The sequence below is a fragment of the Poromitra crassiceps genome, assembly GCF_964638095.1.
Source record: "Poromitra crassiceps genome assembly, chromosome: 26".
NCBI classification, from domain to species: Eukaryota; Metazoa; Chordata; class Actinopteri; order Beryciformes; family Melamphaidae; genus Poromitra; species Poromitra crassiceps.
In genome coordinates this window covers 6719511-6953568 of record NC_139640.1, presented here as the reverse complement: position 1 = coordinate 6953568, position 234058 = coordinate 6719511, and the positions used below count along the sequence as shown (strand labels likewise).

Here is a 234058-nt window from a genome sequence, read left to right as displayed (position 1 = left end):
GGAGTGAAGATCCTAGACTCCATATGTCATACAAGGAGAAAATCAACAGTATAGTCAATATCTGTCATCACATGAGTGAAGAAAAAATCAATACAGCAGTACGTTTCTTGTGGTGTAATTAGGCGACTCAACCTATGTAAAGGTGCAAGAACAACAGTGTTAAGCAACAAGCCATATATACATAATAATACATAACAATTAATCATTAACCAGCAATGCATATATATATAGACACAAACTACAACACTTTTTTTATATATACCACACTATACAAAAACGTCTAGACCCCTAAAGACTAGAATCTCAGAACATCGCAGCAATATTAGGACTGCTGATCAGAAAAGCCCAGTTGCTAAACATTTCAATCTCATGCAGCACAGTGTCGCCTCTCTGAGCTACATTGGCATTGAACACGTCCAGCTACCCCGCCGGGGAGGCGATATTGATAATCTCCTGTTGAGACGCGAACTTTTCTGGATGTACACACTGAATACTGTATCTCCTCAAGGTTTAAATGAGGAGATGGACATTCGCCCCTTCTTATAAAACAGATGTGTGATTAATGTGCATTATCAGATGTCTATTCCAGTGTGCCCCTTTGTATAGTGTGGTATATATAAAAAAAAGTGTTGTAGTTTGTGTCTATATATATATGCATTGCTGGTTAATGATTAATTGTTATGTATTATTATGTATATATGGCTTGTTGCTTAACACTGTTGTTCTTGCACCTTTACATAGGTTGAGTCGCCTAATTACACCACAAGAAACGTACTGCTGTATTGATTTTTTCTTCACTCATGTGATGACAGATATACTTGACTATACTGTTGATTTTCTCCTTGTATGACATATGGAGTCTAGGATCTTCACTCCTTTGACTGATTGTTATTATACACAGCTGCGTTGTTCAATCATGTGACCTCTGTTCCATCAGGTGATTACTGTATTTAAGATGGCGTCTCACCTTTGTTCAAACTGTCTGACGAAGAGCTGCTTTGGCTCGAAACGTTATCACTTGGTGCAATAAAGCATTCAAAAAAGGAGTCCTGCTAGTGTGCGAGCGTTTTTTGCATTTATTTCACTGTTACACTGTTTCCGTCTCAGCACCTACCCGAAGTCTCGGTCCATGGATGTGCATGTTTTCATCTATTCCATGTAGAAAACTGTCTTAAGATGTTTCCTCCACCACACACACGCACGCATGTGTACACACACACACACACACACACACACACACACACACACCACACCCACACCCACACCCACCCACACACACACACACACACACACACACACACACACACAAAAAGATGTAGTGTTTTCTCCTGACCAGTCATTATTTAGCTGACATGTGTTTTCTGCTCTCAGGTGACGTGGATGGAGGTGCTGGTCCTGGACCTGTTGTGGGAGGAGTCGTGGCAGTGGTCATTCTTGTTGGTGTTGTTGTTGGTGTTGTTTTCCTTTACAGAAAAAGAAAGAAGGAGAGGAATCCCGACCCTCCTGCTGCTTTACCAATGCTGCCATAGGAGCAAGTTTTAGGCCACGTTTATGTAACAACAGTCGCTGCATAAAACGGCAGACTGCCGTTGCATTCTGGCCTTTGGTTCCGTGCTTTGTCATAACAATCTCCTTCAGACTGATCCACAAAAGTGATTGAAAATGCTGTAGTGTAGTACACATGCCAGGCCAGTGAGGTGGCGCTGTAACACCAATTCAACACCACAGAATAACACCAGATGGCTGACAGTGCCATGTAGAACAAATTGGTGCATTAAAGAATAAGAATCCAGTAAAACCAGCATGAATTGATGATTGAAAACTATCAACTTACTCTTTACCCTGACAACACATGCCAGTTCTGAGAAGTTGTGGAATTTTATATTTACTGTGTTCTCAGTAAAGGGTGGTAAACTCTGGAATGACCTACTTATCCTACCTTTAGGACCCACTAGGCTGGGCGATTAATAGAATTTTAATCATGATTACGATTTGGGCTTTCCACGATTATGAAAACAAGATAATCGACATAAAACGATTTTGCGGCCCTTGTCACTCTCGTTCTGTCTTGTGTTGTAAATCAAGCGCACCCCTTCCTTTGCTCGGCCCCTCCCCCAAAGCCCAAAGCACACCCTATAGTTTCAGCTCGAGTTGTGAACGACTGTCATGTGAACAGAGAGCCACGGCACGTTTCTCCTCCCCACTTATTTCCTTGGTAGCACAAGAATAAGATGACAGAAGTCACAGAAAGAGAGCCGCTGGTCGAGAAGAGAGGTGAAACAACGTATGTGGGGTGGAAACACTATGGTTTCGCCGAGGTCTGCATTGTCTGCACCATGATCATAATCCAGTCATTGAATCCATGTCTCATATTCTGAATGGTTGCTTTGTATATAAGGGAATGTATATTGCAAGAAATGACAGAATTGTTGACCTGTTAGTTAAAGACATAAGGTCATATGTTCCATCCTCTGTTGAAATCCATAAACACTCCCGTGTTTCAACTGCCATGTTCAAACTGTGTAATACTGAATATGACATATTTTCAGATGTCACAGCTAGAGGTCGACCGATATTGCTTTTTCAATGGCCGATGCCGATGCCGATCTTTAGAGAGCAGGGCGGCCGATGGCCGATATATATAATGCCGATTATTATTATTTTTTTCATTCGATAAAATACGATTAAAATAAACTCCTCAAAAAAAGTTTGGAAACGTTATTTTGCTCGATTATTTCTCCCCTTTAATAATACCAATTGGTATTGTATTTTATATAGTTGGAAAGCCTGATTAGTCACCTTTACAACGGGGTACAACTTGTAAGGATTGTGCATTCGTGGAATGAGAAACACACAGCTAAACGTGTGGGTAGCGCCCCCAAAAAATGTGCAATATTCTTCTGTTGGTATTTTTTTTAAAGAAATCTAGTAGCCTAGATTTCCATTATCCATTCATGCACATTGAAAATCGAATATAACATTATACTGTAGGCCTACATCTAATATAAGATGTTATCTTAGCCAGTACAGTAACATGTTTTTGATTATTCTTTTTATTAAATAGAAAAATACATTGGGTTATGCGGTATAGATTTCAGTAGTGACTGGTAGGCTATAGCGAGAGAGCAGTATGTCAGAGAACTCATTCATGCACTGTTCTATAAGGTAGGCCTTGTATGGAGTTGATTGTTTTTATTGTGTGGCTAGTCATACCATACGGAACCGATGGCACTGAGTGCGCATCAACGGTGCCAGTGGGGCTAGTCACAGCCTTAGTCATTGGGTATGGCCGTATGGTAGGCTACTGGTGGTGTAGTTATTAAGAATGTGATATGGAACCGACCTGCGATGGCTAGGCTAATTCTAGGAGAAGGATCAAGGCTAAGGCTAGGTTAATGCTAGGTTGGCATTAGACGGTGAGGGTAAAATGGCGTTGTGTATAGCATGGAGGGGGGTGTTTCCGGGACGCTGGATTACACCGTTAAGCCTTCTTGAGGTGTCGTGGGCCTAACTTAACGAAACGTCGGTGAAGGAAGGTGCCCACTTGAAAACCCCAATGACATGCTTCATACTGCTGTTGGCTAGGGTAGGTAACTGGTGATTTGTGTCTTGTTTATTAGTTTGTTAGCCTGTTAGCTTGTCTTATTCTGGATTGGGCTTCTAAATGTGTTTTTCCTCGGATTTTGGCACAAGGGATAGTAACATCTTGTCCTGTGTATTAATTAATACTAAAGCTAGCTTAGGCTAGTGACTGTTGTGAATAGTGCAGCTGACAACTAGGGAAAGACCTAGTGACAGCATGGAAAGACAGCTGACAGGAGGGATTAGACCCCATCGGGGCTGCAATGGGTTAGCTGCTCATTGTGGCAGTAGCCAAGGCCATTAGGCCATTGGTTACACCCAAACTTGCTACGAAACAGAATTATGAAAAAACACCCCTAGAGTCTGCGAGAGCGGGGGCGGAAGATGACTCACCTATGGTTGACACGGTTATTGACTTTGGAACGGACTTGACTATGAGTAGGGAAAACATGTCAGTGGAAGCCACTAGTTCAGATGTAGATGGAAAGAAGCGTCAGGTTTGCTTGTGTGGCTGGCAGAAGGTAACAACTTTGAGGGGCCTTAGAATCCATCAAGGCAGGAAGAGGTGCTTGGTAGAGGGAACACAGGGACCCCGCATTGATAATTATTTCTTAAGAAGTTTATCAAGTCAGTCGGGTGAAGTCCAGCTACAGGAAGTAACCCACAGCTCGCAGGACATCAGCACCCCTGATGTTGAGGCAGGTCCTAGCACCGAGGAAAGCAGAGAGGCCAGCCAGCCAAAAAGGGAGAAGATTAGCGGTCAGAAGCCTAGAGTTAAGTGGCCAGGTGCAGCGGAAAGTAGGAAGTGGGAAGATATCAATAGTGATTTGGTTAGGATGTTAGAGAAGCTTAAAGGAACTGCTGAGAGTAAGTTGGAGAAAATGGGAGATTGTATTTATGATTATGGTAAGGAAAGGTTTGGCGTCTTTGAGAAAAGGAAGAAACTAGAGGGTGAGGTAGTTAAATCTAGGCGCCAACAAGAGATAGATAGACTTATACAGGAGAGAAGACAGCTTAAGAGGCAGTGGAGGAAAGCTACAGAGGTTGAGAAGGAAGGCATTGATTGCTTGCAGTCAGATGTGAGGGAGCGGTTGGCAGTTTTAAGAAGAGCAGAGAGCATTAGGAAAAATAGGAAAAAGAAAGAGAGAGCTAGAATAGCATTCTATAAGGATCCATTTAGATTTGTGAAGTCATTGTTTAGTAAGGAAAAGAATGGTAGCCTTATGGTACCTAAGCAGAAGCTTGAGGAATATTTGGAGGAGGTTCACAAAGATAGGCAAAGGTTTAGAGAGATGACAGTCCCAGCTGATATTCCACCTATCGGTGAAATAGAGAGCCAGTGTGATGATAGCCCACCAAGGTGGAAAGAAGTTCAAGAAGTAGTGAGACATGCAAGGGCCTCTTCAGCCCCGGGTCCTAATGGAGTCCCCTACCGGATGTATAAGAGTGCTCCAGATGTGTTGCAGTTTCTATGGAAGCTGATGAAGGTAGTCTGGAAGAAGCAGGTTATTCCTAAGGCGTGGCGTAGAGCAGGGGGAATCTTCATTCCTAAAGAAAGGGACTCGTTAGAGATAAGTCAGTTTAGACCTATCAGTCTACTTAATGTTGAAGGGAAGGTTTTCTTTAGTGTTGTGGCACAGAGGCTGTCTAGTTATCTAGAAAAGAATAGGCTAATAGATACTTCGGTGCAAAAGGCTGGAATTCCCGGCTTCTCCGGGTGCTTAGAGCACACCAGCATGATCTGGCACCAAATCCAGTCAGCTAGGCGTGAGAAGAGAGACCTGCATGTAGTATTTTTGGACCTGGCTAATGCTTTCGGGTCAGTGCCGCATAGTCTGTTATGGGAGGCCTTTGATTTCTTTAGAGTGCCAGGTAGTATAAAGAGCTTAGTTAAAGCCTACTTCTTAGATATTCAACTCTGCTTTACCACAGCAGAGTACACTACAGCTTGGCAGCAGCTGGAGATAGGCATTATGGCAGGGTGTACAATTTCCCCATTAGCTTTTACCATGGCAATGGAGATCATTATTAGGGCTTCAAAATGGGTAGTGGGTGGAGAAAGGCTGCAGGGAGGGCTGCGGCTCCCTCCAATTAGGGCATACATGGATGACATGACGACTATGACGTCAACCGCTCCATGTACTAGCAGATTGTTGGATAAGTTAAATAGTAATCTGCAGTGGGCTAGAATGAAAGTGAAGCCAAGTAAGTCCAGGAGTATTTCAATCATTAAAGGGAGGGTAGTAGGTAAGAAGTTTGTCATAAATGATGAGGTGGTGCCTACAGTGTTAGAGAAACCAGTCAAGAGTTTGGGAAGATGGTATGATGCCAGTCTCAGTGATAAGGGACAGTTTGAGGAGGTGAGGCAGGAAATGATTCAAGGTATTTCAAGTATAGACAAGTCAGGGCTCCCAGGAAAGTTAAAGTTGTGGTGTTTGCAGTTTGGATTGTTGCCTCGGTTGATGTGGCCACTGACAGTGTATGAGGTTCCCCTTTCAAAGGTAGAAAAGCTAGAAAGGATGATTAACTCATTCATTAGAAAATGGCTCGGAGTCCCACGCTGCCTAAGCAGTGTAGCCTTATATGGGAAAGGCATATTGGAATTGCCATTATCTAGCCTGACAGAGGAGTTCAAGTGTGCTAAGGTTAGACTGGAAATGACTCTGACTCAGTCAAAGGATCCAGTGGTTAGGAGTGCAGCGCCCACAGTTAAAACAGGGAGGAAGTGGAACCCAAAGGAGGCAGTACAGCAAGCACAGTCAGCTCTTAGACACAGGGATATCATAGGTCAGGTGCAGCATGGGCGTGGAGGCTTAGGGTTGTGCATAGGGAAACCTGTGTGGAACAAGGCATCAGTAATAGAAAAGAGGAAGATGGTAGTTGAAGAAGTACATAGGGAAGAGGAGGCAGTAAGATGTACTAAGGCAGTGTCGCAGGCAAAGCAAGGACAGTGGGTGAACTGGGAGAGTGTAGAGAAGAGAAAGTTGAAGTGGAGAGAGTTGTGGAGCATGGAGGCCAGCAGAATTAGATTTATTCTAGGGGCTACTTATGATGTGCTGCCATCTCCCCAGAACTTAAATCAGTGGTTGGGCGAGGATGGTGCCTGCCCGTTGTGTTCTAGTGTATGTACACTGAGGCATATACTGTCAGGGTGTAAGGTCAGTCTCTCCCAGGGGCGATACACCTGGCGTCACAACCAGGTGTTGAAATGTTTGGCAGCTGCAGTTGAGGAAAAGCGGCTAGAAGTAAATTCTCTAGTTGCTAGCAAAGAGACTAGACAGATCAAATTTGTACGTGAGGGAGAAAAGATTAGACCAATTAAGGTCAGGCACAAGTTAGGGCAGCTAAGTGTAGGTGGAGCCTGGGAAATGAGGGTTGACTTGAATGAACAGCTAGTCATCCCAGCATATATAGTTAGCACCCGACTACGTCCGGACTTGTTACTGTGGTCTGAGGTAGAGAAGAGAGTTTATTTTATCGAACTCACAGTCCCGTGGGAAGATCGAGTTGAGGAGGCTTATGAGCGCAAGAAAGCTAGGTATGCTGAAATGGCAGCAGAGGCAGAGCAGCGAGGTTGGAGGGCCCGAGTGCGGCCTGTAGAGGTGGGCTGCCGTGGTTTTGTGGCAAAGTCCGTTATTGCCCTACTAACTGAGTTGGGCATTCGGGGACGGAGCCTGAAGCTTGCGGTTAGCAACATGTCTCAGGCAGCAGAACGAGCAAGTGAATGGCTGTGGATAAGGAGGAAACATGCTAGCTGGGGAGCTCGCTAAGGTAGGCCTTGTATGGAGTTGATTGTTTTTATTGTGTGGCTAGTCATACCATACGGAACCGATGGCACTGAGTGCGCATCAACGGTGCCAGTGGGGCTAGTCACAGCCTTAGTCATTGGGTATGGCCGTATGGTAGGCTACTGGTGGTGTAGTTATTAAGAATGTGATATGGAACCGACCTGCGATGGCTAGGCTAATTCTAGGAGAAGGATCAAGGCTAAGGCTAGGTTAATGCTAGGTTGGCATTAGACGGTGAGGGTAAAATGGCGTTGTGTATAGCATGGAGGGGGGTGTTTCCGGGACGCTGGATTACACCGTTAAGCCTTCTTGAGGTGTCGTGGGCCTAACTTAACGAAACGTCGGTGAAGGAAGGTGCCCACTTGAAAACCCCAATGACATGCTTCATACTGCTGTTGGCTAGGGTAGGTAACTGGTGATTTGTGTCTTGTTTATTAGTTTGTTAGCCTGTTAGCTTGTCTTATTCTGGATTGGGCTTCTAAATGTGTTTTTCCTCGGATTTTGGCACAAGGGATAGTAACATCTTGTCCTGTGTATTAATTAATATACATTAACAATAATAATAATAATAATAATGTAACTGTTTAGATTTGCTGTCATTTGATGGGAGAAGTGTGTTTGCAGAAGATGGTGGTGACTGAGGAAACGTAACGTTACAGTAGGCTCATGGGTGCATGAGAAGACTCACATTCAGTGGCGGACTGCATAATCGGGCACGTCGGGCAAATGCCCGGTGGCCTGGCCTGGCCTGGCAAAAAAAAAAAAAAAAAAATTTGCAGGCCGATGCCGATTAATTAAAAATGCCAATAATCGGCCCCAATTAATCGGCCGGCCGATTAATCGGTCGACCTCTAGTCACAGCTAATACACCTGATGTTGTTGTTGTCAATGAGCACAGTAGAGAGGCCACCATTTTGGATGTGGGGTGTGCTTTTGATTCCAGTCTGGAAGAAGCTTTTATCACCAAGGTTTTGAAATACCAACTGCTCAAGGATGCCATTTCACAGCTTGGGTATCATTGTAAATTGCTTTTTTTCATATTTGGAAGCCTTGGTAATGTCCATAGGCTGGTCGTAAGTGGCCTGCAGTGCAGAGGGCAGGACTGCCCAGACCGAGAGCCAAGGCTCTGGTCAAATTCTGCTCTATTTCTGCAATAATTGGCAGTCGCCACATTTGGAGGAGGCGCTGTTTCCTTTATCCATAGATTCAGACTAGATACATCTGTCACTATAAGATTTCGCATTGATTGTGCATTTATTATTGTTTGTGTTCAAGTATTTTTTGTCTAAATGTGAACACAAATAAAGGGGTGTGTGTGTGTGTGCAAGATGATGATGTGGAGATTAGTCTGGACAATGTGCCTGGTTTCAGTGGTCCATATTTCCTACAAATGAGCCCTCCAAAGTGGGAGAGTTGATATTTTTGTATCCATGTGCACATAAATAAATTATGAAAATGTATGTATGTACAGTATGTATGTATGTACAGTATGTAGCCTACTTGTTTTATTCATCTTATGTTCAGACCTTACAGTGGGCCAAATTCCTCCGGGTCGTGTTAACACTTCCGGCGGTCACGGCGCAAAATAAGAGAGTTGTTTTTGGAGCGGACAGTGAAGGGAGTAAAATAAAGAACGTAGCCTACTACTTTGAGCCGGTACACAGCAAGCAAGCGAGTATCCACTGTTAGCCAGGTCAGATAACGTTATCGTCGACAATGACGAGCACTTTCTTGTAAAACATACCTGGACTCCAACAAACAAAGCTTCAGATAGTTTTCTCTCCTCCGAGCGCAGCTCGAGCCACTTACGTCTATAAGACCTACGTAATTCCCTGGAATGCGAGACTTAACGAGCCAGTTACATGGCGTTGCATTCTTAGACATTGCCGTTTGCTTTTATTTGGTATGTTACATACAATTGGCTAAATTATTAGTTAATTCAGTTAGATGATATTGGAGCAGCCAGCCATTTTATTTTATTTTTAGCTGGAAGTTTTGATACTGTGGCTACATAAGGTGAATAGTAGTTACTGTACATTTTTGCTAAATGTCTAAATGCACCATTTTGCCAAGCCTGTTTATCTTGTGCATACTTTTTTTTTTTTTTTTTTTCTGTGAGTACTATGAGATTCCTTGTATGTGTAAATACTGTACTTGGCCAATAAAGCTGATTCTGAAGACTCACTTTTTACATGTATACATTTTCCCCCGCACACCCTACTGACACAACACTACAGGAAGTAATGTTTTCTGGGCGTTCCCTTGTGGAACAATGCCGCCCCCATCTGGCGGAGTCAGGCTAGACGGATAGACATGTCGGGCTCTGGGAAGCAAAGTCCGACAGCTCTCCCTCCCCCCGCTTCCCATCCCCCAATTGTAGGCTACACTTGTTTGCGCTCCCCCCGATTCCCCAATTGTAGGTTATAGACCAAATCACCGTGACGTCACCATGTAAACAAATTTACTTCCGGGTACCACTTGGGGAAGGCGGCAGGTTTAAATGTGCGTGTTGTCAAATAAATGCTGTCAAACCCTCTCGTTGTTTTCGGCCGACTACTTTCAATTTAAATGGTTAAACGGTTGGTAAACATGCTTGTCCGACGTATCTAGCCTTTCTTCTGTGTTTGTTTTATGTAGTGTTAGCTAGCTAATAACGTTTGTTTGTCTGTCAAACTCGCAGTTTTTTTGCAGAGTCGTTAATGTTACAGACAGAGTAACCTCGCGTCACCAGGCTCTTCTCGGCGAGAAAGAGCCTGGTACAGACAGAGCTACTGACGCCACGTCAATTTAATTTAGCTTCAAGTCTACTCTAGTCTGGTCCAACAGGTAAATTAGCTAGTCTGGTCTCCACTAACTTTAGCGAAAGTGTTGTTATGAATGATATTAAACAACAACACAACACGGACGAACCATTTTTGTCTTCTTTGTCTGTTTTTGTCTTCAACACGTCAGTTTGTGCCGTCCACCGCCATTATAATGTGTGGACCTCAGGGGTACCCGGAAGTAAATGTAAACATCCCCGCTGATTTGGTCTATACACCCTTCTCACGGGGGCCATTTTGTGTCAAAAAGGCAGGGTTAACACAGGTGCAACCAAAACACTAATGAGGGTTTCCAACTTCCATGATTGGAATGTGGAAACCCTCATTAGTGTTTTGCTCGCACCTGTGTTTATTCTGGCCTTTTCGACACAAAATGGCCCCCGTGAGAAGGGTCTATTGTTTGTGCCCAAACCCACACACAATGCAGTTCGGTTGATTTATTTATGTTTGATGGAAACACTCACTATACAACTCAAATATTTGTGCTGCCTTCAGGTGCTGTCGGAAATTCTGAATCTTTGAAATTGAAAATTATATTAGACTATTAACAATAATCTAGATCCCCTTTAAATATCCTTCTCCTGTCTTTTGTAATGTCAAGGTAAACCGTTTTCTGGTAGGCTACAAAAGAAATGCACATAAATTAGGGATTTTAAAGGGGGTCTTAAGCTATTTCTAGCCTAGTGGTTTTGGTAGGCTACTTGGGGGTGTTGTAGCTAATATCTGGGTGTTTATCGGAAAGCATTTTGCATTCTTGATGTTTGATTTTCAAAGTACTGTTTTAAAAGTATTTAAGCCCCTTTTTGGATTAAGTGGATCCTTACCTCTCAGGAAAATGTGCCGTGCCATCTCAGGCTATCTTATTTTTTCACATATAAACAACATGCATATCTGTTTTGTCAACCCTGTTACCAACATAACAATTACAATTACTGTTTGAAAATGTTTTAAATCCATTGTGATTACACAACTTTGCATCACTGATGACATCACAATTGTCACGATGCCTATGACATCCTCAGGGATTGTAACAATGCCTATGACATCATCAGTGGGACAAAAATTTAAACAGACACACAAACATTGCCCACTTGCTCATATATATATATATATATATATATATATATATATATATATAGCATAGTAGAGGGAGACAGGAATGTGTGGGAGAGAGAGAGTAGGATGACATGTGACAAAGTCTGGGTTCACATCGGGGTTACATGTTATGCACCTTAACCAACCGAGCCACCTAGGAGCCTATATACCTTTTCTTTTCCATACGTGACTGAAAATCAAGTATTTAGGCAGTATCAAAGAAACTGAGGTAAAGAAGGCACATCAAAGAATATTGAAGCCATTCATTAATTTCCTTTATTTTACCAGGTAGAACACATTCTCTTTTACAACAATGATCTGCCAAGAGGACACAAAGCCACACACAAAATAACAACAATACAGATCAACAAATCTAAACAGGGTTAAAAAAGCACGAGTAAAGACAGGCACATGCATAGAAAATCGGAGTAAGAGGACTTAACCCATTGATACCTGATGCCGCATTTGCGTGTATATCCCTCATTTGTGTGTGTATCCCTTTAAGACCCGCGAACACGGTTCGCGGTCTTAAAGGGATACACACACAAATGCTGCATCAGGTGTCAATGGGTTAGACAGGACATAATGCAAGGTTAGGAGACGGGCAGTGGTGTCAGGATAGTTGGCAATTGCAGATATGTGTGTTGTTTTTTTAAGACGTCAATAGTCTGCCAAAGACAGTCAAGTCAATGAACCGGTCCAGCTGAAGCGATTTATTAAATCCATTCAAAGCTGATGCAGCAGCAGAGTGGAAGGCTTTGCTACCAAAGGATTTCTTGGTTTTTGGGACAGCGAGAGTGATTACAGACGTGGGTCTGAGGTTGTAAGTAGATGTGGATACCGGTATGCACAGACGTTTGGATAGATAGGCCAGAGTGTGTCCAGTGAGTGTTTTGAAGTGCACAACTCAGTTTTAGGTTTTACAAGAGGACACATATTGGCTGATTAAATATACTGTATGTCCTCTGATAATCCAGCAGACACCAAATAATGAACATAATATTGTAATTTTGAAACCATTCAGGAAAAAAAAAACATTTACACAGCCACTTAGAATACTCAAAGCTCTATATATATATATTTGTTTTTGTATTGTAGCTATGCTAGCCAATGACTCACTGACAGTTCAAACTTTCAATGAGATGGTTTAAAGTCCTGTGATTACAGATGCTCATTGCCAGCTGGCCAAGCCCAGACTCAGTGCCACAGAGAGGACGGGCAGCAAGCCACCATAAAGGGAGGCTGCCCCTTCTTTTTCCACACAGCATTCATACCTGTTGAAGTCTACCTCTCTTGCAGCACACAGATGATCGATACGGCAGTCGCTGTCGCACTCTGTCAGGTCGTAGCTGACAGAGTTGAACTTGTAGTACGTCTGCAGGTCGCAGCGGTCGTTTGCCATGCGGAGCACAACCTGGTGCATGGAGGCTGGGGAGGCGTCTGGTACTCTGAAGCTCTCGGTCAGGCGGTACTCCTTCTCCCAGCGCGCCCCGGCCTTATTGGCTCGAGTCAGGTTCAGGTAGTAGGTCACCACGTCCTGGGTGGGTCGAAACGAGAAGCGTTCAAATTGGAAAATGTGATGATGGAAGTAGATGGAAATTGTTAGATGCAGGTATCACATTTAGAACATTTTCTCAGATAAAAACATAAAAACCAACTGTAGATCGGGCCTCAGTAGATCAGTAGATCCTCAGTCTAAATCACAAGGAATAAAAATATATAAAAAAAGTGTGCCAATGGCCTTGTCTTACTTTGACCAGGAGTGTTTGGGTGTCGTATTCAAAGACACGGATCCCAGGGTTGTTGCCTCCGTCCTCGACGCCGGGCAGGTTGGGTATCCACGGTGTGACTCCGGGGCTGAGGAACATGGTGCTGATAGGATGGCCTGAAGGGACTTCACATCGTGCTGAAAAAGAAAAGTCGCTTTCAGTCTGGCACCAGGTCATGACACATGGGACACTGAGGCGAAAGTCACAATGTGCATCTCAATTAGGAAATTGAAATGACATGTAAAACAGTGAAGGAAACGACTAGTAGTAGTAGAAGTAGTAGTAGTGGTAGTAGTAGCAGCTGTACAATAAACTGATTGTACCCTCTGAGATGTAGACCATGCGAAAGCTGTCAGTATGATGATGGCCAAAGAACTGTCCGAGGATGACTGAGTGATGCTTCTGAATTAGCTCCACGTATCGCTTGTTGAACTCTTGTGTGAACCACAGCTTGCTTCTCTTCTTCTCATAGAAACCTGGAGGAACGTGACCGATGATGTACACCTGGCAGACAAGTCAGTGCTGAGTTAGCAAAGTACACATAGTACTTAGTAGCTAGTAGTAGTTCATAGTAGCTTGTGTGGTACTTTATGTAATCTTTGTGTAAGGCAGAGAACGTTGAGATTACCTTCTCTTTGTTGTTGGCAGCCTCTGTAAGAACCTGGTCCGCCCAGCTAAACTGGTCTGCAGGGTCCTCCATGTTCAGGGTCAGCTTGTTCTGGTCATAGTAGAGGTTAGTGTTGAGCACCAGCATCCTGAACCCTGTTCGATTCAGTAGCTTTTCAGTGTAATATCCACCTAGAAGAAGAGGAACATTGAAGAAAACGCTTAACAGAATTTGACACATGCTTTCAAGTGACATTTACTTTGAAGGATTTATGTTTCATGTGCAATTTGTGCCATAATAATTTGTTGATCCTTGTAGAAAAGCAACTTTTGCGGCACCTAGAAAGGACTTGTGTCTTGCTCAAGGGCACTTCAGCAGGGCGGACGCCTGCCGATACTGAAGTTTGAACCTGGGCCCCCGTGGTTGAAGGACGGTCTCTTCACACACTGGGCTAACCTGCTGTCCTAACAAGTATCAGAGGAATCTCAGGGTATCAAAGGAAGCTGTCACTACCTTTTTTAAAGGTTCCTTGGGACTCTGGTTCCAACCAGGCCTGCCACATTTCTGCTGTCTGGTTGTAGATGCTGTTGGGTTCTGCAGGAAGCTGGCTCTTGGGGTGGTAGTCATGGTTACCCAGGGCGCAGTACACTTTAGTGCCTGAAAGGTGAAGACAGAAAGAGTTGATCAACATTAAAAACTAAAGTAAAGTAGGACATTATGGTATATTTGAATCTCCGATGATGTCTCCATCACATTTTTTAACCTTTAATTTATTCGTCCAGGCAGGTCACTTAAGAACACATTGTTTTTTTAAGGCCTGGCATGAAGTTAGCCTCTTGGGGGGAAAGGGGATAACCTGACGCTGCCAGATTGATGAGTTTGCTTCACATTCTGTTGTGAATTTGTGGAACAATGCCGCCCCCGTCTGGTGGAGTCAGGCTAGAAAGGGGAGGGGATCCAATGAGAATTCAAACATACAAAGTTCAACAATAAGGGACATAACAGACAGCCATTAAACTACAAACTAAGGTTCAAAGGGGAGAGCACATTTAAAACACACGCAGAGAGAGAGAGAGAGAGAGAGAGAGAGACAGAGAGAGAGAGAGAGAGAGAGGGAGAGAGAGAGAGAGAGAGAGAGAGAGAGACAGAGAGAGAGAGAGAGAGAGAGAGAGGAGAGAGAGAGAGAGAGAGAGAGAGGGAGAGAGAGAGAGAGAGACAGAGAGAGAGAGAGAGAGAGAGAGACAGAGAGAGAGAGAGAGAGACAGAGAGAGAGAGAGAGAGAGAGAGACAGAGAGAGAGAGAGAGACAGAGAGAGAGAGAGAGAGAGAGAGAGAGAGAGAGAGAGAAGAATGCAAGTTAACACAGCATAAGAGAGTGATAAAATAACACAAATCATACAAAAATAATACACACATCTGTCTAATAAAGGGAGAACTGTCTGTCTCTATATGTCTCCAGTCAATGCAACTGTGCATATATCAACGGCGGACCAAGGTCGTTTACTTTTGCTGTGATTGACCGGTGACTCAAATTCACTTTGCAATTTCGTGCTGTTTAACAAAGCTGGATACTGATCTGTATGTCAGATTGCAGCCTGTTGCTGTAATATCGTCAATCAGCTTATATGTGTGCTTCCCCCTCCCCGTGTCTTTACAGAACTCTCCCTATGATATCTCAAACTTCCATCCCGAGTTCACAGATGAGATGGTGCCCAACTCTGTCTGCTGGTCTGCAGATCATTCCATCGTCAACGCCGGTGTCATGGAGGCAGACGACGCCTTTCTTGGCTTTTCCTACTTTTGCCTTCTGATGACTCCTTCCTGATTGGTCCCTGATGACATCTTGAATTGCCTTTAACCTGTCTTAACTTCTTTTAAGTAAAGGGAAGAATTTATACCATGGATGAACCCATTCTGTGAAGCCAAAGCAAGCATTTTTTTTTTTTTTTACCAATTGTATTTATAACAGATTATATGTTTAAGAATTATGAACAGCCTTTTTTTATTAATGTATTACTTTCTGGTTTGTGATGATCCAGTTAAAGTGGTTCCTAAAATGAGCCTTTAAAAAAAAGCCTTAATAATCCATTGGTTAAAAAGAACAAAAATTGAAATTGAAATGAAATCCATCCTTCACACAGCAGTTTACTTCAAAAGTTGAACTTAAACGTAAGCCTCACAGGAAAATGAAATGTTCTGAGCTGTTTGACAGACAGGTGGAAATGTATGTGTTTGTCTGTGCTCTCTGTTCATGTGTTCTCACTGTATTTACTGTAAAAAAAAAAGCTATCATATTCCTTTAGGGTGAATTTAGCTTTCAGCTGGAAATTGGGAATACTTGAGAGATCACTGAAAAGAGCATTTTGGTTGGCAGGTCATTTCAATGCATTGTGTGTATGTAAAAAAAATATATATGTTTTTTCTGCTTTTTCATTGACCTTTATGTCTGCAAATACTCAGAGTTCATTTTTTATGGGTTTTTTTCTACTATGACAGAAATAAGCATTTAGAAATATGCACAGTGCTTTGGTTCACCGAGCAAACTATACTCTTGCACAATAATAATAATACTAATAATAAAATAAATAGAATAACAACTTAGAGAACTGTGTGTGTGGTGGGGTGTCTCTTATCAGATATTTGGATGACACTCTTGAAGTAATGAATTTGTGTGGGGGTGTGAGAGAGAATGCATGGATCCTGGATTTTGTTTGTTTTTACTGGAGCATTTTTCTTCTAATTGACCAGACCGTTATCCTATTTGTGAAAACTCAGTTTCCCATAATCCTCCACACCTCACATTTGCTCTTTCCCCTGATTCACCAATGCACACACCTGCCAGCAATCACCCATACACACCTGACAGTACTCTGGACTAATTTATAGCCTCAGTCACTCTGGCTCTGTATTTAAACCCTCTGCTCTGCTCAGTGTTATGTTGAGAGCACCAAGCCGTGGATGCCAGAAAGTAAGTAATGATTTGATTTGTTTAATGGTAAATCCTGCTTATGGTGTTTGGGTTATTGGCTAGTTAAACACTATCATTTTGATGTTTAATGCTTCTATGCTGAATCCTCCTTCATGCACTCTGTCTAGTTGTCAACCTTTATATTTATATATATCTATGAGTAACCCGACCACGAGCCCTCCAGACCAAACGTTTGAAGCCAACCGTTCCTCGGTCTCATCCGGTTCGGCTCCAGAGACGGCCACCACAACGGCGTTGGCTTCAAAAGTGCTTTCTTCACAGAGGTCAACCGTCTTGGCGTTAGCCTCTGCACCAACCGCTGTCCCATCTGTGGCGGCTGGGCTTCCTGACACTTTGGACAATCAAAGCACGGATATGGAGAACGGCAAAGCGGCTGCATTCAACCTGGATGAATCCGTAGAGTTTAGGTCAGACTCTATTGTTACATCTACACCGCCATGCCTGGTTCGAAAGTGGTGGGCCTAATTGCTGAAGGAGGAGCAGGCAAAGCCTCGGGGTGCAGAAAAATCTGTATGGGGACGTCTCCAGTAAGCTGACTGGCCCAGGTAAGCCAGTTAGCCAGCCTCCCACATCAAACATCGTCGGTGACCGAAAGACGTAAGGTGTAGCATTTTTTTAAATTAAAAAAATGTATAATTTTTTTTTTTTAACCTGAGAACTTTTCGTGGACCCCCTGGCAAAGTGCCATTTGAGAACCACTGATATACAGCATTTGAAATCAATTCTGTGGATTGCAGCTACTCCACCACCATGATCAAGATGGCTTCAGTTGGTGGATAAATTAGTAGTTTTGTGGGCGTGTCATCAATTGAATATTTGCCTTCACTCAGCCACATCTTATTTTGAAAGTAAAAGTCACACCCTGGACACAGGTGTTGAAGTAAGAGGCGCAGGTTTGCTCCCCCTCTCTCTCTGGCACGGTGTCTGTCTGCAGTGCACTGTGCTTCCTTGTAGAGGCGGGGGGAGGGGCCTTGGCTAAATCTCCTGCTTACCCTCAGTGCACTGCTCAAATCCCGGTGAACTGCCCACATGTGGCTGAAAACGGACACACGCATCACTTTCTAGAAGCGCCTGCACCGCTGAAATCCCTGAACTCTTGGCAGACAGAAGTTTAATGTTGTATGTTTCTGCAGGTTGTGCCAACTGTGCTCTGCTCCAGCAACAGCTCAAGGAACAATCTAAAGAGCTGATGAGACTAAAAGGTATGACTTGTCATTTTAAGGAATCTTAAGTGCAGGGATTTTAGGAGGTATTGCAAATCACTGGCTTGAAGGAAGATTTTATTTATTACATGTGTGTCTTTGGCTCTGATCTTCTCTTTGTCCTAGTGTTGAGTCAAAAAAAATGTTTTTGTGTGTTATGCGTAATTGTGTGTATCATGTCTCTAATTACAGCTAGACTTTTTCCCTAATTTCTTTCAGAGCGCAAGAAGCGCTAAGAAGATGGTCTTTATCTGGGGTCCTTTTTAATCTTTTTTTAAAACTATTTTAATCAATAAAGATTTCTTATATTAAGATTGCATCTGTTTTTTTGTTTTTAACCATTTAAAACCCATCTGTATAATCAACTGGATTTGGGATCAAGTTTATGGGAGAATGAAGCACTCACACTGTCACACTGTAAGCCTCTTCTAAACATGAAGTCTGGATCATGTCCGGCTAGCCAGAGCAGGATATTTTCCGCTTTTACCTTTGTAGACATGAGGGGTCTTTGTTTAGAAACAACTGGAAATGGTCCATCCGTATTCTCTGGATGGTGAGTAGAGTGGGCGGGGGGAGCACGGGGGCTTGTGGGGAGGAGTGCGGTGCGGAGGAGAGCCTGAACAGAATTGGGCACTAATGCGCGCACATGTCTCCATACACAGTGTATGGAGACATGTGCGTGCAGTGTTAGCTGACACTGCCTGAGGAAGCCCTGCATGGTTGAAACATGTTGCGTTTTGTTTGCCCGTAGTACATCGAAGATATATTCTGTTTTGTAACTGCTTGTACACAGATATATTATTAAATATTGCCTTAAAACTCCAAGTAGCGCCCCCTTTTTTCACTTTGTATACTATTGCCCTTTGAGCTGCTTTGGTCCACACTTTTTGTGATTTCCTACTTTAACACATTGAGTGCCAGCGACGCCATATGGCGTCAAGAGAAATTTGACCTTACATTTTCATTAATTCACCCATTTATACCTTAAATTTTGTTAAGGGAGCCATTCCATCCACACCCCTCAATTTTGACTGCTTACTTAATAAACCATAATATTGGCCAGGTATATTTGCACAAAGAATTTGGCTTAGTGGTTCAGATTCAGACAACTTTATTTATCCCAGAAGGGCAATTCGGTTTCACAGCCTACCCAACACCTTCAAAAGCTCACAGTGAGCTACAAACTTCAGACATGACAGGATGTAACGTAACAGCATGACATGACATAAACAAACAAATCATGTCAGAGATAACAGATCAGCCTCATATAAACATGAACAAGAAATAAAAAAGTATACATATATTTCTATATGTAAAGACATGAGAACATGTATAAGAAATAAAAGATATATATCTGTATGAACGAGCCTAACCTGTTGGTCACAGACAGGATACATACAGCCTGTTGTGCGCTCATACTGTATAAGTGAAGGCATTCATTTAAAATGACTACTGTCTGTGTTTAACAGCCTGACAGCTGAAGGGAAGAAAGACTTGGAGTACCGGTTAGTTCTCCTAGGGGGCGCATGGTAGCGCCGGCCTGAGGGCATCAAAGCAAATTCAATGGACAAAATGTGGCTATATTGTCTGATCTTTTTTGCCTTCTGTACCACACGTTTCTCCCAGATGGAGCACAGGTTATTCTGCTGGTGGTGTGTGTGAGATGTATGTGTGTATTATGTATGCGTGTGTTTGTATATATATATACTAGTATGTTATATTTAACTAGCAAGCCTGGTAACCAAGATGCTGTTACGGAACAGGGCTGCAGAGCAATGAGGAGAAGAACCTTTCCGAGTCCATATGGCACTGGATCACCAAATGGATTGGAAGTTGGAAACCCTCATTAATGTTCAGCTTGCACCTGTGTTTCTTCCTGCCTTTTAGACACAAAATGGGTGAATTGCGTGGGAAGTGAAAAGGGCAAATGGAAGTCTGTTTGACATAATGACATTAAAACAAACTTCCCACATGCAGCCAGTAGGGGGAAGCAACAATCAAAATTTGACAATGGGGTTCTGATGCAAGTAACTGGAAAAACCTACAGCATTTTGCACAACTAGCATTGAAAGGCATGTGTCACCATGACAGAAACAATTTATGACTTAATGACATTGAAACTGCTGTGCATTCTTCTATGCATATTAAGATCAACATTAGTACTGTATCTCTTTGTCTATTTGTGAGTACAGTAAAGTAAAAACAACAGGAAGTAAGGGTGCAATGCTGTGGACATGGGAGTGAAGGGATTTGTCTGTGGTTTGCTAAATGCCTCATGACATTTTGCATTTGATGTATATAGAACATATTCTCTAAAGTGATTCAAATATTTACAACCATTTTTAAATTTGATTAAGAATAAATGTCATCATCTTCTGTCTGGTCCCATCAATTGACTCGACTAGTATGGATTCTGCTCCTGGAGGAGGGACAAAAGACAGCAAAGGTTGAGGAGGGTCAAAGGTCATCGGTGGTACCTTTTTCTTCTTTTTTTATCCCATTTTTATCCCCCATTAGTGCTAATTAATTTTAATTTATTTATCCTGGTTGCTACTCCACTCTCTGCCGATCTGGGGAGAGCCGAAACTGGCTCCATGCTTCCTCCGAGACATGGGCAGTGTAGCCAGTTGCTTCTTTTCACCTGACAGGGGAAGCTTCACCGGTAGGACATAGCACGTGGGAGGATCACGCTATTCCAACGAGTTCGCCTTCCTCCGAACAGGCGCCCCGAACGACCAGAGGAGAAACCACATTAGCAACCAGGATATTGCATGTTTTGGTGAAGGGGGTTCCTATATGAAGGAAACCCCCAGGGGGCAGGGGGAGAAATTGCAAACTCCACACAGAAAGGCCCTTTTGACGACCCCACCCGGGCCGCGGGCACTCGAGGACATGCGGACGGGCGCGCACTCCTTCAGCGCTCACAGCATCCCAGGTGGGAATCGAACACAGGACCTTCTAGCCGTAAGGCGACAGCGCTTACCACTGCACCACCATGCCCCCCGTCATCGGTGGTACCTGAGTGTGAATCTCCTCATTAATGGTGTGCTTGGCTTCCAGCTTCTTCTTCACAGCCAGCAGCTCCACCAGGGGTTTGATGGTCATGCGGAAGCGAGGAGAAGAGAGGAGTTACGTATTATTCACCGCACGCATTTCCTGATACCTTCACCAAAGACAGGATGAGGCTATGCTATCCCGGTTTATACAAGGGAGTGAAATGAAAGGATTATATGTGGATTTACATAAGGATTTTAAAATCAAGATCTTGTAGAAGTTTGCAAAAATGCTGGAAGCATGATGAAATAGAATCTGATTGTCGTGAGCTCATATTGCACGCAAGCAAATGGTACGTTAATTCCACAAAGTATTTAGAGACTTCTGAAGGGTGCTGCGCAGTGAGAGAGGAGACATTTTCACCAGGTCTTCTGAAGTTATATACCGGTATGATTCAAATCAATAACATTTTAGGTGGAGAGAGCGAGAAGGTTAGAGGGCAGTGAATGTGCCTGCCTGGCCTTGTCTTCAGCTGGGTTAGGTGGAGAGAGCGAGAAGGTTAGAGATCAGTGAATGTGCCTGCCTGGCCTTGTCTTCAGCTGGGTTAGGTGGAGAGAGCGAGAAGGTTAGAGATTGGATAGCGATAATAAGACCAAGAAAGTGAGTTTCTCCAGGTGGGAAAAGGTGAGCATCACATCCCTTTGCTCAAAGCACAGAAGGTCTTGTGGTTGCATTGATTTCTGGTCTATTGAAGGAGCTGCCAGTGAAGAAATTGGTCTCTCTGGCTCTTCTGCCATGGTTTTCTATCTGAATGATGATGAATGATGAATGCCGGTGCAAAATGCCAAGTCTAGATAGAAGGCCTCTATCTCTATCTATCTCTAGAAGGTCTCTTTGATGCTGAGATACACCAAAACCTGCTGTTTACCATCTCTGTCTGTCTGAAGGTATTTATTTGTTTCTGACTCTGGGAAAGTGGGAAAAACAGTAATATTCACCCAAACTACTATATCTCTGAACTATGTAACCAACTCACACACATTAGGTTATTTTGATAACTAATGTAATAACTAATGCAATATTTTTCACTTCTAATCACTGAGCCTCCCGTGAAAGTGTTTGGAGCGGCACCCCCACTTTGAAACAGTCTGGTTTAGACTGATCACATTTTTTAAACACTGGACTATAAAAAAAAAGTTAGAAACGAGATGTTTCGGTGTTCATCCAAACTAGCCTGGGTAAACCCAGCCTCCACGTGACCTGCTCTCAGACCTGTTCTCAGTCACCTAGTGACTGGGAACTCAGAGAGCAGATCACGTGGGGGCTGGGTTTACCTAGGCTACATCCAAACACCATCATCAGCTATAATATCCTAAGTGGATGACAAAAAGCTAAGGCAGTGACTGTCAACAGAACGGCATCCAGAATCTTACATCTGTTGTTAGTTACTGATGGTCTACTGATAGTCTGTAGATGGTTAACATAATGTAGTTATCTAAAAGTGATCATCTAATAAAGTATTTCTAAAATATACAGTGTTGTTGTGACTTGATGTCATGTGTTTTGATGCTGCTATCTGACCGTCTTAGCTAGGACTCACTTGTAAACATGGATTTCATCTTAATGTGACAACTACTTAAATAAAGGATGTGTGTATACACATACACTACGATACAGGATTCATAATATAATGTATTACTACATATTACACATAGTACCTCTTTATACTGGATTTACCTCAACAGCTACAGAAAATATGGGGAAGATTATGTGGAAGGTCCACGGAAGATTTCATTGAGATTACTATAACAATTGCATTACACCAAACAACATCCCTAACCCTTAACTCACGTTAGTGCTTAGCTAACGTAGCTACTAGCTAATGCTAAGTCACTGAATGACACGTTAGTAGAATTAACATTAGCCACCGACAGGCAGACGTGACTTAATGTTTATATATATTTGGTGGCATTTCAAAATAGACTGCAAGAGAAAAAGTATTTTATACATATTTTACCGTAGATGTTATCTGCGTTGTTGTTATTTCCAAAGGTTCTTAGTTCGTCTTCAGTTTAGCGCATGCGTATTTGCGTAACTTACGCTGGAAATCTGACACGGTGACAGGGGGCGTAGCCCGACCGGCATCTCCATTGCTGCCTCACACTGTAAACTACGTCACGTGCAGTACAGTCAGCAGCGGGGGGAGGAAGTCAATATATGGTCCATCCGGTCATGGGGCAACGCGATTGGCTGGCTCGCCAGTCAAATTGGCTGGCTCGCCAGCCAATCGCGTTGTCCTGCGCTGTTGGGACCGTTAGGGACCGTGGATATAAAAGGCGAGTGCTGAGCGCTGGGTCGACAATCCGGACCAGAGAGGCCGACAGAGAGGTGGAGAGGAGGGGGAGAGAGAGCGGAGAGAGGAGAGGAGAGGAGAGGAGAGGAGAGGAGAGGAGAGGAGAGGGGGAGAGAGGAGAGGAGAGGAGAGGGGGAGAGAAGAGGAGAGGAGAGGGGGAGAGGGGGAGAGGAGAGGAGAGGGGGAGAGAAGAGGAGAGGGCAGGGGCGTATCTACGGGTGGGCCTGGGTAGGCACAGGCCCACCCACTTCTTGCCCTGGCCCACCCATTTTTTTTTTTTTTTTTTTAATTGGTTGTTTTCTAGAGGCAAACTTGCTGCTGCCTTGCTAGCTAATGGTTTTGTAGCTTAAAAACGCAGGGCACATCATCTCCAGAGTCTAATGCATGACAACTTCATGACATCTAGGAATTTTCGTCATGCAATTGCCCCACCAATTTTATCCAGGCCCACCCAATTTTATCCAGGCCCACCCATAAGTGAATTATGCCCTAACACTGCCCTAACACATGCAGTTTTATTCCTCCTTGTGAGGTTGGTGCCAGGGACCGGTAGAGTGGGGACTGACACCAGGTGTTTGTTTGAGACGTCCTTGGCCTCCCATTCCTTTTTCCAAGTTGATTTGGTGGTGAAGTCAGCTGGTGGAGGGTTCTTCCAGATTGGTCGTCTAGATGGAAGTCGAGCAGTGGGTGGGTTGAAGATGTCTGTGTGGATTGGTAGGTGGGGGGAGTCTTTGGCCTTTTGGAGCATCCTTTGAGTGAAGGCTTCTCGCCGGATATGTGGAGGGGCTATGTTGGATAGGACAGGGAGCCAGGGGAGTGGTGTTGAGCGGATTGTCCCGGTGATGATTCTCATGGTTGTGTTGAGTTCCGTGTCCACATGGTGTGTGTGGGATGACCTGGACCAGACGGGGGCACAATATTCTGCAGAGGAGTATGCTAGGGCCAGTGCTGAGGTACGCAGTGTGGGGGCTGTTGCCCCGCACTTTGAGCCAGCAAGCTTGCAGAGCAGGTTGTTCCTGGACTTCACCTTGGCTGCCGTTCCTTTCAGGTGTTCCTTGAAGGATAGGGTCCTGTCAAAGGTCACTCCAAGGTAAGTTGGGGTGGGGGTGTGCTTCAGCTTAAGTCCGCTCAGGTGGATGTTCAGTTCTCTAGCAGCTTCTGCATTGTGGAGGTGGAACACACTGGAAACAGTTTTTGCTGGGCTTGGTTTTAGGCGCCAGGTTCTGCAGTAATGGTCCAGTTTGGTGAGGTCTTCATTGAGCGTGTGTTCCAGTGAACCAAAGTCTGGTGCTTGGAAAGCCAGACAGATGTCATCTGCATAGATGAATTTGCGGGATTTGGTGATGGGTAGGTCGTTAGTGTATAGGTTAAACAGAGTTGGAGCTAGAACTGACCCCTGCGGGAGCCCATTCTTCTGTGTTCTCCATGTGCTCTTGTTCTGTCCCAGGTGGACTCTGAATCTCCGGTTGGTGAGCAGAGTTTTTATGGTTTTTGTTGCCCAGACAGGGAGTGCTTTTGTGAGCTTCAGAAGGAGGCCTTTGTGCCAGACTGTATCGTAGGCGGCTGTGAGGTCGAGAAACACTGTGCCTGTCTTTGATTTTCTCTCAAAGCCATTTTCGATGAAGGTGGTTAGGGCCAGTACTTGCTCTCCTGTGCTGCGGTCCTTTCGGAAACCTGCCTGATCCACACAGAGAATCTCTTCTACATCTGGAGATATACGTTGTAGTATAAGGCGTTCCAGGATTTTGAGGGGGACGCAGAGTAGAGAGATTGGGCGGTAGCTTGCTGGTAGTATGGGATCTTTGCCAGGTTTTGGTATGGCAATAACTTTTGCTGTCCGCCATTTCTTTGGAATCATGTTGGTCTGAATGGTCCTTGTGTAGAATTGGGGTCAGCCAGGTTAGAGCTCGAGGGCCCAGATGTTTCATGAACTCTGGGGAGATGTTGTCATATCCTGCTGCCTTTCCACATTTCAGGCCCTGCAGGACTTTCTCCAGTTCAGCCACCTCAGATGGCTCAGGATTTGTTTCCTCTCCGGGTGTTCTCCGCAGTGTCTTTAGTTCAGTTGTAACTGCTCTTCTGGTGTGTTTGTCCTGGGCTGCTCGCGCTATGTTCAGCAGATGGGACGCAACCTGGTTGGGTGTGACAGATGGTCGGCTTTGGGTAGGGGGTTTCTGTGCGGCTCCTAGGCGGCGGATGAGGCTCCAACATTTCCTGCTAGAGTGGGTGAAGTTCAGCTCGGCTACTGTCTCCTCCCATTTTTTTCGCCGGGCTGTGGATCGCGATTCGATGAGATGGTCTGCCATCTCGGGGTCTCCTGATGTTTTGTACGCTTGCAGGAGGGCAGCGCTTTCTTCGTCCAGGCATGGGACATAGAGGGGTCGGTAGCGTCGTGGAATTGCTGTGAGGGCAGCCTTGTGGATGGCGCTGCAGAAGCGGTTGTATGCTTCATCTACAGTGATGGTGTGGAGTGGGATGGTGACGATGCTCCGGTCTAGGGTTTCACTGTATTTCTTCCAGTTGGCTTTGCGGAAGTTCCAGCGCATCTTCCTTGGGCTGTTTATGACTGGGAGTTGTAGGCCGATATGTAGCAGTGAGGGGCAGTGTTGGCTGTGTGGGAAATCTTCCAGGATGAGGATCTGAGCGGGAACAGGATGTACAGGTGAGTTACTGTCATGCAGGAACAGGATGTACAGGTGAGTTACTGTCATGCAGGAACAGGATGTACAGGTGAGTTACTGTCATGCAGGAACAGGATGTACAGGTGAGTTACTGTCATGTGGGAACAGGATGTACAGGTGAGTTACTGTCATGCAAGAACAGGATGTACAGGTGAGTTACTGTCATGCGGGAACAGGATGTACAGGTGAGTTACTGTCATGCAAGAACAGGATGTACAGGTGAGTTACTGTCATGCAAGAACAGGATGTACAGGTGAGTTACTGTCATGCAAGAACAGGATGTACAGGTGAGTTACTGTCATGCAAGAACAGGATGTACAGGTGAGTTACTGTCATGCAAGAACAGGATGTACAGGTGAGTTACTGTCATGCAAGAACAGGATGTACAGGTGAGTTACTGTCATGCAGGAACAGGATGTACAGGTGAGTTACTGTCATGCAGGAACAGGATGTACAGGTGAGTTACTGTCATGCAGGAACAGGATGTACAGGTGAGTTACTGTCATGCAGGAACAGGATGTACAGGTGAGTTACTGTCATGCAGGAACAGGATGTACAGGTGAGTTACTGTCATGCAGGAACAGGATGTACAGGTGAGTTACTGTCATGCAAGAACAGGATGTACAGGTGAGTTACTGTCATGCAGGAACAGGATGTACAGGTGAGTTACTGTCATGTGGGAACAGGATGTACAGGTGAGTTACTGTCATGCAAGAACAGGATGTACAGGTGAGTTACTGTCATGCGGGAACAGGATGTACAGGTGAGTTACTGTCATGCAAGAACAGGATGTACAGGTGAGTTACTGTCATGCAGGAACAGGATGTACAGGTGAGTTACTGTCATGCAAGAACAGGATGTACAGGTGAGTTACTGTCATGCAAGAACAGGATGTACAGGTGAGTTACTGTCATGCAAGAACAGGATGTACAGGTGAGTTACTGTCATGCAGGAACAGGATGTACAGGTGAGTTACTGTCATGCAGGAACAGGATGTACAGGTGAGTTACTGTCATGCAGGAACAGGATGTACAGGTGAGTTACTGTCATGTGGGAACAGGATGTACAGGTGAGTTACTGTCATGCAAGAACAGGATGTACAGGTGAGTTACTGTCATGCAGGAACAGGATGTACAGGTGAGTTACTGTCATGCAGGAACAGGATGTACAGGTGAGTTACTGTCATGCAGGAACAGGATGTACAGGTGAGTTACTGTCATGTGGGAACAGGATGTACAGGTGAGTTACTGTCATGCAAGAACAGGATGTACAGGTGAGTTACTCTCATGCAGGAACAGGATGTACAGGTGAGTTACTGTCATGTGGGAACAGGATGTACAGGTGAGTTACTGTCATGCAAGAACAGGATGTACAGGTGAGTTACTGTCATGCAAGAACAGGATGTACAGGTGAGTTACTGTCATGCAAGAACAGGATGTACAGGTGAGTTACTGTCATGCAGGAACAGGATGTACAGGTGAGTTACTGTCATGCGGGAACAGGATGTACAGGTGAGTTACTGTCATGCAAGAACAGGATGTACAGGTGAGTTACTGTCATGCAAGAACAGGATGTACAGGTGAGTTACTGTCATGCGGGAACAGGATGTACAGGTGAGTTACTGTCATGTGGGAACAGGATGTACAGGTGAGTTACTGTCATGCGGGAACAGGATGTACAGGTGAGTTACTGTCATGCAAGAACAGGATGTACAGGTGAGTTACTGTCATGCAAGAACAGGATGTACAGGTGAGTTACTGTCATGCAAGAACAGGATGTACAGGTGAGTTACTGTCATGCAGGAACAGGATGTACAGGTGAGTTACTGTCATGCAGGAACAGGATGTACAGGTGAGTTACTGTCATGCGGGAACAGGATGTACAGGTGAGTTACTGTCATGCAGGAACAGGATGTACAGGTGAGTTACTGTCATGCAAGAACAGGATGTACAGGTGAGTTACTGTCATGCGGGAACAGGATGTACAGGTGAGTTACTGTCATGCAGGAACAGGATGTACAGGTGAGTTACTGTCATGCAAGAACAGGATGTACAGGTGAGTTACTGTCATGCGGGAACAGGATGTACAGGTGAGTTACTGTCATGCAGGAACAGGATGTACAGGTGAGTTACTGTCATGCAGGAACAGGATGTACAGGTGAGTTACTGTCATGCGGGAACGGGATGTACAGGTGAGTTACTGTCATGCAGGAACAGGATGTACAGGTGAGTTACTGTCATGCGGGAACAGGATGTACAGGTGAGTTACTGTCATGCAAGAACAGGATGTACAGGTAAGTTACTGTCATGTGGGAACAGGATGTACAGGTGAGTTACTGTCATGCGGGAACAGGATGTACAGGTGAGTTACTGTCATGCAAGAACATGATGTACAGGTGAGTTACTGTCATGCGGGAACAGGATGTACAGGTGAGTTACTGTCATGCAGGAACAGGATGTACAGGTGAGTTACTGTCATGCAGGAACAGGATGTACAGGTGAGTTACTGTCATGCGGGAACGGGATGTACAGGTGAGTTACTGTCATGCAGGAACAGGATGTACAGGTGAGTTACTGTCATGCGGGAACAGGATGTACAGGTGAGTTACTGTCATGCAAGAACAGGATGTACAGGTGAGTTACTGTCATGTGGGAACAGGATGTACAGGTGAGTTACTGTCATGTGGGAACAGGATGTACAGGTGAGTTACTGTCATGCAGGAACAGGATGTACAGGTAAGTTACTGTCATGTGGGAACAGGATGTACAGGTGAGTTACTGTCATGCAGGAACAGGATGTACAGGTGAGTTACTGTCATGTGGGAACAGGATGTACAGGTAAGTTACTGTCATGTGGGAACAGGATGTACAGGTGAGTTACTGTCATGCAGGAACAGGATGTACAGGTGAGTTACTGTCATGCAGGAACAGGATGTACAGGTGAGTTACTGTCATGTGGGAACAGGATGTACAGGTAAGTTACTGTCATGTGGGAACAGGATGTACAGGTGAGTTACTGTCATGCAGGAACAGGAACAGGATGTACAGGTGAGTTACTGTCATGCAGGAACAGGATGTACAGGTAAGTTACTGTCATGCAGGAACAGGATGTACAGGTGAGTTACTGTCATGTGGGAACAGGATGTACAGGTGAGTTACTGTCATGCAGGAACAGGATGTACAGGTGAGTTACTGTCATGCAAGAACATGATGTACAGGTGAGTTACTGTCATGCGGGAACAGGATGTACAGGTGAGTTACTGTCATGCGGGAACAGGATGTACAGGTGAGTTACTGTCATGCGGGAACAGGATGTACAGGTGAGTTACTGTCATGCAAGAACATGATGTACAGGTGAGTTACTGTCATGTAGGAACAGGATGTACAGGTGAGTTACTGTCATGCGGGAACAGGATGTACAGGTGAGTTACTGTCATGTGGGAACAGGATGTACAGGTGAGTTACTGTCATGCAGGAACAGGATGTACAGGTGAGTTACTGTCATGCAAGAACATGATGTACAGGTGAGTTACTGTCATGCAAGAACAGGATGTACAGGTGAGTTACTGTCATGTGGGAACAGGATGTACAGGTGAGTTACTGTCATGCAGGAACAGGATGTACAGGTGAGTTACTGTCATGTGGGAACAGGATGTATAGGTGAGTTACTGTCATGCGGGAACAGGATGTACAGGTGAGTTACTGTCATGCAAGAACAGGATGTACAGGTGAGTTACTGTCATGCAGGAACAGGATGTACAGGTGAGTTACTGTCATGTGGGAACAGGATGTACAGGTGAGTTACTGTCATGCAGGAACAGGATGTACAGGTGAGTTACTGTCATGCAGGAACAGGATGTACAGGTGAGTTACTGTCATGTGGGAACAGGATGTACAGGTGAGTTACTGTCATGCAGGAACAGGATGTACAGGTGAGTTACTGTCATGCAGGAACAGGATGTACAGGTGAGTTACTGTCATGCAGGAACAGGATGTACAGGTGAGTTACTGTCATGCGGGAACAGGATGTACAGGTGAGTTACTGTCATGTGGGAACAGGATGTACAGGTGAGTTACTGTCATGCAGGAACATGATGTACAGGTAAGTTACTGTCATGTGGGAACAGGATGTACAGGTGAGTTACTGTCATGCAGGAACAGGATGTACAGGTAAGTTACTGTCATGTGGGAACAGGATGTACAGGTGAGTTACTGTCATGCAGGAACAGGATGTACAGGTAAGTTACTGTCATGTGGGAACAGGATGTACAGGTGAGTTACTGTCATGCGGGAACAGGATGTACAGGTGAGTTACTGTCATGCGGGAATAGCTGAAATGAGTTTGCCTTGGCAGGGTCAAGACTGTAGCCTGAAATCAGACTGAATTGTCAACTTGTTACACGCCATTTCCATCTTCGACTCTGAGATTGTACTCTGTTTAGGTGATTAACCTTGAGCTCAATAACCTATTCATTTTCCTCAGGTTCGATGACAAGCTGACCAGGCTGGCTACTAGGTCTTGTTCCCACGGGGGTGATCGCCTGGACCGCTTGGCTCCCATCCGCGGGCTCTGGGAGGCCTGGCACCGCCGCTTGGCTCTCAACTTCAACCCGGGGAGGGCCGTATGTGTGGACGAAATGATGGTTCCGTTCCGAGGCCGCTGCCTTTTCAGGCAGTATATCCCCTCCAAGCCCTGCCGATACGGCATAAAAGTCTCGTGCTGCGCAGACGTGCGGACATCGTATGCCTGGAACGTCGAGGTAGGCTATGGTTTTATAATAATAATCATAATTTTATTATTATTAGAATTATTCTGTAATCATTATAATTATATAATAATAATGGTAATAATACTACTACAATTGTATTATTATTATAATTATTATTATTACGTTGCAAATTATCATTTTTTTATGCATGTGATTGTAACACTCCCTGTACTGTATTCCGAACCTAGATTTACACGGGGAAGATCGGGGAGAAAGCCGAAAAAAAATCAGGGAGCCAGGGTGGTGCTCCAGCTGACGGAAGGGCTACAGGGGACTGTAACCACGGATAACTTTTTTACGAGGTATGCATTTATTGTATTGCATGTTATTTTTTACACAATTTTATAGGCTATTATATTATTTTATTTTTGACGCTGTAAATTATTACTTACCCTTGCAGCTACGGGCTTGGAGAGCAGCTGCTCGCAAGAAAGATGACCCTGGTCGGGACGATGAGAAAGTCCCGGACAGAGGTCCCCGGACAAAGGCCCTCCGCACCACCCTGGGCCGGGCCATTGGGGCCAAACATTCTATAGCAGGGGTGGCCAAACTTTTTTGGTTGTGGGCCGCATACAGAAAAATATAAGGAGTCGCGGGCCAAACAATATGCGCTACAGTTTTCGCGGCAAAAAAATTGGACCAGAAAACCCTTGTGCCATCAAAAATTTTATTTCTACCTAAATAAATATATGACACATAGTTTATTGATGCGCTCACATATTACAATGGGTATTTCTGTATGTTATCAAATTATCTTTTCCTGTGCCAACAGATTAAGACAGAGATAATTTAACATAACATTAGTATTAAACATTAATTCAGTATATATATATTTTTTAAATAAATAGACCAGGTCAGGGTGCCCAAGTATAACCCATTTTCAATTGTTTTAAATTGAAACTAGAACGACCGCAACGCGGACTTATGCCTCCGCCATTAGTTAATTCTTGAGTCCAAATCGCCATTTGAGGCAAATTGGAAGAAATTCCGTCAAGGCGCTCCTGTGATGTTGCGTTACAGAGCTTGGAAATTGGGTGTGTGAGAGGTCACAGTGACCTTGACCTTTGACCACCAAAATGTAATCAGTTCATCCTTGAGTCGAAGTCGATGTTTGAGACAAGTTAGATTAAATTGCGTCAAGGCATTCCTGAGATATCGCGTTAACAAGCTTGAAAATGAGGTTTGAGAGCTCACCTTGACCTTTGACCTTTGACCACCAAACTCTAATCAGATCATCCTTGAGTCTAAGGCGATGTTTGAGGCAAATTTGATGAAATTCCATCAAGGCATTCGTGAGATATCGCATTAACAAGCAGGAAAATGGCGTTTGAGAGGTCACAGTGACCTTGACCTTTGACCTTGGACCACCAAAATGTAATCAGATCATCCTTGGGCCTAAGTGAATGTTTAAGGCGAATCTGATGAAATTTTGTCAAGTTGTTCCTCAGATATTGCGTTAACAAGCTTGAAAATGGCGTTCGAGAGGTCACAGTGACCTTGACCTTTGACCTTGGACCACCAAAATCTAATCAGATCATCCTTGAGCCTAAGTGAATGTTTAAGGCGAATCTGATGAAATTTCGTCAAGTTGTTCCTCAGATATCGCGTTAACAAGCTTGAAAATGGCGTTCGAGAGGTCACAGTGACCTTGACCTTTGACCTTGGACCACCAAAATCTAATCAGATCATCCTTGAGCCTAAGTGAATGTTTAAGGCGAATCTGATGAAATTTCGTCAAGTTGTTCCTCAGATATCGCGTTAACAAGCTTGAAAATGGCGTTCGAGAGGTCACAGTGACCTTGACCTTTGACCTTGGACCACCAAAATCTAATCAGATCATCCTTGAGCCTAAGTGAATGTTTAAGGCGAATCTGATGAAATTCCGTCAAAGCGTTCCTCAGATATGGCGTTAACAAACATCCGTACGGACGGACATCCGTACGGACGTACGTACGTACGTACGTACGGACGGACAACCCGGATCCATAATGCCTTCGGCCTGGCTTCACCGGCGGAGGCATAAAAACGAAATGGGGGGAATCCGTTTTTTTGTTTTTGTTTTTCAGTTTATTTTTCTTAATGTTTTTGTTTTTCCGTGTGTTTGGATTCAAGACGCAGTGCACCCTGGCCAGCTACCTCCCGAGGAAAGGGAAAAACATCGTCTTGCTCTCAACCCAGCACCGCAATGCAGCCATAAATCAAGGGGACCCCAAGCAGAAGCCGATGATCATAATGGACTACAACAAGTCGAAAGGGGCTGTGGATAACCTCGACAAGGTGTGTAGCAGTTTTCTTCTTAGGGAAATTATTCAGTGCCTCTGATGTTGGTCAATAATGATGTCATAATATGATTTGGTCTAATGATGCTCCCCTGTCTCTCTGTCTCTCTCTCTCTCTCTCTCTCTCATATCCAGTGTATTGGAACGTACACCTGCCTAGCCTAATTTTGTTGCTGCTGTTACCAGAGTTGTCCCAAGGACTGTATGCCAGTGGTGTGAAAAATCAGCGATGTAATTTTGTTGCTGCTGTTATTGTTTTTGTTGTAATTTTGTTGCTGAAGTGGAGTTTTAACGAAGGTTCAGACAGGACGATCTTGATCCTCACCGGTTCCACAGTCACTGCACTTTTCCTGCTTGCTCACCTGTTAACCTGTCAGCTTCCTGGTGATAATTGAATAATCAGTGGTTACCTCCCAGTTTCCCATAAGCCAATAGCATAGCAACACATCACCTCATACACCTTTGCTCACCTGCACTTTTAGCCTATCACATTGTGGCACTCCCCTTTAGGCAACCTATCACATGGTTGCTGTGTGCATAAATATGCTTTTCTGTGTCTCATTCAGTCTCTCTAAACCCTGCTGGCTGACACACACCCACCACCTCCCCGTCTCCGCCAAGTCCCTGATCCATCAGTCATCAAGAGAGGTTACACCAGCACCAGTATCCTGACTCCACAGGGGGGTATATATGGCTGTGCTGCTCGAGCTGATCCAGCTCGATCTCGATATCTCCCAGTGGTGTCAAGCTCCAAAGACTAACTAACTTTCTCATCATAATATTCTGTAAAGATCATTCATCATCATTATAATAAATAATTGTTTATCCATCAAGTCTCCTGATTGAAGTACACGTTCTCTGAAATGCATTGTTCTTTTTTTATGTTTTGAAATAAATTGTTTCTGTTTCTCAAAGTGAACTTGTATGTGTGTTTTATTTCTAGAACAAAATAAGGTAATATAAGGTAAAAAGTAATATGAGTAATAAAAACAATTGCCATTTTTACATTGAATAATATTTCTCTTGCTAAAAAAAATCAACTTTGCATTTATGGAAAGGGGGGATCACATTTACTTTTTTTATAGGCTACTTTGAAGAGTAGGCTAAATGTAACTCCCAGCAAAGGGGCTGGGACACCACACCAGAATAGCCTGGTGAACATGCCATGGGATTTGTTTAGAAGGCTGCATAACTACACGCATGCGCAACTGGGGCTGTTGAGTGAACGCCATGATCGAGTTTTGACATCCGGGTCAACACTCACACGGGTCTGACCTGCATCCGCGGGCCAATGAGGAAGTTACACGCACCGACCTACACTGAGTGACAGCCCGCCCGAGAGGGCTGTCTGCCCCGGCATCAGGCTGGCCGTGCTGCGGTGCAGAGCACAAGCAATCTGAAGCATCATCATACGTCTTTGGGAAACGGAAGGCCTGATCGCCACGCCACGCAGGACTTTTATACTCAATTTTCGATAGCTGATTCCAGCCATGGCCGCCGCGAGTCTCTAGGACCAATGGTTGCTGAGATATGATGTAGGTACTTTCAAAACAGGAAAATTTTACCATAAAAAACACAAAACTGCCAATTTTGGACTCCCAGCAAATTTTCACAAAAAACACAAAATAACTTGATTCCTCCATCAATCTCGGCTTCAAATCAGTAGTTTGCACCGGAAAATTCGGGTTTCACTGTACTGTATATTTCATGTCAATCTGCATGCAATTGGGGGCAAACACAATAGAAACTACAAATTTGATGTCTTGACTCGAGGTGAGAAAAATTAACATTGAAATCAATGGGAAAACTATGCGATGGATTTTGAAGCCTTGTAACTCCACCAAATGTTCAATCAACCCCAAGGTTAGATATTAAGGTCAAATTTCAAGGTATTTGGTCCAGGATGCCTGCTGAAAAAAATGAAATTTTGTAAGAATTTCCTGGAGGTCTCAAAAAGGCGGTTATAATGAAAGTCAATGACCGTGCAGCCGTACCTTAATAGTAATTTGAGGTTAAAGGAGAACTTACCTCCAAAACACTTTTTTTCAGCTTTTAACCAATATATATGACTTTGGGGGTGATGTGTGAAGAATTCTGGTCAAAATTTCCACATTTGACACCAAACTGTTGCCATTTTACCATTTGTATCATTTTTCAGCAGCATACCTGGCATAAGCGCCCTCTTAGGGCCTGTGTCCACCTAGCTTCTTTTTCCGACGTTAAAAGCTGGGAGTGCGCTGGGGAACGCTGATCCCAGCGCACAATATACAAGGAAGCAGTCTGCAAGTAACGTTAGTTCAGCTTGATAGCTGACAGCTAGCAAGCTAACAACACAGGTAGGCTACGCTATTAAAAGCAGTAAGCACAACACTCACCAGAAATATTAAGTGTCTAGCCGATCTGCTCCCACAATTGAGCCGTTCTGTCTCTGTTGCGATAGTTTTTCCATATGATTAGTTACCAGAAAAGGAGCAGCCGACACCAGCGTCTTTCTGAAAAGTTAAAATATTTTCAGCTGGAAGCGCTGGGAGTCGGCGCACAAAAACGCCGAAAAAAGACGCTGGGCGCTCTGCACTTTCTCTACACGTCCGTGTGCGCTCGCATACGCTCTCCTCCCATTGGAAACAATTGAAAATAGACGCTGGACCTGAGGAAAAGACGCCAGGTGGACACAGGCCCTAAGGGTGTAACACTGCTTTTTTTTTTTTTCTCAAATGAATGGGATATTTGACACGTCATGACGTCATGGTGAACCAAAGAATATGGGATTTGTAGATAGTTACTCCCCTACTCCCCCTGTACCCTTTCGGCTCCTCACAACTCCAAGCCTATTGCCATGATGTCACTTGACCTGTTAATTTATTACAATCGCCTGTTATTTTCCTACCAACTCCTATGTAACACAATACTATCAATAAACGCCCCTATAATCATAAAAGGAAGGACATAGCAAGTAAATCATTCCCAACCTTTTTCATACTAAGGGGCCCTATGATGAGATTTGGTCTCATGTAAATCTTATTTTTTATTTTTTATAGCCTAGATATGATTTTGTCCAGAATTCCATATAATTAGGTTGAGAGACAACGAATGCTGGAATCCTCTCAAGGACGACTGGTGGTCTTCTGTGCCCCTTTTCGCTGGGGACACAGAGCTGCTGCACTGACTGCCCGGAGGGAGGGAGGGATTTATTGTGTGTTTGCAGCAATCAGCTCCGAGAGCCCAGCACCAAAGTGAGAGCCTCAATTTCATCCTTCCGCAAACAAATCTTATCGCAGCGCACATGTAAAATATAACGCTATACTACGACGTGACAACGTGACAAAGCTGGTCTAAACACATCGGCTACTATAATAACGTCACTGTGTACAAGCAACACCAACTTTTCAGGAAATGTCAGCAGCGACTGGGGACTGGGGACTGGGGACTGGGGACTGGGGACTGGGGACTGGGGGGGGGGGGACTCGCTGTGTGTGTGTTTTGCTGCGCGGAATGGATTTGATCAGGGAAGTAGCTCCTGTGCTCTTAAAATACTGAACACCACGTTGTCATATTTGACATATGTCTTCATTGTAGACAGTTTATCGCTGAATGTGTCATTACATTATAAATATCTTACCTGAATAAGCTCAAATGCTGTTAGAGGATTATCACACCGAGTCTGATGCCCTTTCTGCGGCCACGCAGCAGCTCGTAGGCACCCTGCCTTTTAGAGCGCGAGCACGAGCTGCTGTGTGCTCAGGCAGCGGGGACGCGCGGGCGGAGCTCTTCACAGGTCTGACACTGCCCTGCCTGCAGTAACTTTTAACAAGAATCACGAAACGCAAATTAAAAACGGATTTCATTGCGCGGTTTATCTCTAGTTAGACGAGGGAATTACGTGGAGAAATCTCGCATTGTGTTACCCCAGAGCGAGAGGTTTGTCCTATTGTGGGTGTGCTGCTGTTAACGAGCCCATGTCACTTTGCTCTAGTAACGTAGTTTGAGTAGTTTCCATAGAGTTACATGCAGAAAAATAATTAAATTTCTAGTTCGCCACTGAATTACCAAATTGATATAACTTTCAACCATTTTGAGCAAAGCTCTTTCCATACAGGCCACCAGCGTTGGCTAATTGTTGATATTTATACAGATATGGCCCCTCTCAAATAAATTATTTTTGAGGCAATAGGCAAACTGTAATGGCGTCGATTTCAGAAAAAAAATCTGGACTTCAACACAGCCAAAGAGTCCAGTATAGACAAGAGCATATGTCATTTCTTGGTTTTTTCCATAGGTATTTTCAAATCACTGTTCTAATACATATCTAGGGGGTAAGTCCTCCTTTAACTTGAGTTTCTGGGTGCCAGGATGATTTTTTTCTAGTCCTGGCAACGTGAATTACCATAATAAACCAGAAGGAAAACCTGAGCTGAATTTCAGACGTTTCGTTCCAAGATTTTCCAAATTTCCGATATTCGATCTGGCCAGCCGGACCAGTAGGGTACAAGGGGTAAACACCCCCAAAACGCATTGAAGAAGGATTGCAATCTGATCGGCCAAGCCACCTCCGGAGGTGGTCAGGGATGCATTGTGTACACATTGAACACAAGTGTAAATACAATGTGTCCTCTCAATCTGGATACAGCAACTTTATGCGGATTGAGAGGACAACCATTTCTGCAATCTGATTGCAATCAGATTGCAGAAAACGCATGTTAATGCCAGGTGTAAATGGAATCAGGCTGAAGTGATAAAATACAATCTGATTGCAATCTGATGGCAGAAACCACATGTTAACGCCAGGTGTAAATGGCCTCACTATCACCCATAGCTGTATATGAATGCAATGTGCTCGTCAGTAAATCTGTATTATATAGCCCTAGCAGTGACCTGTTTGTTATCCCATCAGAGTCTGGATTCATGCTCACAAGCCTTGTTGCGTTTACACTCCCACAGACACAACAGCCACACAAACCAAACAGCCCACAGATCGGCAACATGGATGCAATGACATGGCGTCAATGCAAACAACTGGAGGGTTAAAGGTTTTTTTTCTGGAGTTTCACTCATTTGTCATAACCCCCCTACATAAACAAGATACACACTGCCTTTACGGTCATAACCCCCCTACATAAACAAGATACACACTGCCTTTACGGTCATAACCCCCCTACATAAACAAGATACACACTGCCTTTACTGTCATAACCCCCCTACATAAACAAGATACACACTGCCTTTACTGTCATAACCCCCCTACATAAACAAGATACACACTGCCTTTACTGTCATAACCCCCCTACATAAACAAGATACACACTGCCTTTACTGTCATAACCCCCCTACATAAACAAGATACACACTGCCTTCACTGTCATAACCCCCCTACATAAACAAGATACACACTGCCTTTACTGTCATAACCCCCCTACATAAACAAGATACACACTGCCTTTACTGTCATAACCCCCCTACATAAACAAGATACACACTGCCTTCACTGTCATAACCCCCCTACATAAACAAGATACACACTGCCTTTACTGTCATAACCCCCCTACATAAACAAGATACACACTGCCTTTACGGTCATAACCCCCCTACATAAACAAGATACACACTGCCTTCACTGTCATAACCCCCCTACATAAACAAGATACACACTGCCTTCACTGTCATAACCCCCCTACATAAACAAGATACACACTGCCTTTACTGTCATAACCCCCCTACATAAACAAGATACACACTGCCTTCACTGTCATAACCCCCCTACATAAACAAGATACACACTGCCTTTACGGTCATAACCCCCCTACATAAACAAGATACACACTGCCTTCACTGTCATAACCCCCCTACATAAACAAGATACACACTGCCTTCACTGTCATAACCCCCCTACATAAACAAGATACACACTGCCTTTACGGTCATAACCCCCCTACATAAACAAGATACACACTGCCTTCACTGTCATAACCCCCCTACATAAACAAGATACACACTGCCTTTACTGTCATAACCCCCCTACATAAACAAGATACACACTGCCTTCACTGTCATAACCCCCCTACATAAACAAGATACACACTGCCTTCACTGTCATAACCCCCCTACATAAACAAGATACACACTGCCTTTACGGTCATAACCCCCCTACATAAACAAGATACACACTGCCTTTACGGTCATAACCCCCCTACATAAACAAGATACACACTGCCTTTACTGTCATAACCCCCCTACATAAACAAGATACACACTGCCTTTACTGTCATAACCCCCCTACATAAACAAGATACACACTGCCTTTACTGTCATAACCCCCCTACATAAACAAGATACACACTGCCTTCACTGTCATAACCCCCCTACATAAACAAGATACACACTGCCTTTACTGTCATAACCCCCCTACATAAACAAGATACACACTGCCTTCACTGTCATAACCCCCCTACATAAACAAGATACACACTGCCTTCACTGTCATAACCCCCCTACATAAACAAGATACACACTGCCTTTACTGTCATAACCCCCCTACATAAACAAGATACACACTGCCTTCACTGTCATAACCCCCCTACATAAACAAGATACACACTGCCTTCACTGTCATAACCCCCCTACATAAACAAGATACACACTGCCTTCACTGTCATAACCCCCCTACATAAACAAGATACACACTGCCTTTACTGTCATAACCCCCCTACATAAACAAGATACACACTGCCTTCACTGTCATAACCCCCCTACATAAACAAGATACACACTGCCTTCACTGTCATAACCCCCCTACATAAACAAGATACACACTGCCTTCACTGTCATAACCCCCCTACATAAACAAGATACACACTGCCTTTACTGTCATAACCCCCCTACATAAACAAGATACACACTGCCTTTACGGTCATAACCCCCCTACATAAACAAGATACACACTGCCTTCACTGTCATAACCCCCCTACATAAACAAGATACACACTGCCTTTACTGTCATAACCCCCCTACATAAACAAGATACACACTGCCTTCACTGTCATAACCCCCCTACATAAACAAGATACACACTGCCTTTACTGTCATAACCCCCCTACATAAACAAGATACACACTGCCTTTACTGTCATAACCCCCCTACATAAACAAGATACACACTGCCTTTACTGTCACTCTTCGTGCAATATACAGTGAGCTACAAGTTAGTGTGTGTATCCCTTTAAGACTGAGAGAATGAAATAAATCAAGCTTGCACACTGCAAGGGCTCCAAGTGAGTTTCGTTTTAATGCAGCGGCGGTAACGTTTCGAGCAGAGTGACTGCTCTTCTTCAGACCACCTTCTTCTTTGTTCTGAAGAAGAGCAGTCACTCTGCTCGAAAGATCTAGTGTGTCTTCCTCCAGCTCTGCACTAGCCCCGCGAGATCAACATGAGTACAGTCCCAAGAGGGGCTAGCTCTGCACCTGCCCCATTCGGCGCTGCAACATGGCTTCTCCATGGCATTCTGCGCTCCTCTGGATTCTAACATGGATCTTCTGCCTTCTGTCTTCAGCTCACGGTTAGTTGTTCTTTTAATGCAGGGTACTCAATTACAATTCAAAGAGGTCCAGTTAGACAAAATGTCCTATGAAGGAAAGGTCCGGAATCATCCAAAAATGACCATGAAAAAGGAGACGGCAGGAAAAAAAGTCATGAAAAGTTTCAGCAAGTGAGGCGGCTTCATCTTTTCTCTTATAAATGCATTGATTTTATTTGATTTTATTTGATTCGGCAATTGAAAAGCAATACAAAATACATCATAGCTTTAAAAATTGACAAGGATAAGCACAATAAAGTCTCAGACTTATTTCCATTGTGGTCCTTGATCTTGTGGCAGAGAAGAAGAAGAAGATGGCGGCAGTCTGAATGGCTAGGCCGTCACAGACAGTAAAAACTGATCAAAAATTAGTTACTGTAGTTCTAAAATTAGTAGTTGTGTCTGTTTGAGATACGTTTTTAAACAGAATTGATGGAGTCTTTGTAACAAAAATATTTCTTATAAATACAAGCAATGAGTAAAGCAATCTATTTTTAACAAATAACCAAGCTAAACCGCTGTGCATTGTAACAACATTTGTTCTAGTCACAATGAAGCGGTATACGTGCCGCTTTGTTTTGTACCATTTGTACTTTTTTTTAGCTTATCCATCGTTACATTGGACCATACCACAGGACAATAATCAAGATTAGACAGAATTAAAGCTTGAGTTACCTGTTTGATAGAATTAAATGACAGAAAATGTGCACATCTTTTAACAACAGAAACACCCCTTCCCATTTTAACAACTAATTTATGTGTTTTGACCATGATAATTTATTATCCAATGTAATTCCAAGGAGCTTAGTCTCCTGTACTTGGTTAATCGCCACCTTGCCTATTGAAAGTTTCAAAACCAGATTACCACTGAGAGCATGATGGCGTGCCGTCCATTAGGCGAACTAGGCAAATGATAAGGGCGTTTGAGCCGTTAGGGGCGCCAGAGAGGGTAATTTTTTTTTTTTTTTTTTTTTTTTTTTTTACAAATACTTTTTCATGATAATAGGCCTACTATTATTTTACAATAGTAGACAAAAAATAAGCACAACAACATCTTAAGTAATAGTGAAATCATTTTTCTAATTCTGGCTGCCTGGGCTGCAGCACTTTCACCATGGTCCCTAATCCATACCACCCCACCCCCTGCGCGGCCACGCCCCCTTCTACCTGCTCGGAGCTTTTTCCCAGAGTGGGGGAAGGGAGCTGGAAGGTGGGTGCTGAGGGTGCTGCAGCACCCCCTGGTGGCAAGAAATGGGATTTTCGAAATTGTTGGATTTGGCTGTCTTATACCACCAACAAAATGCATTAAAAAACAGTTTATGCTTCCCAGCTCTAATCTTATTTCATACGCTCTCTCTTCAAAAGTGTTTGATTTTCATCATAATCTGGTTTTCCATAATAATAATAATAATAAGTTCAGCGTTTATGCCTGTGTTGCTGTCTGTTGTAGTGTAAAACGACTAAAGGGAGAGCAGGTGCTTACATGAAAGTGAGTGAGAAAAGGAGAAGATACTGAATAATAACATCACAACAGTATAATCCTAATGTTAATTTAAAATTAAATATTCTTCTAAATATGGATGAAAGTCCAAAAAACGTCAAATTTTCTTCGCCGCTGCCCTTCCTTACAGCACCCCCTACATAAAAGTACTTCCAGCGCCACTGGCGGGCGATTCTGAGCCTGCACTGCAGTGGTGGAATTAGCTGCGATATAATTTTTATTATAAAACGGCTCTCTCAAATCAAGCAATCTGATTGGTTCACAGCCATTGTATAAATCCAATAACCGAGTCCAATAACCCATGGCCATGGGTTATTGGACTCGGTTATTGGTTGCCATGGCAACTCTCTTACTAAAAGCCTTTGGTTTAAAAAAAAACAAATGGCGGAGACAGCTGTCAGATCCTTGTGAATCGATCTTCGCTTATAACTTTACTAATACTTCGCAGAAAATGATGTTTTGTACAAGAATAGATGCGGGCTAATGTCTTCTTTGCAAAAGAAAGGCTGTTAACCCCGCATTTAACTCCGCATTTAACCCCGTAACGTTAGTTGGTGTCAGCTTTGCAGAGAGCATTCAGCTTCTCAACAAGCGCTGAGAATGCAGCGCTGCGGCTCGAGCTGCCTGTCGGGGTTTCCAGAAAAATCTCAGCTACTCAGAAAGCGCCAGGATTGGCCAATGTCAACTTCAGTCTCCAGAACGATCCAATCAAATCACCCGCATGTTCTTGCGGTCCCGCCTTACAGTAGTGTTTCAACTGACTCTATCAGAATGACATGCCAGTCGGAGTCGGACTTATAGTATTATTATTATTATTATATTATCATACTTGGAAACCGTTTTATAAAAGCAATATAGCACTCGAGCAGCGTGTGTTGTGGAATATATCCTGCTGATAAACTGTTATCCCACTCGGAGTTTATCAGCAGGATATATTCACCACAACACACTTGCTCTCGTGATATATTGCTTAATTATATTTTCTTTGGGGGGGGGGGGGGGGGGGGGGGCACCAGCAAAAATCTTGCCTAGGGCACCAACTTGGTCAGGCACGCCACTGTCGGCGAGTTACTAAGCTGAACCAAGCGGTGGGTCCCACAGATTCCAGAAAATGAAAACAGTAGGCACAAATAATACAAGATAAGAAAGGTATATTATATATTTTTTTTTAAATTACTTATATTAATATGTTTCAGTGTAGAAGTTATTCCTTTTTTCTTTTTTCTTATTTTTCACCTCTCACTTTTCAGTTAAATGGATTATCACCCCCACACAGGAGCACAGTAGGGCCAGAAAACATTAGAGCCAGTACATTGACCATACCCTTCAAGTGTAAACAAACAGTGTGTGCATTCAAAGTAACGTTAACTGAGAGAGACAACTTAGGCGCAGGTACATGCTGTACTGCAACGTATTGTGTGAAAACCTCACCCACTGTTCATCCTCTTCACGTGGGCCATGGCATCTTCCGCTGAGACAAAGTCCGTGTCCACACCTTTATAGCTGATCCGTAGTCGGGCCGGGTAGAATAGACCATAGCGAACCCCGTCGATACCACGCAGCTGCTTCCTCACTTCATTGAAGGCAGCCCGAGCCCGGGCCACCTTCGCGGTGTGGTCAGGGAAAACGAAGATCTTCCTGCCCCCGATGTTGATCTGTCGATCCTCTCTCGCACGCCGCAGCACATCAGCACAGTCGTTGTAATAGTGGAACCTGGCGATGATGGGACGTGGACGGTCACCTGGTCCCGGTTTCGGCTGGGCGGATCTGTGTGCTCGGTCAAGCACTGGCTCCTTGTCCAGCTTAAACACCTCCTTTCATTCATTCATTCATTCATTCATTCGTTCATTCATTCTTTAGCAGGGTGGCGACAATCTCCTCATCGTATCCCAAAGCCGCGCGGAGTTCGCTTTTGAATATCTCCGCAATGTGGGTCGTAATGGGTCGTCTGGGAGGCTTGATCCTCCCAGAGGAGAGGATGATGCCTGGGGTGGAAAGGATAATGGTTGGGGTGGAGACGGTGCAGTAGGCTTGCCTGGGAAGTAAGCCTCGGTGGGACACTGTTCTTAGCTCTAGTGTTTCGCTTGCCCCTGGGCATATTAATAACTAGACCACAAAATCAAAAAGCCAACATGAAACTTGCTGGGCTATTTTCTCAGAGAAAAAGGGTAACACTTTACAATAACGTACACAAATACTATAGTAGTTAGGCTACTAGTAAACTAACCATTAACTAATAGCCAGTTAATGAGTAGCTAATGAAAAATTTGGCATTAGTCAATCACTAGTTAATCATAGTTAATGAGTAGGTAGTCATTAGTTAATGATTAGTATCTAATTTCCTGAGTAGAGTAGTTAATCATTACCTAATGATTACTAAATGTCAGCTCGTGAATAGAGTAGTTAATCATTACTTAATGATTCCAAAATGTCAGTGCGTGAATGTATTAGTTAATCATTAGTTAATCATTAGTTAAGGTCACATTGTGAGTATAGTAGTTAATCATTAGTTCATGATTAGTTGTTAGTTCCTTAGTAGAGTAATTACTCATTAGTTAATGGTTAGTCAATGGTCAGTTTGGGAGTATATAGTTAATTGTTAGTTATTAATTACTTAATTACTTAATTATTACCTGTCCATTAGTTACTCTTTTTGTGTACCCTATTGTAAAGTGGTGCATCATACTCAGTAGTTTATGAATACTGAATCATTACTTAATTATTATCTGTCTATTAGTCTTTTTGTGTACCCTATTGTAAAGTAGTGCATCATACTCAGTAGTTTATGAATACTGAATCATTACTTAATTATTACCTGTCCATTAGTTACTCTTTTCGTGTACCCTATTGTAAAGTGGTGCATCGCACCCTAATATAAAGTGAAAGATATCCTTATCAAATAAACACTCCCTCCAGGTGAGATTCGAACCCTGAACCCCAAGATTGTTAAATTGTAAGTCTGGTTCTCTACCATCTGAGCTAACCAGCCTGTTATTTGGTAGAGCCATACTATAGGTCTGTAGAGTCAGAGACTAAGTATTATGTCCTATCCACATACTACTTTCTGTTCAAGTACTTATAGTTTTTAAGATATATTCCACCCAAATACTACCTTCTCTCCAAATACTTATAGTTTTAAAGGTATATTCCATCCAAATACTACTTCATGTCCAAGTACTTAGGTTATGTTTCAGCCAAATACTACTTATGTCTAAGTACTTGTAAGTAGTTGGACAGAAAGTATTCTAGGTGTCTAGAATCTGGTAACCTAGCATGGTTAGTCCTCAGAAGCGGTGACGTCCACATGCGTGGACGTCTTGTAGGCCTTCCTGTTGCACTTGTGCAGTGTGGCTCCGAGCTGCGTCCCCGGGCCCGCCTCGTAGGTGTGAGGGAAGCTCAGGCCCTGGCTCCTCTCGTAGATCTCGTGCAGAGTCTGCTCCCACTTCACAGGAGACACCAGCTGCTTCACCAGCTGCCGGCGCATGTGGCCCTCGTACATGTAGCGCTTGCCGTCCACAGGACGCCGCACCTGAACCAGATCGTAGGCAAACCGTAAAATTAAGAAATCACTGTCATGACTGAGTGAAAGAGTGAAATGGATGACCTCCCATTACTTATACTTTACTCAACATTCAAGCTATAGGGAACTGACAAAAATAAGGGGGTAAATGTGGAATACAAAGTACATTAAAGTCGAACTGAACCCGTTCGTCACGTGCATATGAGTCCGTTTCAGACTGAAAACATAGTTTGTCTAAGATGACAGGTTGAGAGGCGGGTCATAGTATCATGTGGATGATTTTATTTGACCATTCTGGGGACTGGATTGGGCTTTGGCCAATCCTGGCATGTTCCGCCTCCAAATCGAGTGGGATTCAGTGTGTTGTGGCGCTCCCCTCGGGAAGAGCCTTTTGATGGGAGGAGTGGAGCTCAGTGAGCCGCAGGCAGCCAGCTGCCTTCGTGTTGTCGAGCGGAGAGTGCAGCACGTCGGCCTGGAATCTCCGAAGTGCGACCCCTGACAATCAAGCTCTCGGATGCGCGCGCCATTATCGCTGCTGTAAATACGATATCCCTGGAATGCGCGTTTTAACGAGCCAGTTACATTTCTTTGCATTCTTAGAGATTATAGTTTTGTTTTTTGTTCATGTTTCTAACAATTGGCCAAGTTAGTAGTTAGTTTATGGGATAGGAATTCTGCCAGATGACAGGCACTAGGCGCCATTTTCTACTTCATTTGGAAGAGAAAATTATCCTGAAATGAAGAGATTTGATTGACAGCTGCATGTCGTGATATGATTGGTTGAAATGGGGTAGAAATTTGATAGTACTAGGTGACGTCAGCAAACTGTAGATTACTGTTATCAATGAAATCTTGAAAAATGAACTTTTGATGTGAAAAAGCGTGAAAAACTAAAGAAATTAGATTGTTGTGATTTTGTTTGCATACATTATTAAATAGGTGCACTGCATACCCAGGTATTTGAACTAAAAGAAAATAAAAGTCATTTTTGGGTTCAGCTCGACTTTAAAGGCACTATAAGTAAAATATTGACTGTCCCAAAGCACAACATGCCTATACAAAATGACTATAATACATCCGTGGGGGTTGTTGATCAATACCAACGATTTGACTATTACGTCACCATGTGCTGCTAGTATTCTGCTTTGGAACAAAAAGCCTAGTGTTATTATGTACAGAAATTTGAACCAGACGAAAAGCCCCCGCTTTTCGTCTGGGCCAGGTGACGCGTTTCGCGTCGAAACGCGTCACCTGGCCCATTTTTTTTTTTTTTTTTTTTTAATTTTTTTTTCTCTGGCTGTGAACAAGCAATTTCAAAAATTTCAACGGATTCGAAATTTAAGATTTTTTAAGAATTAATATATATTCATATTCCCCACGGTAAAGCCGGCCTTTAAGAGAGGCATTAAATAGGCCGATGGCCACAGGCAGGAATGATTTCCTGTGCCTCTCCGTTTTGCATCTAGGTGGAATCAGTCTCTCACTGAATGTACTCCTGTGTTTGACTAACACGCCATGGAGTGGGTGCGAGTCATTGTTCATGATGGAGCGTAGCCTGGATAACGTTCTCTTCTCTGACACCGCAGTCAGAGAGCCCAGATCCAGCCCCACAATGTCCCTGGCCTTACGGATCAGTTTGTTAAGTCTGTTGGCATCCGCCGCCTTCAGCCTGCTGCCCCAGCACACAATAGCATAGAGGAAGGCACTAGCCACTACCGACTCATACATGGATACATGTATGAGATACATGGAGGGGATCTTGAGGGTCAACAGAAGGGTGTAGTTCAAGTTCAAGTTCAAGTTCAAGTTCAAGTAGTTTATTTTCATATGTATAATACAGTGTATAATACAATGAAATTCTTTATGCTCTGAGCAACCCTCAGCCTTACATACACAAGGACATGGTCAAAAAGACCGACAGAAAAAGGGTGTAGACCTACATAACTATGTAGGCTACACGTGATACAGACATGTCTGTACACAGTGCGTGTAGACATAACACAAACCACGATACAGTACAATACAATAATGGTGCACAACAAAGTGACAGTGCGTTGCAGTGTGTGTGAGTCAACTGTTCAGCAGCCTGACTGCCTGGGGGAAAAAGCTGTACAGTGTTCATCCAGTCTTTATGCTCGTTATAGGTCACTTGCACTCCGGGATGTTTTGTTTTGGTGGCATCTCGCTGGTCAGCCGACCAGATTAATTTTGCCCAATACACCTGAGCAGTGTCTTTGTCTTCTAGGACTGTCTGAACATCTTGCATGTGCTGATACATTATGCTTATTGTTACTTCATTCGGATCAGGGTTAGTTTGAACGTCAGGTAGGTTGATTTGGACTCCATTTGCGCCACAATCTATTTTTACTCCAAATATGTTAAGCAGATCTTGTCCGAGCAGGTTTACAGGGCATTGCGGTGCGTATAAGAACTGATGGTGTACCGAGTGGTGGCCTATTATTATGGGTAGTTTTGCTGTTATCCCCTGATTTGCGGATTTTCCTGAAAACCCAACTGTCCGAATCTTATCTAAAGACATCGGCGGACACTTGCCTCCTAAGCTGTTAATACTAGAACGTGTCGCTCCTGTGTCTACTAAAAAAGATGTCGAGACATTTGCTACTAAGCAGGTGATCATAGGGGGGGTCATGTTTACCTATGCCTACTATTGGGTGATCTAGGCCGCGTCAATAGTCCGACGGACTTCCATAACTTTGGTTCATTTGATGCCAAGGCCCATCTATCCCTCCCATTAGGAATTGCTGTGCAGCTGGTGCCATCGGGGCGTTTTGGCTCTGACCTTGATTGCCCTGATTCTGCATTTCTCCAGGAGGGTATGTACCTCCCTGTACTTGACCTCTTCCCCTGTTTCCTCTTCCCTGATTTTGGTATTGACCTCCTCCCTGCTGTCTGTTCTGTACCCCTTGTGGCACAAAACCTTGTCCTCCCTGTGATTGGGGATACATATTCTGTCCCTGTTGATTTTGTTGTGCCAGCCACCGGGGGCAATTTCGCTTCATGTGACCTGGTTCATCACAGAACCAACAATTTCCATCCCAAGGCTGCCTTTGTCCCTGGCTCTGCCCTTGATATTTTCCCCTACCTCTACCTCCCCCTTGGCCCTGGTTTTGGCCTCCATAATACTTTGGGGGCGGGGCGGTAGCGTATATTATTTGGGGTGCTGGCGCCGGCAGTGGAGCGGGGATCGGGGTCTGGACGGTGACCATTTGTGCGGCTCCTTTCTTTAGAGCCTTTTGCTCTGCTTTATCTCTCTGCAGCTGTAGCGTTTCCCTATGCAGTATTATTTTCAGGAGTTCTTCAGCAGCTGTTTCTTTGTCTTTCTGCTCTGTCTCCTCTTTTTTCAGGTGCAGTTCAAAATAGTGTCGCGCATGTGCTAGCCACTCTGGTGGTGTTTTTGCATTAATCGCTATTGTTTCCTCCATTTTAGCGCGCACGACTGGAGGAAGTGCGTCTAGCAGCGCTGATTTGAATGTGGCCAAAGTCATGAGATCACTGTTCCATTCAACTCCAGTTCCATCTTTCCATGCTTTTTGCATTCTTTTTGTGAATGACTGCCAATTTTCGCCCTTCTTTATGTGTTCTCCTTTCAGACTGTTCAGGTCTATTTTGAAGGGATACGTTTCGCGCAATGCATGATTCCAGTACCGTCTCCACCTATCATACTCATCGTCATTTTTGGCATGGCTGGAGAGGGCTTTGCGTTCTGTTTCTCTGAGAACCTCACAACCTTCGCACTGGATTAGGAGCTGCCTCATATCTCCCAACGCCAAAGTTTCCCCTGTTGTTTCCGTTTCTACCGCCTCTATCCAAGCGGCCGCTCCCTTTTCCAGTCTAGGTAACTTACTAACTACCAACTGTACGTCCTGTCTGTCCCACACCTGATGCCAGCTAGACCCTGCTGATGTTGTGATTAAGGGGGCCTGGAATGGTGGGGGGTCAGGTCTCACCCATCCTTTTTCCTCATCTGAGGAACCCTCACTAGCCCTCTCTTCACTGTCATCACTCTCTGTCTCCCAATCACCCTGTTCTCCCCGAGCTCCTTGGTACATAGAGAGGGAGCCCAATCCTATTTCATTCTGTGGTGTATTTCTTTTCTTTGCTCGCCTCTTCCTAACCTGGTTTCTCCCATCCACCGCCATGTCCAGCTCCAACACCCTCATGCTTCTCTCCACTTCTCTCGTTACCATATCTATCTCATGCAGACTGTCTGCTATTTTCCTCCTTTCTGACTCCTGATGTTGTCTTGCCTCTGCTCTTTTCTGTTTTTTCCCATGATCTTCAAGAAACTCTCTCCTGGGGAAGGTCCTGCCAATTTTGGTCTGTGACCTAGTGACCATTCCGTGTCTGCCAGGCGGTTGTCGCCTGCTGGCTGCTGCTCTTGGCCTTTCAGTTTTGGCCTGTATTTTTTGAGCGGCCTGGATGCCTTGTGCATCTGCCGGTGTCAAATTCTCCATAACTTGTGAATGGGGTGTGCTTGCTTCCCTTGGATAGAGAGGGGAGGAGGGGTTTAAGGTGAGGAACTTAGAGGGAGGATCCAGTCCTCTAGGGTGTATGGTTCCCCTCGGAGTTGCGGGTCCCACATGGAGCCCCGGTCCTCCAGGAGTCATCTGCCCCATCGGACTAAACCCCGCCTCCGGTCCCTCCAGGTGCAACACCTGCCCCTCGCCCCATTGATCCCATTCATTCCAATGTATTGGGCCGGTGTGCACTCCCACTCCTCCCACTGCTCCTCTCTCAAGTCCTGCCTGGTCCTGTCTTGACTCTGCCCTACGTGTTGCAGCTGTGCTTGAACTCAATTCACTTCCCGCATCCGACCCGCATTCTCTCTTCGGGCGTAATTTAGCCATTTCCCGATTTAGGTTCAGCAACCCTCGTTCTATAGCCCCTATTTCTGGGAGGTTTATGTCAGGTTCTCCTCCTTGAATTTGAAGAGTTCCCTGTCCCACTGTCCCGACCATCCCCTGCATTATGGGGGCGTTCGGTGCGGTGGGAGAGGGGTTTGGTGACTGTTTCATTATACAGTCGTCCATTGTGGGGTACATGTGAGAGTATGCCGGAGGGCACGGCGTGGCCTCCCCAGATCCCGGTGCAGAAAGAGCCGCATCATTTCTGATGATCGTGCTCCACTGCATCACGATACGAGAAACCACTGCGCGCGGTCATCCGCATCTCTCCATTTCTTGGAGTGTTTACCAAATGTGGTGCCAGCATTAGCCTCTTTAATTTTTTGGCATTGGATCCTTTCTGCCTTGCTCAAGGCCAACAGATCCTTACTGGTGATAGGTGCTTCATGTGCTTGCGGGACCAAATTGTCCTTCTGCCATTGAGCAATAATGGCATTGTTCGCTCCTTTTACTTTCTGGCATTTACCGGTCTTTGTGACTTCATCACTCAAAACCTCTGCTTTTTTTAGCATGTCTTCAAATGTTATGCTTCTCATTTCTGCTGTGTCTTATTTTGCCCTCTAAATTCTTTTTCTTTACCCAACCCACTTGCTCTTTCGAGACTTGCAATGGTTTTTCTCAGATAGGTTTCCTGCTAAGATGTCTACTGGCTGCCAAGCCGAACGAAAAACTCGTAAGTTCCTTTGACTTTCCACTCAGAATTAATATTCAAAAGTAGCAAAGGTTCTGGCAGTTTTATAGACATCCGCTAATTGTCAGTTAGAAAACCCACCCTTCCCCAAAGCAGTTACACTCTACAGTGGCTGCACTTATCTCAAGTGTGTGACTAGAAAGACACCAATAAATCTGAGAAAATGTACTTTAATTTTGAACAACAGCACTACAACGGTGGCATTACAAATGGTATTATGAAATTATTGTGTGAAAAAACAAGAATGCCACTTTTTTCATGAACTTTAAGCAGAAAATTAAAAAATAGTTTTAAAGCAAAAATAAATAATAAATAAAGATCATTTTAACATTGGCTCAACCAGCCCATCTTACTGACCACCAGGGGTCCTGGTCCTTAATCCCTTTTTATTACTCCCATGCCACTGGTACTGTACACAAACAAGGCTGTTTAAATATCTGCCTTGCACTCCCTTAGAGCAGGGGTGTCAGACTCATATTAGGTAGAGGGCCGGATTTGTTCAACTGAGACCTCATGGGGGCCGGATTTTTTTTTTACTAAAATCAATTCGACTCATTTACCCATTTACTTCACAAAATAAATACTGCTCTTTCCATTTCTCTTGAAACTGCCTGCATTCCGTGTCAACCTTTCTCTTTTTCGACAGCATCTTGTTCAGGGGCGGACTGGGATCATAATTCAGGCCGGGCATTAGATACCAAGCAGGCCAGGCCGATACGGGCCGACGCGCGTGCCAGCGTCAGAAGAATTTGGGCCGTTTAAAGCTCAATTTGGGCCGTTTGAAGCCAGATGTGGGCCGTTTGAAGCCCAATTTGGGTCGTTTAAAGCCAGATTTGGGCCGTTTGAAGCCCAATTTGGGCCGTTTGAAGCCCAATTTGGGCCAAGTCCAATTTTACAATGAGATGCACCCACTTTAATCCTGAATAAAGTAATAAAACCACTAGTAAACCAGTAGGCGGCGCCTGGCCTGCTGTTCAGTGAGTGGCCTGACTGCGGGCACAATTTTTTTTTTTTTTTTTTTTTTTGCAGGCCAGGCCAGGCCACCGGGCATTTGCCCGACGTGCCCGATTATGCAGTCCGCGCCTGATCTTGTTGATTCTTTTGTTTTTTGGTAGGTAGCTGAATGCGCGATTCAATTCCAGCGTGGCATCATGGCGGCTTTGTTTACACCTGATGACCTACTGACATACTTCCTTGTAGTGCAGGTTAATTAACTTATGAATGAACTCTTAGCTTGCTTATTAGCCACAGGTAGTTCATGATAATGGGGTGCGAATTTAATAATAATAATAATATATATATATATTTTTTTTAATATTCCAAAACATCTCGCCGGCCGGATGAAACCTGCCCGTGGGCCGGATCCGGCCCGCGGGCCGTATCTCTGACATCCCTGCCTTAGAGGGAAATAACAAGCCTGTAAGAACTTTTATTGAGATACTGAACTAACATCACAGCAAGACATAAGTGATGCCATGCACGCATGTTAAGCTATCGTCATCATCACATCAGACAGGCTGTGTAAAGCAGCCACTTGCGATTCTGAAGGGCTTAATTTCATTCAGATAACAAGGGACCCATATGTTTCTCAAAAAACATCACATCCATTTACACCCGCTTACTGCGAGCTAGCATGACATGGCTGGCTGGTGCCATGGTAGCCTACCTACCTTCCTCCAGTCCACCTGTTTGTCTGGCAGGCACAGCGACAAGTTCTTTTGTTTAGCCTACGACAACGTTACGTGCTAATTTGCATATCAATATGCACTAATTAAGTAACTACTAACGACTCTGACTGCTCAATGCTCACCTCAGTTTCATTGATCATGAGTGGGGAGAACGATTGTGTGGACTGTGGAGGACCACTTCACTGCTGTAGCCTACTGTGTGTGTGACCTGTGTGAAGTGATGTGGGATTAGGCAGATAGATGGAGGAGGGAGCGCCTGCGCAGCCGCGGTTCTAGAAACTTTTCGGGTGGGCTGAACCCCCCTAAATTTTTGTCTCAGCCCACCCTAAGAACATAGAGGGGGGGGGGGAAACATGCACACAGCACATTGAGTGTAGTCAGAAACTGCTACTAATGACCACCATGGATTTGGAGAGGGATTTAAAAAAAAAAAAAAGTTTTTTTGCCTCTATTTTTTTGGATGGGCTGAGACTATTTTTGGGTGGGCTAAAGCCCACCCAAAAACGGCCTAGAACCGCCCCTGCTGTGTTCACTCCTGAGATTGCATCCCTGCAAATTGTCATGGCAAATTGTTTACAAAAGATGAACAATAAAGCTGATTTTCAACGTACCTTGAGGATTTTTCAAGTTGTGAATTAAGTCAAATTTCTCTCTTGATTACAAAGGTGGAAAATACAACTGTTTTTAACTGGGTGTTTACTGATTAAATGTTTAAGCTCCCCACAAATGCAGATGTTTTTTTTTTAATATATATAACCAATTGCAAATTATTACAATTACCAAACAGATAAAAAGTAGATTATTATATTGAAATGTTATTTTAGATTTAGAATGTTAATTTTCTATAAAACACAATACATTTTAATGTAATTCCACAACGTTTATTTTTGGCCCTCGGCCCTCCACCCAGATTGAGTTTTGGCCCTTCATGGGAAAGAATTTGGGCACCCCTGAGCTAGAGTCTCTTCGCAGGCCGGCTGTGAAGTGAGCTCAGGGGCCCATAAGCTAGAGTCTCAGCTGCGAAGTGAGCTCAGGGGGGCCCATAAGCTAGAGTCTCAGCTGCGAAGTGAGCTCAGGGGCCCATAAGCTAGAGTCTCAGCTGCGAAGTGAGCTCAGGGGCCCATAAGCTAGAGTCTCAGCTGCAAAGTGAGCTCAGGGGCCCATAAGCTAGAGTCTCAGCTGCGAAGTGAGCTCAGGGGCCCATAAGCTAGAGTCTCAGCTGCGAAGTGAGCTCAGGGGCCCATAAGCTAGAGTCTCAGCTGCAAAGTGAGCTCAGGGGCCCATAAGCTAGAGTCTCAGCTGCAAAGTGAGCTCAGGGGCCCCATCAGTTAGTCTCTTCGCAGGCCGCCTGTGGCGGCCTGCGAAGAGACTCTAGCTCATGGGCCCCCTGAGCTCTCGGGCCCCTGGCGAGTGCCCGGTATGCCCGTTCAGTAATACAGCCCTGTCTGTGCTCCCCACACGCAGGAAAGCGCTGATCGGCACCGCCGAGACAGACGATGTGGATCCCTCTGATCACTCCTCCCGAAGGCGAAGTTTCCGTAGCCTAGGCCAGCAGGCGTTCACTACCACCATTCACCCGCAGCTCCAGCGAATCGACCTAGTGTCCAATCTGGTCTTGAATCCCAAACGATTATCCAAAACAAGTCAAAATAAAGCGCGTTTTCAACTAAATGTATGGCCTAAATTAAACCAAAAATAACTTGGCCAATGAGGGGCGGATCGGGTTGCTTGTTTCAGACGCGTGTTGTTCAGTCACTAAACATTCAATGTCCAATGCATCAGGATATATTCGGATACGACACCGGCAATCCATTTATTGTCATTAATCCACCGTAACACAGAATAACAGCATAGTCCAATGTCACTATATGGTGCTTCCATTCATCATCAACCACAATGCTGCACACTTGAACGGTGGAACACAAAAGTAAACCGCAAGAACGAAGTAACAGGACACGGTTGAAAACGGTGTTGCTTCCCGAGTCACGCACACCTGAATGCGATCCCCGACACACCTATAATTATAGAGCACTTTCCCCCCGACTCCACCTACCACGTAGTGGCTCAATAAAGGGGCAGTACGCCAAATACAGATAATTCATATAAACACACACATATCAATGAGGGTTCAATTAACGTCAGATGATGAAGAGAAAATGGTGCGTTTTGGCTCCTACACTGTACATTATATACAAACTAGTGCAGTGCCCGTTCCCCCATGCACCACCCAGTGGCGCTTCCCCCCCGCACACACACTGCACTCTGTCAGGTCCCCCTAAGCCAGGGGTGTCAGACTCATTTACCCATTTACTTCACAAAAGAAATACTGCTCTTTCCATTTCTCTTGAAACTGCCTGCATTCCGTGTCAACCTTTCTCTTTTTCGACAGCATCTTGTTCAGGGGCGGACTGGGATCATAATTCAGGCCGGGCATTAGATACCAAGCAGGCCAGGCCGATACGGGCCGATGCGCGTGCCGGCGTCTGAAAAATTTGGGCCATTTAAAGCTCAATTTGGGCCGCTTGAAGCCAGATTTGGGCCGTTTGAAGCCCAATTTGGGTCGTTTAAAGCCAGATTTGGGCCGTTTGAAGCCCGATTTGGGCCGTTTGAAGCCCAATTTGGGCCAAGTCCAATTTTACAATGAGATGCACCCACTTTAACCCTGAATAAAGTAATAAAACCAGTAGTAAACCAGTAGGCGGCGCCTGGCCTGCTGTTCAGTGAGTGGCCTGACTGCGGGCACAATTTTTTTTTGCAGGCCAGGCCAGGCCACCGGGCATTTGCCCGACGTGCCCGATTAGGGCACGTCGGCAGGCGGGGCTAGCAGGCGGGGCTAGCCGCTTGCGCTTGGCTAATGGAGAAATAGGCTGCCTACATGTCATCATGGGGAACCACAACAGACCAAGACCGGGCAGAGCAAAGTGCACTTTGTGTTGTGGCAAAACATCCAATATTTTGAACATGTGGTGGCATTAACGAGGCACGCGCAAATGAGGCAAACATCAAAGCACCACTGCTCATCCAGCTAACGTTACTGCAACTGCCATCACCGGTCTGGGTTTCTCACCACAGCGAGGGAACTGCTATCGTTACACCGAGCAGCACGTCTCTCTCGTCAGATACCAAGCAGGCAGCGATAACCAATGCTGTAACAAAAAATTATGTCTGAACTGTGGAGGCAACGTTAAAGGAGAATTCCGGTTTTTTACAACCTGGACCTTATTTCCAGCTTTAATTATGATTTTTAAGTCACCCTGGTAAGTCTGGTTTGATTTCCATGGACTGAAACGCTAATTTGTTTTGAACTGCGACCTGAAAACGGGCATGCGAAATGCTTGTATTTATGTCCTGTAAATAGCTTTTTTCTGACACGCAGCGGCCCACATCGTTATTATATATCATAGAGGCATCAATAAACCCCTCTAAAACAGAGGAATGCTTACCTTTATACATATCAATAACCTCTTTCAATGCATAAATACAGAGGTCAGTGCCATGCTTGGCTTTGAATCCAAATTGATTGTTAGACGTGACTAAAAAGGAACTTAAATGATGTAATAAAATTCTCTCTAAAACTTTAGAAAGTACACTGGCTAACGCAATAGGTGGGTAGTTGTCCACACTCCCCACCTTACCTGCCTTGTCCTTGATGACTGGCACCAAAGTGACCGACAACAAGGAGTCCGGCAGCAGTCCATGTGTCATGAGGCCTGTAAAACAGATGGAGAGCAGGACAGCCACCCTGGGGCTCGATGTTTAAGATGCTCTGCAGAGATATTATCCAGGCCGCCGGCTTTGTTATCGGCCAGCTGAGTTATAGCTTGAAGCAGCTCGTTAACCATAAAACCAACTGTTAGGGATGCTGCTCACTTGCAACGGATCACTTTTTACACAGTTAAACAAAGCAGAATAATGCTGCCTCCACAGCTCAGCTATGTCAGCAGCACCAGAGACTCCCTCAATCGTGCCAGGTAGCAGCGTACTGCCTCGATTCAAGGCCTTCACCTCATTCCAGAAGCCAGTGACATTGCAGCTAAGGAGCTTCTCAGCCATTGAGTCTGCTCTCATGAGTTGTTCATGTTTGGTTGTATACTGAATAGCAGCTTTGTATCTGGCATGGGTGTTCTTTCTGTGGTCCAGAGCAGGACCCTGCCTGGGCCTGCCTGCCGTTACCCATTGACTGAAGGCCTCCCTAGCTGCAGCAAAATGGGGGGCTACATGTTTATTCCAACCTGGCTTACCTGGCTTACCTAGTCGATAACGACATTAGCCTTAATCCTCCCGATGCCGAGTGCCAGTGATGTCAACGTTTATGTTGTACATTTCCTGATGACTGCCGATAAAAAAGCAAGCTTTCATTGACAAACCCGGACAATTTTTATTGTGAAGAACTTACAGATACATCAGTGGCTGTTGAGAGAGAGAGCGAAGGAAGAGAGAAAAAGAAACAGTGAGCCGTTCCATGAGGAAATGTAATACAGGTGTATAAGTGAAAAGGCGGCACCCCTCTCATAATTATTTATAAAAAATAAAGCTACATACAGTCAGGGTTGAATTAACACAGGGTAATCACACTTGAAATTCTCCCCTGCTACCAATTTACATGTAGAAAAATCAAAATAAATCTTATTTGTACACACTTTGAAATCACACAATTTATCAGTGAAATACTGTAATTTATAGTCATTATGCTATAACTCATTTTTATGATATAACTCAGTTTTACTGATACTAGTGTAAATTCTAAATGGCTGGTAACTTAAAAATCTAGCAGCCATAGCCCTGCAGGGAGAGCAGGTGGTGACATGAGAGTGAGTGAGAAAAGGATCAAATATTGATGGTTGAGACTGAATAATGACATCACAACCATCTAATCCTAATGTTAATTTAAAATGAGATATTCCTATAAATCTGGCTTCAAACCACCAACATTTTTAGCTGGCGACCGAATAACTCCCCCCCCCCCCCACCCCCAAAGTCTATAAATCCCCCCCAAAATCTATAAATCCCCCCTATCTGAAGAACATAAGGGGGGAATTCCCCCCTATTTTGCAAAGTGAATTTCAGGCCCTGGGAAATCAGATTTGAGATTTCCATACAGGCGTCATTTTGATAAACTGACCTCATAGTGGTAAACTACATGGTTACTTTTGGCAAGACAAAAATTATTAGAACTTAAAGTGCCATATTTACAGAGCTAGAGAGGATTGACTGTAAATAAATACACAACGCACTGTGCGCAAATATAGAAAAATAAAATAACATCACACCATTTTCTCAACCTAAGAATGCAGTGCAGGCTTCACCCATGATCACAGAAAACGCTGTTCAACTTGACTGATAAATTGTTCTCTCCTTGTAGCTCAAGAAGAAACCCTAACCCTGGCCGTGGGAGGAAAACTTGACTTGGCACCAGACACATCAGCTGTTTCTAAACCCATAACCAGCATCCTGTGGAGACATGGAAACAACATGGTGGCAGAATGGATCCAGAGTATAGTACCTGTGGAGGACTATGGACAGTTTAAAGGACGCACACACCTGAATACATCGACTGGACATTTGGTTATCAATGATTTGGCTAGAAATGATGGTGGAGTTTACTCTGTGGAGTTCAACAACATACTACATGGCAAGAAATATGAGATTCATGTGATCCGTAAGTATGAATGCTGTCCTAACAAACAAATGTTAAAGGAACACTGTTGATTTTCAATTAAAGGGATAAATGTTTAATAACATTAAACTAGATGTTCCTCTTAGTGTTACGATGTTAATTCTGTTGGGCCTCATGGATTACTACTTTAATCTATACTAACAAAAAACACGCTTTTATTTTGAAGGCAAAATCACTCAACCGAAAGTGAAGTTGTAAGAAATTGTTGCTCATTTCACAGAGGCATTCTTGCGGTTTCCCCATCACACACGGAAGAACAACAAAAAACAACGAATGACAGCGTTTTCAAGTGATGCCTGACAGCTAGTTTGAGTGATGCCTGACAACTAGTCTGCAGGAGGATCGACAACGTTTTTGTGTGAGACGTGAGGAGTGATGCCTGACAGCTAGTTTGAGTGATAAGTGAGGCAGGAGGAATGACAACGTTTTCGTGTGAGATGTGAGGACTGAGGACTGACGAGTGAGGACTGACAAGTGAGGACTGAGGAATGAGGACTGATGATTGACGAATGACGCCGTATTGTGCGATGACTGACGTGTGAGGAGTGAAACAGTAATGCAAGAAGAATGACAGCGTTTTCGTGTGAGGACTGAAGGTGTTTCAGAGCACACTCGACATGGTTTTACTAGGAGACATGACAACTGACAACGCTTAGACTGAGGAACGATAGCCTATACTCTGACGGACGAGGATGCCCTAAAATGGTTGCCGTATCAGTACAATGTCAGTAGTGTGGACACATGTTAGCTTGCCTCTATGCTCCGCTGAGAGCCTGCGTTCTCAATCTGCCAGATTATGTGGACCACTCACATGTGTATGTAGCACTTCTTTAACCCCCTTTGTTTTTACAGGGTAGTGCCACCTGAATTCCCTCTTGTATCGCTACGTTATAAGTATATAATTATAACCCTTGAGGTTTGGTTTAGTTTTGAATGTCAGTAATGTCTAGTTATTGACCCACAATTCACCCTTGCAGTGAACCTTCACCATCAGCTCTGGTAAGTGCCCTTTAAAATTTAGTCCCACTAGTACACTATATTATCTAAATGTTAATCAATTATCTATATAAATAAATGTACAACTATGATAATATATCTGTCTAATATACTAATCCTATGTACTAATCATTTGTTTTTTCCCTTCTCCCTTCTAGTGTATGACCCAGGACCTTAAGGTAAGTACCTCTTAACAGGAAATGATGTCACTCATACAAGGTAAGTTTATAGAAAAATATAGTATTTAGTATCTTAAATGAAATGTCAATACACTGGAGCAGTATTTCAGGAAATCAAAATAATAAACAAACTCTTTTAGTTCTTTCAGAAATTCAAATAATAACACAGTATCTCTGTTGGTGTTTTCAGATACTCTCCATCATTAATGCAACCTGTGGAACACGCTCAACACTCTGATAGAAGATAGCAGACTAGCATGCATAAACAATTAAACAAATAAACCAATACAATCCTGTGTGTCTCTAATATCAGCAATGCTACATCGAAACTACATCGTTAGCATCCACAGTTTCCCAAAACAAATCCCACCCTCGTTGCAGATCTGAGTCGTTGCTCGGGTACGTTGAGGCTTACAAACTTTATAGCCGCTTCGCTCCTGAAGTGAGCTAAAAGAAAGAAAGGTACCTGTAGTCCTTGATGTGAAACGAACGAACACCTGGCAATGGCGTGCGAGTGACTGGCAGGCAGGCCGTAGATTGAGCAGAGCGGTCCTCCCTCCTGGTCGGCTAACGTTGATGGCAGCCTTGGCGTGGAGAGGCACAGGAACAAATCCCCCGACGTCACCTTTACTCTGCGTTCAAGCCGAACACCGTGCAAACGTCGGCTAAACAGACTTCGGTCAACGTGCGGTACTCACTTATCTGGCAGGCACCAGTTAACACGAAGCTAACCACTGACTGAGCTAGTACAGTGGCCCTACAACACGCGATAACTAGCTTCACTAGCCGAGAAGCTAATGTCATGCGCCCGTAGCATCAAATTGTCCAGCAGACTCCAGGCGTTCTCAATACAGCTCTCTCAGGCTGTCCGCCCTGGGATTCCCGTAGCTTTCACCGGAACGTCGGCTAAGTCTATACTGGTTATCAAAATCAAACAGATCTCTCTCTGTGTGGCTCGCTCTCCGCTGCCGTCTCTCTCTTGCATCCGTCTCCTTGCTCGTTCTCCACACACCTCCTGCTCTCGCCCGTTCACCGTCCAATGCTGCTCCGCGCTCTGCTCATGTGATCCTCCCAGCCAATCACTCGACGCCAAAACCATGCGGTCGCTATCACGCCCCCTAGACCAGGAAATTAACTGTCCAATCCCCGTCCCAGGAAACCAAACAAGGAAGGACCCCACGGGCACTCCCACTGAAGTCAATTAAAGGCACATTTCCACTTTCCTAAACATTTACAGATTACTGCATTTTCACAGGTAATTATTATAACACAGGTAAGTATGACACAGGTAAGTATGACACAGGTAAGTATGACACAGGTAAGAATTACACACACTCCCAGACACACACACACAACTTAAAGAGCCTAAAAACGAAAATATTAAACCCCACTTAAACACCTGGGTTACACCCTCCCCCCCCTTAAATGTGAATGCCCTCATTCACCTAGCTACTCAGGGCAGGTTGGGAAAACAAATGTTTCAACAGGGCATGAGCTACATCCGGTCCACTGCCGTTTGCTTGAATGGTAACACCCACCCCCCGATGTATGATGGTAATAGGCTGATCCCTGGATCTGCCTGGCTCGTCATAGGTAAGTTTAACCACTGGTTTAATGGTCCTTTTCCCTGGCGTTGCTGCCTGAGCGGGTGCACCTGTCTGTTCGGGTGTCGATGCATGTGTGATGGTCGGTGCGATTTCCTCTACTTCCCTAACCTCTTCGTTCCTAACTATTTCCTCCCTACCTACTTCCTCCTCTGGCATCACCCTTACTTCTACCTCAGGAGCTCCTTCTGGATTGATGTCTGAACCCTCTTCTAGTTCACCTGGCTCTCCCTCACTCGGGTCCTCCTCGACTACGAGTGGTGGTTCCCCTGGGGAAGGAATGTTTACAACTGAGTCACGCCTAACCCTGACTTCTGGCCTTTGCCTCCGGTCATAGAAATCTTCGTAAGGCGCCCTGGCTAAATTCTCTTCATCGTCTGAAGAAGAATCAGACAAGCACCCCTCCTGTTCACTGACAGGCGGGGAAACCGGTATAGGCGGGTCCCTCCTTTGCCTGGCTCTGGTTACCACCCTAACTGGGCTCGGCTCCCTTTCGGGCCGGGATAGCCGCACTAACTGCCCTATGGGCAAAAGATGATCCCGATGTATGGTCTTCACCACTCCATGCCCATCCTCCGGCTTTATACGATACACTGGTAAGTTAGGAAGCTTACCTTCCACTACATAAGGCAACGAACTCCATCGGCTCTGTAACTTATGTTTCCCCTTCAGACCTAAGTTCTTGAGAAGGACGCGGTCCCCTGGTTCTAACTTATGGAAACCTACCCTCCTATCATAGGCCTGTTTGTTTCTCTGATGGTTCTTTGTGGCTTCATCAGATGCCAGTTGGAACGCCTGTTTCAAATCCTCTTTGAGCTTGGACACATACTTACCGTGGTGACCACCCTCCTTCCCATCAGGGGAAGTCCCAAAGCAGATGTCAACCGGCAACCTGGCTTCTCTCCCGAACATCAAGTAATATGGGGAATACCCCGTGGCATCACACTTGGTGCTGTTGTAAGCATGAACCAGATAAGTGACGTGCTGACTCCACCTTCTTCTCTTTTCCTGACTCATGGTCCCTAGCATGGACAGAAGGGTCCGGTTGAAACGTTCTGGCTGCGGGTCTCCCTGTGGATGGTAAGGGGTGGTACGCGACTTGCGTATGCCAAGCGTCTTCAACATCTCCTTAATCAACTTACTCTCGAAATCTCTGCCCTGGTCAGAGTGAATCCGTGCTGGTAGCCCGTAATGAATGAAATATTTGTCCACCAGGATCTTTGCCACAGTGAGGGCCTTTTGATCTCTGGCTGGAAAAGCTTGAGCGTACCGCGTGAAATGATCGGTCACGACTAACACGTTGCAGATACCCTTGGAATCTGGTTCCATGGACAGGAAATCAATGCAGACTAAATCCATAGGACCTCCGCTGACTATCTGCTGTAAAGGCGCGGCTCGCTGGCAGGGGCTCTTTCGAGTGACGCACTCTCCACAATTCTTGATGTGTTGTTCAACGTCCCAGGCCAGGCGCGGCCAATAAAATCTGGTCCTCACTAAGTCAGTCGTCCGCTCTACGCCTAAGTGTCCCAAATCGTCATGCATAGCCTTCAAGACATTGGCCCTGTACTCAGCTGGCAACACAAGCTGGAAAACCTCCCCAGTAGACCTCTTGCTATGCCTATGGAGTAGCCCGTCTCTAAGTACTAGCCTTCCTAGCTCCTTCTTCATCAACTTCAATGGAGTACTCATGTCTATGCTTTCCGGCCACCTACCCTGCTGCAATGCCTGTATGACCGGTCCAATGACTTCGTCGCTCTGTTGGGCTGTCTTCAACTCCATACGAGATAGCTGACCAGGAGCACTCACGTCTACTCTCGTGGGATAGGCATAGACGGCTGGAATAGATTCAGGGGAAGCACCTAGTTGCTCTATGTATCGGGGCGGGCAAGCCCAAGAGCTCTGTGCACAGATGCACCGGCAGATCGATGTAACCCCCGCTTTGGGAATGGTCTCCCACTCGGCGCCTTCCTTTCTACTCTCCTGTCTAGACAACAAATCAGCGTCTATGTTATTCTTCCCTGGTCGGTAAGAAATGTCAAATTCGTACGCTGACAGGGCGGCCAACCAACGGTGTCCCGTGGCATTGAGCTTGGCAGTAGTAAGAACGTACGTCAACGGGTTGTTATCAGTACGCACCGTGAAACGAGCTCCATACAGGTAATCGTGGAGTTTATCCACTACCGCCCACTTTAAGGCAAGGAACTCTAGCTGGTGTATGGGGTAATTTTTCTCGGACGCACTCAGTTTCCGGCTCGCAAAAGCTACAGGCCTCAAACCCTCAGCATATTCTTGGTAAAGTACCGCTCCCAACCCGGAAAGACTAGCGTCTACATGCAGTATGTAGGGCTTGTTCGGATCAGCGAAGGCCAATACCGGAGCATTGGTAAGCCGGTGTATGATGCTCTGAAAAGCCTGAGTGCATGCCAAGTCCCATCTATCCCCAAAGGGTTCCGCCTCGTCAAAGTACGGTGGATCGGGTTGTGTTCTCTCCCCTCGCGAACGCGTCTTAGGTTTCCGCCCACGCTGAGTGGGTGGGTATCCTCTGGTCAACTCCGTGAGCGGGCGGACAACGGAAGAATAATTGGCGATAAAGCGTCGGTAATAGCCACAGAAACCTAAGAAAGACCTCAGACCCCTAAGGTCAGTAGGCTGGGGCCAAGCGGTGACGGCCTCGATCTTGGCCGGATCGGTGGCCACGCCCTCTGCCGACACGATGTGCCCAACGTATTTCACTTTGGGCTGGCAGAATTGGCACTTGTCCAAAGAAATCTTGAGCCCTACTTCCTGCAGGCGATCCAAGACTTTCATTAGTCTCTCTTCATGTTCTTCCAAAGTCCGTCCGAAAATGATCAGGTCATCGAGGTAGACTAATACCTGTAAAAGGTTCATGTCCCCCACAGCTTTTTCCATTAAACGCTGAAACGTCGCTGGAGCCCCAGTGACGCCTTGCGGCATCCGCTCGAACTGATAGAACCCCAGGGGACAAATGAACGCGGTTTTCTCTTTGTCCTCCTCTTTCATGGCGATCTGATAATACCCGCTTCTTAAGTCCAAAACCGAGAACCATTTACTGCCTGACAGACAATCAAGGGCGTCATCGATACGTGGAGTAGTGTACTGATCGGGTATCGTTCTATTGTTCAAAGTGCGGTAGTCGATGCACATACGCACTTTACCACTCTTTTTCCGAACGATCACTATCGGCGATGCGTACGGGCTCCTAGACTCCTTGATAATTCCAGTGGCTAACAACTCCTGTATGTGTCGCCTCACGTCGTCTATATCCGCTGGTGCTAGACGCCTCGATCTCTCTCGGAACGGTCGATCATCAGAAAGTCGGATGCTATGTTCCACTCCCTTAGCAAGCCCAACGTCCCACTCGCTTAAAGAGAAAACATCTGCTCGCTGGGTCAGTTTACGCCGAAGCCTTTCCTTCCATTCCTCTGAGATATTAGAGTCACCAAAGTCAATATCGGGACGCCTCGAACCCTTCCCTCGGCTCTGGCTCTGGCTTCGGAACGGATTTCACAATGTCTGTCGGATAGAGATATCCGATAATGGTGCCTTCAGCTATCGCTACCTCCCTCTGGGACTCATTCTGGAGCAATACCGTAAGCTTCTGTGTGTCAATAGCGTAACGAGGAACTACCATGGGTGTTAACAACACTCCACCCGGGAGAGGGTCGTTGGGCGCGACGTCTACCAGAAGGATGTCCTTCTCGCCTGTCCGCTCAAACTCTACGTGGCACAGCACTGGGCAGCTAACTCCCGGTGGCAGTTTCAAACTCCCGGGCCCAGCCCACTGCACATATCCTACCTCCTCCTCCTCAGTCTCCTGCGGCCATGCCTTGGGGCTCTCGGGTACCTTGACCTCTCCGACTTCCCCGCTTGGTGCACGGGCTATTTTGACTCCAACTTCCTGTCCATAAATTCTGGCTAAACGCTGAGGCAGGCTTGCCTTGGCATTGGTGCCAATAAGAACAGGCGTCTGCTCTGGCCCCTGTGACGAGGGGCAGATCAAAGCCATCACGGAAACGGAAGTGGGAGCGTCTTTGGTCTTTTGTGGGAATTCCATCTCTACCACCACATAGCCTCGGTATGGGTAACTCGAATCACTAAGACCCCAGATGTCCAGACCAGCCACAGGGTGAATCGGAACATCCGCCAGGTAAGTGTTGTACCATTTTTCAAAGATTATGGTTACTTGTGAACCACTGTCTAACACCGCGTCACAAAGATGTCCATTTATCCTTACAGCCTCGATGGAAGGGGGACCCACTAAGCCTTTGGGGATCCCTCGACTACTAAGAACGTCCACCGCGCTCTTCTTCGAGTGGCACGCTACGTTTCTAGTGTCAGCAGATGAGTTAGGCCTCTCATAGGGACCTCGCGCCTTTTTAAGAGACCGGATAAGCTTCTGAATGACTTGGGCCTGGTTTTCAGGGTTCTTACACTTACCTGCGTAGTGTCCGTTTTCGCCACAACGATAACAGAAGTATTCATCAGGGTCAGCGGGGCCCCTCCGTGGTGGCGGATGGGAAACGTTGGTACGCGACGCCTCCACTGTCAATGCGGCCACGGGCACCTCTACCGTCTGCAGTTGTTTATTTTCTACCTTCTGCTTCAAACGCTTTAAAGAGCATGGAGCAGGGTAATTCCTTTGCTAAATGTATACTTAACCTTGTCCCTATGTCCATTTGAAAAGTTAATGCATCATTAAAAAAAAAAAAAAAAAAGTTTGAAAAAAAATATGGAGAAAAACACCTTCCTTTTTCAGAAGGAAATAACAGACTTTTATTCTGTTAGAAAAAGCCTGCTACGTCACAGTGGGGAGTGGCTTCCGCGTGCGTGTCTCCCTCTCCCCTCCCACTCTCGTCAAATCCATGGTCAAATCAGTCGTATTTCAGGACAGATAGCAGGTCAGGTACGTACGCTAGTCAAAGTCAATCAGTCAGCCAGTTAGTCGGTCGGTTAGTTGGTAGGTTAATCACTAGTTAGTTTTTAGTATATAGTTAGTCATTTAGTCAGTAGCTGCCTGTAGTAAGTCGTTGTCAGTGAGTTTTGGGTCGGGTGTCGCCAGGTTACTGCATGCAGATAACAAGCTGTCAGCTCCACTCTGCTGCTGCTGCCTGTCTGCGTGACACTCTCTTTCTATCTCTCTCTCTCTCTCTCTCTCTCTCGGTGTGTGTGTGTGTGTGTGTGTGTGTGTGTGTGTGTGTGTGTGTGTGTGTGTGTGTGTGTGTGTGTGTGTGTGTGTGTGTGTGTCTACGCTGTGTGATACGCTCTCTTCACTCGAGGGAGGGGGAGGCTGCGGCTCCTTCCTCCACCGCTGCTCTGCTCTGCTCTGCTCTGCTCTGCTCTGCTCTGCTCTGCTCTGCTCTGCTGTGAAAAGAGAAAGAAGGAGGAGGAGAAACCGCCACCTCCACAGCCAGCCACCTCACACACCCCAACTGTGCCCGGCTCGCATGCCTCTCGGTCGGCTGGCCGGACAATATGCACCCCGCTGCAGCAGCAGCTTTTCTCACTGTGTTCGGGACTTCGGCTCTCGGCCAGATGGCTGGACACATACGTCACTTTTGCGCGCGCGTGTGTGTGTGTGTGTGTGTGTGTGTGTGTGTGTGTGTGTGTGTGTGTGTGTGTGTGTGTGTGTGTGTGTGTGTGTGTGTGTGTGTGTGTGTGTGCGTGCGTGCGTGTGTGTGTATTACAGTCCGCACCTCGGCCCGCCTCCGCTCGCTTGTGTGTGTGTCAAATTACAGTCCGCACCTCGGCCCGCCTCCGCTGCTTTCAAGCTCCTTCACAACTCTCTCTCCGCGGTCCGTTGTGGGCTGTTCCTGCTCTCTTTCACTGTCAAAATTAGCCTGAGGACCATCACATGCATGTGCATAAACATTTGCTACCTCCTCTTCCTCCTGAAAACCGGCGTTAGCATCCATAGTGTGTGACTGACAGCCCTGACCTAAGTGACTACAGACAGAGGGACAGACGGGCATGCCTGGCGACTCCCTACACTGACGTCAGAGTTTTGGGGTCCAAGATGTCAAAATAAAAGTTCAAAAAATAAAACGACCCCAGAAGTCACTGTAGTGTATATGTAAGTGTCTTAATGTGAAAATCAAGTTCCTCCATAATTCACCTACACATTGACTGATTGGGGTCTCTAACCTGCCCCATGCTCTTTAACAGTTTTTTTAACGCTACTACTTCGTCATCTTTACGGGTGTCAAGACTAGGGGCAGGGGCAACCTGCTCCGGTTTATCCCGCTCCTCCTTAGGCTCGAGGTTTGAGCTCACCATAGCGACGCACAACTCCTTGATTTCTTTCATTTCAGCCTTAAGCAGCCGCAACTCATCTCGCTTACTTTCAGTGTCTGCTTGCACATGCCTAGTTAAGACGGACGGATTCAATTTGGTACGAGAGGCCTCATACTCTTCCTCTGAGCGCACCTCTTGTAACAACTGCAAGAAAGTGGGTGGAGCGACTCGTCTTTCTCTCAACCGGAGATTCACCAGCATGATGTCTGAGGCGACTGAGCCTCTCAAGAGCTGTTCCAGTCGCGCCTTATCGGCGCTACCTGGCAAAAGTCCCCCTCGCTCCACTACTTTGGAGAGGGCCCGATCCAGGCGCCTTAAGAAGTCTGACAGCTTCTCATTGTCTCGCTGGCGCATCAACCTAAACGCAAAGTACAGGTCCTCACCCGATTCCACTGTCCCGAATACCTGCTCTAATGCCTCTAAACATATAACAGGGCCCACATTAGGGTCACTGGCGCGCGCAGCTTTCACTATGGCTAGGGCAGGCCCCTTCAAACTCTCAACTACTCGACGACGCTTCTCCTTCCAGGAACACTCGCTTTCTTCAACCATAAGTTTGGCTTGCTCCAACCATGGCTCAAAGGGTTCTTCCCCCACGGGGACAGGTGAGTTTCCGGAGAATTGACGTAAACGTCGATAGTTGTTATGTTCATTGGGCGGCCTAGCCCGATCCAACAGCTCCCCCAACGCACGTAGGACTGGATCTGTGGAAGGAAAAGGAACGTCGGGTACCCCATACATTTCTCTCACGTCATCGATAGACTTACCTTCACCTCTTAGGAGAGACTCTAGTTTCTCCTTAAAACCCAATTCAGGTTCCTCTGCAGAAGGACCTACTATTATAATAGGCCATGATGCAGAACCGTCGGGTGGAAACACTTCCGTGGGAACCAATGCCGGATCTGTGGCCTCCTTACACTCACATAAGACAGAGTACTTCCCTGTCTGCTCGTGTGGGACCTTACCTCTAACCCGTACTCGCCCTAAACACTTAATGGCTTCCAAAGTATCTTGTATAGTGTCTATCTCCTTGTCCTCCGGTATCACTACCATTAAGGCGTGAGTAACATCTACCATTTCCTTGCGGCACCATTCCTGCAACTGGCATATTAATCCTGCCTTACCCTCCATAATGAGAGTGGTTTCCCTATACTATACTATAGTGTGTTTGTTAGGTCTACCAAATTACTAGGTTATTACTATTCAAATCCAAAGTATCTCAGTAGTGCCTCCATTTATGTAGCACTTCTTTAACCCCCTTTGTTTTTACAGGGTAGTGCCACCTGAATTCCCTCTTGTATCGCTACGTTATAAGTATATAATTATAACCCTTGAGGTTTGGTTTAGTTTTGAATGTCAGTAATGTCTAGTTATTGACCCACAATTCACCCTTGCAGTGAACCTTCACCATCAGCTCTGGTAAGTGCCCTTTAAAATTTAGTCCCACTAGTACACTATATTATCTAAATGTTAATCAATTATCTATATAAATAAATGTACAACTATGATAATATATCTGTCTAATATACTAATCCTATGTACTAATCATTTGTTTTTTCCCTTCTCCCTTCTAGTGTATGACCCAGGACCTTAAGGTAAGTACCTCTTAACAGGAAATGATGTCACTCATACAAGGTAAGTTTATAGAAAAATATAGTATTTAGTATCTTAAATGAAATGTCAATACACTGGAGCAGTATTTCAGGAAATCAAAATAATAAACAAACTCTTTTAGTTCTTTCAGAAATTCAAATAATAACACAGTATCTCTGTTGGTGTTTTCAGATACTCTCCATCATTAATGCAACCTGTGGAACACGCTCAACACTCTGATAGAAGATAGCAGACTAGCATGCATAAACAATTAAACAAATAAACCAATACAATCCTGTGTGTCTCTAATATCAGCAATGCTACATCGAAACTACATCGTTAGCATCCACAGTTTCCCAAAACAAATCCCACCCTCGTTGCAGATCTGAGTCGTTGCTCGGGTACGTTGAGGCTTACAAACTTTATAGCCGCTTCGCTCCTGAAGTGAGCTAAAAGAAAGAAAGGTACCTGTAGTCCTTGATGTGAAACGAACGAACACCTGGCAATGGCGTGCGAGTGACTGGCAGGCAGGCCGTAGATTGAGCAGAGCGGTCCTCCCTCCTGGTCGGCTAACGTTGATGGCAGCCTTGGCGTGGAGAGGCACAGGAACAAATCCCCCGACGTCACCTTTACTCTGCGTTCAAGCCGAACACCGTGCAAACGTCGGCTAAACAGACTTCGGTCAACGTGCGGTACTCACTTATCTGGCAGGCACCAGTTAACACGAAGCTAACCACTGACTGAGCTAGTACAGTGGCCCTACAACACGCGATAACTAGCTTCACTAGCCGAGAAGCTAATGTCATGCGCCCGTAGCATCAAATTGTCCAGCAGACTCCAGGCGTTCTCAATACAGCTCTCTCAGGCTGTCCGCCCTGGGATTCCCGTAGCTTTCACCGGAACGTCGGCTAAGTCTATACTGGTTATCAAAATCAAACAGATCTCTCTCTGTGTGGCTCGCTCTCCGCTGCCGTCTCTCTCTTGCATCCGTCTCCTTGCTCGTTCTCCACACACCTCCTGCTCTCGCCCGTTCACCGTCCAATGCTGCTCCGCGCTCTGCTCATGTGATCCTCCCAGCCAATCACTCGACGCCAAAACCATGCGGTCGCTATCACGCCCCCTAGACCAGGAAATGAACTGTCCAATCCCCGTCCCAGGAAACCAAACAAGGAAGGACCCCACGGGCACTCCCACTGAAGTCAATTAAAGGCACATTTCCACTTTCCTAAACATTTACAGATTACTGCATTTTCACAGGTAATTATTATAACACAGGTAAGTATGACACAGGTAAGTATGACACAGGTAAGTATGACACAGGTAAGTATGACACAGGTAAGAATTACACACACTCCCAGACACACACACACAACTTAAAGAGCCTAAAAACGAAAATATTAAACCCCACTTAAACACCTGGGTTACATGTATATGTGTGTTTATATATATATATATATATATATATATATATATATATATATATATATATATATAAGTGACGGCTGGTGAGCAAAAAAAAATTGTGTTTTTTTTTCTTCCCTTTTGCAGTTTGAAGACAGATTTATAGGAATATCTCATTTTAATTTAGCATTAGGATTGTACAGACAAGTCTGCTCGGGAACGGTACAGGTACCGTTCCCGAGCACACTTGTCCCCAAATTGACCCCAGTTTCGGAACATTTGACGAGTGTGAACGTTGCGCGCCCGGCCGTGAAACAGGGAACCGAACACGGGCACGGAACACTTGCGAGTGTGAAAGCCAACCGTTCCGAACCTAGACAACACATGGAGCACATGGCTTCACCCATGATCACAGAAAACGTTGTTCAACTTGACTGATAAATTGTTCTCTCCTTGTAGCTCAAGAAGAAACCCTAACCCTGGCCGTGGGAGGAAAACTTGACTTGGTGCCAGACACATCAGCTGTTTCTAAACCCATAGCCAGCATCCTGTGGAGACATGGAAACAACATGGTGGCAGAATGGATCCAGAGTATAGTACCTGTGGAGGACTATGGACAGTTTAAAGGACGCACACACCTGAATACATCGACTGGACATTTGGTTATCAATGATTTGGCTAGAAATGATGGTGGAGTTTACTCTGTGGAGTTCAACAACATACTACATGGCAAGAAATATGAGATTCATGTGATCCGTAAGTATGAATGCTGTCCTAACAAACAAATGTTAAAGGAACACTGTCGATTTTCAATTAAAGGGATAAATGTTTAATAACATTAAACTAGATGTTCCTCTTAGTGTTACTATGTTAATTCTGTGTGGGAGGAGAATTAACATAGTAACACTAAGAGGAACATCTAGTGCTTGTATTTATGTCCTGTAAATAGCTTTTTTCTGACACGCAGCGGCCCACATCGTTATTATATATCATAGAGGCATCAATAAACCCCACTAAAACAGAGGAATGCTTACCTTTATACATATCAATAACCTCTTTCAATGCATAAATACAGAGGTCAGTACCATGCTTGGCTTTGAATCCAAATAGATTGTCAGACGTGACTAAAAAGGAACTTAAATGATGTAATAAAATTCTCTCTAAAACTTTAGAAAGTACACTGGCTAACGCAATAGGTCGGTAGTTGTCCACACTCCCCACCTTACCTGCCTTGTCCTTGATGACTGGCACCAAAGTGACCGACAACAAGGAGTCCGGCAGCAGCCCATGTGTGATGAGGCCTGTAAAACAGATGGAGAGCAGGACAGCCACCCTGGGGCTCGATGTTTAAGATGCTCTGCAGAGATATTATCTTGCCCGCTGGCTTTGTTATCGGCCAGCTGAGTTATAGCTTGAAGCACCTCGTTAACCGTAAAACCAACTGTTAGGGATGCTGCTCACTTTTTACACAGTTAAACACAGCAGAATAATGCTGCCTCCACAGCTCAGCTATGTCGGCAAGCACCAGAGACTCCCTCAATCGTGCCAGGTAGCAGCGTACTGCCTCCATTCACACCAAATGGCGACATCTAGTGGACAAAAAAATCACACATAGTGCCTTTAATATCACTTCTGAATCTCAAGTGTCTGCTAGTGTCTTTGTGGGTTCGTCTCGTCTGCGTTCTGAGACGGCGTCTACCTAGCATGTTTGAAGGAGGCGGAACTTGCGTTGTTTTACACCAATAGCAATCAACTAGTCAGCTCAACACAGTAAGCTTATTGGCTGTTATGTTTGTCCCAAGGAACACTTGTTGACAAAGTTTTCTGTGACGTAGGTTTGAACTCTGAACTCAAAAGAAATAATAAAATAAATATATTAACATAAATAACGTTTTATGATAAATTAAATAGTGCAATAAGGAATGTGACTATGCATTAAATAATAAGTGAATTCACAGTGAAGGGAATTAGCTCTGCATGTTCTAGTAACTATTGCTTTTCCAATGGGTTACATTATAGGCCTACTTAAATTAACCCAGTGACCCTCATATTCTGGTTTATTTCAAGAAAAACATTTTGGCTAGTGGAAATTCTAATTGGCTGGTAACTTAAAAATCTAGCAGCCATATTGGCTGGTGATCAAAAAAGGTTATTTCAAGCCCTGCAGGGAGAGCAGGTGGTGACATGAGAGTGAGTGAGAAAAGGATCAAATATTGATGGTTGAGACTGAATAATGACATCACAACCATCTAATCCTAATGTTAATTTAAAATGAGATATTCCTATAAATCTGGCTTCAAACCACCAACATTTTTAGCTGGCGACCGAATAAATCCCCCCCCCACCACCCCCATAGTCTATAAATCCCCCCCAAAATCTATAAATCCCCCCTATCTGAAGAACATGAGGGGGGAATTCCCCCCTATTTTGCAAAGTGAATTTCAGGCCCTGGGAAATCAGATTTGAGATTTCCATACAGGCGTCATTTTGATAAACTGACCTCATAGTGGTAAACTACATGGTTACTTTTGGCAAGACAAAAATTATTAGAACTTAAAGTGCCATATTTACAGAGCTAGAGAGGATTGACTGTAAATAAATACACAACGCACTGTGCGCAAATATAGAAAAATAAAATAACATCACACCATTTTCTCAACCTAAGAATGCAGTGCAGGCTTCACCCATGATCACAGAAAACGCTGTTCAACTTGACTGATAAATTGTTCTCTCCTTGTAGCTCAAGAAGAAACCCTAACCCTGGCCGTGGGAGGAAAACTTGACTTGGCACCAGACACATCAGCTGTTTCTAAACCCATAACCAGCATCCTGTGGAGACATGGAAACAACATGGTGGCAGAATGGATCCAGAGTGCAGCACCTGTGGAGGACTATGGACAGTTTAAAGGACGCACACACCTGAATACATCGACTGGACATTTGGTTATCAATGATTTGGCTAGAAATGATGGTGGAGTTTACTCTGTGGAGTTCAACAACATACTACACCGCAAGAAATATGAGATTCATGTGATCCGTAAGTATGAATGCTGTCCTAACAAACAAATGTTAAAGGAACACTGTCGATTTTCAATTAAAGGGATAAATGTTTAATAACATTAAACTAGATGTTCGTCTTAGTGTTACTATGTTAATTCTGTGTGGGAGGAGAATTAACATAGTAACACTAAGAGGAACATCTAGTGCTTGTATTTATGTCCTGTAAATAGCTTTTTTCTGACACGCAGCGGCCCACATCGTTATTATATATCATAGAGGCATCAATAAACCCCTCTAAAACAGAGGAATGCTTATCTTTATACATATCAATAACCTCTTTCAATGCATAAATACAGAGGTCAGTACCATGCTTGGCTTTGAATCCAAATAGATTGTCAGACGTGACTAAAAAGGAACTTAAATGATGTAATAAAATTCTCTCTAAAACTTTAGAAAGTACACTGGCTAACGCAATAGGTCGGTAGTTGTCCACACTCCCCACCTTACCTGCCTTGTCCTTGATGACTGGCACCAAAGTGACCGACAACAAGGAGTCCGGCAGCAGTCCATGTGTGATGAGGCCTGTAAAACAGATGGAGAGCAGGACAGCCACCCTGGGGCTCGCATGTTTAAGATGCTCTGCAGAGATATTATCTTGCCCGCTGGCTTTATTATCGGCCAGCTGAGTTATAGCTTGAAGCACCTCGTTAACCGTAAAACCAACTGTTAGGGATGCTGCTCACTTTTTACACAGTTAAACACAGCAGAATAATGCTGCCTCCACAGCTCAGCTATGTCGGCAGCACCAGAGACTCCCTCAATCATGCCAGGTAGCAGCGTACTGCCTCCATTCACACCAAATGGCGACATCTAGTGGACAAAGAAATCACACATAGTGCCTTTAATATCACTTCTGAATCTCAAGTGTCTGCTAGTGTCTTTGTGGGTTCATCTCGTCTGCGTTCTGAGACGGCGTCTACCTAGCTTGTTTGAAGGAGGCGGAACTTGCGTTGTTTTACACCAATAGCAATCAACTATTCAGCTCAACACAGTAAGCTTATTGGCTGTTATGTTTGTCCCAAGGAACACTTGTTGACGAAGTTTTCTGTGACGTAGGTTTGAACTCTGAACTCAAAAGAAATAATAAAATAAATATATTAACATAAATAACGTTTTATGATCAATTAAATAGTGCAATAAGGAATGTGACTATGCATTAAATAATAAGTGAATTCACAGTGAAGGGAATTAGCTCTGCATGTTCTAGTAACTATTGCTTTTCCAATGGGTTACATTATAGGCCTACTTAAATTAACCCAGTGACCCTCATATTCTGGTTTATTTCAAGAAAAACATTTTGGCTAGTGGAAATTCTAATTGGCTGGTAACTTAAAAATCTAGCAGCCATATTGGCTGGTGATCAAAAAAGGTTATTTCAAGCCCTGCAGGGAGAGCAGGTGGTGACATGAGAGTGAGTGAGAAAAGGATCAAATATTGATGGTTGAGACTGAATAATGACATCACAACCATCTAATCCTAATGTTAATTTAAAATGAGATATTCCTATAAATCTGGCTTCAAACCACCAACATTTTTAGCTGGCGACCGAATAAATCCCCCCCCCCACCACCCCCATAGTCTATAAATCCCCCCCAAAATCTATAAATCCCCCCTATCTGAAGAACATGAGGGGGGAATTCCCCCCTATTTTGCAAAGTGAATTTCAGGCCCTGGGAAATCAGATTTGAGATTTCCATACAGGCGTCATTTTGATAAACTGACCTCATAGTGGTAAACTACATGGTTACTTTTGGCAAGACAAAAATTATTAGAACTTAAAGTGCCATATTTACAGAGCTAGAGAGGATTGACTGTAAATAAATACACAACGCACTGTGCGCAAATATAGAAAAATAAAATAACATCACACCATTTTCTCAACCTAAGAATGCAGTGCAGGCTTCACCCATGATCACAGAAAACGCTGTTCAACTTGACTGATAAATTGTTCTCTCCTTGTAGCTCAAGAAGAAACCCTAACCCTGGCCGTGGGAGGAAAACTTGACTTGGCACCAGACACATCAGCTGTTTCTAAACCCATAACCAGCATCCTGTGGAGACATGGAAACAACATGGTGGCAGAATGGATCCAGAGTATAGTACCTGTGGAGGACTATGGACAGTTTAAAGGACGCACACACCTGAATACATCGACTGGACATTTGGTTATCAATGATTTGGCTAGAAATGATGGTGGAGTTTACTCTGTGGAGTTCAACAACATACTACATGGCAAGAAATATGAGATTCATGTGATCCGTAAGTATGAATGCTGTCCTAACAAACAAATGTTAAAGGAACACTGTCGGTTTTCAATTAAAGGGATAAATGTTTAATAACATTAAACTAGATGTTCCTCTTAGTGTTACTATGTTAATTCTGTGTGGGAGGAGAATTAACATAGTAACACTAAGAGGAACATAGTTTAATGTGTGATTATTAAACTAGATGTTCCTCTTAGTGTTTACGATGTTAATTCTGTTGGGCCTCATGGATTACTACTTTAATCTATACTAACAAAAAACACGCTTTTATTTTGAAGGCAAAATCACTCAACCGAAAGTGAAGTTGTAAGAAATTGTTGCTCATTTCACAGAGGCATTCTTGCGGTTTCCCCATCACACACGGAAGAACAACCAAAAACAACAAATGACAGCGTTTTCATGTGATGACTGACAGCTAGTTTGAGTGATCTCTGACAGCTAGTTTGCAGGAGGATCCACAACGTTTTTGTATGAGACGTGAGGAGTGAGGACTGATAGCTAGTTTGAGTGATAAGTGAGGCAGGAGGAATGACAACGTTTTCGTGTGAGATGTGAGGACTGACGAGTGAGGACTGACAAGTGAGGACTGAGGAATGAGGACTGATGATTGACGAGTGACACGGTATTGTGCGATGACTGACGCGTGAGGAGTGAAACAGTAATGCAGGAAGAATGACAGCGTTTTCGTGTGAGGACTGAAGGTGTTTCAGAGCACACTCGACATGGTTTTACTAGGAGACATGACAACTGACAACGCTTAAGGTTCTTGCACACAGAGTCCGAATTGTTCGCTGCGTTTTTTTAATCCGTCATCCGAAAAAAACACGTCACGCACAGATACCTTGCCCACTGAGTCCGATGCGTTAATTATCCAATATTCGTTGCGAAGATTCGCAACGAAAAGAAAACTACCGCGATCCTATTGATCCACAACTGGCAGTGTGTCTGTGTGGCTCTCTGTCTCTCTCCTCCCCCCCCCCCTTCCCCATACACACACACACACACACACACACACACACACACACACACACACACACACACACACACACACACACACACACACACACACACACCGCGTCCCGCATTCCAAGCTGGTCTGCAATCACCCGGCACATTCTGTCTTTTAATTCCGAATCTCTGTATTCCTGCTTTGCCATAAAATGCTTTGTGCTGGGAGACGAACTGAATTAACTTCTCAGATGCCATTTTTCATTGTGAATAGCAACACTACGGCAGCTCTGGGTGGTCAAACACCTGTCAAAACGATTTCATGGATGCGGAAAAACGCAGAAAATCGAACCTCGTCCGAAAACTTAAATGACGGACGTAATTGTCGGACTCGGTGTGTCAATGATGATTGACACAAATGAGGTCGTATTTTTATTTTTTTCGTGCGTCAATTTCGGACGAAAAAACGGACTCTATGTGCAAGGACCTTGAGACTGAGGAATGATAGCCTATACTCTGACGGACGAGGATGCCCTAAAATGGTTGCCGTATCAGTACAATGTCAGTAGTGTGGACACATGTTAGCTTGCCTCTATGCTCCGCTGAGAGCCTGCGTTCTCAATCTGCCAGATTCTGTGGACCACTCACATGTGTATATGTGTGTTTATATATATATATATATATATATATATATATATATATATATATATATATATATATATATATATATATTAGTGACGGCTGGTAAGCAAAAAAAAAATTCAGTTTTTTTTCTTCCCTTTTGCAGTTTGAAGACAGATTTAGAGGAATATCTCATTTTAATTTAGCATTACAAGTGTACAGGTACCGTTCCCGAGCACACTTGTCCCCAAATTGACCCCAGTTTCGGAACATTTGACGAGTGTGAACGTTCCGTTCCGCGCCCGGCCGTGAAACAGGGAACCGAACACGGGCACGGAACACTTGCAAGTGTGAAAGCCAACCGTTCCGAACCTAGACAACACATGGAGCACATGGCTTCACCCATGATCACAGAAAACGCTGTTCAACTTGACTGATAAATTGTTCTCTCCTTGTAGCTCAAGAAGAAATCCTAACCCTGGCCGTGGGAGGAAAACTTGACTTGGCACCAGACACATCAGCTGTTTCTAAACCCATAGCCAGCATCCTGTGGAGACATGGAAACAACATGGTGGCAGAATGGATCCAGAGTATAGTACCTGTGGAGGACTATGGACAGTTTAAAGGACGCACACACCTGAATACATCGACTGGACATTTGGTTATCAATGATTTGGCTAGAAATGATGGTGGAGTTTACTCTGTGGAGTTCAACAACATACTACATGGCAAGAAATATGAGATTCATGTGATCCGTAAGTATGAATGCTGTCCTAACAAACAAATGTTAAAGGAACACTGTCGATTTTCAATTAAAGGGATAAATGTTTAATAACATTAAACTAGATGTTCCTCTTAGTGTTACTATGTTAATTCTGTGTGGGAGGAGAATTAACATAGTAACACTAAGAGGAACATCTAGTGCTTGTATTTATGTCCTGTAAATAGCTTTTTTCTGACACGCAGCGGCCCACATCGTTATTATATATCATAGAGGCATCAATAAACCCCTCTAAAACAGAGGAATGCTTACCTTTATACATATCAATAACCTCTTTCAATGCATATATACAGAGGTCAGTACCATGCTTGGCTTTGAATCCAAATAGATTGTCAGACATGACTAAAAAGGAACTTAAATGATGTAATAAAATTCTCTCTAAAACTTTAGAAAGTACACTGGCTAACGCAATAGGTCGGTAGTTGTCCACACTCCCCACCTTACCTGCCTTGTCCTTGATGACTGGCACCAAAGTGACCGACAACAAGGAGTCCGGCAGCAGCCCATGTGTGATGAGGCCTGTAAAACAGATGGAGAGCAGGACAGCCACCCTGGGGCTCGATGTTTAAGATGCTCTGCAGAGATATTATCTTGCCCGCTGGCTTTGTTATCGGCCAGCTGAGTTATAGCTTGAAGCACCTCGTTAACCATAAAACCAACTGTTAGGGATGCTGCTCACTTTTTACACAGTTAAACACAGCAGAATAATGCTGCCTCCACAGCTCAGCTATGTCGGCAGCATCAGAGACTCCCTCAATCCTGCCAGGTAGCAGTGTACTGCCTCCATTCACACCAAATGGCGACATCTAGTGGACAAAAAAATCACACATAGTGCCTTTAATATCACTTCTGAATCTCAAGTGTCTGCTAGTGTCTTTGTGGGTTCGTCTCGTCTGCGTTCTGAGACGGCGTCTACCTAGCTTGTTTGAAGGAGGCGGAACTTGCGTTGTTTTACACCAATAGCAATCAACTATTCAGCTCAACACAGTAAGCTTATTGGCTGTTATGTTTGTCCCAAGGAACACTTGTTGACGAAGTTTTCTGTGACGTAGGTTTGAACTCTGAACTCAAAAGAAATAATAAAATAAATATATTAACATAAATAACGTTTTATGATAAATTAAATAGTGCAATAAGGAATGTGACTATGCATTAAATAATAAGTGAATTCACAGTGAAGGGAATTAGCTCTGCATGTTCTAGTAACTATTGCTTTTCCAATGGGTTACATTATAGGCCTACTTAAATTAACCCAGTGACCCTCATATTCTGGTTTATTTCAAGAAAAACATTTTGGCTAGTGGAAATTCTAATTGGCTGGTAACTTAAAAATCTAGCAGCCATATTGGCTGGTGATCAAAAAAGGTTATTTCAAGCCCTGCAGGGAGAGCAGGTGGTGACATGAGAGTGAGTGAGAAAAGGATCAAATATTGATGGTTGAGACTGAATAATGACATCACAACCATCTAATCCTAATGTTAATTTAAAATGAGATATTCCTATAAATCTGGCTTCAAACCACCAACATTTTTAGCTGGCGACCGAATAAATCCCCCCCCCCCACCACCCCCATAGTCTATAAATCCCCCCCAAAATCTATAAATCCCCCCTATCTGAAGAACATGAGGGGGGAATTCCCCCCTATTTTGCAAAGTGAATTTCAGGCCCTGGGAAATCAGATTTGAGATTTCCATACAGGCGTCATTTTGATAAACTGACCTCGTAGTGGTAAACTACATGGTTACTTTTGGCAAGACAAAAATTATTAGAACTTAAAGTGCCATATTTACAGAGCTAGAGAGGATTGACTGTAAATAAATACACAACGCACTGTGCGCAAATATAGAAAAATAAAATAACATCACACCATTTTCTCAACCTAAGAATGCAATGCAGGCTTCACCCATGATCACAGAAAACGCTGTTCAACTTGACTGATAAATTGTTCTCTCCTTGTAGCTCAAGAAGAAACCCTAACCCTGGCCGTGGGAGGAAAACTTGACTTGGCACCAGACACATCAGCTGTTTCTAAACCCATAACCAGCATCCTGTGGAGACATGGAAACAACATGGTGGCAGAATGGATCCAGAGTGCAGCACCTGTGGAGGACTATGGCCAGTTTAAAGGACGCACACACCTGAATACATCGACTGGACATTTGGTTATCAATGATTTGGCTTTAAATGATGGTGGAGTTTACTCTGTGGAGTTCAACAACATACTACATGACAAGAAATATGAGATTCATGTGATCCGTAAGTATGAATGCTGTCCTAACAAACAAATGTTAAAGGAACACTGTCGGTTTTCAATTAAAGGGATAAATGTTTAATAACATTAAACTAGATGTTCCTCTTAGTGTTACTATGTTAATTCTGTGTGGGAGGAGAATTAACATAGTAACACTAAGAGGAACATCTAGTTTAATGTTTGATTATTAAACTAGATGTTCCTCTTAGTGTTACGATGTTAATTCTGTTGGGCCTCATGGATTACTACTTTAATCTATACTAACAAAAAACACGCTTTTATTTTGAAGGCAAAATCACTCAACCGAAAGTGAAGTTGTAAGAAATTGTTGCTCATTTCACAGAGGCATTCTTGCGGTTTCCCCATCACACACGGAAGAACAACCAAAAACAACAAATGACAGCGTTTTCATGTGATGACTGACAGCTAGTTTGAGTGATGTCTGACAGCTAGTTTGCAGGAGGATCCACAACGTTTTTGTGTGAGACGTGAGGAGTGAGGACTGACAGCTAGTTTGAGTGATAAGTGAGGCAGGAGGAATGACAACGTTTTCATGTGAGATGTGATATGTGAGGACTGACAAGTGAGGACTGACAAGTGAGGACTGACAAGTGAGGACTGAGGAATGAGGACTGATGATTGACGAGTGACACCGTATTGTGCGATGACTGACGCGTGAGGAGTGAAACAGTAATGCAGGAAGAATGACAGCGTTTTCGTGTGAGGACTGAAGGTGTTTGAGAGCACACTCTACATGGTTTACTATAGGAGACATGACAACTGACAACACTTAGACTGAGGAATGATAGCCTATACTCTGACGGACGAGGATGCCTTAAAATGGTTGCCATACAACCAGCTTTGTATCAGTACAATGTCAGTAGTGTGGACACATGTTAGCTTGCCTCTATGCTCCGCTGAGAGCCTGCGTTCTCAATCTGCCAGATTCTGTGGACCACTCACATGTGTATATGTGTGTTTATATATATATATATATATATATATATATATATATATATATATATATATATATATATATCAGTGACGGCTGGTGAGCAAAAAAAAAATTTTGTTTTTTTTTCTTCCCTTTTGCAGTTTGAAGACAGATTTAGAGGAATATCTCATTTTAATTTAGCATTAGGATTGTACAGACAAGTGTGCTCGGGAACGGTACAGGTACCGTTCCCGAGCACACTTGTCCCCAAATTGACCCCAGTTTCGGAACATTTGACGAGTGTGAACGTTCCGTTCCGCGCCCGGCCGTGAAACAGGGAACCGAACACGGGCACGGAACACTTGCGAGTGTGAAAGCCAACCGTTCCGAACCTAGACAACACATGGAGCACATGGCTTCTTCACCCATGATCACAGAAAACGCTGTTCAACTTGACTGATAAATTGTTCTCTCCTTGTAGCTCAAGAAGAAACCCTAACCCTGGCCGTGGGAGGAAAACTTGACTTGGCACCAGACACATCAGCTGTTTCTAAACCCATAACCAGCATCCTGTGGAGACATGGAAACAACATGGTGGCAGAATGGATCCAGAGTGCAGCACCTGTGGAGGACTATGGACAGTTTAAAGGACGCACACACCTGAATACATCGACTGGACATTTGGTTATCAATGATTTGGCTAGAAATGATGGTGGAGTTTACTCTGTGGAGTTCAACAACATACTACATGACAAGAAATATGAGATTCATGTGATCCGTAAGTATGAATGCTGTCCTACCAAACAAATGTTAAAGGAACACTGTCGATTTTCAATTAAAGGGATAAATGTTTAATAACATTAAACTAGATGTTCCTCTTAGTGTTACTATGTTAATTCTGTGTGGGAGGAGAATTAACATAGTAACACTAAGAGGAACATCTAGTGCTTGTATTTATGTCCTGTAAATAGCTTTTTTCTGACACGCAGCGGCCCACATCGTTATTATATATCATAGAGGCATCAATAAACCCCTCTAAAACAGAGGAATGCTTACCTTTATACATATCAATAACCTCTTTCAATGCATAAATATAGAGGTCAGTACCATGCTGGGCTTTGAATCCAAATAGATTGTCAGACGTGACTAAAAAGGAACTTAAATGATCTAATAAAATTCTCTCTAAAACTTTAGAAAGTACACTGGCTAACGCAATAGGTCGGTAGTTGTCCACACTCCCCACCTTACCTGCCTTGTCCTTGATGACTGGCACCAAAGTGACCGACAACAAGGAGTCCGGCAGCAGCCCATGTGTCATGAGGCCTGTAAAACAGATGGAGAGCAGGACAGCCACCCTGGGGCTCGCATGTTTAAGATGCTCTGCAGAGATATTATCTTGCCCGCTGGCTTTATTATCGGCCAGCTGAGTTATAGCTTGAAGCACCTCGTTAACCGTAAAACCAACTGTTAGGGATGCTGCTCACTTTTTACACAGTTAAACACAGCAGAATAATGCTGCCTCCACAGCTCAGCTATGTCGGCAGCACCAGAGACTCCCTCAATCGTGCCAGGTAGCAGCGTACTGCCTCCATTCACACCAAATGGCGACATCTAGTGGACAAAAAAATCACACATAGTGCCTTTAATATCACTTCTGAATCTCAAGTGTCTGCTAGTGTCTTTGTGGGTTCATCTGGTCTGCGTTCTGAGACGGCGTCTACCTAGCTTGTTTGAAGGAGGCGGAACTTGCGTTGTTTTACACCAATAGCAATCAACTATTCAGCTCAACACAGTAAGCTTATTGGCTGTTATGTTTGTCCCAAGGAACACTTGTTGACGAAGTTTTCTGTGACGTAGGTTTGAACTCTGAACTCAAAAGAAATAATAAAATAAATATATTAACATAAATAACGTTTTATGATCAATTAAATAGTGCAATAAGGAATGTGACTATGCATTAAATAATAAGTGAATTCACAGTGAAGGGAATTAGCTCTGCATGTTCTAGTAACTATTGCTTTTCCAATGCGTTACATTATAGGCCTACTTAAATTAACCCAGTGACCCTCATATTCTGGTTTATTTCAAGAAAAACATTTTGGCTAGTGGAAATTCTAATTGGCTGGTAACTTAAAAATCTAGCAGCCATATTGGCTGGTGATCAAAAAAGGTTATTTCAAGCCCTGCAGGGAGAGCAGGTGGTGACATGAGAGTGAGTGAGAAAAGGATCAAATATTGATGGTTGAGACTGAATAATGACATCACAACCATCTAATCCTAATGTTAATTTAAAATGAGATATTCCTATAAATCTGGCTTCAAACCACCAACATTTTTAGCTGGCGACCGAATAAATCCCCCCCCCCCCCCCCCCACCACCCCCAAAGTCTATAAATCCCCCCCAAAATCTATAAATCACCCCTATCTGAAGAACATGAGGGGGGAATTCCCCCCTATTTTGCAAAGTGAATTTCAGGCCCTGGGAAATCAGATTTGAGATTTCCATACAGGCGTCATTTTGATAAACTGACCTCATAGTGGTAAACTACATGGCTACTTTTGGCAAGACAAAAATTATTAGAACTTAAAGTGCCATATTTACAGAGCTAGAGAGGATTGACTGTAAATAAATACACAACGCACTGTGCGCAAATATAGAAAAATAAAATAACATCACACCATTTTCTCAACCTAAGAATGCAGTGCAGGCTTCACCCATGATCACAGAAAACGCTGTTCAACTTGACTGATAAATTGTTCTCTCCTTGTAGCTCAAGAAGAAACCCTAACCCTGGCCGTGGGAGGAAAACTGGACTTGGCACCAGACACATCAGCTGTTTCTAAACCCATAACCAGCATCCTGTGGAGACATGGAAACAACATGGTGGCAGAATGGATCCACAGTATAGTACCTGTGGAGGACTATGGACAGTTTAAAGGACGCACACACCTGAATACATCGACTGGACATTTGGTTATCAATGATTTGGCTAGAAATGATGGTGGAGTTTACTCTGTGGAGTTCAACAACATACTACATGGCAAGAAATATGAGATTCATGTGATCCGTAAGTATGAATGCTGTCCTACCAAACAAATGTTAAAGGAACACTGTCGATTTTCAATTAAAGGGATAAATGTTTAATAACATTAAACTAGATGTTCCTCTTAGTGTTACTATGTTAATTATGTGTGGGAGGAGAATTAACATAGTAACACTAAGAGGAACATCTAGTTTAATGTTTGATTATTAAACTAGATGTTCCTCTTAGTGTTACGATGTTAATTCTGTTGGGCCTCATGGATTACTACTTTAATCTATACTAACAAAAAAACATGCTTTTATTTTGAAGGCAAAATCACTCAACCGAAAGTGAAGTTGTAAGAAATTGTTGCTCATTTCACAGAGGCATTCTTGCGGTTTCCCCATCACACACGGAAGAACAACCAAAAACAACAAATGACAGCGTTTTCATGTGATGACTGACAGCTAGTTTGAGTGATGTCTGACAGCTAGTTTGCAGGAGGATCCACAACGTTTTTGTGTGAGACGTGAGGAGTGAGGACTGACAGCTAGTTTGAGTGATAAGTGAGGCAGGAGGAATGACAACGTTTTCGTGTGAGATGTGAGATGTGAGGACTGACAAGTGAGGACTGAGGAATGAGGACTGAGGAGTGAGGACTGATGATTGACAAGTGAGGACTGACGAGTGAGGACTGACAAGTGAGGACTGAGGAATGAGGACTGATGATTGACAAGTGAGGACTGACGAGTGAGGACTGACAAGTGAGGACTGAGGAATGAGGACTGATGATTGACGAGTGACGCCGTATTGTGCGATGACTGATGCGTGAGGAGTGAAACAGTAATGCAGGAAGAATGACAGCGTTTTCGTGTGAGGACTGAAGGTGTTTTAGAGCACACTCGACATGGTTTACTATAGGAGACATGACAACTGACAACGCTTAGACTGAGGAACGATAGCCTATACTCTGACGGACGAGGATGCCCTAAAATGGTTGCCATACAACCAGCTTTGTATCAGTACAATGTCAGTAGTGTGGACACATGTTAGCTTGCCTCTATGCTCCGCTGAGAGCCTGCGTTCTCAATCTGCCAGATTCTGTGGACCACTCACATGTGTATATGTGTGTATATATATATATATATATATATATATATATATATATATATATATATATATATATATATATATATATAGAGTATATATATATATATCAGTGACGGCTGGTGAGCAAAAAAAAAAAAAAAAAAATCTTCCCTTTTGCAGTTTGAAGACAGATTTAGAGGAATATCTCATTTTAATTTAGCATTAGGATTGTACAGACAAGTGTGCTCGGGAACGGTACAGGTACCGTTCCCGAGCACACTTGTCCCCAAATTGACCCCAGTTTCGGAACATTTGACGAGTGTGAACGTTCCGTTCCGCGCGCGGCCGTGAAACAGGGAACCGAACACGGGCACGGAACACTTGCGAGTGTGAAAGCCAACCGTTCCGAACCTATACACATGGAGCACATGGCTTCACCCATGATCACAGAAAACGCTGTTCAACTTGACTGATAAATTGTTCTCTCCTTGTAGCTCAAGAAGAAACCCTAACCCTGGCCGTGGGAGGAAAACTTGACTTGGCACCAGACACATCAGCTGTTTCTAAACCCATAACCAGCATCCTGTGGAGACATGGAAACAACATGGTGGCAGAATGGATCCAGAGTGCAGCACCTGTGGAGGACTATGGACAGTTTAAAGGACGCACACACCTGAATACATCGACTGGACATTTGGTTATCAATGATTTGGCTAGAAATGATCGTGGAGTTTACTCTGTGGAGTTCAACAACATACTACATGGCAAGAAATATGAGATTCATGTGATCCGTAAGTATGAATGCTGTCCTACCAAACAAATGTTAAAGGAACACTGTCGATTTTCAATTAAAGGGATAAATGTTTAATAACATTAAACTAGATGTTCCTCTTAGTGTTACTATGTTAACTCATTGAGTGCCATGGACGTCTTTCGACGTCCAATTAAATAGTGACGTAGAGTGCCACGGACGTCTTTCGACGTCCAATGCGTTTTTTGACGGTGGGACGTCGATCAAAGCCTTCCGCATCTCCTGTACAACTATTGGAGGTCTATAACCTATTTTACAGAACCCTTAGGTGGCGACAGTGCTCTCCAGGTTAACAGAAAGGCAGAGAAAAACAGAGAATAAGTCGTTGGGGAAACGGAAATCGCATCGCATCCGTATGCATCGATATGCATGAAGCGTTTTAACGTTAGATGTGCCTGCAGCAGCCAATCTGCTCCCACAATTGAGCTCCTCCATGTCCGCTGCGACAGCCCATTCGCATGATCAGCCGTGGAGTTGTTATTATTCTCAACTGGAAGCATAGGAGCCGGTGACAAACACACGCGGAACGCTGTAAAAAAGCTGGATGTCGCGCACCCTTCACTGCGCACAGCAAACTCAGCAGAGAGCCACCTCCCATACGGAGGAGTATGCAGTTGAGGGGTGGGAGGGGGGGGGGGGCACGCAGAGCAGCACACAGCACCCAGACAGACCCAGGCAGCAGGACAGGGTTGGCAAACGCAAGCCAGAATATCCGATGCCCACCAGCAGCAAATCAAGACCAGCAAGAAGCTGCAACCAGCAAGAAGCTGCAACCAGCAGCGCACGCAGGGGCCAGCGCTGCTGGTTGCAGCTAAAAATATTATTCTGCCAAACAAAATTCCCTGGCCTTCACTGTTTTATTGAAGGAAATTATTTTTGAGGTGTGACTACATCAGAAAATTAGCTTCAGAGTCAGTGATGTGTTTGAAATGTTTAATTTCACAAAAGGGCCATTATCTCAGCTTCTAGAAAAAAACGGCTCTTTTTGGTTAAATCAAGCTATCTTCTCCGGCTGATAACTAAAGAACGGAAAATGATATCAATAAACCTGTTTTTGCTGATGATAGAAAAGAGTCTCATCGTTCTTTTTGCGTGTTCATTGTTTACATAGTAATATCACACAATATTCTGTGGGCCTCGAGAAATCACTGAAAAAAGCTCTGAAACTCTGGCACTGGGAGCGTCCGTTCTCCAAAAGTGGCTGGCACTCAATGAGTTAATTATGTGTGGGAGGAGAATTAACATAGTAACACTAAGAGGAACATCTAGTTTAATGTTTGATTATTAAACTAGATGTTCCTCTTAGTGTTTACGGTGTTAATTCTGTTGGGCCTCATGGATTACTACTTTAATCTATACTAACAAAAAACATGCTTTTATTTTGAAGGCAAAATCACTCAAACGAAAGTGAAGTTGTAAGAAATTGTTGCTCATTTCACAGAGGCATTCTTGCGGTTTCCCCATCACACACGGAAGAACAACCAAAAACAACGAATGACAGCGTTTTCATGTGATGACTGACAGCTAGTTTGAGTGATGACTGACAGCTAGTTTGCAGGAGGATCCACAACATTTTTGTGTGAGACGTGAGGAGTGATGCCTGACAGCTAGTTTGAGTGATAAGTGAGGCAGGAGGAATGACAACGTTTTCGTGTGAGATGTGAGGACTGAGGAATGAGGACTGATGATTGACGAGTGACGCCGTATTGTGCGATGACTGACGTGTGAGGAGTGAAACAGTAATGCAGGAAGAATGACAGCGTTTTCGTGTGAGGACTGAAGGTGTTTCAGAGCACACTCTACATGGTTTACTATAGGAGACATGACAACTGACAATGCTTAGACTGAGGAACGATAGCCTATACTCTGACGGACGAGGATGCCCTAAAATGGTTGCCGTACAACCAGCTTTGTATCAGTACAATGTAGGGCTGTGAATCTTCACTGGCCTCACGATTCGATTCGATTACGATTCAGAGGGCTACGATTCGATTCGATAACGATTATCGATGCATCGCGATGCATTGCGATGCATCTTAAATCGATGCATCACTTTTTTTCCTGAATACATGATTTTTTTTCTCACTTTCTTTTTTCTCACTGTGTGGCTACTTTTAAAATAAAAGTGCATTTAGAATTGCATTGTATTATGATCCATAATTAAAATAAACAACTGCATGTACTTCCATTATATTTTATTTGATTATCTAATTTTTTTTATTATTTTTTTATAATAGATTTTTGACATTTGTGAATCGATGCAGAATCGTGCAGGTCCGCATCGCGATGCATCTTATAATCGATTATTTTTGACACCCCTAGTACAATGTCAGTAGTGTGGACACATGTTAGCTTGCCTCTATGCTCCGCTGAGAGCCTGCGTTCTCAATCTGCCAGATTCTGTGGACCACTCACATGTGTATATGTGTGTACCGGTATATATATATATATATATATATATATATATATATATATATATCAGTGACGGCTGGTGAGCAAAAAAAAATTGGTGTTTTTTTTCTTCCCTTTTGCAGTTTGAAGACAGATTTAGAGGAATATCTCATTTTAATTTAGCATTAGGATTGTACAGACTAGTGTGCTCGGGAACGGTACAGGTACCGTTCCCGAGCACACTTGTCCCCAAATTGACCCCAGTTTCGGAACATTTGACAAGTGTGAACGTTCCGTTCCGCGCCCGGCCGTGAAACAGGGAACCGAACACGGGCACGGAACACTTGGGAGTGTGAAAGCCAACCGTTCCGAACCACATAGACAACACACGGAGCAAGGATACACTGCAGGCATAGTTGATGATGCAAGTGCACTCTGTTCCGTTTCCGAGCGCCGAAGAAATGTTAAATGTGAAAGCTGACGAGAGGGGAGGGGGTGATGGAAAGAGTTTCTCTGTACCTCGTTCAACCTAATTAAAAACAGCTCACTCCAATCAGAAGGTGTGACATATGTTAATACCTTTCCAGTGTCCAATTATTCCAGATATATGAAAAATCAATACAACAAGCAATTCTGATATTTAGAACATTATTTTATATAGAGGATTTAGCATATTCAGTACAAAGACAGGTCAAGTATTTATATTACCCCATCAGAGATCTCTGAGGTGGATTTCCAGTGGTCTTTCCCTCACAGCAAAATATGTAGCAGGTCAAAAGAAGACCCCTGCAAACCGACCCCCCCCTTTTCTTTTGCCTGTGCTTTTAAAGTACATTTCCTTGGGGGCGTTTGTCTTCCGGTATGGTTCCTCCTCCATCTAGTGTCATCCTTCACTGCTGTGCTGGTATTGGTGGCCACCTACTTGACAGGCGTGTTTTTCTCCTCCTCCTCTGTCCACATCCTGTGACCTGGCTTCCACTGGAGGTCACAGTACTAACCTTCTCCTTGAAATAGTTATCTATTGGTTCCTATCTACCAAAGCAACTGTTAATATATTTACTTTAAATTCCTATTTTGATTCTTATAATTTGGGTCAGCTAATTTAGCTATTTACCTATTAAAGTCCTAGTTTAGAACATTATGTAAGGTTATTGTTAGACTTGATAAACTTAAACTATATTCTGGATAAGATCAAATTCAGCTAAATCATGGGTTAATCCCAGTCTGAACTGGATTTAAACATCTTACAGTTCAGACTTACTGTCTCTCGGTCTGTAACCACCCTTATAAGGATGTAACCAGAATGAGAGCGTATTCTTCAATCAAAACAGAGAAAAACTCACCCTGTTTAACCCGGATGAGAAACTCTTATCAATTACCCCTTATCAACTAATTTGACTATACCTTTATTTTCCATTTGCTTACAATAATAACAATAGGCTATTATTTATCTAAATATGATATAGCTCCCTTATTGTGTAGCGAGTAATGCAAGTTTGAAGTTATTCAAAACACAGAAATACAACATCAGACTGATCTAAACACACTCTATTCTCATATGACAACCAATATATATTCTACAAATCATCCAACATTCCCAGCCGGGCCGTCTTAGATTCAAATCATGGTTCCTCTCCTCTGCTCTGTGCTGGTTAGCACATCGAATGTATAGTCTAATCTTTATTCCATATCAGATATCAAAACCAGTCAGTCAATCAGTAGGATATATATTGAATAATAAGCAACAATAGTCAAACATGAGAGAAACGCTTCCTTTCCACATAGCTTCTGCTTGCTGGGGCATCTGGTGGAATGTTTCCCCACTTCTGTGGATGCACTTGTAACCATTTATCTTAGAGATACGCCATAAACCCTGTGTTGTTTTCCAAACGTGACTGAGCAGAGACATATAGAATGTCCTTTTGTCGGCTGATCTCCGTGACCTCTGCCCTCTATGGTTAACTGAGCCTATCCTAAATGTTTTCCCAGACCGGCCATAAACAGCACTAAACCTTCTAATGGTTAATCCCTACGGCCACCATATCTCCTGGCAGGAAGGAGAGGCAGCTCACCCGATGACCTACAAGTGTACTTCAGGAATCAAAGATATATTTGAATTAACAAATGACAAGATCATCTCTGTAATTGCATATTTTTCATATCAGCATGCAGGGCCGCCATGCTGGAGTATCCACCTTCTGTTGAGTCCAAACTGGGCCTATGGAGGAAATGTTTGATCAAAAAAATAGAGATTGGGGAGAGAAATCTATCAGGGGGGACAATCGTGCCCGGGTGCGGAACGGAACGAAAGCAATCGTTCCCAGTGAGAAAGCAACCTAAGTCTCTCCGTCTGTAGAACAGAGGTCATGTCCGTCAGCCACAATTGAAAAGAGGGGGACTTCCATTCCTTTAGGATGAGTTAGCAACAGTTGTCCCCTGTGTCAGAGACTGTTGCACAGCTGTTCAGAGAAGACTCCGAGCAGCCGAAGATGATGTTCTGCCTCGGGCTGAAGGGTTATAGGCCTTAGAGTACAATCAAATATTTTGGCCCTGAATCCTGTTAGTGAAGGGCAGAAACAAAAGGCATGAGACAGAGTGCCTCTGACACTTGACACCTGCCACACAGTGGGGAGACAGAAGGGAAGATCTTGTGTAATTTATGCTTAGAATAGTGAAGATGGTGAACGACTTTAAATTGGATCAGCTAACTCGACTGAATCGATATGGAGCAGCTCAACATGCATTGCGGAGACTTAATTGAATGGGATGAGACAATTAAATGTGAAGATACACAATTCCACAGCACGTGGCCTGCATGTTCTGTTAATGAAATAAAAAATATATAGGAGAATAGGTTAATTCATCTTCTTGTGTGTTGATCAGAGTTATGATGAAAGCGTTGGGTGGGCCACGGAAGATGTTCAGATTTCAAAGTGGGCCGCGGCATTCTGAAGTTTGGGAACCTCTGTTTTAGATGAATAGTTTATGAGGAGTAGGCTATATCTAGTATCTACTAGGCTATATTATTTATGCTCAAATGATGTTGAGATGAATTAAATTAACGGACATAAGCTTAACGGCCTGGCAGAAGACCTATCACAGTTTTATCGCTGTTGAATTTGTCACTTTCTGATTTAAGAAAAGCAAAACTTAAAGTTTGCATTGGAAATGCAGTCAAAATATTTAATTTAACTACTGCCTCTGTTTTCATGACAACAGGAAGATAGAAATGGCATAGTTGAGAACCATAAAAAGTTGAAAATTAGAAAAGATGAAGATTAGAATTTGATTCACACGGTATTACTATTTATAAATGGACCTCTGTCTTTGCCAAAATACACAAGGTAAATAGTTTTTAACATTTCTACTTTACAAGACTTCACTGAACGTCCACAGGTAATAAGTGTCCCGTGTGAATGGGGCTCATGTCAAAACAGATGTGTTGACTACAGGTCCTGACTGTGGAGTCCTTCATGTTTAAATGAGTAAAAACGTATTATTATTTCTTAATGGAAGAATCATACTGTTGTCTTCTCTGCTCTCCCAAATGTCCTTTAGGCCAGAAAGAGCTGACAGCGCACCCAGGAGAGGACGTCACTCTGGAGTGTCAGAGTCTCAACACTGCCCCTGTCAGGATGTTGGAGTGGACCAGAGCTGACCTGGCCCCAGAATATGTCTTCTTTTACAGAGGCACCAGCGCAGAGACGTCCCTCCAGCATCCATCTTTTACAGGCCGGGTGGAGCTGCGTGACGACGAATTGAAGAACGGTGACCTGTCTTTGATTCTTAAGAATGTGACGAGAAGCGACGCTGGAACTTATGAGTGTCGTGTTGCAACAGACGGAGCAACAGTTGTTGAGCTCAGCTGCAGCATCTTCCTCGAGGTTGAAGAGAGAGGTGAGTTCAGCTCATACAGAATGGCAGCTATAACAGAACAGAGTGTGTCTGGACTCTGCTGCATGTTACTGGCTAGGACTGTCACTTTTTATTTGAGATTCAAACATTCACATAACATGGGGGGAAAATAACATTTGAACTGTAATGACTGTTCAAATTCGAAATTTGGCAAATTTAGTTTGATTTCCATGGACTGAAACGCTAATTTGTTTTGAACTGCGACCTGAAAACGGGCATGCGAAATGCTTGTATTTATGTCCTGTAAATAGCTTTTTTCTGACACGCAGCGGCCCACATCGTTATTATATATCATAGAGGCATCAATAAACCCCTCTAAAACAGAGGAATGCTTACCTTTATACATATCAATAACCTCTTTCAATGCATAAATACGGAGGTCAGTGCCATGCTTGGCTTTGAATCCAAATAGATTGTCAGACGTGACTAAAAAGGAACTTAAATGATGTAATAAAATTCTCTCTAAAACTTTAGGAAGTACACTGGCTAACGCAATAGGTCGGTAGTTGTCCACACTCCCCACCTTACCTGCCTTGTCCTTGATGACTGGCACCAAAGTGACCGACAACAAGGAGTCCGGCAGCAGCCCATGTGTCATGAGGCCTGTAAAACAGATGGAGAGCAGGACAGCCACCCTGGGGCTCGCATGTTTAAAGGAGAACTTACCTCCAAAACACTTTTTTTCAGCTTTTAACCAATATATATGACTTTGGGGGTGATGTGTGAAGAATTCTGGTCAGAATTTCCACATTTGACACCAAACTGTTGCCATTTTACCATTTGTATCATTTTTCAGCAGCATATCTGGCATAAGCGCCCTCTAAAGGTCGAACACTGCTTTTTTCTTTTTTTCTCAAATGAATGGGATATTAGGAACACACTGACGTCACAGTGTTCCCAAAGACTATGGGATTTCAAGATAATTACTCCCCTACCCCCCCTGTACCCTTTCGGCTCCTCAGAACTCCAAGCCTATTCTTATTGAAGTTTGCTCTTAAAATACTGAACCAAACGTCGTCAAAGTTGGCACATGTCTTAATTATAGTTAGTTTCCCGCTGAATGTGGCACTACTTTATTAATGTCTTACCTGGATAAGCTCGAATGATGATGTTTATATTATCAGTCCGAGTTGGAAGCACTGTCTCAAGCCCAGGCAGGTGGGAGCGGGCAGGAGAGAGTCGTACTGTAACCTCATGGACGAGCCTCAAGCTCCGGGGGCGCGCAGCCGCAGCTGGGCTCTCTGTGCTCTGAGAGCAGAGAGAGCAGTCTGATATTTCCGCAAACAAATAGCGTTGCAGTTTAGCGCACATGTAAAATATAACGCTATACTACGACGTGACAACGTGACAAAGCTGGTCTAAACACATCGGCTACTATAATAACGTCACTGTGTACAAGCAACGCCAACTTTTCAGGAAATGTCAGCAGAGCAGAGCGACTGGGGACTGGGGGGGGGGGGGTTGACTCGCTGTGTGTGTGTTTTGCTATGCGGAATGGATTTGATCAGGCAAGTAGCTCCTGTGCTCTTAACACATTGAGTGCCAGCGACGCCATATGGCGTCATTAGAAATTTACCGTAGAGTGCCAGCGACGCCAAATGGCGTCAGTAACTCCAAATTGTTTTTTTGACGGGGGGGTGTCGATCTAAGCTTCTTACGTCGCCTCTAACAATATTGTAGCTATTGGAGGTCGATAACCTATTTTACAAACCCATTAGGTGGCGACAGCACTCTCCTGATCAGAGAAAAAGGAGCCAAACACACAGAAATAGTCACTGGGGAAAAGGAGGAAATCGCATCGCATCCGTCCGTATGCATCGACGTGCATGAAGCACAACGAGCACAACGCCAGCTGTGCCCCGAGCAGCAGCATCCGCTGTCACAACTGAGCACCTCCGTGTACGCTGCAACAGCACATTCGCATAATCAGCCTTATTATTCCGAACTGGAAGCATGCGAGCCCGTGACAAACACACACGGAACCAAAAGGCTGGATGTCGCGCACCATTCACTGTGTGTGCGCAGCAAACTCAGCAGAGACTGAGAGCCAACAGACACATAAGACACACCCAGGAGGCGTGTGCAGTTGAGGGGGGGGGGGGGGGAGCACGCAGAGCAGGCAGAGCAGCATACACTTCACCCAGACAGACCCAGACATCAGAAAATTAGCTTCAGAGTCAGTGATGTGCTTGAAATGTTTAATTTCACAAAAGGCTCATTATCTCAGCTCGTAGAAAAAAAGGGGTGTTTTTGCTTCAATCAAGCTATCTTCTCCGGCTCATAACTAAAGAACGGAAAATGGGATCAATAAACTTTTTTTTGCAGGTGATAGAAGAGAGTCTCATCGTTATTTGTGCGTGTTCAGTGTTTATAGTAATTATTAAAGAAATTATATGACTGTTTTAAAATGCATTGCGGCCTATGTGGCACAGCAAGCAACCTTTTGCCCAAGGGCCGTGGCACTCAAAGTGTTAAAATACTGAACACCACGTTGTCATATTTGACATATGTCTTCATTGTAGACAGTTTATCGCTGAATGTGTCATTACATTATAAATATCTTACCTGAATAAGCTCAAATGCTGTTAGAGGAGTATCACACCGAGTCTGGAGCCCTTTCTACCGGCCACGCAGCAGCTCGTAGGCACCCTGCCTTTTAGAGCGCGAGCACGAGCTGCTGTGTGCTCAGGCAGCGGGGACGCGCGGGCATGGCCGTAGCTAGCTATGAGGACGGGGAGGTCCGGACCTCCCCTAATATTTCAGAGAAAAAAATAAAACAATCTGCATGGAAAAGCATGAAAAACACAGGATCTCTTTTATTTTGAAACGAAAGGCAGGTCAGGCAGGAAGTCATCTGACGCCGCGTCCGCGGTAACTTGATTCTGAGAGAGCAGCAGCATGGTGATGAGTGATGACTGTCTGTCTGCCTGGCGAGATAATTGAAGGTGAGCGAGCTGCGAGACAGTGAGCGAGTGAACGACAGACAGTGAGTGATACTGACAGATTTTTTAGCAACAACCAAGAAAGTAAGTGTCTAGTCTGTCTCTTAAGTAATGTTACCTGTGTGACACGTTGGGATGCTACTGGCTAATCATGCATGATGCCAATTGCCAAGCTCCCGAAGTCAGGTATGCAGGTGGCTATATGCATGGTTTCAGTTTCATGACCCAATAAGTAACAAAAAGAGGTGGTGTAAAGTTAAAAACAACATAATATATTTTATTTTATTTTTCAATCGTTCCTATCAGGAATAAATAAATGTCCCTCTGTATGTTTTTTTTATTATCGATGATGACTTTGTGTTGTGTACGGCTTGGGTTGTGTACCTGTGTTTGTAGGTGTCATTTTGATATGAATTTGGCTAAAACAGTGTGTTTGTTAGTTACAATTATGTTGACAGGAGAGCTGAGCAGGTGGTGACATGAAAGAGAATATACTGAATAATGACATCACAACAGTATAATCCTAATGTTGATTTAAAATGATATATTACTCTAAATATGGCTAAAAAAGGGAAGAAAAAAAAACTCAAATTTTTTCCGGCGGCGCCCTGACGGGCGCCACCGAATCCGCCTCCCCTTGCTGGACCTCCCCTATTTCGGAACCCTGGCTACGGCCCTGCGCGCGGGCGGACCTCTTCACATGGAGGTCTGACACTGCCCGGCTGCGCTGCAGTAACTTTTAACAAGAATCACGAAAAGCCCCAAAACGCAAATTTAAAACGGATTTCATTGCGCGGTTTATCTCTAGTTAGACGAGGGAATTACGTGGAGAAATCTCGCATTGTGTTACCCCAGAGCGAGAGGTTTGTCCTATTGTGGGTGTGCTGCTGTTAACGAGCCCATGTCACTTTGCTCTCGTAACGTAATTTGACACCCTGCCATAGAGATACATGCAGAAAAATAATTAAATTTCTAGTTCGCCACTGAATTACCAAATTGATATAACTTTCAACCATTTTCAGATTTTCTGTTTCCATACAGACCAACAGCGTTGGCTAGTTGTTGATATTTATAAAGATATTGCCCCTATCAAATAAATTATTTTTGAGGCAGTAGGCAAACTGTAATGGCGTCAATTTCCGAAAAAGAATCTTGACTTTAACACAGCCAAAGAGTCCAGTATAGACAAGAGCATATGTCATTTCTTGGTTTTTTCCATAGGTATTTTCAAATCACTGTTCTGATACATATCTAGGGGGTTAGTCCCCCTTTAAGATGCTCTGCAGAGATATTATCTTGCCCGCTGGCTTTGTTATCGGCCAGCTGAGTTATAGCTTGAAGCACCTCGTTAACCGTAAAACCAACTGTTAGGGATGCTGCTCACTTTTTACACAGTTAAACACAGCAGAATAATGCTGCCTCCACAGCTCAGCTATGTCGGCAGCACCAGAGACTCCCTCAATCGTGCCAGGTAGCAGCGTACTGCCTCCATTCACACCAAATGGCGACATCTAGTGGACAAAAAAATCACACATAGTGCCTTTAATATCACTTCTGAATCTCAATGGGCTACTTGCACAAGTCCACTACTTCCTGAAATTAGTACAGCTTCTTTATTTCCTGTCATCACTATTGGATGAACTGATTAATGTCAGGTGTGCTGCAGTCACAACAATGATCAGGCACACCTGATTAATCAGTTCATCCAATAGTGTAGGACAGGAAATAAAGAAGCTGTACTAATTTCAGGAAGTAGAAAAGTTGTGCATGTAGCCTAGTGTCTGCTAGTGTCTTTGTGGGTTCGTCTCGTCTGCGTTCTGAGACGGCGTCTACCTAGCTTGTTTGAAGGAGGCGGAACTTGCGTTGTTTTACACCAATAGCAATCAACTATTCAGCTCAACACAGTAAGCTTATTGGCTGTTATGTTTGTCCCAAGGAACACTTGTTGACGAAGTTTTCTGTGACGTAGGTTTGAACTCTGAACTCAAAAGAAATAATAAAATAAATATATAAACATAAATAACGTTTTATGATAAATTAAATAGTGCAATAAGGAATGTGACTTAAATAATAAGTGAATTCACAGTGAAGGGAATTAGCTCTGCATGTTCTAGTAACTATTGCTTTTCCAATGGGTTACATTATAGGCCTACTTAAATTAACCCAGTGACCCTCATATTCTGGTTTATTTCAAGAAAAACATTTTGGCTAGTGGAAATTCTAATTGGCTGGTAACTTAAAAATCTAGCAGCCATATTGGCTGGTGATCAAAAAAGGTTATTTCAAGCCCTGCAGGGAGAGCAGGTGGTGACATGAGAGTGAGTGAGAAAAGGATCAAATATTGATGGTTGAGACTGAATAATGACATCACAACCATCTAATCCTAATGTTAATTTAAAATGAGATATTCCTATAAATCTGGCTTCAAACCACCAACATTTTTAGCTGGCGACCGAATAAATCCCCCCCCCCCCCCCCACCACCCCCAAAGTCTATAAACCCCCCCCAAAATCTATAAATCCCCCCTATCTGAAGAACATGAGGGGGGAATTCCCCCCTATTTTGCAAAGTGAATTTCAGGCCCTGGGAAATCAGATTTGAGATTTCCATACAGGCGTCATTTTGATAAACTGACCTCATAGTGGTAAACTACATGGTTACTTTTGGCAAGACAAAAATTATTAGAACTTAAAGTGCCATATTTACAGAGCTAGAGAGGATTGACTGTAAATAAATACACAACGCACTGTGCACAAATATAGAAAAATAAAATAACATCACACCATTTTCTCAACCTAAGAATGCAGTGCAGGCTTCACCCATGATCACAGAAAACGCTGTTCAACTTGACTGATAAATTGTTCTCTCCTTGTAGCTCAAGAAGAAACCCTAACCCTGGCCGTGGGAGGAAAACTTGACTTGGCACCAGACACATCAGCTGTTTCTAAACCCATAACCAGCATCCTGTGGAGACATGGAAACAACATGGTGGCAGAATGGATCCACAGTATAGTACCTGTGGAGGACTATGGACAGTTTAAAGGACGCACACACCTGAATACATCGACTGGACATTTGGTTATCAATGATTTGGCTAGAAATGATGGTGGAGTTTACTCTGTGGAGTTCAACAACATACTACATGGCAAGAAATATGAGATTCATGTGATCCGTAAGTATGAATGCTGTCCTACCAAACAAATGTTAAAGGAACACTGTCAATTTTCAATTAAAGGGATAAATGTTTAATAACATTAAACTAGATGTTCCTCTTAGTGTTACTATGTTAATTCTGTGTGGGAGGAGAATTAACATAGTAACACTAAGAGGAACATCTAGTTTAATGTTTGATTATTAAACTAGATGTTCCTCTTAGTGTTACGATGTTAATTCTGTTGGGCCTCATGGATTACTACTTTAATCTATACTAACAAAAAACATGCTTTTATTTTGAAGGCAAAATCACTCAACCGAAAGTGAAGTTGTAAGAAATTGTTGCTCATTTCACAGAGGCATTCTTGCGGTTTCCCCATCACACACGGAAGAACAACCAAAAACAACAAATGACAGCGTTTTCATGTGATGACTGACAGCTAGTTTGAGTGATGTCTGACAGCTAGTTTGCAGGAGGATCCACAACGTTTTTGTGTGAGACGTGAGGAGTGATGCCTGACAGCTAGTTTGAGTGATAAGTGAGGCAGGAGGAATGACAACGTTTTCGTGTGAGATGTGAGATGTGAGGAGTGATGCCTGACGAGTGAGGACTGACAAGTGAGGACTGAGGAATGAGGACTGATGATTGACGAGTGACTCCGTATTGTGCGATTACTGACGCGTGAGGAGTGAAACAGTAATGCAGGAAGAATGACAGCGTTTTCGTGTGAGGACTGAAGGTGTTTCAGAGCACACTCGACATGGTTTACTATAGGAGACATGACAACTGACTAGGGATGCAACGGTATGAGTTTTTGACGGTATTGTAGCGGTTCAGGTAATCCAGGTATTACCTGTAATGTGATGTGCAATAGAAGTGTCTAGATTATTAGCTAGGAACTGATGTGTGGGAGTGTTACCGAGGGGGAACACTAGGTTTGTGGGAACGCTTCCGGTGAGAGAGCATGCGGTGGCAGTCTCCGGTTACCACCTAGAGGGAAGCAGCTAGCTAACTATGGCGTAGCAACCGCCTAGAGTTGTAATATGACTAACTATAAATAAAGAACCCTGTACCCGCAAGAAGCCTCTGCCTCTTCAATACCAGGAACGCTACAATTGGTGTCAGAAGTTAAAACGGTGAATATTGCCTCCAGAATCGGCGAGGTGGTGAACAAGTTCCTGAAGAAAAGTGCGGAACGGAGCCGCCGAAGATGAAGAGGGAGATAGGAGAGGCTGAAGCCGCGGTGTGCGCCGAGATGAGGAATACGGTGGAGGGCGTAAGGGGGATATACAGACGGATGAGAGAGGAATACAGACAGATGAGGAAGAGCCTCGGGCGGGAGGAGAACGACGCCGAACAGGACCCCTCTAACAGACAGGGACCCGGGCGCGGAGCAGCGGCAGCCGAACCGGGCCCCGCTAACGGACAGGGACCCGTGAGCGGAGCAGCGAGAGCCGGGGAAGATCCTGTGCAGCTGGCGCCAGTGAGGAGCGGCGGGTGGGGCCCTATCAAGACGCAGAAGTACGACGGTAAACAGAGTTGGGAGGCGTTTCAGGCCCAATTCGAACTGATAGCGGAGAGTGAGGGCTGGACAAAGCAAGAGAAAGGAACAAAGCTAGCTACGTGCCTGGTGGATGACGCGCGGGCATGCTTGCTACTGCTAAGCCCAGGGGAAAGAGGTGACTATGGAGCACTGGTGGGGGCCCTACAGAGGAGATTCGGCCAGTGTGAGCTGCCGAGTATACAACGCGCCGAACTGTGTAACAGGCACCGGCAGCCTGGTGAGTCACTGCGTGTTTTGGCTAATGACATTGAGACTCTATCAAGGAGGGCATATACGGACATGTTGCCAGAGACGCAGAGTGAACTTGCCAGGGATCAGTTTGTTCGAGCTTTGACCCCGTGTTGGCTGCGCAGGCAGACCCAGCTGGCACGCCCAAGGACGCTGCAGGAGGCGCTGGAGCTGGCATCAGAGAGAGAGATCGTGGGGGCGGTGGCCACGGAGGACGGCACGATGGAGGCCGCCCCCGTGGCGAGAATGGCAGGGGAGGCACGGGAGGAGCCAGCGTGGAAGAGTGCGTTGGTGGAGCAAAGCAGCATGGTGCGGGAGCTATCTGAGTCGGTGCGCCAGTTAAAAGAACAGCTGCTCCGAAGCGCGACCCTGCAGCCCACCCTACGAGACAATACCTGGCCCAGGGGGCCCGGGGCCATGCGCTGCTGGACCTGTGGACGCCCCGGACATCGGGCCAGAGAGTGCCGCGGAGGAGCGTGGAACCAGGGAAACGGCGCGGGGCCCGTCTAAGAGGGGCGAGACGGGCCCCTTACGTCATATTCCCTATGGCCACGTCACCGTTGGAGGGGGCCCAGCGGTACAGACGGGGAGGTGGGGCGTCGCCTTCCCCCGAAGCAGACGACATCGCCGGCGCTGTCAACATGCAGAACGGGCCGCACACGATGAACGGCTGCCATGTTCAGGTCCGCCTGCAAGGGAAGCCCTGTGTCGCCCTGGTGGACACGGGGTGTACGGCAACGCTGGTGAACTACAACATGATGCCAGAGGGAGCGCTTCTGGAGCAGCCAGCGGACCAGCTGCTGAGGACAGTATCCGGTGAGTTGATGCCGATGAGGGGAAGGGGGTCCGTGATGATAACTGTGGGGGGACAGACAGTGAACTTTCCGGTATGGGTAGTAGAGATGGCGGGGCCCTGTATCTTGGGGGAGGACTACTTGACGCTAAACCAATGCACAGTAGACCTAGGGAAGAGCACACTGACGTTTGCAGGGGGGCCGGTAGTCCAGATGGGTCACCCTCCCACCGCTCCAGGGGAGCAACCAAACGTCAATAACATCACTGTATACCGCGTCACAGTTGAGCACGGGCCCCACGCGGAGCCGCAAAAGAGACTGTGTTGGACATGTGGAGAGCCGGGCCACGTGGCGAGGTGGTGCAGAAGCGGTCCCGGGAGACGGACCGGGTATGCGGGACAACGACATGGTCAGCAGGGAGCCTGCTGGGCATGCGGCGAGATTGGACACCTGGCTAGAGAGTGTCAAAAGGCTGTCGGGGACCGGAGGGCAGCGGGAGAAGAGAGACGTGCAGGCGGCGGACAGGTGAGACTCTGCTGGACTTGCCGTTCGCCTGGGCACTTAGCCAGAAACTGCACTGCGCCCCCCACGGTTGCTGTGCGGAAAGCCGAGGTGGAGAGCGAGGCCGGTTGTGTTCCCCCTGCTGTCCTGAACACGCCGTCCCCTGGGGAAGGGGGGCGGGAGGACGACCGAGTGCAGGAGGTGGAGGAAGACGAGGAGGACTGTCCAGATGTGGATCTGGAGGACGACAGAGCGACCATCAAGGATGTCGACGTGAGTGAGTGGAAACGCAGGCAGGCGGAGGACGCGGAGATCGGTCCGGTGCTTGCGTGGGTGGCGGCCGGACGCCGGCCCCCTGTGAAGGAGACTCACATGTTTTCCGGTGCCACGAAAGGACTGTGGAACATGTTTTCCGACCTGCGGCTAGATGAAGACGGGCTGTTGGAGAGAACAGAGCACGGGGTAAAAGGGAGGCAGGCGGTTGTACCCGGTTACCTGCGAGAGTTGGCGCTTAAGGGGGCACACAAGGGCCCTGGTTCCAGTCATTTTGGGCCCGAAGAGACACTCACCCGCATCCGTGGACATTTCTACTGGGGCAAACAAAAGGAGGATGTGCGAAGATACTGCGATGCGTGTGAGGACTGTGGGGCACAGAGGGGGGATGGAAATGGGGTTTAAATGAAAAATTAAGAAGTTGCTGGGAAAAGAAAAGTTAAGGAAAATGTGGGGGCTTGTGTTTAATTGAGATGTGGGGGTTATTGTTGAATGGGCTATTGTGTTGAATTGAAATGAATGTGTGAAAAAAGAAGGAAATAATGAAAACTAGACATTACGGAGTGCCTAATGGGAAACTAGACATTATGGGGGTACCTAATGGAAAACTAGACATTACGGAGTACCTAATGCAAAACTAGACATTATGGTGGGTGCTGAAAAGAAAAGACTGTTTGTTGGTGAATTAGAATTTGATGTGGTGATGGGAAAAATGTTGTGTTGGGTGTGTTTTGGTACAGGGGGATATGTGTGTGGGTTGTGCATGTCGCGTGGGAGCGACATTAAAGTTGGGCGGGGAGAATGTAGCGGTTCAGGTAATCCAGGTATTACCTGTAATGTGATGTGCAATAGAAGTGTCTAGATTATTAGCTAGGAACTGATGTGTGGGAGTGTTACCGAGGGGGAACACTAGGTTTGTGGGAACGCTTCCGGTGAGAGAGCATGCGGTGGCAGTCTCCGGTTACCACCTAGAGGGAAGCAGCTAGCTAACTATGGCGTAGCAACCGCCTAGAGTTGTAATATGACTAACTATAAATAAAGAACCCTGTACCCGCAAGAAGCCTCTGCCTCTTCAATACCAGGAACGCTACAGTATGATAACCTTGGACAAAAATACCACGGTTTCACGGTATCGCGGTATTGCGGACCATTTGTGTTTTTACAATAGCCGAAATATTCCCATACAGCCGACGTCGTCTTTTTAGATGGGGGAAAGTTCAGGGGGGTACTTGCGGCTCCTCTCTATTGTGCTCTAGTCTAGGTAGGCATGCAGCCAGGGGGAGGGGCCGCGTAAACTGCACTCTGCAAGCAACCTGGGCACTTTGTTTTGGGGAAACAGCTGATACCGTGGTGAAGGTATGACAGCAAATTTTAGTGGTTTTGATACCGTGACGTTTTCAAACCGCGGTATACCTTCAAACGGTATACCGCTGCATCCCTACAACTGACAACGCTTAGACTGAGGAATGATAGCCTATACTCTGACGGACGAGGATGCCCTAAAATGGTTGCCGTACAACCAGCTTTGTATCAGTACAATGTCAGTAGTGTGGACACATGTTAGCTTGCCTCTATGCTCCGCTGAGAGCCTGCGTTCTCAATCTGCCAGATTCTGTGGACCACTCACATGTGTATATGTGTGTACCGGTATATATATATATATATATATATATATATATATATATATATGTATATATATATATATATATATATATATATATATATATATATATATATATGTGTGTATATATATATATATATATATATATATATATATATATATATATATATATATATGTATATATATATGTATATATATATATGTATATATATATATATATATATATATATATATATATATGTATATATATCTATATATATATATATATATATATATATATATATATATATATATATATATATATATATATATATATATATCAGTGACGGCTGGTGAGCAAAACAAAATAGGTGTTTTTTTTTCCTTCCCTTTTGCAGTTTGAAGACAGATTTAGAGGAATATCTCATTTTAATTTAGCATTAGGATTGTACAGCCAAGTGTGCTCGGGAACGGTACAGGTACCGTTCCCGAGCACACTTGTCCCCAAATTGACCCCAGTTTCGGAACATTTGACGAGTGTGAACGTTCCGTTCCGCGCCCAGCCGTGAAACAGGGAACCGAACACGGGCACGGAACACTTGCGAGTGTGAAAGCCAACCGTTCCGAACCTAGACAACACATGGAGCACATGGCTTCACCCAAGATCACAGAAAACGCTGTTCAACTTGACTGATAAATTGTTCTCTCCTTGTAGCTCAAGAAGAAACCCTAACCCTGGCCGTGGGAGGAAAACTTGTCTTGGCACCAGACACATCAGCTGTTTCTAAACCCATAGCCAGCATCCTGTGGAGACATGGAAACAACATGGTGGCAGAATGGATCCAGAGTATAGTACCTGTGGAGGACTATGGACAGTTTAAAGGACGCACACACCTGAATACATCGACTGGACATTTGGTTATCAATGATTTGGCTAGAAATGATGGTGGAGTTTACTCTGTGGAGTTCAACAACATACTACATGGCAAGAAATATGAGATTCATGTGATCCGTAAGTATGAATGCTGTCCTAACAAACAAATGTTAAAGGAACAATGTCGATTTTCAATTAAAGGGATAAATGTTTAATAACATTAAACTAGATGTTCCTCTTAGTGTTACTATGTTAATTCTGTGTGCGAGGAGAATTAACATAGTAACACTAAGAGGAACATCTAGTTTAATGTTTGATTATTAAACTAGATGTTCCTCTGAGTGTTTACGATGTTAATTCTGTTGGGCCTCATGGATTACTACTTTAATCTATACTAACAAAAAACACGCTTTTATTTTGAAGGCAAAATCACTCAACCGAAAGTGAAGTTGTAAGAAATTGTTGCTCATTTCACAGAGGCATTCTTGCGGTTTCCCCATCACACACGGAAGAACAACCAAAAACAACGACTGACAGCGTTTTCATGTGATGACTGACAGCTAGTTTGAGTGATGTCTGACAGCTAGTTTGCAGGAGGATCGACAACGTTTTTGTGTGAGACATGAGGAGTGATGCCTGACAGCTAGTTTGAGTGATGTCTGACAACTAGTCTGCAGGAGGATCCACAATGTTTTTGTGTGAGACGTGATGCCTGACAGCTAGTTTGAGTGATGTCTGACAACTAGTCTGCAGGAGGATCCACAACGTTTTTGTGTGAGACATGAGGAGTGATGCCTGACAGCTAGTTTGAGTGATGTCTGACAACTAGTCTGCAGGAGGATCCACAACGTTTTTGTGTGAGACATGAGGAGTGATGCCTGACAGCTAGTTTGAGTGATGTCTGACAACTAGTCTGCAGGACGATCCACAACGTTTTTGTGTGAGACGTGAGGAGTGATGCCTGACAGCTAGTTTGAGTGATGTCTGACAGCTAGTCTGCAGGAGGATCCACAACGTTTTTGTGTGAGACATGAGGAGTGATGCCTGACAGCTAGTTTGAGTGATAAGTGAGGCAGGAGGAATGACAACGTTTTCGTGTGAGATGTGAGGACTGAGGACTGACGAGTGAGGACTGACAAGTGAGGACTGAGGAATGAGGACTGAGGAATGAGGACTGATGATTGACGAGTGATGCCGTATTGTGCGATGACTGACGTGTGAGGAGTGAAACAGTAATGCAAGAAGAATGACAGCGTTTTCGTGTGAGGACTGAAGGTGTTTGAGAGCACACTCAACATGGTTTACTATAGGAGACATGACAACTGACAACACTTAGACTGAGGAATGATAGCCTATACTCTGACGGACGAGGATGCCCTAAAATGGTTGCCATACAACCAGCTTTGTATCAGTACAATGTCAGTAGTGTGGACACATGTTAGCTTGCCTCTATGCTCCGCTGAGAGCCTGCGTTCTCAATCTGCCAGATTCTGTGGACCACTCACATGTGTATATGTGTGTATATATATATATATATATATATATATATATATATATATATATATATATATATATATATACCGGTATATATATATATATATCAGTGACGGCTGGTGAGCAAAAAAAAATTGTGTTTTTTTTTCTTCCCTTTTGCAGTTTGAAGACAGATTTAGAGGAATATCTCATTTTAATTTAGCATTAGGATTGTACAGACAAGTGTGCTCGGGAACGGTACAGGTACCGTTCCCGAGCACACTTGTCCCCAAATTGACCCCAGTTTCGGAACATTTGACGAGTGTGAACGTTCCGTTCCGCGCCCAGCCGTGAAACAGGGAACCGAACACGGGCACGGAACACTTGCGAGTGTGAAAGCCAACCGTTCCGAACCTAGACAACACATGGAGCACATGGCTTCACCCAAGATCACAGAAAACGCTGTTCAACTTGACTGATAAATTGTTCTCTCCTTGTAGCTCAAGAAGAAACCCTAACCCTGGCCGTGGGAGGAAAACTGGACTTGGCACCAGACACATCAGCTGTTTCTAAACCCATAACCAGCATCCTGTGGAGACATGGAAACAACATGGTGGCAGAATGGATCCAGAGTATAGCACCTGTGGAGGACTATGGACAGTTTAAAGGACGCACACACCTGAATACATCGACTGGACATTTGGTTATCAATGATTTGGCTAGAAATGATGGTGGAGTTTACTCTGTGGAGTTCAACAACATACTACATGGCAAGAAATATGAGATTCATGTGATCCGTAAGTATGAATGCTGTCCTAACAAACAAATGTTAAAGGAACAATGTCGATTTTCAATTAAAGGGATAAATGTTTAATAACATTAAACTAGATGTTCCTCTTAGTGTTACTATGTTAATTCTGTGTGCGAGGAGAATTAACATAGTAACACTAAGAGGAACATCTAGTTTAATGTTTGATTATTAAACTAGATGTTCCTCTTAGTGTTACGATGTTAATTCTGTTGGGCCTCATGGATTACTACTTTAATCTATACTAACAAAAAACATGCTTTTATTTTGAAGGCAAAATCACTCAACCGAAAGTGAAGTTGTAAGAAATTGTTGCTCATTTCACAGAGGGCATTCTTGCGGTTTCCTCATCACACACGGAAGAACAACCAAAAACAACGAATGACAGCGTTTTGGTGTGATGACTGACAGCTAGTTTGAGTGATGTCTGACAGCTAATTTGCAGGAGGATCCACAACGTTTTTGTGTGAGACGTGAGGAGTGATGCCTGACAGCTAGTTTGAGTGATGTCTGACAGCTAATTTGCAGGAGGATCGACAACGTTTTTGTGTGAGACGTGAGGAGTGATGCCTGACAGCTAGTTTGAGTGATGTCTGACAGCTAATTTGCAGGAGGATCGACAACGTTTTTGTGTGAGACGTGAGGAGTGATGCCTGACAGCTAGTTTGAGTGATGCCTGACAGCTAGTTTGCAGGAGGATCGACAACGTTTTTGTGTGAGACATGAGGAGTGATGACTGACAGCTAGTTTGAGTGATGCCTGACAGCTAGTTTGCAGGAGGATCGACAACGTTTTTGTGTGAGACGTGAGGAGTGATGCCTGACAGCTAGTTTGAGTGATGTCTGACAGCTAGTCTGCAGGAGGATCCACAACGTTTTTGTGTGAGACGTGAGGAGTGATGCCTGACAGCTAGTTTGAGTGATGTCTGACAACTAGTCTGCAGGAGGATCCACAACGTTTTTGTGTGAGACGTGAGGAGTGATGCCTGACAGCTAGTTTGAGTGATGCCTGACAGCTAGTCTGCAGGACAATCCACAACGTTTTTGTGTGAGACATGAGGAGTGATGCCTGACAGCTAGTTTGAGTGATGCCTGACAGCTAGTCTGCAGGAGGATCGACAACGTTTTTGTGTGAGACATGAGGAGTGATGCCTGACAGCTAGTTTGAGTGATAAGTGAGGCAGGAGGAATGACAACGTTTTCGTGTGAGATGTGAGGAGTGATGACTGATGATTGACGAGTGAGGACTGAGGAATGAGGACTGAGGAATGAGGACTGATGATTGACGAGTGACGCCGTATTGTGTGATGACTGACGTGTGAGGAGTGAAACAGTAATGCAGGAAGAATGACAGCGTTTTCGTGTGAGGACTGAAGGTGTTTCAGAGCACACTCTACATGGTTTACTATAGGAGACATGACAACTGACAACGCTTAGACTGAGGAACGATAGCCTATACTCTGACGGACGAGGATGCCCTAAAATGGTTGCCGTACAACCAGCTTTGTATCAGTACAATGTCAGTAGTGTGGACACATGTTAGCTTGCCTCTATGCTCCGCTGAGAGCCTGCGTTCTCAATCTGCCAGATTCTGTGGACCACTCACATGTGTATATGTGTGTATATATATATATATATATATATATATATATATATATATATATACCGGTATATATATATATATATCAGTGACGGCTGGTGAGCAAAAAAAAAATTGTGTTTTTTTTTCTTCCCTTTTGCAGTTTGAAGACAGATTTAGAGGAATATCTCATTTTAATTTAGCATTAGGATTGTACAGACAAGTGTGCTCGGGAACGGTACAGGTACCGTTCCCGAGCACACTTGTCCCCAAATTGACCCCAGTTTCGGAACATTTGACGAGTGTGAACGTTCCGTTCCGCGCCCGGCCTTGAAACAGGGAACCGAACACGGGCACGGAACACTTGCGAGTGTGAAAGCCAACCGTTCCGAACCTAGACAACACATGGAGCACATGGCTTCACCCAAGATCACAGAAACGCTGTTCAACTTGACTGATAAATTGTTCTCTCCTTGTAGCTCAAGAAGAAACCCTAACCCTGGCCGTGGGAGGAAAACTTGTCTTGGCACCAGACACATCAGCTGTTTCTAAACCCATAACCAGCATCCTGTGGAGACATGGAAACAACATGGTGGCAGAATGGATCCAGAGTGTAGTACCTGTGGAGGACTATGGACAGTTTAAAGGACGCACACACCTGAATACATCGACTGGACATTTGGTTATCAATGATTTGGCTAGAAATGATGGTGGAGTTTACTCTGTGGAGTTCAACAACATACTACATGACAAGAAATATGAGATTCATGTGATCCGTAAGTATGAATGCTGTCCTACCAAACAAATGTTAAAGGAACACTGTCGATTTTCAATTAAAGGGATAAATGTTTAATAACATTAAACTAGATGTTCCTCTTAGTGTTACTATGTTCATTCTGTGTGGGAGGAGAATTAACATAGTAATTTGAGAGGGAAATTTAATTTTAATATTCAACTTATTAGAACAACCAGGAAAAGTTTTTGTGTTTCAGTCAGCGGGGTGAGACTATGGAACAGGTGCACTGTGGAATTAAAACAATGTCCAAACATAAAACAGTTTAAAAGTAGGTATAAAGACACAATCTTCACAAGTTATAGGGATGAGGGAGGTGTTGGGTATCACTAGGTGTTATAAGGGTACTGGTTATTTTATTTTTATTTTTTGGGGGTTATTTTCTTGTTGCTTTTCCATGTGTGTGAGTGTGTAAATATGCGTATATAATGAGTATTGTAGTCATATATTTAGATAAATATATGAATGTGTGTGTATATTAATATGTATATATGTATACATGTTATTGTATGATGTGTATATATTATATTTATATTTTCATATTATTATATAATCTGAAACAGAATTACTAGTAAATATTACACAGTAGTATATAGACAGGGTTAGACCAGGAAGCTTGTTATTATTTATTATTTATGGAGAAGGGGTGGGAGTTAATAAGTTTTACTTCTTCCCACTCCTTTTCGAATATGTATATATTCTATTTTTCTTTGTTTCTGAAATGGCTTTTATTTTATTATTTTGCTTTCATATTCGAAATAAACACTTCAATCAATCAATCAATCAATCAAACACTAAGAGGAACATCTAGTTTAATGTTTGATTATTAAACTAGATGTTCCTCTTAGTGTTTACGATGTTAATTCTGTTGGGCCTCATGGATTACTACTTTAATCTATACTAACAAAAAACATGCTTTTATTTTGAAGGCAAAATCACTCAACCGAAAGTGAAGTTGTAAGAAATTGTTGCTCATTTCACAGAGGCATTCTTGCGGTTTCCTCATCACACACGGAAGAACAACCAAAAACAACGAATGACAGCGTTTTCATGTGATGACTGACAGCTAGTTTGAGTGATGCCTGACAGCTAGTTTGCAGGAAGATCGACAACGTTTTTGTGTGAGACGTGAGGAGTGAGGACTGACAGATAGTTTGAGTGATAAGTGAGGCAGGAGGAATGACAACGTTTTCGTGTGAGATGTGAGGAGTGACGAGTGAGGACTGACAAGTGAGGACTGAGGAATGAGGACTGATGATTGACGAGTGACACCGTATTGTGCGATGACTGACGTGTGAGGAGTGAAACAGTAATGCAGGAAGAATGACAGCGTTTTCGTGTGAGGACTGAAGGTGTTTCAGAGCACACTCTACATGGTTTACTATAGGACAAGTGTAGACAAGTGTGCAGGTACCGTTGTACAGGTACCGTTCCTGAGCACACTTGTCCCCAAATTGACCCCAGTTTCGGAACATTTGACGAGTGTGAACGTTCCGTTCCGCGCCCAGCCGTGAAACAGGGAACCGAACACGGGCACAGAACACTTGCGAGTGTGAAAGCCAACCGTTCCGAACCACATAGACAACACATGGAGCGAGGATACACTGCAGGCATAGTTGATGATGCAAGTGCACTCTGTTCCGTTTCCGAGCGCCGAAGAAATGTTAAATGTGAAAGCTGACGAGAGGGCAATCGTTCCCGGGTGCGGAACGGAACGAAAGCAATCGTTCCCAGTGAGAAAGCAACCTAAGTTTCTCCATCTGTAGAACAGAGGTCATGTCCGTCAGCCACAATTGAAAAGAGGGGGACTTCCATTCCTTTAGGATGAGTTGGCAACAGTTGTTGAAGTTCTGCCTCGGGCTGAAGGGTTATAGGCCTTAGAGTACAATCAAATATTTTGGCCCTGAATCCTGTTAGTGAAGGGCAGAAACAAAAGGCATGAGACAGAGTGCCTCTGACACTTGACACCTGCCACACAGTGGTGAGACAGAAGGGAAGATCTTGTGTAATTTATGCTTAGAATAGTGAAGATGGTGAAAGACTTTAAATTGGATCAGCTAACTCGACTGAATCGATATGGAGCAGCTCAACATGCATTGCGGAGACTTAATTGAATGGGATGCGACAATTAAATGTGAAGATACACAATTCCACAGCACGTGGCCTGCACGCTCTGTTAATGAAATAAAATATATATAGGAGAATAGGTTAATTCATCTTCTTGTGTGTTGATCAGAGTTATGATGAAAGCGTTGGGTGGGCCACGGAAGATGTTCAGATTTCAAAGTGGGCCGCGGCATTCTGAAGTTTGGGAACTGTTATGTCTCTCAGTCATTCACCACATTCCTCCCCTGCCCAAGCTCAATCAGCCCAATCTACACCAGCTGTGTCGAGTTCATCAGGTGCCACCAATCATCCTCAGAGACACCGCTCCTATAAGAGGGCCCGCAGTCTACAATCCAGTGCTTGATCGTACTGGTCACAGTGGTTCCATCCCTCCGGCTCCCTCCAGTGTCTCCCAGCTCCTCCACCGTTCTCCTCTACTCCTCCGGACCTCTCTCTCCCTCCGCTCTCCCCCTCTCCTGGATCACCCTCTCTCGGACGGACCTCCCCCATTGCTCGGACTACGGCTCTCTCTCCCTCGGACTTCCCCTCTCGGATCTCGGACTTGGTCAGATAGCAGGTTACACGCACATGTACAACACCCAGCGCCATCTATATAACTGCACCACACTAGCTACGCACGTTAGACACACACCCACACACACACTTTGGTTCTACACACACCTCACCTACATTCTGCCCGTACACCCATACATTCCCCTCCACGAAGGCCCCAGATTTAGTTCAGCCCCTTTCTGTACTATTATTATTTTATTAAACATTACTTGTATTTGAATCCTTGTGTCCGTCTGTCTCTGGGGTTCTGCCACATTTGACTATTGATTCGTTTGGTCACAACAGGAACCTCTGTTTTAGATGAATAGTTTATGAGGAGTAGGCTATATCTAGTATCTACTAGGCTATATTATTTATGCTCAAACGATGTTGAGATGAATTAAATTAACGGACATAAGCTTAACGGCCTGGCAGAAGACCTATCACAGTTTTATCGCTGTTGAATTTGTCACTTTCTGATTTAAGAAAAGCAAAACTTAAAGTTTGCATTGGAAATGCAGTCAAAATATTTAATTTAACTACTGCCTCTGTTTTCATGACAGCAGGAAGATAGAAATGGCATAGTTGAGAACCATAAAAAGTTACAAAATTACAAAAGATGAGATTAGAATTTGATTCACATAGTATTACTATTTATAAATGGACCTCTGTCTTTGCCAAAATACACAAGGTAAATAGTTTTTAACATTTCTACTTTACAAGACTTCACTGAACGTCCACAGGTAATAAGTGTCCTGTGTGAATGGGGCTCATGTCAAAACAGATGTGTTGACTACAGGTCCTGACTGTGGAGTCCTTCACGTTTAAATGAGTAAAAACATATTATTTCTTAATGGAAGAATCATACTGTTGTCTTCTCTGTTCTGTCTCCCCCCCCCCCCCCCCCCCCCCCCCCCACACACACACACACACACAATGTCCTTTAGGCCAGAAAGAGCTGACAGTGCACCCAGGAGAGGATGTCACTCTGGAGTGTCAGAGTCTCAACACTGCCCCTCTCAGCATGTTGGAGTGGACCAGAGCTGACCTGGCCCCAGACTATGTCTTCTTTTACCGAGACACCAGGGCAGAGACGTCCCTCCAGCATCCATCTTTTAAAGGCCGGGTGGAGCTGCGTGACGACGAATTGAAGAACGGTGACCTGTCTTTGATTCTTAAGAATGTGACGAGAAGCGACGGTGGAACCTATAAGTGTCGTGTTGAAACAGACGGAGCAACAGTTGTTAAGCTCAGCTGCAGCATCTTCCTCAGGGTTGAAGAGAGAGGTGAGTTCAGCTCATACAGAATGGCAGCTATAACAGTGTGTCTGGACTCTGCTGCATGTTACTGGCTAGGACTGTCACTTTTTATTTGAGATTCGAACATTCCTTATACTGTGGGGAAACATAACATTTGGAATGTAATGACTTGTTCAAATTCAATCTGGCAAATTTAATTAAAAAACGGCAATTCCATCGAACCAGGACGTGCAGGCGACTTAAACAATTATGATTAGCACCTTATGAGAAGCAGCAGTTTACTCTGCGGCACTGAGGTTGTCTTGTGTGTTGCTGCAAAGAGAAAGAAGAAGCTACACATTCTTTCCATTTTTGCTACTATATTGTAACAGTAGGTTCCACATTAATATGTAACAATACTTCAATATCAGACTAGTATGACCGCATCACGGATATACAGGTATGCCTCCGCCAACAAGTGAGCAGTCCACATCCATGTCTGTCCAGACTTTGATGTTCGAGACAAATGTGAAGAAATTCCGTGAAGGCGTTACTGAGATACGGCGTTACCGAGCTTGGAAATGGGTCACGAGGTCACAGTGACCTTGACCTTTGACCACCAAAATCTAAATCAGTTCATCCTTGAGTCCAAGTGGACGTTTGAACCAAATGTGGCGAAATTCCGTCAAGGCGTTCCTGCATTAACGAGCTAGAAAATGGCGTTTGTGAGGTCAAATTGACCTTGAACTTGAAGGCGTTCCTGAGATATTGCGTTAACTTAAGGCAGTGATTTTCAAAGTTTTTCCACATCAAGGACCGACAATAAATTAGACCACGGACCCCCATTTGATAAGATTTTGTCCCAGGGACCCCTATCTGATATGATTTTTGCTTTTAGATGTTTTATTACAGAAAGTGTATGAAACCCATGACCAAAATAGTGAAATTCTGTCGTGTTACTTTATGGATGAAATTTTAGTGACAATAAATGATTCCCCTTTTTGCTGGCGACCCCCTGGAACCCCCGCAAGGACCCCTGGGGGTCCCTGGACACCACTTTGAAAACCACAGTGTTAACGAGCTAGAAAATGGCGCTCGTGAGGTCACAGTGACCTTGAGCTTTGATCTTTGACCACCAAATTGTAATCAGTTCATCCTTGAGTCAAAGTGGACGTTTGACCCAAATGTGAAGAAATTCCGTGAAGGCGTTACTGAGATACGGCGTTACCGAGCTTGGAAATTGAATTGACAGCTTCAAGTACCTGTGAGTCAACATCCACCAGGACCTGACATGGGCCGGTCACACTGTTGTCAAAAAGGCCCAACAGCGACTACACGGACTCAGGCGCCTAAAGAAATTTGGGCTAAGGCCAGAAATCCTTAGGGACTTCTACAGAGGCACCATTGAAAGCCTGCTGACTGGCTGCTTCACCACCTGGTACGGGAACTGCACCACCATGGACCGCAGGGCGATACGGAGAGTGAGACGCGCGGCCCAGCACGTAACAGGATGTGAGCTGCCAGAACTGCATGAACTGTATAAACAGCGGTGCCTCAGGAGGTCCCTGAAGATCATCAAAGACACAAACCATCCCCACAACAGCCTGTTCTCCCTGTTACCCTCAGGGAGAAGATACAGGGTCCCAAAAGCACGCACAAATCGCTTGAGGGACAGTTTCTTCCCGCAGGCCACGAGACTCCTTAACATACACAAATAGTGTAGTAGCTGTACTGTACCATACTGTAGATGCTACCATTATGTATGTCTAATGTTTAATTGTATGTTTAATTAGGTATATGCTATTTGCACCTGTACGTCAAATTCAATTTAAAATGTTTAAGTACGTCCAAGTATGCACATGACATGACACCTATGTGCAGTGAATATGCCACTGTCTCTGACTTGTCTTATCACTCTACTGCCTTATTGCTTGTTGTGTCTTTTGTTGTTTTTGCACTCATATGCCCTGTTATATTTGTACTATGTTGTAAACGGAGTTCACAGCACAAGAATTTCACACGTGATACTTGTACCACGGAGTGACAATAAAAATCTTGAATCTTGAACTTATAAAAGGTTTCATTAATATAGTTGATAGAGGGTCTAAATGCTTTTGGCTGATGTGAGTCCATGTAGAAACTGTCTTAAGATGTTTCCTCCACCACACACACGCACGCATGTGTACACACACACACACACACACACCACCCCACACACCCACCGACACACACCGACACACACACACACACACACACACACACACACACACACACACACACACACACACACACACACACAAAGAGATGTAGTGTTTTCTCCTGACCAGTCATTATTTAGCTGACATGACGTTTTTCTGCTCTCAGGTGACGTGGATGGAGGTGCTGGTCCTGGACCTGTTGTGGGAGGAGTCGTGGCAGTGGTCATTCTTGTTGGTGGTGTTGTTGGTGTTGTTTTCCTTTACAGAAAAAGAAAGAAGGAGAGGAATCCCGACCCGCCTGCTGCTCCTGCTGCTGTACCAATGCTGTCATATAGGAGCAAGTTTTAGGCCACCTTTATGTGACAACAGTCGCTGCATAAAACGCTAGACTGCCGTTGAATTCTGGCCTTTGGTTCCGTGCTTTGTCATAACAATCTCCTTCAGACTGATCCACAAAAGTGATTGAAAACGCTGTAGTGTAGTACACATGCCAGGCCAGTTAGGTGGCGCTGTAACACCAATTCAACACCACAGAATAACACCAGATGGCTGACAGTGCCATGTAGAACAAATTGGTGCATTAAAGAATAAGAATCCAGTAAAACCAGCATGAATTGATGATTGAAAACTATCAACTTACTCTTTACCCTGACAACACATGCCAGTTCTGAGAAGTTGTGGCATTTTATATTTACTGTGTTCTCAGTGTTACGGCCTTAGGCCGTATTTGTATTGTATTCCCTTATGTTTCTTGTTAATTCCCTGTATGCATGTGGTTTAGATGTGTGCTGAGTGAGAGCTCTTGTTGGATCTTTGTTCTACAGGTGATGGCAATCAGCAATGATTGGCCGGTGGTGGCTGTGGATTGGTCGACCCCGCAGCACACTGCCTTCAAAACTCCCTGGATTCTGCAAGATGGCGGGGGGGCCCAGCAGTAACTGAGTGGTGTTGCTGCTGGTCTTCCCCCGCAGTCCGCCAACCAGTGTGCTCTGGCACTTTGTAATTAGCTTAGTCCTTAGCCAAATAGCTTATCTGAAGCTGTAGGGGTGAATGGGCCTTTTAATTTCAGTTTTCTCCTGGTTTTGGTTTAGTTGAGGGAGGTAGGTTTATTATTGTCTTTTCTTTCAATTGTTTTGTCCTTAGTTAGTTGGTGGGTGGTATTTAGTGTGGGTTTTGGCTAATGTTCACCCTGAGCCATTGCTTCAATCAGTTTTACCAACTTTGCACTGTTAATGTAACCCATGTTTGGTGCCTCGCAATAAAATTGTGCAGTTTGCTACATTTTACATCTGGTTTCTGTGCATTTTATGTTGCAGCCTGACCTTAGACCGGGTCGTAACATCAGTAAAGTGTGGTAAACTCTGGAATGACCTACTTATCCTACCTTTAGGACCCACCTTTTAGGACCCACAGGGCTGGGCGATTAATCAAATTTTAATCATGATTACGATTTGGGCTTTCCACGATTATGAAAACAAGATAATCGACATAAAATGATTTTGCGGCTCTTGTCACTCTTGTTCTGTCTTGTCTTGTTAGTTAAAGACATAAGGTCATATGTTCCATCCTCTGTTGAAATCCATAAACACTCCCGTGTTTCAACTGCCATGTTCAAACTGTGTAATACTGAATATAACATATTTTCAGATGTCACAGCTAATACACCTGATGTTGTTGTTGTCGATGAGGACAGTAGAGAGGCCACCATTTTGGAAGTGGGGTGTGCTTTTGATTCCAGTCTGGAAGAAGCTTTTATCACCAAGGTTTTGAAATACCAACTGCTCAAGGATGCCATTTTACAGCTTGGGTATCATTGTAAATTGCTTGTTTTCATATTTGGAAGCCTTGGTAATGTCCATAGGCTGGTCGTAAGTGGCCTGCAGAGGGCAGGACTGCCCAGACCGAGAGCCAAGGCTCTGGCCAAATTCTGCTCTATTTCTGCAATAATTGGCAGTCGCCACATTTGGAGGAGGCGCTGTTTCCTTTATCCATAGATTCAGACTAGATACATCTGTCACTATAATATTTCCCATTGATTGTGCATCTATTATTGTTTGTGTTCAAGGATTTTTTGTCTAAATGTGAACACAAATAAAGGGGTGTGTGTGTGTGCAAGATGATGATGTGGAGATTAGTCTGGACAATGTGCCTGGTTTCAGTGGTCCATATTTCCTACAAATGAGCCCTCCAAAGTGGGAGAGTTGATATTTTTGTATCCATGTGCACATAAATTATGAAAATGTAATAGTATGTATGTACAGTATGTATTGTAACGAATCGTGTATTCGTCCAGGAACCGGAGACTTGAAGTTGGTACAAGGCTTTTATTCTTGGCTTCTCACAATAGCTCCTAGCAGCTAGCTTCGCTGCTAGCTCTACACACAACAACCGCTCTAGCTCCCTCGCATAGCTAGACTGACTTCTGCCCCGGCCGCTGGTCACATACACACCCTTCCCCCTAGGAACACACCCACACATATCAGTTCCTAGCTACACACGGAAACACCACATTACACGTAATTACCTGGATCGCTACATTTCCCCCACCCAACTTTAATGTCGCGCCCATGCGACACCCACATTTCCCATTAAACACAAGCCCCCAACATTTACATCATTTTCTTCTTTCTTTTTACCTCCCATTCAACCACCACCATTTCCATCCCCCCTCTGTGCCCCACAGCCCTCACACTCCCTGCAGTATCTCCGCACGTCCTCTTTTTGTTTGCCCCAGTAGTAATGTCCACGGATGAGTCTGAGTGTCTCTTCGGGCCCACGATCACCGTATGGGCCCTCGTGCATCCCCTTCAGTGCCAATTCTCGCAGGCAACCGGGTGCAACCCACTGGGTCCCGCTTTTCCCGTGCCCCTTTCTCTCCAAAACCCCATCTCCACCCAGTTGCAGGTCCGAAAACATGTTCCACAGTCCCTTCGTGGCACCGGAACACAGGTGAATCTCCTCCACAGGCTTCATTCACACAGACAACCTACGCCTTGCCTTGCCTCAACCCACGCCTACGCCGAGCTGGGCGTGAACATGTTACACGCTTTTGCGATCACACCGCACGCCTTTTGCACGCCGAACCTGGAGCCGAGTCACAAGCGCCTCTCCTCTCTCCCGACTGTATTTTTTCACGTGTTGTCCAGAATTGTCATGGGTAGCCTCTAGGTAAAATAAATCGGATATATTTAATGTTCTATTGATGCTGGATATGTATAACCAGGTCTGACTATAGTCGGACATTTTAGAGAGGTGATCTTGCAAGAATAGGCTATGTGCTGGCAGCCTGGCACAACAACATTGTCCATCTTGCTTCTTCGGTCGCTATTCTCTCTCATGAAGATTTGTTTGCCGACGGGGAGAAAGCCCCACGTGATAGCCACCCGTCAATCTCTCTGTCTCTCTGCTCAACATGTTGTAGTAACTCCATTTTATTTTGAAATTCAGTTGACTTTTCCATTTCCGACGGATATTGTGCGTTTTTCTTTCATGGCTTGACAGAAGAAGTCTGCCTGCACGCGCCTTGTCGGCTTCAAAATAGAACTCACGCCTATTCGATAAAATCGGCAAGGCATAGGCAAGGCGTGGGTACACGCAGGGTTCACGCTCAGGCGCCCGGTGTACACAGCCTCGTTGACTAAAACGGACGCCTATTAAAAAGCGTGGGTAAAGGCAAGGCATAGGCAAGGCTTGGGTCGTCGGTGTGAAACCAGCCACAGGGGGCCGGCGTCCGGCCGCCACCCACGCATCCACTGGACCGATATCCGCATCCTCCCTCTGTCTGCGTCTCCTCTCATGCCCGTCGACCTCCCAGATGGCCATGACGTCGTCCTCCAGGACCACCTCTTGCACTCGGCCGTCCTCCCGTCCCGCTCCCCCAGGGGCCGGCGTGTTCAGGACAGCAGGGCGAACACCACCGGCGTCGATCTCCACCTCGGCTCTCTGCAGTGCAACCGTGGGGGGTATGTAGCGGCTAGGCTGGGCTGGTTCCCCCGGCGGTAACCCCCCAGGCTCACCCGGAGACTCGAGTGTCGCTCCCCCGACTGCCACAGCATTGCAGGTGATGTCTCCCACTTCCCTCTGGCTGTCCAACACGATCCCCGCTCTCCTGATTGTCTCGTCACTGATAATGATGTCCCCCTCTACCGGCTGGTATGCAGAGCAGCTAGCCTGGGCCGGCTCAAACGTCACTCTCCTGCCCTGAATAACCGGCTCTGCACTGCTCCGCTGCTCCGCTGCCTGTTGCTCCGGCTGCTCCCCCGGCTGTGTGTCTCTTCCAGCGTTCACACTCTCCGTGCAGTCTCTGGCTAAGTGCTCAGGCGAACGGCACGTCCAACAGAGTCTCACCTGTCCGCCGCCTGCACGTCTCTCCTCTTCCGCTGTCTTCCAGTCCCCGACAGCTTCTCGACACTCTCTGGCTATGTGCCCCAATGCACCGCATGCCCAGCAGGCTCCCTGCTGTCCCCAGTACCTTTGCTCCGCATACCCGGTCCGTCTCCCGGGACCGCTTCGGCACCACCTCGCCACGTGGCCCGGTTCTCCGCAGGTCCAACACAGTCTCTTTTGTGGCTCCCCCGGCCGTTCTCCACACTGCGCTCCCTCTGTGCTCAACTTGTCCACACGCTGCTCGACTTCCCGCAGCGCCCGCCACAGCTCCACTGCCCAGGCAGGAATCGCCTCCGCCAGCCATCTGACCTCTCTCAACAAACGGGCTTCCATGCCCGCCAGCACCGAGCTGATCCCCGTCGTCAGCTCCTCTTTTCTCCCGTTCCCCAATGGCCATTCTTCACCGCGCACCATCACACGTGGCGCCCCTAGCAGCTAGCACACGCAGCTAGCCCGCTACCGCTAGGTCTGTAGCCCAAAAGCCGCACCGCACACAGTCTCTTTTGCCGTTCCTCCTCTCACCCTCTCCCTTCTCAGCCGTCGCAGAGGGTTATCGATCCCACTCCTAGACACCAATGTAACGAATCGGGTATTCGTCCAAGGAACCGGAGACTTGAAGTTGGTACAAGGCTTTTATTCTTAGCTTCTCACAATAGCTCCTAGCAGCTAGCTTCGCTGCTAGCTCTACACACAACAACTGCTCTAGCTCCCTCGCATAGCTAGACTGACTTCCGCCCCGGCCGCTGGTCACATACACACCCTTCCCCCTAGGAACACACCCACACATATCAGTTCCTAGCTACACACGGAAACACCACATTACACGTAATTACCTGGATCGCTACAGTATGTATGTACAGTATGTACTTGTTTTATTCATCTTATGTTCAGACCTTACAGTGGGCCAATTTCTTCCGGGTCCTGTTAACACGTTCATTGCCAACGACGTGTAAACACGTTTTCAGAATCCAGCTGTTGACTGCCAGCGACGTGTTAACACGTCGTTGGCATCGATTTTTTTTTTTTGACGGTGGGTTGTGCATCTAACCCTTTTACATCTCTTATATAATTATTGGAGCCACCGAACGTTTACAACCCATTCCACCGACCCACTAAGTGGCAACAGTGCTCTCCTGACTAGAGGAAGGCAAGCATTTTTTTAACTTGTCACGCCATTCTCACCCCAGCCATTCTCATGAAAATGGATGGGGGAAAACGCTTTCGTTTTCGCGCTGATTGCTGGCGATGCGGGATTGCAAATTTACATAATAGATTACAGGTGGAACACACTTTGAAACACGCAGCATAAATATGACCAGAATCGCAAAAGCTTCTCTCAACCAAAACTCCAAGAAGCGAGCGAGTCCATCCCGACTTCCTCAAACAGCGGCCGTGCAGACAGGCACAGGACAGCAGCAAAGCACTGAGACTGGTGACAAGCTTGTGACGGCCGCTGCAGCCAAGAAGAACGCCCAAGGAGGGAGGAGTTGAAGCAACTCTCCCTCTCGCTCTCTCCCTCTCTCTCTCTCTCTCTCTCGCTCTCTCTCTCTCCCTCCCTCCCTCTCTCTCTCTCTCTCTCTCTCCCTCTCCCCCTCTCACTAGGATTAAACCTAGTGCGTCTCCCTCCCGAGAGGGAGGGAGAGAGAGCGAGAGGGAGGGAGAGAGAGAGAGAGAGAGAGAGAGAGAGGGAGGGAGAGCGAGAGGGAGGGAGAGAGAGAGAGAGAGCGAGAGGGGGAGGGAGAGAGAGAGAGAGAGAGACAAAAATGAATGGTTAAAGTGACTGATCTATCGAATTTCACAAAAAGCCGTTTATCTCTGAATATTTTTTCTGACGCTAAAACCATGCTGTATTCAACTGCTAATGCTTACATAACTACTAACTCTACAAACTAACTCTTTTAGACAGAGAAAGCACACATTCTATTAGTTCTTTTGAGATATTGTGTGTTCACAAAATCTTAGCAGAAAAGAATCCTCGGGTCTTGAAAGATGAGCCAGAATCCTCAAAAAACCCCTCTGGCAGAAGCTAACTACAGTAAAAAAAAAAGTCTGGCAGTGAATGTGTTAACACATCCCGGCGGCGGTCACGGCGCAAAATAAGATAATTGTTTTTGGAGCGGACAGTGCAGGGGGTAAAATAAAGAACGTAGCCTACTACTTTGAGCTCGGTACACAGCAAGCAAGCGAGTATCCACTGTTAGCCAGGTCAGATAACGTTATCGTCGACAATGACGAGCACTTTCTTGTAAAACATACCTGGACTCCAACAAAGAAAGCTTCAGATAGTTTTCTCTCCTCCGAGCGCTCGAGCCACTTACGTCTTATAAGACCCGCAGACGTTAACGTAATTCCCTGGAATGCGAGACTTAACGAGCCAGTTACATGGCGTTGCATTCTTAGACATTGCCGTTTGCTTTTATTTGGTATGTTACATACAATTGGCTAAATTATTAGTTAATTCAGTTAGATGATATTGGAGCAGCCAGCCATTTTATTTTATTTTTAGCTGGAAGTTTTGATAACGTGGCTACATAAGGTGAATAGTAGTTCCTGTACATTTTTGCTAAATGTCTAAATGCACCATTTTGCCAGGCCTGTTTATCTTGTGCATACTTTTCTTTTCTTTTTTTCTGAGTAGCTACTATGAGATTCCTTGTATGTGTAAATACTGTACTTGGCCAATAAAGCTGATTCTGAAGACTCACTTTTTACATGTATACATTTTCCCCCGCACACCTTACTGACACAACACTACAGGAAGTAATGTTTTCTGGGCGTTCCCTTGTGGAACAATGCCGCCCCCATCTGGCGGAGTCAGGCTAGACGGATAGACATGTCGGGCTCTGGGAAGCAAAGTCCGACAGCTCTCCCTCCCCCCCCCACCCCTTCCCATCCCCCAATTGTAGGCTACACTTGTTTGCGCTCCCCCCCATTCCCCAATTGTAGGCTATACACCCTTCTCACGGGGGCCATTTTGTGTTGAAAAGGCAGGGTTAACACAGGTGCAACCAAAACACTAATGAGGGTTTCCAACTTCCATGATTGGAATGTGGAAACCCTCATTAGTGTTTTGCTCGCACCTGTGTTTATTCTGGCCTTTTCGACACAAAATGGCCCCCGTGAGAAGGGTCTATTGTTTGTGCCCGCAAACCCACACACAATGCAGTTCGGTTGATTTATTTATGTTTGATGGAAACACTCACTATACAACTCAAATATTTGTGCTGCCTTCAGGTGCTGTCGGAAATTCTGAATCTTTGAAATTGAAAATTATATTAGACTATTAACAATAATCTAGATCCCCTTTAAATATTCTTCTCCTGTCTTTTGTAATGTCAAGGTAAACCGTTTTCTGGTAGGCTACAAAAGAAATGCACATAAATTAGGGATTTTAAAGGGGGTCTTAAGCTATTTCTAGCCTAGTGGTTTTGGTAGGCTACTTGGGGGTGTTGTAGCTAATATCTGGGTGTTTATCGGAAAGCATTTTGCATTCTTGATGTTTGATTTTCAAAGTACTGTTTTAAAAGTATTTAAGCCCCTTTTTGGATTAAGTGGATCCTTACCTCTCAGGAAAATGTGCCGTGCCATCTCAGGCTATCTTATTTTTTCACATATAAACAACATGCATATCTGTTTTGTCAACCCTGTTACCAACATAACAATTACAATTACTGTTTGAAAATGTTTTAAATCCATTGTGATTACCGTACACAACTTTGCATCACTGATGACATCACAATTGTCACGATGCCTATGACATCCTCAGGGATTGTAACAATGCCTATGACATCATCAGTGGGACAAAAATTTAAACAGACACACAAACATTGCCCACTTGCTCATATATATATATATATATATATATATATATATATATATATATATATATATATATAGCATAGTAGAGGGAGACAGGAATGTGTGGGAGAGAGAGAGTAGGATGACATGTGACAAAGTCTGGGTTCACATCGGGGTTACATGTTATGCACCTTAACCAACCGAGCCACCTAGGAGCCTATATACCTTTTCTTTTCCATACGTGACTGAAAATCAAGTATTTAGGCAGTATCAAAGAAACTGAGGTAAAGAAGGCACATCAAAGAATATTGAAGCCATTCATTAATTTCCTTTATTTTACCAGGTAGAACACATTCTCTTTTACAACAATGATCTGCCAAGAGGACACAAAGCCACACACAAAATAACAACAATACAGATCAACAAATCTAAACAGGGTTAAAAAAGCACGAGTAAAGACAGGCACATGCATAGAAAATCGGAGTAAGAGGACTTAACCCATTGATACCTGATGCAGCATTTGCGTGTATATCCCTCATTTGTGTGTGTATCCCTTTAAGACCCGCGAACACGGTTCGCGGTCTTAAAGGGATACACACACAAATGCTGCATCAGGTGTCAATGGGTTAGACAGGACATAATGCAAGGTTAGGAGACGGGCAGTGGTGTCAGGATAGTTGGCAATTGCAGATATGTGTGTTGTTTTTTTAAGACGTCAATAGTCTGCCAAAGACAGTCAAGTCAATGAACCGGTCCAGCTGAAGCGATTTATTAAATCCATTCAAAGCTGATGCAGCAGCAGAGTGGAAGGCTTTGCTACCAAAGGATTTCTTGGTTTTTGGGACAGCGAGAGTGATTACAGACGTGGGTCTGAGGTTGTAAGTAGATGTGGATACCGGTATGCACAGAAGTTTGGATAGATAGGCCAGGGTGTGTCCAGTGAGTGTTTTGAAGTGCACCACTCAGTTTTAGGTTTTACAAGAGGACACATATTGGCTGATTAAATATACTGTATGTCCTCTGATAATCCAGCAAACACCAAATAATGAATAACATTGTAATTTTGAAACCACTCAGGGAAAAAAAACATTTACACAGCCACTATAATATTGTAATTTTGAAACCATTCAGGAAAAAAAAAACATTTACACAGCCACTTAGAATACTCAAAGCTCTATATATATATATATATATATATATATATATATATATATATATATATATATATATATATATATATATATATATATATATTTTTTTTTTTTTTTGTATTGTAGCTATGCTAGCCAATGACTCACTGACAGTTCAAACTTTCCACTGAGATGGTTTAAAGTCCTGTGATTACAGATCATTACCAGCTGGCCAAGCCCAGACTCAGTGCCCCAGAGAGGACGGGCAGCAAGCCACCATAAAGGGAGGCTGCCCCTTCTTTTTCCACACAGCATTCATACCTGTTGAAGTCTACCTCTCTTGCAGCACACAGATGATCGATACGGCAGTCGCTGTCGCACTCTGTCAGGTCGTAGCTGACAGAGTTGAACTTGTAGTACGTCTGCAGGTAGCAGCGGTCGTTTGCCATGCGGAGCACAACCTGGTGCATGGAGGCTGGGGAGGCGTCTGGTACTCTGAAGCTCTCGGTCAGGCGGTACTCCTTCTCCCAGCGCGCCCCGGCCTTATTGGCTCGAGTCAGGTTCAGGTAGTAGGTCACCACGTCCTGGGTGGGTCGAAATGAGAAGCGTTAAAATTGGAAAATGTGTTGATGGAAGTAGATGGAAATTGTTAGATGCAGGTATCACATTTAGAACATTTTCTCAGATAAAAACATAAAAACCAACTGTAGATCGGGCCTCAGTAGATCAGTAGATCCTCAGTCTAAATGACAAGGAATAAAAATATATAAAAAAAGTGTGCCAATGGCCTTGTCTTACTTTGACCAGGAGTGTTTGGGTGTCGTATTCAAAGACACGGATCCCAGGGTTGTTGCCTCCATCCTCGACGCCGGGCAGGTTGGGTATCCACGGTGTGACTCCGGGGCTGAGGAACATGGTGCTGATAGGATGGTCTGAAGGGACTTCACATCGTGCTGAAAAAGAAAAGTCTTCACTCATTATTGTCGCTTTCAGTCTGGCACCAGGTCATGAAACATGGGACACTGAGGCGAAAGTCACAATGTGCATCTCAATTAAGAAATTGAAATGACATGTAAAACAGTGAAGGAAACTACTAGTAGTAGTAGTAGAAGTAGTAGTAGTGGTAGTAGTAGCAGCTGTACAATTATCTGATTGTACCCTCGGAGATGTAGACCATGCGAAAGCTGTCAGTATGTCCATGGCCAAAGAACTGTCCGAGGATGACTGAGTGATGCTTCTGAATTAGCTCCACGTATCGCTTGTTGAACTCTTTTGTGAACCACAGCTTGCTTCTCTTCTTCTCATAGAAACCTGGAGGAACGTGACCGATGATGTACACCTGGCAGACAAGTCAGTGCTGAGTTAGCAAAGTACACATAGTACTTAGTAGCTAGTAGTAGTTCATAGTAGCTTGTGTGGTACTTTATGTAATCTTTGTGTAAGGCAGAGAACGTTGAGATTACCTTCTCTTTGTTGTTGGCAGCCTCTGTAAGAACCTGGTCCGCCCAGCTAAACTGGTCTGCAGGGTCCTCCATGTTCAGGGTCAGCTTGTTCTGGTCATAGTAGAGGTTAGTGTTGAGCACCAGCATCCTGAACCCTGTTCGATTCAGTAGCTTTTCAGTGTAATATCCACCTAGAAGAAGAGGAACATTGAAGAAAACGCTTAACAGAATTTGACACATGCTTTCAAGTGACATTTACTTTGAAGGATTTGTGTTTCATGTGCAATTTGTCCCATAATAATTTGTTGATCCTTGTAGAAAAGCAACTTTTGCGGCACCTAGAAAGGACTTAGTGTCTTGCTCAAGGGCACTTCAGCAGGGCGGACGCCTGCCGATACTGAAGTTTGAACCTGGCCCCCCGTGGTTGAAGGACGGTCTCTTCACACACTGGGCTAACCTGCTGTCCTAACAAGTATCAGAGGAATCTCAGGGTATCAAAGGAAGCTGTCACTACCTTTTTTAAAGGTTCCTTGGGACTCTGGTTCCAACCAGGCCTGCCACATTTCTGCTGTCTGGTTGTAGATGCTGTTGGGTTCTGCAGGAAGCTGGCTCTTGGGGTGGAAGTCATGGTTACCCAGGGCGGAGTACACTTTAGTGCCTGAAAGATGAAGGCGGAAAGAGTTGATCAACATTAAAAACTAAAGTAAAGTAGGACATTATGGTATATTTGAATCTCCGATGATGTCTCCATCACATTTTTTAACCTTTATTTTATTTGACCAGGCAGGTCACTTGAGAACACATTATTGTTGCCTGGCATGAAGTTAGCCTCTTGGGGGGAAAGGGGAGGGGATCCAATGAGAATTCAAACATACAAAGTTCAACAATAAGGGACATAACAGACAGCCATTAAACTACAAACTAAGGTTCAAAGGGGAGAGGACATTTAAAACACACGCAGAGAGAGAGAGAGAGAGAGAGAGAGAGAGAGAGAGAGAGAGAGAGAGAGAGAGAGAGAGAAGAATGCAAGTTAACAGCATAAAAGAGTGATAAACTAACACAAATCATACAAAAAGAATACACACATTTGTCTAATAAAGGCAGAACTGTCTGTCTCTATGTCTCCAGTCAGTCAATGCAACTGTGCAGATATCAACGGCAAAGTTTCGGTGAGCAATATTGCAGCGTTTATCTTTGTTTTTGGACCAAGGTCGTTTACTTTTGCTGTGATTGACAGGTGACTCAAATTCACCTTGCAATTTCGTGCTGTTTAACAAAGCTGGATACTGATCTGTATGTCAGATTGCAGCCTGCTGCTGTAATATCGTCAATCAGGTTATATGTGTGCTTCCCCCTCCCCATGTCTTTACAGAACTCTCCCTATGATATCTCAAACTTCGATCCTGAGTTCACAGATGAGATGGTGCCCAACTCTGTCTGCTGGTCTGCAGATCATTCCATCGTCAACGCCGGTGTCATGGAGGCAGACGACGCCTTTCTTGGCTTTTCCTACGCCCCACCTTCTGATGACTCCTTCCTGATTGGTCCCTGATGACATCTTGAATTTCCTTAACCTGTCTTACCTTCTTTTGACTAAAGGGAAGAATTCATACCATGGATGAACCCATTCTGTGAAGCCAAGGCAAGCATTTGAGAAAAGATGTCACTTAAATACAAATTTTGGTTACAGGAAAATGTGTCAAAACATTTTTATTTTTTATTTTTTTACCAATTGTATCTATATATAAGAGATTATATTTTTAAGAATTATGGACAGCCTTTCTTTATTAATGTATTACTTTCTGGTTTGTGATGATCCAGTTAAAGTGGTTCCTAAAATGAGCCTTTAAAAAAAAGCCTTAAAGCAGCTACGAGCAACTTTTTCGATTGTTATTAAACAGTATAATTACAATATTGATGCATCACATCTTACCTATAATAGTAGCTGAGACCAAAGCCGTGTGTATCTGAGATTGCTCCCTTAGGTGATTATTAAGTCTATAGTCTGTCTAAACTCGCGTCAACAGGGGGCTCTCTAGAGCGACCGGACCGGGTAACCCGGAAGTGAAACGCGGAAGTGAAACCAGGAAGTGAAACGCAGCTGCCTGCCTATCCCGTTTGCGCTGCCTAGCAACATAACATAAACAATGTGAACGCCACGCATACTCTCGGGAACATCTCTCGTTATATTCTAACAGGTTTTTTGGAAGTTATTTTGTGGTTATGGCCGAAGTGGCTGCTGCAAACCGTTTCATTTCACTTCCTGATCTGCCCTGGCTACAGACACACTAACACTGGCCGATTCACTCGGGGTTCAAGCGAGACTACTCTGCGTTGGTCTCGTCGACTATTAGAGGTAAGATGTGATGCATTGATATTAAATTTATACTGTTTAATAACAATCGAAAAAGTTGCTCGTAGCTGCTTTAATAATCCATTGGTTAAAAAGAACAGAAATTGAAATTGAAATGAAATCCATCCTTCACACAGCAGTTTACTTCAAAAGTTGAACTTAAACGTAAGCCTCACAGGAAAATGAAATGTTCTCAGCTGTTTGACAGACAGGTGGAAATGTATGTGTTTGTCTGTGCTCTCTGTTCATGTGTTCTCACTGTATTTACTGTAAAAAAAAAAGCTATCATATTCCTTTAGGGTGAATTTAGCTTTCAGCTGGAAATTGGGAATACTTGAGAGATCACTGAAAAGAGCATTTTGGTTGGCAGGTCATTTCAATGCATTGTGTGTATGTAAAAAAAATAAAAGTTTTTTCTGCTTTTTCATTTACCTTTATGTCTGCAAATACTCAGAGTTCATTTTTTATGGGGGTTTTTTCTACTATGACAGAAATAAGCATTTAGAAATATGCACAGTGCTTTGGTTCACAGAGCAAACTATACTCTTGCACAATAATAATAATACTAATAATAAAATAAATAGAATAACAACTTGGAGAACTGTGTGTGTGGTGGGGTGTCTTATCAGATATTTGGATGACACTCTTGAAGTAATGAATTTGTGTGGGGGTGTGAGAGAGAACGCATGGATCCTGGATTTTGTTCGTTTTTACTGGAGCATTTTTCTCCTAATTGACCAGACCGTTATCCTATTTGTGAGAACTGGGGGGGGGGTTACATCCTTGACTCAGTTTCCCATAATCCTCCACACCTCACATTTGCTCTTTCCCCTGATTCACCAATGCACACACCTGCCAGCAATCACCCATACACACCTGACAGTACTCTGGACTAATGTATAGCCTCAGTCACTCTGCCTCTGTATTTAAACCCTCTGCTCTGCTCAGTGTTATGTTGAGAGCACCAAGCCGTGTGAATATATGCCAGAAAGTAAGTAATGATTTGATTTGTATTGTTTAATGGTAAATCCTCCTTATGCTGTTTGGGTTATTGGCTAGTTAAACACTATCATTTTGATGTTTAATGCTTCTATGCTGAATCCTCCTGGTTGGTAGTTTCAAATTAATTCCTGAATTATTTTGTTAACTATTTCATGAGTAGTAGTGGTTTGTCAACTTTTATTTTGCATTGGTAAATTAAAAAAAAAAACATTTAGACTGGACGTGTTACAGAGGCTATTTTGCCCATTTGTGCCTTGAGATTTTGTCTTGCCCTTTGGTGTGCCTCGGGCACAAAAAGTTTGAAAACCACTGGATAAGACTGTGCAAAAGGCAGTGCAACACCATTATATTAACTTCTCATTGCTGTCTGTATCATAGCTGCTGGTGTAGTAAAGCTCTCAGAATATTTATCAGCTGGATTGAGGTGATGGGGATAAACCAGGATTAGGCATATAACAATAAGCTATATTTTAAAATGTGTCCCATCTCCCCCCTCCCCCCCCCCCCCCCCCCCCCCACCCAATTGTGTGTATCAAAGACCACAGGAATACCTGCTTCCTGCTATGGGCGTCCGGTGACAGGTAGGCAGCGTGTGTACCTGCATGAATGTCATTTCAGAAGGTGCTTGCTAGTTTACAATTGGATGTTTCATCATTCAGGTGAGTGTTTCATACTGTAGGCCTAATGACACACCCTGTTTTTCCCCTTGGTTCTGATGATAGGATCCAAGCAGCCCTGTGGCATCCCAGCCAGTCGTGGCCAAAGAGGTACACGCTTAGTGCTGGTCAGGCTTTACATTTCTGGGTTTGTTTGACACATAATGACAAACGATAAAAGTCATATTGTATCCATGTTCCATGTTAATAAAGTTTTTCCACCTTGCTGGTCTGGACTGAAAAATGGAACAACTGAGCCCTTTTGAAGTATCGGTGCTGTTTGCACTGAGGGATTGATTGAGCCAGCCTTTAATAATAAGGATATATTTAGATGAGTGGGGCGGTTTTGATTTGTGACGTGCATTATCTGAATCCACTGTTTTCTCCTGTCCTTGCATACAGACAATAACCCCAAGACTGCACAAGCATCCATCCAGCCAAAGAAGCACCTCTTGGCCAGAGGTGTCTCTTTGCCTTTGCCAAAAAAGAAAAAGATGGCTAAATACAACAGTTTTAAATTATAAAGTTTAAACACAATTCTATATATATTTTTTTTATTGGTTGTATCAGTGGTTCTTTCATAAAGAGCACCTTGTATACCTAGTGTAGCTTGACCTGTACAACATCATAGTCTTTGTGGCTATCTGAGCATGTTTGACGCCTAAGCAGGCGTCGATGTCGATCATGTACCGAACACGTTTGAGTTGACAATTGTCCTTTTTATGTCGTCATACTTTTAGATGCTCTGATGGCCCCCGCTGCTGAAGCTGCGACATCGTCCAGTGTTCCAGCCAGCAGCAGCAGTGGTAAGCGCAATTAAATCAGGCTTCATTATGTCAAACCAAGTTATATAGACAGTGTTGGGGGCAGGCGCGGACTGCATAATCGGGCACGTCGGGCAAATGCCCGGTGGCCTGGCCTGCAAAAAAAAAAAAAATTGTTTTTGTTTCTTGGTGCCCCCAGTCAGGCCACTCACTGAACAGCAGGTCAGGCGCTGCCTACTGGTTTACTAGTGGTTTTATTACTTTATTCAGGGTTAAAGTGGGTGCATCTCATTGTAAAATTGGACTCGGCCCAAATTGGGCTTCAAACGGCCCAAATCGGGCTTCAAACGGCTCAAATTGGGCTTCAAATGGCCCAAATTTTTCGCTGTCGCCCTACGGATGCCGGCACGCGCGGCGGCCCCTATCGGCCTGGCCTGCTTGCTATCTAATGCCCGGCCTGAATTAGAATCCCAGTCTGCCCCTGGTTGGGGGTAACATATTACATGTAATATATTACTTTTAGCAGTAACTCAGTAATATAACTTATTACTTATAGGATTTCAGTAATATTAAACCAGTTACTTTGTCAACTAACTCAAGTTACAAATTGAGTTAAAAATAAATAAATCAAAGCACATATTTAAAAAAAATACAATAATTTCCTAATCAAAGTATATGTTTTTATGCAAATAACCATGATAGATGACAATAACAAAGGAAAAGAATAACATTTAGAATGTTTTGATTGTTTACACTGACTTCAAGGCGGTTGAAATTATTTGATCGGGATGGCACTCGGCATACCTGGCAGCGATATCATTCTGCTGCCGTTTTGGTAAAAGTAGTGTAATAAGAACAAGTTACTCTACACAGACAGTAACATTGTAAAGTAACTTGTAATATGTAGTATTTACATTTTGACCCAACACTGGTTATGGAGCATTTGAAATCAATTCTGTGGATTGCAGCTACTCCACCACCATGATCAGATGGCTTCAGTTGGTGGATAAATTAGTAATTTTGTGGGCGTGTCATCAATTGAATATTTGCCTTCACTCAGCCACATCTTATTTTGATCACTCAGCCACATCTTATTTTGAAAGTAAAAGTCACACCCTGGACACAGGTGTTGAAGTAAGAGGCGCAGGTTTGCTCCCCCTCTCTCTGGCACGGTGTCTGTCTGCAGTGCACTGTGCTTCCTTGTAGAGGCGGGGGGAGGGGCCTTGGCTAAATCTCCTGCTTACCTCTCAGTGCACTGCCCACATGTGGCTGAAAACAGACACACGCGTCACTTTCTAGAAGCGCCTGCACCGCTGAAATCCCTGAAATCTTGGCAGACAGAGGTTTAATGTTGCATGTTTCTGCAGGTTGTGCCAACTGTGCTCGGCTCCAGCAACAGCTCAAGGAACAATCTAAAGAGCTGATGAGACTGAAAGGTATGAGTTGTCATTTTATTTGAAAGAATCTTAAGTGCAGGGATTTTAGGAGGTATTGCAAACCACTGGCTTGAAGGAAGATTTTATTTATTACATGTGTGTCTTTGGCTCTGATCTTCTTTGTCCTAGTCAAAAAAAATGTGTTTTGTGTGTTATGCGTAAATGTTTGACTGTTAATATTTCATTTTCATTGTGTGTATCATAAGTCTATAATTACAGACTTTTCCCTAATTTCTTTCAGAGCGCAAGAAGCACTAAGAAGATGGTCTTTATCTGGGGTTCTTTTTAATCTTTTTTAAAACTATTTTTTTTTAATCAATAAAGATTTCTTATATTAAGATTGCATCTGTTTTTTTGTTTTTAACCATGTAAAACCCATCTGTATAATCAACTGGATTTGGGACCAAGTTTATGGGAGAATGAAGCACTCACACTGTCGGACACTGTGTAAGCCTCTTCTAAACATGAAGTCTGGATCATGTCCGGCTAGCCAGAGCAGGATATTTTCCGGTTTTACCTTTATAGACATGAGGGGTCTTTGTTTAGAAACAACTGGAAATGGTCCATCCGTATTCTCTGGATGGTGAGTAGAGTGGGCGGGGGGAGCGCGGGGGCTTGTGGGGAGGAGCGCGGTGCGGAGGAGAGCCTGAACAGAATTGGGCACTAATGCGCGCACATGTCTCCATACACTGTGTTAGCTGACACTGCCTGAGGAAGCCCTGTGTGGTTGAAACACGTTGTGTTTTGTTTGCCCGTAGTACATCGAAGATATATTCTGTTTTGTAACTGCTTGTACACAGATATATTACTTATTAAATATTGCCTTAAAACTCCCCCCCTTTTTTCACTTTGTATACTATTGCCCTTTGAGCTGCTTTGGTCCACACTTTTTGTGATTTCCTACTTTAAAATGGACAACATTTTCTATCCGGGGGGGCACAGCTGCCGCTGGACCCCCCCCACACTGCGCTAAAATGACCTCTGTATTTCTCAGACCCTGGCTACGGGCCTGGGGACAGGCACTGCACTCGTGTATAAATGGGTCATTGACATTGTGGGCGTTCGGAAAACGGGTGAGCTGCCATGGCGAGGTGGTGACGCATACCTGGAAAGACTTGAGTTATGATGTGGGTGAGGTTGCTCGTAATGTCGAGCACTGCAGCTTCTCCCAGATCCTCATTTGGCACGTGTGGTGTGTTATCTCTGAAAGGTCAATAGGAATGTTGTTTCAAATAGGATGCTTTGGAAGTGGACAGGATCACACTCTTGTCACAGGACAGGTTTGCATTAACCTGACTCTGCCAGATGGGGGCGGTATTCTTCACAAATTCACAATCCCTCAATGTGAACCAACCTACATCCATCTGGCAGCATCAGGTTAGGTTCGCATGTGAAAGCTGCCTGAAAGTTAGGAAGCTACACAAGAGTTTGTTTCTCCCATAAGACTTCCTTTACACAACGAGTAGGTTAATGAAAAAGTTAGTGATGCAAACAAATAAAATAACCTTACATTAATTCACCCATTTATACCTTAAATTTTGTTAAGGGAGCCATTCCATCCACACCCCTCAATTTTGACTGCTTACTTAATAAACCATAATATTGGCCTGGTATATTTGCACAAAGAATTTGGCTTAGTGGTTCAGATTCAGATTACTTTATTTATCCCATAAGGGCAATTCAGACAGTTTCACAGCCTACCCAACACCTTCAAAAGCTCACAGTGAGCTACAAACTTCAGACATGACAGGACGTAACGTAACAGCATGACATAACATAAACATTGTCAGGGATAACAGATCAGCATCATATGAACAAGAAATAAAAAGTATACATATATTTCTATATGTAAAGACATGAGAACATGTATAAGAAATAAAAGATATATATCTGTATGAACGAGCCTAACCTGTTCATCACAGACAGGATACGTACAGCCTGTTGTGCGCTCATATAAGTGAAGGCATTCATTTAAAATGACTACTGTCTGTGTTTAACAGCCTGACAGCTGAAGGGAAGAAAGAGTTGGAGTACCGGTTAGTTCTCCTAGGGGGCGCATGGTAGCGCCGGCCTGAGGGCATCAGAGCAAATTTACTGGACAAAATGTGGCTAGATTGTCTGATCTTTTTTGCCTTCTGTACCACACGTTTCTCCCAGATGGAGCACAGGTTTGGTGTTTGTGTGTGTGTGTGAGATGTGTGTGTATTATGTATGCGTGTGTGTCAGGCCACGGGAAGTAGGGGTGCTGCAGGTGCTGCAGCACCCCCTAGATTCCCCCCCCCCCCAATTACAAATGTAATTAAAAATATTTTGCAGTGCACTATGTTCCTTTCTTGGTTAAGAATGTTTTGGGAAATGATTGCATTATTGATATACTGAAAATGTAGCCTATTTAAATAGAATTATCAACAATAACAATCAAGGAAGTTACATGCTTGTAGGCTAGAGAAGAAGAAGCGCGCATGTTGTGTTGAACCAACCAACAACCAACACGAATTGTTTAATCTGGCAATAAAGAAATGTGAACTTGACATGCTATTTTAATAGCCTACTCAAAAATGCATGTCCCACTATACAGCAAAGAGAGGAGTCAATGTTTCTTGATATATGCCATTCAGATCAGAATAATTAGTCTAGTCATTAAGTTTGCTGATAATATTTCTATCATGTTAAGTCTGTGTCATGTTAACTGGTATATTCAGAGCAAATAGGGAGATATAGAGCATTATCATCATGCTATATATCTCCCTCTTTGCTCTGAATGAGTGAGAAAAGGAGAAAATACTGAATAATTACATCACAACAGTATCCTAATGTTAATTTAAAATGAGATATTCCTCTAAATATGGCAAAAAAAGGTAAAAAAAAAAAAAAAGGTAAAAAAAAATTCCGGCGGGGCCCACCTAGAGTCCCTTCCTCCCAGCACCCCCTACTTAAAGTGACTTCCAGCGGCCCTGTGTGTGTGTATATATAGCCTATATATATATATATATGCGCTTTACCCTGTCCAGACGATGAAGTCGGGATCTGGCAGAATATCCTTCATGGCATACACAGAGGAGTTGATGAGGTGCCATGGCGAGTCACAGACATAGTCTCCAAAATCCCCCGCATCGACTGCGGGTCGTTGTCCACTGGATGCGCACACACTTTCGGGTTTATCGGTGAGTTCATACGTTGGGTCCCAGTGCAGGTCTGTGATGTGCCAAAATTTCCCTGAACAAAATTGCGTAATTACGCATGAGACCAGTTCGGCAAAACTAGGTTTCTTTCAGGAAATACTTTATTGAAGTAGCCTATTGAGTTCTATGTGCTCGAATAATAATTAGAAAGCAGGCTGCACCCGTTATCATTTAAGCTAATTTAGGCTATAACCTAGCCTACTTACCAGACAGCGCAATAACTCCACATCTGAGAAGCAGACATAACAGTAGCAGGGTGCTCTTCGTTGCAGACATGTCGGGCTCTGGGAAGCAAAGTCCGACAGCTCTCCCAACCCCCCCCTCTCCCCCTTCCCATCCCCCTATTGTAGGCTACACTTGTTTGCGCTCGCCCCATTCCCCAATTGTAGGCTATTGTTTGTGCCCAAACCCACACACAATGCAGTTCGGTTGATTTATTTATGTTTGATGGAAACACTCACTATACAACTCAAATATTTTTGCTGCCTTCAGGTGCTGTCGGAAATTCTGTTTCTTCGAAATTGAAAATTATTAAATATTATTAAATAATATATTAAATATTCTTCTCCTGTGTCTTTTGTAATAATGTCAAGGTAAACCGTTTTCTGGTAGGCTACAAAGGAAATGCACATAAATTAGAGATTTTAAAGGGGGTCTTAAGCTATTTCTAGCCTAGTGGTTTTGGTAGGCTACTTGGGGGTGTTGTAGCTAATATCTGAATTATGTTACTTTGTCATTTACAAAACACGCCCCCTTGTAGCCTACAAGCCAGTCAGATTTTGCTTGCTTGAAATCGAACAATCAGCCTTAAGAAAAGGGCGGGCCTTCCAGAATGGCCAGGCTAGTGTCCTCTAGTCTAGAGACAGCGTGGCATCAGTGGAGGACCAAAATGCGAGACTCATTAGCCAATGAACAGCCAGGAATGGGTCTTGCTCTACTTTTGCATGCTAAAATAAAGCTGATAATGTACTATTTGATTCAAGAAAAGAAAAAAACGTTCAGCGTACAACAAAAACTGTCTATTTTGCTGCAACTCGACAGTGCTGCTTAATCCAGGACCTTACTTCCTGGAACTCTTGAGAGTAAAAAACTGGTCCATTAGTGAATGGAGATGTCGGGACTCTTCTATCTCCATGGCTCTGGGCCAGGCAAACAGAGCAGGAGCTCATTAGCATAATAAGCTGCTTATGTAAAATTACCTATTTTCTTGCTAATCATGCAAAGAAACCAAAGTGAATAGCTAAAGCTATAACTAAACAATTTCCCCCCTGATTTCTGATTTAGTTAATTTTCCCCCTGCTGCTCCGCTCGCTGTTCCACCCTCTGCCGATCTAGGGAAGAGTCGTAGACTAGCACCGTGCTTCCTCCGACACATGCACAGTTGCCAGCCGCTTCTTTTCACCTGACAGCGGGGAGCTTCACCGGCAGGACGTAGCATGTGGGAGGCTCACGCTATTCCCTTCCCTTCTGCCCTGACCGACCAGGGGAGGGATATTGCATCTCTGTGTGTGTGTGTGTGTGTGTGTGTGTGTGTGTGTGTGTGTGTGTGTGTGTGTGTGTGTGTGTGTGTGTGTGTGTGTGCTGGAGGGGATCGGGGTGAAAAAGTGAACAAGGAGAGAGAGAGAGGAAAGGAAATCAAGAGCTGAAGGGCTTGAAAGAAAGGTGTGTGTGTGTGTGTGTGCGTGCGTGCATGCATGCATGTGTGTGTGCTTCCGGGGGTAAAGGGAGCAGAGATGGGAAATGTTTAAGTACACACACTCTTTTCTTTACTTGAGTAGAAGTACAGTTACTTGTCTAAATAAAGACTCTGGTAAAAGTAGAAGTACTGATTCAACTTGTTTAATCAAGTAAAAGTAAAACAATTACAGGCTCTGCAATGTAATCAAGTCTAAAAGTAAAAAGTATTTCTCCCAATTGTTTCTGTGCAAAGCTAACTGAACCTCACATCATATTAATATTGGCTACAGGTGGTGTATGCTGATGGTATATCATCTCTGCTCCTGGAGTTGTTTGAAACACAGTCATTGAAGAACTAAATCTAGGAAATTAAATGAAATAAACTGACTCCCTTCAAGTTTCAAGTCAGTTTTGGTGGAGCACAAAGTCCTTCATCACTGGTGTTAGAGGTAGGGAGTGGACTTGGTTCAGGCGATGTGTGCCCAGCACTTGGCGGATCTGGATCCGACACACGTGGGCCAGACTGCGAGGACATCTCTTGGCCTCCAGAAAGACCCTGAGAGCCTCAGGATCAGCCCATTTCTCCAGGTATGCCTGCATTGCGGTCACCAGGGCCGGGTCAGCGCCGTGGTCCAGCAGCAGCTGGACGAAGGCCATGTTGCACCTGTTACACAGCACCTCCTCCAGCAGGCGAGAAGCCACGTCACGGGTCAGAACGCCAGCGGCCTGGAGCAGCAGGTGGAAGCAGTCCAGGTGTTTGTGTGCAACACTGAGGTAGAGAGGTGGGCTTGAGCCGTATATGATTCTGTTAGGGTCGGCCCCGGCTTCCAGGAGGATCCGGACACAGTCCAGGTGACCGTGGCGCACGGCATAGCAGAGAGGCGTGTAGTTATACTCAGCAGCTAGGTCTACCTGTGCTCCCTGTGTGATCAGGTAGTCCACACAGGCAGCATGACCCCTCCAGGCTGCGTACAACAGACACTCATAAAGACAAAGCTCATTGATCTGCCTTCTGAAGTGGTCTTCCTGCAGCAGGCTCCTCAGTGTGTCCAGGTCTCCTGCCCCGACGGCATCATAGAGCAGCTGCCTGTCACAATGTCCTGCTTGAACAGCCATTCCTTCAGATGTGTCACTGTACCACACTGACTTGTATGCTGTGTCTCAAACAGAAGGCAGTATCAGTGTTGCCAGGCGGGAAATGTTGAATTAGAGGGAAATTATCGTACGCGAGCAGCAGCTTCTTGTTTTTATGGCTTTCCTTGGATCTTCCACCACTTATATACTGTAGCCTCAGCCAGGAAGGATTTATGACATCACTGATGACATCACAATTGCTCGCGTGACATCACTGATGACATCACAATTCGCTCAAGTGATGTCACTGATAAGATCACAATCCTTGTATTGGGGTGTGTGCAGCGACCAGGACACATACCCTCAATCTGGCTTGCCACCTGCAAACATAGCCAATCATGCCTGTATGGACGCCCGACCAAGCCGGTGGTAACACGGGGGCGCTAACCTGCGACCCTCGTGTTGGTAGGCATGGAATCTACCACTACACTATCCGGACTAAACCATTTTGACTTGAAAATGAAATAAATCAAGCTTGCACACTGCAAGGGCTCCAAGTGAGTTTCGTTTTAATGCAGCGGCGGTAACGTTTCGAGCAGAGTGACTGCTCTTCTTCAGAACACCTTCTTCTTTGTTCTGAAGAAGAGCAGTCACTCTGCTCAAAACGTCTAGTGCAGGGGTCGGCAACCTTTTTGATATGAAGTGCCATTTTCAATTTTGCTTGTCAATCAGTGTGCCATACCAAGATAAATGCCTTGCACATCAAAATGTAACATTATTCCTTCTAAAATCAGGACATTGCAATGAAAGCACTATACAAGATACACAGCACGGTCCTTCTCTGTCTTGCTCGCTGGCATTTTTCATCTGCTTTCTGCTGCCCAGAGCCATGTATATATAGGATATTTACGGTAGTGACCCAGTCTCTGCCTCTGATTGGTTGCCTTCCATGGCAGCAGCAGAGCAAGCTAGTAAGAGAGTGGTGTCTTACTGCTCTGCTGCTGCCATGGAAGGCAACCAATCAGAGGCAGAGTGGGTCACTACCGTAAATATCCTAAGTAACATGGCGCACAATTCCAAATGGCTGTGGTAATTTGACAGCAGGGCACTTCAACATTTCTACAAAAAAAATCTACATTGTGCACTTATTGCTGCTGTGCGCTGCCGTGCGCAGTGGTTAACCCTTCGCGTGCCAGAGGTTGCACCCGTGCCATAGGTTGCTGACCCCTGGTCTAGTGTGTCTTCCTCCAGCTCTGCACTATAGCCCCTTTTGGGACTGTGTCATGTTTGTCGCGAGATGAACGTGAGTACAGTCCCAAGAGGGGCTAGCTCTGCACCTGCCCGATTCGGCTGGGATGTGCGTGTTTTTAAACGTTTTGACTGACAAACACTTCACAGGTGTATTTGATAGACACCAGGTACCCTAATTATATAAAAAAATGTTGAAAAAGCAAAAGACAAAACCTCCTTTAATTAGATGTTTAAAGATCGTGTTCAGCTGGTTCTATGAACATTTACATTCCATCCATGATGCCTGTAGGCTACTTAGGCCAAGTTTAGTCTCTCTCCACACTCAAATATTGCGCTGAATCGCTGCGCTCCGCATGCTACATACTGTAATAGTCTGTGCTACTTCGCATTGCTCGCTGCTGTTTTGAGGGCGGGTCTAGGGGGTCAAAATGGAATGAGTGACAGGTCGTAGCACCAATGAGAGAGTGGTTCATCAACAGAGTCAGGTTGGGGGGGGGGGGGGGGGGGGGGGGGTTTGCGCCTGATCGCCAAATTTGTTATGGATTGGTGGTCCCGGGATTTCGGCGCGAACCAATCACTGGCCAGGATTCCGACACCAGAACTCAAACTATAAGTGCCCCAGACCCAGAGAGAGATCAGCATGCAGTAACATAGTGTATCAGCGTAAGAAGTCTCATGGGTCTGGCGTTGAGACTATAGGCCAAGTCAGACTATAGGTTAGCTAGGTATTCCAATCCCATCTTATCTCGCCTTTCTAGCCTACTAAACTTGAACATGACTGCTTTTGTGCTTCCGGGGGTAAAGGGAGCAGAGATGGGAAATGTTTAAGTACACACACTCTTTTCTTTACTTGAGTAGAAGTACAGTTACTTGTCTAAATAAAGACTCTGGTAAAAGTAGAAGTACTGATTCAACTTGTTTAATCAAGTAAAAGTAAAACAATTACAGGCTCTGAAATGTAATCAAGTCTAAAAGTAAAAAGTATTTCTCCCAATTGTTTCTGTGCAAAGCTAACTGAACCTCACATCATATTAATATTGGTGGTGTATGCTGATGGTATAATCTCTGGTCCTGGAGTTTCAAGTCAGTTTTGGTGGAGCACAAAGTCCTTCATCACTGGTGTTAGTGGTAGGGAGTGGACTTGGTTCAGGCGATGTGTGCCCAGCACTTGGCGGATCCGGATCCGACACACGTGGGCCAGACTGCGAGGACATCTCTTGGCCTCCAGAAAGACCCTGAGAGCCTCAGGATCAGCCCATTTCTCCAGGTGTGCCTGCTCTGTGGTCACCAGGGCCGGGTCAGCGCCGTGGTCCAGCAGCAGCTGGACGAAGGTCGTGTTGCACCTGTTATTCAGCACCATCTCCAGCAGGCGAGAAGTCACGTCACGGGTCAGAACGCCAGCAGCCTGGAGCAGCAGGTGGAAGCAGTCCAGGTGTTTGTGTGCAACAGTGAGGTAGAGAGGGGGGCTTGAGCCGTATATGATTCTGTTAGGGTCGGCCCCGGCTTCCAGGAGGATCCGGACACAGTCCAGGTGACCGTGGCACACGGCCCAGTAGAGAGGTGTCCAGTTATACATTGGTGCTAGGTCTGCCTGTGCTCCCTGTGTGATCAGGTAGTCCACACAGGCAGCATGACCCAGCCAGGCTGCGTACAACAGAGGGGTCCAATACCACGTCCTATAAAGACACAGCTCATTGATCTGCCTTCTGAAGTGGTCTTCCTGCAGCAGGCTCCTCAGTGTGTCCAGGTCTCCTACATAGACGGCAGCACAGAGCTGTGTGTCACAATGTCCTGCTTGAACAGCCATTCCTTCAGATGTGTCACTGTACCACACTGACTTGTATGCTGTGTCTCAAACAGAAGGCAGTATCAGTGTTGCCAGGCGGGAAATGTTGAATTAGAGGGAAATTATCGTACGCGGGCAGCAGCTTCTTCTTTTTATGGCTTTCCTTGGATCTTCCACCACTTATATATTGTAGCCTCAGCCAGGAAGGATTTATGACATCACTGATGACATCACAATTCGCTCAAGTGATGTCACTGATAACATCACAATCCTTGTATTGGGGGGTGTGCAGCGACCAGGACACATACCCTCAATCTGGCTTCCCACCTGCAAACATAGCCAATCATGCCTGTATGGACGCCCGACCAAGCCGGTGGTAACACGGGGCGCTAACCTGCGACCCTCGTGTTGGTAGGCATGGAATCTACCACTACACTATCCGGACTAAACCATTTTTGACTTGAAAATGAAATAAATCAAGCTTGCACACTGCAAGGGCTCCAAGTGAGTTTCGTTTTAATGCAGCGGCGGTAACGTTTCGAGCAGAGTGACTGCTCTTCTTCAGAACACCTTCTTCTTTGTTCTGAAGAAGAGCAGTCACTCTGCTCAAAACGTCTAGTGCAGGGGTCGGCAACCTTTTTCATATGAAGTGCCATTTTCAATTTTGCTTGTCAATCAGTGTGCCATACCAAGATTAATGACTCGCACATCAAAATGTAACATTATTCCTTCTAAAATCAGGACATTGCAATGAAAGCACTATACAAGATACACAGCACGGTCCTTCTCTGTCTTGCTCGCTGGCATTTTTCATCTGCTTTCTGCTGCCCAGAGCCATGTATATATAGGATATTTACGGTAGTGACCCAGTCTCTGCCTCTGATTGGTTGCCTTCCATGGCAGCAGCAGAGCAAGCTAGTAAGAGAGTGGTGTCTTACTGCTCTGCTGCTGCCATGGAAGGCAACCAATCAGAGGCAGAGTGGGTCACTACCGTAAATATCCTAAGTAACATGCCGCACAATTGCAAATGGCTGTGGTAATTTGACAGCAGGGCACTTCAACATTTCTACAAAAAAAATCTCAATTGTGCACTTATTGCTGCTGTGCGCTGCCGTGCGCAGTGGTTAACCCTTCGCGTGCCAGAGGTTGCACCCGTGCCATAGGTTGCTGACCCCTGGTCTAGTGTGTCTTCCTCCAGCTCTGCACTATAGCCCCTTTTGGGACTGTGTCATGTTTGTCGCGAGATGAACGTGAGTACAGTCCCAAGAGGGGCTAGCTCTGCACCTGCCCGATTCGGCTGGGATGTGCGTGTTTTTAAACGTTTTGACTGACAAACACTTCACAGATGTATTTGATAGACACCAGGTACCCTAATTATATAAAAAAATGTTGAAAAAGCAAAAGACAAAACCTCCTTTAATTAGATGTTTAAAGATCGTGTTCAGCTGGTTCTATGAACATTTACATTCCATCCATGATGCCTGTAGGCTACTTAGGCCAAGTTTAGTCTCTCTCCACACTCAAATATTGCGCTGAATCGCTGCGCTCCGCATGCTACATACTGTAATAGTCTGTGCTACTTCGCAATGCTCGCTGCTGTTTTGAGGGCGGGTCTAGGGGGTCAAAATGGAATGAGTGACAGGTCGTAGCACCAATGAGAGAGTGGTTCATCAACAGAGTCAGGTTGGGGGGGGGGGGGGGGGGGGTGCGCCTGATCGCCAAATTTGTTATGGATTGGTGGTCCCGGGATTTCGGCGAGAACCAATCACTGGCCAGGATTCCGACACCAGAACTCAAACTAGAAGTGCCCCAGACCCAGAGAGAGATCAGCATGCAGTAACATAGTGTATCAGCGTAAGAAGTCTCATGGGTCTGGTGTTGAGACTATAGGCCAAGTCAGACTATAGGTTAGCTAGGTATTCCAATCCCGTCTTATCTCGCCTTTCTAGCCTACTAAACTTGAACATGACTGCTTTTGTGCTTCCGGGGGTAAAGGGAGCAGAGATGGGAAATGTTACACACACTCTTTTCTTTACTTGAGTAGAAGTACAGTTACTTGTCTAAATAAAGACTCTGGTAAAAGTAGAAGTACTGATTCAACTTGTTTAATCAAGTAAAAGTAAAACAATTACAGGCTCTGAAATGTAATCAAGTCTAAAAGTAAAAAGTATTTCTCCCAATTGTTTCTGTGCAAAGCTAACTGAACCTCACATCATATTAATATTGGTGGTGTATGCTGATGGTATAATCTCTGGTCCTGGAGTTTCAAGTCAGTTTTGGTGGAGCACAAAGTCCTTCATCACTGGTGTTAGTGGTAGGGAGTGGACTTGGTTCAGGCGATGTGTGCCCAGCACTTGGCGGATCCGGATCCGACACACGTGGGCCAGACTGCGAGGACATCTCTTGGCCTCCAGAAAGACCCTGAGAGCCTCAGGATCAGCCCATTTCTCCAGGTGTGCCTGCTTTGCGGTCACCAGGGCCGGGTCAGCGCCGTGGTCCAGCAGCAGCTGGACGAAGGCCATGTTGCACCTGTTATTCAGCACCATCTCCAGCAGGCGAGAAGCCACATCACGGGTCAGAACGCCAGCAGCCTGGAGCAGCAGGTGGAAGCAGTCCAGGTGTTTGTGTGCAGCACTGATGTAGAGAGGGGTCAGGGTGTATATGCCGTATATGTTTCTGTTAGGGTCGGCCCCGGCTTCCAGGAGGATCTGGACACAGTCTAGGTGACCGTGGCGCACGGCATAGCAGATAGGCGTGTAGTTATCCTCATCAGCTAGGTCTACCTGTGCTCCCTGTGTGATCAGGTAGTCCACACAGGCAGCATGACCCCGCCAGGCTGCGTGCACCAGAGGGGTCGACCTCCTCCACCCCCTATAAAGACACAGCTCATTGATCTGCCTTCTGAAGTGGTCTTCCTGCAGCAGGCTCCTCAGTGTGTCCAGGTCTCCTGCCCCGACGGCATCATAGAGCAGCTGCCTGTCACAATGTCCTGCTTGAACAGCCATTCCTTCAGATGTGTCACTGTACCACACGGACTTGTATGCTGTGTCTCAAACAGAATTGCCAGGCGGGAAATGTTGAATTAGAGGGAAATTATCGTACGCGAGCAGCAGCTTCTTGTTTTTATGGCTTTCCTTGGATCTTCCACCACTTATATACTGTAGCCTCAGCCAGGAAGGATTTATGACATCACTGATGACATCACAATTGCTCGCGTGACAGCACTGATGACATCACAATTCGCTCAAATGATGTCACTGATAACATCACAATCCTTGTATTTAGCGACCAGGACACATACCCTCAATCTGGCTTGCCACCTGCAAACATAGCCAATCATGCCTGTATGGATGCCCGACCAAGCCGGTGGTAACACGGGGGCGCTAACCTGCGACCCTCGTGTTGGTAGGCATGGAATCTACCACTACACTATCCGGACTAAACCATTTTTGACTCGAAAATGAAATAAATCAAGCTTGCACACTGCAAGGGCTCCAAGTGAGTTTCGTTTTAATGCAGCGGCGGTAACGTTTCGAGCAGAGTGACTGCTCTTCTTCAGAACACCTTCTTCTTTGTTCTGAAGAAGAGCAGTCACTCTGCTCAAAACGTCTAGTGCAGGGGTCGGCAACCTTTTTGATATGAAGTGCCATTTTCAATTTTGCTTGTCAATCAGTGTGCCACACCAAGATTAATGACTCGCACATCAAAATGTAACATTATTCCTTCTAAAATCAGGACATTGCAATGAAAGCACTATACAAGATACACAGCACGGTCCTTCTCTGTCTTGCTCGCTGGCATTTTTCATCTGCTTTCTGCTGCCCAGAGCCATGTATATATAGGATATGTACGGTAGTGACCCAGTCTCTGCCTCTGATTGGTTGCCTTCCATGGCAGCAGCAGAGCAAGCTAGTAAGAGAGTGGTGTCTTACTGCTCTGCTGCTGCCATGGAAGGCAACCAATCAGAGGCAGAGTGGGTCACTACCGTAAATATCCTAAGTAACATGCAGCACAATTGCAAATGGCTGTGGTAATTTGACAGCAGGGCACTTCAACATTTCTACAAAAAAAATCTACATTGTGCACTTATTGCTGCTGTGCGCTGCCGTGCGCAGTGGTTAACCCTTCGCGTGCCAGAGGTTGCACCCGTGCCATAGGTTGCTGACCCCTGGTCTAGTGTGTCTTCCTCCAGCTCTGCACTATAGCCCCTTTTGGGACTGTGTCATGTTTGTCGCGAGATGAACATGAGTACAGTCCCAAGAGGGGCTAGCTCTGCACCTGCCTGATTCGGCTGGGATGTGCGTGTTTTTAAACGTTTTGACTGACAAACACTTCACAGATGTATTTGATAGACACCAGGTACCCTAATTATATAAAAAAATGTTGAAAAAGCAAAAGACAAAACCTCCTTTAATTAGATGTTCAAAGATCGTGTTCAGCTGGTTCTATGAACATTTACATTCCATCCATGATGCCTGTAGGCTACTTAGGCCAAGTTTAGTCTCTCTCCACACTCAAACATATGGCGCTGAATCGCTGCGCTCCGCATGCTACATACTGTAATAGTCTGTGCTACTTCGCATTGCTCGCTGCTGTTTTGAGGGCGGGTCTAGGGGGTCAAAATGGAATGAGTGACTGACAGGTCGTAGCACCAATGAGAGAGTGGTTCATCAACAGAGTCAGTTGGGGGGGGGGGGGGGGGGTGCGCCTGATCGCCAAATTTGTTATGGATTGGTGGTCCTGGGATTTTGGCGCGAACCAATCACTGGCCAGGATTCCGACGCCAGAACTCAAACTAGAAGTGCCCCCAGACCCAGAGAGAGATCAGCATGCAGTAACATAGTGTATCAGCGTAAGAAGTCTCATGGGTCTGGTGTTGAGACTATAGGCCAAGTCAGACTATAGGTTAGCTAGGTATTCCAATCCCATCTTATCTCGCCTTTCTAGCCTACTAAACTTGAACATGACTGCTTTTGTGCTTCCGGGGGTAAAGGGAGCAGAGATGGGAAATGTTTAAGTACACACACTCTTTTCTTTACTTGAGTAGAAGTACAGTTACTTGTCTAAATAAAGACTCTGGTAAAAGTAGAAGTACTGATTCAACTTGTTTAATCAAGTAAAAGCAAAACAATTACAGGCTCTGAAATGTAATCAAGTCTAAAAGTAAAAAGTATTTCTCCCAATTGTTTCTGTGCAAAGCTAACTGAACCTCACATCATATTAATATTGGTGGTGTATGCTGATGGTATAATCTCTGGTCCTGGAGTTTCAAGTCAGTTTTGGTGGAGCACAAAGTCCTTCATCACTGGTGTTAGTGGTAGGGAGTGGACTTGGTTCAGGCGATGTGTGCCCAGCACTTGGCGGATCCGGATCCGACACACGTGGGCCAGACTGCGAGGACATCTCTTGGCCTCCAGAAAGACACTGAGAGCCTCAGGATCCGCCCTCTTCTCCAGCCGTGCCTGCTCTGTGGTCACCAGGGCCGGGTCAGCACCGTGGTCCAGCAGCAGCTGGACGAAGGCCATGTTGCACCTGTTATTCAGCACAATCTCCAGCAGGCGAGAAGCCACGTCACGGGTCAGAACGCCAGTGGCCTGGAGCAGCAGGTGGAAGCAGTCCAGGTGTTTGTGTGCAACAGTGAGGTAGAGAGGGGGGCTTGAGCCGTATATGATTCTGTTAGGGTCGGCCCCGGCTTCCAGGAGGATCCGGACACAGTCCAGGTGACCGCGGGACACGGCATAGCAGAGAGGCGTGTAGTTATACTCAGCAGCTAGGTCTACCTGTGCTCCCTGTGTGATCAGGTAGTCCACACAGGCAGCATGACCCCACCAGGCTGCGTGCCCCAGAGGGGTCCTCCAATACCACCTCACATAAATACACAGCTCATTGATCTGCCTTCTGAAGTGGTCTTCCTGCAGCAGGCTCCTCAGTGTGTCCAGGTCTCCTGCACTGATGGCATCATGGAGCCGTGTGTCACCATGTCCTGCTTGAACAGCCATTCCTTCAGATGTGTCACTGTACCACACTGACTTGTATGCTGTGTCTCAAACAGAAGGCAGTATCAGTGTTGTCAGGCGGGAAATGTTGAATTAGAGGGAAATTATCGTACGCGGGCAGCAGCTTCTTCTTTTTATGGCTTTCCTTGGATCTTCCACCACTTATATATTGTAGCCTCAGCCAGGAAGGATTTATGACATCACTGATGACATCACAATTGCTCGAGTGACATCACTGATGACATCACAATTCGCTCAAGTGATGTCACTGATAAGATCACAATCCTTGTATTGGGGTGTGTGCAGCGACCAGGACACATACCCTCAATCTGGCTTCCCACCTGCAAACATAGCCAATCATGCCTGTATGGACCCCCGACCAAGCCGGTGGTATAACACGGGGGCGCTAACCTGTGACCCTCGTGTTGGTAGGCATGGAATCTACCACTATACTATCCGGACTAAACCATTTTTGACTTGAAAATGAAATAAATCAAGCTTGCACACTGCAAGGGCTCCAAGTGAGTTTCGTTTTAATGCAGCGGCGGTAACGTTTCGAGCAGAGTGACTGCTCTTCTTCAGACCACCTTCTTCTTTGTTCTGAAGAAGAGCAGTCACTCTGCTCAAAACGTCTAGTGCAGCGGTCGGCAACCTTTTTGATATGAAGTGCCATTTTCAATTTTGCTTGTCAATCAGTGTGCCACACCAAGATAAATGACTCGCACATCAAAATGTAACATTATTCCTTCTAAAATCAGGACATTGCAATGAAAGCACTATACAAGATACACAGCACGGTCCTTCTCTGTCTTGCTCGCTGGCATTTTTCATCTGCTTTCTGCTGCCCAGAGCCATGTATATATAGGATATTTACGGTAGTGACCCAGTCTCTGCCTCTGATTGGTTGCCTTCCATGGCAGCAGCAGAGCAAGCTAGTAAGAGAGTGGTGTCTTACTGCTCTGCTGCTGCCATGGAAGGCAACCAATCAGAGGCAGAGTGGGTCACTACCGTAAATATCCTAAGTAACATGCCGCACAATTGCAAATGGCTGTGGTAATTTGACAGCAGGGCACTTCAACATTTCTACAAAAAAAAATCTCAATTCTGCACTTATTGCTGCTGTGCGCTGCCGTGCGCAGTGGTTAACCCTTCGCGTGCCAGAGGTTGCACCCGTGCCATAGGTTGCTGACCCCTGGTCTAGTGTGTCTTCCTCCAGCTCTGCACTATAGCCCCTTTTGTGACTGTGTCATGTTTGTCGCGAGATGAACGTGAGTACAGTCCCAAGAGGGGCTAGCTCTGCACCTGCCTGATTCGGCTGGGATGTGCGTGTTTTTAAACGTTTTGACTGACAAACACTTCACAGATGTATTTGATAGACACCAGGTACCCTAATTATATAAAAAAAAAATGAAAAAGCAAAAGACAAAACCTCCTTTAATTAGATGTTTAAAGATCGTGTTCAGCTGGTTCTATGAACATTTACATTCCATCCATGATGCCTGTCGGCTACTTAGGCCAAGTTTAGTCTCTCTCCACACTCAAATATTGCGCTGAATCGCTGTGCTCCGCATGCTACATACTGTAATAGTCTGTGCTACTTCGCATTGCTCGCTGCTGTTTTGAGGGCGGGTCTAGGGGGTCAAAATGGAATGAGTGACAGGTCGTAGCACCAATGAGAGAGTGGTTCATCAACAGAGTCAGGTTGGGGGGGGGGGGGGGGGTGTGTGCGCCTGATCGCCAAATTTGTTATGGATTGGTGGTGCCGGGATTTCGGCGCGAACCAATCACTGGCCAGGATTCCGACACCAGAACTTAAACTAGAAGTGCCCCCAGACCCAGAGAGAGATCAGCATGCAGTAACATAGTGTATCAGCGTAAGAAGTCTCATGGGTCTGGCGTTGAGACTATAGGCCAAGTCAGACTATAGGTTAGCTAGGTATTCCAATCCCATCTTATCTCGCCTTTCTAGCCTACTAAACTTGAACATGACTGCTTTTGTGCTTCCGGGGGTAAAGGGAGCAGAGATGGGAAATGTTTAAGTACACACACTCTTTTCTTTACTTGAGTAGAAGTACAGTTACTTGTCTAAATAAAGACTCTGGTAAAAGTAGAAGTACTGATTCAACTTGTTTAATCAAGTAAAAGTAAAACAATTACAGGCTCTGAAATGTAATCAAGTCTAAAAGTAAAAAGCATTTCTCCCAATTGTTTCTGTGCAAAGCTAACTGAACCTCACATCATATTAATATTGGTGGTGTATGCTGATGGTATAATCTCTGGTCCTGGAGTTTCAAGTCAGTTTTGGTGGAGCACAAAGTCCTTCATCACTGGTGTTAGTGGTAGGGAGTGGACTTGGTTCAGGCGATGTGTGCCCAGCACTTGGCGGATCCGGATCCGACACACGTGGGCCAGACTGCGAGGACATCTCTTGGCCTCCAGAAAGACCCTGAGAGCCTCAGGATCAGCCCATTTCTCCAGGTGTGCCTGCGTTGCGGTCACCAGGGCCGGGTCAGCGCCGTGGTCCAGCAGCAGCTGGACGAAGGCCGTGTTGCACCTGTTATTCAGCACCATCTCCAGCAGGCGAGAAGCCACGTCACGGGTCAGAACGCCAGCGGCCTGGAGCAGCAGGTGGAAGCAGTCCAGGTGTTTGTGTGCAACACTGAGGTAGAGAGGGGGTCGTGAGTCGTATATGTTTCCGTTAGGGTCGGCCCCGGCTTCCAGGAGGATCCGGACACAGTCCAGGTGACCGCAGGACACGGCATAGCAGAGAGGCGTGTAGTTATACTCAGCAGCTAGGTCTACCTGTGCTCCCTGTGTGATCAGGTAGTCCACACAGGCAGCATGACCCCTCCAGGCTGCGAGCAACAGAGGGGTCCACCTCCACCCCCTATAAAGACACAGCTCATTGATCTGCCTTCTGAAGTGGTCTTCCTGCAGCAGGCTCCTCAGTGTGTCCAGGTCTCCTGCCCCGACGGCATCATAGAGCAGCTGCCTGTCACAATGTCCTGCTTGAACAGCCATTCCTTCAGATTCCTACTCAAACTCACCCATCTCTGCCAATCACCAGGCCCCACACTCTCTTCATTCTCCCCCCTTACTGAAGAAGACCTATCCAAACTCATATCAAACTCCCGCCCCACGACCTGCCCACTCGACCCCATACCTTCCACCCTCCTACAGTCCATCTCCCCCACCATTACTCCTTCTGTCACCCATATTATCAATTCCTCACTCACAACTGGTGTTTTCCCTTCTGCTTTCAAGCTAGCTCACGTCATCCCCTTGCTAAAAAAACCCACCCTCAACCCCGACCTAGTCGACAACTACAGACCTGTTTCACTCCTGCCCTTCCTGTCCAAACTTCTCGAACGCGCTGTCTTCAATCAACTCTCCACTTTCCTTTCCGTCAACAACCTACACGACATACACCAATCTGGATTCAAAACAGGACACTCCACCGAAACAGCTCTACTATCAGTAACTGAATCACTTAGACTGGCGCGAGCTGCAGGTCGCTCCTCAGTTCTCCTACTACTCGACCTGTCAGCCGCTTTCGACACCGTTAATCACCAAATCCTCATCTCAACACTCACCACACTTGGAATCTCCGGAACTGCACTCAAATGGCTTTCATCATATCTCTCAGGGCGCACATTTCGAGTATCCTGGAGAGGAGAACTTTCCAAGATGCACAACCTCGCTACAGGCGTGCCCCAAGGCTCAGTCCTAGGCCCCATCCTCTTCTCAATTTACATCACTTTACTCGGTTCCATCATTCACGCCCACGGTTTTTCATATCACTGCTACGCTGACGATACACAACTGTTTCTGTCCTTCCATCCCAATGACCCCACAGTTTCATCTCGCATCTCTTCCTGTCTGTCAGATATCTCATCCTGGATGAAAGCACGTCACCTTCAACTCAATCTCTCCAAAACTGAGCTCCTGATCATCCCAGCCAACACCCCCATACCACACCAGATTAATATCAACCTCGGTTCATCACAACTCATCCCAGCTCAGTCCGCCCGTAACCTTGGAGTCATTCACGACAATCTTCTATCCTTCAAAACACACGTCGCTGCCATAGCCCGGTCATGCAGATTCACTCTATACAACATCAAGAAAATCAGACCCTATCTAACCGTACACACAGCACAGCTTCTAGTCCAGGCCCTCATTCTATCTCGCATTGATTACTGTAATTCCTTACTGGCTGGCCTTCCTGCATCCACATTCAAACCTCTCCAAATGATTCAGAACGCAGCAGCACGCATCATCTTCAACCAGCCAAACAGAACCCACGTCACACCCCTCCTCATCTCCCTCCACTGGCTCCCAGTGGCCGCCAGAATCCAGTTCAAGGCCCTAACCCTTGCATACAAAACCCTGACAAATACAGCCCCAACCTACCTAAACTCCCTCATCCAACCCTATGCCCCGTTCCGTCCACTACGTTCCGCTACTGAGAGATTCCTTTCACTTCCACCACCCAATTCACTCACCAGGCTCTTCTCCTCTGTTGTTCCCCGGTGGTGGAATGAACTACCTAACCCTGTCCGTACCGCTGACTCCCTTACTACATTCAAAAAAAGACTTAAGACTCACTTATTTCAGGTCCACTTCCGTACTGACGCACTTGCACAAATTCATCTCACAGGCACTTTTTCAATGCACTGATTGCACATCCAATAGCACTTTAGATTTTACTATGTTCTAGATTATTCTGGTACTGTGCATACTGTATATTGCTTGTATTGTTTCTTTTTTATCTTTGTTGTACGTCGCTTTGGATAAAAGCGTCTGCTAAGTGAAATAAAGTAAAGTAAAGTAAAGATGTGTCACTGTACCACACTGACTTGTATGCTGTGTCTCAAACAGAATTGCCAGGCGGGAAATGTTGAATTAGAGGGAAATTATCGTACGCGAGCAGCAGCTTCTTGTTTTTATGGCTTTCCTTGGATCTTCCACCACTTATATACTGTAGCCTCAGCCAGGAAGGATTTATGACATCACTGATGACATCACAATTGCTCGCGTGACATCACTGATGACATCACAATTCGCTCAAGTGATGTCACTGATAACATCACAATCCTTGTATTTAGCGACCAGGACACATACCCTCAATCTGGCTTGCCACCTGCAAACATAGCCAATCATGCCTGTATGGACCCCCGACCAAGCCGGTGGTATAACACGGGGGCGCTAACCTGCGACCCTCGTGTTGGTAGGCATGGAATCTACCACTACACTATCCGGACTAAACCATTTTTCACTTGAAAATGAAATAAATCAAGCTTGCACACTGCAAGGGCTCCAAGTGAGTTTCGTTTTAATGCAGCGGCGGTAACGTTTCGAGCAGAGTGACTGCTCTTCTTCAGAACACCTTCTTCTTTGTTCTGAAGAAGAGCAGTCACAGATCTGCTCGAAACGTCTAGTGCAGGGGTCGGCAACCTTTTTCATATGAAGTGCCATTTTCAATTTTGCTTGTCAATCAGTGTGCCATACCAAGATTAATGACTCGCACATCAAAATGTAACATTATTCCTTCTAAAATCAGGACATTGCAATGAAAGCACTATACAAGATACACAGCACGGTCCTTCTCTGTCTTGCTCGCTGGCATTTTTCATCTGCTTTCTGCTGCCCAGAGCCATGTATATATAGGATATTTACGGTAGTGACCCAGTCTCTGCCTCTGATTGGTTGCCTTCCATGGCAGCAGCAGAGCAATCTAGTAAGAGAGTGGTGTCTTACTGCTCTGCTGCTGCCATGGAAGGCAACCAATCAGAGGCAGAGTGGGTCACTACTGTAAATATCCTAAGTAACATGCCGCACAATTGCAAATGTCTGTGGTAATTTGACAGCAGGGCACTTCAACATTTCTACAAAAAAAATCTACATTGTGCACTTATTGCTGCTGTGCGCTGCCGTGCGCAGTGGTTAACCCTTCGCGTGCCAGAGGTTGCACCCGTGCCATAGGTTGCTGACCCCTGGTCTAGTGTGTCTTCCTCCAGCTCTGCACTATAGCCCCTTTTGGGACTGTGTCATGTTTGTCGCGAGATGAACGTGAGTACAGTCCCAAGAGGGGCTAGCTCTGCACCTGCCCGATTCGGCTGGGATGTGCGTGTTTTTAAACGTTTTGACTGACAAACACTTCACAGGTGTATTTGATAGACACCAGGTACCCTAATTATATAAAAAATTGTTGAAAAAGCAAAAGACAAAACCTCCTTTAATTAGATGTTTAAAGATCGTGTTCAGCTGGTTCTATGAACATTTACATTCCATCCATGATGCCTGTAGGCTACTTAGGCCAAGTTTAGTCTCTCTCCACACTCAAATATTGCGCTGAATCGCTGCGCTCCGCATGCTACATACTGTAATAGTCTGTGCTACATCGCATTGCTCGCTGCTGTTTTGAGGGCGGGTCTAGGGGGTCAAAATGGAATGAGTGACAGGTCGTAGCACCAATGAGAGAGTGGTTCATCAACAGAGTCAGGTTGGGGGGGGGGGGGGGGGGGTGCGCCTGATCGCCAAATTTGTTATGGATTGGTGGTCCCGGGGTTTTTCGGCGCGAACCAATCACTGGCCAGGATTCCGACACCAGAACTCAAACTAGAAGTGCCCCAGACCCAGAGAGAGATCAGCATGCAGTAACATAGTGTATCAGCGTAAGAAGTCTCATGGGTCTGGCGTTGAGACTATAGGCCAAGTCAGACTATAGGTTAGCTAGGTATTCCAATCCCGTCTTATCTCGCCTTTCTAGCCTACTAAACTTGAACATGACTGCTTTTGTGCTTCCGGGGGTAAAGGGAGCAGAGATGGGAAATGTTTAAGTACACACACTCTTTTCTTTACTTGAGTAGAAGTACAGTTACTTGTCTAAATAAAGACTCTGGTAAAAGTAGAAGTACTGATTCAACTTGTTTAATCAAGTAAAAGCAAAACAATTACAGGCTCTGAAATGTAATCAAGTCTAAAAGTAAAAAGTATTTCTCCCAATTGTTTCTGTGCAAAGCTAACTGAACCTCACATCATATTAATATTGGCTACAGGTGGTGTATGCTGATGGTATATCATCTCTGCTCCTGGAGTTGTTTGAAACACAGTCATTGAAGAACTAAATCTAGGAAATTAAATGAAATAAACTGACACCCTTCAAGTTTCAAGTCAGTTTTGGTGGAGCACAAAGTCCTTCATCACTGGTGTTAGTGGTAGGGAGTGGACTTGGTTCAGGCGATGTGTGCCCAGCACTTGGCGGATCCGGATCCGACACACGTGGGCCAGACTGCGAGGACATCTCTTGGCCTCCAGAAAGACCCTGAGAGCCTCAGGATCAGCCCATTTCTCCAGGTGTGCCTGCTCTGTGGTCACCAGGGCCGGGTCAGCACCGTGGTCCAGCAGCAGCTGGACGAAGGCCGTGTTGCACCTGTTATTCAGCACCCACTCCAGCAGGCGAGAAGCCACGTCACGGGTCAGAACGCCAGCAGCCTGGAGCAGCAGGCGGAAGCAGTCCAGGTGTTTGTGTGCAGCACTGAGGTAGAGAGGGGGGCGTGAGCCGTATATGTTTCCGTTAGGGTCGGCCCCGGCTTCCAGGAGGATCTGGACACAGTCTAGGTGACCGTGGCGCACGGCATAGCAGAGAGGCGTGAAGTTATCCTCATAAGCTAGGTCTACCTGTGCTCCCTGTGTGATCAGGTAGTCCACACAGGCAGCATGACCCCGCCAGGCTGCGTGCCCCAGAGGGGTCCACCTCCACCCCCTATAAAGACACAGCTCATTGATCTGCCTTCGGAAGTGGTCTTCCTGCAGCAGGCTCCTCAGTGTGTCCAGGTCTCCTGCCCTGAGGGCATGATAGAGCTGCCTGTCACAATGTCCTGCTTGAACAGCCATTCCTTCAGATGTGTCACTGTACCACACTGACTTGTATGCTGTCTCAAACAGAATTGCCAGGCGGGAAATGTTGAATTAGAGGGAAATTATCGTACGCGAGCAGCAGCTTCTTGTTTTTATGGCTTTCCTTGGATCTTCCACCACTTATATACTGTAGCCTCAGCCAGGAAGGATTTATGACATCACTGATGACATCACAATTGCTCGCGTGACATCACTGATGACATCACAATTCGCTCAAATGATGTCACTGATAACATCACAATCCTTGTATTTAGCGACCAGGACACATACCCTCAATCTGGCTTGCCACCTGCAAACATAGCCAATCATGCCTGTATGGACCCCCGACCAAGCCGGTGGTATAACACGGGGGCGCTAACCTGCGACTCTCGTGTTGGTAGGCATGGAATCTATCACTACACTATCCGGACTAAACCATTTTGACTTGAAAATGAAATAAATCAAGCTTGCACACTGCAAGGGCTCCAAGTGAGTTTCGTTTTAATGCAGCGGCGGTAACGTTTCGAGCAGAGTGACTGCTCTTCTTCAGAACACCTTCTTTGTTCTGAAGAAGAGCAGTCACTCTGCTCAAAACGTCTAGTGCAGCGGTCGGCAACCTTTTTGATATGAAGTGCCATTTTCAATTTTGCTTGTCAATCAGTGTGCCACACCAAGATTAATGACTCGCACATCAAAATGTAACATTATTCCTTCTAAAATCAGGACATTGCAATGAAAGCACTATACAAGATACACAGCACGGTCCTTCTCTGTCTTGCTCGCTGGCATTTTTCATCTGCTTTCTGCTGCCCAGAGCCATGTATATAGGATATTTACGGTAGTGACCCAGTCTCTGCCTCTGATTGGTTGCCTTCCATGGCAGCAGCAGAGCAAGCTAGTAAGAGAGTGGTGTCTTACTGCTCTGCTGCTGCCATGGAAGGCAACCAATCAGAGGCAGAGTGGGGTCACTACCGTAAATATCCTAAGTAACATGCCGCACAATTGCAAATGGCTGTGGTAATTTGACAGGGCACTTCAACATTTCTACAAAAAAAATCTACATTGTGCACTTATTGCTGCTGTGCGCTGCCGTGCGCAGTGGTTAACCCTTCGCGTGCCAGAGGTTGCACCCGTGCCATAGGTTGCTGACCCCTGGTCTAGTGTGTCTTCCTCCAGCTCTGCACTATAGCCCCTTTTGGGACTGTGTCATGTTTGTCACGAGATGAACGTGAGTACAGTCCCAAGAGGGGCTAGCTCTGCACCTGCCTGATTCGGCTGGGATGTGCGTGTTTTTAAACGTTTTGACTGACAAACACTTCACAGATGTATTTGATAGACACCAGGTACCCTAATTATATAAAAAATTGTTGAAAAAGCAAAAGACAAAACCTCCTTTAATTAGATGTTTAAAGATCGTGTTCAGCTGGTTCTATGAACATTTACATTCCATCCATGATGCCTGTAGGCTACTTAGGCCAAGTTTAGTCTCTCTCCACACTCAAATATTGCGCTGAATCGCTGCGCTCCGCATGCTACATACTGTAATAGTCTGTGCTACTTCGCATTGCTCGCTACTGTTTTGAGGGCGGGTCTAGGGGGTCAAAATGGAATGAGTGACAGGTCGTAGCACCAATGAGAGAGTGGTTCATCAACAGAGTCAGGTTGGGGGGGGGGGGGGGGGGTGCGCCTGATCGCCAAATTTGTTATGGATTGGTGGTCCCGGGAGTTCGGCGCGAACCAATCACTGGCCAGGATTCCGACACCAGAACTCAAACTAGAAGTGCCCCCAGACCCAGAGAGAGATCAGCATGCAGTAACATAGTGTATCAGCGTAAGAAGTCTCATGGGTCTGGCGTTGAGACTATAGGCCAAGTCAGACTATAGGTTAGCTAGGTATTCCAATCCCATCTTATCTCGCCTTTCTAGCCCACTAAACTTGAACATGACTGCTTTTGTGCTTCCGGGGGTAAAGGGAGCAGAGATGGGAAATGTTTAAGTACACACACTCTTTTCTTTACTTGAGTAGAAGTACAGTTACTTGTCTAAATAAAGACTCTGGTAAAAGTAGAAGTACTGATTCAACTTGTTTAATCAAGTAAAAGCAAAACAATTACAGGCTCTGAAATGTAATCAAGTCTAAAAGTAAAAAGTATTTCTCCCAATTGTTTCTGTGCAAAGCTAACTGAACCTCACATCATATTAATATTGGTGGTGTATGCTGATGGTATAATCTCTGGTCCTGGAGTTTCAAGTCAGTTTTGGTGGAGCACAAAGTCCTTCATCACTGGTGTTAGTGGTAGGGAGTGGACTTGGTTCAGGCGATGTGTGCCCAGCACTTGGCGGATCCGGATCCGACACACGTGGGCCAGACTGCGAGGACATCTCTTGGCCTCCAGAAAGACCCTGAGAGCCTCAGGATCAGCCCATTTCTCCAGGTGTGCCTGCGTTGCGGTCACCAGGGCCGGGTCAGCGCCGTGGTCCAGCAGCAGCTGGACGAAGGCCGTGTTGCACCTGTTATTCAGCACCCACTCCAGCAGGTGAGAAGCCACGTCACAGGTCAGAACGCCAGCAGCCTGGAGCAGCAGGCGGAAGCAGTCCAGGTGTTTGTGTGCAGCACTGAGGTAGAGAGGGGGGCGTGAGCCGTATATGTTTCCGTTAGGGTCGGCCCCGGCTTCCAGGAGGATCCGGACACAGTCTAGGTGACCGTGGCGCACGGCAGAGTAGAGAGGCGTGTAGTTATACTCAGCAGCTAGGTCTACCTGTGCTCCCTGTGTGATCAGGTAGTCCACACAGGCAGCATGACCCCGCCAGGCTGCGTGCAACAGAGGGGTCCAATACCACGTCCTATAAAGACACAGCTCATTGATCTGCCTTCTGAAGTGGTCTTCCTGCAGCAGGCTCCTCAGTGTGTCCAGGTCTCCTACATAGACGGCAGCACAGAGCTGTGTGTCACAATGTCCTGCTTGAACAGCCATTCCTTCAGATGTGTCACTGTACCACACTGACTTGTATGCTGTGTCTCAAACAGAATTGCCAGGCGGGAAATGTTGAATTAGAGGGAAATTATCGTACGCGAGCAGCAGCTTCTTGTTTTTATGGCTTTCCTTGGATCTTCCACCACTTATATACTGTAGCCTCAGCCAGGAAGGATTTATGACATAACTGATGACATCACAATTGCTCGCGTGACATCACTGATGACATCACAATTCGCTCAAATGATGTCACTGATAACATCACAATCCTTGTATTTAGCGACCAGGACACATACCCTCAATCTGGCTTGCCACCTGCAAACATAGCCAATCATGCCTGTATGGACCCCCGACCAAGCCGGTGGTAACACGGGGGCGCTAACCTGCGACCCTCGTGTTGGTAGGCATGGAATCTACCACTACACTATCCGGACTAAACCATTTTTGACTCGAAAATGAAATAAATCAAGCTTGCACACTGCAAGGGCTCCAAGTGAGTTTCGTTTTAATGCAGCGGCGGTAACGTTTCGAGCAGAGTGACTGCTCTTCTTCAGAACACCTTCTTCTTTGTTCTGAAGAAGAGCAGTCACTCTGCTCGAAACGTCTAGTGCAGCGGTCGGCAACCTTTTTCATATGAAGTGCCATTTTCAATTTACCAAGATTAATGACTCGCACATCAAAATGTAACATTATTCCTTCTAAAATCAGGACATTGCAATGAAAGCACTATACAAGATACACAGCACGGTCCTTCTCTGTCTTGCTCGCTGGCATTTTTCATCTGCTTTCTGCTGCCCAGAGCCATGTATATATAGGATATGTACGGTAGTGACCCAGTCTCTGCCTCTGATTGGTTGCCTTCCATGGCAGCAGCAGAGCAAGCTAGTAAGAGAGTGGTGTCTTACTGCTCTGCTGCTGCCATGGAAGGCAACCAATCAGAGGCAGAGTGGGTCACTACCGTAAATATCCTAAGTAACATGCCGCACAATTGCAAATGGCTGTGGTAATTTGACAGCAGGGCACTTCAACATTTCTACAAAAAAAATCTCAATTGTGCACTTATTGCTGCTGTGCGCTGCCGTGCGCAGTGGTTAACCCTTCGCGTGCCAGAGGTTGCACCCGTGCCATAGGTTGCTGACCCCTGGTCTAGTGTGTCTTCCTCCAGCTCTGCACTATAGCCCCTTTTGGGACTGTGTCATGTTTGTCGCGAGATCAACATGAGTACAGTCCCAAGAGGGGCTAGCTCTGCACCTGCCCGATTCGGCTGGGATGTGCGTGTTTTTAAACGTTTTGACTGACAAACACTTCACAGATGTATTTGATAGACACCAGGTACCCTAATTATATAAAAAATTGTTGAAAAAGCAAAAGACAAAACCTCCTTTAATTAGATGTTTAAAGATCGTGTTCAGCTGGTTCTATGAACATTTACATTCCATCCATGATGCCTGTAGGCTACTTAGGCCAAGTTTAGTCTCTCTCCACACTCAAATATTGCGCTGAATCGCTGCGCTCCGCATGCTACATATGTAATGGCTTGGCTTAGTGGTGGTGCTTGCCTGACAACGCCACCTAGGTTTGTTTGGATAGAGCCTAGGAACTCTATAAAAAGGTGGACCAAAATGTACCAGGTAGGTTCTTTATATACAAGGGAGAGCAGTGTTACTAGACCCAAGGACAGAGACGGAAACAGCTGTCAAAACAAATGCCTTTTATTTTCTACAATATAAATAGGTGTTAAAACCTGGGCATTTCAAACAAGGGGTAAAAATGGGGTTAGGGGCTTTAAAAGCCAACTAAAATACAGGGAATAAAAATGGAATAAAAATGTACAACTAAAAAGTCCAGATAGAGTCCCGTGTGTTCGATGGTCCCAGTTCAGCCGACGTGCCCCTCACTTCCGGCCGGGGTCCAGTCAGCCGCCCAACAGCGCCGCACCAACGTTCAGGCAATCCTTCACACAGCGCTCTGCCTCCCTCACGTCTCGGTTCCGCCGTCCACTCCCTCGGAGGTGGCCTACTGCCCTGGACCAGGCTCCAGCCTCGTCCAGAAATGGCAATCAGGCCTGGGTTATAGTGTGTCGGCTGCTTGCTCCTCCTCGGCCGGGGTCCTGGGTCGCTGTCCTGGGTCGCTGTGGCGGGGACATGGCTGGGCCCCGTCGGCTGCTGGCGGGGACGTGGCTGTCTCACTCTGCTGGCTGGCTCTGTCTGTGGCTTCCTTTTCTCTCCAGTCCCTTGCATCCACCTGATAAAGGGGAAATGCTCCCCCGCTCTGCTCACCCATTGGCTCCCCCGTGTCCATTCCCCTGCCCCAGGTGTCTGTGGTTTCGGCAATCAAGTCCAGGCAGAAACCCCCAAAAACACTCCAAATACAAACCAAGTTGAAACATGCAAATTAAAACACAATGTATTAAGGCAAAACAAATATGCAATATAAATGCCACATCTAAATTAATAATAAAGGACACATCTAATGAAAAATAATTAAATAAAGAACACATCTAATAGAAATAAACCAAAACAAATAAATCAAAACAATAGGGAGTTCTCTGCCCTGTGACATCCCCCCCTAGTTAAAGGGTGGCAGTCCCTGACACCTCAACTGTCATCCGGCCTATCCCGGTTGGGGGTTTGCCCTCTGTTGGCTCGAATGGAACGTCTAGGTTCCTCTACACCGGGTGGATGTGGAGGGGTGGGCCAAAAAATAAAATGGGGGTTCTGCTTCCGTCCCTGCCCCTGGGTCTACTCCCAAGGTCTGCTAGAGGGGTTCCAGCTACAGGGGCAATACAGAGCTTCAGAGCGTTCCTGTGTAGTGTCTTTTCGCAACCGCCTTTCTCTGGTTGTACCTTATACACAACACCAGTGTGACCCACCTGTTCAAGCACAACATAAGGTTCTGGGTTCCAGCCTGGGTGTAACTTACCCTGAATTTGTTCTTTCCATTCGCCATACTTATCACTGTCTGGGCCTTTATAAACTTGGGCATCCAAGGTGCACCGGGGTAAACTGGCATCATCATTGTTCTGAGCCTTGGGTAAAAAAAAAAACACTGCTCCCAACTTGTATCCTGCCGACAACGCCAAATGTAATGGCTTGGCTTAGTGGTGGTGCTTGCCTGACAACGCCACCTAGGTTTGTTTGGATAGAGCCTAGGAACTCTATAAAAAGGTGGACCAAAATGTACCAGGTAGGTTCTTTATATACAAGGGAGAGCAGTGTTACTAGACCCAAGGACAGAGACGGAAACAGCTGTACCCAAAACAAATGCCTTTTATTTTCTACAATATAAATAGGTGTTAAAACCTGGGCATTTCAAACAAGGGGTAAAAATGGGGTTAGGGGCTTTAAAAGCCAACTAAAATACAGGGAATAAAAATGGAATAAAAATGTACAACTAAAAAGTCCAGATAGAGTCCCGTGTGTTCGATGGTCCCAGTTCAGCCGACGTGCCCCTCACTTCCGGCCGGGGTCCAGTCAGCCGCCCAACAGCGCCGCACCAACGTTCAGGCAATCCTTCACACAGCGCTCTGCCTCCCTCACGTCTCGGTTCCGCCGTCCACTCCCTCGGAGGTGGCCTACTGCCCTGGACCAGGCTCCAGCCTCGTCCAGAAATGGCAATCAGGCCTGGGTTATAGTGTGTCGGCTGCTTGCTCCTCCTCGGCCGGGGTCCTGGGTCGCTGTCCTGGGTCGCTGTGGCGGGGACATGGCTGGGCCCCGTCGGCTGCTGGCGGGGACGTGGCTGTCTCACTCTGCTGGCTGGCTCTGTCTGTGGCTTCCTTTTCTCTCCAGTCCCTTGCATCCACCTGATAAAGGGGAAATGCTCCCCCGCTCTGCTCACCCATTGGCTCCCCCGTGTCCATTCCCCTGCCCCAGGTGTCTGTGGTTTCGGCAATCAAGTCCAGGCAGAAACCCCCAAAAACACTCCAAATACAAACCAAGTTGAAACATGCAAATTAAAACACAATGTATTAAGGCAAAACAAATATGCAATATATAAATGCCACATCTAAATTAATAATAAAGGACACATCTAATGAAAAATAATTAAATAAAGAACACATCTAATAGAAATAAACCAAAACAAATAAATCAAAACAATAGGGAGTTCTCTGCCCTGTGACACATACTGTAATAGTCTGTGCTACTTCGCATTGCTCGCTGCTGTTTTGAGGGCGGGTCTAGGGGGTCAAAATGGAATGAGTGACAGGTCATAGCTCCAATGAGAGAGTGGTTCATCAACAGAGTCAGGTTGGGGGGGGGGGGGGGGGGGGGTGCGCCTGATCGCCAAATTTGTTATGGATTGGTGGTCCCGGGATTTCGGCGCGAACCAATCACTGGCCAGGATTCCGACACCAGAACTCAAACTAGAAGTGCCCCAGACCCAGAGAGAGATCAGCATGCAGTAACATAGTGTATCAGCGTAAGAAGTCTCATGGGTCTGGCGTTGAGACTATAGGCCAAGTCAGACTATAGGTTAGCTAGGTTTTCCAATCCCATCTTATCTCGCCTTTCTAGCCTACTAAACTTGAACATGACTGCTTTTGTGCTTCCGGGGGTAAAGGGAGCAGAGATGGGAAATGTTTAAGTACACACACTCTTTTCTTTACTTGAGTAGAAGTACAGTTACTTGTGTAAATAAAGACTCTTGTAAAAGTAGAAGTACTGATTCAACTTGTTTAATCAAGTAAAAGTAAAACAATTACAGGCTCTGAAATGTAATCAAGTCTAAAAGTAAAAAGTATTTCTCCCAATTGTTTCTGTGCAAAGCTAACTGAACCTCACATCATATTAATATTGGTGGTGTATGCTGATGGGATAATCTCTGGTCCTGGAGTTTCAAGTCAGTTTTGGTGGAGCACAAAGTCCTTCATCACTGGTGTTAGTGGTAGGGAGTGGACTTGGTTCAGGCGATGTGTGCCCAGCACTTGGCGGATCCGGATCCGACACACGTGGGCCAGACTGCGAGGACATCTCTTGGCTTCCAGAAAGACACTGAGAGCCTCAGGATCCGCCCTCTCCTCCAGCCGTGCCTGCTCTGTGGTCACCAGGGCCGGGTCAGCGCCGTGGTCCAGCAGCAGCTGGACGAAGGCCATGTTGCACCTGTTATTCAGCACCATCTCCAGCAGGCGAGAAGCCACGTCACGGGTCAGAACGCCAGCGGCCTGGAGCAGCAGGTGGAAGCAGTCCAGGTGTTTGTGTGCAACACTGAGGTAGAGAGGGGGGCTTGAGCCGTATATGTTTTTTCTGTTAGGGTCGGCCCCGGCTTCCAGGAGGATCCGGACACAGTCCAGGTGACCGTGGCACACGGCCCAGTAGAGAGGTGTCCAGTTATACATTGGTGCTAGGTCTGCCTGTGCTCCCTGTGTGATCAGGTAGTCCACACAGGCAGCATGACCCAGCCAGGCTGCGTACAACAGAGGGGTCCAATACCACGTCCTATAAAGACACAGCTCATTGATCTGCCTTCTGAAGTGGTCTTCCTGCAGCAGGCTCCTCAGTGTGTCCAGGTCTCCTACATAGACGGCAGCACAGAGCTGTGTGTCATCATGTCCTGCTTGAACAGCCATTCCTTCAGATGTGTCACTGTACCACACTGACTTGTATGCTGTGTCTCAAACAGAAGGCAGTATCAGTGTTGCCAGGCGGGAAATGTTGAATTAGAGGGAAATTATCGTACGCGGGCAGCAGCTTCTTCTTTTTATGGCTTTCCTTGGATCTTCCACCACTTATATATTGTAGCCTCAGCCAGGAAGGATTTATGACATCACTGATGACATCACAATTCGCTCAAGTGATGTCACTGATAAGATCACAATCCTTGTATTGGGGTGTGTGCAGCGACCAGGACACATACCCTCAATCTGGCTTCCCACCTGCAAACATAGCCAATCATGCCTGTATGGATGCCCGACCAAGCCGGTGGTAACACGGGGGCGCTAACCTGCGACCCTCGTGTTGGTAGGCATGGAATCTACCACTACACTATCCGGACTAAACCATTTTGACTCGAAAATGAAACTTGTTTAATCAAGTAAAAGTAAAACAATTACAGGCTCTGAAATGTAATCAAGTCTAAAAGTAAAAAGCATTTCTCCCAATTGTTTCTGTGCAAAGCTAACTGAACCTCACATCATATTAATATTGGTGGTGTATGCTGATGGTATAATCTCTGGTCCTGGAGTTTCAAGTCAGTTTTGGTGGAGCACAAAGTCCTTCATCACTGGTGTTAGTGGTAGGGAGTGGACTTGGTTCAGGCGATGTGTGCCCAGCACTTGGCGGATCCGGATCCGACACACGTGGGCCAGACTGCGAGGACATCTCTTGGCCTCCAGAAAGACCCTGAGAGCCTCAGGATCAGCCCATTTCTCCAGGTGTGCCTGCTCTGTGGTCACCAGGGCCGGGTCAGCACCGTGGTCCAGCAGCAGCTGGACGAAGGCCATGTTGCACCTGTTATTCAGCACCCACTCCAGCAGGCGAGAAGCCACGTCACGGGTCAGAACGCCAGCAGCCTGGAGCAGCAGGTGGAAGCAGTCCAGGTGTTTGTGTGCAACACTGAGGTAGAGAGGGGGGCTTGAGCCGTATATGTTTCTGTTACGGTCGGCCCCGGCTTCCAGGAGGATCCGGACACAGTCTAGGTGACCGTGGCGCACGGCATAGCAGAGAGGCGTGTAGTTATACTCATCAGCTAGGTCTACCTGTGCTCCCTGTGTGATCAGGTAGTCCACACAGGCAGCATGACCCCGCCAGGCTGCGTGCCACAGAGGGGTCCACCTCCACCCCCTATAAAGACACAGCTCATTGATCTGCCTTCTGAAGTGGTCTTCCTGCAGCAGGCTCCTCAGTGTGTCCAGGTCTCCTGCCCCGACGGCATCATAGAGCAGCTGCCTGTCACAATGTCCTGCTTGAACAGCCATTCCTTCAGATGTGTCACTGTACCACACTGACTTGTATGCTGTGTCTCAAACAGAATTGCCAGGCGGGAAATGTTGAATTAGAGGGAAATTATCGTACGCGAGCAGCAGCTTCTTGTTTTCATGGCTTTCCTTGGATCTTCCACCACTTATATACTGTAGCCTCAGCCAGGAAGGATTTATGACATCACTGATGACATCACAATTGCTCGCGTGACATCACTGATGACATCACAATTCGCTCAAGTGATGTCACTGATAACATCACAATCCTTGTATTTAGCGACCAGGACACATACCCTCAATCTGGCTTGCCACCTGCAAACATAGCCAATCATGCCTGTATGGACCCCCGACCAAGCCGGTGGTAACACGGGGGCGCTAACCTGCGACCCTCGTGTTGGTAGGCATGGAATCTACCACTACACTATCCGGACTAAACCATTTTTGACTCGAAAATGAAATAAATCAAGCTTGCACACTGCAAGGGCTCCAAGTGAGTTTCGTTTTAATGCAGCGGCGGTAACGTTTCGAGCAGAGTGACTGCTCTTCTTCAGACCACCTTCTTCTTTGTTCTGAAGAAGAGCAGTCACTCTGCTCGAAACGTCTAGTGCAGCGGTCGGCAACCTTTTTCATATGAAGTGCCATTTTCAATTTTGCTTGTCAATCAGTGTGCCACACCAAGATTAATGACTCGCACATCAAAATGTAACATTATTCCTTCTAAAATCAGGACATTGCAATGAAAGCACTATACAAGATACACAGCACGGTCCTTCTCTGTCTTGCTCGCTGGCATTTTTCATCTGCTTTCTGCTGCCCAGAGCCATGTATATATAGGATATTTACGGTAGTGACCCAGTCTCTGCCTCTGATTGGTTGCCTTCCATGGCAGCAGCAGAGCAAGCTAGTAAGAGAGTGGTGTCTTACTGCTCTGCTGCTGCCATGGAAGGCAACCAATCAGAGGCAGAGTGGGGTCACTACCGTAAATATCCTAAGTAACATGCCGCACAATTGCAAATGGCTGTGGTAATTTGACAGCAGGGCACTTCAACATTTCTACAAAAAAAATCTACATTGTGCACTTATTGCTGCTGTGCGCTGCCGTGCGCAGTGGTTAACCCTTCGCGTGCCAGAGGTTGCACCCGTGCCATAGGTTGCTGACCCCTGGTCTAGTGTGTCTTCCTCCAGCTCTGCACTATAGCCCCTTTTGGGACTGTGTCATGTTTGTCGCGAGATGAACGTGAGTACAGTCCCAAGAGGGGCTAGCTCTGCACCTGCCTGATTCGGCTGGGATGTGCGTGTTTTTAAACGTTTTGACTGACAAACACTTCACAGATGTATTTGATAGACACCAGGTACCCTAATTACCGTAAATTCCGGACTATAAGGCGCACCGGTGTATAAGCCGCACCTTCAAAGTTGACTATTTTTTTCTTATATAAGCCGCACCGGTCTATAAGCCGCGGGTGTTTTGATGTTTAATTACCATATGTAAGGGTTCGTGCACAGAGGGGATTGTCGGAAAAGAGATGGCTGTTTGGGGAAGCTCCCATTTATTAACATTTCAACAAAACAAGTTGCATATTTGCATAACGTATTCAAGTGTTACCATTTAGTGCAATAGTAGCTACAGAACATGTACTGTGCTGTGTAAATTTAGGGGTCCTTGGCATGAAAAAGGTTGAAAACCACTGATCTACATTATAGCCTACAGTAGTACCATAACAAAAAACAAAGCTTACAGCGCTTGACGAGGCAATATCAATGGCTAAATTAAATGTGTTTTTTTTAAAGTGCAAAATAAAGTGCCTGTAACACGACAGTAAGCGCGTAAGCCTAAAGTTGCAGTAACACGGCTGCTTAAAATATACGGTAATCAGCCTACCAGAAAAGTCATTAATCCTCGTCTTCATCTTTTAGGCTAAGGTGCAGTACACGGCTGTAACCAGAAAAGTCAAGTCATTAATCCTCATCTTCGTCTTCTTCCTGCGTACTAAAACCACCAAAGTCCTCATCTTCAGTGTCGGAAACGAACAGGCTCAGGGTGGCTTCGTCAGCCACTCTCCTCTCTCCTTCGTTGTCGCTCTCAAAACCAACGAACTCCTCTTCGTCACTGTCGGAATCGAACAGCCTCTGAAGGCCCTCAGCTGGCGGCGTCCTCCTCTTCATCACGCAGCAGTCCAGCCTTTCGGAACCCGTTGGTGATCGTGGATGTTTTGACACTCCTCCACGCTGTCAGGATCCACTGGCAAACTTGAGCCTTCAGTCGGATCTGAACGGCACCTCGGCCGTCTGCTCTCTGTGTCAACACCCTGATGCCAAGGTTACGTGCTGCTGCTCGATTTCCTTCTTCTTCTCGCCGCCATCGTCGTAACACAGCCAGTTCTCCATCTTTTGAAGCATGATGTTAGATTACAACGAGCTAGTTGTGTGGCTTAGCCTTCCAAAATGTTGCTGTTAGTTTTTTAGAATGTAATACATAGAATTGGGAATGTTACATTCAATTTCATTCAGACTGTCTTTCAGGCTCAATCGCTGCCTTTTTCCCCCCGGAGCGAGGGAGGAGGGAGGGTGTTTTACCGTAGTGGCTGAGAGAGAGTAGTGGCACAGTGCTCCAATCAGGTCGCGAGGCACATTTTTTGCAACATCATCCAATCAGGGTCTCGCTCTCGTAATGTCTGTCTTGCTCTCGTTCTGCCTCATACCAACATCCATAGATTTTGGAGGTTCCCGAGTGGCCGTTTGCTGAAAAAATCCATAGATAAGCCGCACCGTTATATAAGCCGCAGGGGCCAAAAAAGGCCAAAAAACGGGAAAAAAGCCGCGGCTTATAGTCCGGAATTTACGGTATATAAAAAATTGTTGAAAAAGCAAAAGACAAAACCTCCTTTAATTAGATGTTTAAAGATCGTGTTCAGCTGGTTCTATGAACATTTACATTCCATCCATGATGCCTGTAGGCTACTTAGGCCAAGTTTAGTCTCTCTCCACACTCAAATATTGCGCTGAATCGCTGCGCTCCGCATGCTACATACTGTAATAGTCTGTGCTACTTCGCATTGCTCGCTGCTGTTTTGAGGGCGGGTCTAGGGGGTCAAAATGGAATGAGTGACAGGTTGTAGCACCAATGAGAGAGTGGTTCATCAACAGAGCCAGGTTGGGGGGGGGGGGGCGGTTAGGGTGCGCCTGATCGCCAAATTTGTTATGGATTGGTGGTCCCGGGATTTCGGCGCAAACCAATCACTGGCCAGGATTCCGACTACAGAACTCAAACTAGAAGTGCCCCAGACCCAGAGAGAGATCAGCATGCAGTAACATAGTGTATCAGCGTAAGAAGTCTCATGGGTCTGGCGTTGAGACTATAGGCCAAGTCAGACTATAGGTTAGCTAGGTATTCCAATCCCATCTTATCTCGCCTTTCTAGCCTACTAAACTTGAACATGACTGCTTTTGTGCTTCCGGGGGTAAAGGGAGCAGAGATGGGAAATGTTTAAGTACACACACTCTTTTCTTTACTTGAGTAGAAGTACAGTTACTTGTCTAAATAAAGACTCTGGTAAAAGTAGAAGTACTGATTCAACTTGTTTAATCAAGTAAAAGTAAAACAATTACAGGCTCTGAAATGTAATCAAGTCTAAAAGTAAAAAGTTTTTCTCCCAATTGTTTCTGTGCAAAGCTAACTGAACCTCACATCATATTAATATTGGTGGTGTATGCTGATGGTATAATCTCTGGTCCTGGAGTTTCAAGTCAGTTTTGGTGGAGCACAAAGTCCTTCATCACTGGTGTTAGTGGTAGGGAGTGGACTTGGTTCAGGCGATGTGTGCCCAGCACTTGGCGGATCCAGATCCGACACACGTGGGCCAGACTGAGAGGACATCTCTTGGCCTCCAGAAAGACCCTGAGAGCCTCAGGATCAGCCCATTTCTCCAGGTGTGCCTGCGTTGCGGTCACCAGGGCCGGGTCAGCGCCGTGGTCCAGCAGCAGCTGGACGAAGGCCGTGTTGCACCTGTTATTCAGCACCCACTCCAGCAGGCGAGAAGCCACGTCACGGGTCAGAACGCCAGCAGCCTGGAGCAGCAGGCGGAAGCAGTCCAGGTGTTTGTGTGCAGCACTGAGGTAGAGAGGGGTGCGTGAGCCGTGTCTGCTTCTGTTAGGGTCGGCCCCGGCTTCCAGGAGGATCCGGACACAGTCCAGGTGACCGTGGCGCACGGCATAGCAGAGAGGCGTGTAGTTATACTCAGCAGCTAGGTCTACCTGTGCTCCCTGTGTGATCAGGTAGTCCACACAGGCAGCATGACCCCGCCAGGCTGCGTGCCCCAGAGGGGTCCACCTCCACCCCCTATAAAGACACAGCTCATTGATCTGCCTTCTGAAGTTGTCTTCCTGCAGCAGGCTCCTCAGTGTGTCCAGGTCTCCTACATAGACGGCAGCACAGAGCTGTGTGTCATCATGTCCTGCTTGAACAGCCATTCCTTCAGATGTGTCACTGTACCACACTGACTTGTATGCTGTGTCTCAAACAGAAGGCAGTATCAGTGTTGCCAGGCGGGAAATGTTGAATTAGAGGGAAATTATCGTACGCGGGCAGCAGCTTCTTCTTTTTATGGCTTTCCTTGGATCTTCCACCACTTATATACTGTAGCCTCAGCCAGGAAGGATTTATGACATCACTGATGACATCACAATTCGCTCAAGTGATGTCACTGATAAGATCACAATCCTTGTATTGGGGTGTGTGCAGCGACCAGGACACATACCCTCAATCTGGCTTCCCACCTGCAAACATAGCCAATCATGCCTGTATGGACGCCCGACCAAGCCGGTGGTATAACACGGGGGCGCTAACCTGCGACCCTCGTGTTGGTAGGCATGGAATCTACCACTACACTATCCGGACTAAACCATTTTGACTTGAAAATGAAATAAATCAAGCTTGCACACTGCAAGGGCTCCAAGTGAGTTTCGTTTTAATGCAGCGGCGGTAACGTTTCGAGCAGAGTGACTGCTCTTCTTCAGAACACCTTCTTCTTTGTTCTGAAGAAGAGCAGTCACTCTGCTCGAAACGTCTAGTGCAGGGGTCGGCATTCGGCAACCTTTTTGATATGAAGTGCCATTTTCAATTTTGCTTGTCAATCAGTGTGCCACACCAAGATTAATGACTCGCACATCAAAATGTAACATTATTCCTTCTAAAATCAGGACATTGCAATGAAAGCACTATACAAGATACACAGCACGGTCCTTCTCTGTCTTACTCGCTGGCATTTTTCATCTGCTTTCTGCTGCCCAGAGCCATGTATATATAGGATATTTACGGTAGTGACCCAGTCTCTGCCTCTGATTGGTTGCCTTCCATGGCAGCAGCAGAGCAAGCTAGTAAGAGAGTGGTGTCTTACTGCTCTGCTGCTGCCATGGAAGGCAACCAATCAGAGGCAGAGTGGGTCACTACCGTAAATATCCTAAGTAACATGCCGCACAATTGCAAATGTCTGTGGTAATTTGACAGCAGGGCACTTCAACATTTCTACCAAAAAAAATCTACATTGTGCACTTATTGCTGCTGTGCGCTGCCGTGCGCAGTGGTTAACCCTTCGCGTGCCAGAGGTTGCACCCGTGCCATAGGTTGCTGACCCCTGGTCTAGTGTGTCTTCCTCCAGCTCTGCACTATAGCCCCTTTTGGGACTGTGTCATGTTTGTCGCGAGATGAACGTGAGTACAGTCCCAAGAGGGGCTAGCTCTGCACCTGCCTGATTCGGCTGGGATGTGCGTGTTTTTAAACGTTTTGACTGACAAACACTTCACAGATGTATTTGATAGACACCAGGTACCCTAATTATATAAAAAATTGTTGAAAAAGCAAAAGACAAAACCTCCTTTAATTAGATGTTTAAAGATCGTGTTCAGCTGGTTCTATGAACATTTACATTCCATCCATGATGCCTGTAGGCTACTTAGGCCAAGTTTAGTCTCTCTCCACACTCAAATATTGCGCTGAATCGCTGCGCTCCGCATGCTACATACTGTAATAGTCTGTGCTACTTCGCATTGCTCGCTGCTGTTTTGAGGGCGGGTCTAGGGGGTCAAAATGGAATGAGTGACAGGTCGTAGCACCAATGAGAGAGTGGTTCATCAACAGAGTCAGGTTGGGGGGGGGGGGTGCGCTGGTCCCGGGATTTCGGCGCGAACCAATCACTGGCCAGGATTCCGACACCAGAACTCAAACTAGAAGTGCCCCAGACCCAGAGAGAGATCAGCATGCAGTAACATAGTGTATCAGCGTAAGAAGTCTCATGGGTCTGGCGTTGAGACTATAGGCCAAGTCAGACTATAGGTTAGCTAGGTATTCCAATCCCATCTTATCTCGCCTTTCTAGCCTACTAAACTTGAACATGGCTGCTTTTGTGCTTCCGGGGGTAAAGGGAGCAGAGATGGGAAATGTTTAAGTACACACACTCTTTTCTTTACTTGAGTAGAAGTACAGTTACTTGTCTAAATAAAGACTCTGGTAAAAGTAGAAGTACTGATTCAACTTGTTTAATCAAGTAAAAGTAAAACAATTACAGGCTCTGAAATGTAATCAAGTCTAAAAGTAAAAAGTATTTCTCCCAATTGTTTCTGTGCAAAGCTAACTGAACCTCACATCATATTAATATTGGTGGTGTATGCTGATGGTATAATCTCTGGTCCTGGAGTTTCAAGTCAGTTTTGGTGGAGCACAAAGTCCTTCATCACTGGTGTTAGTGGTAGGGAGTGGACTTGGTTCAGGCGATGTGTGCCCAGCACTTGGCGGATCCGGATCCGACACACGTGGGCCAGACTGCGAGGACATCTCTTGGCCTCCAGAAAGACCCTGAGAGCCTCAGGATCAGCCCATTTCTCCAGGTGTGCCTGCGTTGCGGTCACCAGGGCCGGGTCAGCACCGTGGTCCAGCAGCAGCTGGACGAAGGCCGTGTTGCACCTGTTATTCAGCACCCACTCCAGCAGGCGAGAAGCCACGTCACGGGTCAGAACGCCAGCAGCCTGGAGCAGCAGGTGGAAGCAGTCCAGGTGTTTGTGTGCAACACTGAGGTAGAGAGGGGGGCGTGAGTCGTATATGTTTCCGTTAGGGTCGGCCCCGGCTTCCAGGAGGATCCGGACACAGTCCAGGTGACCGCGGGACACGGCATAGCAGAGAGGCGTGTAGTTATACTCAGCAGCTAGGTCTACCTGTGCTCCCTGTGTGATCAGGTAGTCCACACAGGCAGCATGACCCCTCCAGGCTGCGTACAACAGACACCCATAAATACACAGCTCATTGATCTGCCTTCTGAAGTGGTCTTCCTGCAGCAGGCTCCTCAGTGTGTCCAGGTCTCCTGCCCCGACGGCATCATAGAGCAGCTGCCTGTCACAATGTCCTGCTTGAACAGCCATTCCTTCAGATGTGTCACTGTACCACACTGACTTGTATGCTGTCTCAAACAGAATTGCCAGGCGGGAAATGTTGAATTAGAGGGAAATTATCGTACGCGAGCAGCAGCTTCTTGTTTTCATGGCTTTCCTTGGATCTTCCACCACTTATATACTGTAGCCTCAGCCAGGAAGGATTTATGACATCACTGATGACATCACAATTGCTCGCGTGACATCACTGATGACATCACAATTCGCTCAAATGATGTCACTGATAACATCACAATCCTTGTATTTAGCGACCAGGACACATACCCTCAATCTGGCTTCCCACCTGCAAACATAGCCAATCATGCCTGTATGGACGCCCGACCAAGCCGGTGGTATAACACGGGGGCGCTAACCTGCGACCCTCGTGTTGGTAGGCATGGAATCTACCACTACACTATCCGGACTAAACCATTTTGACTTGAAAATAAAATAAATCAAGCTTGCACACTGCAAGGGCTCCAAGTGAGTTTCGTTTTAATGCAGCGGCGGTAACGTTTCGAGCAGAGTGACTGCTCTTCTTCAGACCACCTTCTTCTTTGTTCTGAAGAAGAGCAGTCACTCTGCTCGAAACATCTAGTGTGTCTTCCTCCAGCTCTGCACTATAGCCCCTTTTGTGACTGTGTCATGTTTGTCGCGAGATGAACGTGAGTACAGTCCCAAGAGGCGCTAGCTCTGCACCTGCCCGATTCGGCTGGGATGTGCGTGTTTTTAAACGTTTTGACTGACAAACACTTCACAGATGTATTTGATAGACACCAGATACCCTAATTATATCAAAATTGTTGAAAACGCAAAAGACAAAACCTCCTTTAATTAGGTGTTTAAAGATCGTGTTCAGCTGGTTCTATGAACATTTACATTCCATCCATGATGCCTGTAGGCTACTTAGGCCAAGTTTAGTCTCTCTCCACACTCAAATATTGTGCTGAATCGCTGCGCTCCGCATGCTACATAATAGTCTGTGCTACTTCGCATTGCTCGCTGCTGTTTTGAGGGCGGGTCTAGGGGGTCAAAATGGAATGAGTGACAGGTCGTAGCACCAATGAGAGAGTGGTTCATCAACAGTCAGGTTGGGGGGGGGGGGGGGGGTGCGCCTGATCGCCAAATTTGTTATGGATTGGTGGTCCCGGGATTTCGGCGCGAACCAATCACTGGCCAGGATTCCGACACCAGAACTCAAACTAGAAGTGCCCCAGACCCAGAGAGAGATCAGCATGCAGTAACATAGTGTATCAGCGTAAGAAGTCTCATGGGTCTGGCGTTGAGACTATAGGCCAAGTCAGACTATAGGTTAGCTAGGTATTCCAATCCCATCTTATCTCGCCTTTCTAGCCTACTAAACTTGAACATGACTGCTTTTGTGCTTCCGGGAGTAAAGGGAGCAGAGATGGAAAATGTTTAAGTACACACACTCTTTTCTTTACTTGAGTAGAAGTACAGTTACTTGTCTAAATAAAGACTCTGGTAAAAGTAGAAGTACTGATTCAACTTGTTTAATCAAGTAAAAGTAAAACAATTACAGGCTCTGAAATGTAATCAAGTCTAAAAGTAAAAAGTATTTCTCCCAATTGTTTCTGTGCAAAGCTAACTGAACCTCACATCATATTAATATTGGTGGTGTATGCTGATGGTATGATCTCTGGTCCTGGAGTTTCAAGTCAGTTTTGGTGGAGCACAAAGTCCTTCATCACTGGTGTTAGTGGTAGGGAGTGGACTTGGTTCAGGCGATGTGTGCCCAGCACTTGGCGGATCCGGATCCGACACACGTGGGCCAGACTGCGAGGACATCTCTTGGCCTCCAGAAAGACCCTGAGAGCCTCAGGATCAGCCCATTTCTCCAGGTGTGCCTGCTCTGTGGTCACCAGGGCCGGGTTAGCGCCGTGGTCCAGCAGCAGCTGGACGAAGGCCGTGTTGCACCTGTTATTCAGCACCCAGTCCAGCAGACGAGAAGCCACGTCACAGGTGAGAACGCCAGCAGCCTGGAGCAGCAGATGGAAGCAGTCCAGGTGTTTGTGTGCAGCACTGAGGTAGAGAGGGGGGCGTGAGCCGTATATGTTTCCGTTAGGGTCGGCCCCGGCTTCCAGGAGGATCCGGACACAGTCCAGGTGACCGTGGCACACGGCCCAGTAGAGAGGTCTCCAGTAATACTCAGCAGCTAGGTCTACCTGTGCTCCCTGTGTGATCAGGTAGTCCACACAGGCAGCATGACCCCACCAGGCTGCGTGCCCCAGAGGGGTCCAACACCCATGAATACACAGCTCATTGATCTGCCTTCTGAAGTGGTCTTCCTGCAGCAGGCTCCTCAGTGTGTCCAGGTCTCCTGCCCCGACGGCATCATAGAGCAGCCTGTCACAATGTCCTGCTTGAACAGCCATTCCTTCAGATGTGTCACTGTACCACACTGACTTGTATGCTGTGTCTCAAACAGAATTGCCAGGCGGGAAATGTTGAATTAGAGGGAAATTATCGTACGCGAGCAGCAGCTTCTTCTTTTTATGGCTTTCCTTGGATCTTCCACCACTTATATATTGTAGCCTCAGCCAGGAAGGATTTATGACATCACTGATGACATCACAATTGCTCGCGTGACATCACTGATGACATCACAATTCGCTCAAGTGATGTCACTGATAACATCACAATCCTTGTATTTAGCGACCAGGACACGTACCCTCAATCTGGCTTCCCACCTGCAAACATAGCCAATCATGCCTGTATGGACCCCCGACCAAGCCGGTGGTATAACACGGGGGCGCTAACCTGCGACCCTCGTGTTGGTAGGCATGGAATCTACCACTACACTATCCGGACTAAACCATTTTGACTTGAAAATAAAATAAATCAAGCTTGCACACTGCAAGGGCTCCAAGTGAGTTTCGTTTTAATGCAGCGGTGGTAACGTTTCGAGCAGAGTGACTGCTCTTCTTCAGACCACCTTCTTCTTTGTTCTGAAGAAGAGCAGTCACTCTGCTCAAAAACGTCTAGTGTGTCTTCCTCCAGCTCTGCACTAGTCCCCTTTTGGGACTGTGTCATGTTTGTCGCGAGATCAACGTGAGTACAGTCCCAAGAGGGGCTAGCTCTGCACCTGCCTGATTCGGCTGGGATGTGCGTGTTTTTAAACGTTCTTACTGACAAACACTTCACAGATGTATTTGATAGACACCAGGTACCCTAATTATATCAAAAATTGTTGAAAAAGCAAAAGACAAAACCTCCTTTAATTAGGTGTTTAAAGATCGTGTTCAGCTGGTTCTATGAACATTTACATTTCATCCATGATGCCTGTAGGCCAGGGATACTCAACTTGCTTTGCCCGGGGGCCACTTTCGTGAAATGATGGCCAGGAGCCAGTTAATAAACAAACAATATACATTTTTTCTGTAGTGGATTGTAAGTTTTTGGGGTGTCAGCCGGAGTTTAGTCTGACAATGTCAGACTAAACCGGATAGTTAGTTAGGTTAAGTACATACATAAGTGCCTGGGTAGCGAGCAGACGGCGGTATTTGACAATTTAGCAGCTAAATCATAGATTATTGAAAGATATTCCATATTCCAGACTGAAATGCTATAAGTATTGGGCAGGAGTATTGGCCAAAATGACATGAACATTTGGACACTTATTCAGCGGGTATCTTGCATGTTGCGTTCAGGTGCACTGTAATTTTTTTTTTTTTTGCAATTCCATCGCGGGCCACACAGGGGGCGCGGGCCGCCAGTTGAGTATCACTGCTGTAGGCTACTTAGGCCAAGTTTAGTCTTAGTTTTAGTTCATTCCACCAGTGAACTACAGCTGGGGGATTGGATGCTTTCCAATTTAAAGCTATGCATTTCCTAGCTGCCAACAGGGCAAGATCTATGTATTACTTTGAATGCATTGTTTTTGTTTGGTTGCTTGTCCAATAGTCTTGTTTGTTCTTGGATTATTGTGTATCAATGAACAGCCAGGAATGGGTCTCGCTCTACTTTTGCATGCTAAAATAAAGCTGATAATGTACAATTTGATTCAAGAAAAAAAAAACGTTCAGAGTACAACAAAAACTGTCTATTTTGCTGCAACTCGACAGTGCTGCTTAATCCAGGACCTTACTTCCTGGGACTCTTGAGAGTAAAAAACTGGTCCATTGGAGTGAATGGAGATGTCGGGACTCTTCTATCTACATGGCTCTGGGCCAGGCAAACAGAGCAGGAGCTCATTAGCATAATAAGCTGCTTATGTAAAATTACCTATTTTCTTGCTAATCATGCAAAGCAACCAAAGTGAATAGCTAAAGCTATAACTAAACAATTTCCCCCCCTGATTTCTGATTTAGTTAATTTTCCCCCTGCTGCTCCGCTCGCTGTTCCACCCTCTACCGATCTGGGGAAGAGCCGTAGACTAGCACCGTGCTTCCTCCGACACATGCACAGTTGCCAGCCGCTTCTTTTCACCTGACAGCGGGGAGCTTCACCCGCAGGACGTAGCACGTGGGAGGATCACGCTATTCTCTTCCCTTCTGCCCTGACCAGGCGCCCCGACCGACCAGGGGAGGGATATTGCATCTCTGTGTGTGTGTGTGTGTGTGTGTGTGTGTGTGTGTGTGTGTGTGTGTGTGTGTGTGTGTGTGTGTGTGTGTGTGTATATTTGTGCTGGAGGGGATCGGGGTGAAAAAGTGAACAAGGAGAGAGAGAGAGGAAAGGAAATCAAGAGCTGAAGGGCTTGAAAGAAAGGTGTGTGTGTGTGTGTGTGTGTGTGTGTGTGTGTGTGTGTGTGTGTGTGTGTGTGTGTGTGTGTGTGTGTGCGTGTGCGTGTGCGTGTGCGTGTGTGTGTGTGTGTGTGTGTGTGTGCGTGCGTGCGTGCGTGCGTGCATGTGTGTGTGCTTCCGGGGGTAAAGGGAGCAGAGATGGGAAATGTTTAAGTACACACACTCTTTTCTTTACTTGAGTAGAAGTACAGTTACTTGTCTAAATAAAGACTCTGGTAAAAGTAGAAGTACTGATTCAACTTGTTTAATCAAGTAAAACAATTACAGGCTCTGAAATGTAATCAAGTCTAAAAGTAAAAAGTATTTCTCCCAATTGTTTCTGTGCAAAGCTAACTGAACCTCACATCATATTAATATTGGTGGTGTATGCTGATGGTATAATCTCTGGTCCTGGAGTTTCAAGTCAGTTTTGGTGGAGCACAAAGTCCTTCATCACTGGTGTTAGTGGTAGGGAGTGGACTTGGTTCAGGCGATGTGTGCCCAGCACTTGGCGGATCCGGATCCGACACACGTGGGCCAGACTGCGAGGACATCTCTTGGCCTCCAGAAAGACCCTGAGAGCCTCAGGATCCGCCCTCTCCTCCAGCTGTGCCTGCTCTGTGGTCACCAGGGCCGGGTCAGCACCGTGGTCCAGCAGCAGCTGGACGAAGGTCGTGTTGCGCCTGTTACACAGCACCTCCTTCAGCAGGCGAGAAGCCACGTCACGGGTCAGAACGCCAGCGGCCTGGAGCAGCAGGCGGAAGCAGTCCAGGTGTTTGTGTGCAGCACTGAGGTAGAGAGGGGGGCGTGAGCCGTATATGTTTCCGTTAGGGTCGGCCCCGGCTTCCAGGAGGATCCGGACACAGTCTAGGTGACCGTGGCGCACGGCATAGCAGAGAGGCGTGTAGTTATACTCAGCAGCTAGGTCTACCTGTGCTCCCTGTGTGATCAGGTAGTCCACACAGGCAGTATGACCCCGCCAGGCTGCGAGCCCCAGAGGGGTCCACCTCCACCCCCTATAAAGACACAGCTCATTGATCAGCCTTCTGAAGTGGTCTTCCTGCAGCAGGCTCCTCAGTGTGTCCAGGTCTCCTGCCCCGACGGCATCATAGAGCAGTTGCCTGTTACAATGTCCTGCTTGAACAGCCATTCCTTCAGATGTGTCACTGTACCACACTGACTTGTATGCCGTCTCAAACAGATTTGCCAGGCGGGAAATGTTGAATTAGAGGGAAATTATCGTACGCGAGCAGCAGCTTCTTGTTTTTATGGCTTTCCTTGGATCTTCCACCACTTATATACTGTAGCCTCAGCCAGGAAGGATTTATGACATCACTGATGACATCACAATTGCTCGCGTGACATCACTGATGACATCACGATTCGCTCAAATGATGTCACTGATAAGATCACAATCCTTGTATTGGGGTGTGTGCAGCGACCAGGACACATACCCTCAATCTGGCTTCCCACCTGCAAACATAGCCAATCATGCCTGTATGGATGCCCGACCAAGCCGGTGGTAACACGGGGGCGCTAACCTGCGACCCTCGTGTTGGTAGGCATGGAATCTACCACTACACTATCCGGACTAAACCATTTTGACTTGAAAATGAAATAAATCAAGCTTGCACACTGCAAGGGCTCCAAGTGAGTTTCGTTTTAATGCAGCGGCGGTAACGTTTCGAGCAGAGTGACTGCTCTTCTTCAGAACACCTTCTTCTTTGTTCTGAAGAAGAGCAGTCACTCTGCTCGAAACGTCTAGTGCAGCGGTCGGCAACCTTTTTCATATGAAGTGCCATTTTCAATTTTGCTTGTCAATCAGTGTGCCACACCAAGATTAATGACTCGCACATCAAAATGTAACATTATTCCTTCTAAAATCAGGACATTGCAATGAAAGCACTATACAAGATACACAGCACGGTCCTTCTCTGTCTTGCTCGCTGGCATTTTTCATCTGCTTTCTGCTGCCCAGAGCCATGTATATATAGGATATTTACGGTAGTGACCCAGTCTCTGCCTCTGATTGGTTGCCTTCCATGGCAGCAGCAGAGCAAGCTAGTAAGAGAGTGGTGTCTTACTGCTCTGCTGCTGCCATGGAAGGCAACCAATCAGAGGCAGAGTGGGTCACTACCGTAAATATCCTAAGTAACATGCCGCACAATTGCAAATGGCTGTGGTAATTTGACACAGGGCACTTCAACATTTCTACAAAAAAAATCTCAATTGTGCACTTATTGCTGCTGTGCGCTGCCGTGCGCAGTGGTTAACCCTTCGCGTGCCAGAGGTTGCACCCGTGCCATAGGTTGCTGACCCCTGGTCTAGTGTGTCTTCCTCCAGCTCTGCACTATAGCCCCTTTTGTGACTGTGTCATGTTTGTCGCGAGATGAACATGAGTACAGTCCCAAGAGGGGCTAGCTCTGCACCTGCCTGATTCGGCTGGGATGTGCGTGTTTTTAAACGTTTTGACTGACAAACACTTCACAGATGTATTTGATAGACACCAGGTACCCTAATTATATAAAAAATTGTTGAAAAAGCAAAAGACAAAACCTCCTTTAATTAGATGTTTAAAGATCGTGTTCAGCTGGTTCTATGAACATTTACATTCCATCCATGATGCCTGTAGGCTACTTAGGCCAAGTTTAGTCTCTCTCCACACTCAAATATTGCGCTGAATCGCTGCGCTCCGCATGCTACATACTGTAATAGTCTGTGCTACTTCGCATTGCTCGCTGCTGTTTTGAGGGCGGGTCTAGGGGGTCAAAATGGAATGAGTGACAGGTCGTAGCACCAATGAGAGAGTGGTTCATCAACAGAGTCAGGTTGGGGGGGGGGGGGGGGGTACGCCTGATCGCCAAATTTGTTATGGATTGGTGGTCCCGGGATTTCGGCGCGAACCAATCACTGGCCAGGATTCCGACACCAGAACTCAAACTAGAAGTGCCCCAGACCCAGAGAGAGATCAGCATGCAGTAACATAGTGTATCAGCGTAAGAAGTCTCATGGGTCTGGCGTTGAGACTATAGTAGGGTGACCAGACGTCCCCGATTTTCGGGGACAGTCCCCGATTTCGGTGCTCTGTCCCCGGCTGGAGCTGTCCCCGAAAATGTCCCCGATTTTGGCCACAAAGTCAAATAATAATACTGGCAAGAAACTCGATAACAGAGCATTTGCGGCACCACAAAAGCCTGTCGTTGTGCAAAGTGCTGCCTGTGTGCGACAGAGTAGGCTAGATCACAGAGTAGATGTTCTCCCTCTGCCCGTGCCGTGGTTTTCCCAGGACCCAGCCGCCCGCAACTGAAGCGGCCCCAGAGGTGGCGAACGAGAGGCAGCGTCTGCTTGCTGCTTTTGCTACCGTCCTTGTTTACCGGACCCCATTCAGCGGGTTATCCATCCCAGTTGTTTTGAATAGTTAAAAGTACAGTAAAACTATCTGGTAAGTAAGTGCATTAACTAACTCAAAACGTTTTTGCAGAGAAGTCAGTAACGTTTTTATGTACACCAAACTCAATTGAAAAAAATTGCAATTTTTAACATGATTGGCGATGGATCATTGTTATCTAGTCATTAGCCTACTGTTCCCTAAATTGACCTTCAGCCATCAAAACTTTGATAACCCCTGGTTTAAATTAACACAATAGGTCATATTTATCTCTAGATTACAATTTTAATCATTAAAATTGCCTTTTAGTATTAACATGATTTTTTAAATTATTTTGTCAGCATTTAATATTAAATTAGCAGTTAATATGGTCATGTGGCCATTGAATACTTGAAACTGGTGAGCGACACCCTAAACTCAAGGAAAGTGTTTACTGAGGTAATAAATCACTACTGTAATGTTTTTGTTTTGTGTAAATAAATTATCCACCAGTTGGTGAGGTCAAAGAGAGAAGTTGTCCCTCTCTTCCTGCCACTCTACACAATACACCAGTAGCCTATTTCCCATGAATTACCTAGGCTGTCTAATTTGTGGTAAAATGTGCCAGATAACTGCTTCTTTTTCAATTGTTTCAAAATCACAAAGTTCTTCATAGATCTAGCCTCTTACTTTTGCTCTCAAAGTGCACCAGATTTATGCATTTTACTGTAAAATGTACACAATTTTCTACAAGCCGGGGGGGCACAGCCTCCCCTGGGCCCCCCTAGCGGACCAGAAAATGTCCCCGATTTTCATTTGAGAAATCTGGTCACCTTAGACTATAGGCCAAGTCAGACTATAGGTTAGCTAGGTATTCCAATCCCATTTTATCTCGCCTTTCTAGCCTACTAAACTTGAACATGACTGCTTTTGTGCTTCCGGGGGTAAAGGGAGCAGAGATGGGAAATGTTTAAGTACACACACTCTTTTCTTTACTTGAGTAGAAGTACAGTTACTTGTCTAAATAAAGACTCTGGTAAAAGTAGAAGTACTGATTCAACTTGTTTAATCAAGTAAAAGTAAAACAATTACAGGCTCTGAAATGTAATCAAGTCTAAAAGTAAAAAGTATTTCTCCCAATTGTTTCTGTGCAAAGCTAACTGAACCTCACATCATATTAATATTGGTGGTGTATGCTGATGGTATAATCTCTGGTCCTGGAGTTTCAAGTCAGTTTTGGTGGAGCACAAAGTCCTTCATCACTGGTGTTAGTGGTAGGGAGTGGACTTGGTTCAGGCGATGTGTGCCCAGCACTTGGCGGATCCGGATCCGACACACGTGGGCCAGACTGCGAGGACATCTCTTGGCCTCCAGAAAGACACTGAGAGCCTCAGGATCAGCCCATTTCTCCAGGTGTGCCTGCTTTGCGGTCACCAGGGCCGGGTCAGCGCCGTGGTCCAGCAGCAGCTGGACGAAGGCCATGTTGCACCTGTTATTCAGCACCATCTCCAGCAGGTGAGAAGCCACGTCACGGGTCAGAACGCCAGCAGCCTGGAGCAGCAGGCGGAAGCAGTCCAGGTGTTTGTGTGCAGCACTGATGTAGAGAGGGGTCAGGGTGTATATGCCGTGTATGTTTCCGTTAGGGTCGGCCCCGGCTTCCAGGAGGATCTGGACACAGTCTAGGTGACCGTGGCGCACGGCATAGCAGATAGGCGTGTAGTTATCCTCATCAGCTAGGTCTACCTGTGCTCCCTGTGTGATCAGGTAGTCCACACAGGCAGCATGACCCCGCCAGGCTGCGTGCACCAGAGGGGTCGACCTCCTCCACCCCCTATAAAGACAGAGCTCATTGATCTGCCTTCTGAAGTGGTCTTCCTGCAGCAGGCTCCTCAGTGTGTCCAGGTCTCCTGCCCCGACGGCATCATAGAGCAGTTGCCTGTCACAATGTCCTGCTTGAACAGCCATTCCTTCAGATGTGTCACTGTACCACACTGACTTGTATGCTGTGTCTCAAACAGAATTGCCAGTCGGGAAATGTTGAATTAGAGGGAAATTATCGTACGCGAGCAGCAGCTTCTTGTTTTTATGGCTTTCCTTGGATCTTCCACCACTTATATACTGTAGCCTCAGCCAGGAAGGATTTATGACATCACTGATGACATCACAATTGCTCGCGTGACAGCACTGATGACATCACAATTCGCTCAAATGATGTCACTGATAACATCACAATCCTTGTATTTAGCGACCAGGACACATACCCTCAATCTGGCTTGCCACCTGCAAACATAGCCAATCATGCCTGTATGGACCCCCGACCAAGCCGGTGGTATAACACGGGGGCGCTAACCTGCGACCCTCGTGTTGGTAGGCATGGAATCTACCACTACACTATCCGGACTAAACCATTTTTGACTCGAAAATGAAATAAATCAAGCTTGCACACTGCAAGGGCTCCAAGTGAGTTTCGTTTTAATGCAGCGGCGGTAACGTTTCGAGCAGAGTGACTGCTCTTCTTCAGAACACCTTCTTCTTTGTTCTGAAGAAGAGCAGTCACTCTGCTCAAAACGTCTAGTGCAGGGGTCGGCAACCTTTTTGATATGAAGTGCCATTTTCAATTTTGCTTGTCAATCAGTGTGCCACACCAAGATTAATGACTCGCACATCAAAATGTAACATTATTCCTTCTAAAATCAGGACATGAAAGCACTATACAAGATACACAGCACGGTCCTTCTCTGTCTTGCTCGCTGGCATTTTTCCTCTGCTTTCTGCTGCCCAGAGTCATGTATATATAGGATATTTACGGTAGTGACCCAGTCTCTGCCTCTGATTGGTTGCCTTCCATGGCAGCAGCAGAGCAATCTAGTAAGAGAGTGGTGTCTTACTGCTCTGCTGCTGCCATGGAAGGCAACCAATCAGAGGCAGAGTGGGTCACTACCGTAAATATCCTAAGTAACATGCCGCACAATTGCAAATGGCTGTGGTAATTTGACACAGGGCACTTCAACATTTCTACAAAAAAAATCTCAATTGTGCACTTATTGCTGCTGTGCGCTGCCGTGCGCAGTGGTTAACCCTTCGCGTGCCAGAGGTTGCACCCGTGCCATAGGTTGCTGACCCCTGGTCTAGTGTGTCTTCCTCCAGCTCTGCACTATAGCCCCTTTTGTGACTGTGTCATGTTTGTCGCGAGATGAACGTGAGTACAGTCCCAAGAGGGGCTAGCTCTGCACCTGCCTGATTCGGCTGGGATGTGCGTGTTTTTAAACGTTTTGACTGACAAACACTTCACAGATGTATTTGATAGACACCAGGTACCCTAATTATATAAAAAAATGTTGAAAAAGCAAAAGACAAAACCTCCTTTAATTAGATGTTTAAAGATCGTGTTCAGCTGGTTCTATGAACATTTACATTCCATCCATGATGCCTGTAGGCTACGTAGGCCAAGTTTAGTCTCTCTCCACACTCAAATATTGCGCTGAATCGCTGCGCTCCGCATGCTACATACTGTAATAGTCTGTGCTACTTCGCATTGCTCGCTGCTGTTTTGAGGGCGGGTCTAGGGGGTCAAAATGGAATGAGTGACAGGTCGTAGCACCAATGAGAGAGTGGTTCATCAACAGAGTCAGGTTGGGGGGGGGTGCGCCTGATCGCCAAATTTGTTATGGATTGGTGGTCCCGGGATTTCGGCGCGAACCAATCACTGGCCAGGATTCCGACACCAGAACTCAAACTAGAAGTGCCCCAGACCCAGAGAGAGATCAGCATGCAGTAACATAGTGTATCAGCGTAAGAAGTCTCATAGGTCTGGCGTTGAGACTATAGGCCAAGTCAGACTATAGGTTAGCTAGGTATTCCAATCCCATCTTATCTCGCCTTTCTAGCCTACTAAACTTGAACATGACTGCTTTTGTGCTTCCGGGGGTAAAGGGAGCAGAGATGGGAAATGTTTAAGTACACACACTCTTTTCTTTACTTGAGTAGAAGTACAGTTACTTGTCTAAATAAAGACTCTGGTAAAAGTAGAAGTACTGATTCAACTTGTTTAATCAAGTAAAAGTAAAACAATTACAGGCTCTGAAATGTAATCAAGTCTAAAAGTAAAAAGTATTTCTCCCAATTGTTTCTGTGCAAAGCTAACTGAACCTCACATCATATTAATATTGGTGGTGTATGCTGATGGTATAATCTCTGGTCCTGGAGTTTCAAGTCAGTTTTGGTGGAGCACAAAGTCCTTCATCACTGGTGTTAGTGGTAGGGAGTGGACTTGGTTCAGGCGATGTGTGCCCAGCACTTGGCGGATCCGGATCCGACACACGTGGGCCAGACTGCGAGGACATCTCTTGGCCTCCAGAAAGACACTGAGAGCCTCAGGATCCGCCCTCTTCTCCAGCCGTGCCTGCTCTGTGGTCACCAGGGCCGGGTCAGCACCGTGGTCCAGCAGCAGCTGGACGAAGGCCATGTTGCACCTGTTATTCAGCACAATCTCCAGCAGGCGAGAAGCCACGTCACGGGTCAGAACGCCAGTGGCCTGGAGCAGCAGGTGGAAGCAGTCCAGGTGTTTGTGTGCAACAGTGAGGTAGAGAGGGGGGCTTGAGCCGTATATGATTCTGTTAGGGTCGGCCCCGGCTTCCAGGAGGATCCGGACACAGTCCAGGTGACCGCGGGACATGGCATAGCAGAGAGGCGTGTAGTTATACTCAGCAGCTAGGTCTACCTGTGCTCCCTGTGTGATCAGGTAGTCCACACAGGCAGCATGACCCCACCAGGCTGCGTGCCCCAGAGGGGTCCTCCAAAACCACCTCACATAAATACACAGCTCATTGATCTGCCTTCTGAAGTGGTCTTCCTGCAGCAGGCTCCTCAGTGTGTCCAGGTCTCCTGCACTGATGGCATCATGGAGCCGTGTGTCACCATGTCCTGCTTGAACAGCCATTCCTTCAGATGTGTCACTGTACCACACTGACTTGTATGCTGTGTCTCAAACAGAAGGCAGTATCAGTGTTGTCAGGCGGGAAATGTTGAATTAGAGGGAAATTATCGTACGCGGGCAGCAGCTTCTTCTTTTTATGGCTTTCCTTGGATCTTCCACCACTTATATATTGTAGCCTCAGCCAGGAAGGATTTATGACATCACTGATGACATCACAATTGCTCGAGTGACATCACTGATGACATCACAATTCGCTCAAGTGATGTCACTGATAAGATCACAATCCTTGTATTGGGGTGTGTGCAGCGACCAGGACACATACCCTCAATCTGGCTTCCCACCTGCAAACATAGCCAATCATGCCTGTATGGACCCCCGACCAAGCCGGTGGTATAACACGGGGGCGCTAACCTGCGACCCTCGTGTTGGTAGGCATGGAATCTACCACTACACTATCCGGACTAAACCATTTTTGACTTGAAAATGAAATAAATCAAGCTTGCACACTGCAAGGGCTCCAAGTGAGTTTCGTTTTAATGCAGCGGCGTTAACGTTTCGAGCAGAGTGACTGCTCTTCTTCAGACCACCTTCTTCTTTGTTCTGAAGAAGAGCAGTCACTCTGCTCGAAAAGTCTAGTGCAGGGGTCGGCATTCGGCAACCTTTTTGATATGAAGTGCCATTTTCAATTTTGCTTGTCAATCAGTGTGCCACACCAAGATTAATGACTCGCACATCAAAATGTAACATTATTCCTTCTAAAATCAGGACATTGCAATGAAAGCACTATACAAGATACACAGCACGGTCCTTCTCTGTCTTGCTCGCTGGCATTTTTCATCTGCTTTCTGCTGCCCAGAGCCATGTATATATAGGATATTTACGGTAGTGACCCAGTCTCTGCCTCTGATTGGTTGCCTTCCATGGCAGCAGCAGAGCAAGCTAGTAAGAGAGTGGTGTCTTACTGCTCTGCTGCTGCCATGGAAGGCAACCAATCAGAGGCAGAGTGGGTCACTACTGTTGGGCCAGACATATTGAAGGAACATTGATATTGAAGGAACATTGATATTGAATGAATATTGATATTGAATGAAAGACATGTTGTTTGAATACTAGCTGGTCTGTGTGGAGACAGTGGGAGCACACAACCCCCACATACCTGGCCATTTGGCCAATTTGAATACCACACCCGTGATAAAAACCACAGGGAAGCGAGCCATTCCTTTGTTATCGAAGACTGACAAAGGGAGAGCCAACTCTGCTGTCTGTAAGTGAGATAAGGTGAGCCAATCAGAGTGTCTCACCACAACAAAGACACGCCCTGCACCCCAAAACATATACAGGTTTGAAGCCTGAAAACTTCAGTTCCTATGTGGCGTTCGCTGCAGACAGGTCCTCCCTCACCTGAGAAGTTCTAAGTGACAAATCGTCGCGACAGGACGTGCGTTTGTAGCTCGAGACAAACCGCCCTTCCCCCCTGCCCGAACCCGAGCAGCCAAGGCCGCAACCAGGCCTGACGACCTCCACATCAGGGCTAAGCTAGCTTTGATATCCTGAAACCGACCCGCATCGCCTAGACCAGGAGTGCCCTCAACCCGAAGAAGCGAGCTGTGAGATTCCCCCTTTCCTCCACTGAGACGACAGCAGATGCAAGAACCCAGCGTGGCCAGCTGAGTCCGACTGCCTATTCTCAAACCCCCGCTCCTTCCTCCGCTTCTTCCTCTCCGGGACAGCGGACGCCCGCTACACGAGCACCCCTCCTCCCCGCTGGAGGAACCTTGCGAGTCCGACCGTAACAGACCACTGCCTCCGCGTTTGCAGAGCGGAGCGAACAAGCCAAGTAAGACTGAATTGATCACTCAAGTCCGGGCTTAGAATTGTTTAGAGTTAGATGATATATATCTATAGATATACATGATTGACTGATATGATACTGTAAATGAACCTGTGACTGTGTTTTATACATGCATTACTGAATCCGAGTGTTTAGACGCTAGCCATTTACTTCTTCACCGATCCACGGAGTGGATCTAGTATAGCCAAACGAGCCGAGAGGAACTTGTTTCGCCAATTCAAAGTCGGTTAACTAATCGTGGCGAAGTAAGAGCCTCGCGGCCGTGTTTTCATCTAGACGGTGTTATTTCTCCCTCACGGGCACGTGCGTAAGCGCGTGAAAGGACCCTTCCTCTATAAATACTCACACACATAGCTACTAGTCGGCTAACCGCCATTTTGTGCCGAGAACACACTCCCTTAGTCCCCATTTTGTGCCGATCGCCATTTTGGCCCGAGAACACACTCCCTTAGTCTCCATTTTGGGCCGGTCGCCATTTTGGCCCGAGAAGCACACTCCCTTATCCTCCATTTTGTGTCTAGTCGGTCCTTCCGGGTCGGCCATTTTGAGGAGAGACCACTCACCCACACACACACACACACACACACACACACACACACACACACACACTCTGCCTCCCTCTAGTGTTCATCCGGTGCTTTACACTTTCGATGCAGATAAATATCCCTACCTCACACTTATCGACCATGCATTGAAATGTTTAGAATATAACTCAGTTATAACTTGAATTCATTGACTGTATTGCCAATCCCTCTCTTTTATTTTATATATAATAAATATTGTCAACTTTTATTAGAATTCAACTGTTTCAGAGTGACTTTGTGAGGATTGTGGTGAACTATTGTCTAAGGTGTAAGAACTCTCCCATTTCAGATTAGACTAAAGGTGATTCAGATTAGGTCCTGCAACACTGCAGGTGGTGCCCCTAGGTTAATCCTTATCAAGGATTACATATTTGATTTTAATAATTTTATGAAATATTAATAATTTTCGGATTATTAATATTTTATTTTACCTAACTAAATTCACCCAAATAACGAGCACAACACTACCATAAATATCCTAAGTAACATGCCGCACAATTGCAAATGGCTGTGGTAATTTGACAGGGCACTTCAACATTTCTACAAAAAAAATCTCAATTGTGCACTTATTGCTGCTGTGCGCTGCCGTGCGCAGTGGTTAACCCTTCGCGTGCCAGAGGTTGCACCCGTACCATAGGTTGCTGGTCTAGTGTGTCTTCCTCCAGCTCTGCACTAGCCCCTTTTGGGACTGTGTCATGTTTGTTGCGAGATGAACGTGAGTACAGTCCCAAGAGGGGCTAGCTCTGCACCTGCCCGATTCGGCTGGGATGTGCGTGTTTTTAAACGTTTTGACTGACAAACACTTCACAGATGTATTTGATAGACACCAGGTACCCTAATTATATAAAAAAATGTTGAAAAAGCAAAAGACAAAACCTCCTTTAATTAGATGTTTAAAGATCGTGTTCAGCTGGTTCTATGAACATTTACATTCCATCCATGATGCCTGTAGGCTACTTAGGCCAAGTTTAGTCTCTCTCCACACTCAAATATTGCGCTGAATCGCTGCGCTCCGCATGCTACATACTGTAATAGTCTGTGCTACTTCGCATTGCTCGCTGCTGTTTTGAGGGCGGGTCTAGGGGGTCGAAATGGAATGAGTGACAGGTCGTAGCACCAATGAGAGAGTGGTTCATCAACAGAGTCAGGTTGGGGGGGGGGGGGGGGTGGTGCACCTGATCGCCAAATTTGTTATGGATTGGTGGTCCCGGGATTTCGGCGCGAACCAATCACTGGCCAGGATTCCGACACCAGAACTCAAACTAGAAGTGCCCCAGACCCAAAGAGAGATCAGCATGCAGTAACATAGTGTATCAGCGTAAGAAGTCTCATGGGTCCGGCGTTGAGACTATAGGCCAAGTCAGACTATAGGTTAGCTAGGTATTCCAATCCCATCTTATCTCGCCTTTCTAGCCTACTAAACTTGAACATGACTGCTTTTGTGCTTCCGGGGGTAAAGGGAGCAGAGATGGGAAATGCTTAAGTACACACACTCTTTTCTTTACTTGAGTAGAAGTACAGTTACTTGTCTAAATAAAGACTCTGGTAAAAGTAGAAGTACTGATTCAACTTGTTTAATCAAGTAAAAGTAAAACAATTACAGGCTCTGAAATGTAATCAAGTCTAAAAGTAAAAAGTATTTCTCCCAATTGTTTCTGTGCAAAGCTAACTGAACGTCACATCATATTAATATTGGTGGTGTATGCTGATGGTATAATCTCTGGTCCTGGAGTTTCAAGTCAGTTTTGGTGGAGCACAAAGTCCTTCATCACTGGTGTTAGTGGTAGGGAGTGGACTTGGTTCAGGCGATGTGTGCCCAGCACTTGGCGGATCCGGATCCGACACACGTGGGCCAGACTGCGAGGACATCTCTTGGCCTCCAGAAAGACCCTGAGAGCCTCAGGATCAGCCCATTTCTCCAGGTGTGCCTGCGTTGCGGTCACCAGGGCCGGGTCAGCGCCGTGGTCCAGCAGCAGCTGGACGAAGGCCGTGTTGCACCTGTTATTCAGCACCCACTCCAGCAGGCGAGAAGCCACGTCACAGGTCAGAACGCCAGCAGCCTGGAGCAGCAGGTGGAAGCAGTCCAGGTGTTTGTGTGCAACAGTGAGGTAGAGAGGGGGGCTTGAGCCGTATATGATTCTGTTAGGGTCGGCCCCGGCTTCCAGGAGGATCCGGACACAGTCCAGGTGACCGTGGCACACGGCCCAGTAGAGAGGTCTCCAGTTATACATTGGTGCTAGGTCTGCCTGTGCTCCCTGTGTGATCAGGTAGTCCACACAGGCAGCATGACCCAGCCAGGCTGCGTACAACAGAGGGGTCCAATACCACGTCCTATAAAGACACAGCTCATTGATCTGCCTTCTGAAGTGGTCTTCCTGCAGCAGGCTCCTCAGTGTGTCCAGGTCTCCTACATAGACGGCAGCACAGAGCTGTGTGTCACAATGTCCTGCTTGAACAGCCATTCCTTCAGATGTGTCACTGTACCACACTGACTTGTATGCTGTGTCTCAAACAGAAGGCAGTATCAGTGTTGCCAGGCGGGAAATGTTGAATTAGAGGGAAATTATCGTACGCGGGCAGCAGCTTCTTCTTTTTATGGCTTTCCTTGGATCTTCCACCACTTATATTATTGTAGCCTCAGCCAGGAAGGATTTATGACATCACTGATGACATCACAATTGCTCGAGTGACATCACTGATGACATCACAATTCGCTCAAGTGATGTCACTGATAAGATCACAATCCTTGTATTGGGGTGTGTGCAGCGACCAGGACACATACCCTCAATCTGGCTTCCCACCTGCAAACATAGCCAATCATGCCTGTATGGACGCCCGACCAAGCCGGTGGTAACACGGGGGCGCTAACCTGCGACCCTCGTGTTGGTAGGCATGGAATCTACCACTACACTATCCGGACTAAACCATTTTTGACTTGAAAATGAAATAAATCAAGCTTGCACACTGCAAGGGCTCCAAGTGAGTTTCGTTTTAATGCAGCGGCGGTAACGTTTCGAGCAGAGTGACTGCTCTTCTTCAGAACACCTTCTTCTTTGTTCTGAAGAAGAGCAGTCACTCTGCTCAAAACGTCTAGTGCAGGGGTCGGCAACCTTTTTGATATGAAGTGCCATTTTCAATTTTGCTTGTCAATCAGTGTGCCACACCAAGATAAATGACTCGCACATCAAAATGTAACATTATTCCTTCTAAAATCAGGACATTGCAATGAAAGCACTATACAAGATACACAGCACGGTCCTTCTCTGTCTTGCTCGCTGGCATTTTTCATCTGCTTTCTGCTGCCCAGAGCCATGTATATATAGGATATTTACGGTAGTGACCCAGTCTCTGCCTCTGATTGGTTGCCTTCCATGGCAGCAGCAGAGCAAGCTAGTAAGAGAGTGGTGTCTTACTGCTCTGCTGCTGCCATGGAAGGCAACCAATCAGAGGCAGAGTGGGTCACTACCGTAAATATCCTAAGTAACATGCCGCACAATTGCAAATGGCTGTGGTAATTTGACAGCAGGGCACTTCAACATTTCTACAAAAAAAATCTCAATTGTGCACTTATTGCTGCTGTGCGCTGCCGTGCGCAGTGGTTAACCCTTCGCGTGCCAGAGGTTGCACCCGTGCCATAGGTTGCTGACCCCTGGTCTAGTGTGTCTTCCTCCAGCTCTGCACTATAGCCCCTTTTGGGACTGTGTCATGTTTGTCGCGAGATGAACGTGAGTACAGTCCCAAGAGGGGCTAGCTCTGCACCTGCCCGATTCGGCTGGGATGTGCGTGTTTTTAAACGTTTTGACTGACAAACACTTCACAGATGTATTTGATAGACACCAGGTACCCTAATTATATAAAAAAATGTTGAAAAAGCAAAAGACAAAACCTCCTTTAATTAGATGTTTAAAGATCGTGTTCAGCTGGTTCTATGAACATTTACATTCCATCCATGATGCCTGTAGGCTACTTAGGCCAAGTTTAGTCTCTCTCCACACTCAAATATTGTGCTGAATCGCTGCGCTCCGCATGCTACATACTGTAATAGTCTGTGCTACTTCGCATTGCTCGCTGCTGTTTTGAGGGCGGGTCTAGGGGGTCAAAATGGAATGAGTGACAGGTCGTAGCACCAATGAGAGAGTGGTTCATCAACAGAGTCAGGTTGGGGGGGGGGGGGGGTGCGCCTGATCGCCAAATTTGTTATGGATTGGTGGTCCCGGGATTTCGGCGCGAACCAATCACTGGCCAGGATTCCGACACCAGAACTCAAACTAGAAGTGCCCCAGACCCAAAGAGAGATCAGCATGCAGTAACATAGTGTATCAGCGTAAGAAGTCTCATGGGTCCGGCGTTGAGACTATAGGCCAAGTCAGACTATAGGTTAGCTAGGTATTCCAATCCCATCTTATCTCGCCTTTCTAGCCTACTAAACTTGAACATGACTGCTTTTGTGCTTCCGGGGGTAAAGGGAGCAGAGATGGGAAATGCTTAAGTACACACACTCTTTTCTTTACTTGAGTAGAAGTACAGTTACTTGTCTAAATAAAGACTCTGGTAAAAGTAGAAGTACTGATTCAACTTGTTTAATCAAGTAAAAGTAAAACAATTACAGGCTCTGAAATGTAATCAAGTCTAAAAGTAAAAAGTATTTCTCCCAATTGTTTCTGTGCAAAGCTAACTGAACGTCACATCATATTAATATTGGTGGTGTATGCTGATGGTATAATCTCTGGTCCTGGAGTTTCAAGTCAGTTTTGGTGGAGCACAAAGTCCTTCATCACTGGTGTTAGTGGTAGGGAGTGGACTTGGTTCAGGCGATGTGTGCCCAGCACTTGGCGGATCCGGATCCGACACACGTGGGCCAGACTGCGAGGACATCTCTTGGCCTCCAGAAAGACCCTGAGAGCCTCAGGATCAGCCCATTTCTCCAGGTGTGCCTGCGTTGCGGTCACCAGGGCCGGGTCAGCGCCGTGGTCCAGCAGCAGCTGGACGAAGCCCGTGTTGCACCTGTTATTCAGCACCCACTCCAGCAGGCGAGAAGCCACGTCACAGGTCAGAACGCCAGCAGCCTGGAGCAGCAGGTGGAAGCAGTCCAGGTGTTTGTGTGCAACAGTGAGGTAGAGAGGGGGGCTTGAGCCGTATATGATTCTGTTAGGGTCGGCCCCGGCTTCCAGGAGGATCCGGACACAGTCCAGGTGACCGTGGCACACGGCCCAGTAGAGAGGTCTCCAGTTATACATTGGTGCTAGGTCTGCCTGTGCTCCCTGTGTGATCAGGTAGTCCACACAGGCAGCATGACCCAGCCAGGCTGCGTACAACAGAGGGGTCCAATACCACGTCCTATAAAGACACAGCTCATTGATCTGCCTTCTGAAGTGGTCTTCCTGCAGCAGGCTCCTCAGTGTGTCCAGGTCTCCTACATAGACGGCAGCACAGAGCTGTGTGTCACAATGTCCTGCTTGAACAGCCATTCCTTCAGATGTGTCACTGTACCACACTGACTTGTATGCTGTGTCTCAAACAGAAGGCAGTATCAGTGTTGCCAGGCGGGAAATGTTGAATTAGAGGGAAATTATCGTACGCGGGCAGCAGCTTCTTCTTTTTATGGCTTTCCTTGGATCTTCCACCACTTATATTATTGTAGCCTCAGCCAGGAAGGATTTATGACATCACTGATGACATCACAATTGCTCGAGTGACATCACTGATGACATCACAATTCGCTCAAGTGATGTCACTGATAAGATCACAATCCTTGTATTGGGGTGTGTGCAGCGACCAGGACACATACCCTCAATCTGGCTTCCCACCTGCAAACATAGCCAATCATGCCTGTATGGACGCCCGACCAAGCCGGTGGTAACACGGGGGCGCTAACCTGCGACCCTCGTGTTGGTAGGCATGGAATCTACCACTACACTATCCGGACTAAACCATTTTTGACTTGAAAATGAAATAAATCAAGCTTGCACACTGCAAGGGCTCCAAGTGAGTTTCGTTTTAATGCAGCGGCGGTAACGTTTCGAGCAGAGTGACTGCTCTTCTTCAGAACACCTTCTTCTTTGTTCTGAAGAAGAGCAGTCACTCTGCTCAAAACGTCTAGTGCAGGGGTCGGCAACCTTTTTGATATGAAGTGCCATTTTCAATTTTGCTTGTCAATCAGTGTGCCACACCAAGATAAATGACTCGCACATCAAAATGTAACATTATTCCTTCTAAAATCAGGACATTGCAATGAAAGCACTATACAAGATACACAGCACGGTCCTTCTCTGTCTTGCTCGCTGGCATTTTTCATCTGCTTTCTGCTGCCCAGAGCCATGTATATATAGGATATTTACGGTAGTGACCCAGTCTCTGCCTCTGATTGGTTGCCTTCCATGGCAGCAGCAGAGCAAGCTAGTAAGAGAGTGGTGTCTTACTGCTCTGCTGCTGCCATGGAAGGCAACCAATCAGAGGCAGAGTGGGTCACTACCGTAAATATCCTAAGTAACATGCCGCACAATTGCAAATGGCTGTGGTAATTTGACAGCAGGGCACTTCAACATTTCTACAAAAAAAATCTCAATTGTGCACTTATTGCTGCTGTGCGCTGCCGTGCGCAGTGGTTAACCCTTCGCGTGCCAGAGGTTGCACCCGTGCCATAGGTTGCTGACCCCTGGTCTAGTGTGTCTTCCTCCAGCTCTGCACTATAGCCCCTTTTGGGACTGTGTCATGTTTGTCGCGAGATGAACGTGAGTACAGTCCCAAGAGGGGCTAGCTCTGCACCTGCCCGATTCGGCTGGGATGTGCGTGTTTTTAAACGTTTTGACTGACAAACACTTCACAGATGTATTTGATAGACACCAGGTACCCTAATTATATAAAAAAATGTTGAAAAAGCAAAAGACAAAACCTCCTTTAATTAGATGTTTAAAGATCGTGTTCAGCTGGTTCTATGAACATTTACATTCCATCCATGATGCCTGTAGGCTACTTAGGCCAAGTTTAGTCTCTCTCCACACTCAAATATTGTGCTGAATCGCTGCGCTCCGCATGCTACATACTGTAATAGTCTGTGCTACTTCGCATTGCTCGCTGCTGTTTTGAGGGCGGGTCTAGGGGGTCAAAATGGAATGAGTGACAGGTCGTAGCACCAATGAGAGAGTGGTTCATCAACAGAGTCAGGTTGGGGGGGGGGGGGTGCGCCTGATCGCCAAATTTGTTATGGATTGGTGGTCCCGGGATTTCGGCGCGAACCAATCACTGGCCAGGATTCCGACACCAGAACTCAAACTAGAAGTGCCCCAGACCCAGAGAGAGATCAGCATGCAGTAACATAGTGTATCAGCGTAAGAAGTCTCATGGGTCTGGCGTTGAGACTATAGGCCAAGTCAGACTATAGGTTAGCTAGGTATTCCAATCCCATCTTATCTCGCCTTTCTAGCCTACTAAACTTGAACATGACTGCTTTTGTGCTTCCGGGGGTAAAGGGAGCAGAGATGGGAAATGTTTAAGTACACACACTCTTTTCTTTACTTGAGTAGAAGTACAGTTACTTGTCTAAATAAAGACTCTGGTAAAAGTAGAAGTACTGATTCAACTTGTTTAATCAAGTAAAAGTAAAACAATTACAGGCTCTGAAATGTAATCAAGTCTAAAAGTAAAAAGTATTTCTCCCAATTGTTTCTGTGCAAAGCTAACTGAACCTCACATCATATTAATATTGGTGGTGTATGCTGATGGTATAATCTCTGGTCCTGGAGTTTCAAGTCAGTTTTGGTGGAGCACAAAGTCCTTCATCACTTGTGTTAGTGGTAGGGAGTGGACTTGGTTCAGGCGATGTGTGCCCAGCACTTGGCGGATCCGGATCCGACACACATGGGCCAGACTGCGAGGACATCTCTTGGCCTCCAGAAAGACCCTGAGAGCCTCAGGATCAGCCCATTTCTCCAGGTGTGCCTGCTTTGCGGTCACCAGGGCCGGGTCAGCTCCGTGGTCCAGCAGCAGCTGGACGAAGGCCATGTTGCACCTGTTATTCAGCACCATCTCCAGCAGGCGAGAAGCCACGTCACGGGTCAGAACGCCAGCGGCCTGGAGCAGCAGGTGGAAGCAGTCCAGGTGTTTGTGTGCAACACTGAGGTAGAGAGGGGGGCGTGAGTCGTATATGTTTCCGTTAGGGTCGGCCCCGGCTTCCAGGAGGATCCGGACACAGTCCAGGTGACCGCGGGACACGGCATAGCAGAGAGGCGTGTAGTTATACTCAGCAGCTAGGTCTACCTGTGCTCCCTGTGTGATCAGGTAGTCCACACAGGCAGCATTACCCCTCCAGGCTGCGTACAACAGACACCCATAAATACACAGCTCATTGATCTGCCTTCTGAAGTGGTCTTCCTGCAGCAGGCTCCTCAGTGTGTCCAGGTCTCCTGCCCCGACGGCATCATAGAGCAGCTGCCTGTCACAATGTCCTGCTTGAACAGCCATTCCTTCAGATGTGTCACTGTACCACACTGACTTGTATGCTGTCTCAAACAGAATTGCCAGGCGGGAAATGTTGAATTAGAGGGAAATTATCGTACGCGAGCAGCAGCTTCTTGTTTTCATGGCTTTCCTTGGATCTTCCACCACTTATATACTGTAGCCTCAGCCAGGAAGGATTTATGACATCACTGATGACATCACAATTGCTCGCGTGACATCACTGATGACATCACAATTCGCTCAAATGATGTCACTGATAACATCACAATCCTTGTATTTAGCGACCAGGACACATACCCTCAATCTGGCTTCCCACCTGCAAACATAGCCAATCATGCCTGTATGGACGCCCGACCAAGCCGGTGGTAACACGGGGGCGCTAACCTGCGACCCTCGTGTTGGTAGGCATGGAATCTACCACTACACTATCCGGACTAAACCATTTTGACTTGAAAATAAAATAAATCAAGCTTGCACACTGCAAGGGCTCCAAGTGAGTTTCGTTTTAATGCAGCGGCGGTAACGTTTCGAGCAGAGTGACTGCTCTTCTTCAGACCACCTTCTTCTTTGTTCTGAAGAAGAGCAGTCACTCTGCTCGAAACATCTAGTGTGTCTTCCTCCAGCTCTGCACTATAGCCCCTTTTGTGACTGTGTCATGTTTGTCGCGAGATGAACGTGAGTACGGTCCCAAGAGGGGCTAGCTCTGCACCTGCCCGATTCGGCTGGGATGTGCGTGTTTTTAAACGTTTTGACTGACAAACACTTCACAGATGTATTTGATAGACACCAGATACCCTAATTATATCAAAATTGTTGAAAACGCAAAAGACAAAACCTCCTTTAATTAGGTGTTTAAAGATCGTGTTCAGCTGGTTCTATGAACATTTACATTCCATCCATGATGCCTGTAGGCTACTTAGGCCAAGTTTAGTCTCTCTCCACACTCAAATATTGTGCTGAATCGCTGCGCTCCGCATGCTACATAATAGTCTGTGCTACTTCGCATTGCTCGCTGCTGTTTTGAGGGCGGGTCTAGGGGGTCAAAATGGAATGAGTGACAGGTCGTAGCACCAATGAGAGAGTGGTTCATCAACAGTCAGGTTGGGGGGGGGGGGGGGTGCGCCTGATCGCCAAATTTGTTATGGATTGGTGGTCCCGGGATTTCGGCGCGAACCAATCACTGGCCAGGATTCCGACACCAGAACTCAAACTAGAAGTGCCCCAGACCCAGAGAGAGATCAGCATGCAGTAACATAGTGTATCAGCGTAAGAAGTCTCATGGGTCTGGCGTTGAGACTATAGGCCAAGTCAGACTATAGGTTAGCTAGGTATTCCAATCCCATCTTATCTCGCCTTTCTAGCCTACTAAACTTGAACATGACTGCTTTTGTGCTTCCGGGGGTAAAGGGAGCAGAGATGGGAAATGTTTAAGTACACACACTCTTTTCTTTACTTGAGTAGAAGTACAGTTCCTTGTCTAAATAAAGACTCTGGTAAAAGTAGAAGTACTGATTCAACTTGTTTAATCAAGTAAAAGTAAAACAATTACAGGCTCTGAAATGTAATCAAGTCTAAAAGCAAAAAGTATTTCTCCCAATTGTTTCTGTGCAAAGCTAACTGAACCTCACATCATATTAATATTGGTGGTGTATGCTGATGGTATAATCTCTGGTCCTGGAGTTTCAAGTCAGTTTTGGTGGAGCACAAAGTCCTTCATCACTGGTGTTAGTGGTAGGGAGTGGACTTGGTTCAGGCGATGTGTGCCCAGCACTTGGCGGATCCGGATCCGACACACGTGGGCCAGACTGCGAGGACATCTCTTGGCCTCCAGAAAGACCCTGAGAGCCTCAGGATCAGCCCATTTCTCCAGGTGTGCCTGCTCTGTGGTCACCAGGGCCGGGTCAGCGCCGTGGTCCAGCAGCAGCTGGACGAAGGCCGTGTTGCACCTGTTATTCAGCACCCAGTCCAGCAGACGAGAAGCCACGTCACGGGTCAGAACGCCAGCAGCCTGGAGCAGCAGGTGGAAGCAGTCCAGGTGTTTGTGTGCAGCACTGAGGTAGAGAGGGGGGCGTGAGCCGTATATGTTTCCGTTAGGGTCGGCCCCGGCTTCCAGGAGGATCCGGACACAGTCCAGGTGACCGTGGCACACGGCCCAGTAGAGAGGTCTCCAGTAATACTCAGCAGCTAGGTCTACCTGTGCTCCCTGTGTGATCAGGTAGTCCACACAGGCAGCATGACCCCACCAGGCTGCGTGCCCCAGAGGGGTCCAACACCCATGAATACACAGCTCATTGATCTGCCTTCTGAAGTGGTCTTCCTGCAGCAGGCTCCTCAGTGTGTCCAGGTCTCCTGCCCCGACGGCATCATAGAGCAGCCTGTCACAATGTCCTGCTTGAACAGCCATTCCTTCAGATGTGTCACTGTACCACACTGACTTGTATGCTGTGTCTCAAACAGAATTGCCAGGCGGGAAATGTTGAATTAGAGGGAAATTATCGTACGCGAGCAGCAGCTTCTTCTTTTTATGGCTTTCCTTGGATCTTCCACCACTTATATACTGTAGCCTCAGCCAGGAAGGATTTATGACATCACTGATGACATCACAATTGCTCGTGTGACATCACTGATGACATCACAATTCGCTCAAGTGATGTCACTGATAACATCACAATCCTTGTATTTAGCGACCAGGACACATACCCTGAATCTGGCTTCCCACCTGCAAACATAGCCAATCATGCCTGTATGGACCCCCGACCAAGCCGGTGGTATAACACGGGGGCGCTAACCTGCGACCCTCGTGTTGGTAGGCATGGAATCTACCACTACACTATCCGGACTAAACCATTTTGACTTGAAAATGAAATAAATCAAGCTTGCACACTGCAAGGGCTCCAAGTGAGTTTCGTTTTAATGCAGCGGCGGTAACGTTTCGAGCAGAGTGACTGCTCTTCTTCAGACCACCTTCTTCTTTGTTCTGAAGAAGAGCAGTCACTCTGCTCGAAACGTCTAGTGTGTCTTCCTCCAGCTCTGCACTATAGCCCCTTTTGGGACTGTGTCATGTTTGTCGCGAGATCAACATGAGTACAGTCCCAAGAGGGGCTAGCTCTGCACCTGCCTGATTCGGCTGGGATGTGCGTGTTTTTAAACGTTTTGACTGACAAACACTTCACAGATGTATTTGATAGACACCAGGTACCCTAATTATATAAAAAAATGTTGAAAAAGCAAAAGACAAAACCTCCTTTAATTAGATGTTTAAAGATCGTGTTCAGCTGGTTCTATGAACATTTACATTCCATCCATGATGCCTGTAGGCTACTTAGGCCAAGTTTAGTCTCTCTCCACACTCAAATATTGCGCTGAATCGCTGCGCTCCGCATGCTACATACTGTAATAGTCTGTGCTACTTCGCATTGCTCGCTGCTGTTTTGAGGGCGGGTCTAGGGGGTCAAAATGGAATGAGTGACAGGTCGTAGCACCAATGAGAGAGTGGTTCATCAACAGAGTCAGGTTGGGGGGGGGGGGGGGGGGGGGGGGGGGTTGCGCCTGATCGCCAAATTTGTTATGGATTGGTGGTCCCGGGATTTCGGCGCGAACCAATCACTGGCCAGGATTCCGACACCAGAACTCAAACTAGAAGTGCCCCAGACCCAGAGAGAGATCAGCATGCAGTAACATAGTGTATCAGCGTAAAGAAGTCTCATGGATCCGGCGTTGAGACTATAGGCCAAGTCAGACTATAGGTTAGCTAGGTATTCCAATCCCATCTTATCTCGCCTTTCTAGCCTACTAAACTTGAACATGACTGCTTTTGTGCTTCCGGGGGTAAAGGGAGCAGAGATGGGAAATGTTTAAGTACACACACTCTTTTCTTTACTTGAGTAGAAGTACAGTTACTTGTCTAAATAAAGACTCTGGTAAAAGTAGAAGTACTGATTCAACTTGTTTAATCAAGTAAAAGCAAAACAATTACAGGCTCTGAAATGTAATCAAGTCTAAAAGTAAAAAGTATTTCTCCCAATTGTTTCTGTGCAAAGCTAACTGAACCTCACATCATATTAATATTGGTGGTGTATGCTGATGGTATAATCTCTGGTCCTGGAGTTTCAAGTCAGTTTTGGTGGAGCACAAAGTCCTTCATCACTGGTGTTAGTGGTAGGGAGTGGACTTGGTTCAGGCGATGTGTGCCCAGCACTTGGCGGATCCGGATCCGACACACGTGGGCCAGACTGCGAGGACATCTCTTGGCCTCCAGAAAGACCCTGAGAGCCTCAGGATCAGCCCATTTCTCCAGGTGTGCCTGCGTTGCGGTCACCAGGGCCGGGTCAGCGCCGTGGTCCAGCAGCAGCTGGACGAAGGTCGTGTTGCACCTGTTATTCAGCACCATCTCCAGCAGGCGAGAAGTCACGTCACGGGTCAGAACGCCAGCGGCCTGGAGCAGCAGGTGGAAGCAGTCCAGGTGTTTGTGTGCAACACTGAGGTAGAGAGGGGTGCTTGAGCCGTATATGATTCTGTTAGGGTCGGCCCCGGCTTCCAGGAGGATCCGGACACAGTCCAGGTGACCGCGGGACACGGCATAGCAGAGAGGCGTGTAGTTATACTCAGCAGCTAGGTCTACCTGTGCTCCCTGTGTGATCAGGTAGTGCACACAGGCAGCATGACCCCTCCAGGCTGCGTACAACAGACACCCATAAAGACACAGCTCATTGATCTGCCTTCTGAAGTGGTCTTCCTGCAGCAGGCTCCTCAGTGTGTCCAGGTCTCCTGCCCCGACGGCATCATAGAGCAGCTGCCTGTCACAATGTCCTGCTTGAACAGCCATTCCTTCAGATGTGTCACTGTACCACACTGACTTGTATGCTGTCTCAAACAGAATTGCCAGGTGGGAAATGTTGAATTAGAGGGAAATTATCGTACGCGAGCAGCAGCTTCTTGTTTTTATGGCTTTCCTTGGATCTTCCACCACTTATATACTGTAGCCTCAGCCAGGAAGGATTTATGACATCACTGATGACATCACAATTGCTCGCGTGACATCACTGATGACATCACAATTCGCTCAAATGATGTCACTGATAACATCACAATCCTTGTATTTAGCGACCAGGACACATACCCTCAATCTGGCTTGCCACCTGCAAACATAGCCAATCATGCCTGTATGGACCCCCAACCAAGCCGGTGGTAACACGGGGGCGCTAACCTGCGACCCTCGTGTTGGTAGGCATGGAATCTACCACTACACTATCCGGACTAAACCATTTTTGACTTGAAAATGAAATAAATCAAGCTTGCACACTGCAAGGGCTCCAAGTGAGTTTCGTTTTAATGCAGCGGCGGTAACGTTTCGAGCAGAGTGACTGCTCTTCTTCAGAACACCTTCTTCTTTGTTCTGAAGAAGAGCAGTCACTCTGCTCGAAACGTCTAGTGCAGCGGTCGGCAACCTTTTTCATATGAAGTGCCATTTTCAATTTTGCTTGTCAATCAGTGTGCCACACCAAGATTAATGACTCGCGCATCAAAATGTAACATTATTCCTTCTAAAATCAGGACATTGCAATGAAAGCACTATACAAGATACACAGCACGGTCCTTCTCTGTCTTGCTCGCTGGCATTTTTCATCTGCTTTCTGCTGCCCAGAGCCATGTATATATAGGATATGTACGGTAGTGACCCAGTCTCTGCCTCTGATTGGTTGCCTTCCATGGCAGCAGCAGAGCAAGCTAGTAAGAGAGTGGTGTCTTACTGCTCTGCTGCTGCCATGGAAGGCAACCAATCAGAGGCAGAGTGGGTCACTACCGTAAATATCCTAAGTAACATGCCGCACAATTGCAAATGGCTGTGGTAATTTGACAGCAGGGCACTTCAACATTTCTACAAAAAAAATCTACATTGTGCACTTATTGCTGCTGTGCGCTGCCGTGCGCAGTGGTTAACCCTTTGCGTGCCAGAGGTTGCACCCGTGCCATAGGTTGCTGACCCCTGGTCTAGTGTGTCTTCCTCCAGCTCTGCACTATAGCCCCTTTTGGGACTGTGTCATGTTTGTCGCGAGATGAACATGAGTACAGTCCCAAGAGGGGCTAGCTCTGCACCTGCCCGATTCGGCTGGGATGTGCGTGTTTTTAAACGTTTTGACTGACAAACACTTCACAGATGTATTTGATAGACACCAGGTACCCTAATTATATAAAAAAATGTTGAAAAAGCAAAAGACAAAACCTCCTTTAATTAGATGTTTAAAGATCGTGTTCAGCTGGTTCTATGAACATTTACATTCCATCCATGATGCCTGTAGGCTACTTAGGCCAAGTTTAGTCTCTCTCCACACTCAAATATTGCGCTGAATCGCTGCGCTCCGCATGCTACATACTGTAATAGTCTGTGCTACTTCGCATTGCTCGCTGCTGTTTTGAGGGCGGGTCTAGGGGGTCAAAATGGAATGAGTGACAGGTCGTAGCACCAATGAGAGAGTGGTTCATCAACAGAGTCAGGTTGGGGGGGGGGGGGGGGGGGTGCGCCTGATCGCCAAATTTGTTATGGATTGGTGGTCCCGGGATTTCGGCGCGAACCAATCACTGGCCAGGATTCCGACACCAGAACTCAAACTAGAAGTGCCCCAGACCCAGAGAGAGATCAGCATGCAGTAACATAGTGTATCAGCGTAAGAAGTCTCATGGGTCTGGCGTTGAGACTATAGGCCAAGTCAGACTATAGGTTAGCTAGGTATTCCAATCCCATCTTATCTCGCCTTTCTAGCCTACTAAACTTGAACATGACTGCTTTTGTGCTTCCGGGGGTAAAGGGAGCAGAGATGGGAAATGTTTAAGTACACACACTCTTTTCTTTACTTGAGTAGAAGTACAGTTACTTGTCTAAATAAATACTCTGGTAAAAGTAGAAGTACTGATTCAACTTGTTTAATCAAGTAAAAGTAAAACAATTACAGGCTCTGAAATGTAATCAAGTCTAAAAGTAAAAAGTATTTCTCCCAATTGTTTCTGTGCAAAGCTAACTGAACCTCACATCATATTAATATTGGTGGTGTATGCTGATGGTATAATCTCTGGTCCTGGAGTTTCAAGTCAGTTTTGGTGGAGCACAAAGTCCTTCATCACTGGTGTTAGTGGTAGGGAGTAGACTTGGTTCAGGCGATGTGTGCCCAGCACTTGGCGGATCCGGATCCGACACACGTGGGCCAGACTGCGAGGACATCTCTTGGCCTCCAGAAAGACCCTGAGAGCCTCAGGATCAGCCCATTTCTCCAGCAGTGCCTGCTCTGTGGTCACCAGGGCCGGGTCAGCACCGTGGTCCAGCAGCAGCTGGACGAAGGCCATGTTGCACCTGTTATTCAGCACCATCTCCAGCAGGCGAGAAGCCACGTCACGGGTCAGAACGCCAGCAGCCTGGAGCAGCAGGTGGAAGCAGTCCAGGTGTTTGTGTGCAGCACTGATGTAGGGAGGGGTCAGGGTGTATATGCCGTGTACGTTTCTGTTAGGGTCGGCCCCGGCTTCCAGGAGGATCCGGACACAGTCTAGGTGACCGTGGCGCACGGCATAGCAGAGAGGCGTGTAGTTATACTCAGCAGCTAGGTCTACCTGTGCTCCCTGTGTGATCAGGTAGTCCACACAGGCAGCATGACCCAGCCAGGCTGCGTGCCCCAGAGGGGTCCTCCTCCACCCATAAAGACACAGCTCATTGATCTGCCTTCGGAAGTGGTCTTCCTGCAGCAGGCTCCTCAGTGTGTCCAGGTCTCCTGCCCCGACGGCATCATAGAGCCGCCTGTCACAATGTCCTGCTTGAACAGCCATTCCTTCAGATGTGTCACTGTACCACACTGACTTGTATGCTGTGTCTCAAACAGAAGGCAGTATCAGTGTTGCCAGGCGGGAAATGTTGAATTAGAGGGAAATTATCGTACGCGAGCAGCAGCTTCTTGTTTTTATGGCTTTCCTTGGATCTTCCACCACTTATATACTGTAGCCTCAGCCAGGAAGGATTTATGACATCACTGATGACATCACAATTGCTCGCGTGACATCACTGATGACATCACAATTCGCTCAAGTGATGTCACTGATCACAATCCTTGTATTGGGGTGTGTGCAGCGACCAGGACACATACCCTCAATCTGGCTTCCCACCTGCAAACATAGCCAATCATGCCTGTATGGACGCCCGACCAAGCCGGTGGTAACACGGGGGCGCTAACCTGCGACCCTCGTGTTGGTAGGCATGGAATCTACCACTACACTATCCGGACTAAACCATTTTGACTTGAAAATGAAATAAATCAAGCTTGCACACTGCAAGGGCTCCAAGTGAGTTTCGTTTTAATGCAGCGGCGGTAACGTTTCGAGCAGAGTGACTGCTCTTCTTCAGAACACCTTCTTCTTTGTTCTGAAGAAGAGCAGTCACTCTGCTCGAAACGTCTAGTGCAGCGGTCGGCAACCTTTTTGATATGAAGTGCCATTTTCAATTTTGCTTGTCAATCAGTGTGCCATACCAAGATTAATGACTCGCACATCAAAATGTAACATTATTCCTTCTAAAATCAGGACATTGCAATGAAAGCACTATACAAGATACACAGCACGGTCCTTCTCTGTCTTGCTCGCTGGCATTTTTCATCTGCTTTCTGCTGCCCAGAGCCATGTATATATAGGATATTTACGGTAGTGACCCAGTCTCTGCCTCTGATTGGTTGCCTTCCATGGCAGCAGCAGAGCAAGCTAGTAAGAGAGTGGTGTCTTACTGCTCTGCTGCTGCCATGGAAGGCAACCAATCAGAGGCAGAGTGGGTCACTACCGTAAATATCCTAAGTAACATGCCGCACAATTGCAAATGGCTGTGGTAATTTGACACAGGGCACTTCAACATTTCTACAAAAAAAATCTCAATTGTGCACTTATTGCTGCTGTGCGCTGCCGTGCGCAGTGGTTAACCCTTCGCGTGCCAGAGGTTGCACCCGTGCCATAGGTTGCTGACCCCTGGTCTAGTGTGTCTTCCTCCAGCTCTGCACTATAGCCCCTTTTGGGACTGTGTCATGTTTGTCGCGAGATGAACGTGAGTACAGTCCCAAGAGGGGCTAGCTCTGCACCTGCCTGATTCGGCTGGGATGTGCGTGTTTTTAAACGTTTTAACTGACAAACACTTCACAGATGTATTTGATAGACACCAGGTACCCTAATTATATAAAAAAATGTTGAAAAAGCAAAAGACAAAACCTCCTTTAATTAGGTGTTTAAAGATCGTGTTCAGCTGGTTCTATGAACATTTACATTCCATCCATGATGCCTGTAGGCTACGTAGGCCAAGTTTAGTCTCTCTCCACACTCAAATATTGCGCTGAATCGCTGCGCTCCGCATGCTACATACTGTAATAGTCTGTGCTACTTCGCATTGCTCGCTGCTGTTTTGAGGGCGGGTCTAGGGGGTCAAAATGGAATGAGTGACAGGTTGTAGCACCAATGAGAGAGTGGTTCATCAACAGAGTCAGGTTGGGGGGGGGGGGGTGCGCCTGATCGCCAAATTTGTTATGGATTGGTGGTCCCGGGATTTCGGCGCGAACCAATCACGGGCCAGGATTCCGACACCAGAACTCAAACTAGAAGTGCCCCCAGACCCAGAGAGAGATCAGCATGCAGTAACATAGTGTATTAGCGTAACAAGTCTCATGGGTCTGGTGTTGAGACTATAGGCCAAGTCAGACTATAGGTTAGCTAGGTATTCCAATCCCATCTTATCTCGCCTTTCTAGCCTACTAAACTTGAACATGACTGCTTTTGTGCTTCCGGGGGTAAAGGGAGCAGAGATGGGAAATGTTTAAGTACACACACTCTTTTCTTTACTTGAGTAGAAGTACAGTTACTTGTCTAAATAAAGACTCTGGTAAAAGTAGAAGTACTGATTCAACTTGTTTAATCAAGTAAAAGTAAAACAATTACAGGCTCTGAAATGTAATCAAGTCTAAAAGTAAAAAGTATTTCTCCCAATTGTTTCTGTGCAAAGCTAACTGAACCTCACATCATATTAATATTGGTGGTGTATGCTGATGGTATAATCTCTGGTCCTGGAGTTTCAAGTCAGTTTTGGTGGAGCACAAAGTCCTTCATCACTGGTGTTAGTGGTAGGGAGTGGACTTGGTTCAGGCGATGTGTGCCCAGCACTTGGCGGATCCGGATCCGACACACGTGGGCCAGACTGCGAGGACATCTCTTGGCCTCCAGAAAGACCCTGAGAGCCTCAGGATCAGCCCATTTCTCCAGGTGTGCCTGCGTTGCGGTCACCAGGGCCGGGTCAGCACCGTGGTCCAGCAGCAGCTGGACGAAGGCCATGTTGCACCTGTTATTCAGCACCATCTCCAGCAGGCGAGAAGCCACGTCACGGGTCAGAACGCCAGCAGCCTGGAGCAGCAGGTGGAAGCAGTCCAGGTGTTTGTGTGCAACAGTGAGGTAGAGAGGGGGGCTTGAGCCGTATATGATTCTGTTAGGGTCGGCCCCGGCTTCCAGGAGGATCCGGACACAGTCCAGGTGACCGTGGCACACGGCCCAGTAGAGAGGTCTCCAGTTATACATTGGTGCTAGGTCTGCCTGTGCTCCCTGTGTGATCAGGTAGTCCACACAGGCAGCATGACCCAGCCAGGCTGCGTACAACAGAGGGGTCCAATACCACGTCCTATAAAGACACAGCTCATTGATCTGCCTTCTGAAGTGGTCTTCCTGCAGCAGGCTCCTCAGTGTGTCCAGGTCTCCTACATAGACGGCAGCACAGAGCTGTGTGTCACAATGTCCTGCTTGAACAGCCATTCCTTCAGATGTGTCACTCTACCACACTGACTTGTATGCTGTGTCTCAAACAGAAGGCAGTATCAGTGTTGCCAGGCGGGAAATGTTGAATTAGAGGGAAATTATCGTACGCGAGCAGCAGCTTCTTGTTTTTATGGCTTTCCTTGGATCTTCCACCACTTATATACTGTAGCCTCAGCCAGGAAGGATTTATGACATCACTGATGACATCACAATTGCTCGAGTGACATCACTGATGACATCACAATTCGCTCAAGTGATGTCACTGATAAGATCACAATCCTTGTATTGGGGTGTGTGCAGCGACCAGGACACATACCCTCAATCTGGCTTCCCACCTGCAAACATAGCCAATCATGCCTGTATGGATGCCCGACCAAGCCGGTGGTAACACGGGGGCGCTAACCTGCGACCCTCGTGTTGGTAGGCATGGAATCTACCACTACACTATCCGGACTAAACCATTTTGACTCGAAAATGAAATAAATCAAGCTTGCACACTGCAAGGGCTCCAAGTGAGTTTCGTTTTAATGCAGCGGCGGTAACGTTTCGAGCAGAGTGACTGCTCTTCTTCAGAACACCTTCTTCTTTGTTCTGAAGAAGAGCAGTCACTCTGCTCGAAACGTCTAGTGCAGCGGTCGGCAACCTTTTTCATATGAAGTGCCATTTTCAATTTTGCTTGTCAATCAGTGTGCCACACCAAGATAAATGACTCGCACATCAAAATGTAACATTATTCCTTCTAAAATCAGGACATTGCAATGAAAGCACTATACAAGATACACAGCACGGTCCTTCTCTGTCTTGCTCGCTGGCATTTTTCATCTGCTTTCTGCTGCCCAGAGCCATGTATATATAGGATATTTACGGTAGTGACCCAGTCTCTGCCTCTGATTGGTTGCCTTCCATGGCAGCAGCAGAGCAAGCTAGTAAGAGAGTGGTGTCTTACTGCTCTGCTGCTGCCATGGAAGGCAACCAATCAGAGGCAGAGTGGGTCACTACCGTAAATATCCTAAGTAACATGCAGCACAATTGCAAATGTCTGTGGTAATTTGACAGCAGGGCACTTCAACATTTCTACAAAAAAAATCTACATTGTGCACTTATTGCTGCTGTGCGCTGCCGTGCGCAGTGGTTAACCCTTCGCGTGCCAGAGGTTGCACCCGTGCCATAGGTTGCTGACCCCTGGTCTAGTGTGTCTTCCTCCAGCTCTGCACTAGTCCCCTTTTGTGACTGTGTCATGTTTGTCGCGAGATGAACGTGAGTACAGTCCCAAGAGGGGCTAGCTCTGCACCTGCCTGATTCGGCTGGGATGTGCGTGTTTTTAAACGTTTTGACTGACAAACACTTCACAGATGTATTTGATAGACACCAGGTACCCTAATTATATAAAAAATTGTTGAAAAAGCAAAAGACAAAACCTCCTTTAATTAGATGTTTAAAGATTGTGTTCAGCTGGTTCTATGAACATTTACATTCCATCCATGATGCCTGTAGGCTACTTAGGCCAAGTTTAGTCTCTCTCCACACTCAAATATTGCGCTGAATCGCTGCGGTCCGCATGCTACATACTGTAATAGTCTGTGCTACTTCGCATTGCTCGCTGCTGTTTTGAGGGCGGGTCTAGGGGGTCAAAATGGAATGAGTGACAGGTCGTAGCACCAATGAGAGAGTGGTTCATCAACAGAGTCAGGTTGGGGGGGGGGGGGGGGGGGGTGCGCCTGATCGCCAAATTTGTTATGGATTGGTGGTCCCGGGATTTCGGCGCGAACCAATCACTGGCCAGGATTCCGACACCAGAACTCAAACTAGAAGTGCCCCCAGACCCAGAGAGAGATCAGCATGCAGTAACATAGTGTATCAGCGTAACAAGTCTCATGGGTCTGGCGTTGAGACTATAGGCCAAGTCAGACTATAGGTTAGCTAGGTATTCCAATCCCATCTTATCTCGCCTTTCTAGCCTACTAAACTTGAACATGACTGCTTTTGTGCTTCCGGGGGTAAAGGGAGCAGAGATGGGAAATGTTTAAGTACACACACTCTTTTCTTTACTTGAGTAGAAGTACAGTTACTTGTCTAAATAAAGACTCTGGTAAAAGTAGAAGTACTGATTCAACTTGTTTAATCAAGTAAAAGTAAAACAATTACAGGCTCTGAAATGTAATCAAGTCTAAAAGTAAAAAGTATTTCTCCCAATTGTTTCTGTGCAAAGCTAACTGAACCTCACATCATATTAATATTGGTGGTGTATGCTGATGGTATAATCTCTGGTCCTGGAGTTTCAAGTCAGTTTTGGTGGAGCACAAAGTCCTTCATCACTGGTGTTAGTGGTAGGGAGTGGACTTGGTTCAGGCGATGTGTGCCCAGCACTTGGCGGATCCGGATCCGACACACGTGGGCCAGACTGCGAGGACATCTCTTGGCCTCCAGAAAGACCCTGAGAGCCTCAGGATCAGCCCATTTCTCCAGGTGTGCCTGCGTTGCGGTCACCAGGGCCGGGTCAGCACCGTGGTCCAGCAGCAGCTGGACGAAGGCCATGTTGCACCTGTTATTCAGCACCATCTCCAGCAGGCGAGAAGCCACGTCACGGGTCAGAACGCCAGCAGCCTGGAGCAGCAGGTGGAAGCAGTCCAGGTGTTTGTGTGCAACAGTGAGGTAGAGAGGGGGGCTTGAGCCGTATATGATTCTGTTAGGGTCGGCCCCGGCTTCCAGGAGGATCCGGACACAGTCCAGGTGACCGTGGCACACGGCCCAGTAGAGAGGTCTCCAGTTATACATTGGTGCTAGGTCTGCCTGTGCTCCCTGTGTGATCAGGTAGTCCACACAGGCAGCATGACCCAGCCAGGCTGCGTACAACAGAGGGGTCCAATACCACGTCCTATAAAGACACAGCTCATTGATCTGCCTTCTGAAGTGGTCTTCCTGCAGCAGGCTCCTCAGTGTGTCCAGGTCTCCTACATAGACGGCAGCACAGAGCTGTGTGTCACAATGTCCTGCTTGAACAGCCATTCCTTCAGATGTGTCACTCTACCACACTGACTTGTATGCTGTGTCTCAAACAGAAGGCAGTATCAGTGTTGCCAGGCGGGAAATGTTGAATTAGAGGGAAATTATCGTACGCGAGCAGCAGCTTCTTGTTTTTATGGCTTTCCTTGGATCTTCCACCACTTATATACTGTAGCCTCAGCCAGGAAGGATTTATGACATCACTGATGACATCACAATTGCTCGAGTGACATCACTGATGACATCACAATTCGCTCAAGTGATGTCACTGATAAGATCACAATCCTTGTATTGGGGTGTGTGCAGCGACCAGGACACATACCCTCAATCTGGCTTCCCACCTGCAAACATAGCCAATCATGCCTGTATGGATGCCCGACCAAGCCGGTGGTAACACGGGGGCGCTAACCTGCGACCCTCGTGTTGGTAGGCATGGAATCTACCACTACACTATCCGGACTAAACCATTTTGACTCGAAAATGAAATAAATCAAGCTTGCACACTGCAAGGGCTCCAAGTGAGTTTCGTTTTAATGCAGCGGCGGTAACGTTTCGAGCAGAGTGACTGCTCTTCTTCAGAACACCTTCTTCTTTGTTCTGAAGAAGAGCAGTCACTCTGCTCGAAACGTCTAGTGCAGCGGTCGGCAACCTTTTTCATATGAAGTGCCATTTTCAATTTTGCTTGTCAATCAGTGTGCCACACCAAGATAAATGACTCGCACATCAAAATGTAACATTATTCCTTCTAAAATCAGGACATTGCAATGAAAGCACTATACAAGATACACAGCACGGTCCTTCTCTGTTTTGCTCGCTGGCATTTTTCATCTGCTTTCTGCTGCCCAGAGCCATGTATATATAGGATATTTATGGTAGTGACCCAGTCTCTGCCTCTGATTGGTTGCCTTCCATGGCAGCAGCAGAGCAAGCTAGTAAGAGAGTGGTGTCTTACTGCTCTGCTGCTGCCATGGAAGGCAACCAATCAGAGGCAGAGTGGGTCACTACCGTAAATATCCTAAGTAACATGCAGCACAATTGCAAATGTCTGTGGTAATTTGACAGCAGGGCACTTCAACATTTCTACAAAAAAAATCTACATTGTGCACTTATTGCTGCTGTGCGCTGCCGTGCGCAGTGGTTAACCCTTCGCGTGCCAGAGGTTGCACCCGTGCCATAGGTTGCTGACCCCTGGTCTAGTGTGTCTTCCTCCAGCTCTGCACTAGTCCCCTTTTGTGACTGTGTCATGTTTGTCGCGAGATGAACGTGAGTACAGTCCCAAGAGGGGCTAGCTCTGCACCTGCCTGATTCGGCTGGGATGTGCGTGTTTTTAAACGTTTTGACTGACAAACACTTCACAGATGTATTTGATAGACACCAGGTACCCTAATTATATAAAAAATTGTTGAAAAAGCAAAAGACAAAACCTCCTTTAATTAGATGTTTAAAGATTGTGTTCAGCTGGTTCTATGAACATTTACATTCCATCCATGATGCCTGTAGGCTACTTAGGCCAAGTTTAGTCTCTCTCCACACTCAAATATTGCGCTGAATCGCTGCGGTCCGCATGCTACATACTGTAATAGTCTGTGCTACTTCGCATTGCTCGCTGCTGTTTTGAGGGCGGGTCTAGGGGGTCAAAATGGAATGAGTGACAGGTCGTAGCACCAATGAGAGAGTGGTTCATCAACAGAGTCAGGTTGGGGGGGGGGGGGGGGGGTGCGCCTGATCGCCAAATTTGTTATGGATTGGTGGTCCCGGGATTTCGGCGCGAACCAATCACTGGCCAGGATTCCGACACCAGAACTCAAACTAGAAGTGCCCCCAGACCCAGAGAGAGATCAGCATGCAGTAACATAGTGTATCAGCGTAACAAGTCTCATGGGTCTGGCGTTGAGACTATAGGCCAAGTCAGACTATAGGTTAGCTAGGTATTCCAATCCCATCTTATCTCGCCTTTCTAGCCTACTAAACTTGAACATGACTGCTTTTGTGCTTCCGGGGGTAAAGGGAGCAGAGATGGGAAATGTTTAAGTACACACACTCTTTTCTTTACTTGAGTAGAAGTACAGTTACTTGTCTAAATAAAGACTCTGGTAAAAGTAGAAGTACTGATTCAACTTGTTTAATCAAGTAAAAGTAAAACAATTACAGGCTCTGAAATGTAATCAAGTCTAAAAGTAAAAAGTATTTCTCCCAATTGTTTCTGTGCAAAGCTAACTGAACCTCACATCATATTAATATTGGTGGTGTATGCTGATGGTATAATCTCTGGTCCTGGAGTTTCAAGTCAGTTTTGGTGGAGCACAAAGTCCTTCATCACTGGTGTTAGTGGTAGGGAGTGGACTTGGTTCAGGCGATGTGTGCCCAGCACTTGGCGGATCCGGATCCGACACACGTGGGCCAGACTGCGAGGACATCTCTTGGCCTCCAGAAAGACCCTGAGAGCCTCAGGATCAGCCCATTTCTCCAGGTGTGCCTGCGTTGCGGTCACCAGGGCCGGGTCAGCACCGTGGTCCAGCAGCAGCTGGACGAAGGCCATGTTGCACCTGTTATTCAGCACCATCTCCAGCAGGCGAGAAGCCACGTCACGGGTCAGAACGCCAGCAGCCTGGAGCAGCAGGTGGAAGCAGTCCAGGTGTTTGTGTGCAACAGTGAGGTAGAGAGGGGGGCTTGAGCCGTATATGATTCTGTTAGGGTCGGCCCCGGCTTCCAGGAGGATCCGGACACAGTCCAGGTGACCGTGGCACACGGCCCAGTAGAGAGGTCTCCAGTTATACATTGGTGCTAGGTCTGCCTGTGCTCCCTGTGTGATCAGGTAGTCCACACAGGCAGCATGACCCAGCCAGGCTGCGTACAACAGAGGGGTCCAATACCACGTCCTATAAAGACACAGCTCATTGATCTGCCTTCTGAAGTGGTCTTCCTGCAGCAGGCTCCTCAGTGTGTCCAGGTCTCCTACATAGACGGCAGCACAGAGCTGTGTGTCACAATGTCCTGCTTGAACAGCCATTCCTTCAGATGTGTCACTCTACCACACTGACTTGTATGCTGTGTCTCAAACAGAAGGCAGTATCAGTGTTGCCAGGCGGGAAATGTTGAATTAGAGGGAAATTATCGTACGCGAGCAGCAGCTTCTTGTTTTTATGGCTTTCCTTGGATCTTCCACCACTTATATACTGTAGCCTCAGCCAGGAAGGATTTATGACATCACTGATGACATCACAATTGCTCGAGTGACATCACTGATGACATCACAATTCGCTCAAGTGATGTCACTGATAAGATCACAATCCTTGTATTGGGGTGTGTGCAGCGACCAGGACACATACCCTCAATCTGGCTTCCCACCTGCAAACATAGCCAATCATGCCTGTATGGATGCCCGACCAAGCCGGTGGTAACACGGGGGCGCTAACCTGCGACCCTCGTGTTGGTAGGCATGGAATCTACCACTACACTATCCGGACTAAACCATTTTGACTCGAAAATGAAATAAATCAAGCTTGCACACTGCAAGGGCTCCAAGTGAGTTTCGTTTTAATGCAGCGGCGGTAACGTTTCGAGCAGAGTGACTGCTCTTCTTCAGAACACCTTCTTCTTTGTTCTGAAGAAGAGCAGTCACTCTGCTCGAAACGTCTAGTGCAGCGGTCGGCAACCTTTTTCATATGAAGTGCCATTTTCAATTTTGCTTGTCAATCAGTGTGCCACACCAAGATAAATGACTCGCACATCAAAATGTAACATTATTCCTTCTAAAATCAGGACATTGCAATGAAAGCACTATACAAGATACACAGCACGGTCCTTCTCTGTCTTGCTCGCTGGCATTTTTCATCTGCTTTCTGCTGCCCAGAGCCATGTATATATAGGATATTTACGGTAGTGACCCAGTCTCTGCCTCTGATTGGTTGCCTTCCATGGCAGCAGCAGAGCAAGCTAGTAAGAGAGTGGTGTCTTACTGCTCTGCTGCTGCCATGGAAGGCAACCAATCAGAGGCAGAGTGGGTCACTACCGTAAATATCCTAAGTAACATGCAGCACAATTGCAAATGTCTGTGGTAATTTGACAGCAGGGCACTTCAACATTTCTACAAAAAAAATCTACATTGTGCACTTATTGCTGCTGTGCGCTGCCGTGCGCAGTGGTTAACCCTTCGCGTGCCAGAGGTTGCACCCGTGCCATAGGTTGCTGACCCCTGGTCTAGTGTGTCTTCCTCCAGCTCTGCACTAGTCCCCTTTTGTGACTGTGTCATGTTTGTCGCGAGATGAACGTGAGTACAGTCCCAAGAGGGGCTAGCTCTGCACCTGCCTGATTCGGCTGGGATGTGCGTGTTTTTAAACGTTTTGACTGACAAACACTTCACAGATGTATTTGATAGACACCAGGTACCCTAATTATATAAAAAATTGTTGAAAAAGCAAAAGACAAAACCTCCTTTAATTAGATGTTTAAAGATCGTGTTCAGCTGGTTCTATGAACATTTACATTCCATCCATGATGCCTGTAGGCTACTTAGGCCAAGTTTAGTCTCTCTCCACACTCAAATATTGCGCTGAATCGCTGCGGTCCGCATGCTACATACTGTAATAGTCTGTGCTACTTCGCATTGCTCGCTGCTGTTTTGAGGGCGGGTCTAGGGGGTCAAAATGGAATGAGTGACAGGTCGTAGCACCAATGAGAGAGTGGTTCATCAACAGAGTCAGGTTGGGGGGGGGGGGGGGGGGTGCGCCTGATCGCCAAATTTGTTATGGATTGGTGGTCCCGGGATTTCGCCGCGAACCAATCACTGGCCAGGATTCCGACACCAGAACTCAAACTAGAAGTGCCCCCAGACCCAGAGAGAGATCAGCATGCAGTAACATAGTGTATCAGCGTAACAAGTCTCATGGGTCTGGCGTTGAGACTATAGGCCAAGTCAGACTATAGGTTAGCTAGGTATTCCAATCCCATCTTATCTCGCCTTTCTAGCCTACTAAACTTGAACATGACTGCTTTTGTGCTTCCGGGGGTAAAGGGAGCAGAGATGGGAAATGTTTAAGTACACACACTCTTTTCTTTACTTGAGTAGAAGTACAGTTACTTGTCTAAATAAAGACTCTGGTAAAAGTAGAAGTACTGATTCAACTTGTTTAATCAAGTAAAAGTAAAACAATTACAGGCTCTGAAATGTAATCAAGTCTAAAAGTAAAAAGTATTTCTCCCAATTGTTTCTGTGCAAAGCTAACTGAACCTCACATCATATTAATATTGGTGGTGTATGCTGATGGTATAATCTCTGGTCCTGGAGTTTCAAGTCAGTTTTGGTGGAGCACAAAGTCCTTCATCACTGGTGTTAGTGGTAGGGAGTGGACTTGGTTCAGGCGATGTGTGCCCAGCACTTGGCGGATCCGGATCCGACACACGTGGGCCAGACTGCGAGGACATCTCTTGGCCTCCAGAAAGACCCTGAGAGCCTCAGGATCAGCCCATTTCTCCAGGTGTGCCTGCTTTGCGGTCACCAGGGCCGGGTCAGCGCCGTGGTCCAGCAGCAGCTGGACGAAGGCCATGTTGCACCTGTTATTCAGCACCATCTCCAGCAGGCGAGAAGCCACGTCACGGGTCAGAACGCCAGCAGCCTGGAGCAGCAGGCGGAAGCAGTCCAGGTGTTTGTGTGCAGCACTGAGGTAGAGAGGGGTCAGGGTGTATATGCCGTGTATGTTTCCGTTAGGGTCGGCCCCGGCTTCCAGGAGGATCTGGACACAGTCTAGGTGACCGTGGCGCACGGCATAGCAGATAGGCGTGTAGTTATCCTCATCAGCTAGGTCTACCTGTGCTCCCTGTGTGATCAGGTAGTCCACACAGGCAGCATGACCCCGCCAGGCTGCGTGCACCAGAGGGGTCGACCTCCTCCACCCCCTATAAAGACACAGCTCATTGATCTGCCTTCTGAAGTGGTCTTCCTGCAGCAGGCTCCTCAGTGTGTCCAGGTCTCCTGCCCCGACGGCATCATAGAGCAGTTGCCTCTCACAATGTCCTGCTTGAACAGCCATTCCTTCAGATGTGTCACTGTACCACACTGACTTGTATGCTGTCTCAAACAGAATTGCCAGGCGGGAAATGTTGAATTAGAGGGAAATTATCGTACGCGAGCAGCAGCTTCTTGTTTTTATGGCTTTCCTTGGATCTTCCACCACTTATATACTGTAGCCTCAGCCAGGAAGGATTTATGACATCACTGATGACATCACAATTGCTCGCGTGACAGCACTGATGACATCACAATTCGCTCAAATGATGTCACTGATAACATCACAATCCTTGTATTTAGCGACCAGGACACATACCCTCAATCTGGCTTGCCACCTGCAAACATAGCCAATCATGCCTGTATGGACCCCCGACCAAGCCGGTGGTAACACGGGGGCGCTAACCTGTGACCCTCGTGTTGGTAGGCATGGAATCTACCACTACACTATCCGGACTAAACCATTTTTGACTCGAAAATGAAATAAATCAAGCTTGCACACTGCAAGGGCTCCAAGTGAGTTTCGTTTTAATGCAGCGGCGGTAACGTTTCGAGCAGAGTGACTGCTCTTCTTCAGAACACCTTCTTCTTTGTTCTGAAGAAGAGCAGTCACTCTGCTCAAAACGTCTAGTGCAGGGGTCGGCAACCTTTTTGATATGAAGTGCCATTTTCAATTTTGCTTGTCAATCAGTGTGCCACACCAAGATTAATGACTCGCACATCAAAATGTAACATTATTCCTTCTAAAATCAGGACATGAAAGCACTATACAAGATACACAGCACGGTCCTTCTCTGTCTTGCTCGCTGGCATTTTTCCTCTGCTTTCTGCTGCCCAGAGTCATGTATATATAGGATATTTACGGTAGTGACCCAGTCTCTGCCTCTGATTGGTTGCCTTCCATGGCAGCAGCAGAGCAAGCTAGTAAGAGAGTGGTGTCTTACTGCTCTGCTGCTGCCATGGAAGGCAACCAATCAGAGGCAGAGTGGGTCACTACCGTAAATATCCTAAGTAACATGCCGCACAATTGCAAATGGCTGTGGTAATTTGACAGCAGGGCACTTCAACATTTCTACAAAAAAAATCTACATTGTGCACTTATTGCTGCTGTGCGCTGCCGTGCGCAGTGGTTAACCCTTCGCGTGCCAGAGGTTGCACCCGTGCCATAGGTTGCTGACCCCTGGTCTAGTGTGTCTTCCTCCAGCTCTGCACTATAGCCCCTTTTGGGACTGTGTCATGTTTGTCGCGAGATCAACGTGAGTACAGTCCCAAGAGGGGCTAGCTCTGCACCTGCCCGATTCGGCTGGGATGTGCGTGTTTTTAAACGTTTTGACTGACAAACACTTCACAGATGTATTTGATAGACACCAGGTACCCTAATTATATAAAAAATTGTTGAAAAAGCAAAAGACAAAACCTCCTTTAATTAGATGTTTAAAGATCGTGTTCAGCTGGTTCTATGAACATTTACATTCCATCCATGATGCCTGTAGGCTACTTAGGCCAAGTTTAGTCTCTCTCCACACTCAAATATTGCGCTGAATCGCTGCGCTCCGCATGCTACATACTGTAATAGTCTGTGCTACATCGCATTGCTCGCTGCTGTTTTGAGGGCGGGTCTAGGGGGTCAAAATGGAATGAGTGACAGGTCGTAGCACCAATGAGAGAGTGGTTCATCAACAGAGTCAGGTTGGGGGGGGTGCGCCTGATCGCCAAATTTGTTATGGATTGGTGGTCCCGGGATTTCGGCGCGAACCAATCACTGGCCAGGATTCCGACACCAGAACTCAAACTAGAAGTGCACCAGACCCAGAGAGAGATCAGCATGCAGTAACATAGTGTATCAGCGTAAAGAAGTCTCATGGGTCTGGCGTTGAGACTATAGGCCAAGTCAGACTATAGGTTAGCTAGGTATTCCAATCCCATCTTATCTCGCCTTTCTAGCCTACTAAACTTGAACATGACTGCTTTTGTGCTTCCGGGGGTAAAGGGAGCAGAGATGGGAAATGTTTAAGTACACACAGTCTTTTCTTTACTTGAGTAGAAGTACAGTTACTTGTCTAAATAAAGACTCTGGTAAAAGTAGAAGTACTGATTCAACTTGTTTAATCAAGTAAAAGTAAAACAATTACAGGCTCTGAAATGTAATCAAGTCTAAAAGTAAAAAGTATTTCTCCCAATTGTTTCTGTGCAAAGCTAACTGAACCTCACATCATATTAATATTGGTGGTGTATGCTGATGGTATAATCTCTGGTCCTGGAGTTTCAAGTCAGTTTTGGTGGAGCACAAAGTCCTTCATCACTGGTGTTAGTGGTAGGGAGTGGACTTGGTTCAGGCGATGTGTGCCCAGCACTTGGCGGATCCGGGTCCGACACACGTGGGCCAGACTGTGAGGACATCTCTTGGCCTCCAGAAAGACCCTGAGAGCCTCAGGATCCGCCCTCTCCTCCAGCTGTGCCTCCTCTTTGGTCACCAGGGCCGGGTCAGCGCCGTGGTCCAGCAGCAGCTGGACGAAGGTCGTGCTGCGCCTGTTACGCAGCACCTCCTTCAGCAGGCGAGAAGCCACTTCACGGGTCAGAACGCCAGCGGCCTGGAGCAGCAGGTGGAAGCAGTCCAGGTTGTTGTATACAGCACTGATGTAGAGAGGGGTCAGGGTGTATATGCCGTGTATGTTTCTGTTAGGGTCGGCCCCGGCTTCAAGGAGGATCCGGACACAGTCCAGGTGACCGTTGTACACGGCACAGTAGAGGTGTCCAGTAATACATTGGTGCTAGGTCTGCCTGTGCTCCCTGTGTGATCAGGTAGTCCACACAGGCAGCATGACCCCTCCAGGCTGCGAGCACCAGAGGGGTCCTCACGCACCACCACCCATAAATACACTGCTCATTGATCTGCCTTCTGAAGTGGTCTTCCTGCAGCAGACTCCTCAGTGTGTCCAGGTCTCCTACATAGACGGCAGCACAGAGCTGTGTGTCACAATGTCCTGCTTGAACAGCCATTCCTTCAGATGTGTCACTGTACCACACTGACTTGTATGCTGTGTCTCAAACAGAAGGCAGTATCAGTGTTGCCAGGCGGGAAATGTTGAATTAGAGGGAAATTATCGTACGCGAGCAGCAGCTTCTTCTTTTTATGGCTTTCCTTGGATCTTCCACCACTTATATATTGTAGCCTCAGCCAGGAAGGATTTATGACATCACTGATGACATCACAATTGCTCGAGTGACATCACTGATGACATCACAATTCGCTCAAGTGATGTCACTGATAAGATCACAATCCTTGTATTGGGGGGTGTGCAGCGACCAGGACACATACCCTCAATCTGGCTTCCCACCTGCAAACATAGCCAATCATGCCTGTATGGACGCCCGACCAAGCCGGTGGTAACACGGGGGCGCTAACCTGCGACCCTCGTGTTGGTAGGCATGGAATCTACCACTACACTATCCGGACTAAACCATTTTAACTTGAAAATGAAATAAATCAAGCTTGCACACTGCAAGGGCTCCAAGTGAGTTTCGTTTTAATGCAGCGGCGGTAACGTTTCGAGCAGAGTGACTGCTCTTCTTCAGAACACCTTCTTCTTTGTTCTGAAGAAGAGCAGTCACTCTGCTCAAAACGTCTAGTGTGTCTTCCTCCAGCTCTGCACTAGTCCCCTTTTGGGACTGTGTCATGTTCGTCGCGAGATGAACATGAGTACAGTCTTATGAAGACTGTACACGTGAGTACAGGGGGGGGGGGGGGTGCGCCTGATCGCCAAATTTGTTATGGATTGGTGGTCCCGGGATTTCGGCGCGAACCAATCACTGGCCAGGATTCCGACACCAGAACTCAAACTAGAAGTGCCCCAGACCCAGAGAGAGATCAGCATGCAGTAACTTTAGTGTATCAGCGTAAGAAGTCTCATGGGTCTGGTGTTGAGACTATAGGCCAAGTCAGACTATAGGTTAGCTAGGTATTCCAATCCCATCTTATCTCGCCTTTCTAGCCTACTAAACTTGAACATGACTGAAAGATAACGGGAAAGCGTTTGGACTTTGCTTCCCAGGGTCCGACATGTCTGCAATGAAGAGCTCCCTGCTTCTGTTATGTTTGCTTCTCAGATGTGGAGTTATTGCGCTGTCCGGTAAGTAAATTAGCTCAAAAAATTATAATAGCTGCTTTATATTAATGTGAACACATAGAACTATCAATGCTACAATAAGCTTCTTGAAAAGCTGGCTAGTTTTGCCGGAGCAACTACTCATCTCGTGCGTAATGACACATTTTGTTCAGGGAACTTTTGGCACATCACAGACCTCCACTGGGACCCAAAATATGAACTCAACGATAAACCCGAAAGTGTGTGCCCCTCCAGTGGACAACGACCCGCAGTCGACGCGGGGGATTTCGGAGACTACGTCTGTGACTCGCCATGGCACCTCATCAACTCCTCTGTGTATGCCATGAAGGATATTCTGCCAGATCCCGACTTCATCGTCTGGACAGGGTAAAGGCGATCAGTCCTCTTTAACCAAACCTCCTTGAATTTATCCCTGAAATGTTCTCCTTTAAAATAGCATAGATTTAAAAAATGTAAACGAATAGTATCTTGGGCTTTTAAAGGATATCCATGTGTTCATTCACATGTACTCTAGTCATTATTTTTCCATCACATTAGAAACTTGATTCTGATCTGATTATTTTTCTTCTATTGTTTATTGTATTTTTTTTATATTACTGTTAATAATTAATAGTAACCACTAAGCTATTCCTTGGCCAATACAATTATTCTGATTATTCTGTAACGAGTCAAAAACGAAGGGTGTGTTTAAGGGGGGTTGATGGGGTCTCCTCCATGAATGGCTCCCTTAACTAAATTCAACGTTTTGTATGTATTAAGGGGTGAATTAATGAAAAATGTAAGGTTATTTTAAGGATATTCTTTGTTTTCATGACTAACTTTTCCATGAACCCAACCTACTCAGTTCTGTCTGTTGTGTAAAGGAAGTCCATTTCTTGTAGCTTCATAACTTCCATGTTCACAGCTGACCTTTGACCTTTCAGAGATAACACACCGCACGTGCCAAACGAGGATCTGGGAGAAGCTGCAGTGCTCGACATTACCAGCAAACTCACCCACATCATAACTCAAGTCTTTCCAAGTATGTGTCACCTTCGCCATCGCACCTCACTGTGTTTTCCACCTCCACGACGACAAATCTTATACGTGTGTGTTCTTGTATGATTTGTGCTGTTTTATCACTCTCTTCTTATGCATTGTTCCTGTCACTCTTGTTTTAAATGTCCTAATAGAGAACCAAAGTGAACGTCACTTCCTGCTTCAGCATGGTACCAGAGATTTTCATCTGCCATTTATTTTCCAATAGACATTTCGTTATAAAAATAGTTTTACTTGTTCAAAAAAAAAAAACGGTTCAGCTATATTTAGAAACAGGAGAGACCACAGAACATTTAAGTTGGACCAAAACATAAACAATCAACAGCTGAATCACTGCCGATCTTTCGGAAAAGACTAAAGACTCACCTTTTCAGGCTCCATCTGGGCCCTTCTTGATCTAACTTCTTTCTCTCTCTTTCTATTAAAAAAAAAAAAAAAAAAAATCCTCAACTAAACTCGTAACCACTGTTCCTTCAGGATTTGTAGTTGTCATAGACTGTGCTCCATAGTTGATTGCTCTATTGCTGACAAAAAGTGTGTTATTGTAAGTCGCTTTGGATAAAAGCGTCTGCCAAATGACGTAATGTAAATGTAAACAAAAAATGCAGATTTAAAGACAATATTTTTTCAATGTCGTTTTCTTTAAAGTTTTGGTCCGAGTGAAATGTTTTATGGTCTCTCCCTGATTCTAAATATAGCTGAATGGCTTGGTTTGACCAAGTAAAACTATTTTTAGAGGCATTTTACCAAATATCTATGGAAAATAAAATAGGCGGAGCAGGAAGTGACGTCAACTTTGGCTCTCTATTGTACCATAGTTTGGAGTTTAATGTCTGTCTGTTATGTCGATTATTGTTGAACTGAATGTTTGCATTTTTATTGAATCCCCCTCTGCTTTCCCCTCAACCTCATGCCATTCTTCTTGTATGATTTGTGTTATTTTATCACTCTCTTATGCTGTGTTGCATTCTTCTCTCTCTCTCTCTGCGTGTGTTTTAAATGTCCTCTCCCCTTTGAACCTTAGTTTGTTGTTTAACCCATTGATACCTGATGCAGCATTTGTGTGTGTATCCCTTTAAGACCGCAAACCGCGTTAAAGGGATACGCACACAAATGAGGGATATACACGCAAATGCTGCATCAGGTATCAATGGGTTAATGTCTGTCTGTTATGTCCCTTATTGTTGAACTTTGTATGTTTGAATTCTCATTTGATCCCCTCCCCTTTCCCCCCAAGAGGCTAACTTCATGCCAGGCCTTAAAAAAACAATGTGTTCTTAAGTGACCTGCCTGGTCAAATAGAATAAAGGTTAAAAAATGTGATGGAGACATCATCGGAGATTCAAATATACCATAATGTCCTACTTTACTTTAGTTTTTTAATGTTGATCAACTCTTTCTGTCTTCACCTTTCAGGCACTAAAGTGTACTGCGCCCTGGGTAACCATGACTACCACCCCAAGAGCCAGCTTCCTGCAGAACCCAACAGCATCTACAACCAGACAGCAGAAATGTGGCAGGCCTGGTTGGAACCAGAGTCCCAAGGAACCTTTAAAATAGGTAGTGACAGCTTCCTTTGATACCCTGAGATTCCTCTGATACTTGTTAGGACAGCAGGTTAGCCCAGTGTGTGAAGAGACCGTCCTTCAACCACGGGGGCCCAGGTTCAAACTTCAGTATCGGCAGGTGTCCGCCCTGCTGAAGTGCCCTTGAGCAAGACCTTAAAGTCCTTTCTAGGTGCCGCAAAAGTTGCTTTTCTACAAGGATCAACAAATTATTATGGGACAAATTGCAGATGAAACACAAATCCTTCAAAGTAAATGTCACTTAAAAGCATGTGTCAAATTCTGTTAAGCGTTTTCTTCAATGTTCCTCTTCTTCTAGGTGGATATTACACTGAAAAGCTACTGAATCGAACAGGGTTCAGGATGCTGGTGCTCAACACTAACCTCTACTATGACCAGAACAAGCTGACCCTGAACATGGATGACCCTGCAGACCAGTTTAGCTGGGCGGACCAGGTTCTTACAGAGGCTGCCAACAACAAAGAGAAGGTAATCTCAACTTTCTCTGGCTTACACAAAGATTACATAAAGTACCACACAAGCTACTATGAACTACTACTAGCTACTAAGTACTATGTGTACTTTGCTAACTCAGCACTGACTTGTCTGCCAGGTGTACATCATCGGTCACGTTCCTCCAGGTTTCTTTGAGAAGAAGAGAAGCAAGCTGTGGTTCACAAAAGAGTTCAACAAGCGATACGTGGAGCTAATTCAGAAGCATCACTCAGTCATCCTCGGACAGTTCTTTGGCCATCATCATACTGACAGCTTTCGCATGTTCTACGTGTCAGAGGGTACAATCAGTTTACTACTACTACTAATAATTTTGCTCCACCTCGTTGGCACACATTTGTGTTTTAATCAGTTTCCTTCACTGTTTTACATGTATTTACATTTCAATTTTCTAACTGAGAAGCACATTGTGACTTTCGCCTCAGTGTCCAGATGTTACCGTTTCATGACCTGGTGCCAGACTGAAAGCGACAATAATGAGTGAAGACTTTTCTTTTCAGCACGATGTGAAGTCCCTTCAGACCATCCTATCAGCACCATGTTCCTCAGCCCTGGCGTCACACCATGGGAAACCACGCTGCCCGGCGTCGAGGACGGAGCCAACAACCCTGGGATCCGTGTCTTTGAATACGACACCCAAACACTCCTGGTCAAAGTAAGACAAGGCCGTTCGTTGGCACTTCTTTCTATATTTTAATTCCTAATACAGTGGATGAATCTGCTTATAGTGATTACCGTTGTAGTGATGAACCACTTATATTGATCAAAAAGCTTGGTCCAGAATTCATTCCTATACACATGCTGTTTAAATAATTTGCTTACAGTGATCATTTTGGGCCTTGTCACACTTGAGAACAATGGAATAAAAAGTTTAAAACTACAGTAATTTAATTTAATTTTTACATACAAACAGCCAAAAATGAGTCAACGAGATACAGCAGCGATACTTGGTGCATGTCTGTCTGTCTATGTGACACTGCTGTGTTTGAAAAAGCTAGAGGCCTAACTTACTGTGTGGATTTTTAAAGTCAATAACATTCAGTAAATAGGGGGTACGGTAGTGCAGTGGTAAGCGCTGTCGCCTCACAGCTCGAAGGTCCTGGGTTCGATTCCCACCTGGGACGCTGTGAACGCTGAAGGAATGCGTGCCCGTCCGCATGTCCTCGAGTGCCCACCGCCCGGGTGGGGTCGTCAAAAGGGCCTTTCTGTGTGGCGTTTGCATGTTCTCCCCGTGCCTCCCGGGGGTTTCCTTCATATAGGAACCCCTTCACCAAAACATGCAATATCCTGGTTGCTGATGTGGTGCCTCCTCTGGTCGTTAAGGGTGCCTGTTCGGAGGGAGGGGAACTGGTTGGAATAGCGTGAACCTCCCACGTGCTATGTCCTACCGGTGAAGCTTCCTCTGTCAGGTGAAAAGAAGCGGCTGGCTAACTGCCCATGTCTCGGAGGAAGCATGGTGCCAGTTTTCGGCTCTGCCCAGATCGGCAGAGGATGGAGCAGCAACCAGGATAAATTAAAATTAGCACTAATGGGGGATAAAAATGGGATGATGGGGGGTGGGAATAATAATAATAACATTCAGTAAATATCGAGGCTGTAAGTTTCATTACTTTAGATGTAATGTATTCATGTAATAAATACACAAATGACAATTAGATGGTAATCTGCATGAGAAATAAAGGGTAGAAAAACAGTTATAATGATCATCCGCTTATAGTGATCAATTTCACCCGCCCCAAAGTGATCACTATAAGAGGAGTGCACTGTTTTTTAGACTGAGGAACTCAATCTACAGATTTTTTTTAATACTTTTATTTATTTGAGAAAATATGTGAAATTACAAAATGTAAAATCTGCATCTAACAATTTCCATCTACTTCCATCATCACATTTTCCAATTTCAACGCTTCTCGTTTCGACCCACCCAGGACGTGGTGACCTACTACCTGAACCTGACTCGAGCCAATAAGGCCGGGGCGCGCTGGGAGAAGGAGTACCGCCTGACCGAGAGCTTCAGAGTACCAGACGCCTCCCCGGCCTCCATGCACCAGGTTGTGCTCCGCATGGCAAACGACCGCTGCTACCTGCAGACGTACTACAAGTTCAACTCTGTCAGCTACGACCTGACAGAGTGCGACAGCGACTGCCGTATCGATCATCTGTGTGCTGCAAGAGAGGTAGACTTCAACAGGTATGAATGCTGTGTGGAAAAAGAAGGGGCAGCCTCCCTTTATGGTGGCTTGCTGCCCGTCCTCTCTGTGGCACTGAGTCTGGGCTTGGCCAGCTGGTAATGAGCTTCTGTAATCACAGGACTTTAAACCATCTCATTGAAAGTTTGAACTGTCAGTGAGTCATTGGCTAGCATAGCTACAATACAAAAACAAATGTATATAGAGCTTTGAGTATTCTAAGTGGCTGTGTAAATGTTTTTTTTTCCTGAATGGTTTCAAAATTACAATATTATAGTGGCTGTGTAAATGTTTTGTTCCCTGAATGGTTTCAAAATTACAATATTATATTCATTATTTGGTGTCTGCTGTATGTATTTTCATGTTTAAAAGGTACCGTTGAAGCTAATTGACCTCATTTGAGTCAATTGGAGCTGTACCCCCAATTGATTGTATGTGTCCTCTTGCAAAACTGCACTATTTGGACGGATGACTCACTCATGACTCAGAAAAACTTAACATTTGGCTTCAATATTCTTTTTGTTGTGCCTACTTTGATACTGCCTAAATACTTGATTTTCCGTCAAGTATGGCAAAAAAAGAAATGGACAAATATAAGCCTCCTTTACTGGCTCGGTTGGCTAAGGTGCATAGTATGTAACCCCAATGTCCTGGGTTCACACACAGTCATCCTCCTCTCTCTCCCAGGCATTCCTGTCTCCCTCTACTGCAATAAAGCCACATGTGCCAAAAATGAATCGTTAAAACAGCTATCATCCGTTTAAAGTGTGTTGTATTTAATTAATGATTGTTTAACAGGAAGAATCAATGCACCTTGAATACAACTGTTTCCACAGCAATAAAGCTGTCTATTAACAATATGAATTGCACCTGCTAATGTCCATTTAAAAATTAATGTCCCCAATCAAGACAGATAAAGCTGCATTATCAGGATCTGAAATGAGTTCCTGTATCAGTATATAAGGACTAATGGTTTTTATGATTACTGCCAGTAAACTTAGGTGAATTCAAAGCGTCACTGCAGAAGATGACTGGTCCTGAACTTTGAGCCTGCTACAGAAGACAAGACATTTATTGAGTATGAGCTCGAGCGATGTATTTGACGTACGCTGTCGTCAATAGTGACGTGGCGGTCTTAGCACTGCGCCCCAGTTCGTCCGCTGTGATCATGACAATGCGGTAATTGATTGTCAGTAGTGTCCTCTAGAGAGAGAGTGGCGTCAGCGGAGGACCAAAATGCGAGACTCATTAGCCAATGAACAGCCAGGAATGGGTCTCGCGCTACTTTTGCATGCTAAAATAAAGCTGATAATGTACAATTTGATTCAAGGGATGAAAAACCCTTTCAAAGTACAACACAAACTGTCACAAATTTTGCTGCAACTCGACAGTGCTGCTTTTTTTACTCAAGAGATCCAGGACCTTACTTCCTGGAAAAAAAACTGGTCCATTGGAGTGAATGGAGATGTCGGGACTCTTCTATCTACACTAAGGTGACCAGATTTCTCAAATGAAAATCGGGGACATTTTCAGGTCCGCTATGGGGCTTTTAGAAAATTGTGTACATTTTACAGTAAAATGCATCAATCTGGTGCACTTTGAGAGCAAAAGTAAGAGGCTAGATGGTAAATCATCTCTTAGTCCTCTGTGACAGTATTTTCCTGTGTGTACCCTCTAACACATACCCGCCACACAGGGGGGCCGTATGTTGCCCATGTGTGCTTTATAGTAACGTTCAGTCAGAACTCATTTATAATTAAGCCCATAGTTAATGAACTAATCATGTACAAAACACAGTCACATATTTTATATACTGTATATGTTGTAAGCCTAATTTTTGCCATCACAGCTGCTTTTTACATGTATGGGATAATACAGGCTAAACAAGGTGTTCCAAGCTCTGAGTCATTATAAACTCAATTAGCTACAGAAGTTAATGTTCACATTCAGTCCTTGTATATTTCTCTCATGTGTTCATCATTCCTTTCCCCCTCTGTGTGTGTGTGATTGAGAAATGAGATGCAGGTGGTGTTCATCCTAATTGGCCTGGTCAGGTGTCAGATTGCTGCTGGCTGATTGGCTGGTGGAGAGCATTTAAGCCAGCTGATGCCATCCTGTTGCCCCTTGCTCTCCTCATTCCCAACGATGATGGCTGCTGTGCTGACTGCTGTGTTCTGTCAGGTAGGAACTGTGTGTAGACCTACTTTAGTAGTTCTGCAGAACTTTATTAAGATGTGTCTTTATCTTGGTAGACCTGTGCAGTCTAAACTGTAAATAGTTACCTTCCAGATCTACACTTTTGTACACTGTCAATAACACTTACCCAAGTAGCAGAAAGTAGGGGAAGAAGCCCTTTAGTTTTTTGTAACATTTTCTGATGTTTATTTTGTAGGAGCTTATAGGTAAGAGCTGTGTCTCTTATTTAATCCATCATTTTCTTTTCTTAGGTAAATTTAAGGTTGGGGATTAGTTTGATTGGTTAGTTGTGTTGGGGCCATGCTGTGCTCTGAAACTAAACCTGCTACTTGTGAACTTGTGATGGTGGTTTGGCTGATCATCCTTGGGAGTGGGAAGAGTGGGGCACTTTTGTGTTGCGGTCCCGTTCCCCGAGGCCGGTTCCTAACATAATTGGGTGCTCGTCTGCTTTTCTCATTCGTCAGCACGTCGTCTGTGAGTGTGTGTATATATATATTTTATGTTTGTCTGGTGGGCAGTCTTTGTGCAGGTGGTAAATGGTGTTAGTCAAGGTGGCTTTGCATGCAGCTGAGGAAGCTCATGGTGGTAAAGCTGGTGGAGAGGTTTGTTGGAGGAGGAGCCGGTCAGAGGGGACCAGTAAGACTGAGGGGCGTGACAAGGCAGGGCCGTCAGTAGCACCGTTTCTCCTCTTTCTGTGTAGACTATGCTACCCTACAAGAGTCTCTGTACATAGACTTGCCTGTGACTCTGACTCCCAAGCCGTCTAAATCAGCGATACAGACGTATTTACAAGTGTCACAGAAACATTTCAAAGCCACATATTGAGAAGAAGAGTTCATAGCTTCTCGACGTCGGGGTTAGAAAGCTCGACGCTGCTCATAAATGCCTCTTTTCATCTGAAGTCTGTGCTGGTGATATTTTTTACCGAGCCTTTGGCCAGAGTGGCGCTGTGACGGCATGGAAAAAATATCACCAGCACAGACTTCAGATGAAAAGAGGCATTTATGAGCAGCGTCGAGCTTTCTAACTCGACGTCGAGAAGCGATGAACCCTTCTCAATATGTGGCTTTGAAATGTTTCTGTGACACTTGTAAATACGTCTGTATCACTGATTTAGACGGCTTGGGAGTCACAGGCAAGTCTATGTATGGAGATGGGACTCTTGTAGGGTAGCATAGTCTACACAGAAAGAGGAGAAACGGTGCTACTGACCGCCCTGCCTTGTCACGCCCCTCCTCAGTCTTACTGGTCCCCTCTGACCGGCTCCTCCTCCAACAAACCTCTCTCTCCACCAGCTTTACCACCATGAGCTTCCTCAGCTCCATGCACACCATTTACCACCTGCACAAAGACTGCCCACCAGACAAACATATAAAATATATATATATACTCAGACGACGTGCTGATGAACGAGAAAAGCGGGCGACCCCCTAATTATGTTAGGAACCGCCTCGGGGAAGGGGACGGCAACACAAAAGTGCCCCCACTCTTCCCACTCCCAAAGATGATAAGCCAAACCACCATCACAAGTTCACAAGTAGCAGGTTTAGTTTCAGAGCACAGCATGGCCCCAACATCAACAAATCAAACTAATCGCCAACCTTAAACTTACCTAAAAGGATGGATTAAATAAGACAGCTCTCACCTATAAGCTCCTACAAAATAAACATGAGAATGTTACAAAACTAAATGGCTTCTCCCTCCTACTACTTGGGTAAGAGTTATTTAGTGTAAAAAAGTATAGATATTTACAGTTTGGACTGCACAAGTCTACCTAGACAAGGACATATCTTCTAGTTCTAAAGAACTACCAAAGTAGGCCTACACAGTTCCTACCTGACAGAACAAAGAGTCAGCAGAGCAGCAAATATAAGTTTGGGGCTATCATTCAAAACTATATTAGCACTGAAACGTTTCAGTCAGTGTCATGTGTTCACATCATTCCTTTCCTCAGTGTGTAATCATAAGAGTCCACTCATTGTACTCCAACTATGTTGACTCTTTGCTGTGTTCTGTCAGGTAGGAACTGTGGAGGCCTACTAAATTCTTCAGAACTTTAAGATGTGTTATCTTGGTGGACCTGTGCAGTTTAAACTGGAAATAGCTACTTCCAGCTCTACACTTTTGTACACTAACATCTTACCCAAGTAAAGTAGGAGGGAGAAGCCTTTTAGTTTTTTGTAACATTTTCTCATGTTTATTTTGTAGGAGCTTATAGGTGAGAGCTGTCTTATTTAATCCATCCTTTTCTTAGGTAAGTTTAAGGTTGGGGATTAGTTTGTTGTTGGGGCCATGCTGTGCTCTGAAACTAAACCTGCTACTTGTGAACTTGTGATGGTGGTTTGGCTGATCATCCTTGGGAGTGGGAAGAGTGGGGCCACATTTGTGTTGCGGTCCGGTTCCTAACATAATTGGGTGCTTATCTCATTCGTCAGCACGTCGTGAGTGTGTGTGTATATATATATTTTATGTTTGTCTGGTGGGCAGTCTTTGTGCAGGTGGTAAATGGTGTGCATGGAGCTGAGGAAGCTCATGGTGGTAAAGCTGGTGGAGATGTTTGTTGGAGGAGGAGCCGGTCAGAGGGGACCAGTAAGACTGAGGAGGGGCGTGACAAGGCAGGGCCGTCAGTAGCACCGTTTCTCCTTTCTGTGTAGACTGCTACCCTACAAGAGTCTCCGTACATAGACTTGCCTGTGACTCTGACTCCCAAGCCGTCTAAATCAGCGATACAGACGTATTTACAAGTGTCACAGAAACATTTCAAAGCCACATATTGAGAAGAAGGGTTCATCGCTTCTTGACGTCGGGGTTAGAAAGCTCGACGCTGCTCATAAATGCCTCTTTTCATCTGAAGTCTGCTGGTGATATTTTTTCCAGGTTAGAGCTCCCAGCCGTCAGAGCGCTCAACAGCGCCACTCTGGCCGAAAGCTCGGTAAAAAATATCACCAGCACAGACTTCAGATGAAAAGAGGCATTTATGAGCAGCGACGAGCTTTCTAACCCCGATGTCGAGAAGCTATGAACTCTTCTTCTCAATATGTGGCTTTGAAATGTTTCTGTGACACTTGTAAATACGTCTGTATCGCTGATGTAGACGGCTTGGGAGTCAGAGTCACAGGCAAGTCTATGTACGGAGACTCTTGTAGGGTAGCAGTCTACACAGAAAGGAGAAACGGTGCTACTGACGGCCCTGCCTTGTCACGCCCCTCCTCAGTCTTACTGGTCCCCTCTGACCGGCTCCTCCTCCAACAAACATCTCTCTCCACCAGCTTTACCACCATGAGCTTCCTCAGCTCCATGCAAAGGCACCTTGACTAACACCATTTACCACCTGCACAAAGACTGCCCACCAGACAAACATAAAATATATATATACACACACACACGACGTGCTGACGAATGAGAAAAGCAGACGAGCACCCAATTATGTTAGGAACCGGCCTCGGGGAACTGGACCGCAACACAAAAGCGCCCCCACTCTTCCCACTCCCAAGGATGATCAGCCAAACCACCATCACAAGTTCACAAGTAGCAGGTTTAGTTTCAGAGCACAGCATGGCCCCAACACAACTAACCAATCAAACTAATCCCCAACCTTAAATTTACCTAAGAAAAGAAAATGATGGATTAAATAAGAGACACAGCTCTTACCTATAAGCTCCTACAAAATAAACATCAGAAAATGTCACAAAAAACTAAAGGGTTTCTCCCCCTACTTTCTGCTACTTGGGTAAGTGTTATTTACAGTGTACAAAAGTGTAGATCTGGAAGGTAACTATTTACAGTTTAGACTGCACAAGTCTACCAAGATAAAGACACATCTTAATAAAGTTCTGCAGAACTACTGAAGTAGGTCTACACACAGTTCCTACCTGACAGAACACAGCAGTCAGCACAGCAGCCATCATCGTTGGGAATGAGGAGAGCAAGGGGCGACAGGATGGCATCAGCTGGCTTAAATGCTCTCCACCAGCCAATCAGCCAGCAGCAATCTGACACCTGACCAGGCCAATTAGGATGAACACCACCTGCATCTCATTTCTCAATCACACACACACAGAGGGGGAAAGGAATGATGAACACATGAGAGAAATATACAAGGACTGAATGTGAACATTAGCTTCTGTAGCTAATTGAGTTTATAATGACTCAGAGCTTGGGACACCTTGTATATTAGCCTGTATTATCCCATACATGTAAAAAGCAGCTGTGATGGCAAAAATTAGGCTTACAACATATACAGTATATAAAATATGTGACTGTGTTTTGTACATGATTAGTTCATTAACTATGGGCTTAATTATAAATGAGTTATGACTGAACGTTACTATAAAGCACACATGGGCAACATACGGCCCCCTGTGTGGCCCGCGGTGGAATTGCAAAAAAAGTTTTTTTTTTTTTTTTTTTTTACAGTGCACCTGAACGCAACATGCAAGATACCCGCTGAATAAGTGTCCAAATGTTCATGTCATTCTGGCCAATATTCTTCTGTTATATCATTTCAGTCTGGAATATGGAATATCTTTCAATAATCTTTATGACTAAAAGGCCAAAAGTAATCTCATGTGTAAGAAATGGCTGTTCTACATTGAGGTAGAAATTTAAATAATTAACTTGTTGGATTTGGATTTATTTAGCTTCAAGAGTGCATGTTCGTGTGACCCTCAACACAGGCTTTGAGAATCCCGGCCACTTACTGATACTTATGCTTACATTAACACACTCATATTCTGGTTTATTTCAAGAAAAACATTTCGGATAGTGGAAATTCTAATTGGCTGGTAACTTTAAAATCTAGCAGCTATATTGGCAGGTGGTGAAAAAGGTTAATTTCAAGCCCTGCAGGGAGAGTGTGGTGACATAGGAGTGAGTGAGAAAAGGATCAAATATTGGTGGTTAAGACTGAATAATGACATCACAACTGTTAACTCATTCATGGCCAGTTTAGGACTGCCAATATTTAGCACAGGCCAAAGATTTTCATAATTGTTGGTCATCTTTCAAGACCCACAGTAAATGATCTATTAGCACCAAAGTGATTTGCAATACCTCAAAATGAAGATGTACGTCTCTGGGTTCACCAGGAAAAAAAAGTGAGCTTTTAGCATGTTCTGTACTCTACTTATAGCCATTTATATACACCCTGTTTTCACCCAAAAGGTCTCCATGAGAAGATAAACAGGAGAAAAGGCAATTTTTGTAAAGCACACATTCTCAGGCAGAACTCGCTCTCAATTCTTTTATTTTGAACTGTATTGACATCAGACATGTAAATATTATTCGTTATGACACAAATGAAAAAAAAAAAATATATATATATATATATATATACACATGAAGTGCTTTTTTTTTACATTCAACAATACAGTTTACTCAGTGTGAGTGAGTGTGCAGACAGACAGACAGACAGACAGACACACCGACAGACAGACACACACACACACGATCCCCCTTTTATCTTCGTTGCGTGATTTCTAACCCCACATAGGATAAGCAATAACCACGCCCTGTGGCGCCGGGATTGGCCAGGAGCAACACTGGAGGGCACGCAGCCCAGCGATTTCATGAACCAACTGAATAGCTCTTGAGAACGGACAGCGGGCTGCTGTGACTGCCGCTTCTGCCTTGTTAGCTGTTCGTGTGTTTATTTTGTTTTGTTCTGGTCCACCCGTCCTCGTCCATGTCTCCCTGTCCTATCCTCCCTGCTATTTGATCGTTCCCGTTTTCCCCTCGGCTATTCAACACGTCCTCACCGCCCTCTGATCGATCATTTCCTCATTCCTCCGATGATCAAACACATTCTCTGGATTACTTTCTCCCGTTTTCTCCCGGCTGGCACACAGGAAAGCGACCAGGTCCTGCAGCGCGCCGAGGGGCGTTTCAATGGCGTTTCTCCTGTCTGCACAAGGAAGCGTTTATCCGTTTTCTGCTTTTCCTCCTGCTCAATTTCAAAACAACAGCTGCGGTATGTGTTTGTTCACGTGTTGCCGGCTTGCCTTAGATGCTAGGGACCTGATACTATGTCACAGGCTGGGGAAGTGTTTGAACTACGCGCTGCAGTAATAAAAACAAAAACACGTCAAACACGTCATTGGCCCTGAGGGCTATTTCTGATAACACGTCAAAGACGTCTTTGGCACTGAATGAGTTAATTTAAAATTAGTTATTCCTCTAAACCT

At 45.6% G+C, this 234058-nt stretch overlaps 2 protein-coding genes across 2 annotated transcripts; one reads left to right on the top strand and one right to left on the bottom strand.

Moving 5' to 3' along the window:
• Positions 1 to 12458: 12458 nt before the first annotated feature.
• On the bottom strand, positions 12459 to 135771 carry LOC310798912 (acid sphingomyelinase-like phosphodiesterase 3b; the record flags this gene model as incomplete). Its single annotated transcript, XM_083661470.1, has 8 exons — positions 12459 to 12824; positions 13039 to 13172; positions 13380 to 13560; positions 13685 to 13854; positions 14177 to 14320; positions 133419 to 133516; positions 135316 to 135529; positions 135702 to 135771. The coding sequence occupies 8 exons, from the start codon at positions 135769 to 135771 to the stop codon at positions 12459 to 12461; spliced, it is 1377 nt and encodes a 458-aa protein (XP_083517596.1).
• Positions 135772 to 220529: 84758 nt separating this feature from the next.
• LOC310798911 (acid sphingomyelinase-like phosphodiesterase 3b) lies at positions 220530 to 225782 on the top strand (the record flags this gene model as incomplete). Its single annotated transcript, XM_083661469.1, has 7 exons — positions 220530 to 220741; positions 221299 to 221396; positions 222830 to 222973; positions 223298 to 223467; positions 223592 to 223772; positions 224013 to 224146; positions 225420 to 225782. The coding sequence occupies exons 1-7, from the start codon at positions 220698 to 220700 to the stop codon at positions 225780 to 225782; spliced, it is 1134 nt and encodes a 377-aa protein (XP_083517595.1). The 5' UTR covers positions 220530 to 220697.
• Between the last annotated feature and the right edge of the window lie 8276 nt (positions 225783 to 234058).